The sequence below is a fragment of the Vombatus ursinus genome, unplaced genomic scaffold, assembly GCF_900497805.2.
Source record: "Vombatus ursinus unplaced genomic scaffold, bare-nosed wombat genome assembly UNPS02009205.1, whole genome shotgun sequence".
In the NCBI taxonomy this organism is placed as follows: domain Eukaryota; kingdom Metazoa; phylum Chordata; class Mammalia; order Diprotodontia; family Vombatidae; genus Vombatus; species Vombatus ursinus.
The window spans coordinates 30,074,630-30,362,987 of NW_020948983.1; the positions used below are offsets into that span (position 1 = coordinate 30,074,630).

Sequence of the window (288,358 nt, forward strand, 5' to 3'; positions counted from 1 at the left end):
CCTTCCCACACCTTCCCCATCTACTGAAAAGGCAAGTAAAATGATATCAATTATATACGTGAAATCATGCAAAACATATTTTCATATTAGCTGTCCTTCATAGTTGATATGAATGATGATATTACTCAGAATAGCTTTGTCATTCACAGTTACTCTTCGAATAATATTGCTGTTACTGTGTACAATGTTCTTTTAGTTCTGCTCATTTCACTCTGTAAAATAATTCTTACATTATTTCTCCTTGATCTATTTTCCAGGTCAGTTGTTTTTCAGAAGAGATATTTCACAGTTTCTTTTTTTTTTCATGATTTTGACTTTGTTTTATTACTTCTTGATGTTTCATGGAGTCATTAGCTTCCACTTGCCCAATTCTAATTTTTAAGGAACTATTTTCTTCAGTGAGTTTTTGTACCTCTTTTTTCCATTTGGCCAATTTTGTTTTTTTAAGGAGTTCTTTTGGGGCAGCTAGGTGGTACAGTGGATAGAGCACTGGCTCTGGAGTCAGGAGGACCTGAATTCAAATCTAGTCTCAGACACATAAGTTTCACTAGCCGGGTAACTCTGGGCAAGTCACTTAACCCCAATTGCCTCAACAAAAAAATAAAAATAAAAGAGTTCTTTTCAGTGAGTTTTTGTTAGGCCAATTCTGTATTTTAGGATGTTATTTTCTCCAGTGGTTTTTTTGTGTGCCTCTTTTGCCAAGCTATTAATTCTATTTTCATAATTTTCTGGCATCACTTTTATTTCCTTTCCCAATTTTTCCTCTACCACTATTTTCACATTCTTTTACTCTTCTAGGAATTCTTGTTGGGTTTGGGTCCAATCAGCATTTTTCTTTGAGGCTTTGCTTATTGCCATTTGCACAATGTTGTCTTCTTTAGAGTTTATGTCTTCATCTTTGCTCGAATTCTTTTTCTGCTATTTGCTCATTTTTCAACCCTATTTCTTGACTTTGAACTTTATGTTAAAGGTGGTCTCTGCTCATTTGGTGGTGGTGAGGCACTCTTCCAAGCTTCAGGTTTTTTCATGCTGCTATTTTAAGACCTAGTCCTAGGGGTCTGCAAGTTTTCCATGCTTCAAAGGTAGTGTGATCTAGGGAGAACTGTGATCATTGTTCTCCTGGTCTGTGCTCTGCTATTTACCTGGAAAAGGGCCCCTGGTCCCCTGTGGCTGCAAGAGCTAGTGCTCCTTTTGGCCCTGGAGCTGTGACCATGCCCACTTATCTCCTTCAGCCATAAGCACTAGTGCTCCTCTCTGTCTTGGAACTGTGGAACAGCTTCCTGCTCCCTATGGTCAAGTTCCAGAAAGAGCTCCTTTCTGCCCTAAAACTGGGACCCAGAACTGCTTATGGCCAATAGAGGTGCCAAGCAGCACCAGCTGCACCCAGTGCCAGCAAAGAGTCCCCTGTAATCTCTTTCTGACCAGTTGTCTGACCCCTTACTGTATCTGGTCTTAGAGCTCCCAAAGCTGCTGCTAGTGCTGCTGACACAGCCACCCCCAAGGCCCACCGAATGAAATATTTATTAAGTTTACTATGTATTCTGTACACTGTGCTAAATGCTAGTGATGCAGATAGAAAGGTAAGACAGTCCCTGCTCTCATGGAGCTCACCTCCTACTGAGGGAGATGACATACAGGAGGTTTCAGCTACAAGTCAGATAGAAAGGTCCTGTGGTCCTTGGGCTGCAACAGCAAAGCAGGTGATAATGCCTCTTTATAAATGTCATTTCCACTGATCAAGTTCTATCTGTTTTTGATATTGAACCATTTGACAGTGCCAAATATTTTAATGGCAAGAACTACCTTTTTTTTTTTGTCCTGGAGCTTCAGTAGATGTGGACGCAGTACCTGTAGGTGCCATTGCCAGGCTGCATCTCCAGAGCAGTTGTTTCCCAGGATGATGACTGTGGGAAGTGGGTTGGAAGCATTGCTATTCCAAATGCTCTTGGGTTGAAGGTCCAAGACTATCTCCATCAGGATCTGGGGGGATATGGGAGTTTAAGTGGGTGATGGTCTCTTTCTCAGGGTCCCTTACTGCTTCAGCTAGGCAGGCTTGTCTGCCTTGTGTGTGGCCTTTGGTTGGTAGTTAATGGGCATGGTTGGCCTCTCTCCATAAGAGTTGTTTCCTCGGATGATGGCTCTTTCTTTCTTTCTTTCTTTCTTTCTTTCTTCCTTTCTTTTTTTCTTTCTTTCTTCCTTTCTTTTTTTCTTTCTTTTTTTCTTCTTTCTTTCTTTCTTTCTTTTTCTTTCTTTCTTTCTTTCTTTCTTTCTTTCTTTCTTTCTTTCTTTCTTTCTTTTCTTTCTTTCTGTCTTTCTTTCTTTCTTTCTTTCTTTCTTTCTTTCTTTCTTTCTTTCTTTCTTTCTTTCTTTCTTTCTTTCTTTCTTTCTTTCTTTCTTCCTTTCTTTCTTTCTTTCTAGTTTGCAACATGGGCTGGGTTAGAAGCATGGCCAGTAAGTAGTCTGGGGGCTGCTGCCACTTTCCAGAGCTCTTGTACATATCTGCCTGTTGGTGGCAATTGGTCAGTGGTTGTCGCTGTTGGTGATGAGGAAGATGGGCCTCGTCTCCACAATTACTTCTCTCAATAATGGATGTGGCGGAGGAGCTGGAAGCAGGTCTGGTGGTTTGGGATATATTGCTATTCTCAAAGCTCTTCTGTTCAGGGTTTGAGGGGAGATGGTGGCTAAGGTGGTGGTAGTAGTTTGAATTGCTTGGCATAATCTGCCTCCTGTCTTTCCCTCAGGGGTCTTTGATGCTTCAGCTAGTCTGAGTATTGGATAGAAGTAGCAAGGTGAATTCTTTCAGAAATGACGACCATCAGCACCAATAAGAACAAAGTCAAACATTTTCACGATTGAGCAATTTGGACAAAACACGTACTTCAAAGATGATCAATATAAGCAAGGATGTACATAGAGTTTTCCAAGTTATCATAAAAGGAATCAACTTAATAAAATCACAGTTCATTGGGGCAGCTAGGTGGTGCAGTGGATAGAGCACTGGCCCTGGATTCAGGAGGACCTGAGTTCAAATCCGGCCTCAGACATATAACACTTACTAGCTATGTGACCCTGAGCAAGTCACTTAACCCCATTGCCCAACCAAAAAAATAAAATAAAATCACAGTTCATTAAAAGGAAAGTTCTTTGCAAAACAGTGTGACAAGATGGGAGCAAAGTATGGGGTATTTCTACACTACTGAAAAAAAACCAAAACCCTGGCTTTTTTGAACCAAAGTACTTCAAAGGATGTTTGAGCCAAAAGAAGAAATAGCCATTCTTCTTAGTGATCATAATAAAAATAAATCAAATTCATTTTATAACAAAAAAAGTCCTTCTAAAAATACATATTTGGTGGATATTATTGAAAAATTGAGTAATCTAAATAAATCAATGTGAGGTCCTCAAATTTGTACTTTGACTCAGAAAGGTAAAGTGGCTGCATTTATGAAAAAGAGCTTTGGACAATAAATTTACAATATGATATTTTGTTGTTTCCTAATTTAAAATATAACTGACCTGAAAATTAAATAGAAGAAAATAAAGACTTCCTATTAATCAATGGACTGGTCTACAGAAGCAATTTTCACTTTATTTTAAAAATCTAGGTATTTCTAAATAAATGAATCAGGAACTCATTTACCATGGACAAATTTAACACATTTGATCTCATTCCATCTGAATGAGTATGGTTAATAGACTCATCTTCTGATACTATGTTGAAACAAGCTTTGGAACCTGAAATTCTTATTATTTAAGATTTTAACTGATCTCCATTTATCTCTTTTGGCTATAGATGTGTATCATTTCCTGATCTAATGGGAAAAAAAGGCAGTGCAAATTTTACTACCATTTATAACATCTTATTCGTGTGAAACAGGGTTTTTTGCTATAGTTGTTGTAAAGACAAAATATCAATCTTGATTAGTGGTTGAAAAATAATAACCTTTAATATCATCAATGATGACACATTATGAGAAACTTTGTATTACTTGAAATGAAGAGCAAGCCCATCCATCACATTCATAAAAATATGATGCTACTGCTGCTGATCTTATGGTCATGGACATTGTAAAGGATTTTATCAGTCAACATATTTGTATGTGGCATTATTTTATTATAAGTTTAAGATTTACTTGTGTTATAAAATCATAAAAATTTTTAACTTTATTTGAAAATATGAGCTAAGAAATTATTTGAATAAATTATATAGATTTGTGTAGACAGTGTGAGGGGGAATAATAATTTTTTTTAGGTAAAAAAAGAAATGAGGTGGAGCATTATTCCATAGTTTGGAAGCCATTGGGCTAAGGCGATTAGCCCTGCCCAGGCATATTTGTGTTGTCATCTCTACTCTGCTATGCTTGGAAAAGCATGCCAAGAGCTCTAATGAGCTGTCACACAGAGAAGGGTTGTCTGTTTTGATTCTCTAGTTAACAAGGTCATCATTTCTCAGGAAGAGTGGCACCACTGTTCTAGGGATAGGAGGGTGTTGAAAGGCTGGACCTGAACCTAGGTCATGCAGAGAAGAGGAGATAGGAAAAGAAAGAGGAAATTACCATTACAGAAGAAAACCTAACAAAAAATTTCCATGTTAAAAAGAGGCTTTTTTGTCCCAAAGATCTCTTAAATCCTTCTGTGTTATCACAGAGTGGACCAATTCATATTTATTAAATACCCTGTAACTAAAGTACAGAAGCTAACCCAACCCATTTGCCCTAAATCTTGTAGCTCTGTCTTCCCAATTGCTTGAGTACTTGGTTGGGGTTATGAGTCAATAATTCAGCCTTCAATCAAGCCCTTTCCTTGCTACAGGTCCTAGCTAGAGGTATGCCCTGAATGGACATCCTTTTCCTCCGACTTGCCCAATTATAGGATGCTCTTCCCTAGGGACGCAGCCTCTAGGTAATTTCAGAGGGCAGGACCTTTTGACTCCCTACAATTTGTATAATGGAAAGAGCACTGGTTTTGGAGTTAAAGGACCTGGGTTTGAATCCTGGTTCTACATCTTATTTCCTATGTGACGGCAGGAGAGTCATTTAACCCCTCTGTGTGTTTCCTCATCTGTAAAATGAGAGGGGGTGAACAAGATGATATCCAGGGTTCCTTCCAACCCCAAAGCTGTCATCCTATGATTCAATGCTGCTTTTGTACTTTTGTGGCCCAAGATAACAGATGAGAATTTCTAAATGTGTCCGGGCTCACACAGCTAGCACATATCTGAAGCTAAATCTGAACCCAGGTCTAGCACTCCAATTGCTATTAAGGGTTTTTAGCCTGAGGAAAGATGGGAAAGGGAGGATTATAGCTTTCTTAAAATATTTGAAAAACTGTCATATAAAAGAGAAATCAGACTTATTGTGTAAACCCCCCCCGCCTTGGCACAACTAGGACAAGTGAATGGAAATTTCAGAGAGGCAGATTTTGGCAAAAATAGAAGGAATATCTTTGTAGCAACTAGAACTGAAATGGGCTTCTGTAGAAGGGATTTTGGTGGAAATGGATTCTACCTAGAGCTCCCTCCAGCACCAATAAGATCATATGACTGGTCAGTTTGTTTACCCAGCATGTGACAGTCATACTTTCCTTCTCTCCATAAATAATATGCTTATTTAATCATTTCTCCTTTCCAACTACCCTCACTCATCAGGAAGATTGATGTGCCAGTCCCTTACTAGGCTGTGGAGTAGGGATAGGGTTCCGATTAGCCAGAGATCAAATGGTTCAATCCTATGTACAAATCCCCTTTGCCTCTCCCCAATCCCTATCATGGGACTGCTCTCCTCAGTCTTCTCCTAGTTAAGGACAAGGCAGAGAGAGGAAAGAATTGTCAATAGACCTCCACTTGCATGCCTTTCCTTTCCACCCTGATGAGCACTAATGGGCTATGCCTGAGGGACACAATAACCAGCTTCCCAGCCCTGAAGTTACCATTTATGTGGCCTGGATTTTCCACCTCCTTCTTTCTTCACTTGCACCAGCAGGAATGTTCCACTAAACTCTTGCTCCTTTAACCCATCCACCCCCTCATCCTCTTTTACCCTCTGTGAGGTTTGAATGGATTCCCTTGGCATCTCCCTGATTTAAAGCGAAAAGCTGAAATGAGTAATTCCTTGTGACAGGACTAATCCCAACCTGGTGACCTGACAAAGCTTTCCTCACCCACCAGCCTCCAGGGCACCTCAGCCACCTAGTGGGGCCCCAGTCTCAGGACTCAGAATCTCTAGGAGAGAGAGGGTAAGTGCTTGCTGGTAAGTCTGCTTTGCTGTGGTTCAGCATACGAAGCATCTCCCCAGGGGAACCTTTCAGTGTTGCTTTCAAAGATGGGCCCAACTAACTATTTTTTCAGGTTGGTCCAAATCCAGTCTTAATTAGGCTATTTCAGGGGATGGGGGACATAGGAAGGGAGTGAGGGCTGCCCATTTTAACAGCATTTTAAATTAATACTGTGCCGGGTGCCACTTTATTTTTTTCAAAGTCAGTGGTTCATAGTCACTTTTGTAAAAGGATAGGTTTAAGTGCCTTCTTTTCGAAATAGCAGAAAGCTGCCTGCTCCAAATAGCCAATGTCCTCAAGGCTGTTCAGCTTGGCTGTTCCATGGGCCAGAAACTCCCTGGCTTGTCATCCCTCTGGCTTTAGTGTCTGTGAGTATTGCATTTTCTCTGTGGGCTGTCTAGGGATGGACCCCAGAGATGGAGGTTCTCTTTGTCCCTCTATTCCCATGATAGGTCCATCTTAGAAGGCAACAGTTTTCTGTCTATCCATCTGGAAATCGACCTACTTGAGCCTGTCCTTGTAGATTTGTCTCCAGTTGGTCTGGCCATCTGACTTTTTCTGTTCTTAGGGAGGGTTTGGAAGATTCTCATTAATTTACCAGGCTCCCTCAATTCTTCTCTGTTCAGTGATAGGTTCCAGGTTGTGTACTAGATGGGAGGGTGGGATCCAGTATGGAGACAGGGAGGGACATTTGCCTGTATCTGGAAGGAAACATAGAGGTTTCTTGACTCCAGGTGTCAGAAACAAATCTGTCTATAGGCTAAGGGTTTAGAGATGTGGTCTGGGTTCTCTGCGGTAGTTACAGTAAATATATAGGTCATCCATTAGAGGGAAGGAAAAAAAGAGGGGAAAAAACATAAAAGAGGCAGGAGAGAGATGGAACTAAGGGACAGAGAAAAGGGAAGAGGTAGTCAGTCAGTCCATAAACATTTATTAAGTGCCTACAATGTGCCAGGCACTGTACTAAGTATGAGAAGCACTGTCATAAGAGCTAGAGAGGGAATAGAAGAGAGAAGAGAAAGAGAAAAGTGGGAAGGAAAGAATGCGAAAGAGGCCTGAGAAGAGAGGGACAAAAATGGCGCAAGGAAAAAGGTGGAAGGAGAGAGAAGAACAATAGAGACTAATAGAGGGGAGAGTGAGAGAAACAGAACTGCAAGTGATGGAACACAGAGGAAGGGAAGAGGAGGAAAGGACTTGAAAGGGGGCATTGGAGGTTGGAGCAGTTCAATGCTGCAGGGTAAAATCACTCTAGAAGTAGATTAATTGCTAGCCTTTGTATTTTAAAAACCCCTTTGTTCTGCATAAGCATCTGGCTTTCTAGTGTAGAGGAAGGTCATTCTCTCTACCACTTTCTATGCATTTGGGAGTGGGAAAGCAACTCAAAAAGATGTTCTATTGCAACGGAGCTTGGTGGTGCAATGGAGAAAGTGTGCGGCCTGGAGTTAGGAAGACTCCTCTTCAATTCAAATCTGACCTCAGACACTTACTAGCTGTGTGACCCTGGGCAAGTGACTTTACCCTGTTTGCCTCAGTTTCCTCATCTGTAAAATGAGCTGGAGAAGGAAATGGCAAACCACTCCAGTATCTCTGCCAAGAAAACCCCAGATGGGACCATGAACAGTCAGACACCACGGAAAAACAACAGCAACCAAGGGAAATTGGTGCTTGTTCCAGAGATGGTGATGGGACGTCAAACCTGGTTCCTAGAGAAGAGAGCAGAAGTGGAGAAAAAATAATTTCTTTCACCTTTAATTTACCATATTCACCTTTTCCCTGCTAAAGCCAACCTAAGTAAGTGCTGAGATTAGTCCCAAACTCACAGAGATAGGAACTGAATCTGCAGTTTCACTGATATCAGGAACTCGTGGTTCAGGAGTTCAATGCTGTCAATGCTGGTTGGCACATTCTCTGTGACTTTTAGTTTTAGGGGGCTGCAAGAACAATGGGAGATTGTGACTAGCCCATGTTCACACAGTCTGTGTCAGAGGCTGAATTTGAACCCAAGTCTTCTTGGCTTTAAGATAAGCTTGTGTATGCCTTACACAATACTGCTACTTTTCCCCTTATTCCATGTGTGAACTTATTGACCATTGAGGACGGGTTGGTCCTTTGACTATACCATACAAAGTATGGATGACCTAGAATCATCGACTATTAGAATGACAGTGTAGTATAATTCTGGACTTGGAGTCAAAAGACTTGAGTTTGAATTCTGGCTCTGACATGTATTGGACGTGTGTTTCTGGCCAAGTCCCTTACCCACCTTGAGCTTTATTTTATAGATGAAGAAACTGAGGCTTGTACTACCTACTTTATAGGGTTGTTGTGAGAAAAGTGCTTTGTAAATCTTAAACGTAGGCAGAGACACACTCTCACATGTGTTTAATATTTAAAACAAGAAATATAGGACATATGTAAGTAGAGTGCATTATATATTATTTTTACTTTTGTTGTTGTTCAGTTGTATCTGACTCTTTGTGACCCCATGGACCATAGCATGCATAGCACCCTTCTATCCTCTACTATAAAAGTCTGTCCAAGTTCATGTTCGTTATTTCCATGACACTATCTATCCACCTTATCCTCTGCCCTCCCTTTTCCTTTCCTCTTCAATCTTTCCTAATATCAGGGTCTTTTCCAGTGAGTCCTGTTTTCTCATTATGTGGCCAAAGTATTTAAACTTCAGCTTCAGTATTTGACCTTCCAGTGAATATCCTGAATTAATTTCTTTAAGTACTGACTGATCTGATCCCCTTGCTGTCCGAGGGACTCTCAAAAATCTCCTCCAGCATCACAATATGAAAATGTTGATTCTGTGGCATCCAGTTTTCCTTATAGCCCAACTCTTACAGCCATACATTGCTATTGGAAAACCATAGCTTTGACTTTACGGACCTTTGTTGGAAAGGTGATGTCTCTGTTTATACTCTAAGTAGTGAGTCATTATTAGAGATGGAAGGGACCTAGTCAACCAAACCTTTCATTTGACCAATAAAGAAGCTAAGCCTCCAGAAAGGGAAGTGATTTTCCCATTGTTATACAGTAAATCCATGATAAAACTGTGACCTCAATGCCTGAGAGTTGGAGAAGACTTTACTGCACTGTCTTTCTCATGTCTGTGCTTGAGCTCTTGGGTCTGGTCTAGATTTGCAAACCTGAAATAGAGCTACAATTGGATTGATAGGGGATGGCAGGCCCTCATATGGGTCTTGGTATAGGCTAAACGAGAGGCTTGGTCCAGATGACCAGGTTCACTCTCGTTTCTTTGAAACTTTGAGGAGCTATAATTTCATTATTGTGGGCACTCCCATTATGGACGCAGTTTGCAACTTTTCTCCATCTTAGATGGTTTTCAACATTTGTCTTAGTAGAAAAATGTATTACCCCTAGGCCAAACTGGTAATAATGAGACTTCTCAAACTTGGCTAAGCTAATCCTTGTATTAGTATAACACACACACACACACACACACACTCACACAGGTAGTCCACACTCAAAGCCTCTCTGCTGGGGAGGCCCTTTCACAGCTTGTACTATTGTGATAGAACCTTTGAAAACCCAGAGTCACTTATCCAGGCCAGGATGAGGCATTAGACTGGGATTTTAGTGGAGGCCTCTAGCTTTAATATCTTAGAATTTTATGGTTTTCCCCACACGACAGAATAGAAGGCAGGTGAGAACAAAAGGGAAGGGCTGGCTCTGGGCTGCCTTTTAGATGATCTGAGACAGGGGCTATTAATATTTTTGGGTATTTTGCAGCCCTTTGGCAGTCTGGTGAAGCCTATAGACACCTCGGAATCATGTTTTTAAAGGCATAAATAGGATACGTAGGATTACAAAGGAAAAGAATTATAATGAAATGTTACATCAAAATACATTTTTTTTTTCAATGAATTCACAGACTGACCGCCAGTTAAGAACCAGCCCCCCTGGCTTTTCAGCCCGCTCCCTCTCTATCCCCCCTCTCAAGCGCCGCTCTGGGTGCATCACGCTCACAACGAGCCCTGGACCCTGTAGCGCTAGCCCCTTGCCCCGCTGCAGCCACCTCCCTCCTTCCGGCGCCAGGATCTTTTACCGGGACCTCATCAGCCAGGAGATGTTCTCCGACATCTCCGCCGAGAGATCGCAGCGCGAATGGGCTGTGCCTGGAGGTGGAAGGGAAGACGGTCGGTAGGCAGAGGGTACCGTTGATGATTCACTCACCGGTGGAAATGCCTCTACTGAAGGTCCTGAGGGTGACGGAACAGATGCCACCATAATTACTGGAGTTGACATAGTAATAAACCATTATCTGCAAGAAACTAGTTTCACAAAAGAATCTTACGAGCAATAAGTTCATCGGAGACTACTTGAAATCAATCAAAGGCAGACTTGAAGAACACAAGCTAGGCAGAGTAAAACCTTTTATGATCCGAGCTGCAGAACAAATCAAACATATCCTTGCTAATTTATACAAAAAACTATCAGTTCTTCATAGGAAAAACATGAATCCAGATGGCATGGTGGCTCTCCTCAACTTCCGTGAGGATGATGTGACTCCATATATGATTTTCCTTAAAGAAGGTTTAGAAATGGAGAAATGTTAACAAATTTAGCTGATTACTTTGAATAACCTGTCATCATAATTGGCTGCTGCTTTTTATCATCTACACAACACCAGGACTTGGGTAAACTTGGACTGATGTCATCTTGAGCTTTATCTATTTTTGACCTTGATTTATTTAAAGTGGAGGCATTGTTTTTAAAAACATGTCATGTAGGTTGTCTACAATAAAACGAATTTAACCTCTCCCCCTCCCCCAAAAGAAAAAAAAAACCCCTATTTGGAGACATCCTGGAGGCTATTCCCAGCCCAGTTCCTCTGGCTGGTCTTTTGTAGTCATTGCTCTTATCATTAGCATATGGCTATTTGTGTTCCTTTCTAGGGACAGACGGTGTAGGGGATAGGGGAATTTACCCAGTTAGGTTAGGATGTCTTTAAGGTCTATGTCTGTACACATTTGTGTTTTTATGCAGCAAGGGAGCATGACAATTTAAGTTGGTGGTTGAATAAGGCTTAGGAGTTTAGATCTCTTTACCCTCCCTCTGCCTCCATAGCTCAACCCTGTTGTGTTTGTTAATGGAGTATAAATAAGGTATTTTTCTGGGCTGACCCCGCCCAACAGGTTCTACTCAAGGAAGATCAAGGATTGAGATTTGATGATATTTCTTCTGTTCATATACATTCTCTTAATCAGCAGTTTGGGCCATTTTTGCAATAGGATTGGCAGCACTGAATTCCCATCATTGCAAAGGAGTTGACAAAGGGGTTCATTAGAGATATTGTCACTAGTTCCAGTCGCACAGAACCTTCCTGGGAGCAGCATGTCAGAAGGAGTGAGTACCCCTAGTTTCTCTCCTTCAGCTTCTCTTTCTTCTTCTCTTTTCCTCTAATTCTCCCATCACCTGGTCTGAGAGAATAGGCACACACTATGGGAGCTTGGGCCTCATTTCCTGTAGACTCCATGCTCTAGTCAGCGCAGACATCCACTCACAAGGTGAGGACTTACCTTGTATTCATATTTCTGACCCTTTGAACAAACACACACCAAATAGGACCTTTGAGGTTGCTTTTTCAGAGTAATCTGGCTTTGTTTCTTCTTGTTCCTTGACCCTTCTTCCAATTCTCTACTTTCTTCCCCAGGAAGGAATATTCCGGACAGTCTCTGAGGAGGAACAAGAACTGCGCTCCAAGCTGGAGCGACTCACGACCAAGGACCATGGGCCTGTCTTTGGAAAGTGTAGCCAGGTGCCCCCACACACCATGCAGAAGGTAAAGGAGAATAGTGCGGGAGAGGGGAAACGTGGGATAGAAAGTCAATGGATCATAATGTCATAGATTTAAAGTTAGAAGGGACCTCAGAGGCCATTTCAATCAACTGTGTCATTTTGTGGATGAGGCTCAGAGTTGTTGAGTGAATTTGGCCAAGGAGGACATACAGCTAGTAAGTATCAGAGGCAGAATTTGAACCCAGGTCTTCCTGACTTTAAGTCCAACATTCTGACCATTATACCATGCTGCCTTTCTAAAGTCAGGGGAGGCAGTATCCTAGCAAAAGCTACACAATGTGCTAGCAAAGGCAATGGCCCAGCATCCTCCCTGTGTAATTTGTTTATCCCTTGCCCAGTCCCTGAGGTGCTCAGCTGAGGCTAGATTATCTCAGTCCAGAAGGTCTGACTGCTTCTAGGGTCACCCTGAGCGTACAGGCCTTAATTGTAGGACAGACATATAGTATTACTGAGAGTAATATGGTTTGCCCTAGAACAAGACTAATTCTCTTCCATCCCATCTTATATCCTGTTGCCAGGAAGTTCTGAAACCAACTTATTTCCCTAGGATTCTCTAGACTAAAGATCTCTAAAGAAAGTGGAATGAGGTAGTGTATATAATAAAAGTACATTGAGCTACATGGTGGATAATAATCAGAGGAAAAGGTTGAGAAAAAAACCACCCCCAACACACTTTTGTCTATAGGGCCTTAGACCTCTTGCGTACTGTGCAGCAGTTTCCCAAAAATGGGAGCTCCCATTTGATCTGAACACCTCCTCTCCAGCACACCCCTGAGATGAGGCCCTCTGGATAGTCAGAAAAACCTCTTCTCATCCTAGTGCACTAATTATATTATACTAGGGAAGCAATGACTAGTCAAGAGCCAGGTGAGACAGCTGACTGCTCTCAGAGAACCCTAGGAATATGATTCTGGAGCTGCAGTGTGATGAGGGGACCCAGGGAAGGATGTCACTCCCTCTCATCAACAGGCTTCTCCTGAGGCAATATTGTAAGATTTTTGGTTGGATTTGTATGAGGATCTTGGGGCTAGGTGCTATTTGCTTAAAATCCTTGCTTTTGAAAGTGGCATAATTTGGAAGTGTCTGTTTCTTAGTTATACATTGAAAATAAGGACAGTATGTGAATTTCCTCCAATTTGCCCCAAATGTGAGATTTTGAAGTTCAAATGAGGATGCTATTTGAAAAAAAAATTGTACTCTTGGAGGAAAAAAATGGATACTTATGCATTTGGCAAAGTCCCCATTTTTCATGTAGGGTTCATAACCTGTCACCCTTGCCTAGACTGTGCTGAAGCCTGTTAGCCTTGTTGAATGTGGAACTTGACTCTTTAGAAGGACCAGCTCTCTTTTTCCCCAGGTCTTTTATAATGGACACTATGATGTTTGGGGCCATTCCTTTCCTATAGTGCTTTCTTCTGTCTCCAATTCCAGGCCAAGGATGAGCTCAATGAGACAGAGGAAGCCCGGGAGGTGGCTGTGAGGGAACTGCGGGAAATGGTTCAGGAACGGGCTGATTCTGGAGATGACATGGGTCGATTGGTGGCTGAGAAAGTACGGGGGAAGGAAAATGACTTCTTCCTCCGTTTCGTTCGGGCCCGAAAATTTGATGTCAGCCGTGCCTATGACCTGCTTAAAGGTGAGGCTGGGCACCAGTCCTTGGAGCAGGGTGTGTTTGGGGGGAGATCGATTGAGCAAGACCTTTTAGGACAGTAAGTCTTCCCACACCAAAGCCCAGCATCTTTCTGCCTCCCTGGTTGTATCCTTGCAGCCCCATTTAGAACTCTTTATGCCACTTACTGGTTGTGTGAATCTCGATTTCTTTTTAAATCTGTAAAGTAAAGGATGGCCTCTAAGGCAAGGGTGGGAACCTGTGGCCTCGAGACCACACGTGGCCCTCTAGATTCTTGAGTTCTGCCCTTTGACTGAATCCAAACTTCACAGAACAAATAGGCCACATGTGGCCTCTAGGTTGCAGGTTCCCCATCCTTGCTCTAAGGTCTCCTCTGGCTCAGACATGCTGGGATTCTGTCCTGAAGGTACTATCACCACTATGCTGTTTTCTCTTTCCTTCACTAGCTGGTTTTAGCTTACTTCTCCTAAGGGAAGAGCCTTTTCTTCTCCTACCATAGGGAATTGTGGCACATCTAATGGAACTAGGTCGTAGAATTGGGGCAATGTGCCTAATCAAATAGGGGTGCTTCTTCTCTCTGGCTACCTAGACCTCAAGGATTAGTTTTCAGGTTCATGAATATTGCAGGAAGAGGAGGGAAGAGAGAGTAGAGCTCATTGGGACAAGTGTCTTAGCTCCTGGGACAGGAAGTTTTTTAATGGGCTAACAATAAGGATGGTACATGTCAAGCTATCATTGTCTAGATCAAAACAAACACTGCAGAATGACATGCTTCCCTTCAACCTTTCTCAAGTAGGTAGTCCCATTGCTTTGTAGGGTTTGCTCTAAGAGTAATGTCTGTACAAAGCATGAAGAACTTTCCCCCTGCCTCCAAAGGCAGGGCCATAACTAGCAATTTTTGCTCTTTGGTCAAGTCACATGAAATCTATTCTCCAGTCCTTCTAGGGAGGCCACCTGTGAAGTGAATGTCCTAGCACAAAACCCTGGCCATCCCTAATCTTCTCAAATTATAGCTCTGCCAAAGAAAAATGGCCTAACTTGGCTTAGCATCGACATCAGTGAGACTGGATCCAAGCCCAGTAGATCAAAAATCTCTAAAGCCTTTAAGTGAAGAAGAGCACAAACTCCTTCTGCAGAAGATCTCCAGGGATAGGACAAGGGGACAGCCTAACTAGGACTGTGTTTGGCTTCTTTCCTCTCACCAATAGGTTATGTGAATTTCCGACAACAATACCCTGAACTCTTTGAAGATCTGTCACCAGAGGCTGTTCGTTGCACCATTGAAGCTGGTTACCCAGGCATTCTCTCTAGCCGGGATAAGTATGGTCGTGTGGTCATGCTCTTCAACATTGAGAAATGGGACTATGAGGAAATTACTTTTGATGAGGTCAGCAGGGGGCAGCAATTTCTCTGTTACATTCAACCTCACTCTGGTGTGGGCCAATTACTTCAGGTTATACTCCTGTCTACCCTGAACTTTCTGGCAATACTGACTAAATAGGACCTTTATTGAATATTAATTAGAAATATAACATTCCATGACCTGCTCTTCAGAAATGCTTCCCCAGTCACTCAATAACTTGGCATATTAATTCACTCTTGAACTATTGTTTCTTATACAACAGACATTCCATAATTAATCACATTCCCTCCAGATTCTCCCTGTAACAGAAAAAACAGTTAAACAAAACTAACCGATGACTTGCATCTGACAGCATTTGCAACATTTGTTACCCAGAAACCCCTACCTCTCTATCAAGATGAGGAAGGTGTATATCATCACCTGTTCTCTGTAACACATTGCCTAAAAGGTTGTTTTCACACACATTATTGTAATCACTGTGTGTGATGTATTCCTGGTTTGCTTTCTTCATTTTGCATCAGTTCATACAAGCCTTCTCATCTTTCTCTGAATTCTTCATATTCATTACTTCTGACCAAGCAGTAATATTCTACTAATTCACATACCACAATTTTTTCAGCTGTTCACCAATCAGTGGGTACTCTGTTTTCAGGTGTTTTGTTATCACAAAAATGCTGCTGTGCAAAGTCTTATTCATGTAGGACTTGTCTTTGATTTGCTTGGGGGACATATGATCACTGAGTAAAAGGGCATGAACAATTTAGTAAATTTTCTCACACAGTTCCTAGCTGTTTTCCAGAATGGGTGGACTAAGTCACTGTTCCACTAATTATGTCTTAGTATGCTTGACTTCCTACAGCACATCTAATACTATTTCTGTCTTTTCTTATCTGTGCCAGTTTCATGAGTGGGAAGTGAAACTTCAGAGCTATTTTAATTTAAAATTCTCTTGTTATTAAAGATTGGAAGTATTTTTTTTTTCATTTTTCTTCTGGAAACTTTCAAATCCTTTGACCACTTATCTATTGGGATGATATTTCTCTCTTCCCTGAAGAAAGGTAGAAAGATTGGGATGAGTTCTCTCTTTCCCATTCCCTTTGTCCTTCTTCCCCTCTTCCTACAATTCCAGGACAGTCATCAATGTTTTCAGTGACCACTTTTATTCTCTCCCTCCCACTGAAAAAGTACAGGTCATCCCACAGGTTATTTGACCAATGTTCAGCTCCACTCTGGGGCAGTCCATCCCTGAAACAGAAACACCTTTGTATGAAGCAAAGTATTTGTTCATAACAGGTAAGCAGAAACACCAGACCCACAAGGTATTGGAAGAAGGAACTCAGTCCTGGACACTAATAATGTAAAGAAAGATTCTAGCAGCTGGATGAGTAAATGGCCTTATCTAGAAGGAGGAAATCAGTATATATCCCAGGTTCTGGAATCTCCCCAGACACAGTATGTTGTAGCAAGACAACTTAAGCTTTCCTCATTTCCTCTTCTCCCCTTTGTGCTGAAGATCCTGCAGGCATACTGTTTCATCCTGGAGAAGCTACTGGAAAACGAGGAAACCCAAATTAATGGCTTTTGCATTGTTGAGAACTTCAAGGGCTTCACCATGTACCAGGCAACAGGCCTCAGGCCCTCAGAACTCAGGAAGATGGTGGACATGCTCCAGGTAAGGTCACATTTACCACTCTCCTCAATTATTTTTTCATAGCTCTTAGATTTATCCAAAAGAGATCTAAAAAAAGTCATCTCTTTTATCTTAAATAGTCTTCAAATAAATAATCTTTAACTAGAACCAAGTAGAAATCAATGTGAATCCAGTCTGTTTTTAAACCCTCCAGAGCAGAAGACTGCAGTCTTCCCTTGGTAACCCATTGCAGTGTTTAACTCTATTATAAGGAAAGTTCTTCCTAATAACTCACTGAAATAGCAAACGCCTTGTATCTAACTCCTTTTCTATGTAGGATTGTGAAAGGATGGGGGACATGTGGCAGAACGAGGTAAAATAAGATAATCTTGGCAGTCTATACAGTGAATCAATTTGCTTAGCAGGCAGCTGGTAAAGCTTGGATATTTAAAATGACAAGGTCCCTGAAAATGAATCATTTTTCTATCTATGTCTTGCTGGCTCCACCCAATAATGACTTATTCCAAGTGACAATTGAACTGGCAGGATAACAGGAGCTATCCCTCCAGCAGGTCTAGCACACAGGTATTTAGAAGGGGAGTAGGGGCTCCTGGGTCCTCTTTTTGGAAGGACTATGGTAGGCAAGTCACTTCTTCACTCCGTGTTTGCATCGCTGCTGACTTAGGCAAACCCTATGGGGCAAATGGTTCTTTCAACTTGGGCCTTTCCCAGGGGGTTGTGAGGACAAGTGAAAAGAGGAGAACCACTCAAGGAGATGGGGGAGGTTATCTCTTTGTTTCTGCAGGACTCTTTCCCGGCCAGGTTCAAAGCTATCCACTTCATCCACCAGCCATGGTACTTCACCACCACCTACAATGTGGTTAAGCCTTTCTTAAAGAATAAACTCCTGGAGAGGGTGAGTATGAGAAGGCTGCAGTTTACCGAACCAACAAAGTCAGGGCTGGGAGCCAAAACTGGGCCCACCAAGGGCTCTGGCCAGTGGTCACAAAGCAATGAACTATAATGATGTCCAAGGCATAAGACTCAGATTACCAAATGGACATAGGCTAAGGGAAAAACTGTCCATCATATCAGTTAGTCAGTCAACAAACATTTACTAAGGCCTACTATGTGCCAGACACTATGCTAAGAACTGGGAATACAGAGAAAGGCAAAAATATGGTCCCTACTCTCAAGAAGTTCATATTCTAATGCCAGAATCTGTTATCTTACCTTCTGATCTGAAAATTCCAACTTTAAAGTAACTTCATGAATATGTTCAATTTAACAAGTATCTACTATGTGCGGAGTACTATGCAATAACAACAAAAAATTGTAATAAGAACAGGCAGTTTCTATCCTACCCCATAGGTAACGAGTGAAAACTTCTGTGCAGAATATACAGACTAGTAGGGGGATAGGATGTCAACATAGATAACTATGATACACAATAGTGCGTGGTAAATACATTAAGAGATTTATAAAACCAAGTGCTATATGAGATCCTGAAGGAAAGTCATTATCACCTAAGGAGCTCAGGGAAGGTTTCCTGAAGGAAGAGGAATTTGGCTTGTATGTTAAAAAATGGGCAGGAATCCATCAAGTAAAGAGAAGAAAAATGGACATTCCAGATAAAGGGAACAGAGTGAGACAAAACACAGGGCACGTTTGGGGACAGAGTGGTTCTGTTTAGCTGCTGTGTGGAGTGTGGAGAGGACTGCTATGGAATATGGCTAGAAAGATAGGATGACCCTATCAGGGTGAGGAATCTGTGGCCTCAAGGCCACATGTGACCTTCTAGGTCCTTGGGTGCAGCCTTTTGACTGAGTCCAAGATTTACAGAGCAAATCCTTTTATTAAGGGGATTTGTTATGTGAAGTTTGGATTCAGTCAAACGGCCACATTTGAGGACCAAGAGGGTCACATGTGACCTCAGGGCTGCAGACTCCCCACCCCTGCCCTGGACTGTGGAGAATCTTGAATGTTGAGCAAACGAGTCTGAATTTTACTTAGCAGTCAATAGAGAACCAATGAAAATTTCTGTGCAGAGAAAGGAACATAACCAGTTCTATGTGCAAGGAAGATTATTCTGGCAATGGCATTAAGTCTAGATAGGAAGAGGAAAAGGAGAGATGAGAAGATCTGTCAAGAAATAGTCCAGGTAAGAGGTAAGACATAAGAGGGCCTATACTAAGATGATGGGCAGGGAATAAACATTTATTAAGCTTCTTCTGTGTACTAGGCGCTATGCAAATATTATCTCATTTGATATTCACAACAACCCTAGAAAGTAGGTGCTATTATGACCCCCATTTTGCAGTTGAGGAAACTGAGGCAGGCAGAGGTTAAGTGACTTGCTCACAGTCACACAGCTACTAATTGTCTGAAGTCAGATTTGAACTCTGGTCTTCCTGTTCCAGTGTTTTATCCACTGTTCCACCTAGGTTTTCCAACTGGTGGTAGTAGAAACAGAGAGAAGGGGCCAGATGCTGGAGATATTGCCAGGGCAGTCTTGATAACTGAATATGAGAAGTGAGAGAGAGAGAAAAAGCTTGTGGTGCATTAGGCTGAGTGAGGGAGGTTGGAGCACAAGGTATGTGAGAGGTGAGTCAAGAAGATTGTACCCTTCCCTATCCCCCCATCCCCTCATCCAGGACATCTTCCTATTCAGTTGTTTCTCTTGTCTCATCGTAGGTCTTCATTCATGGCGATGACTTGGAGACCTTCTTCCAGGAGATTGATGAAGACATACTGCCTGCTGACTATGGAGGCACACTGCCCAAATATGATGGCAAAGTCGTAGCGGAACAGCTGTTTGGACCCCGAACGGTGGCTGAGGACACTGCCTTTTAAGAAAGCATGCTTATCACTTCCCCCCAGTGACCCTGGTGATCCTTCCTCTCTGCCTGTCCTGAAGGAAAACAGTTTTCTGATGAATTGTTTGTGCGAGTGACCAGGCATATCTTTTTGTCATTGTCTATGTATGTGCATATCCATGTCCTTCTCCACATGTGTAACCCCAGGAAGGATCAGATATCTCTCTCTTGCCCACACTGAGCCATCTCCCTAAATGTCTAAAACTGGCAGAGAGTCTAATTTTCTAGCTGTCATTTAAACTATAAACTGTGATAAAAACAAGCTGTTCACTCCTGGCTACTCCCACTGCGGCCATCCGAGGGACTGTACAAGCATCTCCTCTTTTAGACGGAGACCTTGGGTTGGCAGCCTTGACCTGACCCCAAACCATTGCCCCTGCAATGAGTGTGATGTAGATCACCATACTTACAGCTAGCTTTTTGGAGTCCATATTTGGGGAAGTCTGGGGGCACATAAAGGCTGTAAAAGGTAGACAAATCATGAGTGCACACTGTAGTTACAGTCAATCATTTGACAAATGGTTATTATCACCTGAGTCTGGACCTTAGCCATATTTTGATTCATTCCTTGGCTTCTTGGGTATTCTCTTTTTTAGACTCAAGTCCTTGAGGAAAACAAAGTCCATGTAAGCTACCTAATCACTGGGATCTGGCTGTTCTATTATTTACTCCTGGCTGCAGGCCCAGGAGCTCTTGAACTTTCTCTTACTTTCCTAGGGAGTCCTGAACAGGTCAATTCCTGAAGACTGCTGTTTGACTAGCTCTTGTTCTTGTCCGTTCAAAATCTCCCTAGTTTCTTTCCCTCACCACCTTTTACCTCAGACATCTCTCTTTAAATAAAATTTCTGAGTTACTAACCATGTGACCTAGGACTAATCATTTAACCTCTCTGGGTAGTGTCTTCATCTGCAAAAGGAGGAGTTTAGAGTAGATCAGAGGTGTCAAACTCAAGGCATAAGTGCTTGCATAACTCCCAACTGCATCCCAAACCAGATTAGGATATAATTGGAAAATATTTAACAAAACAAATGAAAATATAATTTAATATGGATGATGTTAATTTGTGGTTTTCAAAGTCAATATGCAGCCCTCCAGGACCTTTGAGTTTGACATCACTGGTCTAGATAATCTTAAATGTTCTTTCTAGTTTAAAATCCTATGATTCTACCTCTCATATTCATTCCTGGGCCCCTTTTTCATGTCTTGGCACATAATTGAGTCTGCCATATTTTACTTGTAGTTTTAGTTCCTGTCAACAAATAATAACTACTCAATTTATATGGCACTTTAAGTACATTCTCTAACTGAGAAAATTGATTCTTGGAGAAGTCAGTGACTTGCTCAAGGTTCCAGAGCTAGCAAGTGTGAAAGCAAGGATTTGAACCCATCTTCTTAGTTCAGTACTCTTTATTGCACCATACTCTGTCTCTTAGCCATTACACATTTATACTTTCAAAATAGGTATATTTCCACTAGGCTGCTCCTTTTCTGTCTATACCTTTCATACCACTTAGATTAAAGATGTAATGAGAAAAGGGGATAATTCATCAGTTACCCAGCGCCTTTACGTAGGCAGATGCCAGCTTGATTTCTAGGGTCCTGCTCTCTCTGCTATAGTGAAATAGCTCATGGGTTAGGATTAAGTGACAGCTGAGTAGTCCAACATTAAAAAGAAAAATCTGCCTTTGTGGTGCATTAGGCTGAATGAGGGAGGTTGGGACACAAGATATGTGTTATTAAGGGTGAGTCAAGAAGACAAAATTCTCAGTTCAGGTCCCTGCTTTCCCAACTAAGGTTCTATCCAGAAAAAGGACCTGGAGATCAGGAATTAGACACAAGGAAATAATGCCAGCTTATTGGATTGATTTCCCTGAGTCTTGCATGTATTTGGTGGAGGAAGAACAAAGGATAAAGGGGGACTGAGAAAAGTCACTGTTGCACATGGTTGGTAGGAAGAAGCTACAACCTAAGGAGCAGGACTAAGACTGGGATGGAGGGCACTAGTTGCTGGCCCTTTTATTTGATGCAGTATATACTTTTACAGTAGCATTTGGAGCATTCTCAGAGTTGCCCCTTTCCTGGTTTTGGCTAAGCATGCATGCTGATTCAGCATTTGGGTGGAGTTGGAGATGATGAACTTCCAGGCATGGAGGCAATCTTGTGAGTAGGAGAGGTCTCCATGTCCTGGTGGCAAGGGAAGATTCTGTGTGGAAGAAGTAAACCAAGCAAACCAAGAGGAGGAGCTCAAGCCTCTGGCCTGGCTTGCCAGATGATACGGCTTGAGGGAGACAGTGCAAGGTTGAGGTGAAATGTACAATGCCTAATCAGCAGTCCTACAAACTTATCATATTTAGATGGTTTTGAGTGTCATCTTCCCTCTGGGTATAACAATAGTTAGTACTGCTTATTGTTTAGCTTAAGTCTTACTGTCACTATGCTTGTGAGAATCTTTTATGTTTTCACATTATTTTGTGTAGGAAATAAATACCTGCCCCGTATCTGACTCATATTGTATATTGAACACCTTTCTATTTTCCCTTTTGGGGAACAAAAGTGAATTTGAATCTAAGCTTTCAATAATTTGTCCCCAGAAGGATGGGGTAGGACATTTTTCCAGGTTCCCCAAGGATTGAACACGGTGCACGTCATGTGCCTTAGACAAGAGTAGAGAAGCCTCTTAGGGGAGAACGGTGAATGCCCCAGCCCCTTGAGAACAGACGCAGTTCTCAATGTTAGAACAGGGTCAGAGCATCCTAGAGCTTGAAGAGCCTTCAGAGGTCATTTACTCTAACCCCCTCATTTTATGGAGAAGGAAACAGGCCCAGAGACGGGGAAGTGACCTGATTAAGGTCATGCAACTAGTGAGACTTGAACTCAAGCTTGCTCATTCCCAATTCAGTGCTCCTTCGACTACACCGTCGCTGCATCTGCTTTTCAATTAAAAACAACAACAACGACAACAACATATACTATTAGGCATCTACTACATACAGAGCATCATTCCAGGCCACTAGGGAGATTAAAAGTTTAGACAATGTACAATTCTTGCCCTTATGGAGCTTTTTGTCCAGGGTGCACATGTGTATATGTGTGTGTGTATACTCATACACACATACATACATACACAGATTCATACAGATATGGGTAGGATAAGAAACATACATAAAATAAATATTAATATATGACAAAGAACATGAGAGGCAGGCAAAAGGTTGTATTTTTAGGACTGTGGACTACCTTTCTAGGCCAGAGGAACCTTTCCAAAGACGTAAGACCAAAGGTGCTTTCTCATTTCTTTTAAAGGGGGAAAGGGTGTGGTCACACTTGATCATTTAATAGTTCCTAACTGTAACTTTGGATGGGATTTTTGGTAAGTGGGAAGCAAAGCCAGCACTAAGGACAGGCCAAGGCAGGAAGCTGCCAAGGGTGTAACACTCAGAATGCCATAAAAGGGATTTAAGATGATTACTTTTTATAAATACACATTTTCTAATGTCAAAAAATTCCATTGTCCACGGCAAGGTGGTAATTATTTTGCAGAGTCAAGAAGTCTCAGAGCCTCCATAGACACATCAGAAAAGATGCAGTTTTCAATCATACCTAGGCTTCTTTTTTTTCCCCTTCCATTTTTATCCATCCTAATTTTTTTTTTAAGTTTTTGGCTGCCATCAATTGGTCATAGGCAAGTGTGTCCAAGCAGATGGAGGGAGAGTGCTTGATAAAATACAAACTATGTGGCCCAGTTTTGCTATTGTGGAGAATAGTTTTCTTATTTGTACGTGGGGATGGTTTTTTTTTAATAATTTTAGGAAAATAAACTCTGCTCTAATGTGTTCTGTAAATTTTAAGTAAAATAAATCAATATAATGGGAGACTATACAAAACAAAAAGAAATAAAGAACAAAAGAAAATTAGCTCCCTCTGCCCTCCCCTGTTCAAACTTTCCCTACAGCCTAAGCTAACCCTCAATCTTGTTCTCAGATTTAGTAAGACGTCTTTTTTCTTTTCATTTCTAAAATATTTACCTAGTATTGATTGTTGTGTTTTCAGAGTTTTTTCTTTCTTCTCAACACACACACACACAGACACACACACACACACACACACACTTCCTCTCTCTCTCCTCCCCTCCCCCTCCTGCCACCTTCCCTCCCTCTCTCTTTTTCGGTATTGTCTCCTCTCCAATTCTATTGTTTCTCTTTTTTTTTTTTTGGTTGGGCAATGGGGGTTAAGTGACTTACCCAGAGTCATACAGCTAGTAAGTGTTATGTGTCTGAGGCTGGATTTGAACTCAGGTCCTCCTGAATCCAGGGCCGGTGCTCTATCCACCACGCCACCTAGCTGCCCCCAATTCTATTGTTTCTCAAAGGCACCTGGTGGCATAATAGAGTATTGGACTTGGAGCAAGGAAGACTGCTATTTGACCTTGGGAGAGTTACCTAATATCCCTGGGTCAGAGCATCTTAGTTCAAATACTGCTTCACACAGTTACTAGCTGTGTGACTCTGGGTAAGTCATGTCACTCCCTCAGCTTCAGTTTCCTCATCTGTAAAATGGGCATAACACCTACCTCACAAGGGTGTTGTGAATATCATATGTGCAAAGCACTTTGTAGACTTTGAAATGCAATATAAATTTTAGCTATTTTTACTATAAGCGATGGAAGCTTTTTGCTTTAGGCTTTCTCCCCCTCTTACTCTATTTGTCTTACCTGACTATTTACCCACCAATACATTTATAAAGTTTCCTGCATTTCCCTGGGAAAGTCCTGGTATTTATCTCTCCCCTTTAGTTTTTTGCAAAAACAGCATAGTAATCACCATCTTTACAATATTTTGGTAATTTTCATATAAATATAAATATAAAAACACAAAAAGATTTTTCACATGAAAATTTCTCCTGAGAAAGGGAAGGTGGTATAGCATATCTGAAGGGGCCACAGAGGGGCAAGCTGTACCACAAATGATCTCCTAGGAGCATGGATACAGAACACTAGTGGCAAAAATATTAGCCAATACTTTAAGGTTTAAAAAAATTAATATTTCATTTGTGATACAGTTCCTACAGGTATGACCATCTACATCTTAATTAATGAGTATACTGGGGTCAGGAAGACCTGAGTTCAAATTGGGGTCTCAGACACTTACTAGCTGTGTGACCCTGGGCGAGCCACTTAATCTGTTTGCCTTGATCTATTCTTGCAAATCAGTCCAGTTTCTCTGCCAAGAAACCCCACGGACAGCATTGGCATACTCTGGTCCACAGGGTCACAAAGAATTGGACATGACTGAAGAACTGAACAAAAACAACAGCAAGCTGAATCTCTGCGAAGTTTGGTGACTTGTCCATGGTCTTCCTTCCATCTGGTGAATAAATGAGATAGCTAGGTGGTGCAGGTGGAGTGCTGGACCAGGCATCAGGAAGATTGTTGTTCAAATCTGGGCTCAGACACTTGCTAGGTGTGTAACCCTTGGCAAGCCATTTAACTTCGGTTTGCCTCAGTCTCCTCACCTGTAAAATGGGGATAATAATAGCACCTACCTTCCAGGGTTGTTAGTGAGGACAACATGAGATAACATTTGTAAAGTATTTTGCCAACCTTATAGCACCATATAAATGCTAGCTATTTTTAGTAGTATTGTGCCAGAGGCAGGATTCAAACTCACGTCTTTCCTGACTCCAAGTCCAGGATGCTATCCACTAGGTTACACTGCCTCTTGGTATTGTTCCTAAGGTCAATGTGATCCACTGTAATTTCATGGGAGTTATGGTGATACTAGATAGAGGTCACGGACACAGAGGCTGCTGCCTCAGAACATATCTGCTCACATACCTTGCTAGGGTGACCCCATGGGGTGATGAATGAGGGGAGCCTCCATTTTTCCTTAGGAAGCAGTTAGATGGGACATCTGACCAAAGCCGCCTCTTAGTTCTGGGACAGCTAACAAAGGAGAAAGCCTTGAGCGGCACTCTCTGAGGGTGATGGAAGGCAGTAAAAGGGAGAGACAGATACCACTAAAGGATAGCAGGAGGTGTGTGCAGCCTATAAGGGCATTTTGGTGCCAAGGAGTTAAAAGAGATGCCTCCTGACTGCCATGTTGCTCTGGAAAACTCAAAACTAGGGTACACAGGAGCCCCAAACAGGGGAACCAGAGCCTCCCTGAGGGCCACAAGCACAGTGGGGTTACTTGGGAACTACTATTTAGGATAGCATTGTCACACCTTGCATAGAGGATGGAGATGATTCTGATATAAAGAGGCACATGGAACTGGAAACAGGGGAAAAAAGTACTGGATCTGATCCTGCCGCTGCTCCCTACTACTTGCATAAACTTGAATAATCTCTCTGGGTTTTGGTTTCCTCATCTGTAAAATGAAGGGAATGGAGTATATCATTTTTAAGCTTTCTTCCTGGGCTAAATTTTATGCTCCTGTGATCCACTGGTAAATTCCATCTTCTTTGATCTGTGAACATTTGAGTTTATTGCTCTCTCTCACTGCTGGCTTTGTTCAACTTCTCTACCTTTATCTTTAAGAAATATGTGAATACTAATGCATTGTTTGTGGAGTTGCGAACTGATTCATCCATTCTGGAGAGCAATTTGGAACTATGCTCAAAGGACTACAAAACTGTGCATAACCTTTGATCCAGCAATACTACTTCTAGGTCTGTATCCCAAGGAGATAAAAATGGGAAAAGGACCCACATGTACTAAAATATAGCAGCTCTTTTTGTGGTGGCAAAGAATTGGAGATTGAGGGAATGCCCATCAATTGGGGAATGGCTGAACAAGTTGTGGTATATGAATGTAATAGAATACTATTGTTCCATAAGAAATGATGAGCAGATTTCAGAAAAACCTGGAAATACTTACATGAACAGATGCTGAGTGAAGTAGGCAAAACCAGGAGAACGTCGTACAGAGTAAAGCAACATTGTACGATGACCAACTTTGATAAACTTAGCTTTTCTCAGCAATGCAATGATCTAAGACAATTCCAAAAGACTCATGATAGAAAATGCTATTCACATCCAAAGAACCATAGAGTCCTGAATGCAGATTGAAGCATACTACTTTCTCTCTCTTTTTTTCTTTCTCGTGGTTTTTCCCTTTTGTTCTGACTCTTCTTTACAATATGACAATATGGTTGTACACGTATAGCCTATATCACATTGCATGCCATCTTGGGGATCTTTATAGGGGATCCTTATCTTCATAGATAAGGAAACAATTTTAGAGAAATGAAATGACTTGTCTAAATAGCAAATTCAATATTTGAATCCAGGTTTCTTCAATTCAGCAGACCATGCTGGGTTGTTGAAGAGACAAACACACACAGACACACACAAATACACACACACAATCTCTTCCCACAAGGACACCACAGCTGCTCCGAGGTGTCAGAAGGACATGAATGAAGAGAACACTTGAAGAAGGTGAAGCCCTTTGTGGGAAAAAAACTGTAGCAGGATGTGACTTTACACATAAGTCACCAATAAATGTGATTACTCTGAGAAAGGAGGAAAACAGGAGTACAGGATATGGCCTCTCCACTCCACACTGGAACAGCCAATCAATTTGCCAGCAAGCATTTTTAAAGCCCTATTATGTGTCAGGCACTGGGGTAGGTGCTGGGGATACAAAGGCAAAAATGATGTAGTCCCTGCTCTCAAGGAACTTACTTTCTATCAGGGGAAGATGTGGGAAAACAACTGTTTCAAGGGTGGTGGTACCCTGATCCAAGATGAGGCCTGCCCTGTATTGGTCCAGGCTTGTTACTCCCAGGGGGAAGGTGATGACAACAGAGATGAAAATCTGAGTGGGTAGAGCAAAATCTCCCATAGAAGTCCCATCAGAGAACAGGTGTCTTGCCTGAGTCGTTGTATTTGGACTCTGGCACCAATATAATTGACCAGTCCTGTACAGAAAACCACTATGCTCAAGTCCCATTCTCATTCTCTCTGGGATCAGCAAGTCTAACCTGTAACTGAAAAGGAGTCCACCTGTCTATAATATGCCCAACAAATAGTAATCTATCCTTTGCCAGTGAGGGTGAACCCACTGCTTCTAAAGAAGTACATTCCATTCAATTGTTAAGTTTCTCCTTATTTTAAAATGAAACCTGCCTCATTTCAAGTTCATGCTTTTCTCCTAGTTCTTTCTGCTCTCTCCTGCCAAACAGAGCAAACCTAATTCTCTTCCACATGACAGCCCCATCAAATTTACTGTGCATTTAATTTAATAATTTAATTGCCTGAGTCCAGTGAGAACTCTTGCCAACAAAATAATTTCAGTGAATTATGGGTGACTGCTAGAAAGGGAGGTCCTCTTTCTTTGGAATCAAAAGTGAGGTATGGTGATCCAAAGCAAAGTTGGCCGAAAGAGTTTTCTATTCACTTGCAGAGGAGGTGGCCCAAATATTAAGAGTCTGGTAGCAAAGTGCTGAAATTATGGCAGACTTGATCTTCATTCAAAGAAAAGGTCTGTACAAACTATACTTGAAAGGCTCATTTTGTGCTGGTGAAAAGTATAACCAAACCCACATTTTAGGAGAATTTGTAGTCTGTGACTATAGGTACCATACTGATACACTGCAGCCTATCCAAACACAGATGTGAATATGATACACACAAGCCTGTGGTTTGGCTAAGAATCACAGCTGTCTGGATCCAGTCTGTTGGACCCTGCGCAGGACTAGTTGTCTTAATTGACCATGACAGCAAGCTGTGCAGACCCAATCTGAAACAAACTTCCCGCTGATAATGACCTACCTAATATCCAAGGCCTGGAATGTCTTTCATGCGGCAGTTTTCATGAGGTCATGGCCACTTTCCTCTAGGAGTGGTCTATGATCAAAGACAGCCTGGGAAGGACAGACCTGCTCACTGGAGATGTATGAAGTTTTTATTAGTAACATAGGTGTTACTATCCCAACTTCCGGCCCAGACAGTTCCTACTAGGGTCATATCCCTCGGTAAAGAGGAATGATACTCCACTGTGTGAAGGTCAGCAATACAAAGCTTGTATCAGCTTTCAGGAGGGGCCCAGCAAAAGAGGTCCACAGATTGGAACCATTCTACTAGCCTAGGTTGGTGTTCTTGTCAAAGTCACTTCACGGATATTATGTGCAAGGCACTGAAGGAAGAGAGAGAGAGAGATACAAACCACATCCTACTCTCAAGATGCTTACAGTGAAATGTGGGGAGGGACGGAGGGAGGATATAGAGAAGCAATGTGTACAAGAATGTCCAGGCAAAGTGAGAAATTTGAGGAGGAAAGTATCACTTTCACCTAGAAAATTGAGGAAAGACTTCTTGGGAGATGAAAAAGGTTGGAACTTTAATTGACAGAGGCTGGAATAGGGTAAGTCATTCTAGGTGGGGGAAGGTAGGGGAAGGGGTAGGGTGACATGAACAAAGACATGGAGAGAAAAGTAGATAGGAAGGGGAAGATGGGGAACATGGAATAGTTTAATATGGCTGGAATGTAGGATGTGGGAAGGGTTATATAAGGCTACAGTCTGGATTGTGAGGGCTTTGAACACCAGATTCCGAGCTTACATTGTGCTTTATTTGGTGGACAATAGGGAAACACGGAAGGAGTGACGTATTAAAGCAATTTGTTAGATTCAGGCAGACAGGAAGATGCAAGGAGGAAAAATAGACTGGCGGCAGGAAGACGAGGTAGGAGAAAATTAGAATAGCCTGCTTCTATTAGAATAGAAGATAGCCTGAATTAGTGTGCTGGCTATGAGAATGAAGGAAGGGACAGGTAATTGTGGAGGGAGAAACTATGGGGACTTAAACTGATTGGATGTGCAAGAGAGGGAAGAGGAAGAGGAAGAGGTGATGAACTTGGGTGACTGGGAGGATGGTTTTGTCATCACTTGGTGTCTGTAGCCAGTGATTTGGGCAAATAACAAGAAAACAGAGTGACTATCATCTTAATAATGTCTACAACAAAAGTTCTTAACTTGGGGTCCACGGACTTGTTTTTAAAATATATTTTGATAACCGTATTTCAGTACAATTTGTTTCCCTTGTAATCTTATTTTGTTTTATACACTTAAAAACATCACTCTGACAAAGGGTTCATAGGCTTCACCAGATTGCCAAAGGGGTCTATGACACAAAAAACATTAAGAATCCCTGGTCTACACAGTCTTTTAAAAGTTGTTGCTATGAAAGAAGCCTGTCAAATAATCTAAGGTAAGTAAATTTGTTAATGGCAAGGGACGAAGAATGGAAAGTTCAGAGATAGGGCGAGTTAAAAATAATTATGGATTCGTAATTTTAAATCCAGTTGGCAAGTCTGTATTTAAATCAACAGGGTTAAGAGCCAGATGTTTGAAGGACTTAACAACAACAACCACCACTTTTTTATTCTAGGAGCAAACGACAGTGGTTGTTCTGCTGTTAAGCCTGGCACCTTCCAACTCTGCCAAACATCCACTCCTAAATCTTGCACCCCGCTCAGCTGCCTAAGACAAATGTGCAAGCCAAGTCATGTATTCTTAGCAATGGTTTTAGATGTAAAAATGAAGAATGAGATTGTTGGTTAATAATGATAATCTATTTATATAGTGTTGTAAACCTTACAAAACAATTTCTTTACAAGCACCAAGTGAGGTAGGGAGGCCAGATATCATTATCCTCACTTTACAGATGAAATGGAGGCTCAGACGTATTTGGGTGATTTGCCCACAATCATATGGCTGTCAAAATGCCAAAGATGATACCTGGACCCCTGTATTCTGATTGTAGGTCCAATGATCTTTCCTCCATGTTGTCTCTGGAAAATAATTACTGCACGAAGAAAATGCCCAGGCCACATCTTGGTTGATTTTATCCTTTATTTTTTTTAAGTAAAGAAATTCCATTGAATCAAAGATAACAAAATTATCATTTTTTGTTTGCAATGATCTTTGTTTACCACCACACAGAATCAAAATAGGTCCAAAAGTAATACGAGAAAATAAAAAGATCAAGGACATCATTGCTTAATATGATTTTCTTAATAAAGGTAAACCTCACCATATTTAGAAAAAATTGCATTGCTAGTTGCAAATCTTAAATGCCTTAGAGCTAAAGGATCCCATTCTCCCCACCTACCCCCTTTAAGATCCAAAGGCTGGAAGGTTTTCAGTATACAAACTAATTTTTTTTTTCAGGGCAGCATTTTAAATTTAGGGGAAAAAAAAACCAACAACCTTGCAACATAACAGGAATGTGAAGTGAAAGTTTTTTAAAAACCTATCTGGAAGCAAATCTGCCAAAATTAAGAAGATATGTTGAACAGGAGAGTCCAACCAAAATACAGAAAGAAATGCACACTCACTCCCCCTCCCTTACCCTCCCCGTTCCCCACCCCCACCCCCCCAACTTCACTAAGGCCGCTGTAGTGGCAAAAGTCAGAAAGCTCAGGTACAGTGTAGGTCTTCCTGAGGCAGAGTGAACTATCCCATCATCTGGAACCAGTGTGGAAGGAGAGAATTTTACTTTGAATTGTGCTTTAGGAAAAATGCAAAGGGTCTGTTCCCCTGTTCTCCCCCCACAAAAAAAATTCCTCAGGGGAAAACTACTTCTGAAATAAAGAAAAATTGTTCATGGCCATGAACAGTTTGTGAAGTGAGTGGGTTTCATTAGGCCCAAGTTGGTCAGCTGAACTTTTATGGCCTGTTGGCTACCATATCATGGGAGGCCTGGAAGAAGGTTGGACATTGAAATGGAAGGCGCTTCTGCAGATCCCTCAAATGAAGGCTGTCCTTGAATTTATGGCAATAGTGGATCTCTTGGCCAATGTCAACACAATTATCTTCCATAAGTTAAGTTAATATCCTTAAGTTAAGGTTTTATTACTAGTCATCAAAAATGAAGCAAAGATCTAGAGGCTTCATGGAAATTAGAATATGTGACCTAACCCAATGTCTAGGAACTATATAAGTCCACTCATTAAAATACATGAAAGCTTTACTCAATATTATAATTAGGAAATTAGGGAATAGATGAGGCTTTTATAGAGACGGTTGATATCCTAGAAGAGGCAGCTCTTTGATGATTGGTACCTGAAAAAAAGGGTTGGCTGGTTTGGCTTTCCTGCCTTGGGGTACTGGCCTTACGCCATGCCCCCTTTGTAAGAGAAATGCCTGCAGTGTTGCTGAGTCACAAGGAAGATGCAACAGTGGTCAGAAGAAGCAGCTTTTTAGACTAGAAGGTCTCATAGCTCTCTGCCCCTGCTTGTACTGTCCTGAATGATTTGGCAACAGTGATCCTCATCTCAGAGAGGCACGGAGAGTTTTTTTTTTTCTTTTGCTTTAGTGACAAGGAAGAAGGACACTTCCTTAGCTGTTTATTCTCCCAAGGTTAGAGGCAGCCAAATCTTTATAGTTTATAGTTGGGGCAAACCCAAACTCAGTACCTGTGAATCATTTATTTGATCCAAAAAGCTTTAGGCAGTAGCCTAGGTAGAAAGAGTTCTGTAGGTCTACGTGCTTAGTGAGTTTTGGCTGGATTTTAGGAGTCGGACTAGCTATAACGAGAGTGAGGACTATGTTTTCTGCCTTATGATGGTTTTAGTTCAATCTCTCACAGCAGAAAGACACTACAATATTATGATAGATATCAGAGGATTTCCTGCAGGCTCTGGGTGTGAAGGAAGACATTCCCAAGTATACTTGACAGGACGCTGCAATGATATAGTACTAAATGGCCCTTCTGTACTTCCTGAAGGATGAAGACCAGTAATATCTTTTAAACTAGCATGATAGTTCAACAATCTTTACTTCAGGCCTAAGTCAGAATCAGTGTTGTATAGAAGAAGAAAAACAGCTCAAATCCCACACATCTGCTCACTTATAAAGCATAAACAGGAACAAAAGTTCCATTGTGCCCCTGGAGCTCACAGATCTTAAGTCATGTTATAAAGAGATCTGTAATTTGAATGCATGGCATGGTGAGCTTAGCTATATAAAGAGTTATGCCTACTTACGCTGAAGGCTACAAATTGCTTTAATAACTGAATTACAGAACTTCAGAGCTAGTTTTGGAAAAGAAAAGGCTGAGCATGTGGAATTTTCTACCTTAGGAAGAGTCTCATTGCCCTGCTTGGCTCACGTGCTGAATGATGGTATTATTCAACTGGTCCCCATGAAACATGGGCCAAGATTACAAACACTTTAGAACTGAGAAAGGGTTTAAGGTAACAATGGTCACACTACAGAAGGTCCTGAAGGTATGAGATAGTGCTCTAGCCAGTGCCAACGGTCTTCCCTAATAACAGTTTTTTAAATACAATATCTCCTTCCCTAAATCTTAGTAAGCTAAGCTTTGACACAGCTGTATTCCATATGCAAGGAATCTCAATAAGGTAGGAGTGGTCAGGCTCTGCCTAGAGGGTCTGTAAACAGATCTAGGTTAGAGGAATGAATCTGTGCTGACCACCAATGATCGGCAACTAGATGTAGGTAACTAAGTCAAGGCCTTGCTAAAGAGATTCAAGAATGCAGAATCCCTAATTCAGATGAGCTTCCATATCGGAAGGATGTGGTAATACAACCTCTACACATTAAAAGATGAAGGATGACTCCAAGGGCATTAAACAAAAGACCTGGAACAAATGAAGGAAAAAAATCTCTTTGGCCTCTATCCTATGGTGATAGGAGCCTCCCTCGGAGAGACAAAGGCTTGTTTTCCAAACCTGTTAAAAGCATCCTTAAACATAAATGCGTCAAGGGGACTTGACATTACTTTTCAAGTGGCAACTGTTCCTCCCTATACTGTACCAAATACTAAGCCAGTCTGGATGAGTTACTGGACTGTGGCTTACTTCTGCTTTCTGAGGTGGAAAGAATACAGCAGGAAGAAATAGGAACATTCATTACACTTTGGTTTAACATATTACCACTGCTCCGGTGTTGGTACAGCAGAATCTGATATAAAACTAGACATACCACTTCCAACACCATTTGGAAATCCAAGTTCATGTTAGCCCTAATTGGTACAGTTTTATTTCTGGTTAAGGGGGAGGTAGAGTAGGGTTTGAAAAGTAGCCCAGGTTTTCCTTGCTACTTTATATTAAGAATATCTTAAAACAGATAGGTTTAGGAAATGGCCAAAAATGTTTTCTTTCCTAGACACAGGTCATTTCATGTGGATTCAACCAATCAAATGCAGACAGAGAGCAAAGGAAAAAACCTCTACTTCTTAGTAATGGCTACTGGCTGTCAGTGTGGCTGGGAGGAATGAAATAGGAAGCCTGGAGGAAGGGAAAAGAAAATCTCCAAATGCACCCATGGCTTATTGGGAAGCTGGCATTTCTCTAAATTCAATGCTACCCATATTCATCCGAGAAGCGAACAAGAACAAGGATTTCCTTGTAAGACAAAAAGCCACATCCACACCCTCATTTCTATGCTGAAGAGACTGGAACACATACAAAGGGTTTCAGTCAATTCCACGTGGGCCAAAATGGAATGTAAATGCCATGTCGGTCACATTGCACAAAAGATTTTAGCTGCGACGTTGTCCACGGGATGCTGCATGTTAAATTCTGCTTTTGCAGTCACAAAGGCTGAAAGACAGATGTGACTCTTTCCCAACAAAAGCAAACAGAGAATGATCCTGCTAACCAGTCACCAGGAAACAGTCTTCACAGGGGAAAAAGACAGTTTCCCACTTGGCTGGATCTTTCCCATACCTTCAGTCTTTTCTGTATGAGACAATGGTGATCTGATCCTTTTTCCTACTGAATGTAGCAGCATATGCACATGTGCCAGTTATTAGAATAGGCCAGAAAAGATGGCCAAAGGCAAACAAAAGGAGTTTACCATTTTTGATACAGTAATTCAATGGTTATACAATTATTGCTTGGTTTAACTAATCTAAGTTTAGAGAAGTGATGGCAGTGCCAGGAAGTCTGTCTAAGAATGTTCTAGATTTCAGTTGTGAGTGGGTAGGGGGTTGGGGATGGGGGGGATGAAAGTGGCTAATTGCCAAATCAAGGCTAATATAATAAAGTGCTAATTGGTGCTAAAAGAGTGTCCCAGGAAAGGCAAAGAATACAACTTGGAAAATATTACAATAAATTGAACAAGGAAATAATCAGAAAGCAAAACTGAGACCAAAGAAGTTCCAATATTTTTCAATATTGTCTGTTGTTCATTCTAATAAGGTGGTGATCTAATGATTGTCATACAGAATTCCTTCAGGGTAGAAATAAGTCATTATCATCATGGTCACTTGGGGCAATACACATATCCTTCTGTCAATGGACATAAAAATAATGCCTTCAAAGTGCCTGAGTAGTTCTCCCCAGCTGAGCTTTCCAAATTAGCCTCCACTTATTGCTGGAGTCAAAGAAGTTAAAGAAGGTAAAAGACTGAAAAGTAGTATCTTTATAAATGCTGTACAATACCATATAGCAACTGCTGGTTTTTAGCAACTTCATATTATAGAAACCACTGGAGGTTTTAGATACAGAGGGGCCAACAGATCAGGAAAAGGATAAAACCTCAAATCCCAACTGATATTTTTTGACTTCAGACTCTGGAAAAGTCTATCTGATAGTATATAAGTAAAGGAGATTCAATAAAAATTCGGTTCCAAAAAAGACAGCTTTTTAAATGTCTAAACTTAAATTCTACTTTTGAATTGCCAAGCCAGTGTTAAGCAGACCTGGGTTAAAACAAACAAACAAACAAACAAACAAACAAACAAAAAAACCCACCACATGATTCAGTGCTAAAGAAAATCCTTTACACAAGTAATGAGGAAACAAAAGAAAGGCAAATGATCATATCAAGGCTACTTGTTTGATTTGGGCAAGAATTCAAAGAACAGGAAGTCATCTGGAATTCTGTTCTCTCAAAAACTAGCCAAATATAATCACCATATAATTTTAGAGTTGGACAGGCCCTCAGGGATCAACCAGTCCAACTCTCTCATTTTACAGATGAGGAAACTGAGGCTGACAGAGGTTAAATGACTTGCCCAAGGTCATCGCGGCAGAACTAGGATTCCTAGTTTTCTATCCACTACAATCTACTGCAAATGTACAAAAGGCAATCCCAAAATGGTGTGCCTTCATTATGTCTGAAGCTGATAGTCACTGATACTCAAGACACCTCTGGTTATAAACTTCAGTAAGAAATTCTAAACAAGATAGTTCTAATCTAAATCCTTTCCTGAACAGGGTGAAAGACCCTTTAAGAAGTGTTGTAAATATGGAACTTGGCTTATTATAGAAGCTGATTTTTTTTTCCTGCTTATGGAGCTCACATTCCCCTAAACTCTCATGCTAAGTGGTTCAAGCTCCCTCTCCCCAGTATTGGCTTGGAACCACAGGCCCTTTCAGAGCTGAAACAGCAGCTTAAAGTATAGTCACAAAACTTTAGGATACATCTTGCCACATTCTTGGGAGGATTTTTTTGATGGGCAAGGCAAAGATGCTGTCCAGATACATTTTTAATAGAGAAATTAGATGACAATTGGCTTAATCAAATGCTGAAATTGGACAGGTGATCAAGAACCCCCGCCACTCATTATCATGGCCAATAATGCAATAAAGAAAACCAGTAACCTAAGCACAAAAATAGCCTGAAGATCCTGGGCACAGTCATCTGCCTCGACGAGAGGTGCTCTTGGTAGGAAGCTTCCCTGCTGACATACCCAGGTTATTGAGAAGGATGAAAACCTGAAGCAGCAAGTGAAGAGATGAGTAGTTTCAGAAGGAAGGGCCGCTGGAGTGCTTCTGAGTCTATAATGGCATCACTCCAGATCGGCATCCATTTGTTCTGTGTCTGAGCACTGGGATTTGTTACGCTCCCATTGGCAAATGGCATTGGCATACTGCACCACCAGCTTATCCATCCAGGTCAGGGGTTCCGGGAAAAGAACAGCACCCTCAAAGAAGCCTAAGTGACCTCCGTGAAGTGGCAGCACAAACATGACATTCTCTCGTTTCTCTGCAAGGGGACAAAAAGCATCTCTGTGAGTGATCAGATTCCAGCTGTCTCCCTTTGGGTGCAGATAAAGAAAGTTGTGTAATAGGTCTCTATTTTGCTCACTGGTAGCACCTGCATGCTCAAAAGAGTATCCCAAATAGTGGCAATGATTTTTCATTAAATCACCCCTGTCTCTCAAATTAGCTGAGGAAGGCAAGAGGCTAAGACGCTGATGAATTTGGTTTAGGGATGTGATATGTAAAAGGCTATCTGTTCAACACACCTGGCTTAAGACATAAACATAATAATATTTATAGGCATGTTCTTTTTGATTACTATTTTATATGTTTTTGTAAGACTGGTTTAGAAATCTAGATGCTGTTTTAAATGAGACTGTGTCCTATTTGATCCTTAGATCCTTGGAGACATTAAAGTAGCATTACTTAGGAACAGAGGATCATAGGCTTAGGGCTGGAAGTGACCATAGCCTTCCAGGTATAATCTAGTGCCAGACCTTGGCTCCCATACCTCTTCTAGCTCCTGCCTGCTGTGAAGCAGACCTTTTAAAGTCTCTCAGGACACATTCCCACCCCCCACCCCCATCATCATCTTCATTGGCCACAAGGTTGGACCTCAAGGGAGGGCCTTGAACAGGTCATTCAACTGCCTCCCTCAATGGACCTCTCTCAATGGTTAACGTAACTCCTGTCTTTTATACATCATGTCCTATCACAGTGATTCTCAAATTTCAGCTGCCAATGTACAGATCTTATTCCCCATCCCAAATGCCTGCTCCCTTACTCCCCTATCCATCTCAAACCAACCCCCCAAAGTCCCATTTCAGATCTTTTCACCTCTTCCATTTTGCCCTCTGTGACACCTGTTTCAAACTTAACAGATTTCTGTCTTCTGATCTTCTCTGAGACCTGATTCCCTCTTGATGACTGCTTCTTTGGCCCACCCTGCCAGCTCTGGTTGCAGCAGTGGAGTTGGAACTCTCCTCTGCTCCCCACTGACACTTTCAGACTTGCCCTCTGCCACCATTACTCAGCAACCTCTCTTCCTTTGCGTTTCATGATTTCCAGGTTTATTACCAAACCCAGAGCCTGGTTACTAATCCTGTTATTAATCCATCTCTAGGACATTATCTTTCTTTCTTCAACGAGTTCAGTGCCCTCAGACTAGAGGACTTCAACATACATATTATTTTTCCCTCAAATTCTCTAACTTTTCAGTTCCTCAATCTACTCATTTCTGATGACCACTCCATTCCACCTCAGCTAAATGGAGTTTGCTGTTGCTCTGTTCCATTTTTATGAACTCTAAAATTCTTTTATATGACCAATCTTTTAGCATCCCATCTTTCCCTAAGCCTTACAAAACCCTAACTCTTTCTTTATCCTCGATGTAACTTCATTCCCTTCAGGTCTTTCAGAGGCCACCACCCTCTCCTCTTTTCCCTCTCTTGACCCCTTGGTGAACCAGTTCAACTCTGCACTAACCTCTCCACTCAGTCACTTATCTGATAATTTATCATGTGCCTTGCCAAACCCAACTTTGGATTTCTCCCACCGCTTGAATCCTGTGCTCCTATTCACATGCTGGAATGGAGCTGGAGAAAATACAATATGGTGCTAACTGGGTCTGTTACAAATTTGTATTTCCTACTCTCAGCTAGACCCTCACTGCATCAAGATTACCTTTCTACTCCCCTTTAACTGATTCAGTCTACACTAACTGTTCCAAATCTTCTCATTTCTCCCCATGTATCTCGAGGCACTTCTTCCCCGATCCTCTTTGTTGAGGACACTACCACATACTTCCCCGAAAAACCAAGGCCATTTGCCAAGAGCTCCTTCATGTCATCTCATCTCACATCACTCAAACATTTCTCCCCCACTATTTCTACCTTCAGTACTTTATCATATGGAGAGGTGACTTTTTTCCTTGTCAAGGCCAACTCCGAACGTAACTTCTTTAATTTTCTCCCAAATATTATCCCCACTATCATCTCTATGATCTCCGATCTTTCCCTATTAGTTCCTTTCCAGCTACCTACAAACACGCCCATGTCTGTTCAACTTTAAAAATCCTCAATTTGAGCCTACAAGTACTACAAGCCTACGGAGTGCTTAATAAACGTTTCCCTCCTTCCTTCATTCACTCTGATATTTCTGGTGAGCTCTCACCCTATATCTCTCCTCTCCTTCTCAGCTACTCCTCGAGAAAGCCATCTACACTAGGTGCTTTCATTCTTACTTCTCTCACTCTCTTAACCCTTTCACCTCTCATCATTCAACTGAAACTACCCTCTCTAAAGTTACCAATGATCTCTTAACTACCAAATACAATAACCTTATCCTTCTTTCTGTAGTATTTGATATTGTTGACTGCTTTCTCCTCCTGGATATTCTTTCCTATCTAAGTTTTTGTGACACTACTCTCTCCTGGTTCTTATCCTACCTTTTCAACATCCTTTGTTCTATCTTTATCTAGGTCACACCCACTAACTGTGGCTCTGATCTGGGCCATCTTTTTTTTTTTTTTCCCATCTATATTATCTCAACCCTAACCCTAACCCTAACCCTAATTCTCACCTTAAATGCCTCTGACCCTCATATGGCTGATTCCTAGATCTATATATCCGGTCCTTATTTCTCTCCTGAGTACTTGTCTAATATCATCAAATGTTTTTTGGACGTATTGAACCAGATGTCTTCTCAGCATTTCAAACTCAATATTTCTAAAACAGAACTTAACTTTCTTTTCATCCTCCCGATTACTGTCTGGGGCACTACCATTCTCCTATTCACCTTAGTGCCTCACTTTCACTCACCTCACATCTCCATTTTGTTGCCAAATCATGTCATTTCTCTCTCCAAAACATTTCTCTTCTATGTTCCCTTCTCTCTACTCACATAGCCTCTATGCTAGTTCAGGCTCTAATCACCTCTCACCTGGACTAGCGCAATAGTATTCTAACTGTTCTCCCTGCCTCAATTCTCTTTGTACTCCAAACCATTCTCCACTCAACTACCACAGTGATTTTTTTTAAAGCCCAGGTCTGACCATGTCCCTTCACTATTCAATAAACTCAGTGGCTCCCTATGATCTCCAGAGTCATGAACTCCTCTGTTAGGCAATAAAGGTTTCATAACCTGACCCTTTCCTACTTTTCCAGTCCTCTCAGGCTTTATTTCCTTTTTTGCACTCTACAGTTGGGCTAAAATGGTCCAAAATCTCACTTTCTGCAGGAGGCCTTTCCTAGTTTCCCCAGCTGCTAGTGCTTTCTGTTCTGAGATTTCTTCCCAGGTACTCTATATATCTTTTACGTATGTAGTTATTTACATTCTACCCACCCCTGTTAGAACACATACTCTTTGAGAGCAAAGACTGTTTGTGCCTTTCTTTGTAAATACTTAAAACAATGGTTTTTTTTGATGAGTTCATTTAGTCTGGCCTATTCATTTTACAGATGAGGAAAAACCACAGAGGTTAAAGTGGTTTGCCCAAGGTCAGTGGTGGTAAATGACAGAGGTAGATTTTGAACCCAGGCCCTCTGTCTATAATGCACCTCTACTATTATATTCAAATATAAGAAATCATGAGACCACTTCTCTCTCATAATGAAAGCTTTTTATTGCATAACATCTAACTTCTGGAATACATATTTCTTTTACTTCCTGGGTTACAAAGGCTTAGATTAGTGACTGAGTCCTTTGTGTTTTGTTCTACTATGTGTTCTTTTTTTCTCCCAGCCCTGAGTGTTTTAAATGAACCAAAAATTTTCTTCTTTCCTTTGATTCACCTATTATATTCACAAGAGGAAAACTTTCCCCTCACAGTCTTCCCTCTCTTGTGGTTTATATCCTAGGGATCTAAAATGATGTCCAGTTTGTCTCCTGGATGACAAAGAAAGATAATGTTGGCATTCCCAGATCTTTTCCTCTCTCTCCTCAGCTTTCTTCTTTGCCCTCTAGCTATCTCTTGGTTAGTGTGGAATGACATCATACCAACCTCAAACCCAATAAACTACTCTCCACTGGGCAGTGTTGTTTTGCTCTTCTAGTTGCTTGGTTTTAGTCCCTGGCACAGCTGGAGTCCCCAAGGCATCGGCAGTGATGACTTTATATTTTGTTCTTCTGGTGGTTCTGAATACTTTCCTTCCCAAAGCCAAACTTCCCAGCTTAGAAAAATCATAATCTACCACACAATTTCACATAGCACTGGGTGACAGAAGAAATAGCTCCTGGATTGATAGTTCTGGCCTCTCGCAATAGGATAGGAGGAAAGCCAGAATATTTCTTTTTTAGGTATTCGGGTGGCAACATTAATTCTTTGAATATGAACGGAATCTTGTTGGATAAATGCATGGCAGTAAGAAAAGCCTCCCTACATAAAATATATTTCTAGGAGATCACTTCATGACGAAGATGATGGGATTTACTATGTCAGAATGAGTATGGAAAGGGATTAAGAAAAAGAAACGCTTACCTGAAAGAGCTTTGGGGATTGTTAAAAGACTATCATGCACCAAGGGGTCATCAGCAGCATTAACCAGCATGAGTGGAACATAAATCTGTACAAGGAAAAATAAAGGTAAAACTCCTGTCTTTATGTATGGCCATCATTGTTCTTGGGTGGCCAAACCTTGAAACTCACTATTCAATACTTTCTTAAGAGAAAGTGAACAAAGACCAATATCTTTGATCAGTGTATACAAATGCCAAGTTGGCAATACATGAATGATAAACTTCTAGTAGTATCATGATTAGACACTGAGTTGGAATGTGCATAAACAGGTTGAGAGTGACCTTGGCTGAACTTGTTAATAATGCTAGCTGGAAGTGATACAACTAATACATTCATTCCACTACAAAAATACTTTGGGGGACACAAAACAGGGCAATTTTATTACTTTTTTGTTAAATTTAATATAGACTTTCAAAAAACAGTTATTTAACAGAAGTTCACTGTTTCATATATAATCCTCTTTTCTATTCCTTCTAAAAATCAAGTCCTCTATTTCGGTTAAAAAACAAAACAAAACAAAAACATATGGGGAGATTATACTGGCAGCAGGTTGATGTGAAAAAAGATCTGGGAATTTAAGTTTTCTAAAAGCTAACTATTATTAGCCAACCATGTCACATGGCTGCTAAAAAATGAATTCAATTTTAGTTTGCATTCAAAAGCTTGGATTCTTAACTCTTTTTGTGTCATGGATCCTTTTGGTAATCTGGTGAAATTCATGAACCTCTTCTCAGAGTAATATTTTTAGGTGCATAAAATAAAATACACAAGACTACAAAGGGAAACCAATTACACTGAAATAATTTTTTCTCATAAACTTCCTTGATATCTATCCATAGATCCTTCTTTCCTCCCTCCCCCCAGGTCTTTGGACCCCAGGTTAAGAACTCCTGCATATTATACTAAGATCACAGTACTAATGCCATTATAGCTCTGTGTTATCTAAATGTGTCTGGGATACTGTGTTTAATTCTGGGTGCTACATTTTAAAAGAGACATGATTTGGAAGGTGGCCCACGATGATGAGGAATCTGTACACCCTCTCATGAGGAGCAGATTAATGAACTGAGAGAGAAGAGAAGACTTAGAGGAGGACATAATAACTTTTCAAATATCTGAAAGGCTTTCCTGTAAGGGAGGTAGATTTCTTCCATATAATTCCAGAAGGCAGAAAACTAAGCAGCACAGTGCAGTGGAAGGATTGCTTGTATTTAGAGTCAGAGAACCTGGGTTTAAATCCCAGATCTGTCACTTAGTACTTGTGTGACCTTGGGTAAGACACTCAACCACTATGGTATTCAGTTTTCTCATCTGTAAAATAAGACAATTGGACTAGGTCATTTCTGAAGTTGCTCCTCACTACAGATCTATGATCCAAGTTATGAGGAAAGCAGATCTCAGTGCAATATATGAAAGAAGTTTTTAACAATCTGAATGTGCCAGTGATAAAGCGGGTTGCCTTGTGAAGTATCAAGTGCTCCACCACTAGAGGTATTCTAGCAGAATCTGGATGATCATAACCAGAAATAATGTAAGGAGGAGTGTTTTTACTAGCTGGACTCCAAGGTCTTTTCGAATTCCAAGTCCACGTATTTTAGGTTTGGGGGCAAAGCAAAAATAGTGTTATTATTTATAGTCAGTTCTAGCCACTCACCCTGTGCAGATATCTCATGCAGCTTTCTTCTTCATAATATTCCTTCAGAGAATTATAGCCATGGAACTTCCTAAGATATACCAAAGGAGGAAAAGAAATGTAAGAAAGGTATAGATACTTTTCTTCAGGTCTCAATGCTGGTCTGTTTTATCTTTCTTCTAATTCCCAGATTCATCTACAAGAGCTAACATCTTTCCATCATTTTAATAAAGACCAACTATTTGAGCCCAGGTTGGCATGAAGCTAGACATCACTGAAGAGGCTAGGAAATTCAGAGGTTGCTAAGGCATTCTTTGCAACAGAGGACAGTCTTTTCACCTAGATTATTGTAGGATGAGATGACATAAATTAGGAAGCAGGAAGTGGACATGGATGTTAAGTTCCAAGTCCTATTTATTTAGGAGGCAGTAATTAGGGATAGACTACTTTCTCTTCTAATTTTTAAAAACAGTATGATCCTTAATAATAAGGATTATTATGGAATATGGTATAAGACGTTCATCTAATCCTAATTTCTATCAGCCTGTTTTCTAGTTTTCCTAGTAGTTTTTATCAAATAGTAAATTCTTTCCTAAGTAATTTGTTTTCTGGTTTATCAAGGTTCCATTATTTCTAATTCTCCCTTGTCTAGTATGTTCTATTGATGTACCTCTCTAATTTCTTTTTTAACCAATAACAGATGGTTTTGATGACTGCTTCTTTATAATAAAAATTTGAGGTCTAGAAGTGTTATTCTTCCTTTAAACTTACCTCTTTGCATCATTTTCCTTGATACTCTAGATCTTTTATTTTTCTAAATGCATCGTTATTATATTTTTATAGAGTTCTGTAAAGTATCTCTATGACAATTTGATTGGTATAGTATTAAAATTATAAATTAAATTTGGTAGTATTTATCATTTTTATTATGTTGGCATGGCCCAGCCCAAGCACTGAATGTTCCTCCAACTTTTTAAGTTGTTCTTTATTTGTTTAAGGGGAATTTTGTAACTGAACACACACACACACACACACACACACACACACACACAGAGTATTTTGTGTGCTTTGGTGGGTTGATCTCCAGATATTTCATGCATTTTACAGTTATCTGAAATGGGATTGACTTCCCTTTCTATTACTGTCTCTTGGATTCTGTTATTTATATAGAAATGCTCTAGATTTTTCAGGGCTTATTTGGTAGCCTGCAACTTAGCTGAAGTTATTAATTGTCTCAATTAGTATCTCTGTTGATTCTATTAGAATCTCCAAGTAAACCATCATAGGATAGACTACTTTAACAAAAATATAAAATGCTACGGGATGGACATCATAACAAATAATAGCCCTGACTTTCAAGTTTTAGGGGTCAGATTTGTCCTGCTTAAGGCTTAAGAATATGATACAGACCCAGAACATCCCTAGTTCAGATGATTCCTAGGAAACTAATTTTTTTCCAGTGATGTTGAGAGGTTCAGATTTGATTTAAGAATGACAAAATGGACAATTTCAGAGAAACCAGGGAAGACCTGTAAAAACTGATGCAGAATGAAATGAATAGAACCAGGAGAATAATGTATGCAGTAACAACATTATAAAGAAAAACTCTGAAAGACATTAGAACTATGATCAATGCAATGATAAACCAAAATTCCAGAGACCCCAAGAGGAAGCATGTTACCTACTTCCTGACAGAGAGAAGACTCAAAATGTAGAACGAGACATATATTTTTGGACCTGACCAATGAAAACATTTGCTTTGCTAGACTATGCCTATTTGTTACAAGGGTTTTACCTTTTTCTTTCTGTTCAATTTTAACAGAAATAACAAGAAAAAAGATTTACTCTAAGGGAGGCTTGACTCAGTATAGGAACTCCCTTGCCAACCTGGCTTTTCAAAGCTAAAAACTGTCCCTATCTTAAATGGAGACAGTTAAAATCCATTCTATTTTTCTGCTCATGCTGAAAGCTTTCTGATCCCCTCTTTTCCTTACAAGGCCATTTTTTGCCTCATTTCTTACCTGGCCTTAATCACTGAAAGGGCATTGCCTTAGACAAACTGAGACCTGGGAAAGACCTTAGCTTAAAAAGGTCAAACTGCATCCAGGGCCATTTCCAGTTGTCCTGATATATATCTTGCCACTTGGACCCAGATGACTCAGGAGAGAATGAGGTTGGTGACTTTACACAGCCCTGCCTCACTTAAATCCAATTCACTTGCAAGTCATGACATCACCTTCCTGATGTCAAAGTCCTCTTTGAGAACAAAGGACAAATAACAAGAGATTCCCCCAAGGCTAGTGGCTTAATGGATATCATTGGTGCAAGAGGATCACTATTGTCATAAGAATAAGAAAAGGCTTTATCCTCCAGGGATATTTACCTAAGATTTAATGCTAGCTTGCTTCTGTTCATGCCTAAAGCTCTCTTGACTTTAAATAGAACCTTTTAAGTTCTTCTTAAAAAATGTTGAGGAGGCAACTTCACCTTTCTCTGCTAGAGCTAACTTCATCCAACAACTGAGGCTATATTAGAAGGAAGTTATTCTTAGGCAGTAAAGCTCTTACACGATACATACCTCATCACATTGTCATCAATTTGCATAAGGGATGTTGCTGTGTACAACCTGCTCAAGTCAGTATCCTCAAGGCTTTGAGGTTTCTTAACATTGTTTCCAAACAGAACTTGCCTGGAATAAAAACAAAAAAGGACACAATTTCAGGAGGAAAACTGAAGGAGCATGCAATGGCAAAGGGGCCTACTTTGCTCAAAGATAATCTGAAAGAGTGAGACTTTGCCAAAGTGTCTATATGTCAATTTGAAATAGATCCCTGTAGCCCTCAGAGTCTGCCAGTGAATGAACTCAGATTGTTGGGTTTTGAGCAGGAGGTGGTAAGCTGAGACCTTCAGGCCCTTTCAGGGACAAAGATATGCTCTGTGGAGTGGGTGGAGGCAGTCCAGACAAGGCTAAAACATTTGGAACTGAGACAGTGCCGAACCTTGCAGAACTCTCTTTCTCTTACCCCAGAACAAGATATTTGTGGAGTCTGTTCTGAGTGCCAGGCAGCAGGCTGGCTACACGTGCGGGTAGCACTGGCCCACTGTTGTCAGTGGCATGACAGCAAACTGATATTTACCACCTCAGGGAGAGTGTCTTCCCCATTCCGAGTTGGTTTCTCCTCTTAATGAGGAAGGCAATTAGCTTATCCAAAAGGGATGTTAAAACCAAAGAAATATGCTTAGAAACTGGACACCACATTCAAGAATGTAGTTCCTTTTACAGAAGAGATGCTATAGATTAACAAAGAGGAAAATGAGGGAACTCTCACCAGACAAGCTCCAATGAGCAGTATTTATATTTCATCTCTGTAACAGCTGTAAATCATGCTGCAGTATTTAACAACAGTTCTGCTCCCCCCCTCAAGACCAAAGGTGGGCAGCGTTTGCTTCGGTGTCCTACCCTAAAGCAGGAATTATATCCAATTGGATGTAAGTCATTTGGCACCTTTACAAACCCACTGCAGAACTGGAACAGACTTCTTCAGTTTTTTAAAGTTCACTTCGTGGAGGGATTATATGCTGTATAATTACATGCAATGTAATTCACATTTTAAAAATTCTTTGAGTTGTCAAATATTTGGTTTTCTATAGTAAATTCAAGAAAAGCATATGTACCCCAAAGTATACTGAGTGAGCTAATGCAGCACACGCTGCAATTATCCTGCATAGAAGGCTCATCAACCTAGTGACTGGAAGAAAACCGCCTTTCAGATCTTGGTTGCCAGGGCGGAGTCCTCATCCCCCCAAAAAGAAATATTTCACAAAGCTGAACTTCCTGTGACTACTGTGTTGCAGATTTACAGGGCAAACCAAAGCAGCAGCAGCAGCAGCATCTATGTCTAATGAATTCCTATCTAGGATGAGGAACAAAAATCTCTTCCCCATCTATCATCTATCTTATGTAAGGATCAAAGAGGCATGCTAGAATGTTGTTGTTCAGTTGTGTCTGACTTCTTGTGACTCCATTAGGGGTTTTCTTGACAAAAATATTGGAGTAGTTTACCATTTCCTTCTCCAGCTTGTTTTACAGATGACGAAATAGAGGCAAACGGGGTTAAGTGATTTCTCCAGGGTCACACAACTAGTGATGAGTCTTCCTAATTCCAAGCACTCTATCCACTGTGCCACCCAGCTGCCCCAGCTATACTAGAATATAGCGGCCTAAAACATACAGTTTACAGATGATAGCGCAAGGAGACCAAATTTTTTTTTCTGGTCGTTACTTTAAATTAAAAAATAAACATATAACAATAGCAAATTGATAGTTAAGCATTTACTTTTGTTGTTATTTCTAGGTTAGCAAAAAAATCATTAAATAAAACGCCTATGGGGATAAAAAAAAAAAGTCTTGTTTTTGTAACCTCTAGAAACCGACAATCTTGTTGCAGAGACAGACCTATGAGGCAATAACAAGTGACGTGGCAGCCTATGATAAGCATGCTGTAGAAAGAGGGCTGGAGATAGAATCAGAAGACCTGGGCTCAAACACTGGCTCTGCTCCTTCCTCCCTCTGGGCTTTGGGCTGTCATTTCACTCCTCTGGGCCCAAACTTCCTCATCAGTCACCAGTCACAGGAAGAGGCTGAACCCTGAAGGGTTAACACTTTTAAGGTTTCTTGGAGTTCTAAATCTTATTATCTTCTAAGTGGTATATATGGGTTGCTTTATACACACCTCTTTTGCTCCTCATTACAGCCTTCTAAGGCAGGGAAATAATTGTGATATACAGAACAAAAGGTGTCAATAGAACTTGGGGCTTTTTTTGTGTGTGTGATGAAGCTTCAGATGACAGATGTTGGGGAACAGTAGTAAAACCAGAGTAACGTTTTGCACACAGTAAGCATTTAAGCAATTAATAAAATGTTTGCTGTAGTACTGTTGGATCAACAGGTGGACCCTGATTATGGAAGGCCTTAAATCTAGGCAGATGAGATGAAAGGGAGGGCATTCAAGTTTTCTTGAGCAAGTGGATTAACATAATTAAAGTAGTATTTAAGTGAGAGCAATAAATATGGCAGAGGCATGTTTTGGGTGGCTATTTTATTAATACATTCTGTGATCAGCTTTGTGACTACAATTTTAAAAATGCTAACAGTCTTTATGACATTATAGTTAAAGTATGGTATAAGAGAGTCATTCCCTTCCTGGATTTACTTAAACTCAAAGGTAGAAAAAAAAATCTGGCCAGCTTTTGGTGGTTAAGGAAAATGTAATTTCTAACAAAGGAAAAATGCAATGGTTAGGCCAGCAGGAACACCTGAGACTGTGTGTCTAAGCAGGCCATTCAGACCATTTGATGTTGTAGAAATGAGGGTCCAGAGCCTCTTACTAGCCCCTATTGTCCTAGGCAGCAAATGACTATGAGCCCCATGAGAAGGAACGAAGGAAGGGCAATGGTACCTGTGAGAAAGGATGATTTTCTTCATGTTGTCAGCCATGAGGAAATTGTAAAATCTTCGGCATTGATCCCACTGCATGAAGGTTTCCTGTGCCCTAAACCAAGCCACAAAATAACAATCACAAAGGATGAAAAAAAGGCTTAGAAATGAGAGGTACTCAGGTAAAGATAATAAGACAGAGATTCTTTCATTGTAATGAGATGCTTAAAACAGGCAGCAGAAACTTTTAAGGTTGCTGACTTTGGCTTTTGGAAAAGAGGATGTTGACTGACATTGCCCAAACCATGGATTTCAGAATAATACACTGAGTGATCATGCTATTACCGGCAAAGATTATAGCAGGAAGAAGCTGCTCTGGTGGCTGAGACATCTCATTTGGTCAGTGTCACCCACTGGGGCTCCACTTCAACTGCTTGTAAATCTGTTGGCCATGCCAGAAAGTAATATCATCAATGTGACAATCATTATTCTAACACTAGGGCTGCCTCCCACCCTGTTCTCTAGGCTTAATAAAAGAATAATGATGAATATGGCTGGTACTTTAATGAGTGTGTGTGCATATAGTTGTACATTTGAAAAATGTTCTTTTGGCTACATTAAAAAGGCATAGGGAAGGAATTTTTTTTTTTTTTAGTAACAACTGAATTTTCATTTTTCTGGTCTCATTACTCACAAAATTAGTGTGACCCCAAATTGATAATCCTTCTTATGACCAGTCTTAGAACTTTGGGGCAGGGGGTGAGAAAATAGAAATGAAATTAAAATGAGAAAATCCTTTCCAGGCATGACTAGCAGGAAATTAGTGCTGAACAGAGCCCCTTCCCACAGATATTGCCATGCTAGTGCCATCCCATCCAAAATTACCTTGTGTCTGCTTTGTGTGTGTTTTATATGTACCTATATGTGTATGTGCTGTCTGCCTTTGAACATAAGTCCTCTAAGGGAAGGTACTGTTTTGCCTTTGTCTTTGTATCCCCCATGCTTAGCAGTTATGTACTGAATAAATTCTTGTTGATTATTGGGGTGTGTATGTGTGTGTTTAAGGAACTGCCAGCCTTCCTTTTATAAATATTCAGTTGCCAGATTTGTACACTTGTATGAGGTGAGGGTACATTTTGACAAGCCAATAGCAGCTGCTTCACAGACTAGCTAGGAAGATTATTCCTCATAGACCTCTACTTAATGCCTCCTTCCCACCAGTGTAAATCATAGTACCAACTGCTTACCGAGTCTAAGTTAATAAAATCCCTTCATTGTCGTTCCAATGTTATGAATGTCAAGAGGCCCAATTTCACGTTTATTAATATATTAACTTAGCTGTCACATATTTCTACTAACATCCTTAAAAGAAACTTTATTTTCAACTTCCAAATAATGGAGTGAAGAACATAGGTGATATGAATATTTTTTCAATTAATTAATTAATTAATTGTTTTCAACATTCACTTCTGTGATGAGTTTTTCAAACCCCAGTCATTTGAAAAAATAATTTCCTTCCAAATTGCCTCAATTTCATTTGGGGGTTAGCAAACTTTTCCCATGAAATGATGTTAAAAATGACTATGAGGAATGAAATATTTTTCAGATTTAATGAGTGGAGAAATCCTTATATGAAACTAGTTAAAGCTTACTGTTAAGAGTGTTAGTGACACAAAGGTCAAGAGGCCCCAAGGGTTGTAAGCTCTGCACAAACCAGGGCCGAAGAAAGTGAAAAGTTCAACAAGAATCCACAGCAGAACCAAAGCTGTAGGAACTGAACATGTCGGCAGGCCCTTGGGCCCCTTCCTTTGGACCTAAGGGGCCAGTCAAGCAGTCTCCCCACATGCCTAAGCAATGAACAGCAACTTGTTTCCTTTGCCAGCTCACTTCCCTTGACTCTCAGACAACCTGTCTAGAAATTAGACTGCCTCTCTAGGACAGTTCTCTTCCATTCTTTTTGCCTGTACCTTGATATGGGAGGAGGAGGAGGTAGGAAGGTATGTGTGAAGATGAAGTATTTGGGACTATGATCAGATATGTGTGCTAAAGTGACTTAGTAACAAAATAAATCATCTGAAGAGCTTTGGTCCCTGTTAGGTAGTTAAGGTTTGACAGGATAAGATGCTGATTTTAATGTTTTCATGCTGATTATCTATGGCAAATATGTATTCCCAAACTAGGTTTCTCTTGTCATCTGTCATATTTCCGGGCCATCTTCCCTCATCATCAGGTGATACACAGTTAAGCAATGAATGACTTGTCTAATCAAAAAGACTATAATAAATACCTGTTTAATCAAAACAAAAGTAACAACTATAATAATGATGCTACACACACACACACACACACACACACACACACACACCCCTAAAACCCTCCAAACCATGTGGTCTAAAGTGAACTCAACATATTTGAATTATGTATCACTTTGTTCACATGACTACTCTCTTTTATCACAGTCTAGAATTGGCTCAACTTTGCAATGCAAGTTGAAGACATCTAAGAGATAGGGAGAAGTATCTCAATAAAAACAGTTGTTCAAAATACAATAAAGTAAGCCCTCACTACCATTTTCAGTGATGCTAAAGCAGCCATCTGTGCTGTATTACTAGAAATGCAGCTAGTAATATGGAACCACACTTATCTTGTTTCTATGTGTCCAGTTCTTCATTTGGACTTTTTTAATAGGACTGGAAATAGTAGTAGGAAAATAGGAGAATGAGACTAAAACTCAGCAGTAGAGTGGTCCTGCAGCAAAGAGGAGAATGTAGCTGAATGCAGATAAGAAAGCACCAGCAAAGGAGAGTGGGGACCAGTCAAGGGAGCTCTGGACTCTCTGGATATTTCCATATCCAGATTATTTCTGGTCCTGAGATACCTGGATGTACAAGGTTCCACTGTACATTGTACTGAGAGGATTTTCCTGGTGGGAAGTACTGTATTATTAATAGCACCTTACATTTGAATAACATTGATTTTTCAAAGCTTCTTTATATTTAGTATTCTCTCTACAATCCTGTGAACTAGTGAGAGGAGGAATAATTTCTTACCGATGAAAGACCAAGGCAAAGCGAGACTAATGATTTTCTTATCACAAACAGCAAGAATACTGTCTCTGCCAATAACTAAAGACAATTGATATTCCTACATTTGTGCCTTAATTTTTCACACCTGTAAAACCCATAGGATTATCTCTATTTTCCATCTCTCCTCTCCTCTCTGGAGTGTTGTGAGAAAAAATACAATTCTTTATTAAGTACTTTGAGCTCCCTAGGGAAAAGGTTGCTATAAACTACTTTCCTATACTGTAAACTATCTGAAGGAAGGGACTTGGTTTCCCATCTTTACAGCATTAAGTATAGGACTTGTACTTAATAAAAATCTGATTAATTCATAAACCACTAATTCTAAATTTGTGATAAGGCTAGGTTAAAGTTAATCTCTTCTGAACAAACTTTATGAAAGCACAAATTAGCAGGGTAAACAACACTATAGAAGGAATGATTAAAATACTTGAGAACAAACTTTTTAAGTATTCTCAAGTACTATTTACATTTACTATTTATATTAAAGTTGATCCCAGGAGTAACCTCTAAAGCTCCATTAGCCTAATATGAGTTACCTTTTTGTATTAAAAAAAAAAAAGCCTCTCTTTTAGACATTCTGCAGATTCAGGCTGCCCTTTTTCCAGGCCTTAAATCCAGGCCTTCTGACTCTTTCAAATCTTGTGTTTTTTCTACTGCATAGTACTGCCACTCATCTAAACTCCATTCAAAGGCCCAGATGTAGTGTTATCAAACCCATTTAGTAGAGAATATAACTGCACTTAATGGGGATTCTTAATGTGCATTTGAGAATTCGTGTACTATTCTTTAAAAGGGTCTTGGGTTCCCACAAGGCAATGCAGAGCCAGGCCCTGTGCCAAGTCATTAATGCTTCTTAATACTAACCTGTACCTGTACCTGTACTTGTACAGGAAGGATCAGGAGGAATTCTCTCCTAATTAATTGCAACCTGGCTGATCATTCCTGTACCCTTCATCCTCTCAGCACTCATTGGCCGTTGGCTGTCCAAATCATAGACTGTCCCTTTCAGTATAATCTGCACACAAAGGGTGCTCAATGAAAAGGTTGTTTTATATTGATAGTGATTTTACAGTTACTGCCTAATGTCACAAAGAGACTATTAGGTGTTTTCTCTGAAAAGATGGCCAGGACTGTTGAAATGTTCTGTAAACTCGTTTTGCCTGCTTAAGAGACTGTGGGGCTTTCCCACCTTCCAGCTCGTAGGTCAGATTCTTAGAAGTAAAGAACTAGCATGAGATGGAGTATATTGCATTTGCATGACCAGTTCTCTCACTTACCTTTGGGACCTGCCAGTTGCAAAATGGATGAAACTTATACTCAGATGTCTTTAGACACACAGGCTCAAACAACTAATTAAATCAAGGATTAGCTTGACCACACAGATTCCCCTGGCTTAGGCAGTAGCTGCTTATGCCGAGAAATTATCTCAAAGAGCGTGAGATACATCATGTGGTTTTTAGTAATTTGCACTGTCTCTCCATTGGTGTAACCCATAATAAAACATGAAGTCATTCAATAGCCACTAGCTTCTGCTGATTAGAGAAGGCAGCTGGTTTCTCTCTGCTCCTCCTATTTCCTTTTGCCAGAGGAAGGGTACACTAATGGGCTTAGACGACAAATGATGGAAGTCACTACTCAAATAGTTCTCCAGATTCAACTATGAGTGATTTACTATAAGAAATCCAGTGATATTGATTTCAGAAGCATGTGAGCCCTCTCTACTCAACTTTGTTTTTGTTTTTGTTTTTTTGCTTTTTGAAGAGGCAATAGGGTTAAGTGACTTGCCCAGGGTCACAAAGCTAGTAAGTATCAAGTGTTTGAGGCGGGGACTTAGGTCCTCCTGACTGTAAGGCTGGAACTCTATCCACTGTGCTGCCTAGCTGCTCCTCCCCACGCAACTTTGGCAAAAAGGATGGGAGGAGGGATGAAAGGTCACAATAATGTTGGCCACTTTCAAGCCCTAGCAGAAAGGGCAGATTCGGGGCTATCAGATAATGCCATGGACAGAGTGTTGGACTTGAGTCAGGAAGACCCAAATCCAAATCCTGCCTCAGACATATGCTGAGGAACAGGTCATCTGTCAAAGGTTAAGGCAAGTCTAGACATCAGAATGATCCAAGACTCAGCGTCTTCGTTTGTGAATGGGGATAATAATTCTTGTACTACTAGTTAAAAGGTCAAATGGCTACTGAGAGGCTCAAATGAAAAAGTATTTGCAAGCACTGCACACATGAAAGGCAGTTTGAGTGGAGTGGTAAGAGTAGTGGTCTGTTTATCTCATGAAGTTGACATGGGAATGAATAAAATAAGTAAAATACATGAAGCACTTTGCATCTCTGGAGAAGTATAAAGTACCTATACTCTATATAAGGGCTTATTACTTTAACTATATTTGATGAAAATTTAGGCAAAATGTTATTATACACATTATTCTTAAACAAGGAAGGCAGAATTTTCCTTTTATTTGATGACATGGGATGATTATTGTAGAAAAAAATTATCATATTGTAAAGAAAGTCTAGGAGAAATCAGTATCTGGATAGTAACAGCTAATATTTTGAATAGCCTTTTCAGCATATAAAACACTTTGTAACTTTAAAGAATATACTTTTGTTACCACATTCTTAGTATATCACTTATAAGCTGAAAATAATCTTGATTAGAAACCTCTCCAGCAAAACAAAGAGCAAAAAATATTATTACTTTCTGGCTGATTTTATAGTTTTGCTTAATTGTGTTTTTGTTTGTTTGTTTGTTTTTTGGTGGGGTAGAGGGAAGAGTGGAAGAGGGAAGGGGTGGGCATTCCAACAGAAGAATGAGAGAGAGGTAGTCTAAAGAACAATGGACTAGGAGACAGGAGACCTTGGTCTAATAGCTGGTTCTCATCTACTACCTAGATGTGTGACCATGAGCAAAACATCTCTAGGGCTTTAGTTTTCTATAAAAATGAGACTACTAGGTTAGATGGTCTCCAAGATCCTGTTCAACTCTAAAATTCTGATTTTATGAAGGACCAAAAAGTTTTAGTCCAGTTCTCTCAATTTATAAACACTTTCCAGGCTGCAGGACTGGAGCTCAGAAAGTCTTAGGATGGAGGTCTGTTCCCAGGTCTTTTAAAAAGTATTCAGGAATTAGTCTGAAGCTATCCTGATGTTGATTGCCCTGTATAAGGTCTGGCCTTGGAGTACACTGATCTCTCTGTCACTACTACTCTCATTGCTGTTGCACCACACATGAAAACTGATCCTGGGAGTCTAAGATTCCTCTCACTATTAGAGAATTCTCCAAGACTAGATTTAGGTTATACAGTAAGAGATTATACTTTGGGCTAATAAGACCTCAGAGCGCTTACTGACAATACTGATTATCAGTACAGGAAAACAATGAGGATCACATCAGGAATTCCTGTTGTTTTTTAAAAACCTATCTCCATGGAGGACGGACAATAAAATAAGGCTTAAACTGAAGCCTAAGGGTTTTAGGTAAAGCAACAAAAGATTTGCTAATCATTAGATTAATATGCTAATATTAGAAGGACCAGGCCCATCAAATGACTACAAACTTGCTTGGTCCTTCAAGGTATCATAAATTTCTGCCATTTAACACTGGAACAGATTACTAAAGGAGATTTTTGGTAATCCTTTATCAGCAGCTCTTTAAAAACAGGACTCAACTGTAATGAGTTAATGAGTTTACAGAACTCATCAATCCAAAGGCAGTATAGGCATACAAATGGATTAAAATGTACATGGAAAGGTATTCAAGGGTTATGAAAGCTGGAACCATAAAATGTCAATAAAGAAAAGCTGAAAAATTCTTAATCCTTAAGGCTGAAGTGAGGGAGAATATGCCTTCTCATGGCTAGGCCAATCATGGTCTAAATCTGGCAGCTGTGATACATCTGGAATGGCAGTGACTGTATGCTTTTCTGCTAATCTTTTCTCTTCCCTAGTTCTACAGTGAAAAGGCCAGATAATTTAGGACACTGATACTTATATCTTAGTTCTTAAGCCACATGGGGCTCTTTTACAAACAAACTGGGATTCTCTAAATTTCTAGGGGATGATATTTGATTCTCTAAGGACATAGGGAGTCTTCTGGCTGTTTTATCCTTCACAAATATGGGTCGAGAGATACAGAAATATGAACAGCACTGATTTATTTGTTCTGACAGCAAGAAGACAAGGACATATGCTAAAGAACCCAATCTAGTAGCAAAACATGGTTTATCAAAGACCCAGAATTTTCTGCCTAATCTTGGATTGATTTTCCCTGGAAGAAATAATGACAGAAAAACACAAGAGTATACATACCTTAATGCACTGTATCCTTGACATACACTGACACAGCAAAGGACTCTTTCTTGATTTGCCTGGGTTTCACCCAGGTATTTACACACGATGTTTCCACCCAGACTAAAGCCCACTACAACCAGTTGGGTCTGGGGATAAGTCTTCTTGATGTAGCTCACCATGGCTCCAAATTCCCAGGTACAGCCTAAAAGTACAGACCAGTCCACAAATCAGTTTTGATGCAATGGATATGCAAAACACACTTTTGTTGGCAGTCTTCCAGTGAGGGGGAACCCATTATCTCCTAAAATAACCTATTTCACATCCGGATAGCTCTAATTGTTAGGAAGTTTTTTCTTACATTAAGCCTATATGTGCCCTTTTAGAACCTCTATCCATTGTTCTGCCATCTGGGACTAAACAGAACAAATCGAATCCTTCTCCCATCCTGGTTGCTCTCCTCTGGATATGCTCCAGCTTATCAATATTCCTCCTAAAATGTGGCAGCGAACACTAAACACAAAACTACAGACGTGGGCTTGATGGGGTATCATTCAGTTTCAGAAGCCGAGACCTTTGCCCCTTTTTGCCAAAAGGAATTTGGCCCCCATTTGTTTACAGACCCCCAAAACCCTTAAAGTTTTAGATTCCTTATAGACTCCCTTTATTTCCTTTTGAAAGCCTTGGCCTTACCTTGTGATCTTATTCAGATGCTCCTTTGCCCCTAGCCCTAAAAAGAATCTGGCTCCCGTTTGTCTACAGGTCCCAGAAAACCCTTAAAACTTTTAGGTTCCTTATCGACTCCCCTTATCTCTCTTTGAAAGCCCTCGCCCCACCTTCTGATCCTTTCAAACTTCTTCCTTCCAGTCCCTCTCATTATCTATTCCCATTGTCTATTCAATCTCTCAGACCTTCCAATCAGAATTCTCATCTAGACCCTTTTCCCAGCCCCCTCCTCTGGCCACCCAAAGTTACTTTAGTGTATATAAGACCCATTCTGGCCCCCATTCAAATGCTGAGATTTTCTCATGCCCAAAAGGCTGAGACTCTCTCATGCCCTCCTCCCTACAGGCAGGAGTCACTAATGTTCAGATTCCTTAATAGCCTATATGATTTATCTCTAATAAACTTTTTCTCTGGCTGGAAGAAGATTTGAGTTGAATTCATTCAGGCAGGGCCCACGTCACGATCTTGGGGTTCGAGCACCCCAAACCTTTAGACCTCTTCAGGCTGGTCAGGGCAGGGTATACAGGGAAGATCATTTCCCTAGTCTTGAACCATCCGCTCCTCTTAATTTAGACCGCAGGGGGCATTCATGGCTACCAGGTCACACTACTGACTCATACTGAGCTTGTAGTCCACTCAATACCCCAGATCATTTTTAGGCAAACTGCTGTTGAGACAGAGGATCTTTAATCCAGAGGGAAGGCAGAGATGTTCTGTGCACTTAGGATAAAATGTTCTCTGTGATACAGTGGTAACAAGCAGAGGGAAACAAATCAATTCATTAATCCAGAAGAGATACTTCTGACAAAAAGGATGTTTGCACCCCATTCCCACCAGGAAAGATGACATCAGTGTGCATCCACACAGGCCTTCACATAGGTCATCAACTACATAATTTCTCAACAGCTTCTTTAACAAGAGGAAGTCAATTACTATACATCGAAGAAGTGCTCAGAAACCCTCTAAGTCCCCAGGTTTGCCTCTGTGGGAACAGAGGTTAAAAAAAAAAAAAGCACAGGAAGACACTGGGGGTAGGGGAGGAGGTAATGGAAAGAGATGTATAAGAAAGCATAAGAAAACTATTGATTTATGGTGCAGGTCCAGGCTTGTTGGTTGGCAAAAACTCAGGAATTTTAACCCAACTGAGCCAGCTAAGCAGCTCGTGAAACAAAAAAGAAGGCTGAAGGTAAGATCACCTTTTGTTTCTCTTACATATATGCCTCCCTCTTGCAGCAAGCACTCAGCATCTGGCTACAAGAAGCATGCTGAGCCTACAGGGTCAGGCCTTAAGTAACTGATTTATCTGCTTTTTTGAATTTGAAACCTATGCTACAAGCTTCCCATCTGGGCAGCTGATTCTATCAGCACTAGAGCAGGATACTTAAGGAGTCAACCACGTCTGGGTACACAATCACTCCTGAATACCAAAGCAAATATTTTTTGCCCAGAAAGGATCTCCAGGATAGCATGAGGTTATCATCTCTGACCTTCAGCTCTCTTTTGGGGAGGCATCCTCTTGATAAGCCCTCAAAAGAATGGTAAAATTACTTGATTTTACTCCCTCCACTGAGGTAGCCCCAAAACCCCATGGTGCCATAGGAACTGATTTTTGTGAGTTACTATAGCTGAACAAATGAAACACTTAGTGGCAAACTTTCTGGTGATGAGCCTCCTCAAAAGTTAGCTAGGTTGACCTTTGGGCAATACTTGGAATTCCCTTTTCACAACATTGCCCAGTACCCTCCCCATCTCTGCCTTCCCTGTCTCTAGCAGTAGATGGATGCAACAGCCTGGAGGGAGCTTAGGGTTATAGCTTTTAGGATTTAGATTCAGAAGGACCTTAGTAATCATCCAATTTATACTTCATTTTATTTTTATTTATTTATTTATTTTTTATTTTTGTGAGGCAACGGAGGTTAAGCGACTTGCCCAGGGTCATACAGCTAGTAAGTGTCAAGTATCTGGTCTGAGGCGGCATTTGAACTCAGGTCCTCCTGACTCCAAGGCTAGAGCTCTATCTACTGCTATCCCTAGCTGCTCCTTACACCTCATTTTATAAATAAGGAAACTGGCTAAGACAGTTAAATGACTTGTCAGGATCATACCACAGCTGAGCCAGTATTGTAAACCAGGTCTTCTTCTGTCTCCAAAACCAATGCTCTTTCCACTAAAGCACACTGCCACCCACACTGGTTTTGCTTTCTTCCAGAATAGTTGAAGCATCTTCCCCCAAATCAGCCTCTCTGTAGGGGAGTTATTAGCTTACAATATCACTGCCTATATCAGGGAATACAATTTTCTGATTACACCCACCTTTTATCAGGTGTTTTCTCTTTCCATTCCACCAAATATCCAACAAATCATTATCTATCTGTCTATCTTCTAGTAATCTTGAGGTTTCAACTATAGAGTAGAGTGATCTAGAAAGAATCATAGTGACTAGAGGGTTGCATTAGAAATCAGGAAGACCTGTCTGGGGAGTTTAAGTCCTATCTCTGACTCAAAATAGCTGTTTGACCATAAGCAAGGTACTCAGTATTCCAGGCAACTGTCTCTGACTTTCAGTTGTTATATACAAGTTGTAGATCTGCACCCAGCGAGGAAATTTACACCATAGTTCCCTAGAGCAGTATAGTCATAAGATCCAGATGAAAAGAAAACAAACCCCAACTAAAGTGAAATTCAGATTTGAGTGCTACTCTTTAGGTTTCAGCTTCCTCATCCTCATCAAGTGAGGGGTTAGACTAGATGGCCCTTGAAGTCCTTTCCATTTTTAGATATTAGATCCTAATGTCATTAAAACTAGAGACTAATTAATTATGATCTAAGATAAGTATGGAGATGTCACTAAGGTTGCTACAAAATTGATTTGCTATGGTACCAAGGAATAGTTACAGTGAATAGGTACTTTGGGATTGACAATTGAATTAAATCGAAACACATCTCATCTGAGAAATGGACCAGTTCAGTTTGTCTCCTGACACATTGTCAGAGCTGCTTTCCAAAAACCTGATGTCTCCGAGGTACTGGGAGAACAATTATACGATGGACCTTACACAGTTTCAACTCTGTGTCTTTCTCATGTGGGGAGATATTTCTTCCCAGGTTCATAAGCTGTTGTAAGTGAATGGGATGCTACAGGTTTCAATGACTTGGAGGAGCTCATAGCTCAAACAAGTGGGACCCATTTCCTTGGATTATTCCACTGCAAGTAATACAAATGTCAGAGACTCTAATCTACTTTCCAGCATGACAGAAATTCTTAATGAGATTCTACATATTTAATCCTTATGGGACGAGCATTGGTGGCACTGCTCAGATATCTAATCTAATGCTACTGTAATAGAAATGAAATCTAGGGCACTGACTATAGCCTTTCACAAAGAGCTGATTATTACCGCTCAACACTTGAGAGCCAACAATGCTCGGAACAGAAAGATGAATGATTCATGGCTAATGTCCCAGCTATTGGGACATTAAAAAAAGGCCCTCCAGGCAAAATCTGCTTGTGATCCACTTCATTTTAGAAAAGAGTTTTCCCAAATGGGGCCAACAGGACTCAGAAGTTCAACATTCAGGATAGTGAAATAAGAACACAGATTAAATTATATGGGTAAAAACAGAAATGGCATGATAAAACAGAAAAAGCAAGTCCAGGTTCTGATGCTTACTAGTTGTGATCCCTGTTAAGTCAGATTCTTTAACTCTCAATTTCTTCATCTGTGAAATGGGGATAATAATACTTGTAATACTCATACTAAGTTCAGTGGATAGTGTGCTGGGCCTGGAGTCAAGAAGACCTGAGTTCAAATCCAGTCTCAGACACTTACTAACTGTGTGACTCTGGGCAAGCCACTTAACTTCTGTTTGCCTTAATTCACTGGAGAAGGAAATGGCAAAACCACTCCAGAAACTTTGCCCAGAAAACCCCATGGACAGTACTGGCACGCTATGATCAGTGGGGTCATGAAGAGTCAGACACTACTAAACAACAAATATTTATACCTCACAGGGTGGTTGTGAGTGGAGTGGTCTGTAAGTCTGGAAGTGCTATGTAAAAGTGAGTTCTGATGTACATGGATATATGTCTCCACAGTCCAGTGGTGATAGTGTTGGTGTTGGGAAGCAGCATAGGACAACGGAAAGAATGATGGATGTGGAGTTAGAAGACATGAGTTCAAATCTCAGCTCTGCCAATTGCTAGCTGCATGATCTTGAGAAGGTTACTTAACCTCCTGGGACTCAATTTCTTCATTTGTAAAATGAGTTGGGGCTCTGTAGTCCCTTTTAGCCTTATGATCTATGATCCTATGTGTATGTATGTATGTATGTATGTATATATATGTATGTATGTATAGGAGCACTTAATACATATTTATTGAATGAATAAATGTGTTATAAGTATGTGCTTACATACTTAAACATATACCCATGTATATATGTAATCATATACACACACATATATGTACATGGAAGGCAAAGAGTTTTTACAAGAGAGGGGAAGAGAAGATAAATATAGTTCCCCATCAAGTTGAAGATCTGGAAAATTAAGATGGTGAAAATAACAACATGGATTCATTCAGGTGGGTGGAAGCTCTGAAAGCCTTTTGTCATTACCAGAGTAAAAATATATGAGTCACCATTAGGTCATGTCTACTAGCTATAGAGGAGTTGCCATAAGACTGAATAATTCAGTTAGAAAATAGCTGTAGAAACAAAAAAATCCCAGACTCAAAGCGTAATCATTGGCATATCAGATGAAACGGCATTTCGCAGAAGCAAATCCTTATGCTTAAGAGTTTCCATTTTGTTTTGTTCCTCCAGAGCAATGGCATTCCCGGGACTTGGAGGACAGTACTTCCTTCAGGGATGTGAGGGCCTTCAGACTGTAAACTGCACCTACAGGGTTGCTGAGTTTGACTCTTCCCCAAATCTAATGCTTTTTTGGAAGGGAGCACGCTTTCATTTGTACCTGAGAGCTGTGAGAAAAGAGAAGTTGTAGGGGGCTTATCCGAAGGGGATGATAAGCTAGATTCAGGGAGCTGACAGACTGAAGGCTGCATTTACAGTCATGAGTAGTTGAAATAAATCCCTATGATGCTCCCACTGTTATAGGAAACTGGGTAGAAATTATTGTTTTTTCCTGAGAGTTTTAAAGAGAGAAGGAAAGCTATGGAAATCACAGCTGAAGTTGAGCTTGAGAGTATCACAGATCTTGAAAAGAGAAGGGGCCTATCATAGGCTCATTAACTGTTTGCATTTTAACTGTGGGAAAAGTATTATGATCCCCACTCTAACATGTTAGTGTTCAAGGGTATTGAGATGTTGTTCTCAGTGTGACTGTGGATAATCTGGGTCCAAAATCTGGAATAAAAGACAATGTCTGTGATATACATATCCTATGCATGTATGTGCACATACAGATTTGGTAAGAGAAAGCAAGTGGTAGTTTTGAATATTTAGTTGAGGGGAGTTAAGTATCATAGGCAGAACTGGGAAAGAAAAGTAATAAAATTTGCAAAAAAATACAAAAATCAGTAAGATAAATATTTGTCAAATTGAATTAAACATAAAATAAATAATCCCATTTCCTGGGCCATTTTTTCCTCTCAATCATGTTCCCCTCTTCATTCAACTTCTGGTTTCCATTCCTACTGGATCCTTATGATCATTAATATCTTCATTTTCTACATGAAATCAGATATTTCGACCCACTAGGTACCCTTTCCATCTCTGCTTCCTTTCCTGTGCAAGAAAAAAAAAATCACTCACCTCCAGGCCAGATAGCTAAAGAGAATGGGTTGAAGGATTTAATCTATTATTTTTGCTTCCTCAGACTACAATTCCAAGGGGGAAAAATCTCCTTATTCAAATACCACACCCATAAAAATAAAAGCAGAATTAATACTCTGGAGGACAATTTCCCAAGGTCTGTTTTTTTTCTCTCAAGTCTCAGCAGACCAGCAGCAGCTGGGCTACTTTGAGCTGAGTTTGTTTCCGTGGGCCACCTAGTAAATTTCTCTAGCTTTGCCTGCAACTTTTTCCCTTCTTTTTCTAAAGCTCATCCCCTACAACACTCTCCACGTGAAGAAGGCTACTCATCTCAAAAATCTATCAAGGATTTGATGAAAGGAATGCAAGAATAGTTTAGATTTCATCCCATCCCATGCTTACTAACTAGTAGGACCAATCCATTTCTCTAAGAGAAGGGTAGAAAGCAGTGCACTTGGGATTAGGTTTCTATCTCTTAGAGAAGTAAGACTGGGACATGTTCAGTCTACTAGCATTAGCTTACAAAGGAAAAGCCTCCTCCAAAAGCCAGGGGAGAAGGTAACTTTAATTGTGGACCTAGGGAAAGTGGACAGATAGTTTAGTTTTGGGGGGAAGTGAGTCACAGATTCAGATGTATGCTTGTGTATGTGGTTAGTCTGGGACGGTGTATATCTGTTTCAGCCACTTCAGTTCAGCTCAGGGAAGAAGCTAAGGGTCTGAGGAAGTCTGGGCATGTTTAGGCTATATCCAACAAGGGACTCTTCTGGTGGAGACTATGAGCAGCAGCCTGATATAATTCATCTAGACTGTCCCTTCACAAGTAATAGTATGTTATTATATTGGGCCAAGTATAGGTGCCAACCCTAAAATGAAACCTCTCTGAAAGGAAAACAGTATCTGAGTAAACAAATGCTGATTATAGGCCATATCAGGTTTGATGCAAGTCACACTGTGGGAGGAGAAGTTGAATATAAGATCACAGATTTAGAGCTAGAAGGAACCTTCCAAGCCATCTAGTTGAATCCCTTCACTTTAGAGATGAGAAAACTAAGGCCCAGAGAAGGGAAATGATTTGCTCAAAGTCATACAGGCAATAAGGGGGCAGAGGCTAGTATCTGTAGTCACCAACCACCTGAGATTTTTTTAAAACACATTTACATAGGGAAAGGCAAGGAACAGAAGACAAATACCAAAGTGTGGCACAGTCCTGTCAGGATTACATCAGGAGTGCTTAAACTTGGTAAGAGGTAGACAGACAGGAGTGCAAGGCTGGTGCTAGGGGAAGCTGAGTATGACCAAACTTTTAAAAAGTAATATTGGAGAAAAGAAGGCAATCTAAGAAAGGGTAGGGCTGCTGCTCAGGCTAGAAGGGACTATGGTAACTGCCTAGGAAAAGAAGATAGAGCTATTTAATTCTCACTTTGCTTCTGTTTTTTCTGCCAAGGAGAATGATCTCTGGCCTGGAAAAGAGGGAACCAAAATGGCTAAAAATCAATATGAACATTGTAAGGGAGAGCTGAGCCTTGCTACCCTGAATCAGTTCAAGTCATCTGCTCCAGAGAAACTATATCCTAGGTTATACTGAAAGAAGTGGCTGACCTATTTGCTGAGCCCATATCAATGATCTTTGACAGATCACGGAGAACAGGAGAGGTGCCACCAGACTGGAAAAGGGAAAATGCTGCCCAATTTTCAAAAAAGGGAAGAGAATGGAGTATGGAAACTATAGGTCTGTAGGTCTGATTTTTGACTCTTGGCAAAATTCTAGAACATATTATTAAGGGGGGTAGATATCCAGAGAGGAAGCAGTGATTACAAAAGGCCAGTGTGGTTTCATTAAGATCAAGTCACACCAAATTAAATTTTTTTAAAAGAATTACTTAATTGGAAGGATGCACATTTTAGCAAAATGTCTGCTGAACTCTCTTCTACTATGGTTGTGGAAAACATGGAGAGATTTAGGCTAGACAATGCTGCAATGAAGAGGATTTGGAATTGTTTGAATGATTGTACCCAAAGAGTAGTCACTAGAAGGAAAGTTCCAACAGGGTAGCCTTAGGGATCTGTGTTTGACCCTCTGATGCTTAACATTTTATCACTGACTTGCATTTATCAATATATAGATGATATGCTTATCAAATTCGCAGAATGACACAAAGCTAGTAGGATGATACTGGATTATAGAGTCAGGATTCAAAAAGATCTTGAAAGCCTAGAACACTGGGTCAAATAGAAAATGATAAAATTTAATAAGAGTTGAATCTAAATGTTACAGTTGGACTCAAAAAAAAATCAACTTCACATGTACAAGACCAGGGAGGCATAGTTAGACGGCAATTTTTCTGAAAAAGATCTGGAGGTTTTAGTGAACCAGACATTCAAATATGAGTCAATAATAGGAGATGGCAACCAGTGAGGCTAATGCAATGTTGGGCTGTGTTAACAAAGGCATAATGTCAAGGCCAAGGAGGTGGTAGTCCAGCTATCCTTTGCCTATCCTAGGCACCACACTTTAAGAAGGACACTGATACACGATAAGCTGGAGGGTGGTGAGCCGAGGGCAACCAAAATGTTGAAGGGCCTTGAGTTCATGCCACATGAGGATCATTTGATGCAACTGGGGATATTTAGCTTGGAGAAGAAAACTTAGAGTGAGATATAACAGCTGTCTTTAGGTATCTGAAGGGCTGTCACTCTGCAGAAGGACTGGATTTATTTTGCTTGTCTTCAAAGACCTAGGACTAGGACCAATAGGTAGAAGTTACAGATACAAATTTAGGTTTGATGTAGGGAAAATCTTCCTAACAATTAAACCTACACAGAAATGCATTGGGTTGTATTTGGGTTCCCCTTCACCTGAGGTCTTCAAGCAAAGGTTGGATGAGCACTTGGTTGATGGATAGTAAAGAACGTTTGCTTCAGTATTGATTGGACAAGATTGTTCCTTCCAATCCTGATAGTTTGTGATTCTATTATGACACTAAACTCAGCCTCTTTTCACCATACCTTTCTGAAGTTGTATAACTGGCTCCAGCCAACTAAGGAGAGGATGGATAAGAGATAGATAAACATAGCTCATGCTTATCTCCCTGGAGTCCTTGCTATAAACCAAAACTGGCAGGAATCAACAGGCCAGACTCCATTAAAATGCCTAAGATACTATGATGATAGTGAATCTGTTCATGATTTATTCATCTGCCTTAAAAAAAAAAAAGGATTATGTTTGGGAAATAGACTGAGAGGTCAAAGCAGTGTGGTAGTTCCTAAAATATCCTTTTGCAGTAACTTAGAATAAGATTCCCTCTCAAATCACAGTAGTGATTTGAATAATGGCCTACATTGTAGGATTCCCCCTCCTTCTCCCCCCTCCCCCTGCCTTTTTTTAAAAAAATGATTAAAACATCACTGTTCTTGAAGGTCATAGAGCTTTATTGGTTTTGTAGAGGAGATTCCCTAAAGTAGGAGAAAGAAAATTCAAGAAGAATTCTCCTAAAAAGTCTAGTACTACGCTTGGTGGGAGGTTGAAAGGATCGTCCAGCTACCAGAACAGAATATTGCCCTCCTGTCTACCTCTTGTCAACTCTCCAGCCTTGCCAACACCTAAGGGCTTAGAAATAAGATTAGTAGTGCCATTTAAATCCCTGCAGAGCACCTATATTAGCTTGGTATTTTGGTCAGAGATGGGCACTGCTAAGTACTTAATAGGCTCATAGTCTTAAGGGAAGTCAGGTTATATTTTTATCCCTTTCAACATGATACATAAGGAAAGACAAGCCTCACTTCCCAGGTCCTTGAATCTAGACCAAACCTAGAAACCTTCTGGTCACAGCTGATGTACAGTGACATCTTGCTTTCTCATTCCTAAAACTATTGAGGTTTTAAAGACAATTTAAGAAATCCAGATCCAATTACCCTAATCATCCACAATCTGGTTTACAGTTAACTTCTTTGGCTCATGGATGTCTCTCAGCTCACCTTTGCCCCTCACCAGAATATTAGACTATTTATATAACGCATCTGGAGGAAAAAAAGAAAGCAGAACATATTCTTTATTTTACTAGACCTTTTTCAGGGCCACTGATAGGAAATGCTGTACATTCCAAACACTGTCCAAGGTTTTAAAAACAAGACAAATTAAGCCAACATATCTCTGCTGCTTCACTGTTCCTATGAAAGGCTATGTTATTTATATAAAAAAAATTTCAATTAATTTTTTTCACATTTTCACAGTGTCCTTTTGTATCCAAGTGACCAATCTCATTTAGATGTTATTGAGATTTATACATACTTGGTCCTGACATGGCATTGTACATAATTTATTTTTTCTTTGCTTTAACGATTGTTTTGGAAATGACACTGCAGGGGGTCATTACTCATCCTGAGTTTGAGACTTTATTTTTAGTTTAATTCAACTTGCTTAGATCATACAAAATGGGTTTTGGACCCACTATCTAATTCACAGAAATGATAAAAATCAAGGAACAGCTTGGCTGAAGGAACTTAAGCAATTAACTATATGGGAGATCAGGTTGAGTGAGTGCTATTTCAAAAATTAACTGAAGCAAACCAACACTCCCACCAGCAAATTCAAAGGATTACAAAGAATGGAGGACCTTCACAGTCTTCCCTGGAGATGTATGACCCAAGCATGGCAGCAGCAAAATCTACCAGGATAAAAACAGTGAAGGCCATGCTACCAGAAGATCTGTTCTAGTGGTTTGTTGCTGATGTTCAGTCATTCAGTCATGTTCAATTCTTTGTGACCCTCGTGGAACACAGCATGCCATGGGGTTTTCTTGGCATAGGTACTGGAGTGGTTTACCATTTCCTTCTCCAGTGGACTGAGGCAAACAGAGGTTAAGGGACTTGCCCAGAGTCACACAGTTAGTAAGTGATTGAGGCCAGTTTTGAACTCAGGTCTTTCTGACTCTAGGCCCACTGCTTTATCCACTGAGCCACCAAGCTGCCTCCTTTTAGTGGTTTATCACCAGTCAAAACTCAGTGAAGCAGAAACTCAGAGCAGGTGCCTGTTTTGGTTGGCATGGGAATATGGGTTAGGAAACATAAACCAAAGAAAGGAGGAGGAAGTAAATATTTTCCTTTCCCTCCCTTTAAATTCCATCTTCTAATCCCTGGTCTCCAGTACAGAGTAAATTTTTTTTTTTTTTACGGGTTAAGCCCTTATTATAGAACACATGATCATCTTGGATGGCTACTCAATGTGACACTTGAGAATGTTTATAGACACTCAGTTGTGTCAGGCTGTACACAGACCATATCTTGATTTTTCAAGTAAGTTGGTCATTTCTTCTTATTACAAAACTGAGAACAAGATTAGAGTGAAGGTGTGATTGCAAAGATACTATCCCTTATAGCAGAAAACTTTGCCCAATGATCTGTAAATATTGGTTTTTTTTTTTAAGGGCAACTCTTTGAGGTAACCTTAATTGAAAAACATTAACTGTGTTAAAGATCATTAGCATCTAAAACCACCTTGTTCATTTTAGTTGTTTTTTAAATATTAGGTTAATGTATACTGTATTTGGGGCTGCTTACTCACTCTGCCTGAAGTCATTTTGATACCTTTTTGCCTTAAATCTTATCAGAATATACTCAAGATTATGGTGGGATTTTTTCCCCCCATACCATGCTACAAGTAAAAGTAGTTGCAGAAGAATTCTAGAAAGCTAAAAGAAATGACTCCAAATGTTTAATTTTTTCCCCTATTCTTTCTTCCAATGGAGGACTAATATCTGAAACACACAGTACATTTTATAAATACTTTCACAATGAGCTTGTGCCATAAGGACAATCAATCAATCAAATAGCAAATATTTATTAAGTACTCACTACACATAAGGTACTGTGCTAAGCACTGGGATAGAAATACAAGCAAAGATAAAGACAGTTTCTGCCCTCAAAGAGCTGGCATTCTAATAGGAGAGAACAACACAAGAAAGGAGAGTTGAAGATTGGAGATAGGGGAGAAGGAAACACCTGCTAGGTGGCATGGTGGCTAAGTCCAGAGAATCAGGGCAGAACTCACCAATGAGAGGAAGGGACTGCAAAAGCAGAGTCAGGAAGCAGCTGAGGTGTTGTGGAAACAGGAAGTCATCCAAGGCCCAAGACTTTTCTTGAGACATATCACATGAAGCCTACCACTGTGGGTGAGACAGTGTAGCATAGCATGTAGGCAGATGACTTCAGAGCTGGAAAGACCTGAGTTCAAATCCTGCCTCTGGGCAAATCACTTAGCCTTTCAGTACCCTAGGCAATTCTCTAAAATGGTAATTTATGGACAAGCTGTCAATCTGCATTAGTAGAGTGTTTCTATACCACAAGTTCCCCATATTGATGAAACTATAAGTCCACATCAAAAAAAAAAAACTATTACATTTATTTTTGTAAATCTGATCTTTCCTGCTAGACTATAAAATCTCTGAAGGCAAGGATTATGTCTTGTTCATCTTGGTACAACCTATTAGTACAATGAACAGTGTCATGAGCACAACAGTGTCTCAGATTGAGAGCTGGAAGGGAACTTAAGAAGTTATCTTAGTTTAAGACCTTCATTTTACAGATGGGAAAACTAAGACCACAGATGTTAAGTGATCTGCATAAGTTCATATGGGAAGGAAGGGAATAAACACTTATTAAGTGCCTACTATGTGCCAGGCACTGTCCCAGGTGCTGGGGATACTAATATAATGGATGAAACAATCCCTACTCCCAAAGAGCTGATATTCTAATTGAGAAGATTATCAAGGGGCGGAAGGGATTAGAGCCTTTTAAAACTTGGTCTTTTGAGGCAAAACTAGGAATAAGGCAGAGAGATGGATGCTAGCTCAGTCTGGGAGTAGGGAGTGAGGGAAAAGGGAAGGAGAACCTAATAATTAATGTTCTGGAAAAGTGGAATAGGCAGATTTCTGAGACAGTGAACTCTCCCCCTAGGGTCACAGACTTAGAACTGAAAGGGATAGCATGAGTTTGACACCCTAATTTCACAGATGAGGAAACTAATGACCAGTGAGATCAAGTGACTGGTTCAAGGTCATATAGGTATTAAGGAACATTACTGGGATTTGAACTATCTCCTGAGACGTCAAGCAGAAAGTGGATGATAGTATCTCTGTCTGCCTGTCCCTCCCCCCCTCCACCTAGCCATATATATTATTTGATTTTCACAAGCCTGTTAGATAGATACTATTAAGTATTCTTCTTTTAAGGATAAGAACACTGAAATTTGTCAGGGATTTTGTGAAGGGATTCCTAATCAGATATAAGTTTGACTAGATAATCTCTGAGAAACCTTTACCTTTGAACTCTTGAGAGTCTATGATTCTGTGGTCTTAAAGGTCTTTTATTTACAGGTTTTGATTTGTTCTGATGGAGTTTTAGGGAGCTCAGATCAAATGGGGACATAGTCACATTTTTTATTTTGCCTCAAATGTGGTCAGGAGCTTCCTAGGTTCCAGCAGTTCTCTGCCGAGGATGGCAGTGGATAATGTAATCCCTTAGAAATCTTATCCTGGACCTAAATATCTGGCTCTGGGCAATGACTGGTTTTGCAATAAGGCATGGGTAGTGCTAAACAACCTAGAATTTTGGCCTTTGGTTTTTGCTATAGGTTAGTATGCTCCATTACAGGGTGTGAATTCTACTTTTTTAACGGTGGTCATTAAAAGTGAAGGGAAAACTAAGCTATAGTCACGATGAGGATGGAGTAGGAAGGCAAGTTTAAAGATCTCCTTAAGCAGCTACTTATAATGCACTGCCATTTATTTGTCCTGATCCTCTCCCAAACACTGCGATTTTTCTGGCTATGAAAGTCAGAAATCATTAAAGAGATACTCTATCTATTGGTCTATAGTGTACTCTACTGTTGCTATCGCATAGATTAGAATGGCAAGAAGGAGAACCAGAGTAGTTATACTTAACATGGTTTTGCCCTTACCGTAAGTAAACATTCGAGGAGATGTCAACTCAATATTGGGTAGTGCACCCAAGTGGTTCAGCACAGCACATCGATAGCCATTTTTCTGGGCATAGTCGACAAAGGTTCGGATGTACTGCTTCTCACTATGGTTGGCAATTCCAGGACAGATGACCATTGTGACGTCATCTACAGGTTGAAGAAAGACATTCAAAGAGACCAGATCAATGATGATACACTAAATGGAAAAGCTAAAATCCAATTTTATCAGGAAATGGGAGGGTTTCCCTAGTTCCCAATCAAACAAAAGTTTTCATCACCTTGCTTTAGATAGAATTTAATTCCAAAAGTCTTAGAAGGAGAAACTCTCCAAATGTTCTAGCCTATGAATGTATTAAAATAATAATATTACCTACTTTATACTGCATAGTGCTTTATAGTTTAAACTTCACATATCATATATGTACACACATATGTATTGTACACATATATATGTACATACTATATATGTATATATGTATATATATGTATATATGTGTATATATATATGTATGTATGTATATATACACACACACATATGTATCTCTTGTGGGGCAGGCCAGGTAAATAATATTACTTTCAATTTCCCAATGAGAAAACTGAGGCTCACATAAGTGACTTGCCCAGTGTCACATAGCTTGTTAAGTAGTGGAATTGAAACTTGAAAGTAGATCTTCTCTTTCAACTATACTGTCCTGCCTCTCCACTTGAGCAAGTTGTTAACCCTTTCATTATGGAAATGTTGCCCCATTGGACTAGCAACACAGGCTTTGTTTCTTAAATCCGACAAGAATTCTTTCCAAAAGTCCATAAGAGCTGTTGCTTTTAGCAGAGCTTTTTCTGGGATCTATATATTGACAATACTCTTGAATCATCTTCATCCTTTCCTAGGAATAAATGGCTTGGAAATATAAGCGTTTTTAAAGGAATAAGTCATAACCAAACTGTTAGTATTTCTTATTTTTCCTGCCCTCTCACTGCTGGTTTTTTCTTGGCAAAGCAGGCTGGCTAAACCAAATTCTGTTCTTTAAGCAGAAAGTAAAATAAGGTAGGAAGCAAAAATATATCACAACATGAGGACATGCTTTCAAATTTCTCTCTTTGAGAAACAAACTACTAAAATACCATGCTAGTGAACTTATGGGCATGCAAAGCAAGCTTCTAAAATGTGGAATCTGAAGCAAAGCTTCCTTTTCACTAACAAGGCTGATAATTCTAGAGAATTTCAATGACCTGGAGCTTTGGGACATTTGCTGTAATTTTCCATCTTAAATATTACAAGCACCCACGACAGAGTCTAAAGTATAGGGCATACAAATGTCATTCTAAGACATGAGAGCATATATTCAAGAATATTAGTCTTTCTAAAAAAAAAAATTCACAAAGACTGCTACCATAATTAGAGGGGACACATGAAAATCAGGTATCTAGAGATAGGAGCTATCGACTAGCAGCAGAAAGAGTACTCAAAATACGACTTTTTTTTTTTTGCAGTTTTGCCTAGGGCTGGCCCTGCCCTCACACTTCTATTCACTCATCAAGTCATACTCCTCTTTCCCTTGTTTCTCTGAACATCTATTTGGCTTACATGTAGCTCTTTTATTTGTAGGACTCAGAAAAAGGCAAATTGCTCTATATGCATTGAAGTAGAATGGACATATATACACACATCAATACATGGCTGTCTTTATATGGGAGGAGACATTAGGAGACACATGTATCTAGGGGTATATATATCAGGTGTATGAGTATAAGGTGACTGGGACATATTAAGGTCAGGTAGAAATAAGGTCAAGAGTATGATATGAATGGTCCTACTCATAAAATTATAGAGCCAGGAGGAATCTCTGAGATTATATATACAGGTGAGAAAACTGGTTAAGTGACTTAAGAAAGGTCACATAATAACTACGTTACACAAGGTGGGGATTAGAGCCCAGGTCCAGGCCTGTGTTCTTTCTAGGACGCCATGCTGCTTTCCATAGTCATTGCTTCATCTCTACTAATGAATACCAACATAAGCTCCTTAACAATTCATACAGGAAAAATTTTTGGACTTTCATAACAGTATTTGAAAAGCATTTTAGTACTTATATAGTGTGCTTGTATATACTTATGTAGTACACATACACACACACACACATTTACACCAAGTGATTTTTAATCATTTTTAGGATTCCTCATATAATCCTGGAGACTTGTTCCACAATTTCTCTATCACAATATTTTTCATAAGAGACTTTTAGTTTGTAATTATAGACTGCCTAGTAAGATATGTCAAAGTACTTTTTCTTGTTCAATAGTCCATTCTTTCTGAGTAAGGACACAACCAACCAAACCAACTTGGCTTACCTCCAATGCAATGTTCAGCCAAAGGTTCAAAGAGGTCAAAGGTAGAAGTAGCTCCATCTGACATGGTGATGAACTTTCGGTGGCCATAAGGATGAGGTGACCTCACCCTTCCCATCTTCCCATACAAAGCAGTCTGGATATGTCCACTCTTCCCCCATATCAAGGGTGGAATATATCTAAGGAGGAAAAAATATTGAGGATTACTTTTCCCCTACATATAAACTTTCAAAAGTCTTCAAGAGCACTAGCCTTGTAACCTATTTTAATAACATTGGGGGAAACTGTGTACTGAACATAATTATATAAGATAAAGAAATCTTAAGACACACACATCAAATTGTACTTTAGCTTCAAAGTAGCTTTAGAATCCCCACCATGATCTGCACATATAGCAAATGTGAGTGTTTTAAATAATTCACAAGAGTACAAGTTCACAAATTTAGAATCAGAAGGGCCCTAAGAAGCCATGGAGTCTGATCCCTCATTTTACAAGGATTTTTTTTTTATTACATTTTTTATATTTTACAAGGAGACCAATTGACTTGTCCAAGATTACACACAGGTAGTAAGTAGCAGAACTAGGACCTAATCCCTGAGCCTCTGACTCCAGACCCCAAATTCTTTCTACTGTTCCACCCTGTCTCTTGGCATTTTTATCAACAAGAAGTTAAAAAACATAAATATTTCTTTTGACCAGCCTTTATGGACACGTCACTGCACTAACCCTAAATTTTACATCTATATTATAAGTCCAAAGCAGACAATGACTAACAACAAATTCCGAAGCTAGGAGCCTGTTTAGAATTTTAATGCAAAGGATAATGACTAAGCTCAGGCAAGGCACAGCGCCTTCATGCAACTGTCATTATATGAAAATACTGAGTTAGGCGCTCCTGATAGGAAATATAAAAAATATTTTGTTGGATTATGTCTTGCTGGTGATTGTTAATGAATGTAATAAATGAAGGTACAAATGAATAGATGTGAACTTGTAATTATTAACAACAAAAAAGTACAAGGATAACTGTAATAAATGACTTTGCAAGTAGTAGTTTTTCCCTGTTAGAGCAATTAGCTGAAGCTTGGTTTTCAGAGCGTGCCACCCAGGTGAGGCACTAGAGGCACAGCATGAGACGTGCATTTGCAGATGTGGTCAATGTGTTGAATTGTTTTGCTTGATTGTATTTAGGATTGCATTAATGAAGGAGATGCAGGAAGGAAAAAAGGAAGGGAAAAGCATCAATAAAACATTAAAAATAGACACAGAAGAAAAAGTTAACCATAGGGGCACACAAAAACATGGCAATTTTGTTACTACTGTGTTAAATTTAAATATACTAAAAAAAAAACTTTAAAAGTACCTAACAGATTCAATTTCATATACAAACCTTTTTTGTACGTTAAAATGTTCATTTTTTTTTGATGATTATTAAGTTCATAATGAAAAAGAAAAATCTAAAAAAGTTTGTTCTTTAGAGTACAGAATCATAATATTTTATAGCTGAAAGTGTCCTTAGCATGCATCTAATCCAACTTCTTCATTTTATAGATAGGGAAATTGAGGCATGGAGAGGTGACTCGTCTAGCCCAAGTCATAAAGGGGCAGAACATGGAATCCATGTTTCTTAACCCCAATTCTGTGCTCTTCCCACTATGAAAGTTTAGTTGTCTAATGTAAAGTTACTTGTATTCTATTCCATGCAGGGCATTTATTAATAGTCAAAAATGAGATCTGTTAAGTCATGTCTGTGGCTTCCTTCAAAACCATATTCAAATTAAACATCTCTAAGCAGCCCTTTTTAAAGTAATTTGATCCTATTTTGTTCATGCCTTTATTCTGCACCCACTAGTATTTGGAAAAGCTATAACTAGGAATTTTTACAGATGGGACAAGTACTACAAATGAAGCTCAGGGCCAGCCTACTGAGTGATGAGTGTAAGACACCCAGGCCAACTGGGGAAGAGGAAGCACCATCTGATAGGTTCCTATTTTAACTAATTATTCTTGTTAACTAGATGGTAAATCTTGTTGTGTCTATGATATTGAAAGCCTTCAAGTACTGTAAGTGCCCTTTAAATAATTCAGCAGTTCAAAGCCCTGGTAGCCCTTTACTAGTTATGGCTCTGATACTTGGCATGTTATTTTCTACCAAATTAATATATATTTGTTCATGTATTGTTTTACATGTCCTCAAAGTCATGTTTGTATGTTTGTGTGTACCTAGAAAGTAAATAGGAAACTTGGAACTTGGTAAATTATTTTTAGTAGTGATAGAAGTACTAATAATAATATCTGACATTTATAAAGCACCTTGTGGTTTACAAAATATTTTACCTAAATTCTTCTTTATGTGTTATGACAATCCTCTGAGATAGGCAACCTAAATGTAATTAACTATCATAGTGGCTAGCTAGTTGAGCACAATGCAATTCAATTCAATTAATATTCATTAGGTACCATAGCAGGCATGTGGTCAATGCTTTTTGAATTATTCATTCCCTCCCTCCTTCAATAAACAAAATGTTCAAAAAAATAAAATTGAGCACCTACTGAACTTGTTGACTACCTGCTAAAACAAACTGGATACTGAACAGAATATAGAGGTTAATCAGGTCTCTGCCCACTGGACTTATAATCAACACCTGGCTTTAATTACAAAATCACAGAACTCGAAAGATTTTAGAAGATTATGCGATATATCTTGTGGTTTTTGGGTTTTTTTGTTTTGGGAGGGGGCAGACAGGGGAGTGTCTAAATCACTCTGGAAAATAGTTATCATCTTTTAAAAGAACTTCAGGGATGGAGATTTCATAACTGCTCTAAGTAGCTCTTAAATTATTTACCACCATCACTCTGCAAACTGGCCAATTTTTCTCCATACTAAGAACCCATTTTATCATGGAAGGGAGGCAGCATGGTGCAATGCAAATAGAAACTCCATTCAGTATTGGGAAATCTGGGTTCTAGTCCTAGTTCTGCTACTAATTAGTAATATTACCTCGGGCAAATTTCTGAACCTCTCTGGTCCTTGGTTTTTCTTATAAAATGATAGGGCAAGCTAGCCTAAATGATCTCTAGGGCTAGAATTCTGTAATTTTCTTCTGTTATGGGTTTCTAAGATAACATAGTAGGCAAGTTAGAAACTTAAAATCCCATACACCAGGCAGGATTGTATAGTCACTATCCCTCAAACACACCTGCTTCCATGCCTTTGCTTACTCTATTCAGAATGACCTCATTATATATTTCCATCTATCTTTCTCTTACCTATTTTTCTAAGCCCAGCTGGAGTTCCACCTCTTCTGTGGAACTTAATCACTCTTGTCTCTTACATGTGTGGCCCTTAAGTGTTTGCATCACTTACTTGACAGCTAAATATAGGAATGCTGAAACTTACATGATTTCAATTGATAGTGCCCTAAGCTATGGTTTTCTCATGGAAACAATAATAATAATAATAATAATAATAATAATAATAATACTATTACCCAGCATTTACATAGCACTTAAAGATTTACAGAACATTTTTTATAATTATTTTTTAATTCTGAACTTAAGCATCAAAAAAAGAACATTTCCATACAAACAACAGCCTACACAAAGGTGTTACATATGAAACTGTGAATCTCCATTTCATATCACTTGCTTTTAAAAAAGTGAATAATATATTTCATGTGTTGCTTTAAAAACTGTCTGGCATGTAGGTGCTTCCTTTTGCTTTCTTCTGTGTATTTTAAAAATGTTTCAATGACCCTGTTTTTGCCTGGCCTTACTATTTCCTTTTGGAGTTCCTTTAATGAGGTGATTGGTGGATTCACGTAATGTCTTTGTACCCCTAGAGTGCCCACTGTAATGTCTTGCACTTAGCAGACACTCACCAAATAGATTCTCATTGAAAATAAAGAGTGATTGGTACTTCATAGCACTGGCATTTCGATTTGTGTTTCTAAGGCTGATAGCCAGCACCCTCACCATCAATTTGTTGAGTTCTAAAAAGGTATGGTGAAAGTTTTATAGGTGGCCAATAATGTTAGGGTAGAAGAAAATATTAATGTTCCATAGATTTGCGAAACTATTCCATAAATTTTTTCACCAAAAGTTCTTAGTAGTAGGACTTTTTGTGGTAGTAAAAAACTGGAAACAGAATGAACACTCATGAATTGGGGAATAGCTCAACAAACTGTGGCATATGAATGTAATCAAATAAGAAATGATGAACAGAAGGAATTCAGAAAGACAAACCCCTGTTTAACTGAAGCTGCCTGAGGCAGTGTTTAAAGCACTAATGGGAATCAGCACATCTATAGTACAGTGGATCCTCTGTTATGGAATAGTATGTAACCTTACACAAATCACTTACAACTTTTTGTGCCTTACTTTCCTCATCTGCAAAATGGGATAATCAGTGTGTTACTTTATCCAGGAAAGGCCTCTGAACATAAAAAAAGACTTAATAAATTTTTGTTTAATTGAATGGAAGGTTAACAACACCAATTTCCTAGTCAAGGTACTATATTGCTCATTGGGGAGAGGTATTTCATAAAACACGAGGTAGTATTTAAAATAGTAATGTTAAGAAAAAAATCCCTCAAATTGACATTTGGTCATAATTTCAATAATTCCACTACTTGTTGCTTCCCTCCAACTCCTCATTTTCCACCTTCCAAACCCCACAAAGCACCAGAAAATATTGACCTTCAGTTAGTGCTAGGCAAGTTTTTTTGTTTGTTTTCCCCCTCAGAGAATGATCCTTTATATTACTGTTGGGGCAATGGAATGTACAATGACTCACAGAAAAGAATGCACACACCCCACTGACTCATCCAGCAAGAACCTTCATTCAAGTGCTTAGCTAGTGAGATAAGAGAATGACTGTCCAGGGTAAAACGAAGAAGGTTAATGAAATTTTAAGAAATAAAAATCCAAAAAGAAGGAATGAAAGAAACACATTAAAGAAAATGGAAACCTGGCACTTATTATAGTGCAAGTATATCTTCCTAATTTTTATATTAGAAAGGTACACTGGGCCTAAGAAACAAATCAAGTAATTCTCCCAATCTGAGGTTCCTATGACACTAGATCCTAGTAGAAGGAAAGTCTAGTTGCTAGACCGGGTGAAGACAAAGAAGAGAAACATGGCCATGCCCTTATTGCTAACCCTGTCACCTAGAAAAAACACTGCTAATGATATATCATGAGACTTTATTGTCTCAAAAAGCTCAGCTGCATTTTATCTGACTTATGGGGCAGTAGGCTTCTGGGTATGGGGCCTCAAGAGAATAGAAATATTCAGTTCTTTTGGGCAAAAAGTCAAATTACTAATTAGAAATTTTAAAACCATAGAAACATAGGGTAAGAAAATGGACAGGTATTACAGTATTTCTTAACTATTTATTTTAAAAAATCATATTTGTCTATACTTCTACATAGTATGAAAGTAAAGTGAATCTTGGAGAGGTATACAAAGATAATCTAGACACAATCACTACTTCTCTTGCTTTCAGGAAGCCTCTTCACTCCCTCTTTTTAATACTACAGCACTCATTATATTTTGCAAATTAATTAATTAATTAATTACTTTTTCATTTTCAGCATTCACTTTTGTAAGATTTTGAGTTCTAAATTCCCCCCCTCCTCAATATGGCATGCAATCTGATATAGGCTATACACGTACAATCATATTAAATATATTTCCACATTAGTCATGTTGTGAAAGAAAAATCAGAACAAAAGGAAAAACTTAGAGAAAGAAAAAAAAAACAACAAAAAAAAGAGCAAATAGTATGCTTCAATCTGTATTCAGACTCCATAGTTCTTTCTCTGGATGTAGATAGCATTTTCTATCATGAATCTTTTGGAATTGTCTTAGATAACTGTATTTCTATGAACAACATTGCTATTACTATGTACAATGTTCTCCTGGTTCTGCTCATTTCACTCAGCATCAGTTCATGTAAGTCTTTCCAGGTTTTTCTGAAGTCTGCCTGCTCTTCACTTCTTATGGAACAATAGTATTCCATTACATTCATATACCACAACTTGTTCAGCCATTCCTCAATTGATGCACATCCCTTCATTCTCCAATTCTTTGCCACCACAAAAAGAGCTGCTATAAATATTTATGTACCTGTGGGTCCTTTTCCCTTTTTTATGATTTCTTGGGGAAATAGACATAGTAGTGGTATTACTGGATCAAAGGGTATGCACAGTTTGATTGCCCTTTGGGCATAGTTCCAAATTGCTCTCCAGAATGGTTGGATCAATTCACAACTCCACCAACAATGCATTAGTATTCCAATTTTCCCACATCTTCTCCAACATTTATCATTTTCCTTTTTGTTGTATTAGCCAATCTGATAGGTGTGAGGTGGTACCTCAGAGTTGTTTTAATTGAGCACTCATCATATTAAAGGAATGCTCTTTGAAAAAATGTTTCCAGACTTCCGCTTCCAGGAGCCAAGATGGTGGAATAAGAAATAAGTCTCTCTTACCCTCCCTTACCAACCTCCAAAAGCCCAGAAAATATCACCCCAGCAAAAACCCTGGAACAGCTGAACCAGAATAAAGACAGGGTGCAGCAGTCCAGTAGCCCAGGTAGCTTGAGGGATTAACAGGAAAGGCCCCTGTTGCCCTGGGGGAAGAAGAACAGTACCTATGGAGGCATCCCTGCAAGTTAGCAAAAAGCCCCACCTCAGCATACCAGGAGAAGATCCTGAAACCCAGGTGGTGGAGCGGGCAAACACCAACACCTAGACCCCTGAGTGCCTTAGTGAGGAGGGGGATCCCGGTGGAAACTAACTCAGAAAAAACTAGCTTTCCAGAACTAGCTTAATAGAACCACTATAAACTTAATGATTAATATATTTTGAATTATTCAAGTTAATCTCTTTAAATGATAAAGATTATCATAAAGTAACATGACTAATTAAAAAAAACAAAAATGTTAGAATTTATATGTTAAAATAGGTATTTTGAATATCTCAAAAGAATCACCTTGGTATATTGTTTATTCCAACAAAATGCAATTGCTTGAAACATTTTCTAGACTCTCACCTTCGGAAGTGCTTATAGATTCTGAGGCATATTCTTTTGACCATCACCAATAGTGTTAAGTTTTTATCCTTTGAAAGTGGACCTGGTTTTTGCAAATGGCAAAAAGTAATTTTAATCATGTCTGGTGAATGAGATAGGGAGATGGTCAAGCTGGGCAATAACTATTTTTGTTTAAAAAAATGAAGAGTTGCTATAAAGCAAAGGTACAAGAATGACTTTCTTATGTAGTTTACAGAATGGTTCCAAGGCAGTTATACAAGTTCCCAAAACTCTGAGCAATATTGCTGGAATAAATGTTCAACTTCAAAGAAGTCTATTTTCAAGGACAATACTCACTTGGATTCATAAATCCTGATGTCTTGTTAAAAAAATAAATCTCCTAACTTTATAGTCATGGTTTCTATTAGGCACGACACTATTCATTATTATTAACTTAGGTGGGTTATATTTTTTTTAGCACACAGAAGAAATGATGTGCTATTACACATACCACAGCTGAGAACAGGGGGATGAATCGTAAAGGGAAAGAGTAGAAAATGCTTAATATCTCTGAAAAAAAAGGATCAGAAGGTCTGCATTTATGAAGATTTTCTTTTATCTCTCTCCCTCTCAACTCTCCCAAGGGCAGAGCTAGGCCTTGGCAAGTGAGCCCCCAGTGTGCAACAGGCAACTGAAGGCTTTCAAACTTCACTGTAAAACGTGACTTGACTTAATACAAAAATATCTTCATGCCATGGAGATCTGGCAATAAAATACATAGTAATAAAAAGCAATTTTAAAAATGTTCCTTGTTTGTGGCCCTCCGTATCTTTAGCCTTGGGCCTAGTCCACCCTTCATTCCGGCTTAGCACTTTCCCAACCCACCCCACAGCCAGATAAAATCTTCTCTTCTTTTGATCTCTTAAAACACTTTGTTCTTTTTTTATCACACTTAAATATTCTACCTTGTTATAGTTATTTATAATGTCTTTTCAAATCTACCATGAGTAAGCTCCCAAAGAGACTGTTTTATTGCTTCTGGACCACATATTACATAGTGTTTTACATGTAGTAGGTATTTGACCCGTAGGAACATAAGTAACAATAAGAATAAGCAACAAATACTATAAAATTACATGATAAGGAATTTGGGAGTGTCAACAGATCCATTCCCTGTTTTTAGGTGACTAGATTTTAACTACTCCAGATATCCACAAAGTCCTCTGAAGTCCTCAGTAATAGGCATTCTGACAACAATAGTATATAGCATAGTAGGCCTTATATGAAAAATGAAAGATAAGTGTTATGTTTAAAAAGAAAAGTTCTTATCAAACAGAGCTGAAATTCCCACTGAGTCAACTGGACATGATGCACATAGCACAGTTCTTTATTTTGAAACAAGAAGAACTCATTATAAAACTCTGCACGATTTCTCAGATTAGCCAGAGAAAACAGATGTGGCTCCAAATCCTGTTGACCAAAAATGGAACATAATTTTTTCTCTGTGACTTTTTCTAACTTATGATGGGACAGGAAAGCTTGACTTGAAAACCGAGATGTTAAAATTTTTAAGAAGCCAGAATAGGTGATTCGCGTTCAATTGCCTATTTAAAAAAATCCCATTAGACTATCAAGTTTTTAATAGCTTAATGACTTCTTCTCTCTGGGGAAGGGTCAGGAGGGGAAAATGACAATCCAGATTCACTACAAAGATGCAACAAAAATACAGTAGCAAACTAAGCGACCCTTAGAAATAAAGAAGAAACCCAAAAATTAAGTAAAAGACAAAAGGGATCAAGGCTTTCAAGTTAAACTTGAAATTCTGATGTTAAACCAGGCATCCAAATAGATCCCTTGAAAGTAAAGGCAGAACGGCCCAATACTGGGATGTGGGGCAGAGCAGACCTCAGATAACTATTCTGGCAAAAGGGACACCAATGTTCTGCTGTTACACTTAAAGGATCAGAGTTTTTTTCTATTTTCTTCTTAGGACAAAGAGCACGTCCTTCCTTCTTTACGTCTTCCTAGACCAGTGAGTGCTCAACAAAGGCTTGCTGACTGACACTGTGTCTCACAGTGTTCCTTACTTCTCTTAATACCTATCACATCTGTCTATCCCATTCACTCTAGACACTGGACTACACTGTACTATAAGCATTCAAACTAAACCCTGCACTATTTTGTGACAGCCCTTGTACTGTACTGAATGCTCTCTCGTTTTTTTCCCCCAATCTTTTCACCTATTTTTACCTTCTCAACTAGATTGTAAGCTTCTTGAAGGCAGGAACCAGGTCTTATACTTTTTTGTATTTCCCCCACTGTACTTTGCAAAGAGTCCAATAGGTATTTGATAGTTAGTCAACCAGACCTTGCTCTTAGGACTATGGCTTTTCTCATTTACTTCTCTCCACTATTCTTTCTCATTAATTGTCTCACCAGCAAAACAGAAAACTATTTTTACTACAGTGTTAGAAAATATGGCAAGGCACTTATAAATTACAAAGCCTTTATCAGACTTGATGCAGCTTATCTTATTGGCTAGGCTCTTGACAACAGGATGTCATGATAATATTTCACTCCCTGGTTTATTTAGCTTGTAGCCACAAAATCTTAGGTTATTCAGTCCTATCCCTGCTGACTTCTAGATCCTTCCCTCTGTTCCAGATTGATGACTTCTTTTTCTATAGCTCTGCCTTAGTGGGTCTATCCTATCCTAGAATTTACCATTAAATCTTAAGATAAGACACTTCATTATATTTTACTCAGGCTCTTTGTATCTGGACAAATTTCTCTCATTAAGTGCTCCTCTGCTTTCAAATCTTTTCTTAGCTGATTTGCACCCAGTTAGTTAATGGGTTCTGCTACTGATATGTACTGGAGGGCTGCAGGTCATCCTTTTCTATCATCTAATTCTTTTAAAAAAGCTTTCTATTTCTCTTTATCCCTTCTTCCTGCAGCCCTCCCCTCCCCCACCAGGTCACCAACCACTAGGATGAAATATAAATATAGTCTTACAAATTTTGGGGCCTCAATAGCATCTTGAATCCCCTCACTGACATTTTGGTGGTTCTTGTGTATCAGATTAGGGCACATTCCATTCCACAATATTTATATGTGTATGTGTGTAAGGGAGGGGAATCAAGAGAGAAAATCACAGGTTCTAAGATATCTTTGATATTTAAAATGGAATCTAAAATGCCAACCTGTTCAATTGTTTCCTTTGTTATGCTCTGGGTTCTGAAACTGTGCGACTTTGCCCCTCTGCATTTTTCTTCTGCAATAACACATAAAAGAGAAGACCAGAATTTTGGTCAACTGTGCCATAGTTGATTTTCAAGTTCTGTATACTTTCTATCTGAAGTCATAATTTTAAAGCTGGAAGTAGTTAATATTTATACCTCACAACATTCCTATGTATTATTATTATTGTTCCTATTTTGTAGATGAGGAAACTGAAGAATAGAGACATTTAATTACTTGATCAAGGTTTAAACAACTAATAAGTATAGGAGGAAGAATTTGAAGCCAAGTTTCTCCTGACTTAATTTCAGTCCCCTTTCTGTTTCACCCCCTTTATGCTGTTATACCTTGCAATTCGTTTAGTCCAACCTTGTCATCACATTATAGACAAACAAACTGAGGCCCAGAGAGGTCAGAGGCCCAAAGTCACACAACTAGTTAGTGGCAGAACTGGGACAAGAACTCAGGTCTCTGGGTTCCCAGTTCGCAGCTCTTTCCATCATGTGATGCCGGGAGTCAATCTAAACATTTTTTTTTTCCTGCAACACAGTATCAATGGATAGGAGACAGCTATGAAAGTAGACATTATAAAGTATTAGGGCTGGTAGGGACCTGAAAGATCATGAAGTCTGTTATTTTATAGATGATGAAAACTAAGTAGTAAAGTGCCTTGCCTAAAGTCACATCTTGAGTTATGTAGCAGACCCAGGCTTAAGACTAGTTAAATTTACCATTTAAAAATCTTGGGAGTAACAATTTTAGATTAGAAACTCTGGAATGTTGACCCTCAGGTTGTATATGCTTTAATCATATTCTTTTACCAATATATGGCCACAGTATTGATAAAAGAAAAACACAAAATAATGGGGACTAAAAGAGACTGAATGGGGAGTAACAGCTTCAAAGGTTTATCATTAGTTCAGTGCCTACTGGACTAAAGAACTGTTAAGAAGATCTTATTTTCCATCTAAATCATACTTGCAGAAGACAGGTGTTTTGTTTTTTTCCAGATTTAAAAGGGCCAGTAACAGTTAGGAATAAGAATTACATCACATAGGTACTTTGCCCTAAATTCTTTAGAAAGGGCTGGGGTATCATTGAAATCTCTCTATGTCAATAAAACGTAAGAAATGCTGTACTGGCTTATATACAATTTAGTATTTTGTCTCTGATAGTGACACTGAGGAATATTCTGTTCCTGAGAGCATGGCTGTCCCCTGGCATGTCAGCCTCAAGAGGTTAGGTATTTATCCTGACTTCCTAACTTCTTTTTAATAACCTGTTAGAGATCTCTCCTCTCACCTATGCATTTCTTTATTTATATCCTTCTTAAAGGCAGTATATAATTATACAAATACCAATTTAGTACCTTATGTTGGTAGAGTACTTTACAGTTTTTCAGAGTACCTTCACATATATTATCTCATTTGATCCTCACCATAATACTGTGAAGTGGGCAGGACAGGTAAATTCAGGGGGAGGGTCACAGTAGTTAAGTGACTTGGTAATGGCCATACAGAGTCAGGAATCTAACCCAAGTCTGTTGGCACTAAGTTCGGTGCCCTTTCACAGCATATATCATTAAAGATACTGGGGAAAACATCCAGTTGTTTTCACTGCAGTGATTAATAGCTTTAATAAAAAATTTTTATTTTTTATATCAAGACTATCTGATAGTAATGGAAATCTTAGTGTGTTTTAGATCTGATGGTATAATCTGTAGCTTAAAAAGAAGTTTCAGAAAGCAGCAATTATATTTCTTTTTATCAGATTAAGATCTTCAGGAACTGGAGAGCTTATTCACCATTCGCTGGCTACCAATCAGAGATATTTCAGTAACTCAGCCTTTGAAACTATTTCAAATGTTGACTTGTTTAATGAGGATCAACTGAAGGGCATCTCGAAGTCAAAATGCTAGTAAAATGAGGAATAAAGAAGAAACAGACAACCCATAAGTGTGTTTATTTGTGTGTATGTGTGTGTGTGTGTGTGTTTTCAAACGCCATCGATGTAATAATCATAGCAAGTGGTGACATTATAAAAGTAAACCTTCACTCATTTTTATTTCTGCCCCACCCAAAACATATTCAGATTCTGATTGCCTTAAAGAGGAAATATGACTAAGACTTGAATATGGAAAAATTTTAAAAGGCATGATGAATAATTACTTAAAACCCAGTAGCATAGCACAGAAAAGTTACCCTAGATCCTCAAAATTTGAGAAATAACCCACAAATAAAGCACATCCAGCCACCTGGAGTGGCTTAAAACCTTTAAACCCAGCACTCATTCATTTGATCTTTAAGAAGAAAGGGCATCTGATGACATAGGAATAAATTTTCTACAGGCTTTGTGGTTTTAAGATTTCATACTAGCACACAAATTACATTAGTGGTTTCACTAGACAAAAACCACTCATGAATCTAACACTCGACTGGATGTCAGGAAACCCTGGATGTATTCCTAACTTGATCTGTGAAATGGGTGAGCCAGACAATTCATTTGTCTTCTCTGTCCCTTAGTTTCCCTTTTGTGAAAAACACGTTACTGACAGGACACTACAAATATGTGGGAATGGGGAGTGGAACCGAAACATGCTTCAGGTAAGATTGCAACAATCACTCCCCTCCCCACCACATCCCGCCAAAGGACTCTTTTCAAGACCTCCAGTGCTTTGCCATAGAGCTGCATTCCCCTTTTTTCCTGAAAGAGCTCATTCTTAAAAGCTGGCAAACAATTTATTTTCTTGGCCATGATGCTCAAATGTTGTAAATCATTAAAAGTCAGGCTACTGTGTGTGGGACAAGCAGTTTAACGTGAAGTGAGTCAGGAGAAATGGCATTCATTTGCATCCCTACTTTTCAGGAAGGCTGTCCTTCATAATGGAGCTTGTTTGCTTTAAGAGGGACTTGCATTCAGCAAAGAGGCAAAATTTTCAGTCCTACAAGAGATCTTATCTTTCCACCAAGAAAAATAAAGATATTAAAAGCCCTTTGTTCCTATAACAGGATTTATTTTTAGCCTTAAGATATGGACCTGGAATGACTAACAAAGAGATAATAAGGTCACAGGATTTAGAGCTAGAAGGGACCTTAAAGATCATCTGAGGTCAAACTCTTTCATTTTATAGAAATAGAGAAATTGAGGTCCAGAGAGGTTAAGTGATTTGCCCATGTTCACAGATGGTAAGTGGCAAAGGTACAATATCTAAGTAGTCTCTTTCCATTACACCTTGGCAGACAATTTGGCAGCCCCAATGGGTGTGTAAAAAGAAAAGCCAACCAGATACTGGGATTCAAAAACCTTTGTCCTTAGAATTCTTCCATATACTCTGTTCCTTCTCTCATATGATCCCATTTCTCTCAATCATCACAAATCCATATCTGGCATTGTTACTCCTCCCCTCAAAAAATAAGTTAGTGGTATCTTTCTGAAGGTAAGGACTATCAGCAACAAGTGTTATCAATACAACATAGGCTACAAGTTCACTTCTGTATTTTGAAATGTGATCAATTCTGTTCTGTTAAATTATACTATTAGTCTCTCAGTACCAGTCTCATGACTACAACCAGATGGTTTTAACCTGTATGAGAAAACAACTAGGTCTTTTTTTTCAGAGTCTGGGAAAAACCTATATTGGGTCTTAGTCTTCCTAGTCAATATTACTTCAGCAAGAAGCCCTTTTCCCAGAGGCTGACTTTAGTTCCAAATCACTGATTTTATAGGAAGAGCAGTTTCAATATGGCAGGGAACTCCAGGTGCTTCTGGTTACCATTTAGTGATGGAAGAAGGTGAAGGAATCTCAACTGGTTCCCAAAAATCTTAATTCAGTCCTCTGGTGTACCCAGGCTAATGATGGATTGTGCACTGGGACAAAGAGGAGGACTGGGACCTCTAGATTTTCAGAGGTTGCTATGCACTTCATACTTTACACAGCCCATCACATAGACTCTAGAGGTAAGTAGAGTTGCTGATAAGGAAATGAGGGATTTCTGATGGCAATCACGTTTAGAATTAAACATTTCAGGCCCACTGCCATAATACAGGCAAAGTGCTCAGCTTTTTAAAATGTCTATTAACAAGATAATGAGAGCTATCTTTTGAAAATAGCATTTTTCTTCACTGAAGACACAGATATTTCCATGGCTATGACACATTACATTGTCATTACTCTTGCTGGATGCCGTACTAATGCCCTTCTGTCCTTGAATTACAAGATTATGCATGGGAAAATTCCACTACAAAGAACGGAAGTAGCTCCATCCACCAGCCTATCTTTGACTGATGAGACAAAAGTAGACCAAGGAAACTAAATGAAATCTTCTTTGCCTAATATAACTTGGGTCTTGAAATATAAGCATTGGGTAAAACTTGTTCTTATACAGGACCTGTATTGTTTTTAACTGTACGTGTTTTTAACGACGAATGTTTAAAAACAACAAAATCAGCTACACAATTTATTTCAGACATGTAGCTATGGCTAAATTAAAATACTATTACAAAACAGAGAAACCATAATTCTATAACGTTAAAGTCAAGGAAAGAAACTCAGTGTTACTATTATCTGAGCAAGATGGAACTCAGTTTAGCCAGGTCACCCAAGCTTTTAACTCAGTATAAAATGATTTAGTTAAATATCTTAAGATCTGCATATCAAAATCTAAATTCATCATAAAGCCTCAGTATTTCATGGACTCAGTTTTAGTGCCTGTCAAATCATACTCCTATGGGCAGTAGAATGTGTGTGTATATACACACATACATACATACATGCACACACATACATAAACATATCTATATATCTACTTATAATACTAGATAAGATTATATGGGGGGAGGAGAATAGGATAAGTTTGGCTGGACCACAGTGTTGATGCAGGGGAGTAACATGAAGTAAGGCTGGAAAGGCGGAGCTAAGCAAAGCCAGATTATGAAAGATGTTGAATTCTTGATTAAGGAGTTTTTATTTTATCCTATAGGCAATTCAAAGACACTGAGAAGGGAAGTGGTAGGTTCAGAGCATTACAGTAGTGTATATGTTTGATGGGTTAACAAATTCAGAAAAGATACATAGTACACATACTACAACAGATCTGTGATCTCAGTGATGTGGGTGCTATTTACCAATGTCACTCACATGATGCCTCATCCTGTGTGATTCCTGACTGTATCTTCCCATAAGCGTACCATTGGGGGCCCATCCAGTGTGCTAAGGATCCTCTTAGCCTTTTCTTGATTTTGTAGGATACATACCAATGGAGCATGTGGGCTATCCAATGGTGATCCCTCACTCTTATCACATTTCTTTGATGACATCCTTTGTACCACTTCTCGTTTGTAATCCTTTGTTTGTGATGTGCTGCAGCCTGAATATCATATCCATCATATGCCTCTCTGCTCTCCTTTGGGTTACCTTTGATATGACGTTTTATGGCTTTTAAGTCATGGAACACGACAGTCTCCACAGCATGCATATACACACACATACACAAGCACACACATATATACACACCTATATATATATAAAAAACACATATACATATCTATAAATCAGTCAGTCAATAAACATTTGTTAAGTACCTACTGTGTTCCAGGCACTGTGCTAAGCCCTAGGAATGCAAAGAAAGGGAAAAAGACAATATTGCTCTTGAGGAACTCACAATCTACAAGCTATATAAAGAACAAATTGGAAGTAATCAACAGAAGGAAGGCATTAGAATTAATAGGGATTGGAAAAGGCTTCTGGTGGAAGGTGGGATTTTAGGTGGGACTTGAAGGAAGCTAGGGAAGCCAGGAGGCAGAGATGAGGAGGGAGAACATTCTATGAATGGGGAGGAAAGGGGAGCAACCAGTGAAAATGACTGAACTTAGGAGACGAAGTGTCTTGTTGGAGGGACAACAAGGAAGCCAGTGTCATTGAATCAAAGTGTGCATAGGGGTGGGGAAAGGGGTATAAGAAGACTGGAAAGGTGGGAGGGGCCAAGATTTGAAGGGCTTTGAATGCTTAAAAAAAAAAGGGGGGGGAGAGGACATTTATATTTCAATGTAATTGGTTCCCTTTGTAATATTATGTTTTTATTTTACAAATTTAAAAATATTCTGAAAAGGGATGCATCGGCTTTAACAAACTGCTAAAGTGTGTGTGTGTTGGGGGGAAGTGGTCATGAACAAAAAAGGTGAAGAACTCATTTGGAACAACTTTCTGGAAAAGGGTGAATTCTTAAGCTGTAATTTAAAAGGAAGCTGGCCTGTTAACTTCTAAGGGGAACACAGTGCCAAGGAATGGAAACAAGCTTCAGCTGATGTGCTATGGTTTCCCACTGCTGAAACAGAATACTTTTCCTATGGCATTCAAACAAAAAAAATTTTCTTAAAATTGTAAACACTACCAATCTTCATCAAAATGAGGGCACACATTCATGCTGTTTCTTCTTAACTTACAGTAATAGGATTGTTACAAACTCTCACAAATTCTGGGAGGTTCTGTAGAGGGACTCTACCTCTATGCCGGTGTGAGGAAGCAACTCAAAGACACAAAGGATTACGATTTGTAGTCGATCATACCTTTGTAGCATATCAGTGTACATATATCTATATCTATAATGTATGTGTGTGTATATATAAATATATAAATTTTATGGATTTAAAATGGATGCAAAATCTTCTTTATTTAAATTCTTGTTAAGACTATCCTGTATTATTTTTTTCAGGGTAAATAAATATCGGAAGTCTTAATGGCCATGCATTTGATGTGCTCAAATTCCAGAACTCTTTCTTCTTGGAGTGGAAGCTAAGGGTGTGAATTACATAACTAAAACAATTAGAAAATAGGATCATGAACAAAGGTGAGACACAGCACTCAACTATAAGTCCAAAGAACTGCTTTCTAGATCTGACACTGTGAATCTGAGCAGGTTACAGAAACACTTTGGGCCTCAGTTGACTCACCATTAAATTGAAGGGATTGATCTATATAATCTCTAAGGACTCTTCCAGTTTTATAACTGTGTTCTTCATCCTATTAGTATTATTAGTAAGGACAATGTAGGCTAGAAGAGTCAAGTCCTTGAATGAAGGCCCAAGTCCTGCCTCTGACACATACAGGCTTGAGTGCCACTGGGCGTGGTTCTTAGCCACTCTGTCCCAGGCAATTCTCTAAGCCTAGAACATGCAGAAAAGGCACAGACAGATCTCTCCAAGTACAGGGAGTTTCCTTATTGGGAGTTCCTTATACTACTGAAAAAACAGGTCTGAACAAAGAAAAAAAATGAGCAATATTAAATAAAACTCAAATGGGCAGGTACTCAAAAAGGATTCACACAGAAAGATGTTAGAAATTCTTTGCTCTTCCAATGCACATTGAAGGAAAGACTCAAGACGCATATAAATAAAGAAGGGAGGAGCACGGGGTTTTGGGGAAGAGGCAGTCAAAGAGATGGCAAGAGGAAAAAAATTGGTGGCTGCTGGTCAAGTGCTAAGAATTTATCATCCAAACCAGGAGTTACTAAAAACATTCCAATATAGTTGTGCAATGCAGGGTGCTGTAGACCATAAGACCAAGCCCTGAAAAAGATGAGCTAGAGACTAAACTAATAGATGATGGGACAAGCCAAGTCAGAGAGTGGAAGACAAGTGGTGAGATGCTACCAACTGCTTTACAATGAGGTCCTCAATTTTAGTAATTTCTTAGAGTTATGAATTTTCTGAAAGGACTCTAAGACGGAAATGTCACTCAGTGGAGAGTGGCTATAATTATTTCCTCACTAACCAAGACAGAATGATAGATAGCCTCTTCTATGTTCTTCTTCTACAGTTTCTTCTATCTTCTTTACATGCCTTTTAATAGGCTTGTGCTGTGTCAATGCCTTGGTTGCTTAAGTTGCTTGCAGTGGGGCCAAGACCTTGAGAGATATGAATTAGATTTTGAAGGTAAGAGGCAGGCTTCTGGACAGGGCAAGATAACTCCTCTGGGAATCCATCAAGATCTACCCCAGGCTATGTGAGGCTAGAGCTACTGTAATGTGCTCCAGATTACACTCACATTTATATAGCACTTGAAGGATTATAACACACTTTTGCTCAGGTAGCACCTTATGTAAAACTTTATTTTGGTTGAGTGGCTTCTATGAAGAGGTAGTCAAAAGGGATGAGGATGTAACATAAGAAGAACAAGTTCTCCAACTATGTTACAGCATTAGAATAGCAAGTTCTCTGACTCTTGATAGGCACTAGAGATCCCAAAGCAACCTCCTGTATTCCATTAATTTCCTATCTTGAAGTGCAAAGGTCAGAATAGTCTGATAAAATCTATAATGATACAGCCCTATCATATTACGGTGTTTTTAAATCATACTCAGTTAGGATTCCTGTCATGTTCATGATAGTAAACGATATTAAACTCAATAAAATATGACTCCTCCTAACACCCTCACTCTTAACTCTGTGAATTACCTTCCCTCCCATTCAATGGAATTCCACAAACATTTGCTGAGTGCCAGCTCTGTATCAGACACTGTGCTAAGACAAGGGCCAGGCAGAGAAAAGCAAAAATGAAAACAGTCTTTCCCTTCCAGAGCTTAGGTACTACATTTACTGGAAAGACTGAAGCCACCCTGCATGAAAGTCTAAGTCTTTTCCCTCCACCACCTTCCAAGCAAAGCAGTTTAGAAGCTTTTAATTCATAGGCAATGGGGGGCGAGGGTGGGGCATGTAAAGGTCTGGGGGCATAGAGCAACATGACAAAATTAGCGTTCTAGAGGTTTAATCTGGTAGGGAGAAAAGTTATTAAATTTGGTTTGTGAATGTTAAGTTTGAGGAAATGTGAAAAATGTCCAGTCTCAGCTATGTTCTTAGGTGTCACTTACCTGTAGGATCATAGAATTGGAGTTGCAAGGGCCCTTTAGACATGCAGACAACTTCCTCACTTTACAGGAGGGGGAAAAAAAAAACAAGCTTGGGGAGCTGAAGGAACTTGGTCCAGGGCCTGAGGAGCAAGCTCTGAGCTGAGACTTATATCTACCATTTTTAATCTCTCTGGACCTAAATATCCTCTGTAAAAACTGGGGGTATGAAGAAACAACATTTAAGGTTGCTTCCAGGTCTAAAGTTCTATGAGTAACATAAGCAATGAGTGCTTGATCTTAAGATCTTGGAGGAAGCAGGATTTGAGACAGACCTTCAAGGATTTAGATCATCCATAAAAAGCCTGCATTAAGAAAAAGAACAGAGGTAGGCAGATGTTTCTGGGGACTCTGAGTAGGCCAATTCAGTTGGAGGGGAGGTTTAATAAATACTCACTGAATTGATTTTTCTAACAACAAAAAAAATAGACATTTATGACTTGAGAATTAAACCTTTTACTGTACCCCAAGTGTGTGTTGGTGAAATTGACAGAGGCAGGTGGGAGACAAGAAAGTTGCACTCACTGGGTCAAAAGGTGTGGCACCATTTAGATTTAACAAACAGGATGTAGCCTCCCAATGAATCAGATCCAGAAGTAAATACTACTTAAGAGTCAGACATAACCAGTGTAGGACGTTTGTGACATTACTATCCCAACAGAAGACAATGGCGCTAAGCCTTCTACAATGAAGCTATAAGCTTGGAGAATGAACATTCTAAAAATATGGCACAATGTATATGTAACGAGTGATCTTTGGAAGAAAGGGTGTTTTGGTGCTGCATATCTCATTTTTAAAAGACTATCTCAGAAGGAAGATTTCTAAGGCTTTATGAACCCCACAAGCTCTTACGTAAGGACCCCTATAACTAGAGGTTGACACATACATTGAACTGTAAGGATGGTTTATTCTCTACAGCAGCAATTGACTCATTTTCATTTTATGTCATAACACTTAACTACAGGTAGCCAGCCCCAGTTGGTTCTTTTAATCAAAGACTCTTTCCTTAATGTTCTTCTCTCTCCTTTGGTGAAATTATCTATTTCCATGGTTGAAAGGATCAGTTCTATGTAGATGACTCACAAATACAGCTATATCTTTATATTATCATCTATATTGTATCATTTAAAAAGTTTTAGAGACAGAGTTTCTATGTAATTCAATCATTTTACTAATAATGCTAGCATTTTAATACAAGAGGTCAGTGGCACTCTCAACCACCAAAGACAACACACGGTGGTAGGCTCACAATTTATACGCCCTTGGAAGAGTGGGTGTTCCTGAGGGTGGCAAACAACTCTGACTGCTTAACAATTAGTGAGAGAATGAATATTACAATGAGACATGGATTATATTCCAATGAGGGTCTTGAGGGTACAAGACTTGGATTACCCAAGTCTAGGTCAAAGAGACTTGTCAATTTCCATTAGAACCTGTCTGACAAAAGAGTGAATCCACATTTTCCCAGATCTGTCAGAGTAAACACAATGAGTAGGAGTCTACATTCACCTAAACTTCTAATTTCTTTTACTGTTCCATTAGATCTTAGCCTGGGTAAATCTTTGCCCAAGATTTCCCATACTGGTTGATTTCTGGATGAGAAAGTAGAAAAAGGAAAAAATCTTGGTCCTGATTCAACAATTAGTTATTAAGACAAGAGAGAAATAATCATTTCTCTCAATATCTACACATAAACATCTCTTTATCTCCTAGATTTCTCTTGTTTTGGTGCTATATTTCCAACTACCTGTGTACATATCCACTTGCATGACCCAATGTCACCTAAAGCTCAATTTGTCCAAAAGTGAGATCATTAGATTCCTTCTGCGAAAAATGATTCTCAGAGCTTCCCCCCTCTCCCCCACAGACAGCCTCCTGCTTGAAAGTTCTTCACAAGGACATTACTGATAATGAGAATGAGATTGCATTGAGTCTTATCCTGTTCAAATTCCAACCCAGGCCTGAATTGATTTAATCTGCTCAGGCTTGGGTAGAGACTGATTCTTTTGCCCAGGCAGCCCAAGGCTAAGAGTGCTCTGGTTGGAGTGGTCTGATAGAATAGGTATTTCCTTGGTCCAGAAGTAGAATGATGGTGGGATGATATCAGCCCCTGCTGAAAAGGTATTATACTAGGATTAAGTGACCTAAGTCACACATTCAAGACCCTAATTTTAATATAGCCCATCTTCCAGTGTGTTGTAATCAGAGTTGATTGGCACCCCTTGGGAACACCTACTCTTTCAAGGGCATATGACTCTGTACCCCCAAATCCCAAATTGAGCTAGATCTGACCTGTAGATCCTATGCAATGCATGTTGCCAGCTTGTGAGAGAAATAAAACATGGACACATGATCTAATCCATTTGTCTCTTTCTTAGAACAAACTCCATTTTGGGGGTTGAAAATTCCTTCCAAAACTTTTTCATCCTCCTAACTTTTTTATTTCTGTTGATGGTTGTTATCATTCTCCAAGTTGCCCAGGCTTTAAAGTATAAAATGACTTTTTACTTTTCTGTTTCACCCTCCACATCCAATCAATTTGTCAATTCTGGTCACTTCTATGTATAATTTCTCTCACATCTGTCACTTCTCTCCCACTCATACCATCAGCACCAGATGAGAGGATGGACACCTCTGCCTATTTTTTTAAGCCTCTTAACTGGCCTTCCTGCCTCCAATCTCTCCCCTGATTGATCCTTCACACAAATGCCAAAATAATCTTCCTAATGTCTGACAATGCCACTCCCTACTCAGAAACATTCGTGGCTCCATACTGCTTATAGTGGAAAACAAACTCTAAGCTTGGCATTTAGGGTCATCCACAATATGGCTCTGACCTACTTTTTGACCTTATTTCATATTCATCCCCTTCCATAAGCTTGACATTCCAGCTAAATTGGCTGTTCCTTGATCTTATCCTACATTCTCCCTTCTTCATACATTCACAAAGGCATTAAATGCCTCCTCCTGGTCTCCCAACTTTTCCCCTATCCCTGGAATGTATTTTTATCTTTATCTATAGAAATTCCCCTCCTTTAGCGCCAATTTAAGAAGCTACCTCCTCTACGAAGCCTTTCCTTTACCTTCCCCCCCTCAAATTTTGTCAGAGCATTTTGTCTAGATCTTTTTTGTCCTTTTATCATATTCTATTGTGTATCATTTTGTTGTTTTTTAGTTGTTTCAGTCGTGTCTGACTCTTTGTGACCCCACTTGGGGTTTTTGTGGCAAAGATATTGGGGTAGTTTGCTATTTCCTTCTCCAGCTCATTTTACAGATAAAGAAACTGAGGCAAACAGGGTTAAGTGACTTGCCCAGGGTCATACATTTAGTTAAGTGTCTGTGGCCAAATTTGAACTCAGGTCTTCCTGACTCCAGTCCAGGCACTCTATCTACTGCGTTGCCTAGCTGGCCATTGTGTATTATACTTTTGTGTATATGTCATACTACCCTCACCTTAAATTATAAACTCCTTCAGGGCAGGTCCAGACTCTTTCATCTTTGCATCCCCAGTATTTACCACAATGCCTGGCATGTAATGGCTATTAAATAAATTTTCACTAAAATAGAAAGTAATATGTGGAGCCCTGGCAAAGATTCTCTTGGAGTTGCTCCCCAGATTTTATCAAACAATGTAAAATTCACGTCAACAAAATAATTCATAAAGAATCAAAGCTTTCTGTATTAGTAACAGCCACAAAAGCCCTTAAAGGAAGGTACATTTCCCTACAAACCCAGGGAAATGTGCCTTCCTGATATAAATACCTCAGCATGAAAGCAATTCTGATCCTAAGTCTGGTCACTAAACAATCCTATTTTACACAGTAGGTATTTCCTGCTAAAAGGGTCTATCTTTATCTAATCAGACTACTTTCACCATTCAGTTTCATCATACTCCTTTAAAGACAATAAAAATTAGCACCCTGCTCTTCTTTATATAGTGGCAGAAATAATCCAAAAAAGCAGGTAATCCAAAAATAATTTCTATTTTTTTTTGGAACACATCTAGTTTATCCTTATAATTAGGAGGCTAAGTTAATTGTATTTTGCTAAGGCTTAATATTAAAAGAGTTTGTATTCCTTGAATGTAAACCATACACTAAGAAACGGCAAAGGCAGCCTAGATACTAATAAATGGCAAGAGGCAACAGAGCTGTGGCATGCCCAGTGCCAAAGAGAAACCGGTCTGGGGCTAAAAATTGGACATAGACAATTCACAGAATAGGTATTCCATATGGAGATAACCGAGCATCGACTACACTTAGAATTGTGATGACCTTCTGGAAAATATTCCAAACTGTAACCTAGAGGTTAAATCCAGTTTTGAGTCAACTTGGGGGGAGGGCTGAAGGGAGAGAGGGCTGCTCTGATCCCAGTAGAATGTCAACTCTTTTGAGGAAGGAAGAGCTTCACTCTTGGCTTTGTTTTCTTAGAACCTAGCACAGTGCTTTGTATTCGATACAAATAATATATTTTATTAATAAATATTTACTATCGGCAAATGCTAATTATGTATTCTAAAAAATTATGTTAATCAGTTTATTATATTCTAAAGAAGTTCTTCCCAAAAAAGTCTGCCTAGTTCCAGATCATCCTGTGTAAGGAAAGGTGTTCAGTACATTCAGTAAATATTTGTTGAATTGCATTGGTGAAAATGAACTAAGAAGGAAGCTTGAGATTACTCCTTAAAAACACTGGATTAATGCAGGAAGTGCCTTTAGAGGATGTCTAGTTGATAGTTAAGTGGCTCACCCAAAATCTCACAGAGGCAGGATCTGAACTCAGGTATTCTTGACTGCAAATAAATCAGTGCACTTTCCATAACACAAAGTTGATTTGAACCCCAAAGCAATCCAGAAACTAAACAGGTCTCTCTCTAGGCTGGTAGCTAATATTTACTTGTCTGGGTTGTGATACTATTTGGGGGGGAGGTATATCAGAATTAGAAAAGTTTATCTGTTTTGTTTTAAAAGTAAAAGAACTCTGAATTATGGGACACTGCTATGGCTCATGATAAACACCATAGGTGAAATGAACAATAAATTGACAACATTTTTTTAAAAATAGTGGGAATAGTGAAGCAAAAAAAAAAAAGGTTTCCTTTATCTGCGGTAAGTAGGGGGCAATATTTAGCAATTTTTGGTGTTTGGAAAAGTATGTACTCATGAACAGACTCACCTAACCGTGGCTTAGCAAAGAACCTCATTCAGTCCTGGTATGAGAGAACTGATAAATTGGCAGTTTAGTCAGAGTGATTTAATAAGACAGGTCTAGAGATGGTGTTACTATGTAGCAGCAGTTTTCTTTTCTGTCTGGCTTGGCTGGCGTATTGAACTGGCTATCTGATACAGTAGATAAAAACAAGTGGGCAAGATCCAAAAAAAGAGTTATTTCAAATTATGGGCAAAATAATCTGAATACAACAACAAGCATACATTTATCTAACAATCTTACTATAAACAAGGGATAAGAAAAGAGACAGGACCTGTGATTTTCATTGTTAGGTAAGGTAAGGAAACATTTTATCATAACAAATGATATTGGCTAAAGACAAAATCTTAGAGAAAAAGAGCTAAGCATCTGGGACCATAAATCCAACACCCTTATTTTTGATTCCTAATTAGAATTTCTATATAATTCCTATGATAATGAAATATCCCTATTTTCTTAATAGGAATGTTTAAAATATATATATATGTGTGTTGGTATGTATGTATATGTATATGTATTTCACCAGTAGCAGTCAATAAAGAATATATCACACAATAAAGAGCTGACCTCAGGGCAGTGCCACAGTACAGAAAGGCAATTTGGTACAATGGAAATAGCACTGGATTTTGGGTCAGAAAACTGGAGTTCCAATCCCAGTTCTGTTCCCTGTGTGACCGCTGTCAAGTCAACTAAACTCAGCCTCAGTTTCCTCATATGTAAAAAAGGATCTAATACTACTCATAATGCTTACCTCAGTGTTGTTTCGAGGATCAAATGAGAATAATTTATAAGTTTTGAAATTGCACAGTAAATAATTATAAAGCTACATAGTAAAGTGCCACATAAATATGTTATCTTTTCACTTATCACAACATAAATATCTCATTTTCAGTAGTGATGGTCCCATGTCTTTGATCTTTTAAGAACTTGCTATCAGTGTAGGTTTCCAGCTAAGCAAGTCCTTGAGGTTCAGGGGCCTGTATAATCACATTGCTGCTTCCTAGATCACTTCATCAATGTTTATTTAATATTTTACTTCAAATATTTGAGTAAATATTTACACAGCTCCTAAAAAAAGGATGAAACCAGTTCAAAGAAAAATGAGAGCTGATGCAATTACTATGCACCTAGAAAAGGACAAAGCCTTAGTGTTCAGTTTGAACGACAATAAATCAAAGAGGAAGGAGAAAACGTTCAAACCAATCTAGTTTGGAATGTCTCTGTAGGCGCAGGAAAACTAAAAGAAATTTAAGCCCAAGAAAATGAAATTTTTCTGTTCTTTAAAAAAAAGTGTTATATATAGTGCTTTTCAAGAGATACTGAGAAGGGTATGCTAGTGGGAAGTGAGGGCATGCACATTGAGTCGTCTGTGTGCTCCATTTGTCTGGAGATACTACACACTAAAATATAAGACAAATATTCAATGGCTATTTTTCATTTGTGATACATTGACAAGGCAAAGTGGAAAGATGCCCCAATTTGAACATTCCCTTTGTGTCCTATAAAGTGTACATCTTCAGACCAGAGAAACGCAAAGACAGCATATGAGATATGAAGCCTAGCTCTTGAGGGCAAGGTCAGACAGGAAAGTGATCTTGCTGTTATAAGACAGTTAATAGGAGACAAAGAGAGGCAGGAAGTGATGTCTGGAACAAGAAATGCAAGCTGGCTTACTTTGCCTTAATAGAAATAATAAGGAGATGAATTTGTAGGAAAGACATTACTGATCAGTATATACAGTCAAAACCATAGCACACAGGCACCACTGTTGGCAAGAAATGAAATATGAGGGCTAATTAACCCCAGAGCATCATATTTCAAAAGACTTATACAGAGCTTGAGCACTTTGAAAAGAGAAAGAAGTGGATAAAACAATATGGAAAGGGAAATAGTCAATATTAATAGAAATAGAAGGATTTTTGGTCATTCCATTACTGGACAGGAATCAGAAACGGCCCTAATGGGAAAAAAAAAAAAGCGCAGGGATGGCTGCATTTACCTGCCATTACCACTAGATCCTATTGCACCCTGCCTGCATGCTCGCCCACCAGTGTTGGGTATCTGTTAGCTTCACAGGTAACAATAACATCCAATGTTTCTCATTAATACAGCCAGCAGCTGCTCGGAAGAAAGAACCCATTACATTTTTATCTCCCAGTAAGAGATGATCAAAAAAATAAGTTGCTAGGGGTTTTGATCACGAGAGCCCTGCCATGGCTCTCAATTGTTTCTTGAATCAAATTAAAATACATACATGATCTAAGCTTTTTGACTCATCACCCAACTTTCCTAAGTGTCCTCATCTACAGCTGAACCTCAAGCCAGGCAAATTAATTGCTCCTTCCTTGCTTTTAATTATTTGTTGTGTTTATTCCCTTCTCAATTTTTTAAAGCCTGCAATAACTTAACATCTTTCCTCTTTGCAGACAGGGTTGGCTGGCCTAAGCAAAAGGGAGAATTAAAAAGAGGCCATGTTTGTCATGTAATGATAATACTTACCAACCCTGCACCTCCATGTTTTGAAGAAAAGCTCCCTTAAAACTTTTGGTTATGGCCTTACTTTCAATATTTTAATTTACTATAAGTATTTGGGACCATGAGGGGTAGTTGAGCTCCTGGGTAAGTCCTTTACTCAGTGCCCCAAGCCTTTCTTTAAGACACGGGTTCTTCATCTAGGGTTCATAGTCTCCCAAAGGGTCTGGGGATAGATTTCAAATGGTCTGCGAACTTGAAACTTTTATTATTTTGATAACTATGTTTCAATATAATTGGTTTCCTTTATAATGTACATATTATATTTTATACATTTAAAATTGCTGTTCTGAGAGAGGGTCCATGGGCCCTCTAGATCGCCAAAGGAGTCCATGACATAAAAAAGGTAAAACCCCTTCCTTTCTGAATTTTGGAAATTTGGGGGAAGATAGAGGGGCGATCAAACAGTGGGAAGAAGAAAAACCTACTTCTTTCTCTATGGCCAGCTTGGTACCACTACTCTCCACCTTTCAAGATATCATCTTATCTCCTACCCTTCAGCTGAGTGATAAAACTCCTTGGAGGTGGAGGAGTCTATATATACTCACTTTCTCAGTTTCCTTACCACTCTCTTCTCTATCCCTGAAATAATGCTTGTCTCCCACCCTACCATTTAGCCCTGAAATTGCTCCCTCCAAGGTCACCCCAGACCTCCTAACTGTTAAATCCAATGGCCTCTTTTCAATCCTTGTACTCAAGACCAGGTCTTGTAATGTATGACATTGGGGTCAGAAGTTTGTTGTTATTGTTCAGTCATTTCAGCTGTGTTCCACTCTCCGTGACCCGAAATGGGGTTTTCTTGGCAGAGATACTAAAGTGGTTTGCCATTTCTTCCTCCATTTCATTTTACAGATGAGAAACTGAGGCAAAAAGGGTTAAGTGACTTGCCCCAGGTCACACTGCTACTAAGTGTCTGAGGTCAAATTTGAACTCAGGAAGATGAGTCTTCCTGACTTCAAGCCTGGTGCTCCAAGCCTGGTACTCTATCTTAGCTGTCCTGGAGTCAGAAGATCTGGAATCCCAAGGCAGAAATAGAAGGCCAGAAGGCTATGGGATACAAAGGATGGCAACATAGTCTCTGTCCTCAAGGAGTATACATTCTAATGGCTGTGTGTAGAAAAATAATATAAATTATAATAACGGCAACTCATATCTATGTAACTCTTTAAGTTTACAAAATGCTTTATACAGATTATCTCATTTGATTTTCACAATACCCTTGTGCTTTTATTATCCAGTTTACAGATGAGGAAACTGAGGCTAGACGGGGTGAAGTGACTTGGTCCGATGCTAAGCACTAGATTCAGGATTTGAATGAGTCTTTCTGTTTCTGGGTCTAGTGAAATTCTCCACATTTTGCTGCCTCTCATTGGAGTAAATATCAGGTGGAACATGAAGATTTTTTTCTTTCCCCCCATTTAATAGCATTTTATTTTTTCTAGTTACATGTAAAGATAATTTTCATCATTCATTTTGGTAAGATTTTGAATTCCAAAATTTTCTTTCTCCCTCTCTCCCTTCTTCCTTCCCCAAGACGGCATGCAATCTGATATAGATTATATATGTACAATCATGATACATATTTCCACATTAATCATGTTGTGAAAAAAGAATCAGAACAAAGGGAAAAACCACAAGAAAGAAAAAACAACAAAAGTGAAAATAGTATGCTTTGATCTGCATTCAGACTCCACAATTTTTTCTCTGAATGTGGATAGCATTTTCCATTATGAGTCTTTTGGAATTGTCTTAGATCATCGTATTGCTGAGAAGAGTTAAGTCTACCATAGTTGATCACTGCACAATGTTGCTCTTACTGTGTACAATGTTCTTCTGGTTCTGCTCACTTCATTCAGCATCAGTTCATGTAAGTCTTTCCAGGTTTTTCTGAAATCTGCCTGCTCATCATTTCTTATGGAACAGTAGTATTCCATTACATTCATACACCACAAATTGCTCAGCCATTTCCTAATTGATGGGCATCCCCTCAATTTCCAATTTATCACCACAAAAAGAGCTACTATAAATATTTTTGTATATGTGGGTCCTTTTTTATGATCTCTTTGGGATACAGATCTGGTAGTAGTATCACTGGATCAAAGGGTATACATAGTTTGATTGCTCTTTGGGCATAGTTCCAAATTGCTCTCCAGAATGGCTGGATCATTTCACAACTTCACCAACAATGCATTACTTTCCCAATTTTCTCACATCTCCAATATTTATCATTTTCCTTTTCTGTCACATTAGCCGATCTGATAAATGTGAGGTGGTACCTCATAGTTGTTTTAATTTGCATTTCTGTAATCAAGAGTGATTTAGAGCATTTTTTCATATCATTATAGATAACCTTTAATTTCTTCATCTGGAAACTGCCTGTTCATATCCTTTGATCATTTATCATTTGGGGAATGACTTATATTCTTATAAATTTGACTCAGTTCTCTATATATTTGAGAAATGAGGCCTTTATCAGAAATAATGGCTATAAAAATTGTTTCCTAACTTTCTGCATTCTTTCTAATCTTGGTTGTATTGGTTTTGTTTGTGCAAGATTTTTTTTTTAAAGTTCCTCACCCTCAACACATTTCCAGTTATAGGAATGGAAATGTTCCAGATATACAAACAAGAAACTCCCAGGAGCTCTACTGATCAACACTGTTGTTTCACAGGCTGGATAACTGCACTGCATCCCTTTCTAAAGCATACACGGCACTGCAAAAAACCAACACCTACAGCTATTTGTAGAATACAGTAGGCAGAAAGACAGTTTTAAAAATGTAGGCCTTGCCTAACAGAACCATCAAATTGTCCTCTCTCTTCAAATGCACTGTTCCTAACTTGTGTGAATACAAGGACTGATTCATTATTGGGTAAAATGTATAACTTAGAATAGCACAACCTTTGATAAGCTCAAAGCAGCCAGGTGATTTAATTCAGCAGTTATAAATACTAAAGTATTTCATTCCTTAGTGCTAAAAAAAATCATCGAGATATAGATTTGTACTTTGCTATGTGCTCACTAGGGAAGAAATAAAAGAATATCAGAGCAGGAGCTAAGACATCACCTAGTCCAACAATGTCATTTTAAAAATAAGAAAACCAAGACTCAAGGATGTAAAGTGCTTTGTACAAGGTCCCAGGGGTAACAAGTTGAATTAATGGCACCAGTCAGTCAGTACGTATATTTTGCACCTTGATTTATTTTTTTAATTAGCAGGCATTTATTTTCTTTCCTTCCTATGCATTCTAATTTAAAAGGAAAAAAGAAAAACAAAATCCCTGTAACAAATATACACAGTCAAAAGAAATAAATTCTCACATTGTCCAAGTCCAAAAATATATGCTTCATTCTACATTTCAAATCTATAACCTCTCTGTCAGGAGGGGAGCAACATAGATCATCATCAGATCTCTAGAACCATAGTTGGTAATTGCATTGATCAGAGTTCTTAAGTCTTTCAAAGTTGCTTCAATTTATTAAGTGCTTACAATGCGTGAGGCAATAAGCATTCTGAAAGCAGTAGCCTGGCTTTCCCTTTAATGACAGAGGAAAAGTGGCATTTGGCCTCTAGTCACAAAGGAGTTATCTATAGAGAAATCTCTAAGGCTTCTGTTCCAAGAGCTGTAGCTGGCAGGCCGATAACCTCAATTCCTTACCTAGAGAATGAATTTCCAAGAGACTTGGCCCCCTCAGAGGCCCTCCTTTGGGTCATGCTGTTCAGAGCATACTTTATTGAATATTTTATTTTCTGCACAATTTTGTGGCTTTATTGTTCTCCTTCTTGGCTAGTTGATAAATTAAATTCTAAGCTAGGTCAAAAACACTCTGCAAGACAATCTCTGATGATAATCAGAGGTAAAGATAAGCAAGTTGGGCTCACCTAAATCCTGTGTTTAGGTCCATACATAGCTTCTCCACCCCCAAAATAGCTTTGGAAGTCAGAAGCAACAAAGACAACCATTTTTCCTCTTTTATTTCTTTTAAAGATCTAAACAGAACTTGCACTCTGGGCATACCAAGGTTTTCTATAGCTATTACTATTCTCTGTGTGCCTACCAGCTCCATTCGACTTGTGTCTTACTAGGAAACATTATCTCATCTTCATATTTGCTCCATAACTTTCGTATTAATAATGTCTCACATAGTCCCCTTCTCTAAAAGGAAGCAAGTGTGTAGATAGGTAGCTTTCTGCTGGTACCTAATAAAACCTTACATTACTAGGATCATGAAATTTTCAAGATTGAAGAGATCTTTGAGATAGTCTATTTAGCATATGGGGAAACTGAGGCCCAGAAAGATTAAGAGACATGATCATATAGCAAGTTAGTGACAGGACTGAAACCAGATTACCTGTCTCCTCATCATTGACTCTTTATGTCACACATTGCTGATAGGTATTAAGCAACTTGTATAACTATTAGGTTTTTTTTAAAAAATAATTTTAAGTTGAGTATTGGTCTCTTCATTCCAATCTAAAGTAAACACCCAAGAACAAAAAATGAATTACTAAGTCTAAATATATATTCATCTGCTTCTACTAGTATAAGAGATTTATACCATTCCATTGAATCAGACTTTTCCACTTACCTATGAACTACTTCATTTGTAACTTAAACACTTTATCTTTCCCATGTAGAGTAAATTTTTTAAAAAGTTGTAATGTCATACATAAGGAAATTTAAACAAACTTTCTTCCAGTTTCTTTCACCTTCCTGCAGATTTCTTCTGAAATGAAGATGGTAAAATAAGATACATTCTTATTCAGTTCTTCGTTCATCAAGTGGGTAGTGCTGATCAAGAACAACAATTTTATTTTAAGTGTCCTCACTGCCATTTCAAACTTGGAAGGGGATTTGTTAGTGAAAAAGACTATAAGCATGCTTGCTTCTTTAGAAAGTCTCTTGTGATCTAGCTGTTAGAATGAGTACTTACGCCCACAACAGAAAAGCTTTCTGTCCTGGTTTCAAAAAACTGTCATGACCACAAGGATGTTACATGGAACATTATAAGGAGAAACTGGCTTTGGACAAGCACCAGCCACATGAAGGAATGTGAGATGCGAATCTAATTTGAAGGTTCAAGCTCTGATCTGGATCCTGAGTCAGACTCCAGAGTTGGGAAAAGTTGGCCCTTAGCGGGCCCCATCTTCGAACAAAGGAAGAAAGGGTAAAACAGCTATCCTCAGATGCAAAGGGGTTAAAACCTTTGGTCCCTTCGGTCACTTTTTACAAAGAAGTTTGTGCGTAAGTATTACAGATTTTTGCTATTTCAATGCCATCCTATCATGCCGCAAAAGTAAGACAAACCAAAGGGACAGATCTTGAAAGTCAATTGTTGTTAGAGAGTTATTCATTAAATACATCCCTGAAACCACAAGTGCAAATATTAGCCCAGTTGGAGATCGAGGGTAATGCCCAAACCTAACCTAACTTGGAGCTAAGATGGCAATTTACCAGTAACTAACTTGATGCAATTGGTTCACATAGCTAATCTCTGTCTTCAAATATCTGTGTTGCTAAAGGGGATCCAAGGGATCAAAGGACACCTCCACATCAGACTGGAGGTCAGCTGAGGCAAAGTGAAGGCCATTTTAATGGAGCCATCATAGATCACTATAGAAACTATAGTTAGCTCTAGGTTATTGATAACTAGGGCCATCTCTGCCTTTCAGGCCCATAAAATAGATGTGCCTGGAACAGGGATATACAAGAGAAGTTACAGCATTTAAAATCTTTGTGCTATTATAGTGGGGGAAAAAAGGGGGGGGTGCTGTTGGATGAAAGAAGCCTAGTGAGTTTCCTTTACACACTGAACAATTAATAACTAATCAAACCTTATGTGATATTTCACTGGAGACTGGGCAATAAATAACAGCTTTCTCTAATTAGTCAGGAGTGAATGCTGTTGGAAATTAGCATTGATCTGCATATAAATGTATCTTTCTCTGAAAATGTGCCTATAAGGAGCTGGGTTCTAGATGCCTTCTCTCACATACTATGTCCCCTTCTCCCTTTAAGGGTATATCCATTTCTCATGCCAATCAGTTATACTATGGACAGCAGAGAATGGGCGGTGGGGTGGGGGTATCCATATAAACCAAAACTCCTCAAGTCTGATCTTTAGCAATGTGAATGTCTCTGTAATTCAAGAAGCAACATTCTCCAAATGGGGCAGGGAAGGAACCATCTAATATCATAATGAAGTAAGGCTATTGTGTAAGCACAATTCACTTTAGGGTAAGATTTTATTTTGACATGCTTTCTGAGTATTAACAATAAGCATTTTTAATGTCTTTAGCTTAATTTTTGCCTAACCTAATGCTGGGGTTGGTAAGTTTGCCTTAATTCAGTCTCTTTGGCAGGAACTGTAACCTAATTCAATATTCTATATATTATCCAAATTCTATATCATATAGAATATACATCAATATTCTGTACTAATATCTGGTTACATTATTTTTTTTTTGCACTGGCGTTTTCTTAGCCTTTTGTTTCAGAAGAACCTGTTATGTTACCCCCAAAAAACTAGACATAAGTTATGAAGATTATCAATAATCTTGAAGTACTTGATAGAGAACTAGAATGTCAAGGATTTATAAAATGAATTTTTTTCTTACTTTATTTACAAGAAAAAAGACACACCTGAATCACTGAATCCTCAGTCTCCCCCTTTCAAAATGAAAACTGGAAAAAAATGGATGAAAATTCTTATGCTGCAATCTGTCAATGCTTTAGCGAGAAAAAACATTCCCAGAAAATTTACTCCCATGGCTTTTTAATTCTGGGCTCAGGCTTGGTTTAGCACTAGTAATAGAAGACACAAATACCCAAAGCAAGTGAATTTCCCAGAGAAACCACATGAAAGTTCCTTATACACCAGCCTCCAAAGGGCTAAGATATGTTTCCCACAAACTTGTTTTCTAAAATAATATCTTAGTTGCTTATTTGTGACACTAAAAATCTACTGATGCCCTACCTTAGCAGAGGTAGAAGCTCTGGGAAGTCCTACAAAGCCTACAGGCTTTAAGTATGGGCCTGGTGACATACAGCTAACCGTCCTCCAAGGACCAGCCCAGCTAAATTCAGACAAGTTCCTTACCAGAAGGGTGATGACCCACTGCAACTCATTAAGACCACTATTAAGGTATAGCGGGGTAATGATCTTGGTTGGTGGAGGAAGCAGAAATCTACAGACAGAATCATAGATCCTGTAGTGCTGAAGTAAATAGTTAAAATAAAAAAAATGAAGAACTTTTCTTATTTGATTTCATGCAGTAATATGTTGTTCATGAGTCCCTTTTTCACATTAAAATTCTGTGATTTATTATTTTAAAAAGGCTAAAAAAATTAAATCATATAAAGAAAAAGGAGGGAAGAAAGGTAAAGCTAGAAGCACTGTTTTTTGTTTTTGTTTTTTTTCAAAAAATCTGTACTGGAGTGCCATTCTCATGTATTAGGGAAAAAAAATTAACTGAGCTTTAGATATAACAAGGTTCTAATCAGTAGGCAGAGACTAAGAAATTATTCAGGAAATGAAAACATTTTATAAAGCAATTAGAAAACTTGTAGTATGATAACCATCTGAGCATGAACTGAACCACCAGATGGGATTCAAAGCACTTGAACCCCAGGCTCATGATCTCTCTGTTGTTGGTCTGGAATTCCACCATCAACCTGTTTCCTATGTCAACATCTCCACCCCGGACACATAAATACACCGAATATTACAGAACTCCTATCCAGAGGGATGAGGTTTCATTGTTCTTCAAAATTTTTAATAAATACCCAACATAGAAAATGGTAGTCCCTTTTCCTGTGTGACTCAGACCCAAAGCTACCCACAGCAGAGGCTCTAATTCAACCTCCCAATAATTTAAAGCATCCTTCCTTCTCTCCAAAACATAAATTAAAGGAGAAGGGTTCAGTTCACTTGGGGTCTTACTCAACCCGTCAGGATTTAAAAGCAAATGTTCTCATTAGCTAATGGAAGTTTGATATATTTTCCCATAAGAGAACTGGCAGGTACCCAGTATGTCTGTGTTTTTTTCTCATTCAAATACTTTGGGCAGAGATGGTTTTTCTGCTCAATATTTATGATTGTTTCACCTATCTGGGATGGGAAATAGTGAATTTGATAAATGGCTTTAAGACTGTCCTGGCTTCACTTTTGCTCCTAAAGTACCACTGTTTCTTTTGTGAAGTTCCTGACACTGATGCTACCACCTTGTTGTAGAAGGAGAGATGAGGAGGAGAAAAGACTTCATTGCCTCTATTTCTAATTCGGGGGCTGTAATATTCAAATGCTGGTGCTACTGGGGCAGCTGTTGGCCTCAACACAAGCTCCATATTTAAAATCACAGATAGTGATCAACCACTCCTGCTTTCTATGTAAGTCAACTTAGTTTCAAAGCATAAGTGAACTAGGTTTAATTACGGTCTTCTCTTTGGAAATCCAAGCAACACAACTTAGAATAAGATTGCAGAAATCACTTACTCTTTGGTCAGGAGGGGACAGGACTTTAGCAGAAATCGAGATAGCCCAGAGTCCTGGAAGTAGAGGTCTGGTGGGGCGGTCGGGCTTTTGAGATTCAAACATCTGACGATCACATACAGCACAGCAGCCACAGCAGCTAACTTCACCCCATCAAACACAGCAGGCAGCTCGGAGGTTTCTAGCATTGCATTCATCCTGAGCCTCTGGAGAAGAGGTATGGACAGAAGTTTGGTATTTGCAGGTCACAGTGAGAAAGGTGTCAAGTTTTAATCTTGTCAATGAAGCATGGAGAGACTTCTTAGGGATTAACAACAGGGCCAGAAGGGTGACATGGCCTATGCCAATGAGATAGCAGGAGCATCAATTTCAATGCTTCTTCATAGTCATGCTCAGGTCTTCCTGAATCCTAAAAAAGCCCTTGTCTCCCATGAAGCTATCATCCCTTTTTTTCTTCCTCAATAATTACCAACCTTCTAGAAAAAGCTAACTTTATCCAATACCTTCCATGTCTTCCTCACAGACCTTTTTGCATCAGCTCTTTATAAACTAGCTTCCACCCCCACCACTCTACTGAAATTGCAGTCTCCTAACGACCTCTTCATTGCCAAATCAATGGCCTTTTCCCAGGCCTCCTCCTACTTCTGTTGCAGCATGTGACACTATCGATCACCCCCTCTTTCTGGACATGCACTCTTTCCTTGGTTTCAAAGACTACACTATGTTCTGGCTCTCTTCCTAATGATACCTTGCATTTATCTAACATTTACAGTTGATAAAGCACTTTACAACAAACAGTAAGGTAGGTACCTTCAGGTATTATTATTGAGAAGGAATATAATATAGTAGAAAGAATGCCAGACTTGAAATCAGTAGAGATCAGGGATCAATCTTACACCTGCTGTGTAACCCTAGGCAAGTCACTTAATCTCCCTGAGCCTCAGTTTCCTCATCTATAAATTAAGATAATAATACCTACCTACCTTACAGGGATGTTATAAAGGGCAAATATAATAATAATATAAGGGAAGTACTTTACAAACCTTAGAACACCATATAAATGTCAACTATTATTATAGTCCCTATTTTACAGATGAGGAAACAAGCTCAGAGAGGTTACATGATTTTGCCCATAGTCACGGAGCTAGTAAACACCAGAGGTAGGATTTAGGGCAGCTAGGTTATGCAGTCGATAGAGTGCCAGGCCTGCAGTTAAAAAGACTCACCTTCCTGAGTTCAAATCTGGTCTCAGGCACTAACTAACTGTGTGACTTTGGGCAAGTCACAACCCTGTTTATCTCAGTCTTCTTATCTGTAAAATGAGCTGGAGAAAGAAGCAGCAAACCACTCCCAGTATTTTTGCCAAGAAAACCCTCAAAGGTTCACAAACAGTTGGATATAATTGAAAATGACTGAACAACAACAAAGGATCCAGATCTAGATGTCTCCTGACTCCATGTTTTGGTTTCTTTTTTCCATTTTGTCATGAGCTCCCTCAAAAAGAGCTTGCATTTATATAGCACTTTAAGGTACACAAAGTGTGCCAGTCCAGGGGGGCCTCATTAGCATGGGCTGTGGAGGTCTATGGGAACTATACAACAGCAAGCTAGGGCTTCAATGCTCTTTTGAAATATTGTGTGCCTTCCTTATATCCTGTATGTACATAATGCCAGTGTAATTGTACCTTATTCTCTTGGGCTCAGGCAAGCCATTTGCACTGATCTATGCTATAATATTCAGTTTCTGTTTGATTATTGTTGTGATTGACTCAAAGTTCACAAAAGGGCATAAAGGCTTGCACCAGCAAGTGGGTCACTCCAGCCAAGGGTAGTGGATCCCAAGCAGAATCTAGGCACTTTTAGGTTGGTGAAAACTCTGACAGCATTTGTGCCACTGTATAGTCCATACTCTGGGAGTACTGGGACCTCTGGCACAGTCAAGAAATGGTATTTGTCCTTTCATATGTCCTTCATGCAATAAAATGCCAATTTGAGCATTAGCAAGTGTTCCTTGTTTGCTGGTTTCAACTTCTGATGCCTAAGACAGGCTACGAACTTGAGTGATACAGCTTACATGGTGACACAGAGCAATGCATACGTATTAGCTCTCTAAATGTTTCTGTCTCTTTTAGTGGCTTCTCCTTTGTTCTCCTCCTAACTCCCTAAGGCAGTGTTCTCCCAAGGTTTTCCCCCCAAGGCCTTCTTCTCTTTTCTAATTATTTCTGGGCAATCTCATTCACTCTCCTGACTTCAACCAAATTTACACAGATGACTCTCATACCTACATTTCTAGTTCTGACCTTTCTGCCAGACCTGCTTCTCTTTATCTCCATCTGTAGGCCACTGCCAAGTGAGTGCTGCACTAGCACGTCAGACTCAACATTTAAAAACCTGAACTTAACCTCTCTCCCTCTAAATGAGTTCCTTCTGACCAAAACTTTTGCCAATGACACCATTCGCCGGTTCTTTATGTCTGAAAGCCTGTCGCTGTACTTCATCTTATTTCTAATCTTATAACCTCATCTTATATCCAACTAGTTACCAAGGCCTCTTGTTCCTCCTTCTACATCTCCTTTCCACCCCATTCTCCTCTTTTGTCTATTCTTACTGCTACCATCCTACTATGAGCCCTCATTAGCACTTGGTGAATACTGTCATTGCCTCTTAACAGGTCTTTCCACCTCTAACCTGCCATTCCATTGTCATTTCATATTACCATCAAACTATTTTCATTACATATAGATCTGGTCGTATCACTCATTTTTTCTAAAAATCTTCAGAGTCTCCCTGTTGTCTTTCTTGGCTAAAGTTCAATCTTCTTCGTCTGGCAGTCATGGGCTTTCAAAATCTGGTTCCACCCTACCTTTTCAACCTCATTTCATATGACTTCATCCTTATGTACTCTATATTTCAGGGGTTGATCTACTCCATTTCCCTGCAACCCTTAATGCTTTCTGACCTCCATGCCTTTGGCTCACTCTGTTACCTGTGCCTGGTATATTCTTTCTACTGAATTCCAACTAATCCTTTAATGCCAAACTAAACTAAACTGCTGCATCTTCTCAGAGAAGCCTTCTCTGACCCTTTTTTGGTGATAATCCCCTAGTACTTTGTTCTATACCTATCTAGCTAGACAGTGGATAGAGCATTTGGTCTGGAGTAAGGAAGACCTAAGTTCAAATCCAGTCTCAGATACTTCCTAACTGTGTGATCCTGGGCAAGTTACTTAAACTCTATCTCAATTTCTTCAACTGTAAAATGGGGATAATAACACCGAGCTCCCAGGGTGGTTATAAGGATTAAATGAGATAATATTTAAAAAGAGCTTAGCACAGTGCCTGGCACATAGTGGGTTCTTAATAAATGCTTTCCTTCCTGTTTAAAGTACTTGTCATAGATAACTACAACATATGGTAATATATTTATGCTGTCTCATATTTCTACTATACAATAAGCTTCAAGACAGTTAGGGAACCTAATTTATCTAAATTTTTATCCCCTCCCCTTAATAAATATTTAATTGAATTGTTTAGTTAGATCCTTGTTAGAATTTTAACTTACTTTGCAATCACTGGCTAGGCAAAGTTTCTTTAAAAAACAGAGTATAGGGGAAGCTAGGTGGTGCAGTGGATAGAGCTGTGGCCTTGGAGTCAGGAGAACTCGAGCTCAAATACAGCTTCGGACACTTGACACTTACTAGCTATGTGACCCTGGGCAAGTCACTTAACCCTGATTGCCTAACCAAAAAGCAAAACAAAAACAAAACAGAAACAAAAACTCCAGAGCATATTGGATAAGGGTGTATGTGTGGGGGCGCCACTGTAGAAGTAGCTTGAATGGCCATATTTTGAGAGGGGGAAAAAGGAGGAGAAGAGAACAAGATAGAGAGTAAATACTGTGTTCAGTTATAGGTAGTGAAGTTTATATGACATGTAAAAACTGGCTAAGATTCAAAGAAGGGCAATCAGGAAGTTGAGGAGTCTTGAGTCTGTGTCACAAAGGAATAAGTTAAAGGAACCAGGGATATTTAGTCTGGAGAAAAGAACTGGATTGTAGAATCACAGATTTGGATATGGAAGGAAACTCAAAGGTCATCTAGTCCAACTCCTTCATTTTACAGATGAAGAAACTGATGTTCAGAGAAATGACATATTTCACCTCCCATTTAGCCATTCACCCAGGTCATCTTGCCATCTTCCCTCCTGCCTGAATTCTCCTCACCTATGCCAGCAGCACTCAGCAAAAGGCTCCTACAATCCAAGATGCCAGTCTCTAGGGAAGTTAAATTACTCATTTTTGTAATTCCTGCCATAGGGTTAAGCTGTCTTGAGTTATCCCAATTCTGCCTAGCCTGAGATGTCTGTCCAGCTGATTCCAGATCAGACTACGTTTCATATCCCATTCAGCCAACCTAAGCCATCTTGAAATTTGCCCTAATACCATGTGCATGCATTGGTACTCTGCCTTCTTTTCATCACTTGCTCACCAATGCTTTTGAAAAGGGTATGTCAAGTGACTGCCCTATGGATTAACTCATCTTCCCTGAGATTCCTTAGATCAAAGCTTCCTTTCTTGGTCACCACTCCCCTCTATGTATCTGTTGTCTCTCCTCATTAGAATTTAAACTCTTTCAGGTAAAAGACTAACTTTTTGTGTCCCTAGTGCTTGGCATATTATGTGACACATGATAAGTGCTTACTAAATGCTTTTTCATGCATTAATCCATTCATTCCTGTTCTCTCCAAAGTTATTAATGATCTTATAACTGTCAAATCTGATGATATTTTCTCAGCCCTCATCCTTCTTGAAAACTGCAGTATCTGACACTGTTAACTAGCCTCTTTCCTCCTGGACACTCTTCTCTCCTGGTTTTCATGACAGCGATTTGTCTTGGTTTTCCTTCCTACATATGTGACTGTTCCTTTTCAGTCTTCTTTGTTAGATTCTCATCCATGTCCCACGTCCTACCCAAGGCTGGAATCCAAGGTTCTGTCTTGGGCTCTCTTTTCTTTTGATACTCTCACTTGATCATTTAATGGTATACTGCAGTCTCAATGATCATCTCTACACAGATGACTTTCAGATTTAGAGAGTCAGGACTAGTCTCTTTCCTGAGTTTCAGTCTCTCATCAACTATCTATCAGACATTTTGAAACGGATGCTCCATAGGTATCTAACATTCAACCTCTCTAGAACAGAACTTACTATGTTTCTTTCAATATTCCTCTTCTAAATTTCTTTATTACTGTCAAAGATACCATGATTCTTCTATTCATCCAAATTCACAATCTTGTCATCCTTTACTCCTTACTACCACTCATCCCATATGTTCAATTAGTTGGCAAACTGTGTCACTTCTATCTCCACAATATCTTCATTTCATTCACGCAGTCAACTGCCCTAATTCATGCTTTCATTATCTATCATTTAGACTTTTGTAATATTTTCTAATTGGTTTCCTTATCATTGGCCTCTCCCCACTCCAATCCATTCTCTATATGACTGCTAAGGAGATTTTCCAAAAATGAAGGACTGATCATGTCATTTCTCGCCACTCTGCCTTTAATGAATTCTATTGGCTTCCTATTACCTCTAGGATCATATATAAACCTCTCTGACTGGAGTTTAAAGCTCTTTACAACCTGGCCCTTTCCAGCTTTCTTGAACATAGCTCTGCTTCAAACACTCTACAGTACAGCTTTATTGAACCTCTTGTTCCTCACACACATCATCTCCCATCTTTGTGGCTTTGCCCTGTCTTTTCCCCATGTCTAGAATGTTCCTCATGTTCACTTCTTGGGATCTTTATTTTCCTTTAACACCTATATTAGGCATCACCTTCTACATGAGGCCTTTCCTGGTCTGCCCAGCTGCACATACCTTCTTTCCAAGGTTACCGTGTATTTCCTATAACTACATATGTAAATGTTTATTGTCTTCCTTGTTAGAATATAAGTTCCTTGAGGGCAGCGACTGTTTTGCTTTTGTCTTTGTATCCCCATTTAGAACAGTGCCTAGCATGTAGTAGTTTAATAAATGTCTGCAGATTGAACGATTCATTCATTGCCCCAGATCACACGGGTAGCAAGTAAGTAGTAGAGCTGGGATTTGAATACAGACTCTCTCCAAATCGCGTGGCAATTCCACTGTACCACACTGCCTTTTAATGAAGATTTAGAGGCAACCTAATGGTAGTATTAGGTATTTGAAAGACTGTCACGTGGGGAGACAGACCAGTCTTGTTCTGTTTGACTCCAGAGAGCAGTACCCTGAACAAGGAAGGGGGCTGAAAAGAGGCAAGATTAGGCTTACAGTCAGGAAAATGTTTCTAACAATTGGAGAAGTCCTAAAGTACAATCAGCTACCTCGGGAGGTACTTGATTCCCTATTTCATGGAGGTCTTCAGCAGAGTTTAGATGACCGCTTGTAGTATATGCTATATTGGCAGTTCCTACTGAGTATAGGTTGAACCAGCTGGCTACTGACGTCCCTTCAAATACCAATATCATGTGGAAGATTTTTAGATTCTATCTAATACTAACAGACTATATCACAGAAATACCAAAATTCATTTTGGGCAAAAATATCAAGACAAACTATGAACAAAAGAATAGGAAAAGGGGGATTTGTCCTAGCAGATTCTACAACATGTGAGTGCTCATACCTTGTGGCAGGAGTAACATTTCACTACCATTACCAGCTTTCAGAATGTAGGCTTGCTATGACTTTCTGTTTACGGATACACAAAACAGCCTTAAGTAACAGGTGTTTGCTAAATGTGCACTCTGAAAAGATGTCGTTGAAAATGCCAAAGGGAATAAAGTGCTTTTACTGACAGGTATTAAGTTTACTGCCTGAGATATTCCAGCCCCCCATAATTAGTTTAAAATTAGACAACAACAATACAGTCTTTGCCTGATTTCTCTGTGATCTGTTTCACAGCATTTCTCCTGTTTTTAGAGGAAAACTGATTCCCAGGCCCATTTAATTCTCTCTCTCTCTTTATGATTTCAGGGAGAGGGGAATGGAACTCTTGCCAAATTTTCCCAGGGGATATCCAAAATGTAAGGATATTTTGATTATGTCTGCTTATCTAGCCCAAATTTAAAACAAAGAGACTGGAGTACAGAAATACATGTTTGTATCTGGTTATTTCCAGAATCTCCTACTCTACTGTCCTTTGAAGTTGCTCCAACTTGTATGAAATGATAATGTTTTCTCCCTCTAGCTAGCATAAAAATTAGAAAAATATTAGCTCAAAAGCAGGGCAGCTACGGCATTAGGTTTCCATGGAATGGTTTATCATGAGGCTATTTTACTTCAAGAAAACTTACTATTAAGAGATAAAGTAATGAATACTGACAAGAGGATAGCATTTTCCAAAATCTCAGACAGTAGTCAGTTGTTAATTGAATCTTGAGAAACTGAGCAAGACTAAATACAAGAGATATCTTACACCAAAAACTAGTAAAAAGGGAAAAGAAATCCTTTGACCAACAGCAAGAGTGCAACAGAACTGAATAGTTCTACTCACCTGTCCTCACAAAAAGAACCCAACTCACTGTGGAAAGCAAGACAGACTATTTCTCAGATTTTAACCAACTTTCCACACTCTAGTACTTTTGGGAACCCATGATGTCATTGGTACGGATATTCTGTCCTCCTAATACAACTCGTTGGCACCTTCTTATCCTGGGCAATTCCCTCCTTCATTATTACCCCAATTCTTTGGTTGTTGAACAATGTGATAAATTGTAAATAGCACCACCAGTTAACTAAGGGCTATATGATTCTTAGCACTATTAACTCCTCTTTCTCCCACCTGACTGTCTTTATCCTGGAAGCAAGATGGGGTCACATGGCCATTTTGTATTTTAATCTGCGTCATCAGTTGCTATGGCCTAAAACAATTTTTCCCCACCTAAAGCTTTAACTTAATTCAAGATGCAGATGCTCTTTTTGATTGTAACAACTGCTGATGCCCTCCATCTCTCCCTCACTAACTACCTGGTCTTTAACTACTTCATATTTTTATTTTGTATTTAGTCTGTATATATTTATTCTGTCTAGATTTACATAGGTATGTTTCCCCCATTAGAATATAAGCTCCTTGAGTGGGGACTGTTTCATTTATGAGTTTATATTCCAACTTCTTAGCATGGAGCTTGGCATGTGGGAGGCACTTAATAAATGTTCAGTGATTGAGTGACAATAGGTCAACCTCCAGGTGATAAACATATTTATGCCTAGCTAGAATGAAAAACAAGCCCATACTTTCAAGCCTTTCCAGTTGGAGGACCCATTAGAACTTGTGCTCCACTAATACAGCTTCTGAGAACCTGGGATTAACCCCTATACTACGATGACAGCTGAAGTAGAACTTTAGTAGAAGATGCTCTGGAATATCACTTTAAAACTCAGGACGGACCTTGGATAATTTTATCACATACATATCCTTTAAACTTTTCAAAAGGATAACATTTTCTCCTAATTCACTAGGCACTGATGGTATGTCAGCGGTTCCTTTGTAGAAAATTATACTTATTACATTGAGTTTTTAACTCATCCTCGACTTCTTTCTTCTTACTCCTTCCACCACCCCATCCATTAGTTGCTAAATCTTGTAGTAGTCTACCTGCATAATATCTTTCATATCCATGCCCTTTTCTCCACTCCCATAGCCAGCACCCTAGTTCAGGCCTCTCTCACCCTGACTATTATAATATGGTCCTAACTGGTTTTCTTATTTCTGATCAATCTTCCATACCACTCCTAAAATAATCTTACTAAAGCACAGGTCTCACCATGTTATTATCCTACTAAAAAACCTTTGGTTTTTGCCTCTAGGCCTCTGCCCTAATGTCTCTATGAGAAATTACAAACTCGCTAATCTTGGCCCTCTACAATTGGGCTCCAAATTACTCTTGTAGCCTAATTTCATATTGCTCCATCACATATTCAGTGTTCCAGCCAAAATGAACTACCAGTTGTTCCTGAATTCAGCATTCAATTTCCTTCTTCCAATGCAGAGCTATCCCCTTCCACATGTGGAATGTGATTCTTCCTTCAACTGCCTCTGAAAAGCCTTTGCTCCCTTCCAGGCTTAGGTCAGATATCACCTTTTCCATTAAGACTTCCTTAATCCCCTCAGATGTTATGCTCTCTCTTTTTTCAAATTAATTTATTTCTTCATCTGTATACCTGCTAAATACCCTCATTTCCTCCTCCCTTCAATCATAGTAGAATGAAACCTCCTCGAAGACAAGGGCTATGTCATTTTCTGTGTTTGCAGCCCCACTGAATAGCCAAGACACAGAAGGCATCTTATAAATATTTGTTAAATTGAAATGAACTAAACCAAAAGCAGTTTCTCTCTTTACCTTTTTTTGTCTGGAAGAAAATAGATCTGGTCTAATGGGCTTTGACTATCCTCATCCTATTTCATAAAGCAAATAAGCAACAAGCACAGATTCTCAAGTCAGTACCTTACCAGATCAATATGGCATTGAGAAACACAAGGGGGGGGGGGGGAAATACCCTTAACAAAATAATCTTACCGATGTTACTTGTTCCTTGATGGTGAGAATTCTTGAATATCGTCCTTAGAAAGCTGTTGAGCTGAAACAGATCAAAGTTTGTAGTCAAATTATCCTAAAAGTCAAAGAGATATTATATTGTTTTCATGAATGTGAAAGAGGCAGCTTAATCAAAACACACACACACAAAAGTCTAAAAGTAGTGCTTTTGTCTGACAGGCAAAAAAAAATTATTGCAATGAATTGTAGACAGAAGCAATGACCCACAATCCACTTTGTAAGCACCCATGAGTAGCAGTGCTTCCTGACCTGTCCCATTCACAAGTAATGCTAAAGAAAGTAAGAGCTACTTCATGGTCAGAACCAGTGAACTACTTGTTTTTCTTTTGAAGTGTTACAGTTATGCTGCCCAAACAAATTAGTACTGTTTCTTTAAAGAAATGGAGCAATGAGGCTTAAGCGGAAAAGAAATCTAACTTGCCAGTACTAGATTTTAAGGATGAGCCCCTGAGCAGATAAGTTGCTTCCTTCCTGCTATCAATTTTAACTGCCTTCAAAGATATCATCAGATCAAAAACTGTGGGAATGGGTGGAGAAGATTTTTTTCAGCTAGCTTTAAAAGAAAAAAAAAAACAAGGTAGAGATGTATATTCTTCTCATGAATTTACTACATGGAACACCTAAGCAGCAAAGGAAGGTTCTTCTACAATAAGAAGAACCTTATCAATAAATATACGTAATGATCCTCTGCTGTGGACCCCAGTGCTATGCTAGATCCTTTTGGTGATACAGAAGAAGATGACAGCCCTTGTCTTGGTGGCCTACACAGGGATTTAAAAGGAATATCAGTGAAACAGCTGGTGAACAAGAGAAGAACCTAAAGTGAGATATTTTGTGTTGTACACTCTAAATTTGCCACAGACATCTTAAAGGAAGAGAATGAGATTAAAAGAGAGAATTTAATACCCAAGATCTCATGAAGAATGTAGGTCATGAACTAAGCCTTGAAGAAAGTATGTGATTTAGGGTGTTGGACAATATGATCTCTAATGTTCCTTCTAGGGGGGCAGCTAGGTGGCGCAGTGGATAGAGCCCCAGCCCTGCATTCAGTAGGACCTGAGTTCAAATACAGCCTCAGACACATAACACTTACTAGCTGTGTGACCCTGGGTAAGTCACTGAACCTCAATAAAGTTCCTTCCGGCTCTACTTTCAAAAATCTTCAGGAGTTCCCTCTTTTCTCTAGGATAAAGTAAGTCAGACTGGCATTTAAAGTCTTCCTCAGCCTGGTTACCACTGACCTTTCCTGTTTTATCTCATTTCACTCCCCTTCTCTTTGCTCTTCTCTAGTCTGATTGGCTTTTCCCTTCTACATAAGGCTGCAGCATCAATGCCTTGGTGCAGCAGATCCCCTTGTCTGGCCTGCACTTCCTCCTCACTTCTGCCTTGGGGAATTCGCTACCTTCCTTCAAAGCACAGTTTGGGTGCTACCTCCTACAAGAGGTCTTTCCTGGTCTTTCCAATTAGCATTACTCTTTTTCCTTTGGAAAAGACTTCACAACATTTTTTTTTCTTATACTTGCATCCCACTAATGCTAAGTTCCTTGAGTGAGGGACCATTTCTTTTTTTTCTTTTCTTTTTTTTTTGCTAGGCAACAGGGCTAAGTGACTTACCCAGGGTCACACAGCTAGTAAATGTTATGTGTTTGAGACTGTATTTGAACTCAGGTCCTTCTGAATCCAGGGCCGGTGCTCTATCCACTGCACCACCTAGCTGCCCCTTGAGGGACGATTTCTTGAGGCAGGGACTATGTCATTTTTGTTCTTCAATGAAATTCAATTCAAGAAATGTTCATTTCTTGTTTACCATCTTGCTCCCCAGTGCCTAGCATAGGGCACAGCAAGCACTTAATAAATGTTTAAATTGAAATGAATTTTGTGATTTAAACTGGCAGAAAAGAGAGAACGCTCCATGTACTGGAAATTTAGGGGGGAAAAAAGCAACTCTGTGATTTGTGCTATTTCTGGACTTATATCCTTAATGTTACTTTAACTTATCTCTGTACTGCTCTACCAATTCCTGTATTAACTTGCTATCCCGCTATCTGGTCTGGCATTAAAGCACAAACTGCCATTAAGTTCCAGAGTTCTAGGCTATATATACTTCAGACAGAACACTTACACATTTTGTCTGTGTAATTTTGCTGGAGACCTTCCTTCCTATCATTTATTTTTTGACTTCTGTTTTCCCATATCTTCCACGTCACCTAACAAAGCACAATAGGGCACTATCTATGGATACAGTTAACTAAAATAATAAATAAATAGAAGTTAATTCTTAACTCAAGGAACACTCAAAGGCAACCATCCTTGAACATGGAATATTGATATTTATACTCATCCTAAAACATTCTTTTAAACTACTTTCCATTTACAGCTTCACACCAAAAATGTTGGCACTTAAAATCAGCCTGGAAAATGAGATACTATTTCAGATAAGAAATTTGGACCTTTTCTCATTGGAATTAAAAAATACAAACAACAAAGATATGTCTCCAATATTACTCTGTTGTTCCGAACCCCTTATGCTTCAAATACCTACAGGCTTCTAAGTCACTTCTTAGTCTTTTCATATTAGAAGATATTGACACTAAAGGTATTTTTGTTTAAAGTCACAGAAGATCCACTATATGCAAATAATAATCATAAGTGATATTATCTTCCAATACAAAGGACAATTGAATAAAGTAAACCTCATTTCTGAAGTATTTCCACCTTTGCATCGAATATATTTCAGGTAATTGGTCTAGGTGACACAGAATTCTCTTGGAATAGACACTAAGTCTATTAGAGCAACCGGAAGATAATAGCATTAGCAACTGGAAGATAATTATCAATACAGGTTGAGCAGGTTATACTTGCATAATAGTAAGGTTTGAGTGTGTTTATTCCCCTGCTCAGAAACCTTCTTCCTGTTTTTACTTCGCTGGTCTTGAGAGAGCTACCGTAGGAGCTATTCAGATGCCAGTGATGTCCTTGGAAGCGAGGACCTGAATTGACGGAAAGTGAGGTTCAAGGTGGCCATAGCAGTCATGTGCTGAGTCATTGCTCAATTTCCAGTGTGAGCACTGACCTTGGAAATCAGCAAACAGCTACAAATCAGGACTTGAATTATTGTTTTGTTCTAGACTTATCTTGTCTAGATTTTAAATATGTTAATAATGTTAAAATATTAATAATGCAGAACTTTAAAATATATCATGGGCACTTTTGGGGGGGGGAGCTGATTGTTAAATATTTATCTGCACACTCCTGGGTCAGGATCCCCAAAACTCCTGCTGAGTTCTTCGATCCTACAAAATATACGCTCATCCTCATCCTCTCTAACCTTAGGGGCAAAAAGTCTATTAGGCAAATACATGCTTGCCCTGTAGACTAGTCCCACTTGACAATCACTTTGTCTTTAGTGTCCTGCTACAGAGTTGCCTCTGATAGTCCAGTACTTCATTTTAAACTGGAATTGTTAAGGTATAGGAATTGTTAAGGTATAAAAGGGTGTCAGGAGAAAAGGAGTTTGGCAGACTACAATATATCAGAGAAAAACAGGGATCAGAGAAAGCCGACTTTCTCCCAGTTTTGAACTTGCAGCTTTTCCAATTGCTACTTAAAGGTGTTCATACAATGCAATGCCCTGGAAAGGAAGAGATCAGAGGGAAAAGGTTGAGTTTCACCTGTTTCTCCTTTTAGGTGCCATTCAGCTGGTGTAGTCATTGCTATCATATGGACTAGGGACTAGGTATATAAGATAAAAATTTGCTATGAGGAATGGGACAAGAAACAAAAATTGAGAGATGTTATAAAGAAGATATGGCCAATATGTCAATTTGTTTTGCATTATTATTTGTTGTAGGAGAAAGTTTTATTGGTTGCTAGTAGGAGAGAGACTCATTGGAAAGTGATGGGGATGAAAAAAAAGCACTGCATGGGACACTATGCAAGGGTTAAAGATGAGATGCTGAGTTAGGGGAACAAGCAAGTAAACTGATAGAAATATAGAGTGTGTGAAGGAGAGTAGCATGAAATAAATTGCAAAGTAGGACAAAGACAGGTGGTAAAGGGTTAAATTCCAAGAAGCAATAAGATGTCCCTGAAGATTTTTGAACAAGGAAGTCCTTGTCCTCAAGTCGCTTACATTTTAATAGGGGAAGATAGATACTGGAAGACAGGCTGGAAAGGGGGGTAAAGAGATGAGGGGCAGCTGAGTATATGTGGTTTGGAGTTGGACAGGAAGTGGTATGGCGGTAGGATTCTGGGAGAGATAAGATGAAAGTTTGTCTATTAGAGCCTAGGGCACCAGAGACAGGAATTTGAGCTCCAGTAGGAGAAGGAGGAATGCCAGAGCAGGACAGACATGGAATAGATAATTCAGCAACACAGAATGAGAAGAAATGGTCAGAAAGGTAGGAGGAGAATCAAGAGAGAAAAGTGTCTTAAGATAATGAGAGAAGAAAGCATCCAGAAGGTGATTAACACTGTCAAAATGTGCAGGGAAGTCAAAAAAGATGACAAGTGACAAAAGGCCATCTGATTTAGCAAGCAGTTTAGTACTTAGTAACCTTAAGGAGAACAATTTTTATTACTGTTGTTGTCAAATGGTAGGGTAGGAAGCTGGGATACCGGAGCTACAGAGAAACAAGCACAAGAAGTGCAAGTAGTGAGTGAAGACAGTTGTTTTGTTTTGTTTTTGTTAAGGAATTTGGCTGTAAAAGAAAAGAGTGATAAAGGTCAATAGTTTGAGAGGAGGACAGTATCTAGTGAAGGGTTTTGTTTTGGGTTGTTTTAAGGATAGCTGATATCTGAGCCTGTTTAGAGGCAAGAGGGAAGGGAACAGTAAATAAGAACAACAGAGAGAGGAGATGATAGCAGGGACAAGCTCTTGGAAGAGATGGGAAGGGATGAGATCAAGGGAACAAATGGAGAAGAGTTGCTTTGACAAGGAGAAAGACCACCTCTTCATTAAAGACTGGAACAAAGGAAGAGAGAATAGGTATGATATCGAAGAGTTTTGAGATAGGAGATGGGCAGAAAAGGAAGTTCATGATAGATGGCTTATATGCTCTCAGTAAATTATGAGGTGAAATACTCTACAGAAGGGGTGAGGGAAAGGGTGGTATAAGAAACTTGAGGAGAGAAGATAAAGTCTGGGACAGCTGCTGTTGGGAATGTGATCCTGTTGTGCAGCAGTGAGGGCACTGTTGAGATTAGGTAACAAATTTGCAGTGGACCCAGTGAGCACAGTTATATGACTTCCTCCGGTGGCATTCCATAGGACACAAGTAGGAGTGGAGAAGACAAATGGTTAGGGTTTGGTGTAGAATGAGTGGTGACAGAAAAAGAAGGCAAGGGATTCAAGGGAAGAGGACAATGTATAACTGAAACTGGGAAGAAAGTCAGGCAAGAGCAGGGGTGATGGTCTAGGAAAGCAGTGGAGTGACAAGAAGTTGAGGCAAGGAAAAAAAATAGGTTTAAGAGGAATTAAACATAGGGAGAGCTAGAAGGACAGAAGCCTATGATCAGAAAAGAAATTTTAAAGTTTGGGATTCTGGGGGTAGTACAGTTATGACTAATGGTAAGATCAATGGCATGTGGCCAGGGTCAGGATGTTTGAAGGGACATCTACATGTACACCGAAGTCCTCAAATATTAGGAAACAGGTTGAAATAGAAAGAAAGAATGTGAGCCAGGTACTAACTCCTTGAAAAAAGAAGGACAATGACCTACAGCTAATAGAAAACAGCAACAAGGAAGATAAGGAAGAGAAGGAAGAGAAGTTGCTGAGTTAAGGGTCTGAACCAAAAAATATAATTTTGATAAATTGAGTCACTAGTTAAAATATTTATGTACATATATGTGTGTGTACATATAGAGTATATATGTGATATATGTGTGTATGTATACGAGTATATTGTATATATGTTATATGTACATATATAAAATTGAAGACTTTTTAATATATATACTTGTTTACAAAGTAAAAGAGGAAATGGACTTTTTTTTCAGCTGGATAAATAACCCTGTGGAAAAATTAAAGTACTTTCTAAACTATGATAGGGAAAATTTAAAACTTTCCAGAACATTCTGAAAATAAATTTATTCTCTTACACAGAGAAACCATTCATTTCTCAGGCAGAAAACAACCAGGGTGATTCCCCTAGCCTAGGCAGTTTGTGAAATTTTAAAGCCAATGGTTACTTTACTGAAAGATGACAGATCATAACATCTTATTTAAAAACCTATGATATACTTACAGAATATAGAAATTCAGTAAAATCTCAGTAGCCAGGATTTTTAATTAACTGGAATTTATTAACACATACTTAATTTTTGAGATTAAGAGGATTTTTTAAAAAATCACCTTATATCAGAGATTTCTTCTACAAAGAAACCTCGTGGGTTTGTCTTATGGTCAGTACAGATTCAGCTCAATCTTCAACATCTAAAGTCCTGTATAATGATGTTCAGGATGATGACACTGAAGCAGGATAAGACTTTCAATTAATGATCTTCACTTTTTATCAGTATACTAAAGCTGGAATATACACTTATGCAACCGTCAGAATCAAAGAATTTGACAAAAAGAAGGGACCCCTGTGGCTATCTGGTCCAACTCACATTCAAAAGAAAAGTCTACTATGACATAGTTGACAGGTACTTGTCCAGTTTTTGCTTGAAGACCTCTAAGGAAGGGGAATTTGCCCATCTCTGAGGCAGCCCATTTCACTCTAGGACATCTCTAATTGTTGTAAAGTTTTTCCTGACATCAAATCTCTGTAAATTTTCCTCACTAGAGGTCCTATATTACAAAAGGAGTTTATAAGTTTATATTTAACTTGATATCCCACTCTGGAACTGTTTAACTGAAATATAATCACAGACTTAAGAGATGAAAGGAACTTTAGACATCATCTAGTCTAATGGTGTCAAATTAAAATAGAAACGGATCCCTGCTGGCAGTATGTTAACTTAGAAAACCACAAATTAACGTTATCTATGTTGTATTTGTATTTATTTTTGTTAAACATTTCTCAACTACATTTTAATCTAGTTCAGGCTGTACTTGGGAGTTTTACACAGTTAGTAGAATGGTAGGCTGAAAAGTTGATATTTCTGTCTAATCCCCTCATTTTACAAGTGAGGAAACTGAGGCCCAGAGCAATTCATCGATTTATTCAAGCTCAGTTACAAGTTACTAGCAGAGGGCCTGAACTTAGGTCTCCCAACTCCTGGTTCAGTGCTTTTCTTTTTTTTCTTTTTTAAATTAAATCATGCCTTGGCTTCTTAGAACACAGAATTAGTAGAATACAAAGATCAATGTAATTTTTCCCCTATAAAATGATAAAATCATATAATTTAAAAACCCAAATATTTTAATGAGAACAAACTGGTTTCAATGATAACTTGTAATCAGCAATAATATGGCTACTCTCTTGGAATTCAAAGTCTGTCCAAAAAAGCAGCAAGTAACTAGATCAACAAGCAGATAAGACTACCTGACAAAGATATAGAAAATACCCTCTTCCTTAAGTCTGCTCTGTCCAACTTTTCAGACTACAAAAAGATGGAAAGAGATAGCTTACTATATATTTTTTAGTTTAGAATACTTTATTTTATTATTTCAATAGTTAACAGTGGTTCTCTTAGAAGACTAAACCATATGGCATTTTAAAATTTGCCAAAGATATGTCTTTGGCTTAGTGCTGCCCTAAGATCAGAGGATCATAATAGCTTTAGGGCTAGGAGGGATCTTGAGGTCTTCCAGTTTAACTTTCATTTTATAGATTAGGAAACTGAGGCCCAGAATGGTAAAGTAACTTGGCCAAGATCACCCAGAGAGTACTTGAACCAATGATTACAAATCCAGCACTCTGTTCCACTACAATTACACTGCTTCCCACCATCCTAAAACAACAACAACCGAATGATCAGGTATGGAGGGCAAGTTTATATGCAACCATTTTAAGAAATAACTTTAAAAAATAAATTAGAGACCCACTGAATTTTTTTAAGAGTATTTTATAAAACAGCAGGTTTGGAGGTTATAGGATCATACATTTAGGGATGGAAAGCACCTTAGAGATTCTCTAAACCAACCCCTTAATTTTACAGATGAGGAAACTGAAGCCTATTCAGTGACGTGCCCAAGATTACACAGACTCTATGAGTGACAGAGTCAAGATTTGAACCTCAGGACTCTAGATTCCAAATCTTGTTTTTATCAGTGCACCATTGAGAGATGAATTAGGGTTCAGTTGTGCTGAATACTTAATACCTAAGACTAGTACAAAAAAGCTAAGAATAGTTCATTTTAGTTAAGAAGGCTAGTAAATAAAATCAAAATGATTTATGATAGTGTGTACCTCTGGATGAAGAAATCTGCATATGATCATTGTTCATCTGTAAAAAAAAAATCTCTCACTTAGGTTTCCAATGAATACTTGTCACTACCTTCCTGAACTTTCAAGACTTAACACATCATCCTAGTTAGTCAATTAATAAGTATTTATTAGGTGCCTATTAGGTGCCAGGTATTGTATTAAAGGTTGGGAGTACAAAAAGAGACAAAAGATAAGTTTCTGCCCTCGAGGAGCTTCTTACTGAAGGAGGGAGACAATGGGCAACCAAACCTGTACAAACACAATATATAGAAGATAAAAAGAAAATAACTGAGAGAGGGAAGGCACATAAATAGCAACCATTACTGTGACGCCTGTTTGGAAAATTACAAAAGAGCCCTAGCTGGTATGTTCCCCAACTGGTAAGTAAACATGGCTGAGAGCTACCCGCCTGGCCAGGCAACGTCTAGTACTAAGGGCTCCAAGCTGAAGGGACTGTGTGGGTTGTTTTAATGCCATGTAGAATCCCATCCTACTTCCATCTCCACTTCATTTGCTACCAGTCACAAAAGGTAATCACCCCCACCCATACAGAAAGCCTATCTCTGCCAATGAGCTGACTCTGGACTTAGATCACGGACTCCCTTCTCTTCCTTGTTCCTTGCTCTGCCACTGCAAATGGGAAAACTTTCTACAAAATAAGGCTTATAAGATTCTTTGATATCCACAGATGGAAGTTATATTATATTGTAATTGAATAATATACTGAATATTATTTCAATATTATTGGAAGTATTTTAGTCAAAGATTCTAATATATATATATAATATATATATATACATACACACATACATACATATTTTGTGCAGGGGACTACAGAATAATTCAGAATTCAATCTCAGCACCTTCCTCTTCATGGAAGAAAAGATTCCCAAATACTAGAAAGACTGAGGAGTGGGTAGAAAAACACAAAAATCAGTACCTCAAAGATACTAAATGTGTTCTCTGGAAGTGGGTGGATGGGGAAGGGTGGCGGGGGGGGGAAGCAGCGATCAGGGTGAAGAAGAGAACAGGCCATAGACATGATACGAACTCAAGACAGTTCATTGGTAGGGGGTCCTTCTCTCCCTGCTAAGGAGGATGGGAACATTAGGCCTTGGACAAATTACTTACCCTCTCTAAGCATCATTTTCTGCATCTAGAAAATGAATAGTTTAGACCAGATGACCTCTAAAGTTCCTTTCTATATCTAATCTATATTCCTATGATCCTATTGCCAAAAAAAGATAAGAGTAACAGTAACTACCAACCTATATATCACCTACTTTCTTAGCTTTTATAAAATCATTATGAGAATAATCTAGACAAATTTCAAAGGCATGCTTTAGTTTAAGAAAGGAAGAGGCAGGCTTTCACTAATGATATTCTACAGCAGACCACCACTTTAGAGTCACAGAATTGCCTAAATCCCATTGTGCTTTATTATTTGTTAACTTTTTACCCCTGACTTAAGTTCCTTTCTTGAAAATGAGAGAGTTGGACTAGATAACTCCAAAGTCCCTTCTAGCTCTAAATCTACAATCCAATTAGCATATTTTAAAAAATGGACTCTGTATAACAAAATATTGCCTTAAAGGCTCTCTACAACAAGGCTTTTCCTATTCATGTCAAAATTTTAAAATGTTAATAAAACAGATATCTAAAAGCTCTGATGATTAATACAAGAAAGGCATATAACAAAGCTAAATATGTGCTAGTCAAAAGTGTTTGCCACCGTCATGGAGGCTCTCTTGTGTAGAGAATCAACTGAAGGCGGCCGCCTAGTGAACTGAGGTACTACAGATGCTCCTGCTTTAGGATGCTATTGTGCTGACTGAATCAAACTCTGAAACACAGTACAAACTCCTAAATGAGCGAAATAATCACTCAAAAGAGTTTGGCTTAATCCTTTCGCAGCACGGAGCAACGGTCTTTTGAGTCAGCAGGGTTCAATTCCTTTTGTCACTTAGTATCTACGTGACCCTGGGCCTCAGTTTCTTCATTTGTAAACTGAGGGTGTCTGACTCAATGGCCTCTAAATCTATGATCTCATGATCAATCAACAAACATTTATTAAGCTCCTACTAAGTGTCAAGCAATGTGTTAGGTATTGGTGATATAAAAACAAAATGTTGTCCTCAGGGAACTTATATTCTAAGACCAAGGAATTTAGTCCCTCAGCATTCATTACCAACTACCAAAATTCTTATGGAGATATTCTATTCAAGGGTTTAGAAGTCAACAGCTTTGGTGATGAAGGGATAGAAAGTCTGAGAAAAGAACTAAGAGGTAATCTTGGAAATGTGCACTAAATTTAGGTGTACACTTGTATTTATGTTTTAGTTTTCCAACAAGAGAGGTAGACATCTAAAAAGGAAAATAAAAGCAGTAGGGGAGATAGAACCCCATTACTGCATTACTTGTTGCTAAACAGACTCGGATACACTGCAGATTAAATTATATCTTCCCCAAAAGCCAGGTAGAGTAAAAGTTTGATATGGAATTGTTAGCATCTGGGACAGTCACTATTTTTGTTGATGTCAAGTTGATAGTGCACATTTTATTATGGTGATTCACTTGGGGTTTTTTCCCTAGTCATAATAATGTGTTGGTACTCAGTCAATCCACACTCTCGCCAAATCCCACTTGTTATCCACAAGTGGAATGGACTGTCTAGGGTGGTGCTGGCTTCCTTTCCTCACTGGAAGTCTCCAAACAGAGGCTGAATGACCACTTATGAACTATGACACTGAGGGAAAGGACATGACAACGAACTCTATTATGGTTCCACTCATCATTCTCTGACTTCCCAGACCAAAACACCCTTCCCTAGCTACTGCTCCTGTTATGTGTCCCTCCATTGGAACATAAGTTCCTTGAGGACAGGGATTATCTAGTTCTTTTCTATTTATATAGCCATTGCTTAGCACAGTGACTGGCATACAATAAGCACCTAATGGATTTTACTCATTCATTCATAGAGGGAATCCTTGATTAAGTTCATGTTGGACTAAATTACCTTAACATTCCTTCCACCTCTGAGATACTCTGACTCTGTAAAGAAAAAAAAAAGATCCTGAAGGTGGTCTCTGTCAAATTCCTCATAAATTTGTCAACCCTATAAAAAAAAAAAAAGCTTCAGTACATCGCCTTCACACATGCCAAAGAATAGGGCTTGGTGCAGGACAATGATTCAAAAGCATCTACAATTGTAATGCAGAAGCAATACAGGCCATTTTATTTGGGGGTTATTGACAAAGAAGCTGTTTTCCAAAGCAAAGAGGGAAAAAAATTTCTACATGTATGAAATCACAGTTTTCTCATTTTTCTCATAATTCCAATACAAAGTTTATATTATTATGTCACCCATTCCCTCCTGCAGAACACTCACTTGTCTCAGCAAGTTTTCTAGGCCTTCATTAAAACTCAAAGGTAACTCCAACCTGCTGCTACCCACTTCTCCCATGGGCACACTTCTGTTCACACTGTGTCTAAAGAAGCAGCTTTCTTCTGAACAACATGCCACAGGTGCTCTATAAAGAGGCAGTACTAGATAATAAACCAGCTTAAAGACAGGTGTGGTGCAACAGAAAACAAATACATTAGGGCGTGATTACTTGCATTATAGAAGGATTCTTCTTTTTTTGAACTTGCATGGTATTCATTTACAGATCAATAATTACCAAAGTTGTATGGAGGTTAGAGGACAGGAATTGGGAATTTGGGAGGGACAGAAGCAGGGCTCGCAGCTAAAGTCTTAGAAATCATTGCTTTTTGAAGATCAATCTATCAGGAATTAAGACAATGTATTTCTAATATAACATAGAGAACATTTCCATTTGCCAAAGTGCTTTATCCAACTTTAGCAGTGAGTGAGATTGGGGAAGACCCCTCATAAAATTTAAACTTAAATAAGTTAAATAAGGTAAAGACCCCTAATAATAATATATGTGTGTACATGTGCCCAGCTCAGGAAGCTTGTAAATAGCCCAGATGGATATGTTCAAATTACTGCAAAAATAATCACCACTACAAATTATTCCAGGATCTGAAATGAACAAAAACAGGATGTACTAAGACGATACTTGAAGGAGTGGGAGGCAGGTAAAACCTATGTAACAATTCTGTAATTTCCTCTGCTGTTGCTGGGGTAGTTTTTTCATGTTTAGATTGTGCCCTCCGAAGCCCAGCCAATGGGATAAGAGGTAGGGGCTAGGGAGGAGTTGCAGTTAGAACCTATAAAAATCTTTGTTTGGCTGATACCACCTGTGCTCTTGCATTGAACTGCCTTTTGGTTTGAGTTGCCCTTTCTCGAGATCTAAATAAAATCCTTTCTACTTTCTACCTGGAGAAGCCTCTGAATTAATTTGGGTAAGGGTCATCGCTGTCCCACACAGCAGGCATCTATTACATAAAGTAAAGTGTGCCTGGAGGCAGCTGGGTAGGTCAGTGGATAGAGAGAGCGGGGCCAGGAAGTGGAGTCAGGAGTTCAAATCCAGCTTCAGACACTTACTAGCTGTGTGACCCTGAGCAAATCACTTAACCTCTGCCTTAATCCACTGAAGAAGGAAATGGTGGCAAAACACCCCAGTAGAAAACCTCATGAACAGTATGGTCCATGGGATCATGAAGAGTCAGTCATGATTTCATTCACTAGCACAGGGGTAGGTAATTTGCTCAAGTTAAAGAGTCTAACTGTATAAAAATTAAAAACAAATGCTCAAAGTACCAGTACAAGAATCATCATTTTCACAACTGAAAATATTATAACTCAATAATAATGTTGGCATGATAATTAATATTGGGATAATGTAATATAACATTGGTTGGTCAACCGATTGATTTAAATTGGCATAATATAATTGATTAAAAATATAACACTATATTCATAGACATTACTTGATAACATTAAAATTGAGTGGGAATATTGCTTCTTTCTTTTCATTCATTTCTTGGTTTATAGCATAACTCCTTCACTCTTCCTTCCCTGTATCCTTTTCCCTCCCTCAACTCTCCTTCTTCCATCCCTGTCTTGCAGTCAAGAGGCCCAACCACCACTCCTCTACCCTCACACTTAGTAAAATGAGAAGAAAGAGGAAGCTGAAAGTCTTCTCAAAGAATGTGATATGGAAGAAATGTTTGTGGTTCCCAATAACCCTTGTCTTGACTAGGATTTTTTAAAAAAAATTTCAAATTAATTGTTTTGTTTAAAGTTGTGCCTATCTGGAGAATGACAAAGTATCTGGTTAGTCAGCTATTAATTCATTAAACAATATTATTAAATGCCTAATGGACAATGCATTGAGGTAGGGGAGTATATAATAAAATAAAATAAAAAAAAACATGGTCACTAATCTCAAGGACCTTATAATCTAGAAGCCATTCTGTTGCTCACATTTGTACCACCAATTCACAATCGAATAATAGAAATGTACCAAATGCCTCCTACTCCATGCCAGATTCTACTAGATTTCTGATGTTTCTGTGTGCAGGGGGGAGGTGGGGAAGAGAGCAGTTGAGGTGACATGAAGAAACAAAAAAAGTATAAGAGCTTTTCTGCAGGGACTTTATAATTTGATTAAGATGGCCAGACACAATGAAAATGCAATTAGAAAACAACTTAAGAGCAAATAATTATTAAATGTTATAGTATAAGAGTATACTAACTGTAGAAATTCAAGTGAGTGATTTGGGAAGGCCTCATGGAGGTAAGGCTTGAGTTGATCCTGGATGGATTAGTTAGATTTAGATGGGGGAAAGGGTCTTCAGGTAATGGAAAAGGGACAGGATTCCAGGAAAGAGACCAGCTGAACCAAGTCATGCAGCTGGAATGAGCATGATATACATGGGGAAAAGACTGGCCTGATGAAAGAGAAGAGTGCAAGCTGAGGAGTAATGTAAAATAGAAACATATTATATCAAGGTCTCAGGATATCACTTACAATTTAAATTCCTGTAGGCCACTTGGGAACTAGGATAGGGTGTATTCTGTCTAGGCAATACACTTAAAATATTAGTTTTATCTCATTAAGGTGCCTTCATATGTGGGGGCTGATGAAAGGCTGAGAAAATGGGAAGCATTTATTTTGTCACTTAGAGCCCAACCCATGAGATCAGAGACATGCACTGTCACTGGCCAATTTTATGTTACACAGAGCACCCTGATGACATCTAAGTAGAAGAATATAATCTTAAAAACATGAGACTTGCATGTTTTTCTCATTTTAAAGAAAACTGCTTTCCATATCAGTTGAATACCCTCTTCAAGATCCTAAAATTCTTAAATTCTCCTCTTCCATAGCTTGCCACTATCCTTTATGGGGTCAGTTTATAGTGACATACACAGATCTCAAGATTGCTTTAAAAGTAATTCAAATTCTACACCTTTATATATATCCTGATAGAAATGTAGGTCAGTGCCTTTTTGATTAGGCCCTCATATTAGTAATATGACATGCCTCATTTCTATGGTACTCCTTTAAAGAAATTTAAATTAGTAGCCACCTAGTAGATACTCAGTAAATACTTGTTGAAACTCAGAAAAGCGAATGATTCTAAGAAATCACTGATCAAATTACTTAAAAATTTCCTCATCATTAGATCATCATGTTAAGCTCAGAGTAGAATGGGTCTATTATGAATTATTTCTAACAGCTACATGGTAATGACTCTAATCCTTCTTTAACACCTCATCATGGCCCAAAGATGATCCTGGGTTCTTTAAGGCTATACTAGAGTGGAGTGTGAACTCTAGCAGACCTACTAGTCAAACTAAAAAAGCTTCAAGTATAGTCTAGGTGACAGGGAAATGTTTTTTGTTTGAAGCTCAGCCCAGCTAAGCTTGGAGAAGGCTGGCCACCAGGTAATGATTTTATTTTTATTTTTCAGTCACAGCAGTTCATCACCATACACTAAGTACGGCAATAATTTGTGTTAAAGAAGTGTCCATAACCTGCAAAACCAGAGTTCTTTGAAGTGCTAAAGTATTTGTAAATAACAATAAAAGAGTTCTAACATCCTGAGAGATTTCAAAGTCTTATCACTGTTATTTCTGCTGGTGGCATAGTGGAGAGAGCACTGGGCCTGGAATCAGGAAGACCTGAGTTCTAATCTAGCCTCAGACACTAGGTGTGTGATACTAGGTAAGTCCTTTAACCTGTTTCTTTTGGCTTCCTCAACTGTAAAATGGGGATAATAACAGCACCTACCTCCCAGAGTTGGTATGAGGATCAAAAAAAATAATATTTGTAAAGTACTTAGCACAGTACCTGACATATAAGAAGAGCTAGATAAATGCTTAAGTCCCTTTCCCTTCCCTTCCCTTCTAAACAAGCGATTACATGCAGTAGAATCACTTTATCCCACTGAAAGGCTCTAACACTGAGACTATACACAACCCTTCCACCATTTTAATCTGTTTCAGAAATACCAGCCTGGGTTTGAATCAGAAATATATGAATTTGTTTTAGGAACCATTGTAGGAAGGCTGAAGCATATTGTTGGGTTGTATAAGACAGAAAAGGACAAAGATTAGAAACCACACCCAAATCTATGAACAGAATAGCAGTTGTTTATAAAAACAGTTGGATGACAATACTTGGGTTCCCTATCTGTATATCCTTATCTTCCAATATTAACCATGGCCTGCAGAGTTCTACATTAGGTGTGTCCACTCTACTGCTTGCTTTACCCTGCTGTACATTCTAAAGTCAATTAAGATTGCTCTTCTCCTGATTCTCTCTTACTGTTCCATGAGCGGTACTCTTACTTGTGGCCAAACCACATCCTCCCTTTCTACTGAAAGTGAACACTTATTTTTTCTTGTAAGTTCTCCTGATTGATTGAGGAAATGAGACTTTTTAAGTCAACATAGAGCTAAACCGATAAATACAATAATTATATGAGTTGACTGGTATAGCAGTAGGTCAAAGATTATCCTGGTGAGTTAGAGAAGGATAGAATAAAGGTAAATAGCATGCTCCTTGACAGCAAGAATTCTGTCCCCTATTGTTCTGTGTATTTTCTAGCACCTAACAGCGTTCTATCTACAGTAGGCAAATATTACATATACTAGGAACGCGATGAATTCATTTTTTTAAGAAGTAAGGGACTTTTCCCCCTTTATTTGTAGTGGTAGAGATACTATGAGAATGGAAAACTGTATATATTCTCAGGCTCAATTAATATGTCAGCTAAATTGCTAAACTGATTTTTTCCTTTTTCTTTTTTATTCTTTGCTATAAAGGAGATCTCTCTGGAGAAAGAAAAAAAGATCTATTTGGAAATGAAGGTGATGTAAAAACAAGTATCAATAAAACTTTTTTTTAAAGGACTACAGAGCTAATGAATACCTGTTGACTCATGTGTTTAACGAACATCTACCTCAGCTGTATGTGATTTAACAGGCATCAAAGTGAACCACCACCACCACCACCAAAAACACTGTGATCTTACCATGGACACCAATGGACATCCCTGAATACTCATCTAAGCCTATGACCTCACTTCTCTTTCTAAAACCGCCACTGATGAATGATAACTACCTGAATTTAGAGAATGCTTTAAGGGTCTCAAAGTGCCTTCTTTACAATAAGCATGTGAAGTATTAGTACAAGTATTATCATCTTCATTTTATAGGTCAACTAAGTAACTTGCCTGTGACCATAACAGCTAGTAATTTCTGGAGTCAGAATTTAATCCTAGGCCTTTTAACTTCAAGTTCAAGCCTTGTTAAATGATAACATAGTGTGTATTTACTGCCCAGTTTGAAAACTGTGACAATTATCTACAGGTACATGTTAGGGAAGATCAATAGAAAGGAATATTATAAGCAAATCCTTGATAGTGAGAGATGGTAAAATATACTGATTACTAACTTTGTAATGCTGAACAGAAATTTATTATAAACAACTTGTACAGCAAAGTCTATTAAGTATTAAACTATTACAGAACTTCACGTTACCTCCCAATTTAAATATATATATACATGTATATATATACATGTGTATATATATATAGATATAGATATAGATATATAGATATACACACAGACAGAAAGAGAGAGAGAGAGAGAGAGAGAGTACATTTTACATGGTTGTCAGCATGAACATATGGCTGGATTTTGCCTTTTTCACTTAACATTATTTCATATATATGATTTCATATATCTATATATTCAACATATTTTCCATTTTTAAGCAATTATCTAGTATTCTATCATGTTAATAGTTAGGTGGCTCAATGGATAGATAGCCTGGAGTCAGAAGATCTGAGTTCAAATCTGGTCATAGATACTTCCTAGTTGAGTGACCTGGGCAAGTTACCTAACTTCTGCCTCAATTTCCTCATCTATAAAATGGGGATAATAAAAACACTTAGCTCTCAGGGTTGTTGTGAGGATAAGTTTGATATCTGTAAAGTACTTTACAGACTTTTAAGCGCCATATAAATACCAACAATTACTATTTCTATTACTAGTACTATTATTATCATTATAAAGATGTTAACATGTCATAAATTGTTAAGCTGTTCCCTTATTGTGGGACATGAGGAATAGTCTACCCTTTTTTTGCTTTCAAAAACAGCATTTCTATGAACATGTGTACAAATAATTTTCCCTTTTATTTCATAATAAATATTAAAATGTTAATAGCTGAAAGGGACCTTAAAGATCATTTAATCCCCCTTCCTCATTTGCAGAGTTATAGTCTCAAAAGTAGAATTATCATGTCTAAGGTAAGAAAAACCAAATAGTTTATTAATCCTTAAAACCATTCTATAATTCTTTAAAAAATACAGAGCATACTTAATTTAAGAATGAATCAACTAGAGCATGTACAGTGTTAGTAACGTCACAGTGAGTCAATAGTAGAATCACAAGAGATAATGCCAACAATGTTCCAACCACGACAGCCTTAAAAGAACAGACTGATTAATAAAATGATGAGTGGCACCTCTTGTTTATCCTAAAGAATATATATTTCAATATATGTCCTTGGTCTGTAATATGTTAGCTCTGGGTTAACCTAGAAATTAAACAAGGATTTGGTAGAACATAAATTGTGTCATCAGTTGATTCTTCTAAGATTCAAGAAAAAAAGGAAAATGCTTCCCTAAGTATTTCAGTATTTTCATAATCAGCTTGAGTTAAAGAGACCAGGCCAATTAACCTAAGGCAAAATTTTCTAGCTCATCAAAATGGCTTTCTGGAAGGTAAGAAAGAGGTGAGTAGGGGGTAAGGTTAAAAACAAAATACCAGGTCAAAGTCATTTTAAAAAATTATTTTAGCATTTTTCATTCCTTGCTATTACTAGTTAGACCAGTCAGTTAATAAACATTTATTAAGCACCTGCTATATGCTAGCTAGACAATGTACTAAGCATTGGGGATACAAAGAAAGGGAAGACAGTTCCTCTTCTCAAGGAGCTCATAGTCTAATGGGAGAGACAACATATAAGTGACTATGTGAAATGAAGTAGAAAATTAGCAATCTCTAATTTTCTGATTTTTAGGCTAGATTCTTCTCAGTCCCACTGCATTCCTGCACTTAGCACAATATGTTCATAAAAGGTGTTCAATATAGAGAAAAAAATTGTATTTTAGTTACAAATATGTACAAGTAGGGTCAATGGTGACATGGAACTCAGCACAAGCCCAAAGCCTGGGCTGCGTATGGCCTAGTAATATTTGGTAAATAGGATCATCTCTCTATAAATGATAGTTTTTAAAGTATTACCTATATATATTTATTCGATCAAAAGTCACTGGACCCTGATTACCCCGAAGTAATTCTTTTATTCTTTTTTATTCCCTCCCGCTCCATTTTTCCATAGCTACTCTGGAGCCCAAAGTAGGTGTCACAGTGGATAGAATGCTAGACCTGGAGTCAGGAAGAAATTGAGTTTAAATCCTGCCTCTGACTACACTAACTTGAATTTTTTGTATGACATTGTTGATCACCTTATCCTTCTTGAAATTCTTGCTTCCCTTAGTTTCTGTGCCACTGTATTTTCATGATTTTCCTCTTACTACTCTGACTACTCTTTGTCTTCTCACCTATCATCCATCTTGGCCCTCTTTTCTTTTCTCTCAATATTTTCTCCCTGAATCTAGAGTATGAGTGATCATATTTATTCCCATAGCCTTAACACCTCTATGTGGATGACTACCAAATCTGTGGCTCTAGTTCTAACTTTTCCCCAAAACACCAACATATCCAACTCTTGCAGGATAGCTCCACTTGGGTGTCCCTTAAATTAAATACCATAAATTCAAACTGTCTAAAAACATCTATCTTCTTAAAATCTGTCCCTAAATTCCCTATTTCTATTGATGGTACCACCACTCTCCTTCCCAGGTACTTAAGCTAAAACCTCAATTATCTTTCAATTTTTCCTCTCCCTCAACCCCCAACTCTCAGCCATTATGTTGCTAAATCTGTAATCTCTCTCAAATCTGTCCTCTGCTTTTCATTCTTATTGTACCCAGCTTAATTCAGGTCCTCATCACCTCTTGCCTAGACCATTTGAATAGGCTCCTAAATTGGTCATTTTCCCTTCCCATCTCTCCCTTCTTCAATTCATCCCTTTATAGCACTATCTACCTAATCTTTCTAATGTAACTTTCTGAGCTCCTCTTCCTCCAATCAACAACGTTCCATGGTTTCCCATTGCCTACTGAATAAAAACAATATTCCTGTCATTCAAGGCCCTCCATGACATGACTTCAATTTAGCAGTTTACAGGCTTATCTCATACTCTGACCCTTCATTAATACATCTTAACAGTCATTTAGTAAGTGACTACTATGCATCAGGCATTAGGGACACAAAGACAAAAATTAAACTATCTTTGCCCCAAAGGGCTGGTATTCTCTTGGGGGAAACACCATGTACTCTATTATCTAGATAAACAAGACTACTTATCCTCCCCTATTCCTTTCCTGCTCTTTGTGACCTCCATGCCTATATTCAATATTATTTTCTATAATAATCACCCCCTCTCACCCACCATGCCTGGAATAGGTTGTCAGCATCCTTTCTCTCATACCCACCCCCTCCCCAACTCACCCACAAATCTCAAACCCTGAAATACTTTGCTTCCTTCTTTCAAGGCCCAATTCAGGTACTGACACTTCCATGAAGTGATTCTTATCCCTTCTCATTAGACATCTCTTCCTCCTCAAATTTCTCACAGTATATATTTGAGTCTAACCCTTTCCATTCAACTCAACAAGTATTTATTAAAGGTTTAGTAGAGCAAGGCACTTACATGTGTATTGTGGTTATCTATATAAATGTTTCGGTCGTAATTCCTTAAGGACTGGGGCTACATCTTATCTTTGTATCCCTAGCACTTAGCACGGTGCCTTGCACATGGTAGACGCTTAATAAAAATGTTTGTTGAATTAGATTACATATTCCTTTGATAAACTTTTTGTCTCCACTAAAGTTCTACTCTGATGCCTCAATGTGGTATGGAGGTGACCTTGGATTCTTGAAGGCTACATTCTAATAGATTTCAAACTCTCGTAGGATTTATTAAGTAGGAAAGGCTTTGAGTATGGGCTTAGTGATAAGACTGCACCTACAATATCCAAAGACCATGCCAGACACATTTGGAGAGGTCCATCATCAGTCTGGTCACAGGGTGATGAAATTTTGAATCATGGTAGCTCTTAAAGACCTTCTACTAAGGTCTAGAAGAAGGTATAATCTTCATTAGTGGAAGAGATGCTTACACTGATGAAGTTACAGGTTAATAGAGTATTAAAGAATAAGTGCTTTGATAAAATGGTATCTAATGTCTACTGAAGGTAGTGTATAATACCTAGCATATGACACACACTCAATAAATATATTAGTTGATGATAATGATGACAGGCTAGGAAATGTGTTTTATGAAGCTTTTTAAATAAGGAAAATATTCTTGGGAATAATTTATCTGGTATTTTCCATTATGTCACTATTTTAAAAGGGTGCATTTTTCAATGTCACTGACAAGAGTGAACACTTGATTTTCATGACTGGAATGGAGAATGGAACTGTAGTTGGTGTATTTCCTACCTTAGAAGCAAAAGGTATCTGGCACATAATCATCAAATTGAAATGAGATGTGAGGTGCTAGAAATAATGATTCCATTTATGCTGAGTTTATATCAGAAATGCAGCACTAGGACTGTTAGGTTTCTGAGATAATAAAAATAAGTCACAAGAAATAGGAAGCCCAAATCACCACAAATATCTAGTTATATTTTATTTATCTCAGTTTTTGGGTAGGAATAATGTCAAAATCAGATCACTGCTGAAATCCAATAGAATTCCAGGCAATTCACAAGGAAATGGGCTCAATTACATCAGTAGTCAGCAAAGGGAGCAGTTCAGAAATGACTGTCATCTATAGTCAGCTCCAAGTTATCCTTTTTGTGGCAAATGTATAATCCCAGCATGCTCTGGGCTGCTTCCTGGCACTATCAGTTTTGAATGAATTAAGGGAATATAAATTTTACAGTTAGCCAAAGTAAAATATAATGAGGAAGGTAAATATGTTCTCCTAAACATATATCATACATTTTGAAGGGAAAGTTTCCCTTTGAAAAGCTTCCCTTCACTAATGTAGATAGATCCAGTTGACCTCATATGGAAATGCTGTCAGGGATGTTGGAGTATTTCTGCTTTGGGTGGGAGGCTGGACTAGATGAACTCTAATTTCCTCTGTTAACTGTTAAGGTTCTGTAAAGCCCCATATCCAGGCTATGATGGTAGATAGTAATCATGTTGCATCCCTGTGGTGGAAGAAAAACAATTTGAATAAAAAACAACAATATGAACTATTACTTAACACTTTTGTGTCTGGAAATGAATTTCATAAACTTAATTAAGCCCATGTATCCAAACAAGCAGCCAGAGAATACCTTCCAAATGATACCAAATTCAGAGCTGTAGATCAAAATCTTTTCTTCTTCCTCAGTCAGGTGTTATAACAGTCATTATCTCAGGAGACAGAAGAATCCTTTGTAAACACATTACTGATAATTGCAGATTTCAGTCTCTCATACATTATTTAAAAATAGAAATGTTTAATTTTTCTGAAGGTTGTATAGTATAAGAATATTTTTTTTAAACTGTGGCTAGAGAAGACTTCAATTATCCCTATTAACTCCTAGGAAAATTGAAAATCCCTAACTGGATTAAATCACCTGCCCAGAGTCACATTTCAAAAGTAGGCAAGGAGGAATGGCCAAAAGATATGGATAGTTTTCAAAATAAGACTTGCAGACAGAAAAATGATCCTATGAAAAAGGCTCCAAAATAATGAGAAATGAAAATTAAAATGACTTTTGAGATTTTTACTTCATCAAAGTAGTAAAGATAATAAAAAAAAAAATAGTAGTATGTGGGAAGACAGGTACACTAATACACAACTGAAAGAGGTGTGAATGTATCTGACCATTCTGGGAAGGGATTGGGAATTACACAAGAAGAATTATTAACTGTTCATCACATCATTCGATCCAGTTATCACACTACTAGACATGTCCCTAGGGAGGTCAAAGAGAAAAAAGAAAGGTCTGCTTCCACCCCCACCACCTGGTGTGTGTGTGTGTGTGCGTGTGTGTGTGTGTGTGTGTGTGTGTGCGTGTGTGTGTGTGTGTGTGTGTGTGTGTGTGTGTGTGTCTATGTAAGCAACCAGGGTTAAGTAATTTGCCCTGGATCACACAGCTAATAAGTGTCTGAGTCTATATTTGAACTCAGGTCCTCTTGATTCCAGGGCTGGGTAGTCTATCTACTTCACCACCTAACTGCCCCCAGTCCCACATATATTAACATATTCAAAGCAACACTTCTGTCAGGAAAAAAAGAAAAATAACAACAACGTAGGTGCCCATCAACTGAGAAATGACTAAGTAAAATGTGGCATGTGATTCACTGGAAATATAAAACCTGAAAATTTTTGAGAAACATGGAAAAATGTGTATGAAATAATGCTGAGTCAAGAAAACAGAATCAGGAGATCAACATATATGACTACAGTATTGTAAATGAAAACAAAAGTAAAAGACAAATGGCCTTTGGTCAAATACGATGGCCAGTACTGGTGCCAGAGCATAGGTGGTAAAATGTACCTCTCTAAGGTGAAGGAATGCAGATGTCAAAAATTACATATGGTCTTAGATGATGAACTCATTGTGTCAACTGGTTTTGCTTTACTGTTTTTCTTGGTTACAAGGAAAGTTTCTATGGAAGCCATTATAGGGAAGGGAGGTACTGGGAAATAACCAGGGTATTAAAAACAAAAGGCAACAACAAAGCTTTTCTTTTAAAGGCATACATGCTGAAAGAAAAATGAAAAATTCTTTCTTCAATGAAAGAAACACTTGTTTGCATGGCCAGGTAAACATCGTACAGACACATAAATCATACAGTTATACTTTATTATGTAAACTTTCTCTAAGCTCATTTCTTTTTTTTCTATAAGGATAAAAAAGAAAAGAAAATTCAGTAATGTTAATTTAGATTGCTTCATATTTCACACTTTAATAACAATTCTGTAATAACAGAATAGTTTGGCTGAACAGCTATAGAACATGGACAAGAAATCAAAGGCTCTTAATGGGATCGGGTATCTATCATCTTGAAGGACCAAATTAAAGTTCAAGATGACTGTAAATTGGAGACCTAGGGAGATATAATCAGGATGACATTTGATAGGGAAAGTGATAGAGTAATTTACCCAGGGGAAAACACAGCAACACCCATGGAAAACAGGACTGGTGTTGGAAAAGCATAGTAAGACAAGATGTAGGGGGTTAGAGTAGACCACAAGCAACTTAGTACTATAGCTTTAAAGAAGACACACATGACGGTATGATATGTAAACAGAAGTGTGGCATATGGCTTTTTTATGCTTAATAGTAAAGCTTTTATTAGCATGCTGTATTTAATTTCAGACCATGCAATTAAACTGTGACCTGGAGAACTCAGGAAGGCTCCAGAGGAAAACAGCAAAAATGAATTAAAGGCTTTGGTAAATAGGCCTCAAAAAAAAAAAAAGGCTAAAGGGACTTGACTTTTAGTCAATGATCAAATAATGAACATGTGGAAAGTGCTTCACAAATATTAAAGCACTATACCAGTGCTAGCTATTATGATTATTAATGATAATTTAAAGAAAAGTAGCTAAAGGATGTATACTTGAAAGCCTCCAAAAAATATAAAGGAATAGTATAATCAGCTTCTCTCCTACTCTACTAATGGCAGGACAAGCAGACACCACCTCACGTAGTAAAACAGTGGATAAAGCAAAAAAAGCTCTTACATTAACTAGTTCATCCAACAAACGTTTATTGATAGCTTCATATTAAGCAATATGGGGATACAAAAAGAAGACATAACCCTTGCCCTTGTGGTCTTGATAGTTTCAAAGGGGAGAGATCTACAAAAACAACTATAATTTTTTTAAAGTAAACTTTTAAATTGTCATAAGGATGGTATAAAGTACTGGGGAAATTAATAGGAAGTTGAGACTACTTTAGCTAAGAGAGTCAGAAAGGAAAGGGGAAAATCAGGGAAGGCTCCTTTTGAAAAAAAAACTATGATAATAATAGTAATGATAATAATAATAACTCACATTTATATTGTGCTGTAAGGTTTGCAAATGCTGGAAATAAGTGCCAAAGGTGGCTGGGGAGTCTTTTCTGGAGATTAAGAAAAAAATAAAAGTTATCTTTTCTGCGAAGTCACACCCAGTGGACTCTAAGTAACTCAAGGTCCATTCCAGCTCTATGATTCCTGGATACACTCACTAATTCATGAAATGACCTTGAGAAGTTGTAGTACTGAGATTTGCTTAGATCCTATTTATACTCTATAGAAAGAGAATAAAATTTGCCACCAAGGATTGAAGTGCTTTAATTCACAAATGCCACCTAAACACAATGACTGATTTGTAGTAACACCAAAAACAGAAAAGGTGAAGTTTCAAAGGTTGAACTAGGTAGCCATCAGCCAAGCAACTTGGCTTGTTTACAGTAAATCTTTTAGTTAATTTTACTGATTTCCAACAGAACCACTAAAATAACTAATTCTGAGCCTACATTTAGGGAAAATCCAAGAAATACACACACTAGGGAAAAATCCAAGGGTGTCAATGCTCCAATTCCCTAACAAGCTGTTTACTTATCAGCTCTTTTACCAGTGAAGGAGAACACAGAACAAACCTTCTTCCAGCTGCCAATTTATACAAACAGGGTACCCAGCTGTGTCACTACAGCAAGATGTCCCAGACCTCAAGCAAGGATATGAGTCAGATAATTTCATATTCATGATTTTTATGATAAGAAAATTTAAATCCAAGAACATAATGCCTCTTAGTCCAGAATACTGAAGGAGGCAACTGCCTGTCATTTACCTAGCTGTTATGACCTTGACCAAGACACTTAACCCCTCCTAGACCTCTTAACTACAGAAGGAAGGCCTGGACTAGAATACCTAAGACTGGATTAAATATCTGAGTCTTGATTTTACAAATACCAGTAAAATATAAACTCCTTGAGGGCCAGGATAAGGGTTTTTTCCCCCCCTTCTTCTCTCCTTTTTTCTCTTTCCTCTGCTCTCCTGGTGCCTAACAGGCCCTGGCATAGTAGGAGTTTAATAAATGGTTACTGAATGACTCAGTAGATTGCCTAAAAACCTGGATCAATGTGCTGATCAACTACGATTCTATCCTAGAGGACTGATGAAGAACCATGCTGCCCACCTCCTGGAAGAAGGGTGATGGTCTGAAGATGCAGGGTGAGGTATAAACCTTTGGTCATGCCTAATGTCTAATTTGTTTTGCTGATTATTCATATTTATTACAAGGGTTTTGTTTCTGCTTTATGGCAGGGGTGGGGAGATGAAGGGGAGAGAAAAATAAGTGCCCACTAATTTAAAAAAAAGAAGTAAAATAAAAGTTACATAAAATAAAAAAGAAAATACCCTAAGGAAGAAAGTACTATTGGGCTATCAGTAAGGAAATTGTCCCCCAAGTAAGCTGAGAACATTAGGAAGCTGCAAAAAACACAAACCTACACCATTGATAAACAGCATGATCTTCCTGACAGAGGCTAGTTTAGCACCAAAGGAGGCAACAAGGCTTATAACATCTTGTATTATAATCTCCTAACCCATGAATTAACCAATGTCTGAAGTTTCAGGAAGGCATAGAGATATTGCCACAGAGTACCCCTATGCCAATCCAAGTGGCAGAGAGTGCTGGCTAAAATGACAGCTCAGTGAAAACAGGCACATATGCAGCAGTTATGTCCTGGAGGAAATCCTGCCATATGGAATTCTGTGATGTTGGAAACCATCTTTCTGCTATGGTCAGCCAAAGAGCACATGGAACAAGATAAAGAGAAGGTGAGAAAAAAATGGAATTTGTCTCCCCACCATGAATGAAACAAGAGAAATGTGCGGTCAGTGAAAAGCCAAAAGACTGGGAGCTATGCCAAAAATTCTCAAGGGAGATAAGAAGAACTAAAAAGTAAGTAAGAAGCCCTTTCACTAATTTCATCATCATATCAGGGGAAAAATACTAAAGAGGAAGTAGCCTTGTTATTTTTTTTATTAAAAAAAAAAGAAAAAAAACATCCTAATAGATCCTAAGCTAAACTACTAGACTAGAAGTTCCATGAGGGCATGGATCATTTTTTTATGATCTCTTTCTCTACCCCACAAACTTGTACCACACTCTACAAATAGCCGGTTTTGTTTATTTTTTGAAATTCTAAAATGGCTGAATTTTGGAAGTACTCTGGAAGTAACTGAAAATTTACCTTTAAGGAAAATGAAGAAAAAAATGTCCCAGTCAGAAGGAAATGAAGATCTTTAGCTATGTCCTGAAAACAGATAAATATATTCACTGGAAAACTAAAGCTGCCTGGTGCTTTGGATGAAATAAAGATGACAAGTATCTTATGGCTTGAAGGGGCCTGGCTGGTATATTTGCCACACTACCTTTGGCTGCTATTTTGAAAAGGCATGAAGGTGACACCGAGATGAGGGTGGGAATGAAAATAGAAGGAAAACCCAACTGCCAAAAACAGAAATTGTACTGCACTTGCCATCTAGTTTGTCATTGTCATGTCAAGCACAAGTTAAGAAAGGGAGGAACACTGATACAATAACGAACATTTAAGATTCCCAGCAATCATCAGTCACAGTTCTTTTTTTAAGGCAAGACACAGAACTACTTATTCCACCCCTACTCAAATGACAAAATCTTTGCCTGAATGCAGCTGACATATGATACCTGGACTTCCAAAAAGCATTTAATAGGATCAATGTCTCATGAAAACTTTATCTTTAAATGTTCATCAATTTAGAATCAAATTGCATCATCTAGATGACAGATAAATAAGCCAAAAAAAGGATAACACCTACAACAACTTTATCAAGTTCAGTGCGTAAATGAAACTGATGTCTATATGGCCTTTCTTTACTGTCTCATCAAGCCGAAAAGCAAGTTGTTTTTTTTAAAGGAGATTGTGAAAACTTGCATTTGATTCTAAAATTTGGTGGCATTAGAGTTATCTAATATATGATGGAAAATGGAAATGAAATAAAATATAATTTATCTGGTCTGCATGACTTCTTAGTACTCTAGGCCTAGGCAATACTCTTAAGACTAGAAGTTGAAGAGAGTGCTAACCTTCATTGATAGAGAGTTTCCTTCTTCACTAGGAGTTCCCTATGCCAATAAAATCATGGGTCCAGTCCCTATCCTTATCCCTATCCCTGTAAAAAAACACATGAATCTATAAGTAAGAATCAGGATAACATTTAATGGACCAGGATGATAATGGGGCAAACACTAGCAAGATCCTGGGTGGAGGAAAGGACAAAAAATTAACAGACGGTTAAAAAAAAAAATCAAAACCATAAACAAATAACACTATACAATCCAAACATCACAAGGGAGGAAAGAGTAGAAAGAGAAGTATATATCTGCTATGCCCTCATGGACTATGAGTGAAGAGATCTGGGTTCTACTCTAGTTACTTCCCATTAACTAGAATATGTGAGTTAGGGTACAAGCCAAAACCTTTCTGGACTTTTGTCATCATTTATAAAATGAGGATTTAGACTAATGGTCACCAAGGTTCTTTCCAGCTGTAAATTCTGATTATCCTAATACATGGAGGGTAAGGAATGGTCCCAAATTCATTACCCAAAGGATAACCCATGGTAAAGCAGGCAGGAAAGGAGAAGACCACAAGAAATTTTATGATTTACTCTCCCTATCAGTTAGACACCCTAAAGCCTAACAACAGAAAACAGAAATTCTACTGAATTTGTCATCTGATTTATCACTGTCATTTCAACCACAAGTTACAAAAGATTATCCTTCAGAAGAAAACACAAAGCTTCTTCTTTCATTTAAGATTCTTTCAGAATGGACTGGGGTGGCAGAAGAACTGGGTCAGGTTTTCTTTCATATTTTTTGGTTCTTTATTTTGGATATAATGAAATGCTGCAAGAGCTCAAAAAGCATCATGAGGACATGATATTCAATCTGACAAACATACAGCTTCCAATGTGTCTCTTCTGAGCCTAAACTTAGAAGACTGCCTTTGATTCTGGATAGTAGAATACCAGGATGATACAGGGAAACTAGCAGTATTATACAAATTAAAGGATCAGAGGGATCAATAGAGGAGGGGAGATTGATAGCTAGATCTGTACAGATCAGATGATTAGCTTTCATAGTAGTTTATAAACTCCTGTCTTTGGGGGTATGATCCATATTGTTTGCTACTTCACAGCCGAAGGTCCCAAATTCACCAACTTATATTTCAACATTCACTATCCCTTGCATATCAAATCTTAAAGACCATATTGAATAGCTCATAGAATCTAAAGACTAGAAAGGGACCTTAGAGGTCATCTAATCCAATATCCCAATGAACCGGTGCAAGAATTCCTTCTGCAGCCTCTCTGGCAGATGGTCATCCAAGTCTCTGCTTGAATACTTTCAATAATGAGGTGCTCAATTCTTTGATGAAGAATTTACCTTTCCACTGCTGGACAGCTCAAAATGTAATAAAAGTTCGGCTTATACTAAGCCTAAAGTGCCACCCTGTAACTTCAGCTTTTTGGTCCTAGTTCTGACCTTTGGCACGACATGGAACAAGCCTATACTTCTCCCTTTTTGCACATGACAGCCATTCAAATATTTAAACACAGCCATCACGCATATCTCCTCCAAGTCTTCTCTTTTCCGGGGTAAACACCTCCGGGTTCCCTTCAACAGTTCCTCATTGGAGATGGTTTCCAGATACCCTGGTGGCCCTCCCCTAGAGGACGGGAGGGGGTGGTGGGAATGAGCATAGATGCCAAGGAGCTCCAGGGCACGGAGAGAAAGAGAAAGAAGGGAAGGGGACAAAGGACTAACGGAGTTATACATCAGGACACCCCCTCGCTCCAGTTCCAGTTCCAATGGAGCCTCCCGGAGCTGAGCACAGGGAGGCCCCAGGGATGGAGGAAAAAAGCGGAGGAGCTCGGCGTCGGGGCAAGGCCTCGGGATGGGGCAGGCAGCGCCCGCGGGGGCTGTGGGTTTCGGGTACCAGTGCGTGAGGAGGCTCCGCCAAGGAAGCACCTCCAAAGGGACAAGCTCCCGGAGCGAGGCTCTCAGGGAAGACACCAGGATCGGGGGCGGAGGACGCCCGGGGTCAGGACTAGGTGCGGGGCTGGAGGAGAAGAGCCGGCAGGACGAGCCGAGGAGAAGCGGCCAACAGGGCCGGGAAGGTGGGGGGATCCGCCGTCCCGAGGTCCAGGGGAAAGAGACGGCGTGGATGGGGGATCCACGGAGGGGGATGGGAATGGCACCCAGAGACGAGGCCCGCCTGCCGGGGTCCCAGGCTGGGCTCACGGCCCTTACCTGCCACTGGTTGGCGATGGCGACGTGATTTTCCCCCCGGTTCGGTTCCAGTTCTTCCGCTCTTGCCGGCTGCTCTCATGGAAATGCAGCCGGAACCCCCGGCCGGTGCCGCGCAGCTCCCGCCGCTACCGGCCCCTCCCGGGCAACAAACGCCACGCCCCCTAACAACCAGTTTCGCCACGCCCCCAATCTCGGGGCTACCGTTCATCCATTGGGCCGCACGCCCGCTACTCTACCAGCCCCGAGTTCTCATTGCATCGGTGCCTCCTACACTAGGGTTTGTAGCTCATTGGTCCAATTAGCCGCTCGTCAAGAGGAGGCTGGGCCCCAGGTCGAGTACACTTTGGTAATTGGCCTCCTTTGACGTCTTCGGCCTATAGGAGGCTACTGTTTGAGGGAAGGAATGGGAGGAGGCCGATAGGGTGGGGGCAATTGTGACAGAGCGGGGGTGGGCAGGGCTGGGCAATGCCAGGCGGGAGAGCCGAGGTGTGGGGTTAAAGTCTTGGGGTAGGGGGGGAATAAATGGGGAAAAGCGTAGAGCTGGAGGGAGGAGGTATCCGTGCAGTTTTCCCAGAAGTAGGAGAACCCCAGGAGGCAGCCAGGCATGCGGCCAGGTATAACTCCAACCCAGCTGGCCGCAGCCGTGCAAGGGGCGCACCTTCCATGTGGCGCGCGCTCGAGTTGCACCGTGGTGTAGGGAGGACAAGTGAGAACTGTTGCTGAGAGCATCCCAGGCCCAGCGCAGTTCTAAGACCTTTCTTCAGTTCATCAGGCCTGTAGAAAGAGGCCTCTGATGAGCACAGCTCTAGCAGTGCAGGAGTTGGGTAGAGCATAGAGAGGTTATTAAATAACACAACATGCAAAGCTGAAAATGTAATACAAATACTCTTACGTGACCTGCCAAGGATCACAGGGCCAGTGTGTGTCAGAGTCAGGATCTGAACCCAGATCTAACTGACCTTAAGGCCAACCAGTACACCACACCACACCACACCATACCACAGCTGCCTGTCTAAATACTTGGAAATTTTGTTTCATGTATTTGCTTTGCATATTGAACAAGATATGAGGCTCAGTATCTACTTTCACTGGCTTCTGAAATGCAGCCTCCTGGGTAGGGCAGGGTGGATATGACTATAACAGGAACTCAGAAGGCTGCTGTAATAGGACAAAGTTGTGCTAAAAGTGTCTTATCTCCGATTTCTCACAAAACAGTACTGGCACTTCAATGTCTGTTGAGGAAAGGCGTGTTTTGTAAGGTCTTTTCTAGCTCTAACATTCTATAATTTTATAGAACTTAGTTTAATAATTCTATATATAAGGAAGGGGTTGAAACCACCCCACCCCATTTGAACTTTGATACCTTAACTAATTGAGAGCACATTTCAGTCAATCTAATCACTTAATCATAGACCTCAGAGGAGGGATTGTTAACCTGTTTTCAGAGTCATGGAAACCTTTTCTGTCTGGTAAAGAATGAATAAAGAAAGAATAAACTACTCCAAGAATAATGTTTTAAAATGTATAAATGATACACAGGATTACAAAGGAAAGCAATTATGTTGAATAAATATATTTTTTAAAAAAAGTTCAGTGACCCAAGTTAAGAACCCCTGAAGGCTTAGACTAAATGCTAAAAGGCCTTCCAACTGGAATGATGTTGCATTAGAATCCTGTTAGAATTTTTATTTAGTCCTGTCTAACTCTTAATGATCCCATTTGGGGTTTTCTCGGAAAAGATAGTGGAGTGGTTTGCCATTTCCTTCTCTTGCTCATTTTACAGGTGAGGAAACTGAGGCAAACAGGGTTAAGTGACATTCCCAGGATCACACAGTTAATAAGTATCTGAGGCCAGATTTAAGCTCAGGAAGATGAGTCTTCTTGACTCCAGGCCTGGCACTCTATCTACTGTGCCACCTAGCTGCACCCTGTTAGGATAGGCAGAGGTAGTCTATAAATTAGCAAGTGGGTTGAAAAGGCATTGAATCCTAAAATTTGCAACAAATGTATTCTTCAAGCATATCCTTGAGGAGAAATGGGATGTGGGGGGGGAGGGCCTTAGTTTGACCTCAGCCAGGTCTCCTTTCCTTTTCCATCCTTTGCCAGGAGGAGGACCGTGCAAACTTAAAAAGGTCTGGAAGATTTTGGGCTTCTCATCTTCTCATTGGTGTCCTAGCACCATTCCTTTACCCCTCTTCCCTCCCTAATGGATCAACTAAAGGCAATTCACTCTACTTCAGGGAAACTAATTGAATACCTTACAAATGAGAGAAAAAACTAGCAACCAGGAGCTGTAAGTTACCCCTTTGCTTTATGGGCTCTAAGCTTGAGCCCACTTTCGCCTGAACTCTATTTGTACTGGTGAAAGAAAGTATCATTAATTTTTGGAGGAATGTTTGTACCATTTTTTTTTTACTATAACAATTTAGTAAATAACCTTTTCTAAAAAACTCCTTAAGGCTGGCTGACTAAATGACGGGGGAGAGGAGGGACACATACCAATGGGGGCTCAATTTTATGATAGAGATAATCTCCCTTTACCTCTCCAGGTTGCCCCTAGAACTTTGAGGAGGACATGTGGCCAGGGTCTAGGATTTGAATGATCAAAGTGAGTCAGAGTTGGGATAAGGATCCTCAGAGCTTACATGGATTCATTATGTAGCTGTGATTTCACCAATATGGAGATACCTTTCAATAGTACAAACCTCAATGCATCCATGCCTACCTATACTGTGTGACACTTGTCCATGTTTTCCCATAATCCTTTACAGAGTGGGGTCCATTTACTTGCTGAAGGCCTTTCTCTAGATCTCTTGACATCCTAACAGTAGAGTAAATGTGGCTTCCCTGTTGCTCTTGCCTTATCTTTTTTTTTTTCCAGTCACACATTTCTCTGATTTGCTTCTGAGAAATTCTTGGATTGTAATGTGTGGGAACCAAGTGGTTCTTTCTAAAACTTGGATTAACTTAATTATTTGAAAATATCTCTTAGAAGTTGCCTAATTATAAAACAGTAGCTACTACATTAAGTTGATATGTCAAAGAACACTTAACTACTCCTTTCCTTATATAGATGCAACTACCCTGTTGAGGCAATTTCTAGGATAGTTTCAGAATGGACTGAAATCCATGTGTATTCAGAAACACCCTATCTTCTAGGTACAACAAGATAATAAACCTCTTAGTTATGTTCTAGTCTAGACCTGTACCCACAAGCCTATATCAGAACTGGAAGGAACAATTTGGCCAAATTTTCATTGAAATTACTTTAATCCAATTGTCATACAACTGAATAACTATTCTTATTTGGTAAATCTGTCTTCTTCAGGTTCTCTTTTGGAAAAGATAAATCTATGCCTCAGTAATAAAGACATATACCCAGATTTTAGTGAAAGGGAAAAGTAGCAAGATCTGTGATTTTTATCAGCCCTGGGTGTCGATGTAGGAACTTTTTTGAGATCTTATCAAAACTCATACTTAGTTGATGAGTCCTGAAGAATTGCCTGTGGGACTGACAAGCAAAGATGTCAGAGTAGGAGGAAGCCGTACAGTCCAACTCTTCCAACAACGACTCCAACAAAGATCTAAGAAGAGTACCATATTGAATAGTGATCAAGTGATCAAGAATCAAGAAAGAAGACTCAGGGAAGTGACTAGGGCAGGAATTGTTTAACAGGGGTGGGCCAGAATCATGGGCTCAGTCCCTGGGCTCAAAACAGGTATGTAGTTCTATTGATCTGACCTTAAGTGGAATCTTATATTCAATTCCTGGGCTCAGAACAGGGGCAAACAGACAACAGTGTCACTGTGAACCTGAAGAAGTTTTCAGCTAGCTAAGGGGCTGGGACCAGCAGTGTGTACTGGAGCCCCATCCAGGGGCAAGTCTGTCACTGTGTTGCCTAGACCCACACTGGCAGCCTGAAAAGTCCAGGATAGCACCAATCAAACCACACCCTAGATCAGACCTCATAGGATCCACCGAAAGTTTACAGCTTTCTGGACTAAGCCACCCCTATGATCTTTGAAGAACACAGCGTTCAATACCTGGAGAACATAGCATTAGGATTTCAGATAAGACAAGCCAGGGCAATACAAAACCACAACAATCCTGTTAGAGGTATACAGAGCCTGGACCTAACACAAAGTCCCAATGTGTGAAATAAGACTAGAAGAATGAGTTGCAATGATAAAGGGCTATTATGATGCCAAGGATACCCAAGAAACAAACCTAGAAGTGGAGAGTAATTCCAAAATACCTATAAGTAAAACCTTAAAGGAAAACACAAAGCTTGACTACAAGGTCAACTAGAATCCCTAGAAGAAAATAATAAAGAATTTAAAATGTTACTAATGAAATTACAGTGCTAGAGAAAATAATTGGAAAATAAATGAGAGTTTTGGAGGAAAAATTTGGAAAGAGAATTAACAGCCTAACACAAGAGGTACAAAACCTTACCTAAGTAGACTCTTGAAAATTAGAATGCCTCAGCGGCAGCTAGATAGCACAGTGGATAGAGCACTGGCCCTGAAGTCAGGAGGACCTGAGTTCAAATATGGCCTGAGACCAAATACTTGACACTTACTAGCTGTGTGACCCTGGGCAAGTTGCTTAACCCCAATTGCCTTAAAAAAAATTAGAATGCCTCAAACAGAAGTTAATGACTTCATGAGACAATAAGATTAAAACAAAATCAAGGGGCAGCTAAGTGGAGCAGTGGATAGAGGACCGGCCCTGAAGTCAGGAGGACCTGAGTTCAAATGTGACCTCAGATCAAACGCTTGACACTTACTAGCTGTGTGACTCTGGGCAAGTCACTTAACCTCAATTGCCTAAAAGTTTAAAAAAAAACCCAAAATCAAAAGACTACAAAAAGTAAAAGAAAATGTAAAATATTTCTTATTTAAAAAATGGACTTTGAAGGTAGATCGAGGGGAGATAGATAATTTAAGAATTGTTGGATTACCTGGAAGCTATGAATTAAAAAAACAGAGCCTAGATATCATATTTCAGGAAATCATGAAAGAAAATTTCCCAGACCTATTAGAATAAGGGGCAAATGAAAATCAAAAGAATCCACTGTTTACCTCCTGGAAGAAATCCCCAAAACTCCTAGGAACATTTTAACAAAAAATCAGAACTCAAAAGAAAAGGCCAAAGAAAAAAAAATACTGCAAGCAGACAGAAATATTTCAAATCCCAAAGAATCAGAGTTAGCATCACCCAAGATTTAGCATCTATCAACTGCTATAAAGAAACAGGGAACATGGAATATAAAATTCCAAAAGGTCACAGGTATAGACTTCAACTAAGAATAATATCCCCAGCAAAGCTTAGTATAATCCTATAGGAGGGAAAAAAGGATTTCTTAGCATTCTGGATGAAAGTCCAGAGCTGAGTAGAAATTTTGAGATACAAATGCAGGAGTCAAGAGAAACACAAAAAGGCAAAAGTTGGAAGGACTGTATAAAGATGAAATGCTTCCATTCTAATGTGGGATTAGTGGGTATTAAACAAGGGGAAAAAAAGCCAGAAACCAGGGTCATAGAGAGAGTCAAATAAGTTAGAGGGCCTGGGAGTGGTTTTGTTACATTTGGATGATCTTAAAATATAAAAGGAAAGGGAAGTGGAGAGTCACAAGAAAGGCGAGAAAAAGTAGGGGAATTTGTCTTACATAACCAGGGTGTAAAAGTAGAAGTCTATATAAATTAGGAAGTGGTAAGAGTAGTGGGTGTCACTTGAATCTAACTTTCATCTGAATCAGTTGAAGGAAGATAGAAAACACACACACAGAGAAAAGAGAAAGTAGTGGGAGAAATAAGAAGGAGGGCAGATGCAGAGAGAGATTAATCATGACCAAAACAAATATAAGATGGTGGACCCTCAAGATGGGTTTGAAAGGTAAGAATCTGAGTGAAGTTCTGAGTTCTGAAAAGAGGAACAAAGGAGCAAAAGCTATCTAGCATAGGGCAGTGGTTTTGAATACACCCCTCTTCCTGATTCTATGCACTTCACTCTGCTTCAATTCCAAGAAGTCTTCTCAAGTTTCTCTGAAAACATTTCCTTTGTAATTTCCCACAGCACAATAGTATTCCATTAGATTCATAATAATAATTTTTTTCATCCACTCTTCAATTGATGGGCACCTCTTTAATTTCTAGCTGTCACTACAAAAATTATTAGAAATATTTTTGTACATATAGTTCTTTTCTCTTTGATTTCCTTTGAGTTTTATAAACCTAGTAATGGTATTTCTGGGTCAAAGGGTATGCACAGTTTAGTAACTTCTGGGGCATAATTCCAAGTTACTTTCCAGAATGGCTGGACCAATTCACAGCTTCACAAACATAAGTGCGTAAGTATGCTTATTTTACAGCAGCACCTCCAATATTTGTCATTTTCTTCCTTCCTTCCTTCCTTTCTTTCTTTCTTTTTCTTTCTTTCTTTCTTTCTTTCTTTCTTTCTTTCTTTCTTTCTTTCTTTCTTTCTTTCTTTCTTTCTTTCTTTTTCTTCCTTCCTTCCTTCCTTTCTCTCTCTTCCTTCCTTCCTTTCTTTCTTCCTTCCTTCCTTTCTTTTTCTCTCTTCCTTCCTTCCTTTCTTTTTCTCTCTTCCTTCCTTCCTTTTTTCTTTCTTTCTTTCTTTCTTTCTTTTCTTCCTTCCTTCCTTTCTTCTTTCTTTCCTTCTTTCTTTTTTCCTTCATTCTTTCTTCCTTCCTTTCTTCTTTCTTGTTTCTTTCCTTCTTTCTTTCTTTCTTTTTTTGCTATGTATCAAGACCATGTTTGTATCACAGAAGTAATTTGTTAAGGACCCCTTCTTTTCTTTTGCACACAGTTTGCATAATATTGTAATTCATTGTTCTTAGGATGTCTGATAGAATTCCCTTCCCCATTTGGTCCTGGATTTTTTTGTTTTTATTTTTCCTTCTTAAAGAGAACTATAGAACAATAACTCTAATGAGCATTGATGCAAAAAAAAGGTTGGCAAAGAGGCTATAACAACATAGCACAAAGAATTCTGAAGTCAGAAATGACAAGATTTGACAAATGATTGGATATGTGAGGTAAGGGAGAGTGAGTAGTCAAGAATGACACTGAACTTGCAAAATTGGGTGATGGAGAGTGAAAATACCTTTTATAGTAAAGGGGAAATTCAGAAGAGAGAAGGTTTGAGAGGAAAGATAATGAGTTCTTTCTTGTACTTGTTGAGTTTGAGATTCTGAGGGGACATTTAGTTTGAGATATGCAAAAGGGATTTGGTGATGAAGGACTGGTACTCAGGAGAGAGATGAAGGCTGGATATATAGATCTGGAAATCATTTGCATAGGGGTGATAATTGAACCTATGGGAACTCTTGAGATCAACCAGTGAAATAGTATAGAGGGGAAAGAGAAAAGAGCCTACTTGACATCCATGGTTAGTAGTTATGACCTGGGTGAAGAACCAGTAAAAGAGACTGAGAAGAAGCAATCAGCTAGATATAAGGAAAACCAAGAGAATGCAACGTCATAAAAACTTAAAGAGAAGAGAGTATCTAGGAGGAGGACATGATCAAGTGTCAAATGTTCCAGAGAGATTAAAAAAAGGGTGAGGACTGAGAAAAGTTGATTAGACCTGGCAATCAAGAAATCATTGAGTTTGTAATGGTTTTGTTTTTTCTTACTTAATGGGAGGGAGAGGTGGGAAGAAGAGAATTTGGAGCTCAAAAAGTAAAATTGATCGAAAAAAGAGCTTATTAATAGTTTTGGAAAGAGAGCAGTTTCAGATGAATGTTAAAATCAGAAGCTAGATTGCTCAGAGTTTAAAAGAGTGAGAGAAGTGCAAGTACTAGTGTAGATGGCTTTCTCAAAGGAGTATGGCTGAGAAGAGAAGATATAAGATGATTGCTAACAGGGATGCTAGGATCAAATGATGGTTTTTTTAAGGTTGGGAAAAACAGGCATGTATGTAGGCTGTAGGCCAGGAGCCAAGAGGTAGGGAGAGATTGAAGATAAGGGAGACAGTGAAAAAAATTTTGGGGATAATCTACTTTAGGAATGAGGAGGGGTTGGGATCAAGGGTACATGTAGATGTGTTTGCCTTGGCAAGAAGAGTTCCCTCTTCATTGGAGACTAAAATAATGGAGAAGAAAGTGGAAGATAAGGATAGAGGGATGTGAAATGAGAAGGGGAGAAGAGGAAGCTTTTGAGGAATGGTCTCATTTTTTTCAGTGACATGCTGCCAGGTTCTTAGTAGAGGGTAGAAGTAGGGGTGCTGTGGGGGGTTTGAAGAGAGATGAGGTTTGCAACAGACACTGTGTTGAGTGGCATAGAGAACTCCTGACAAAAAAACCATAGAATTGCAGAATGATACTTAGAAGGGACCTCTAGTGGACACCTAATCCAGTCCACATCAAAAGGAATCTCCACTATAACATACCCAACAGACTCTTCCTGAAGACTACCAAAGAGGGTGAACCCACTACCTCTGCAAACAGGAACCACTTTTGGATAGCTAAAATTGTTAAGAAGCAAGTCTGGTCTCAAGCTTGCCTAGACAATCCTGCCATGTGTGTGCAGTCACTATTGCTTCAGGGTGATTGAATCTCAATCAACCAGCTTGGTAGCCCACTTAGTGGGAGACTCTGGTCCAGTCACACTGATCGATTTTGACTCAATTCCTAGTCATGAGAACCCAACAGAAGCTACTGTGAACACCCTTTAGCAAAGGGTCAGAGCATGTGGTTCCCTGCAAAGGGCCAGAATAGATGCTCATGCCCATCACTGGTTATACCAATAAGTGTGAGAGGCAGAATTTGATCCCAGGTCTAACTCCTGAATCTAGGACTCAGTCTACTGGGCAGGCTTAGTTGCCAGTGTGTGAAGAAGAAACGTTATTCTGGAATTTCATATTTCAAACAGATTGTGGTCTTATAATGGGAGAGCTTAATGTTTTCATTTTCTTAGATATTTTTGTGTCTTAAGAGTTCGAGCTAGCGGCGGCTAGGTGGCGCAGTGGATAAAGCACCGGCCCTGAAGTCAGGAGGACCTGAGTTCAAATCCAGCCTCAGACCAAACACTTGATATGTACTAGCTGTGTGACCCTGGGCAAGTCACTTAACCCCAATTGCCTAAAAAAAGAAAAAGAAAAAAAATGTTAAAAAAAAAAAGAGTTCGAGCTACAATTTCTTTGTTGCTGTGCCTTTAGATAGTGTTTCTCACTTGCCTTGCACATGTCTGCACATGTGCTAGTCAAATAGTTCCAGTCCAATGAGAGTTAGCTTCTTCCCTTGCTTAGGGAAACGGATGCCTTGTTGGGTAAAGGAAAACGTGAAATGACTTGTGGAGATCAGGCAAGACTTTTCTCAAACTTGATTCAGAGCCACAAAAGCAGCTGTTATGAGCAGAATCCAGATGGGTTCACAATTTGCAGGTTCAGTTTTCTCCACTAGGGAAGCAAGATTCAGCCAAAAGTTCCAGAAAGGAACCATCTTTCCAGTTTAGGAATTCTCAAAACACAGTTATGTGAAAGTAACTCAAAATGAGATGTGGGAGAAGGCGCAGCAGAGGAGGAGTCGTGAAAAGACAGAAAAATCTCTTCTCCTTTGCAGCTCCGGTTGCCTTGAGCAGCCTTCCAGTATCACTCCCAGACGGGAACATCCGTTTTCTCCTTTGTCTTTGGGTTCCAATTTTCTCTCCCCTCTATGGGTTCTTACTCTATTCTATTTAAACACATTGTTTCAGTTGTATAAAACATTTCCATCAGAGACCATTTGTGAGATGCCTTGTAAACTGTTTGCCTTTGATTTTAATAGCTTCTTAGATTTCAGTCTTGTCATAGTTCATGATGGCCAGGGACTTGGAGGAGTATTAGGACAGTACAGCCAGTCAACAAACATTTATTAAGTATTCATTATGTGCCAAGTACTGTGCTAAGTGCTGGAGATAGAAATAAAAGCAAAAAATAGTCCCTCCCCTTAGGTGTGTGCATTGTATTGGGAGAGACAGCTAGGTACATAAAACGTGTATACAGCATTTATAGAAGGTAATGTGGGAGGGGTGGACCCTAGCATTTAAGGGACTGTGAAAGGTCTCTTGCAGAAGGTGAGACATGAGCTATGTTTTTAAGGAAGCTAGAGAAGCCAGGATGCAGAGATGTCAAGGCAGAACATTTCAGGCATGGGAGACAGACAATGCAAAGGCAAGAAGTTGGGAAATTAAGAGTCCTTTTTTTTGTGAGGCAGGTGGGGTTAAGTGACTTGCCCAGAGTCGCACAGCTATTGTGTTATGTGTCTGAGGCCGAATTTGAACTCAGGTCCTCCTGACTCCAGGACCGGTGCTCTATGCACTGCTCCACTTAGCTGCCCCAAGGGTCCTTTTCTTTTTTTTTTCTTTTCTTTCTTTTCTTTTTTTTTGGCTAGGCAGTGGGGTTAAGTGACTTGCTCAGGGTCACACAGCTAGTAAGTGTTGTGTGTCTGAGGCCACATTTGAACTCAGGTCCTCCTGAATCCAGGGCCGGTGCTCTGTCCACTGCACCACGAGGGTCCTTTTCAAAGAACAGCTCAAAGGACAGTTTTGCTGGCTCATAGAGCATGTGAAGGGGAACAAAGTATAAAAAGAGGACAAAAAGTATGAAGAAGTCACTTTACAAAGCAATTTTAAGAAGCAACAGTCCTCCACATGAAGATAATAGAAAAGAGGATTGCACCTACCCACATTCTGGTACGGGTATAGCTCTAGTTCTTTGCCAAAGTTGAACTGGCTCCCATTTTGACTAGGATAGCTCATTTCTCAGTCCTGTGAAGATCTACTTACACAGCAGGTTGCTAGGAGGCAACATGGTACAGTGGCAGGGGCAAACTCCCATCACTGCTCGTGCTCTTTCTGTGACTGAAAAAAAAATCACTGTTTCCGTGGAATTAGTTTTTATTGGCCTATGTACCTCAATAACACTAGTGTAGTAAGGCAGTTCTGCTTTAGTGACATACGCGTTCCTAAAAATTACCTCTTTTGCAAAAACCACAGGGCTTATTGGGGAAATGGTGTTAAGAGCAAAACACTTAAATTTGGTCCCAAGAGAAGCCACTGTGACTGCTACATGAGGAAACTCTATGATGGGATTTAAGTTACTGACAAGGCCAGCTACTGCCCAGTGAGGGGATGTGATCACCCCATGGGTGACCTTTGGCATGGCTTCTTTCGTGAGGTTTTCCAGGGACCCCCTTCCCCTGACACATACAGTTATGGGCCTAATTACTCTGAGGTGCACCCCTACTATCTCTGATCAGGTTTTTCGCTGGGCAGGTGGCTTGGCAGTGATGGGGATGAAAGGGGTTGGATCATCATCTCATCTATTCTGGGGTGGGGAAGGGAGAAGATTGAGGATATTCCTGACTTCATTTTTCTTTTCTGCTTGCCTCTCCTGGCCCCAACCTCTCGTTCCTCCTGTATGTACCCCGAACCAGAAGCTCTCTTTGCATCTGGGGTCTTGGGTAGTGCTTTCTCCTGGTTGGAGCCAGACTTCTCCTCTTCCCACAGGCTCTACTGCATGCTGGCAGTGTCTCTCCCTCAACCCAACCATGGAGATGACCCCTTTGATATTCTTGTAGTACAGTTTTCTTAATGATGGAAGTCTAATATAAGCAAGCACAAAATTCATATTAGGCTCAAACTGTTCTTCAAATTATGTAGGAACAAATTCAAGTTTTCAAAACATGCATTATATCAGAACTATCTATGTTGTGTATGGTGGGTACATCAGTAGCTCCTCTAATTGTAATATTTATGGGTTTGTGCCAGTTTTTTTCTAACAATATTTGCTTTACGTATCATGTCAGAAACCTTCTTTTCCTTATGAGTTACCCAAATAAAGTATATTCAGAAGATTCTCTAGTTAAGGATTTTGCGAGTTAGATACTAAGTGGTAGGAAAATGATAAAGAATATAATTTAGTAAATGACATGCAACAGAGAAACTCGTGATATGGCATTAAAGTAATACAGCCAGTTTTCACATGTAGCCTATGAAATCAGTATCATTATGTTATAGTCTCACCTTGTCAGAGCTAAGCAATGCATTTAAAGAATCTCTTAATCTGTTCTTCATGCTAGCCTCATCTTGATAATGGAGTCAGGGGTTGTTCATAGACTAGTGGGAGACGGGGAGGAGCAGAGAAAGACAAGACATCATTTATGCCTAGGTTTGGCCTTTCAAACTCAAGAGCAAGACAGCCTAAAATAAAATCATAGGCCTATAATGACAATGCCCAAAAGAAATCAAAATGTTTAAAAGCATCCCATGATCAGATATAATAGACAGTGTTGGAAAGGTGAATAGCTAAAAATGGTTCCTTTTTATTCACCATACATATTTCCTTTTGGAGTCACTTTTAATTCCAATGATAAAAACCAAGTTCCTAGTTCTCTGAACCCTAAGATAGGGTTACTGCCCAGGTAGTTAATGCTTAAGTCATTAGAACATTTAGCGCATAGCCTTTTTCCTGTAGTATCCCATCACTGGGCTGTTATCAGGCCGTTCAACTTTAAATGTCTTTGTGTAGTTTTTTCCTGTTTCACTGACGAAATCATCAAATCTGTGTGGAACACCTACTGTATGAAAAATTCACTGTGTTCAACATTAAAGGATCTAAGAGACATAAGATACAGTACCTAGTTCAATAAGTATATTATATAATTGGAAAGGTATTGGCTATATAAATGAATGGATGAACAGAAAAGGCATTTATTAAGCACTTACTATGTGCTAAGGACTGGGGACTCAAACACTAAATCAAATATAGTCCCTTCCTTCAATAAGATTACATTTTAGTGTGAAGAGACAACACACATGGTATGGGGGGGAGAAGGATGCCCAGGGAAACTTTTCAGTCTTGAAAGTTACAAGAATGGTGAGTGGAGCCATTGGCAAGAATACTTACACATTGCTTCCAGGAGCAATGGAAAAATCAATTTTATCACGGTTCCAGAACTGTGTGTGAGGTGGGGGGAAGGCAGCATTGGAAAGGATATTGGTGGGTTTTTTTTTAAGGCAATTGAGGTTAAGTGACTTGCCCAGGGTCACACACATTATTCTAGTAAGTGTCAAGTGTTTGGTCTGAAGCCGGATTTGAACTCAGGTCCTCCTGACTTCAGAGCCGGTACTCTATCCACTGCACCACCTAGCTGCCCCATGGAAAGGATATTGTGTAAGACATAATGCCTCTGAAAAGATAATCAACAATACCTTGTAGTAAAACAAATGCTGAAAGGATGGTAATAAGTAAGGAGTTCAGAGTAGAAAAGCTTACTTCTAACTGGGATGATCAGGGAAGAGCTAGGATGTGAGCTGGGCCTTAAGGATGAGGAGAATTTAGGCATATAATTAAAAGATTCAGGAGTAGAATAATTAAGCTGAAGTAGAGAATTTCTTTAGAGAATTGGTGGGATATAGAATTCAAAAGGTAGTTTAGACTAGATCATGGAGAGCCATGAATGCCAGGCTAAGCAGTTTTGACCTTTCCTATGGACAGTGGAAATCCATTAAAGTTATAGAAGCAGAGTAGTGACATGATAAAAGTGGTATTTTAGGACGATTAACCTAGCCATGGTGTCCAGAAAGGATCAGAATAGTGAGATACTAAAGGCAGAGTATCAAGGTCCTAAAGAGGCAGTGGAAATCTAAAGGCAGAGTGAAATCTTTCTAAAGAGTCAATCAGTCACAACCCACAGTTTAAAGCAGTTAGGATGTATGTAGTATCATCCTAGCCCATGAGGGAGATTAATAATTTTAAATAAGAGATGGTTCCTACTGTCACAAAACTCACTGTCTAATTGGGCCATGAAACACTAACATAGATCTTGAATATGAAATATATTACATGAATGGCAGTGGGGTGCAGAGAATAGAATGGTGGACTAGGAGTCAGAAAGACCTTAGTTCAACTCCTGCCTGACACTTACTAGAGGTACTACTGTGGGAGAGTCATTTTACCTCTCAACATCTCTTCAGGAAACTCCCTGAGACTAAATGCTAAGTTATGGACAGGTTGCATCTGAGTTAGCAGAGGGAGTTGCCACAGGCTGAAGAAGTCACATATCTTTTGTGCATATGACAAGCGATTTAGGAAATTACAAAACAAAGCATTCCATGAATTCCAAGTGGGTTCAAGGAAGGTTTCATGGAAGAGGAATTGAGTGATTGGTAGGAACTGGAAACAAGGTGAGAGAATTCCTGGAATGGGAACAAGATGAGCAAAGCCTCAGTAAGTAGAGAGTATTCCAGTCAGCTGGAGTATAGTGTGCTTGGAAAGGAGTAACATCATATAAGACTGCAGATGCACATGGTGGCAGATTGCAGAGGTATTTAAATTTCTATTCAGATGACTGTCCTCTCTTTTGACCTCTTGTCTTCATCTCCACCCACTCATTTCTACCTGGATGTCCCAGAGTTATCTCAAACTCATCATGTTCAGGACCAAGCTTATTGTCTCTTCCCTAACCCTGATCCTTCTTCTGCCTTCACTATTTCTGTCTGGTGTGCCCTCTGGCTTCCCGTGCTCTTCACCCTGAGGTCATCTTTGACTGTTCCTCTCTTTATCACTTCTCACATCCATTCTGTCACTGATCCCATCTCTACACCATCTCTCACATATGTCATGTTCTCTCTAACCTTGTTATTACTAGTCTAGTTTGCGCTTTCATTACCACCTACCTAGACTATTATAACAACCTCCTTACAAATTTTCCCCAAATCTATTCTCTCCCTAGTCTAATCCTTCATACTAATAGCTAGACACATTTTCTTATCCATTAAGCTGGTTGTGTCACTCCTTCACTCCAGAGCCTTCAGTGACTTTCTATTTCTTTGCAAATAAATTCAAACTGCTCTTCAAGGTCCCTTACACCTTGGCATCACCATAGTTTTTCAGCCTTATCTCACTTTGCTTCATTCCCCATACTCTACACTCCAACCAAACTGGATACTTCTGTCTCCTGCAAACATACATTGCACTCTCTTTGTTCAACCCGTTCCCAATGCTTGGAATTTACTTTTTCCCTATCTTCACCTGTTGAACTCCTCCCTGTCTTTAAAGTCTCAGTCAAATACCACCTCCTTCAAGAAGTCTTCCCTTATCACCCCAATTAAAATGAACATCTTTCATAGATTTCACATTGCACTGTGTTTTGTAACTTTATTCTTCTTTTTTTTAACAAAATATTGATATCTTATGTGTTCATACCACCTTAATTTTCCAGCACACACTACTCCTCTTTCCTACCCATAAAGCCATCACTTATATCAAAGCATTTTAAAAAAGAGTTCAGCAATATAAAATAAATAAAATTCAAAAAGCAGTTCAACAAAACTAACATGGTAACCAATTCTGTCAGTATATGAAATGTACTGCATTTATTTTCGCAAAGAAAAGAGGGAGACACATTTTTATATCTCTTCTTTGGATCCAAGTTAGGTCATTATAATTAGTGTTCAGTTTTGATAATTGTTGTTGTTCTTTCCATTTACATTGTTGTAGTCATTGTGTATATTGTTTTCCTGGTTCTGCTCACTTCATTTCACATCATTCGTAGGAGTCTTCCCATCCTTTCCTGTATTCTTCTAATTCATAACTTCTTTGGCATAGTAATAATCTATCACATTCATGTACTTTAATTTGTTTAGCCATTCCCCAGTTGAATCATAGGGTCATAGATGTAGAGTTGGAAGGTACCTTAGAAATTATTTAGTCCAACTACTTCACTTTACAGATGAGGAGTATAAGATGTGAAGTGGTCAATTGACTTGTCCATGTTCAAAAGGCACTAAGTGGCAAAGCTAGTATTTGAACCCAGATCTGCTCACTCCAAACTCAGTGCTCTTTCTGCTACACTTTATTTTTAGCCCTTGGCTACCTCAAAAAATACTACTATTGTTGATTTGAAGGATCTTATCTAGTTCTTTGTAGAATGTCTTCCACTTTATCTTCAGTAAATGTCATTGGTATGTAAGATGCAAGTATATTCATGGTGGGTTTTTGGCGAATAATTACCATTTTTACTGCAATATGTAATGAGCAACTCTGATGGAATAATGTCTTGTAGCCAGCCCTTGGGCATATACCATTCCACCAGCTCCTTTCGCTTCTCCAAGGAAGACATGTTAACTATCCTTCTATTTAGCTGCAACTTCCTTCTTTCTTCTGGTTTTGTTTATAGCGAGAGTGGATAAATTTATCAGCAATATAAATATGGCCCTGAGTTTGTTTTCTGAGGAACAACCTAGCTAATTACAAATACGGGACAAAGCCGTTAGGCTGGCCGCCAGGGGAAATTTTTTGTTGTTGTTCGTGGCAACTCATGAAATAAAGGGAAAATAAAAAATAGCCCTCAGTCCTATGTTGTTCCCTTCCATTCCTATAGTGACAGTGACAAAATGGCAGAATTATGGGGATGGGGCCAAGAATGTTAATGAGAATTACAGTTTTTGGAGTGTTAAGACATTTCACTTTGACTGTTATTACTCTTAAATGTGAGATCCTTTTCTAACGACTAATGATTGGACATATTGCTGGAGGAGCTAAATCTTGACATCGTTGCTATAAACAAAACCAGAAGAAAGAAGGAAGTTGCAGCTAAATGGGGGGTTGGCTTTGAGGCAGTTAGATGGCTCAGTGAATAAATCAGTGGACCTGGAGTCAGGAAGATTTGAATTCAAATCCAGCCTCAGATACTTTTTAGCTATGTGACCCTGTGGAAGTCACTTAACCTCTGTTTGCCTTTATCCACTGGAGAAGGAAATGGCAAACCACTCCAGCATCTTTGCCAAGAAAACCCCATGGATGGTATGCTCCACAGGGTCATGAAGAGTCAGATATGACTGAATGACCGAACAGCAACAATAGGAGGTTGGCTATCAGGTTAGAGGGAGACACATTTTTATATCTCTTCTTTGGATCCAAGTTTGGTCATTATGATTATTGTTCAGTTTTATTTATTGTTGTTATTCTTTCCATTTACATTGTTGTAGTCATTATGTGTATTGTTATGTATGTTATGTACATTATGTTTATTCCTTAGAGAAGCAAAGAAAGGAGTTGGTGGAGTGGCATATGCTCATAGACTATAAGAACCATTATTTCATTGAACATTTGGTCTTCATATATTGCAGTGCAAATGTCAAGTATTTGCCTAAAGGTCACCTATAGTTGAAGCACACATACCATCAATTGTTGAGGTTAAAGTAGAAGAAGAATTTAAGCTTTAATGGCTTAAAACTGCACTAAGACTTTTGGAACATCTCGTACAGGGGAAAATATTGTTTAGGAAAAATTAATTAGAAAGGCCCCAAACTTGGAGATTATCCAAAAGCCTGATATGTCAATATCACTAATACTTTCTTTAAAAAAATTTTTAAGCCCTGAATAAGCACCAAACTGTACCATGAAGAACAAAATGGACTATATTTTATTAGATAGGAAGAGACTTGTTATTGATGTGAGAGTTATCCCTGAGTGAGCTGTGTACGGTCAGATCACTGATTCATTAGAAGTAATATTAGAATTTATAAAAACAACAACAACAAAAACCAAGAATAAAAATATGAAAGTCCAATGGAAATAAATGGCTGTCAAAGGCAACACGGGGCTAAATGAACTCTATTATGAAAAAAAGAAGGATGATGGACAATTTGGAGCAGTATCATCTTATAAAGCAAAGCGGTGGAGGATAAAGCCAGTTTAAAGAAAGATTGGCAATACATCCAACTAAGCAAAATCATCCCAAGAGCATTCAAGGATCATTCAATCAACAAGCAGTTATAAAATGCCTACCATGTGCCAGGCTCTGGGGATACAAGTACAATAAATGAAGCAATCCCTACTTGTAAAGAACTTACATTTTAATGGGGAAGACTACCAGGGCATCAAAATGGAAGACGGATTACACACAGAAGAAAAAGGGGGAGAAAATAAAAGACCATTTTTACAAACTTTTCTCCATCAAGGTTAGTGGAAGCACTCCACTTGGTCCCTAATTACAGACCCTGATGTGCTTATAGAGGAGGAAGAAGAAGCCCTAAAAATGGGAAAAGCAACCAGATTTGGGCCAAGTGTGAATAAAGAAGATCTGTACTGGGAACAGCAAAATTGTGACAACATTAAGGAATCAATATGCCAGGTATCTGAAGGACAGAAACATAGCAAAGCCATGGAAAGAAATTTAAACCTCATTAATACCAAAAAAAAAAAAATGGTGACTGAGAGAACACAAACTCATGGCGTTGCAAACATGCATGCACTTTTTGTCACAGAGGGAAAATATTTGTAATATTGTTATTGCATAAGATGCCGTTATATTATTTTTAGGATGAACTCCTTGGACCATTGGTTACAAACCTTCAAGGGGTTCTCGAGCCACTGAATGGGAACCACTGGTCTAACACTGCAAGTTTCAGAGAAGGTGCCAATCTACTTCTGTGGAGGGTGTTTCCTCACCTGCAAGTTCTCTATACTAATTGAGCCTCAAGTCTATTACCTATCTTTATCCTAGATTTTACTCAGCCCTCCAGCCTACCAAGATCATTTTGATTACTGGCTTTGTCACCCAACTTGGCATGCCATCTATACTTTCATCAAAGCACACATTGATTTAAAAAATATCGTACAGCACAAGGGGCGAGGACAAATTCTTGAGGCACTCTGCTAGAGATATACCACCAGGCTGACAATGATTAATTAATGACGACTCTTTGGGTCTGGTCAATTTTCAAGAAAGGAAGAAACAATCACCAGTCAATAGATTTAAAAGAACTTGCAAAGGAGATGCACACAGAGAGATGTATTTAAGTTCAAACTCCCCTAGGTTTTTCTGTAGAACTTCTTTTATAAAGGGAATCAGCTCAAAACAAATGCTTACTCTATTCTGACTGGATACACTAATAAGATAGAGGAATACATGAGAGTAGAGAAAAACAAACTCATAATTAAGAAACATCTGTTTTGCACGATATAGGTGATATGTGGTACAAACAATTAACTATAGAAAGAAACATCTGTTCAAACATGGTGCAGAGTATAAGGACCTTTTGTTGTTTTGTTGGACGTGTGTCTATTGTACGCATTTTTTAAAAATTTCTCAGTGGAGTGGGAAATCATGGGAGGGAGAAATAATATTTGTAAAAGTAAAAAACTTCACTTGGGTGAAGGAGTGCCTTGGCTATTTTCCTTTTCATTTAATTTTATGTATAGTAAACTGCCATGATCCCATACTATGTAGGTAGATCTATAGGTGCTAAGGGAAGAGAGCTGAGAGAGTAAATTACCCAAAAAAAGGTGGCAGTCAAGGTAAAACTATTCATTTGGTAAATTTTGTGTTTTAGTGTTTTATCCATATTTCATCTCCTAGACTACAGTCAAGTTAGTAAGAGGTTAAATGGTGTTTCTTAGCCAAAGAGAAATTGGTACTGGCATAGAAGGGAGAATAGCTAAAAATTTTCAGACTTGAGTACCCAATTAGTAAGCACTGGAGATACTGCAGTCTGTGAGGAGCTATCGAGCCCATCATAATCATCCTGTGGTAGAACTGGAATCACGGGAACTCCTGTAGAGGACCACCTTTTGGTTAACTCTCAATTCAAGCTCTTAACCAAATTTTTGTCTATGTTACAGAATCTATGAACTTACCCCAAATGAATAATCCACATATATGTCACATGTGAATGTATGTTAATGTTGCAAGATCCAAAAAGGTATATTGGAATCTCCATGGTGGTCAGGGGGTAGGGAGGGTTGGAGAGTAACTGAGGAGTTGGAATTTGCCAAGAATTTGTAAAGAAAGGGATGAAGAAGTTTAGAGATGAGCAGTGGCTTATCTAAGAGGAGATGAATATGGTATAGTATATTCTGAAAAGAAAAAATGCTAGTTTATAGAAATTTTGTGAGCAAAGTTCAAAGGTGTGATGGAATTGTGATTTGGGTGGCTTCCAGGCAAGTAGTTACTACTTGAAAACTAGATAACCTGGGCTCAGACATACATGATTCTAGTTCCTCAGGAACCAAAGGAAGTTTGATAAAGGATCCACTGAAAGACAAAACTCTTGGTCAGTGAATTTAACCTATTACAATTCATTGATGTCACAGCAAATTGGTACTAAAAATACAGCAAGGATATACGTGTAGCATCCACAATACAGCCATACTTGGTCCATAGTGGGGCCTAATCCTAGGATAGACTGCAAAAGGTATCACTGGTGTGTAAGAAAAACTGTACTCTGAGTTTTAGTAGAAGTCTGTCCAAGATAATTTTTTATTATACATACATTCATCATTAGAGAGAGATCCGAAAGGGTCATTTCCCCCTCCTAAATGGAATTCTTTTTGACCTGAGCAACATACATTTATAGAAGTCATGAAACAAATGACAAAAATTCACAAGATAAAACAAAAATACATAGTTTAGGTTTAAGGCTTTTAATTTGCTTATACAGAAAATATTAATGTCAATATCTGTGTACACTTGAAGAAATGTCTTCTTAAAAACAGTCACTTTTTTCTTTAACTACTCTCCTTTCAAACTGGTCAAGAGTAAACAAAGGAATACTTTTTTAAAAATTGGATTTAGAAAAATAAAAGATATTCCCACTCTTAGTTTGGTCACTATGGATGTTGTTCTTTGTGCTCGAAGAGGACCAAAATGACATCACTATATTGGGGTTAAGGTATAGTGTGTCTGACTATGGACGATCAGACCAATACAAGTTCAGAAAGCTCTACCACAAGTCATGCACAAGTAGTCCATATGAACATTTGGAAAGGAGATGTCTCTAAATTTGTATCTCATGTTTCTCTGAGCTACCATACTATAAAATAGTCTTTTAGGCAAACATAAGTTTGGCATTCAAACATTAAAGTTGTGCTATCTGCAGTAGCGTCTCTTAGTCTTAGGAAATTAAGAGCCTTCTCTGAAATTGATTGTCTTTTATTCGACGAAGACTGATTAGTTCTTTGATTTGATTAAGCCCTAGGGACTTCAAACTAGGACACTGTCAAGATTATTATTTCTTAATATTTCATAACACAGCTTAACATGGTGGCAAATGTTTTTAATCCCAGCTGCCTAGGAAGTTGAGGCTGGTGGATCTCTTGAGTTCCATAGTTCTGATCTCCAGTGGGCTTTGTCGATCAGGTCTCCACACTAAGTTTGGCATTAATATGGTGAACCTTCAAGAAGGGAGTTGGGGCTGTGGAACCAGGTTGTCTAAGAAGGGGCACATTATCCCAGGTCAGAAGTCGAGTAGCTCAAAGCTCCCATTCTAATCAGTAGGGGTATCAAGCTCGTGAGAAGCCCCTGCATTTCCACTTGGGTAAGATAAGAGGACCTACTCCTCAAAAAAAAATTATTATAACACAAGTGATGGTAATACAATAGCCCATAGACCCAGGAACTCGAATCCCTTTCTGAATTCAGGAATAAATGAACAAGTCAAATATGCTTTTGCAAATGCAGCAATCATGGATAAACCCTTTTAAAGAATATATCAATCATAAGAAAGCCAAACCTAAAAGCACCCCTGGATTGGTACAGGTTTTTTTTGATGTCTTATGCCTGAATATTATGAATTCATCAGTCATCTTGGTTGCTCCAAATATGACTCACCTGGATCAGGAGATAAAAGAAATAGTTCTGGCCTTGGGTGAGAGGTTGGAAGTAATAGATGCAAGAATGAGAATGATTGATTTACTAAAGCAAATGATAACATGACCTGATACCTTAACAAGGGGAGAATGTCTCAATCAATTGATCAATTAGTTAATAATAAGCTTTAGATTAGGTACAAAAAGAAGAAAAATACTTGGAACTGGAATATCTTGCACAGGAATAATATTTAGATAGACTGAGGAAAGCAGGTCATGTCCTAGGGGTCATAAATTATCAAGATAGTTGAGAACTAGAGTCATTCCAGAAATTCAGATTTCAGAGTAGTGAATAAAGAATGAGTGTTCCAATTAAACCCCCTGAGAAGGAGCCATTTAGTAGGGAAGTGGAGGCCTTGGCTTTGACCTAAATCTGATTTCCTTCCTCATATCCCCCTTTATCTGCAGGATGAGTTCTGAAGAGTCTAGAGGATTTTGAACTTCTTATCTTCCCCTAGACTTTCTAATAGGCATTCTTAGATCAGTTGATGGTAGCACCTTAATTGGATTCTGTCCTGTATATAAAATAATAGCTCCAGAAGGAGCCTGGCATCTAAGTGGAACTTCTTGAGCACCACACAAAGAGGAAAAAAGGATTTCCAGCAAACAGGAACTATGAGTTACATCTTTGCCATATAGGCTGTCAAAGTTTGAGCACATTTTCCCCTAGACTAAGTAGGTATTGATGGGAGAATGTCATAGACTTGTAGGAGGATATTTTATACCAACTCTTCTTACTGTATCACCCTTTCTAAAAGTTACCTAAGTCTGTCTGACTAAATTGATTAACTGATAATCTTGCAGAGAAGCATTCCATGAGCAATTGTACCCTCAAGACCCTCAAGGGTACCCCTAGAGGCTTAACTGGGAGTTGGGATGGTTGCCTCAGAGCACATTATAGAGAGAACTAGCATGAAAATATGTAGGTAATTATAATGACCAGAGTTGGTTGCAGAAAAGAGTTGAGAAAATTCCTTTGGAGCACAGGCTTCTAAGCTTGGCTCATTTTATATGTCACTGAGTGCTAAAAAGAGACTCCTAATTGGTGGAGATTATGCTAATACCAGAGTGCATTCCTGTGGAGTGTGATTGGTGCAAGAACTTTTGAGAGAGACTATGTTGTGAAAGCAAGAGGCTAAATCCAGGGGAAAGAAAAACTTTAGAACCCACAGGTGTATGGGGGAAATCTGACTCTTCAACATGTCACTGATTTCTAACTTGTCTCTCTGGCAACTTCTGAGAGAATTTCCCTTTGGGTGAGATTGAGATCTCTCTCCTGGTTTGAACTGAGATCTTATCTTGTACTCATAATAACTCATTCACTTTTGTACTTTTTTTTTCTATTCTAACACAGGAGTGGAGAACCTGTAGCTTCGAGGCCACATGTGGTCCTCTAGGTCCTCAAGTGGGTCCTTTAGACTGAATCCAAAACTTCACAGAACAAATATCCTTAATAAAAGGATTTGTTCTGTAAAACTTGGACTCAGTCAAAAGGCAGAAGGCCACATGTGGTCTTAAGGCTGCCGGTTCCCTGCCCCTGTTCTAACCTGTATAACCTCCAATTTCTGCTTGCTGTCTTGATTGGATAAATAGGTTTACTCACTACTCGCTATTTGTCTTACTGTCTTTCAGCGAGAAGGAGTCAAACCAGTTGATACAGGCTTGGAGTCACCCTCCTCCCTTAAGGGCTAATGGTTAGAGAAGTGGCTTTTGCTTGGAATCTACTGTACCCCTAGACCAAGGATATTCAGGAGGTGGAAGATAATTAAAATTCTAGTCAGATACTTTTTTTTTCAGAAATTAGAGAAAAGATCTCCCAGAACTCTGGTCCTTCTCCTGCTTCCCTCAAGGCAGGAATTTTGGTCTCCCTCAGAGAGAGGTAGGGAAGACTCCAGGGAAGATTCTATCAATGCCTTTCACAGGCCACGTTTAGATGTCCTGGACCTACACAGGCCCATGCACAATCTTACACCTTTATTGCAGTAGTAGGAAATTATGGATATGGCTGTATGTACTGTCAGACACGGTCAATATTCTGGTTAGTTTTACTCAATTATTTTTCCTTCTTTCTTATTAAATCTTTATTACAAGGGGTGGTTCACTGGATATAGGAGAGGAGAGGTTATATATGGAAACAAAGGTGCTGTAAAAACAAAAAATCAATAAAAATATTGATTTTTCCTTTTCAAAAAAGAAAGTATAGCATGACTAGAAGGACCAGACTATAAGACATAACTATCTGGCCTCAGGGCTGAAATAGGGCCTAGAAAAGACTGAATAAAACTTTAAACTTAATCAAGCCAAATTGAATAATATGAAACCATGTATCTAACCTGGGGTCCGGGAACTTAAAAAAAATTTGGTAGCTATTTTTCAATATAATTGGCTTCCTTTGTAATCTTATGTATTTATTTTGTACACTTAAAAGCTTTATTTTTAGAAGCAGTCCAGAGTCCAATAGTCCCACAGCTATTACCATCGCTTGTTATTGCCTGTGTTGTCAAAGAAATCATGCCACAGGACCACTTACCTCTATCAAAGTGTTGTAGATTCATGGTGATGCCAGAAAGACATCCAATTGCCTTTGAGTCCACTTCTCATTCAATCAATGATCAGCAGTTGTGATTTGAGTAGAGACAGGGGTATAATCTTTGCAGAATAAATTATTTCTCAAATTCCCCAGGCTACCAGACAACCACAGGGGTCCATGACACAGAAAAGGTGAAGAAGCCCTGATCTAAACAGACTTACTTATTATGCATAGTTTGTACTTCTAAGATGACTTCATAGCATAACAAAACAGTTTGTGCACTTGGAACAGCAGACTATACTAACTACATGTAGAATACATTGGAATGGACACTATAGGTATTTGTACCACAGAAGAACGGAAGGGAAAAGGTCACGGTTCTTTGGTATATGGTCTTCAAAGGATAAATCATCCTTTTGTTGCCTATGCAGCAGGTTGTAGACTGCACCTCAAGTAATCATATAGTTCCCTAAGCAGCCTTCTTTGGGCAAGGGGCTCTGTGGTTTCTACCATGTTTTATCTGAGAGGGTTTGGGGAATGACTAGTTATCCTCAAAAACATTAGAAACCTCATTATTTAAGATAATTTATATGTTGCCTCTTTATGACACTATAATAAATTGGGGGGACACCCTTTTTTGGATCTTAGGGCCTTCCCCCAGTTTGTTTATTTGTACCTAAAACTCCCTAAATATTGTAATCTCCCAAGAATCCAGCCACATTTTCCAAAGGATACTGTATCCGGGAGGGATGACTAACTCAGCCAGACTATGAGTGTCATCATGAGAACAGGGACTCAGCTTTGTGGACACCGAAGGAAAATGATAAACTGAAAACCTCAGAATTAAAAACAACCATCTGTTTCAGCCCTTGGTGTTTGCGCTAAGGGCTGTTAGTGCCAGAAATGAAGTGATTCTTTCCGATGAGAATATGAATTCCTTGGTTTGCTGGTACCTAGCTCTTCTGCTGTTGATCAAGGTTAGAAGGGACCCAGCATTCTTATTTTTAACCTGCCTGAACAGGAAGCAGCCTCAAAGGGGAGGATTGGTAACAGAAAGACCTTCTTATAAGTTGCCCAACTGAGCCTGGAGATTCACTGCCTGTCTAGGTCCAGCCTCACACTTTAAGTTGTCCTGTCCTCAATCCTATCCAGTCTAGGCTTTCAGCATCACAATCACTTTAGGAAGTCTGCCTAATTCCACCAGATCCCAGAATAGAATTCCATGCCTGGTTACAGAGGCAAATGTTCTCTCACATTGCTCAGAATGGTTATTTCTGCCAAAAGAGTGAGGCCATTTGGGAGCTTGGAATATCCTGGGCCAAGAGAAGCTAAAAATCCTTCAATCCCAGGAAGTATTCAAAACTGCCAGCCTAACAGCTATTATCATTGCTTGTTATTGCCCATGTTGCCATAGAAACCATGCCATAGCACCACTTATTGCCATCAAAGTGTTATAGGTTCATGGCAACGCTGGCAAGGCAGCCAAGCATCCTTGATCCTACTTCCCATTCAATCAATGATCAGCAGTTGTGATTTAAGTGGAGGCAGGGGTATAATCTTCAGAGGAGAAATCATTTCTTCAATTCCCCAGAGGGTGGCTATAGATTTAATTCAACTCAGTTCAACAACTATTTGTTAAATGTCTATAAAACACAAGGTACTAGAGCTCCCAGACTTGGGGCAAAAAAGGAACACTCCTGGGCAATGCAACATACATATATGTTATATGAATACGGAGTTTGTACAAAAAGACACAAAGTAATTTCAAGAGGTAGACTGGGGCAGGCTCAGGAAAGGCCTTGTAAAGAGAGTGGCCATGGAACTGGTCTTTGAAGGAAGCTAGGGATTTTACAAGGCATCAAGGGAAGAAGGAAGGCATTATAGACATGAAAATACCATCTGCAAAAGATATAGAAACAGGAGATGGAATGCCATGTATGGAGAACATCTACTGGGCTAGTTTAATTGGAACAGAGACTGGAAAGGAAGGTGGGAACCAGATTACAGACTTCTTTAAATGCCAAGTTGAAAGATTTGTTGTTTGTTTTTTTTTCTGGAGGCAATAGCATGACTTTGAGTCAATTATTACTACATGTGCACACATACACATATGCATATTTGTATGTATGTGTATATGTACGTATGTATGTATGTATGTACCAGATACTCAGGTTTCACTCTCCCAGTATAAGTCTTTTTTTTCTGGGTTCTAGGGAGTGCTCCTGAGGAGTTGGGGCGGGGCTGTTTCTCTAATGATATTGGCTCAAGTCCGCATTCTAGTGTGTTTCTCCTCGCTGCTACCTGCCAGTGATTAGCTCCCCAGTTCCATGTAACTCCTTAATATCAATTAGCTTTTACAAAGAGATATTTACTTTGAAGATAATGTAAAACATCCTCCCCTCGATACTTTAGGAGCAACTTTCTCCTACAGCACATTATCTCTGAGGAGAGAACGTTCAGACGGACTTAATGCAGTTTCTACGTAGCGCTGGTCCCACCGACTAAATGTTCAACAGTGGCATCACTGCCAGCTAAGCCCTTGTCTCAGATATGGCTAAGCTAGGTTCCAAATGTGCTCTTCAATTCTTTGGGTCTAAAAGCTGGATCAGCTGCCTATGAACTTCAACACAGATTCCCTTCCCAGAACTCTTAGTGGCTCACTCTCTTGTCCCTTCAAAGCTTACAGTATTCAGTCTCCTTCACCTAAAATAAAAGAACAAATGTCAAGGTAAAGAACTAAAGTTGGCATTTGCAGGCCACATGTTGGCCTTGGGTGAGGTGGGCCCAAGGCATTACCTTGTAGAAATGTTTCTCTTCTCCCATAGGAATGTTGCCAGGCAGGAAAAAGTCAAGCTGAGAGAAGGAAGAAGCTCTGGTCAACTAGTCAGGATGACTGCTTTTCCTGAGTTCAAATCTGGCCTCATGTATTTACTAGCTGTGTGATGCTGGGCAAGTCACTTAACCCTGTTTGCCTCAGTTTCCTCATTTGTAAAATAAGTTGGAGAAGGATATGGCAAACCACTCCATTATCTTTGCCAAGAAAATGGGGTCACAAAGAGTCAGATATAACTGAGAAAATGACTAAATGACAACTGATGTATCTCATTACGTTTTGGAGAGGATGATAGGGAGGTGAGATTTAACTGGTGTGGGGGGAAAGATGTTCCTCTTTCTGAATAAGTAGTTTTGACTATGGTCTGTGCCTGAGTTGAGGGGCATACAAGCAGTGGAGTAAATCCCCCCTAACCTACTTCTGGAACACAGGTGGCTACATGCATGGTTAGCCTTGTGGGATACAGACAAAAACAAAGATGCCAAAGACAGAAACGCCATAGTGCACAGAGTGGGAGACGTATAGAGGAAGATAATTCAACCTGCAAGCTAAGGAGGAAAGACAAATGGCTTCCCATGTGTTTTGCTGTTTCCCCAAGAGTGCAGCTGCTTGGCAACTCTTCCGACTCTCGATTCCCCAGCCTTCCTCCATTAGTGTTTATTTTCAGAGAAGGAAGCAAAAGACATTTCTTTTGCTTGGGCCCCATGTTTAGGAAGGCCACAGCTGTTATGGGAGCCACAAAGAGAAGCTTTTAATGAAAGCTTGGGTTCACAAGTAAAAGGGAGGGAGCTATGAAAAACAACACTAGCTAAAGAACTTGACCTTGGCCCAACAAGACTAGTCAGGACTGCATTGATTGCCTAGGAGCCCCCCAATCCCAAGCTATATCCCCAGCCCCTGTTTTTATATTCTCCTACGTCTTAAATTCCACCAATTAGACTTTCATTTAGTTTAACAAGTATGCTCTTTAAAAAAGAAAGAAAGAAAGAAAGAAAGAAACAAACAAACAAACAAAAGAAAGAGAAGCAACTTCCAGTGGGAAGACAACTGTCATTAGCACCTAAGTGTAAATTGTTTACCTTATACTCTTTCGTTCTTAACTTGGGGTCCATGAATTTGTTTTTTTTTTAAATAATATTTTGGTAGCTATATTTCAATATACTTGGTTTCCTTTGTAATCCTATATGTTTTATTTTTTCCATTTTTCTTCCAAGAAGGGGGTCTGTAGGCTTTAGCAGACTACAGAAGGGGTCCATGACCCTCAAAAAGCTTAAGAACCCCTGATTAGAGAATGAAAGTTTTGACTGGAGATTTTAGTGGGGGGGAAGGAGAAATAGGTAATTTTAGATCTTGTAACATTTGGTAGGGGGGGTATTACAGGGAAAGGAGGTGTGGTAGAGTGGGAATCTTAGAGTAACATGAGGTCACTGGACAACTGAGGGCAAGGGATAGTGCTTAAAAGTGGGGAAGGAATGTAGAAAAGGTGGGAACATTTAAAAAGAACTCCTTTGCCTGTAGTGATTGCAATATCTACATCAAGTGCTTGTTTTAAGGTACATTAATGTAGTCAATGGAGTTAAGGTAGTTAAAAGAGTCAAATAACCTAGGTTTAAATCCCAACTCTGTCACTTAATTATTATGTGAGCTTTGGCCAAGTCACCAAATCTCTCTGGCCCTCAATTCCCTCTTCATAAAATGAGGGGAGGTAGACCAGATGGTCTCTGAAAAAGGGTCTATGTTCCTGTTGAAGCACTTTAACAGTGTTAACATTACCTGTTATTTTGAATGTTGCCTAAGGGGGGAAGAAACTCTCTTCCTTTTCCTAGCCCTTCCTTTACCCTTGAATTCAGAACTTAGTCCAATACTCCAACTATATATGGTTCAGTTCCATTATAGGTTAAACAGGTTTGTCAGCTATACTAGAAAGCTAGTCATGATATATACCATTGTTTCTGAGAGAAAACATCAATTTGCAAATGATCCCTTTGAAGTTGGAGATCATAGGCTTTGTCACTACACCCTAAGGATCACAGGACCTTTCCATCTGAATTACAGCTGAAACTTTCTACATGTATTGTCTATTCCATTAGAATGTGAACTCCTTGAAAGGAGGGACTATCTTGCTTTTCTATTGTATTCTCTAGGCTTAGCACAGTGCTTTGCACATAGTATGTAAATACTTAATATATACTTTAAAATTTATCCATTCATATAGAATATTACAGCCGGAAAGGACTATTTTTGTTATTGTTCAGTTGTGTCTGACTCTTTGTGATCCCATGAACCACAGCGCACTAGTCCACTATCTCCCAGTCTGCCCAAGCTCATGTTTGTTGTTTCCATGACACTATCCATCCTTGCCATCCCCTTTTCTTTTTTGCCCTCAGTCTTTTCCAGTACCCAGCTCTTTTCCAGTGAATCCTGTTTTCTCAGTATGTGGCCAAAGCATTTAAGCTTCACTCTCAGTATTTGTCCTTCCAACGGAGTAGTCTGAATTAATTTCTTTAAGTATTGACTGATTCGATCTCCTTGCTATCCAAGGGACTCTCAAAAGTCTCTTTCAGCTCCACAACTAGAAAACACCAATTCTATAGTGCTCAGTTTCCTTATAGTTCAACTGTCACAGTCACACATACAAAAGAGTGATATGTCCCCTCTGTAGGGAGGTTTGTTGTAGATTTCTATGACATTCACCTTGCATTATTTACTGTCAGGTAGCATTCATTTCTTCCACTGTTTTTTCTCCCAACTTCTCATACACCATCTCCTAAGCTCTTCCAAATTACTCACTAATTGATTGCCAGGGTATATGTCAATTGATGCCATGAAATGAATGCCCTTTGGGGTTCCATATGAAACTGAGAAAGCTGAGCTGGTGGCAGGATCTGATCATTTGGGGATTGCTATCTTGTATCATCCTGAAATAGTAATACATTCCTTTGGTATATTTTCCTGCTCCCTACTCCCTAGAAGATGGAACCCAGTGAGTCTTTGGACTTCTCCTGGTCTAGCAAGAATAAGAAAAGTGTGGATATCCAAGACAACCAAGAGGTAAGACCTACAGCTAATGTTATGTGGTGCTACAAAGTTTAAAAAGCAAATCTCATTTAATTCATACAACTGTTTTGTGACAAAACATGTTATTATCATCTCCATTTTGCAGATAAGGAAACTGAGGCTGAGAGGTTAAATGACTTATTTAAGATCACATGATTTGGAAACATCTGAGGTAGAATTTGAACTCAGGTCTTCCTGACTCTGTCTTTTGCTCTATCTACTGTGCCACCCAGTGGTCTATACCAGAATGTGCAGTGTAAAACAAATTATAGATTCCTTCCTCCTTTCCCATCCCTCCATTCCTTACCCCTTGTAGATACTCAATTTCTCTAGATTTGGGATTCAGGAAAGGATCAGAACTCCAGGGCAATGCCAGGATCCATGCAGCACATAATGGAGAGACTACCTTCCTATCTTGTACATCCAGATCCTCCTGCATTCTGTTCTTTCTCACTGCCGTCTATTGCTCCCTTTTCTCCTTCTTTCCCATTGCCTTCAGTTGTTCTGTTGCCTCCAACACATCTTTACCATGACCATAGCCTTTCCAGGAACTGTGACAGGAATACAGGGTGAGAAAATGATGCTCTTTCCAAGATGGGCACATTGCATCAGCTGAAGACATTAGGTCTCTGTCCTGATACATTTAACTTCTCTTCCCACTCCAACTCAATTATTTTTCAAAAATATTTGACCTAGGTTCAAATCCCATCCAGGTTACATGCTAAATGTGAAATCAAGGGCAAGTCACTACCCCTTGGTCTCTTAGATCCTTAGTTACCTTACCTGTAAAATTAGGATAATAATAGCGCTTATCTCCCAGAGTTGTATCAAATGAGATAACATATGTAAAATGCTTTATGACCGTTAAAGTGCTATATAAATGCTAGTTGTTTTTTTAGTTATAATTGGTAGTAATAAATAAAAATAAACAAATAGCTAAATTGTGACAATTATCTGGGCTCTGATCCCTCACCTCTTTAAATTTCTCACAACATATGGATCATTGCCAGTTTTAATACATGGAATTAAAATAAAATAAAACAGAGAAGCATTTTGCTAGCTATCAACTCCTTTCCTTTCTTTTTTCTCTTCTTATCTTCTGTATGTGAGAAGTCCTCAATCATACCTGAGGCTCATAGCAAATGAGAAGAAGGGAAGGAATTTTGTATTTCTTCGAGACAGTTCAAGTGTAAAGGAAGGGCTAGGAAAAGGAAGAGAGTTTCTTCCCCCCCCCCCCCCCCCCCTTAGGCAACATTCAAAGTAACAGGTAATGTTAACACTGTTAAAGTGCTTCAACAGCAAGGTATCTTTCTCTGGCACATGCATCAGATCTCTAGCAGGACTCATGGCTGATCACTGTCCACAGCAAGCCCTAGACAATAGATGATGGTGGTACCTTTTTCCTGCTTGGTCTGGGTTGACTCCTAGCTGCTCCTGCTTGGTTATACTTGTCTTTTGACTGTGCCCATAAGTTCCAGTGACGAAGTAGCTATAAATTACAGACATGGCCCCCTGCTACTTTAGGTAGAAGGATGTCAGAATCTTCCCACACTTCTTCTCAAGAATTGCAGGCTTGTAGAAGACTTAAAAGGCCGAGACAGTGAAGGCAATATCCCTCAGGTAACATAGGTAACTTAACCAGTCAGTCGACAAACATTTAATTAGTGCCTACTATGTGCAATGCACTGTGCTATCTTGGGGATACAAATCCCAAGAAAGAAATAATCCCTACTCTCAAAGAGTTTACATTCTTTCAAGGGAGACAGCATCTGCATATATAAGTATATACAGAATAAATACACATGGGATAAATAGAAATTTATCAATGCATAACATATATTAACATTAATAAATGTAAATAATATTAATAACAAACATAAAATGGTTGTTAGGGAAGTAAAGCACTAGTAGTTGGAAGGGGTCAGGAAAGGCTCAATGTAGAAGACGGTGGGTAAGCTGTGTTGAAGAAAGGGAGGTATTCTATGAGGCAGAGGTGAAGAGAGAAGTATTCCTGCAAGTGAGGGTAGGGGGGCATCAATACAATGGCAGAGATGGGAGAAGGAGTGCTATGTGTGAACAGAGAGAAGGCCTGTTTGGCTGTGCTATGTGATGTGGAGAAGAGAGTAGTGTATGAGGTGGCTGGAAAGATAAACTGAGGCAAAGTTGTGAGTGCCTTTAAAAAACAGAGAAGGTTTAGCTAAGGTGGCAACTCATATAGAAGCTTCAGTCCAACTCCTGCATACCTGCTCTAGTAAAAAACAAAAGCAAACAAAAAACCGCACTCAATTGGAATAGACTGGATAATGATCAAGACATCCCATGAGAAACTATAATGACTTCTTCCACCCCATAAAAAAGTCTGCCAGAAACCCACAGGCAATAGGAAAAGGGGCCCCATCAGAAAAGCCAGCAGTAGCCTAAGCAGTCAGGTGGCACAGTGTACAGAGCACTGGATCTGGAGATCAAATCTGGCATAGACTCTAACTAGTTGTGTGATCCTGGGCAAAGTACTTAACATCTGTCTGCCACAGTTTCTTTAACTGTCAAATGGGGATAATAATAGGCTCTACCTACTTCCCAGGGTTGTTATGAGAATAAAATCAGATAGCATTTGTAAACATTTAACACAGTACCTGGCTCATAGTGCTGTTTATGAAATGCTTGTTTTTTTCCCTTCCCTAGGCAAACATGAAGATAGATCAGAGAGATAGAGCAGAGACATGTGTATGTAGTGTGCAAGTCTCTTTATTTGGAGGCAGCAAGAGCAGGAAGTTCCCACAAGTAAGTCCCAGGGTGGCTGGAAACCTACAGCATGGATTTTGGAAGCAACCAGGAGCTGGAGTTCACAGCAATACATTGCAGGCCCAGGGTCTTCAAGGTCCCTAGCACTCTGTGCTGAAATAGTACAGATCTCAAAAATGGGGGTGGTTGGAGTGGGTGGAAGGGGTGCTAAAAATATCAGTGATTATATTGTGGATTCACCCTAGAAGGTAAACATAAGCATAAAAACCCAGGTCAATATCAAACAGGGCCTATCACACCAACCAAAAAATACAGCAAGGATATGACCAGATGGGATTTATACCAATATTAGGTTCAATATTAGGAAAACTATTAGTATAACTGACCATATCAATAACATAATCAATAGAAATCATATGATTATCTCAATAGATGCAGAAAAAGCCTTTGACAAAATATAGCATCCATTCCTATTAAAAACACTAGAGAACATGGGAATAAATGGAGGTTACCTTAAAATGATAAGTAAAACCATCAGCAAGCATTATCAGAAGCAAGGATAAGCTAGAAGCCTTTCCAGTACAATCAAGGTGAAGCAAGAATGTCCATTATCACTGCTATTATTTAATATTGCACTAGAAATATTAGCTATAGTAATAAGAGAAGAAAAAGAAATGAAAGGAAATAGAACAGGCAATGATGAAACTATCACTCTTTGCAGATGACATGATGTTATACTTAAAAAATCCTAGAGAATCAACTAAAAAGCCATTTAAAATTGTTAACAACTTTAGCAAAGTTGCAGGATACAAAATAAACCCACATAAATCACCAGCATTTCTATATATTACCAACAAAGTCTAGCAGTAAGAGATAGAAAGAGAAATTCCATTTGTTATAGACTATAAAATACTTGGGAGTCTACTTGCCAAGACAAACCCAGGAACTACATGAGCACAACTGTAAAACACTTTTCACACAAATAAAGTCAGATCTAAATAATTGGAAAAATATTAATTGCTCATGGGTAGGCTGAACCAATACAATAAAAATGACAGTTCTACCTAAGTTAATCTACGTATTCAGTGCCATACTAATCAAACTATCAAAAATTATTTTATAGAGCTAGAAAAATAATAACAAAATTCATCTGGAAGAACAAAAGCTCAAGGATATCAAGGAAATTATTTTAAAAAATGTAAAAGAAGGTGGTCTAGCCATACCAGATCTCAAACTGTATTATAAAGCGGTAATTATCAAAACAATCTGGTGCTGGATAAGAAATAGAGTGATGGATCAGTGGAATAGATTAGGTACAAATTACATTATAGCAAATGACTATAGTAATCTAGTATATGATAAACCCAAAGATCCAAACTTTTGAAACAAAAACCTTATTATTTGACAAAAACTGCTAGGAAAACTGGAAAACAGTGTAGCAGAAACTAGGTATAGACCAATATCTCACACTGTATATAAGACCAAAATGGCTACATGATTTACACATAAAAGGTGGTACCATATGCAAATTAAGAGAGCATGGAATAGTTTATCTGTCAGATTTATGGATAAGGGAAGAATTTAGGACCAAAGAAGATATAGAAATTATTACAAAATGTAAAATAGATAATTTTGATTATATAAAATTAAAAAGTTTTTGCACAAACAAAATCAATGCAACCAAAATTAGAAGGAAAGCAGAAAATTGAGGGAGGGGGATTTTGCAAAAAGTATCTCTAATAAAGGCCTCATTTCTCAAATATATAGAGAACTGAGTCAAATTTATAACAATACAACTCATTCCCCAATTAATAAATGGTCAAAAGATATGAACAGGCAGTTTTCAGACAAAGAAATTAAAGCTATCTATAGTCATGAAAAAATGCTCTAAATCACTATTTATCAGAGAAATGCAAATTAAAACAACTCTGAGGTATCACCTCATACCTAACACAGTGGCTAATATGACAAAAATGGAAAATGTTGGATGTTGGAGGGGATGTGGGAAAACTGGGACACTAATGCATTGTTGATGGAGTTGTGAATTAATTCAACCATTCTGGAGAGCAATTTGGAACTATGCCCAAGGACTATAAAACTATGCATACCCTTTGATCCAGCAATACCACTGTTAGTTCTCTATCCCAAAGACATACGAAAAAGGGAAAATGACCTATTTGTACACAAATATTTATAGCAGCTCCTTTTGTGGTGGCAAAGAATTTGAAATCAAAGGGATGTCCATCAATTGGGGAATGGCTAAACAAGCTGTGGTATATGATTGTAATGAAGTATTATTGTGCTATAAGAAATGAAAAGCAGGATGATTTCAAAAAACCTGAAAAGATTTACATGAGCTGATGCATAGTGCAGTGAACAGAACCGGCAGAACATTGTACATATTAACAGCAATGATGAAGAATTGTGAATGACTTAGCTATTCTCAGAATACAGTGATCCAAGACAATCCCAAAGGACTAATGATGAAACATGCTATCCACCTCCAGAGAAAATATTGCCTGAATACAGACTGGAGCATGCTATTTTTCACTTTCTTTCTTTCATTTTTTTCTTTTATTTGAGACTTCTTGTACAAAATGACTAATATGGAAATGTATACAATTGCACATGTATAACCTACATCTGATTGCTTACCTTCTAAGAGAGGGGGGAGGGGAAAAAGTGATAGAATTTTGAATTCAAAACTTTAAATAAAAATTTTAAAAATTAAAAAAAATACAGCAGGGGGTAGACTACAGATGAACTTCACTCTTACTGGACTTGAACAAAGGAGGGTTGAACACACACATTTACATGTAAATACAAAATTTGGTTTAGAAATATATCAATTTCAATAGGGGAAGAAGAATAGATAAGGAAAGGGGATTAAGAGTTAGCGACATTTTGGGGTGAGAAAAGTTATAAGCAAAACCAACTTCAACTTTGTAGGGTAGTTCCTGAAGGAGGGATTAAAAGAGAAATAAAAAAGGAAGCAAAACCTGGAAACTAAGGGAGGGACCATAAATTGTGGAACAGCTAAAGCATATGTGGTATGTGAAAGTGATGGAAAATTGTTGAACCATAAGAAATGGTGAAAGACTTTTTTAGAGGATCTTGGGAAGACTTTTATGAAATGATGCAGTGTGAAGTAAATGGAACCAAGATAATCATATATACAATAAAACTAACATGGTAAGGACAATGTTAAAAGACTTAAGAACTCTAAATCAAGGCAATGACCATCCACAATTCCATAGTACCTAAGATAAAACTTGTAACTTATCTTGTGACGAAGAGGTGATAGGATAAAAATGCAGAATAAGACATACATTTTTAGACATGGACATTTCAAGAATTTATTTTGCTTGACTATGCATGTCTGTTACAAAGGGTTCCCCCCTCTTTTGTAAATGTGTGGGGTGTGATATGGGGAGCACAAAGGAGCAATTGATAGGATTACACACAAAAAAGGATAAAATAGGGTCATTAAAGCATTTTTAAAAATGTACAAAAGAGAATAGGAGAGAGGACAGAAGGAATCACAGACAAGTAGGCCAGCTTTGGAAATTATGTGATGAAGTTATTATATACTTAAAAAAAAAAGCAAGGTATGCATAACAGATTTTCACCATTTCATGTACAATCCTCTTTTTCTATTCTGTTATGTATGTGGTAATTCTCATTTTTATTTAGTACTTGTTAGGTTCAGAATAGCAAAATAAAAAAATAAAAAATGAGGTTTTGAATTTGTTGTATTTTTTTTTAAAGACGGAAACTAGAGATTTGTGGTTTCTTATATAATCCTCTTTTTATGTTCTACTTTGTATCTGGAAATGCTAATTTTTTTCTTGGTGTCTGTTAAGTTCAGAAATATTTAAAGCCAAATAGAGAAATTTATGTTTGATTCTAGAGCTAATAGGACCCAGTGTGTGTCATATTCAACATTACTATAAAAACAAAAGATTTGTTCATGCTAGGACTGGTTCATGTAGGTTGATAATGTGATCCTAATTCACTGGACTTTCAAATGCCTTTGAGATCATATCAGGCAGAAAGTGATCAAAGTCTGCCATATCTTTTGGGTACCCATTGTCTTTATCTGAGCTCCACTGCCTGTTTCCCAGTTTTGGAGCTAGTCAGTCGTACTGCTGCCTCCACCACTCTTTGCTCACTTCCCTGATCCGTTCTGAAGAAAGCATTGAAGACAAAAAGCCCCTTTCCTCTTAATTCAGCTGAGACAAAGGAATGTTTTTGCCAAAACACCAAGAGAACTCAAAACTACAAGAGCATAAAATTAGAGGGGTTTCACAGAATATAGATTTCTGATCTTAGAGAGATGGCTTTCCTGGCTCTTTCCTTCACCTTCACCTTGTCCAAAATTAGCCCCAAATGTCTTCCCAGGCATCTTCCTTTTCTCATTCCTTTCTCTATCAGACTCAGTGGTGGGAGTAGAGGGCAGGGAATGGGACAGAACTTCGGACCACATCACATAGCCTGGTGTTAGAGAGGGAAAAAAAAAATCAAAACACTCTGCTTGTTATACACATTATTGAATAAGTTACAATAGATTGGCATCTCACATAGTTTGGTCTTTGTAGCTATTGTTTCACCTCCAGAAGGTCCAGGCTCCGGGATCTCCTTTAGAACCCACTGTTTGCCCTCAAAATTCTCTGAACTCCACTGCACACAACCCACTGCACAGCTATTCCCTGAGCAAGCCACCAGGGGGCATACGTTTGGAATGGCATATTGCTTTCAAGAAGAGACTCAGCAATGTAATACAGTATAAGTACCAAGAATAGGATTATAAAATGATAGGTTTAGAACTATAATGGACCTTTGACCTCATCTAGCCCAATTTTTTCTTGCCTCATTTCTTCAAATCATCCTATATTTTCAGATTAATATTTCTACAGAAGTGCTTTGATGTCACACACTCAAAAATCCTTCCATGACTTCCCCACTCCATAGTTGATCATTCATGGATCTTCATGATCCGTCCCTAGCATTGTCTCACTTGTCCTTGTCTCACTGCTTTCCTCCACAAACCCTTGTCTTGCACTTGACTGGTTTTCTCCATGTCCACAGAATGAATTTCAGTCCTTCAAGGAGGCACTTCCTCTACCTACATAGATCTTAATTACTTTATGCCTTACTGTGGCTGGAAATTAATGACCCAGTGAGTTATCAACCTTCTAGGGATAAACTTTCCTATTTATAATTAGCTAGGTTTGCTCTTGGATGGCAGACATTTATTGGGCTATGTCTTTCTACGTTGTATTAGTTTTTGTTTGTACACATTTTAAAAAATTTTATTTTATTTTTAATTTATGGAATAAAACAAGTATTTTCATAACAGAGTACAATAAAAAAGATGATTACACATGAAGCTGCAAATCTGCTATGCACAACTTGCTATTTCTTTCAAATATACATCAAAATTGTCCTGTAAATTTCTTTTTTCCCTTTTTTTTTCTTTCCTCCCCACCCTGTCCACCCTAGAAATGGCTATCATTAGACACAAATAGGTATATAAATGGGTATATGTATATATACATATATGTAAAATTATTCTATAAATACTTCTTTTTATCAGTTCTTTCTCTGAATGAAGATAATGTCTTTCTTCATATGTCCTTTATAGTTAATTTGGGTATTTATAACAATCGAAATAACTTATTCACTCAAAGTAATTCTTTTTTTATTAATTTATTTTAATTTATCAACAATCACTTCCATAAGCTTTTGAGTTTTAAATTTTTCTTCCCCTCCCTCCCCACCTCCTTCCCCAAGACAGCTCATGATCTGATATAGGCTATACATATACATTCCTATTAAACATATTTTCACATTAGTGATGTTGTAAGGAAGAATTAGAACCAATAGGAGGAACCACAAGAAGGAGAAAACAAAACAGAAGAAAAAAATAGCAAATAGTATGCTTCGATCTGCATTCAACCTCCATAGTTCTTTCTTTAGATGTGGATAGCATTTTCCATCATGAAACCTTTGGAGATGTCTTAGATCCTTGCATTGCTGAGAAGCGCTAAGTCTATCAACATTAGTCATTGCACGACATGGCTGTTACTGTGTACAATGTTCTCCTGGTTCTGCTCACTTCACTCAGCATCTCAAAGTCATTCTTAAAACAATATTGCTGTTACTGTATACAATGTTTTCTTGGTTCTACTCATTTCACTCTTTAACATTTTTTTCTTTTTTGTTATTCTGAACTTGATACATGCCAACAAACATAAGCATTTCTATATGCAAAGAACAGAAAAAGAAGATTGCATTGTGAATCTCTATTACAGCCATCTTGTTTCCCTTTTTAAAGTATACAATGCATTCAATGTCTTGCTTGTCTGTGTCTTCCTCTGAATCTCCTTCTGTTCTCTTCTGTGCACTCTTTTAAATGTTTTGTGGACAGTTTTTTTAAACACTACTATCATTATTGCTCCCCTCTACACCTCTCCCTATCACAATTAAAAAATACCTTCACTTATAAAAAATAAGCATAGCCAAACGAAACAAATTCCCACATTGTCCATCTCCAAAAATGCATGTCTCATTTTGACCTCTAGTCCATTACTTCTTTGTCTGGAGATGGGAGACATGCTTCATCATCTCATGGTTGATTGTTGCATTGGTTAGAGTTCTTAAGACTTCAAAGTTTATTTTCTTCATAATGTTATAGTCTTTGTATAAATAGTTCTCCTGGTTCTGCTCACTTCATTTTCCATCAGTTCACATAAGTCTTTCTAGGTTTTTCTAAATACTGTACATGTCTTTTCTACCTAAGGTATGACTATCATTTTTTGTCATTGTAGCCCTAGCACCTACCATAGTGCCTGGCACAAAGTAGGCCATTAAGTCAATAAGCATTTATTAAGCACCAACTATGTATGTGCCAGGCATTGCACTGATACAAAGAAAGACAAAAGTCAATTCTTGCTCTCAAGGTCTGATGAGGGAGACAACATGCAAATAATTATGTACAAATAAGATATATTCAAGATAAATTATAGATAATAAACAGAGGGAAGGCACTAGCATTAAGGAAGGTTAAGAAAGGCTTCTTGCAAAAGGTAAGATTTTAGCTGGGATTTGAAGGAAGCCAACTGTGGAGATGAGGAGGGTGAGAGTTCCAGGCATGAGGATCAACCAGCAAAAATACATGGAGTCAGGAGATTGTTTTGTGCAAGGAACAACAAGGAAGCCAGTATAACTGTATTGCAGAGTACATAAGAGATGCGTTGGGGAGTAATATGTGAGAAGTCTGGAAAGGTAAGAGGTTAAGAATAAATATGAATACCAAATGGGAATTTTATATTTGATCCTGGAGGTGATAAGGAGCCACTGGAATTTATTGGATATGGTGTGTGTGTGTGTGTGTGTGTGTGTGTGTGTGTGTGACATGGTAATACCTGCACTTTAGGAAGATCTACTTGATAACTGAGTGGAGAGTGGGCTGGAGTAGGGAAAGATCTGAGGCAGAGAGACCAATTAGCAGACTATTTCAATAGTCTAGATATGAAGTGATAAAAGCCTGTACCAGGATGATGACAGTATTAGAGAAGAAAAGGGAGCACATACAAAAGATGTTGCGAAGGTCAAATCAAAAGGATTTGTGAACAATTTGGATATGGGGGAGATAAGAGAGTGTGAGGGGTTAATGATGACACCTAGGTTGTGATTCTGGGGGATTGGGAGATGTTCATTTTTGGACATGTTGAGTTTAAGATGTCTACAGGATATGCAAATGAAGATATCCAATAAGAAGTTGTATGTCTGGAGGAAAGGAGAGAGGCTTAATCTGTAGGTGAGGTAAGGGTTTTTTGAAGATGGGGAGACATGGGTTTTACAGAAAATGGGAAAGGCAGCCAGACAATGGGGATAAATTGAAGATCAGTGAGAGAGAAGGGATCAGAGAGGGAACAATGTGCTGAAGAAGACAGGATGGGGTGGGATCGTTTGTACATGTAGATAGGTTTGTCTTGTCAGAGAGAAGGGGCATCTCTTTAGGAACAACTGGAGTGAAGAAGGAGATAATGGTGGAAGTCATCTGAATGAAGTGAGATGAGGAGGAGGGCATAAGAAGGAGCTCTTGGTGAATAGTCTTATTTTTTTTCCTGTGAAATATAGGCAAGGTTCTTAACTGAGAAGGTAAGGGAGAGGCAACCATGGGAGATTTGAGTATGGATAAAATGTTTGGAAGAGCTGCTGTGCAGAGGTGGGTAGTAAGCTGAGTAGGAAAGTACAAAAGGCTGTAGTGAGGGCTCTTAATAATTGCTTGTTGAATGAATGAATGCCACTGGGTAAAAGGAATCATACCTCTCCTTTTCTAAAGGCTAGTAAAATAAATGCCTTGAACATACATGAAAGGTATTCAGTGTTGATGAAATGATGATGGCATCGTTAGAAGATCCATTAACTGAAAGCATTAGAAAGTTTTCAATTATGCAGGAATTGATTATCATCAGTAGGAACAAACAAACTGTAGAAAGACTGCATCAGACGGATGTCAAGGTCACTTTCGAACTGAATTCCTCTTGCTGGAAGTCCAGTGTCAGGAGTCAAAGGGAAGAGAAAGCATGACCCCTGATGTGCTCCAGGGGCTTTAACTTGGGTCCTTTGTGGCCAGGACATAGAAAACTCTGGGTTCTGTTGTTAGGCATGGTCAAAAATGAGCCTGTCACCAAGGGTTAGAAAATGAAACTGACCTTGTTGGCTAATCCAGCAGACCTTAAAACAAAACAGAGTAGAGGCTGAAAGGGTCTGGGCTGGCTAGCAACTCACTCGTCCCTGGATTATTTCCTGAGCAGATATAATGAAAACTAAGCAAGGTCAAGCACAGTCCTGAGAGACTTCCAGGAGAAAAGCAGAAACTCTTGGAAACTCTTGACTGATGTTTGTTTAGGAGATGGTGTTTAACCCGGGTGAGAAAGAAGCTGAGATCTCAGTTAGGCACTAGAGGGAGCTGAGTAGCAAGAAATTATAAAGTTGAACAAGCAGTCGTGCATTTTCTGGAAAATCTCAATGCCCAGGGATCAATGACCCTTGCCTTTTAGGTGGAGAAACCAATTGTCATGTCTAATGGTTGATGACATAAAGCATTATCTAAAATGGTACCTTCCAGTCTAATGCTTTATTCATGGACCATCTCCATTTTCATAGCTTTGGTCACTTATAGATTATAGTTTAAAGGTCATCAATCAATTAATCTTCAATCATTTATTAAGCATTTATTGTAACAGGTATTGTGCCGAGTGCTGGGGATACAAGGAAGGGGAAAACAAACAAACAAAAAACAAAACAAAACCCCAAACTGACTAATCCCTATCTTCAAGGAGCTTACATTCTAATGGGTTGGCAGCTTGTAAATAAACAGGTACATGTAAGACATATGTGGAATAGAGGGAAGCGTTAGTTACTTAGAGGGGAAGTTTACTAGCTGAGGGGACTGGGAAAGGCCTTTTGAAGAAAGTAGTCTTTAATGAAGCCAGGAATTCCAAGAGGTAGTGATGAGGAGGGAGAGCATCCCAGTCATGGGACCAACGAAAAGGGAAAATGACAGAGATGTAGTAATGTGTACGAGGAACATAAGTAAGCCAATATGGCTGGATTGTAGAATGCCTGCAGCATAGTAGAGTGTAAGAAAACTGGAAAGATAGGAAGAGATCGGTTTGTGAAGAACTTTAAATGCCAAACAAAGGGCTTTATATTCTATCCTGGAGGTAGTAAGGAGTTACTGGAGTTTATTGAGTAGAGAGGGTAACTTATCAGACCTAAGCTTTAGGAAGATCACTTTGGCAGCTACGTGGTGGATGGACGGATTGGAATAGCTAAAGACTTAAGGCAAGGAGAATTAGAAAACAATTACGGTAGTCAAAGTGAGAGATGATGAGGACCTGAACCAAGATGATAGCTATGTGAGTGTAGAGAGAAAGAAGATATATATGAGGTCATCTAGTTCAATATTCCCATTGCAAAAATGGGGAAATGGAGGACTAGGAAGTGAATGACTTGTCCAATGCTATATAAATAGGTAGAAAAGTTAGGATTCAAACCCAGGTTCTTGGGTTTCAGGCATAAGAATCAAAAGGCACAGGTAACTTGAACTCTGGTGATGCTTCACACGTTAGTGAAAATAAAGATTCTGACCTTTTTTGAGGAGGTAGAGGAGGTAGAGGAGGTAGAGGAGGTTTGGACTTGTGATCTCATCGATGAGGGGAACTGGCATAGAAAAGCTCTCATTACAATAGCCACTGAATCTGATCATTTCTGGCCAGATTTATGTCTATGTGCTAAATCCATCATTAAATCCAATGATGCTTATAGACCCCTGAAGGTTTTTAAATGTATAACATAAAGCACATAAGGTTACAAAGGAAAGCAATTATTTTAAAATAAATGTTTAATTTTTCCCATCCAAGTTCATGGACCCCCCTGAAGTATATCCATGAAACCCAGATTAAAAATTTCTGTTCTAGGCAATGAAAGGGGTGGTCAGAGAACTTTATCCTACCAGGGCCTTTTCTCTGCACTACATAGAAGTGGAACTATCAACTAAGTGGAACAAATGAAAATTTTCCTTTAGAAAATGAATTTCTCTCTCTTCTCTCTCTCTCCCTCTCCCTCCCTCCCTCTCTCTCTCTCTCTCTCTCTCTCTCTCTCTCTCTCTCTCTCTCTCTCTCTCTCTCCTGCCCAAAATTTGACCACAGAGAAGCCAGGGAATAATTAGAGTCTGATTCAGAAAATGGCAGCCTTAATTGGTCTCCCTTACCACAAAGGTATTTACAACCAGTGGACTTGGTGTTTTTTTCCAAGTTCCCTAGGATGTTGAAATTGGCCAGAGGACAGGAGCATGACACAGAGCAGGGACCATGTGGCCCGCTTCCTGCTCTTTAAAAAAGCATTTCAAAAAAATGAGACCCGGACCAAGGAGTACTGATCCACAGACAGACTATTCCCCGGGATAAGCAAAGGAAGCAATGGGAAGTTTCAGAAGCCAGGAGTCTTAGAAAATTGCCTGAGGTATGGAGAGCGACAGCGACTTGCCCATGGTCACACACCTAGTATGTGTTAGAGGAAGAATTTTAACCCAGCTCTTGCTGACTCCAAAGCCAGTCCCCTATCCACTCTACCATGCTGCATGTGTGCTTAATAAATGTTTGTTGAATTGAAGGCTATATTGAAATCCAAGCATTATTTGATGTGAATTCTTTTAGCTTTTCTCTCTGGCTCTACTAAAATTCCCAGGGGTGCTTTTTGTCCCCTGGGGCTATGCTAAGCCTCAGCCTGTAGGCTCCTCAGAGCAATGAAGACCAGGACAGCAGGGCAGCTATAAGCCATGGGCTCACTAGAGCTGAAAGGGACCTCAGAGGCCATGTAGCCTAAATCCCTCATTTTATGGCAGAAGAAACCAAGGTCTAGAAACTTATGTAAGGTTAAGAGATTTACGTAAGGTCACAAGGTCATAAATGTCAGAGGCAGAATTTGAACTCAGGCCCTCTGACTCCCAGGGTCAGTGCTTTTTCCATTATACCAGCTCCACACTATGATTTTGCTCACAGTGTAATCCTAGAGTGGAGTGGATTGGCAGAGACCTTCACTGACACACTGCTTTGTGAAGCATTGGCTTTTTTTTTTTTCATTGAGGTTAGATGACCACTTGTTACAAATATTGCATTGGAACTTCTTGGTCAGGTTGGACTAGGTGGCCCTGAGGGTCCCTTCCAACTCTAAAATATTGTAAGACTGTGTGACTAGCTAATCAGTCAAACCCCTTCCAGCTCTGACCTCTTCATCTATTTCTTCTTAAATCACCCCCCTTCACTTAGCACAACACCATGCTCTGAACTCCATGAGCACTGAATGAAATACTTGGGAAATTCTGGAGGGAAGGAAGGAAAGAAAGAAAGAACAAGAAAAGAAAGAAAAAAGAAAGAAAGGAAGGAAGAAAGGAAGGAAAGAAGAAAGAAAGAAAGAAAGAAAGAAAGAAAGAAAGAAAGAAAGAAAAATAGTGAGTGAATAAAATGAAGATTGCTAGCATACTTAGGGCCATCTCTGGGAATAGAGAGGAACAGCACAGGACAAATCACAGTTTTATGCAGGTGAAATAAGGTTAGAATGAACATCACAGATAGTCTTGAACAGGACAATTAATCAGAATGTGGCAATATACAATCTTTGATCATGTTGAGGGAAGAGGATTCCTGTCTATGTTCATAAGTTGCAGAACAATTGCTTATGTGCCTTGGTAAAGTGGATTTCCTCTTTGGGAGTTCCCTACATATGTAAAGTCACACGTCTAAGCCAAATATGCATAAGCTATGTATGTGATATGTATATAGCTATATGCATACATATATTTACACCTATATGTAGAAAGTATAGTATATGGAGAACAATCTGGAATCATGCCCAAAGAGTTATAAAACTATGTATACCCTTTGACCCAGCAATACCACTATTAGGTCTGCTTCCTGAGGTGATCAGGGAAAAAGAAAAATATTTAAAAATATTTGTAGTAACTCTCTTTGTGGTAGCAAAGAACTGGAAATTGAGGAGATGCTCATCAATTGGGAATAAGTTGTGATGGAATATTACTATACTATAAGAAATGATGAGCAGGTATCAATCTGTTTTAGGAAAACACAGAAAGACTTACATGAAATAATGAAGAATGAAATGAGCAGAACCAAGAGAAGGTTGGATACAGTAACAGTCATATTGTTAGAAGAGTAAATGTGAATGACTAAGCTATTCTGAATTATATGAATATTCAAATCAACTACAAAAGATCTATGAAGGAAGATGCTATCCACTTCCACAGAAAGAACTCATATATAAAGAACTATGTATTGTATAGTTTCATATATATATGTATATATACATATCTATATAGATATACACACATATATATATCTGTATCAAATGCTGGCATTCTCTGGTGAGGGGTTGAGAGGGATAGAGAGAGGGAGAGATGGAAACAACTTGGAATTCAAATATAATTACACACACACACACACACACACACACACACCCACCCCTTAGGTCCTTTGAAGCATCAGTTTAACCCAGCTACCTCCTCCTCTCTGTCTGTCACTATCCCAATCCAGGTATAGAAAAAAAAAATAACACACTTGAACTAGTTCTGGATTATGGATATTTCTATTTAAGTACAAATAGGACTTTTATGGACAGAAGGATGGCAGTTATTTCAAGTCACTCAAGGTTTTGATTAAATCATTATCAGCTTAATAAAGTTTTACTGTGTTTAAATTATACCCTGAATAAGGACAAGGATGTGCATAGGCCATGAAACTTTCCTGGGGGATCCCATTCTTGTTGCTGTATTATGTAGATGCTAATTCCTCCTTAGTGCTCTATCTTCTATAAGCAAATGGGCAGGTAGTAATTTCATCTCTATGTCTGTCTGCCTGTACTCACTGTGGTTACAGGCACAATCCATCTGGAACCCAGGCTGGCTGGGGTTATAAAATTTTAGGAACAAAGGAATCACAGGGGCAGGAATCTGAACCACTGAGATGATTCTTCCTTTGGCTATGGGTACCCAGCATGAGCTGGCGGCAGAGTTTCTAAAAAATACAGGAAATGATGTGGTTTTTGTTTGCTGCAAACATCTGGATGCAAGGAGATGGTGTTGGCGGCTGCCAAAGAAGAGAATCCTTAAATTCAGAAAAAATTGAGGTCTTATGCTTCCTTCCCAACTCCCTTGCCTAACCCCTATATGAGACATTTTTAAAAGGAATAAGGAACATAGAATCTGTAGAATCTGAAAGCTGGGAAGGACCTTAGAAATGTTGTCCAATACTCAGACTTTGGGAAACTAAAAGGGCAGATATGTAAGTGACTCACAAAGGAACAATAGCAACCGGCTTTTATTTGGTTTTTGAGAGGTAAACTTACTGGGAGAGTTAGCTCCAGTGAATTCCTTTTGTTTCAATCCTCAGGAGGTGGAATTTGGTTTTCACTGTTGCATGTAAAGGGTTAAGCAACAGTTCAAAGGTCTCTCAAGATTAGGAATTCCATTTGTTCAGCTAGCATAGTGGAGGAGGGGAAGGATTTCAGACTTTGCTGAAAAACTTGGAAAGACAGGCATAGACTGGGACTTTGAGGGTCTGCAGTCTCATATCTGTGTAAATAGTACCACTCAATTAATCGATCAACAAGCATTTCTTCACCCCTATCATAGGTCAAGAACTGTGCTGGTCACTGGAGACATAAATGAAAGAAACCAGGCTCAAAAGGAATCATACCATCTTATAGCTTTAGTCCCGCTCACCTAAGACTAGCCCAGCCAGACCTTTCTCTTAGGGAGGTGGCTTAATACAGTAGAAAGACTATTATTGACTTTGGAGTTACAAGATCTGTGTTCAAATTCTGTCTCTGTTACTTTATTACCTGTGTGACCTTAAGCAAGTTGTATATCCTACATCAGCCTCAGTTTTCTCATCTTTAAAAGAAGGGATTTGTATTAGAAAGCTTCTGAGGCGCCTTCCAGCTATGGTTTCAAATCCTCAGCTAGACCTGACATAGTGAGGGCCAGATCATTTTGAGGATTTAAGGAATAGGGTAGGGTCTGAGTGAGTTTAGTTACAACTGAATGATCAAATAAGCAAATAGGAGCATGATAGCTTTGAATCATTTGATCTGACACTTGATGAAAAGGCAGGAACCCTGGTGATATGGTCTAAATAAGACTCATGTTAAGTTATTTTGCCTCACAGAATGACTCAAGAGTTCCTTACATGATATAATGGACAATTTGGAGCTAAAAAAACCTGGGTTTGAATCCCAGTTTTGCATTGGGCAAGACATTTTTACCTCTCTGGGGTTCATTTTCTTAACTTGTAAAATGAAGGGATAAGACTAGATGATCTCTAAGTCCCTCTCAGCACTATATCTTCTGTCTTGGCCAGGCATGCAACTCCAGGCTCTTGTAAAAAAGGCAAGGAAATCGGGAGTGTTTGTATAATAAGTAAGATCATCTAATTTGAGTATGCTTAGCCTAGGAGTCCTGCAGAAAGCCTGGGATGAGATGAGACAAGTGGAAAAGAATGGAGGTGCCTTGTATGAATTTCCCTAAGAAAAAAGAAATATTAAACAACATGAGGGCTTTGTTTTAAACCGTACAAATCATGTTTTACTCCTGCAAGGATGTGTGCTATGTTTTGCCCATGTAGGTTCTATATATACATGTGTCTGTCTATATGTGGTTTGTGGGGAGGTATGAATCTTTAGTCTCCTCTGCCCATCTTTTTCCAAGGGAGACTTTGATTCTTACTAGGAGGGGAAGCAGGCAATTGTTGCTAGAAGCTGGCCACTCTCCTCTCCTCTCCTCAGAGAAATGGTAGCTAGAATTATACTTACCTGAATTATATTTGTATTATAACTTATCTACTACATTAGTCTAGGAGAAATAAATTTTTTTAGGTTTAAACTGAACTTCCAAACACTATCCTTTTATGGGAAAGAAATTTCGCAAGCTATATATAACCAAGTCTTGACTCCCTTTCCACGAATGCCAGTTACACACACACAAAAAAAAACCCACACACAGTGAATAGCCAATAAACTCATTTATCTAAGTTGACAGCAAACAGAAATCAGAGAAGGTATACAGATGAGGTATACCAGACAATACACAGAATGAATGAGCTCTCCTACTGGGAGTGAGATGAGAAAGAGAAAGGGAGAGGGGGTGAAGGAGGGGGAAACAGAGAGGAGGGAGGGAGGGAGAGAGAGAGAGAGAGAGAGAGAGAGAGAGAGAGAGAGAGAGAGAGATGAATGTTTGATTATTCTTGGGGTCTTTCTCTGGCTTTAGGGACCTTTCCCTGAAGAGAATCTGGAATTCAGTGTCCTTTCTCTTGAAGCTGGAAGCCCCAAAACCAAGATATCTCTTTTCCCAAGCTCTTGACAACTCTGCCCCCTCTTATAGGCATGAAACATTGAGTAATCAATCTGCAGCAAAGAAAAGAGGCTTAAGCAAAAGGGCTTTAAACCATGTGTTGCATTGAATAGGGAGAGAGAATGAAGGAAAAAGAGAACTTAGTTTTTCCAACAAACAAAATAAAAAGAGAAAATAAGAGGGAAAGAAAAGAAGGAGAGGGAGGTTGATCCAATGAGGAACAATGTGTGTAAAAGAAGGACAGTTTAAGAAAATATCTAGAGGGACAAATTTGATTCAAAAATTGGTCCAAAAACAGATAAACCTTTCTATGTTTCTAGAACAGGTGCTGAAAGCATGTGTCTGCTTAGTGTGATCTCCCACCAAAGTCCACAAAAAAGGCTTAAACCCACTTCTCCTTCTAGCTTCTCTATTTCTGTCAAAGGGTCCACTATTATTCCAGTTACCTAGATTCACAATTCAGGAGTCATCCTCTATTCTTTACTCTCCTCAATTCTCATATTTTATATCCGTTGCCAAGTCTTATCACTTTCACTTCCTGAGCTCTCTCATATCTGTAGTAATCCTACCTTTTCATCATCTGTCCTGTTTTCTCCACTCATATAGCTAACAGCCCTGATCATCACTTGCCAGTTCTATTAAAATAACCTAATAGGCACACTTGAATCTGGTCTCTTCTTTATCTGATCAATTTTCCACATAGGTGACAAACTGTTATTCCTAAAACACAGGTCTGATCATGGCAGTCTCTTGCTCAAGAAACTTAAGCAGTTCTCTACCTCCTAAAAAATAATATACAAAATTTTCTGGAATTCAAAGCTCTCCACAATTTGATCTATCTTTTCAGATCTATTATATGCTTATTTATGAACATGTTGTATCCTCTCATTAGATTGTAAACTCCTTGCAGGAATGGTCTATCTCAGTTTTGTATTTGTATCACTATTGCCTAGCCCAGTTCTTGCCAAAGAGTAGGTACTTAATAAATGCTTGTTTAATGGCTATTTTATTATTTATGTGTTGCTTTTACCCAGTAGAATATAGGATCCTTGAGGCCAGGGACTATTTCCATTTTTGTCTCTATATGCTTGACAAATGTTTGTTGAATTGAACTGAATTTTTCTATGCCTCAATCTTTCCATCTATATTAAGAACCACTACACAAACCTGTTTTTCAAAGATTCTATAAAAATGGTTTTTTGAGTTTCTAGGGGAATTTTCTAGGAAATGACATTTTTCATAGAATCTCCAAGTTGAAAAGGACATCTAAGACCATTTAGTCCAACTCATATCTGCCTAAGAATCTGTTATTCTTGGCCAAGGAGTTAATTGGCTGAAGACTAGACCTAGACAGGAATTGGTGTGGGTCCAAGGACAAAAAGTCTAATAATGCACCTGGTAGCTCGAAGAAGTGAAGACTATTCTTCCTTCCCCTCCCTAATCCTTGTTGGCAGGACATGTGGCTAAGGTTTGAAGGGTTGAAAATTTGCTCTGTAAGTTAGATTAGAAAAGGGAGGAGGGGGCAAAAAGAGAATAATAGGAAAATTTATGACTATCTCCAAGGACCAAGATGTAAAACCAAAGATGAAAAGTGTTTACATGAAATTAACTTCTGCCCAGAGACAAGATCAGGGGCAATGCTTATTTCAATGACTGTTTAATGAGGATAAACAGTTACTAAGAAGGGAGATCCAGGATGGATGATTGAATAATATTTAGGGAAGAATGCCATCTATAAGCCATGTAGGTATAAGGACCATGGAATGTGATTTAATGAATATAATATTGTATGTTCAGGTGCTATATGCACAAGTTCATGCCCCAAACTATGTAGGTTCAATAAAGCATGTAGATAAACCCAGCTTTATTCTAAGTTTCTCTATGAGCTTTCTTGGAAAGCTCGTGATGAAGGTCCAACATGAAGGGAGAATGGGGAGGGGCAAGAGAATCCCATCTACAGTATCCCCAACAAGTGGACATCCACAATACCCCCAAAAAGTGGTCATCCAACTTTTGCTTAAATACCAAAGTTGTTGTTGTTGTTTGTCCTTCATTCTCTGAGAGGACCATGACATCAGGTAGCTGATGCCATGACATACAAGTGAATTGGATTTAAGTCAGGGAGGGCTGTGCAAAATCCCCAAGATCACAGAATCATTGTTTTAGAGCTGGATAAGATCTTATCTAATCCAACCCGCTTATTTTCCAGACAAAGAAACTGAGGCCTAGAAAGATTAAGAAACTTGTCTAAGGTTATCCAGTAATCCAGGTAAGTGGTTGTGGCAGGATTTGATCCCAGGTCATACGACTCTAAATCTAATACTCTTGATACTGTACCACATTGCTTCTTACATTAACTTTTTGGCAGTTTTGTGAAAAATGGATTGGAGAGATGAGAGGCTGGAGGCAGGGAGGCCAATTAAGAGGCTATTGTACTAGTACAGAAAAAAGATGGCAAGTGGATGACTGAGTAGAGAAAAGGGGACAGATGCAAGAGATATTGTGGAGGCTGAGTCGGTCGGACTATACAATAATAGTAGACATTTGTTCAGAGTGTTAAGCGACTAAAGTTATTAGAGCTTAAAACTGCACAAAATCTTTTGGGATACCCTGTATAAAACATGTGACATGCTTTACATACATTATTTCATTTGAGCCTCACAATCATCCCACAAGGTAAATACGATAGGTATTACTATTCCCACATTATAGATGAAACTGAGGCTCAGAAAAGTTAAATGACTTGCCCATGGACACACATATAGTTTCAGAGAAGGAATTTGAATTTAGGTCTTTCTGATATCCACTCAAGAATGGAGTTCATATTGCACCAAGGCCCCTGCATCTTTTTCAGACAAACTGCTATTGCCTTAATTCACCCATCTTGCACTTGTGAAGAATATTTTTTGAACCTAAGGGAAGGGTTTACATTTATTCTTATTACATTACACCTTATTAGATTTGGCTCCATATTCTAGTCTTTCAAGATGTTTTTGGATTCTAATTCTGTCATACATGTTAGAGATCACTCTCAGCTTTGTGTCATCTATAAATTACATGACATTTTTGCCTTCACTCAAGTCATAGATAAGCACATCCTCGCAAGGCTAAGGACAGAACCCTGGGGCACCATAGTAGTGACCTTCTAGAAGGATTCAACAATTAATCACTGCTCTGTGGGTCAGGTAATTTAACCAGTTCCAAATTTACCCATCATTATTACTTTGCTCTACATTTGCCTCACGTTCAGAAGAACAAATAGCATGAGAGACTTTGTGAAATGTTTAGCTAAAGTCTAGATTGAATATGTCTATAGCATGCCACGATTCATCAATCTAGTTATTCTGTTATAAAAGGAAATGAAGTGAGGCTGGCATGACTGATAACACGAAACCTGTTATCTTTGTGATCACTACTTCCTTTTCTAGAAATCACTAATCACTTCCTTTTCTAGGAATCACTGGAATTTTGCCAAGAGTTTAAAAGTCAGACTTATTGGCCTATTGTTCACTAACTCCATGCTTTTCTGTTTTCCCCCTCTTTATTTATTTATTTATTTATTTTAATAAAAGAAACATTGTAAACTTAAATATAAAATAAGAAAAAACCAAAAAATGTCATGTGCACAGCAGAACATAGCAGAGGATTCAAATAATATAGTGATAACTTTTCATTTCAAGAAAGCCTATATATTAAACACTGTTCATCATGTTGAAAGCTGTCCATCTTTGCTTCCTTGTAGGTTTTCTTTTGTTCTCTACTGTACACATTTTACTTTGTTCTTTTTTCCCTCTCCCTCCCCTCTACCCACCACCCCAAGGCCACAGTTGAGCATTGGATATATTTATATATAGGTGTTGATATATACATATACTTATACATACATACACACACACACACACACACACACACACACATATATATACATATACTTTCTCCTAAGAGATTCTACTCCTAATCTTTGTTTTTATGTTTGTGCACATCTCTTTATTTTTCTTATCTCTCCTAACTCCTTAATTTCACTTCCACCTGCTACCTTACCCTCCTATTACTTAACCTACTCCCACTCCAGCAATCCCTCCCTTACCCTCCCATTCCCTAAATCTATTTTTTAAAATCACTACATTTGCCTTCCTTAACTAATCAATCAACAGGCATTTATTAAATGTGCTTGTCCAAGCTCTATACCGGGCCCTAGGCTAGAGAATGGGGATGAAAAGACAAAAATAAAACTTCTCAAGAAATTTGTATTTCATTAGGGGAAACAATATGTACCAAATAGTAGTAAATATATGTATACATATACATATATATTGCGTCATAACTTGAGTATGTTACTAGCTGAGGGAATCAGGAAGTACATCCAGTTGGAGGTGACATTTGAGCTGAGATTTAAAAGGAACTAAGGATGCTAAAAGGTGGAAATGAGAAGGAAGTTCATTCTAGGCATTGGAGACAGCTTATGCAAGATCACAGAGATGGAAATGGAATATTGTATAGGAAGAAGAGCAGATAGGCCTGTCTGGCTTGACTATAGCATGCATAAAGGCGTATGATATGTAATAAGGCTAGAAAAGTAGTCTGGCCCGAGATTATAAAGGGCTTTAAAAGCCAAATCATGGAATTTCTATTTTTACCATAGAGACAATAGATAGCTATTGGACCTTATTGAGAAGGGGAGTGACATTTTATTCATAAGGAATATTAGTTTGGCAGCTGTATGAAACATGGTTTAGAGAGGGAAGAGGTTATAGGCAGGGACACCAATTAGAAAGTTATCACATTAGAGCAGTTGAGAGGGCATTAGGGCTTGAACTATGCTATTAACTGAGAGTAGAAAGGAAGGGACAGAGGTAAGAGATGTAGTGGAGGGACAATTAATAAGACTTGGCATTTGGTTGGATATGGGAGTGGGGTGAGGGAAAGTGAAAATTTGATATTTCCTCTTAGGTAGCAAACTTGAGTGAATGGAAGAACAATAGTATCCTTGATAGAAATGGGAAAATTACGAAAAGGGGTTGGTTTGGGAGAGAGGGACATGATAAATTGATGGACATGGTAAATTTGAGATCCCTACAGTTGGAAATGTGCAATAGACAGTTGGTGATTCAGAGATTGGAGCTAGGGCTGTTAAGTACAGATCTGGGAATCATTTGCATTGAGGAGATAATTGATGAGCTGATGAAATCACAGAGCCAGGGTGCTAAGAGAGTAGAGAGCCTAGTACAGGGCTTTGAGGGTACAACCACAGCTAGTCATGCAGTCCTGTGGCACTTCTGTTCTCCATGATCTTTCAGAGATAATCTAGAGTGGCTCAGCAATCTCATCTTCCTATTCTTTCAATGCCTTTGGATATACTTCATTTTCACCTGTAATCAAATTGATTTGAACTCATTCTCTTATTAGCATCTTACTTATCCTGGGTTTCAATTCCTTATTTTTATTCTGACCTTTCCAGTTTTAAGACCATTCTTGGCAGAGAAAACAGACTCAATATGAGTTAAATAGGTCTGCCATCTTTGCATCATCCATTACCATCTCTCATCCAACTTAATCTGTAGTTCCATGTCTTTTTTCAAAGGGTCATAGATTTAGAACTAGAAGAGAACTTAGAAGTCATCTAATCCAATCCTTTTATTTTATAAGTAGGAAAGTACCAACAAAGTTAAAGGACTTACCCAAGGTCACACAAGTAGTAAGTAATAACGTCAGGATTTGAACCCAGGACAACTGACTCCACGTTTAGAAGTCTTTCCATTCTACCCTACTGACCTTTTTGAGGCTCTTATTTTCCTTAGAATAACAACCAACATCACAACAATTAGCATTCATACAGAGGGCATTTAGGTTTGCAAAATACTTTACATATTTTAATTCAACTGATATGCACAACAACCCAGTGGAATAGATGTGGGTTACTGTTTTCAGGTATTATTATCCCCATTTTACAGATAAGGAAATTAAGGCACAGAGAGATTAAATGATTTGCCCAGGGTCACATAGCTAATAAGTGTCTGAAGCAGAATTCAAACTCAAGTCTTCTTGACTCAAGACCTTCTCTATATCTACTGCTGAAGAGTTATTTTTGTTGTCCTTAGCCTTCTTTGTCAGCACCAGTTCATCTTGAGCTTTAAGTCTCCTGACATTATTTTGACAGGACCATGCCATGCTTTTGTATTAATTCCTCATTACCTGCTCTTGCCTCCATTCTTCTATGCTTGTCTTTTAAAAATCTAATTTGATTAATTAATTCGCTATATATCCGCATGATTCTCTTTAGACAACTCTTTTCTTCCTCAGCAGAATTGTTTCCGTTTGCATATTCAGGATTTTATTCTGAGAATTTTCTGTCCCTCTTGGGCCCACTTTCCCTTTATAATTTTGGTCCAATGTACAAAAATATTTATAGCTGCTCTTTTTGTGGTGGCAAAGAATTGGAAATTGAGGGAATGTCCATCAATTGGGGAATGGCTGAACAAGTTGTGGTATATGAATGTAATGGAATACTATTATGCTATAAGAAATGATGAGCAAGTGGATATCAGAAAAACCTGGAAAGACTTACATGAACTGAAGCAAAGTGAAGTGAGCAGAACCAGGAGAACATTGTGTATAGTAAGAGCAATATTGTGCAATGATCAACTGTGGTAGATTTGGCTTTTCTTAGCAATACAATGATCCAAGACAATGCCACAAGACTCATGATGGAAAATGCTATCCACACCCAGAGAAAGAGCTATAGAGTCTGAATGCGGATCAAAGCATACCATTTTTCACTTTTTTTTGTGTTTTTTCCCTTTTGTTCTGTTTTTTTTTTCTTTCACAATGTGACTAATGTAGAAATATGTTTAACGTGATTACACAAGTATAACCTATATTAGATTGCTTGTCGTCATGGGGAGGGGGAAGGAGAGACAAAAGGGAGAAAAATTTGGAACTCAAAATCTTATAAAAACGAATGTTGAAAGCTATCTTTACATGTAATTGGAAAAACAAAGTATAATTTATTTTTTAAAAAAGAATTTTAGTCCAAAGAATCTTAGCTATCTTTTCTCTGAACCTTTCAAAATATTATCTCCTAGAATCTAGCCTAGGTGTATGGCAGACTGCTCAGCTCTCCTTTCTTCTGCCACAAATTCCAAAATGGAGCAGTCATTTTCCCCAAAGTTTTTATAATTGCTACATCAGCAACCAGTTCTGTTGATTAGAGTTAAGTCCAGAATAATACTTCCTCTTGGCAATTTCTCTACCTTTTGACACATAAAAATATTAAGGCAAGGTTAGAATGTATCAGCCATTCTGCTTTTGGCAGAGGGAAAACTGTATGTCCAAATAATTGCATTCTCCATCACTGAAATATTATGCCTCCTGTCAGGCTTGTAATCTGTTTCCCAAATCTTCATCTGTTTTTTTCTTCTATCTAGTTGATCTATAGTATACTCTTACCATAATATTGCATCTTTTTCTCCCTCTTTTTATCTTCATCTAAACATTCTCTCCCAGACTTATCCCTTTTGACTCAATCTTTTCCTCACATTAGTATATCTTTTTAATTTATTATGCTACTCAATCCCACCTGCATTTTTATCTCTCCTTTTGATTGAGATACATTCTTCCAGCGGTGGATTCCAGTAGTACCATCCCACCAAGTCTTAGTTATATCTACAAGGTAAAATCTGCCTCCATGATTTAAGACTTGTACTTTTCCTGGCTTTTTTCCTTATGCATTTGTAAAAACCATGGATTTTATTTTTGGTTTGTTTCCTTAGATTTTGTCTCTTATGAATTACTGGATGCTACTACATCTAATCTTCCTATTCTGTGAGGCTAATCTCTATAGCAGGATTCTTAGCCATTTTTCATTTTTGTTTTTTTTTGTTTTGTTTTTTGTTTTTTGCATTATGGACACCTTTGGCAATCTAGTGAAGGCAATGAGTCTTTTTTACAGAATAACATTTTAAAAATTCATTACACAAAATATATAGGATTGCAAAGGAAACCAATTGTATTGAAATACAGTTATAAAAATATTTGTAAAAACAAGTTCAGGGACCCTAGGGTAGCCTCCCCCCAATAGTATCTAGGTAGATAGAAGTATGCAGACAATTTTCTCCCTCTTCCTTTTTCTTTTAAAGCCCTTTTGAGGTATAAGAAGAGGAAGGGAGTAGGATAGTGGATAAGCTGTGACCATTAAATTCAAATGAGAAAATCACCTGGTGGGCAATTATTGAAAATTAACCAGAAATATATTTTTGACCATCATAACTCAAGTTTAACACAAATTTCTTTCTAATATACTCCAAATTTGTATCCATTCAATACTAGATTTAACTTGGCCCTCTCTTTTATGTCACAACTATGACACACTGTTAATATATAATGAACTTGAAGTTGTACTGGACTTTAAATTGAGTATGTATTAATTGAGTCATAGCTATGACATAAAGCTAATTCAATCTCATGCTATACTAATAGAAGTATGGTATCTAGTACTTAAGAATTAATAATCCCAGGCAGTCAGATGGCTCATTGGATAGAGCTCCAGGCCTAGAGTCCCAAACACCTGTGTTCAAATCTGGCCTTAGATACTTACCAGCTGTGTGACCATGGGCAAGTCACTTCACTCTGTTTGCCTCGGTTTCCTAATCCGTAAGATGAGCTGGAGAAGGAAATGTCAAACCATTCCAGTCTCTCTGCCAAGAAAACCCTAAATAAGGTCACAAAGAGTTGAACACAACTGAAATGACTCAACAACAACAAATTAAGGTTTGCAAAGAGCTTTACAAATAATTTCATTTTATCTTCACAACAACTCTGGGAGGTTATTATTATTTCCATTTTATAGATGAAGAAACTAAGGCAGACAGAATGATTTGCTCAAGGTCATATTGCTAATAAATATCTGAGGCAGGATTAGAACTCAGACCTTTCTGATTCCAGGTCAAGTGCTATATCCACTCTGCTACCTAACTGCCACATGAGGAATGATGGTAGGAACTACAGATGTTTAGCATGGAGAAGAAACAATTAAGAGGGTATATATTTGCAGAGCTGTCATGTGGAAGGGAGATTAGAGCTATTTTATAATGGCTTTGGGGGTAAAATGAGGATCAACAGATGAAAAATGTAAGAAGGCAGAGATGAGTTCACTTTAAGGAAAAGCTTCCTGTAAATTAGAGCTGTCCAGTAATGTAAAGAATGTTAGATAATGAACTCCTTGTCATTGGAAGTGTTCATGAAGAAACTGGAAGACCATCTTTCCAGAGAGGTTTTAGCAGGGTTTTTGTCTTTGAGGGCAAGACTAGGTAACCATCAAAATCCCTTTTCACTTTAAGATCCCAGGATTTTGTGATTTTCATCTGGTTGTTCTCCCTGGGAGAGCATGTTCTAGGAATAGATAATAGACTTTCTTTATGTACAACTATTTCATTCCTTTTCCAAATATTACTGAGGCCATATGGCAGATACTATTTTTCTCTGTTCCCTCACATGTCCTTCAAGCTGGGCATATTTTCCCTTTCAAAGTCGCTTTTGATGTTCATTTTAATATTTTAAAATGTTAGATGGGAGAGGTCATGTATCCTAGGACACTGCTGCTCCCTTGGTTAGTTATTTTTCAGTTCTATTTAACAAACATGGCCTTGGACCTGCTGGTGTCTCCTCATGAGGCATTGCATTTTCCAGTTTATATTACTGACTACTAGTTAATGATGGTGTTTCTGACCTCTTTGCACTCATTCAGTGAGTGCTGGGTCATGGATCACATTTGGTCCAAACCTCTGAGGTCCAACATAGTTCTAATTCCTTGTGCCACTACAGGAATAATATCCAAAGTTAATTTCTGGGTGATCTGCAAAAATCTCTCATCGGGGGTTTCCTCTCTGGAAAAAAAAGACAAGCTTATTTCCTTTTTAAGACAATCCTAACTCATTGAAGGAAATTCTAGAAATTTCCCAGCATCCTGGGAACCACTGGACTAGTACAAACATAGGACTACTGTTGTGAGAAGCCATCCAAGAGCCTACTTCCACCTGGATTTTGGCTCTGGGGATGACCCTGTTGACCTAAGCACCAACCCAGGCCCAGGGCTTCAAGGAAGGCTAACTGATAATTTTCATTCCTCTGTGTGTGTGTGTGTGTGTGTTTGCCAGCACCAATATGTATAATGATCTGATTTATTTGATCAGCTAGACAGAACATAGGTCATGCTGTGGCCTGGTTAGAATGCCTGATTCCATATCTCCTTCCTCTCATATTGTGCTGATTTTTCTCTAAGCCTGTCCAGAGAGACCCAAACAGGAAATTCCTATTTCTGTCTCTGATCAGTTTTGCTGTTATTTGGATGGACTCAAGCTGGAATTCCAGGAACTCCCAAATGGAGGGATTGGTTTCAGAGAAATGAGAACTGCAGGAATATGAGGAAGGGGCTTAGGATTTCTTGGGATTAGATAGCAAGGTATAGAGTTTTCTTATTAGTCCCATGTTTTTATTGAAGGACCTACATAATTCCGAGTCCAATCATCCCACCCTTTCCCCACCCTGTAATCTATCGCACACAAATTCAAGTACATGAACCATGACATTCCTTTTTTTTTCAAATACTTTTCTAGAACCTTCTATCTAAAGATTGCAAGTGCTACACAATTGTGCCTCACTTTATAAAATTTCTGAAAAAAAGAATTTTTGAAAATAAGATGAAAATTTTAATTGCCCTAGAAAGATTTTGCAATAAACAATTTTGTAAAATTATCTTTAAGTATAGCATATTTTTTGAAGTTTGGATGAAGTCAGCTGGACTTTCTTAAAGGGGACATATCTTTAAGGTTAGAGTAGAACAAATGTTATCACCTCTAAATTCCGGCTAGGGAATTTAGGAAATCCATCTAAGAGAAAGGACTTGCTTACTATCATATGATAAGTTGGCAGTAGACTAGAGTCTGGACGCCAGGTTGGTCAGAATGTACCTATTTATTTATATCTTGTCTTTCGGATCAGTCTGTAAGCTCTCTGAGGACAAGGACTGTTTTTGTATTTCTGCCTTTTTTGTATCCCCAGCACTTAGCAAAATGCCTGGCACATAGTGTTTGCTAAATAAACTCTTGTTAATTGATTGAGCTAGTAGATTCTGTAAACCTCAAAGGGGTTCTGCAACATCTAATTTGCCACTTTCATTACCATTCTGGTCTTCCTCTGTGAAACTGAAGCAGGATGAAATAAGTGGCATTTATAATTTGAGTTTGAGTTTTTTAGATAGTCTTAGACTAGTTCTGGAACATGGAGGGGTAAGAATGCAGAGGCCAGTAAACTCCAGAGAAGGAATTTCCTTTTCTTTTTGTTTTTTAAATAAAAAGTGTAAAGCTGTTTACAGGGGTGGGGAACCTGTGATCTCAAGGCCACATGTGGTCCTCTAGGTCCTCAAGTGTGGCCCTTTGAATCTAAACTTCACAGAAGGGATTTGTTTTGCGAAGTTTGGATTCAGTCAAACGGCTGTACTTGAGGAACCAGAGGGTCACATGTGTCCTCGAGGCCTCAGGTTCCCCACCCCTAATTTAACCTCCCAAACAAGAACAAAAATGTTTACATAATATTATAATCTTTATCAGTTTATTTTTTAAAATATGTATATTAAATTTAACAAAGTAACAACCAAACCATCTTATTTACTTTCATATCCTTCCCCCATTTCAACTTCTTTTCCTTCTGTGTATTTTTCTAGACTTTGTTTTTATTTTATTATTATTTACAGAGTTGTAGTCAATAGCAATTGAAAGGACTATTTCAGCTCTAAAATCTTTATTGCAACAACCTGTGCACATATAGGGTTTCTTAAGAGTCTTAGTATTCAAGAGTTTTAAGCTTAGTCTGAAACTAAGACTTTTGGGACCCTTGATATTGAAACCATCCTTGATGAAAATTTTTCATTTTTATTGATGAAAAATAAACAAAAACAATGTGTCAGGCCACATCTTCACAGTCAAATGACTGACTGAAAAATGCAGAGAATACGAGTTCCCATTGTGTTTATTGTTTGTTGATTATTTAGGAAAAGCATTTGATTCTATAGAAAAAAATGCAACCTTACGGACTCACCTCTGTCAAGGTGCTTCCATAACCCTAGTCCCAAAGCTCATTGGCATGGGACTCTGTTGGGGGAGATGAAGGCCCTGCCCTGTGCGAAGGGTGGGATCGAGTTAGTGAGAGCTTCCGTTCTCAGCCAGTCCCCATTTTGGGGACTCCTCAAGAGGCAGTGCTGACTTCTAGCTTCTAGGGACAAGATGGAAGAGAGTAACCCCACTTTGGGTTGCTGACAGAAAACATGAGAGGAGCGGGCAGTCTCCATCATGTCCTTTTCCCCAGCGTGCTACTCTAGACACTTTGGGGCATCTTCCCCTCAGGTGAGAGCCAGGACCCTCTACCTCGGTTGAGCTGAGCTATCTTGCTCTCGGTGGGAGAGCTTTCATTCTGTATTATCTGGTGTATAGTCTCCTATGGATATCTTCTTTGATTTCTGTTCTGTTATGATTTAGGTAAACGGACTTCTCTGCTATTTGCTATGTGTGTTCGTTGTGGAACTTACGTTAAGTAGAGGAAAGGATCAAGCCTTGGATGCAGAGCTTGGGATCCTCCTTCCCCCCAAAATGACAAAGTGATCAAAAGTTAAATGGAATTCAATCTTACCCCCTAAACTAATAATGTTTAAGGGACCAGCTAGATATAATTCTAGTCTGATATTCCCCTCTCCCTCTGAGGAGAGCAGAGTGGCAGCCTTTGGCCCTGACCTCTTGCTTCCCTTCTTGGCAGGAATGAAAGTCTCCCTTAGAGAAGTTGGGTGGGGGAGAAAAGGAGAGAGAGATGTCCATTCTGCCTCCCTTTGAGCTACACACAATGACAGGCCCTCACAACATGTGGAACCTGTTTATACATATGGGGCCCCCCGCTCTATCCTCCATTGCTGCATATATACATGCATACATACATACACATGTATTTATACACATATGATTCTTCCTTAGAGCAGAAATAGAAAATAGAAAAGTCAAGGGTGGTAAAAAACAGGCATCTGTATACTTACTAAAGCCATTTGCCATTGTCATAGAGAATTCCCAGCACAGAATCTAAAAGGAAGAATGATTTCAGAGAGATGATGAGATCTTCCAGATGCTCCAGTTTGTGAATTGCAACAAGTCCTGGAACACTACTGGAAATGACATCCACAATCACTCAAAAGAATTTGGCTTAAAAATATAACCAAGAGATAAAGAATGTCTCCTATCTTGATTATGATATGTAATTGAATAGGCATCCTATTGAACTGGTCTATGTATAGGGGCAGCTAGTGCAGTGGATAGAATGCCAGGTTTGGAATCAGTGAGACTCATCTTCCTGAGTTCAAATCTGGCCTCAGACACTTATGAACTGTGTGACCCTGGGCAAGTCTCTTAAACCTGTTTGCCTCAGTTTCCTCATCTATAAAATGAGCTGGAGAAGAAAATAGTAAACTGCTCTAGTATCTTTGCCAAGAAAACCCCAAATGGGGTCATGAAGAGTTGAAAGCGACTGAAAAACAACTGAATAACAATAACATCCATGTATATTTTTATCTTAGACCAGGGATTCTTAACCTGGGGTCTACAAACTTATTTAAAAATATTTTCATAACAATTTCAACATATTTGATTTCCTTTGTAATCTTATATATCTTATTTTTGCATTTAAAAACATTATTTTGAGGAGTCCAATGACTGCATCAGATTTCCATGAGGTCCATAGCACCAAAAAGATTAAGAGAGTCCCTGTTGTAGGCAGACACCGGAAATGGTGAGCTAAGGACTAGAATTGCAGAGAGAGAAAGTAACTGGGTTACTTTGGAAAACTTAGCATGGTACTTGCTATGAGTCCAAACAGCTTCCTGAAACAAACAAAACCCTCCACATCTTTTACAATCCAATATTCTTCTGGTGATACTATATGATTACAAATCATAGAACAGCACAATCCCCAGGGATTCATGAATATGGGTGACCCAAAAGGCAATGGACACATAAGGGGCACAAATAGGCTGCTACACACTACCAACAATGACACTTGCAAGAAATGGTGCAAAAGATATGATCCTGGAAATGTATGGTAGGAAGAGGTGGCAGGCTGATCACATAAGTTTACACATAGCTTGAGGCAACAGAGAGCCCAAGTGCTGAACCTGAAGCAACATAATTTTCAATGGCCTAAAGAAAGACCTCCAGGCTACATGGTAGATTCTCATGGAGGATTTATGAGAAGGCAACGACAAGGGTTACACAGGATCTAAAGATGTGGTTAGGTTGATTAAATTAATCAACTAAATTACTGGAGCCAATGATAGAATCAATGAACTCATACATCACAGCATGTGCATTGGTATGTTATTGCTTTGTTTTCACTTTCTTCATTGCAACACTTTGTCACTTTTTGGTGGAGTATCTGGATGTATGATATCATCAGTGTGGGGCACTCCCAGGGTGGATACTCCCTCCACAGATTGAGGGCAGCAACTTATCTGTAACATATGGTCATAGCTGCCTGGGTCATTGAAAGGTTAAGTGATTTGTTCATGATCACAGAGTTAGTATGTATTAGAGGAGAGATTTGAATCTAGGCTAGAATGCCTTTTGTGTCCTACTCTGTGCTGCCTCTTGTCATTTATTATGATATAAGAATATTCATACAGTCATAATTTAGAGCGGGAAGGGGACCTTAGAAGTAATCTAATTCAACCTCCTCATTTTACAAATGAGGAAACTGAGGCCCATAGAGAGGAAATGATTTTCCCAAAGTCACATGAGTAGTAAATGGCAGAACCAAGATTGGAACTCAGCTCTCTAGATACCCCAATCCAGCATTCTTTCCATTGAACCACTATATTACATTTGTATACCCAAGTTTTTCAGACATTATAATCATTGGGCTCATAGACTGTTTCAACTTTTAGGATAATGTCGTTATGAATAAGGCTGGTGGGAATACTTTTGTACAGATAGATCCCTCCTCCCCCATCAATAACATCCTTAGGAGGGGCAGCTAGGTGGCACAGTGGCTAGAGCACTGGCTCTGGAGTCAGAGGACCTGAGTTCAAATCTGACCTCAGCCACATAACACTTACTAGCTGTGTGACCCTGGGCAAGTCACTTACACCTATTGCTTAGCCCCCCCCCAAAAAAAATTAATATCCTTAGGGTATAGTACAAGAAGTGAGGTCACTGGGTCAGAGGGCATGAACATTTTTTAAACTTTTATTGTATAATTTCATATTACTTTCAAAAGGTATAACACCAATTGCAAGCTCTACTAGTAATGTAATAGCTTGCCTGCTTGAACAATATTTTCTATGAGGTTTTCTTGCTTGTTATCAGCCAGAAGTTAGCGGTCAGGGGAGGTTCTGGACAGAGTGATCGCAGCTGCTGACTTCTGAACACAGATGTGGGCAGTCACATCCTGTTGTCCTGTAGGCAGTGATGGAGTTGAATTCTCCAAAGACCCTAGATCTCCACCCTGGCCTTCCCTGACAAGACCCCTCCTGATGTTCTCGAAGTTTTCTTTTCTTCCTGTTCTGGAAATGCACTCTGGAGACCTGGAAAATAGGTTAGTTAACACAGGACTCACTAGGTTGCTTTGATTTCAGCTGCTGTATTGAAACCGGAAAAAAGTAACGATGCCATGTGTGCATTGGAGAGGAGGGGCACATGCAGAACTCAGAAAGAAGTTGGAGAGTTTGAAGAAGGCTTTTAAGGAGGGAGGTGATCAAAGTGAGTGGAGGTCAATGCTGTCAAGATGGCAAGAGTTCCAGGTCAGACGTTAATACTCCTAGTGCTTCCCATGTTCAAGTGTGAAGCAAAGAAAATGATCATTGACTATATGTTTGGCAAATTCTAAATAGTTCCCTGCAATATCACAGGATCCTCTCTGCTCCTTATTCCATTCTCTTCTTGTTTTCTAACTAGTTTTTCTGCCTCCATTTCCCCCCGTGCTAATCCATTTTCTAGACCAGTGGTGGCAGACTCAAGTAGAAATGATCCTCATGGGCTGCATATTGATTTAGAAAACCTCAAGTCAGCGTTATCTATGTTGTGCTGCCTTTTTGTTTAGTTTGTTAAACATTCCCAGCTACATTTTAATCTGGGCCACACTTGGGAATTTCCCCTTCTTTACCTGGTACTAGTCACTTGCCCTGTTGGTTAAGAGTATGATATCTCTGCTCTACTCTACTGACAGGTGAGTCTGCCTAAAGCACCACTTACATGTCATCCCTTCCTCAAAAATCTTCAGTGGCTCCCCATTGCCCGCAGGCAAAATTCCTTAGCCTAGAATTCAAGGTCACTCACATATGGTCCCAACTTAACTTTTGAATCTTATCTCTTATTTTTCATCTCTGAAAATGTTATATCACCTTTTATGCTTCCTGTTCCCCTTGCTCAGAGTACATTTCTTACTCTCTTCTTTTCTAATTCAAAGCTTTATTTTAAGACATAGCCAGTGGTATGCTGGTAAATATTTAACAACTGGCTCTCCAGGAAAAAAGTGTATTCATGATACATTTTTAAGTTTAATCTGCATTATTAATATTTTCTCCATCATTTTGTTAGGTCTAGAAATCAACAAAACAATAAACCAAGCCCTGGTTTGTGGTCCATAAATAGTCACACTGAAAATTTAACAACAGAATCTTGTGAGCCAGTAGGAGCTGGCTCCAGTACACCTCTGGCTCCAGCTCAAGTTCCGCCTCCTCTGTGAGGACTTCCTGGTCTCCCTCAGTTCTCAACCATCTATCTCTTCCTCTTTTGAAGTCCTGGAGTATGCATTGTCTATAGCAGTCACTGGCACTTAGTGCAAGCTTCCTTGTGTTATTATTGATCACTTCTGCCGTATGTCTTTTCTCCTCAACTAGGCTGTAAGCTGATCAAGGGCAGAGACCAGGTCTTCATAAGTGTTTTGTATTACCAATATCTCACATAGTAAGTGGTCCTCAATAAATGATGGTACTGTTGAGAATGATGGGAAGAGGTATCTTGGAAAAGCAAAGTAAATAGTTGGGACTATCAAGCCAATCAACTTGTTATTTGATTAGGGACATATATATATATGTATGGATGTATATACATATATACATTTATGTATATATACACATATACACATACTATATATGTATGTACAGATACACATATATTGTATACACACGTATATGTGTGTAAGTAATGTAAAATTGTGCATGGAAAGCCATTCATCTGGGATTCATCTTTAGATGATGAAGTAATGGGGACTAAGGGATTACCCTGGAGCAGAGAGTCAAAAAACTTGTATGAGAGGAATCTGGTTATGATATTAATTGACCCTGCTGGGATTTGAGCTAACTGGCATAGGATTATTTATGTCCAGCCTCAGGTGCCATCATGCCAATACCTCATCCCTTTTCTGGATTTCTCATTTCCCAAAGGCTCACCTCTCCATTGTCCTCACTAATCTTAAATATCAGACTCGAGTTGCTTTTCATTTGGAGCTTGGTTACAATTAAGATATTCATATTATCTATTTCCATAAATGTTTCCTGGATCCTGGGGTTGGGGGGGGTCAGGGGATAAAGTAGCTCTGCCATTTACTATGTTATCTTGGGCAAATAATTTAATCTCACTGCACCTCAGTTTCCTCATCTGTAAAATGGAGGACAATATCTGCCCTGTCTACCAAACAGTTTTGAGAATCAAATAAGAGGTATTTTGAAAAACTGTAGGCCTTTCATAGGATAGCACAGCAATTCTATAAATACAAGGTGGTGGTGGTGTGTAAAGAAGGAGAAACTCAGGCCTAGACAAATATAGTCAACTCATCTCAGTTACCTAACGAATCTACAGAGGATATGAGACTAGCATCCATAGCAAATTTAAGTCTTTATTTAGGGGTAGCTCTTTGATAGGTCCTGGGTAAGCTCTGATCCCTAGACTGCACAGTGCCAAGGGAAGGTGGCACAGATTTGACCAATAGTTTGGCTCAGCAATGGATTTGGGGACCCAGAGAAAGAGGGCTTTGTTTCCTCCCTCCCCCTGTGGTTGGCAGTAGCAGGACTGCCTGGCTGTGCCTGCTTTCTCTTTCTTCTGCATAAGAGTGAAAAGGGACTGTCTGCCAAGCTCTAATGCCAGTCCTGTCCAGTTGGTATTCCCCTCCAAGGAACTGGCTCTCAGGCATCCTTTTTTGTTCATGCTGGGAGATGGACAGCTGGGGAAGACCCCTGCCAGGGGGCAAAGGAAGCCTTCCCTTTCAGTGAATGCTCATCTGCTCCTCAAGCTGGATATAATTGCTGCTCTGGGAAAAGACCCATTGTACCCAGCCCTCAAACCAGGTCTTCTGGGAGCTTAGCAGCTATGATGTGTTAATGCATGGGAGAGGGGCTGCGCAGCTCTGACTAATTAGGAGATTGCATTTGTAGTGACATTTTTTTTGTTTATGCTTTCCCCAGCAATGAGCTTCATTTTTGGCTTCCCTATCACCCTGCTTTGTTCATTAACAGTTCAGGCTGAATGGCCACCTGTAATGCCCAAATCTGCTTCCTAAGCTGAACTCCTCTACTGGCTCTACGTTTGGTGAGGGAACATCCACAAATCCAAAAACTCTTCCTTGACTGCATATGTAAAGCTTAGTGTTATAGGAAGAGATCTTTTCCAAGTATTGTCTCTAATGAACACTCCCATAGACTGACAACCATTTAACTTTCATATAGGAACAACTTTTTTTTTAAATCCCTTTAAAAATTAATTAAAATTAAACTTAATTTAAAAATCAATTAAAATTGTATTTTAAAATCTTTTTAAAAATTCCAGTTGCTTGCCCCACAAACTGTCATGTATTTACTGTAGTGAATTAAAATGAGCCTGGTACTGAGGGCCAGAAGACCTAAGTTCTAGTTCCAGCTATGACACTTACTATATGACTTTGGATAGATCCTTCACTGCTCTGCATCTCAGTTTCCTTACCTATAAAATAAAGAAATTTGAATAGATGACTCCAAAGGTCCGTTATGACTCTAACCATCCATGTCTCTATACTTATCCTATGTACTACTCTAGTATCATTGCAGAGTGAAATAGATAGTAGAGTATTGGGTTTGGTGTCAAAGGACTTGGATAGCTCTGCCACTTACCACCTATGGGACCTTGGAAAGTCACTTCACCTCTGTGTGACTCAGGCTATTGGAATAAATGATCTAGGTCTAACATTTTAAGACTGCCATTCTATTATACCACATTCTATGCTACTGTGATTGACGTGGGGTGGGAGGTGCTGTGGAAAGAGCACTGAATTTGGAGTCAAAGGACATGGGTTCAAACCCCAACTCTGTCACTTATTACTCATGTAACCTTGGAAAGTCTGTGGGCCTCAGTTTCCCCATCTGTAGAAATGAGGGAATTGGACTAGATGACCCCTATGATCCCTTTCAGGTCAAAATGTTATGATTCCACAATCCTCTATGTCCACACTAGAAACAGTATGAGATAATGGGAGGAACACTTCCACTGGAGTCCCAGGCATGATACTCGCTTACACAGCCTATCTCATGGAACCTCAGGGTTGGAAGGGACCTCAGGGACTACCCGGCTTAAACTATTCTATGTAAATGTCCCTTTTACAACATCCTCAACATGTAATCCAACCTCAGTTTAGAGTCTATCAAAAAAGAATACACGAGTTCCCTTGGCAGATCATTCTATTTTTAGATGCCTCTGAGTATTAGGGTTATGTTGAGACAAGTACTCTGTAAACCGGAAAGCTCTTTATAAATGTGAGCAGTTATTATGATCATGACTTCCAAACCTCTCCCCAGCCAGACTCAGTTGTAAAGAATGTGCGCAAAACATTCCCTAGAGAGCCTAATGCAATGCTTCAATACCCACCACAGTTCTATCCACATAAGAACTTCAAATTGAATTATTGAATTTTAAAAAATGTGTCTTCTAGGGCCCATACTTGGAACTCAAGGGGTGTGATGGAAATAGCAATGGGTTTATAGTCAGATGACTTGGATTAGAATCTTCTCTTTGCCATTTACTATCTATGTGACTTTAGGCAAGTCATGAAGTCTCTCTGGATTCTGTTTCATGTTCTGTAAAATGAGAGAGACTAGATTATGTCTAAGATCAGTTTAGATATCAGACACTTACTAGCCATATTACCCTGAGCAAGTCAGCCTCTGAGTATCTCAATTTCTTCATCTGTAAAATGGCTATAATAATAACACTTGCTTCCCAAGATTGTTGTGAGGATCAAATGAGATGATATTTGTAAAGCACTTATCTCAGTGTCTGGTATGTAACAGGTGTTTAATAAATGCTTGTTTTCTTTCTTCCTATTATCCCATTACTGAACCTCCACTTATTTAGACTCATTTCCATTGAGGATGATTGTCCTGATTTAGGCTGCCACTCATTTCCAGCTGGAGAAACCAAAGGGTTTGTGTACCTTTGACAGAAGTATCAACAGAGTCTTCTCCATCCCTCTTTCTTTCATTCCTCCATCAGGCCAAATCAAGTCAACTCTGCCCCCAGTTTTCAATTTTCCCTGCACAAGGGAGTTACTTCTTTTAGCTTGTTTCCAATTAGAATGACTTCATTAATATTTTCCTCTCTGGTTTCATACTTAATCATCTCTTGATTTTAATTTTGATATTGATGTTTTATTATATATTCAGTAACTGTCAATAAGACAAACATTCAAATAAATGTTTGTCCCCACAGGACTAGAGTGGGCATATTCAGTTTCAAGGCAGGGACCTCAGTCTAGTAGATCATGGGGTTCCCCTATGATACAACCATATTTTAAAAGCAAATCATGTAAAAAATAAAAAACACAAGCTATAGCCCATTTGCTTTTTAAGACATAAATGCATTTATTAAAATAATAACCAAACATTTTGTTTGCTCTTTTGTCCACGGATGGCCTTCTTTTCTGCTCTATATATGACCAGATTTCATTCCTGTTTTTATTAATATTTATTTTTTTGAGTTCCTACATCAGGAATGGGTTGGAGATGCAAAGAAGCTCAAGACATGGTTTTTGTCTTGTATTCTCAGTGTCTGAAACATGGCAAGCACTTAATAAATTCTTGTTAAATCAAATCAAAAAGAACTGACAATTTGATTCAATTGACATAAATTCCTAGGGCCATTGATTTAAAGCTGGACAGGATTTTAGAGGTCATGGAGTCCAATCACCTAATTTTACAGAGGAGGAAATTGACTCCCAGGAAATTAGAACTGAAAGGGACCTGACAGGTCACCTAGGACAAACCCTTCATTTTACAGAGAAGGAAAACTGAGACCCCGGAAGGTCAACCATTGATCTAACTGTTGGAAGGTCATTTACTGCTTAGAGGTCACTTAGGTCAAATCCTTCATTTTACAAACGAGGAAACAGAGATCTAGAGAAATGAAAGGACTATTCAAGATCATGGAGGCATCCAGGTCCTGTGACTCCAAATCCATTATTCTTTCCACTGTACCCTTCTAACTAAAAACAACAAGGCGTATTGGACAGTGTAATAAATGTCCTAAAGTGTTATAGAACTTTAAGGGGGGAGAGGAGGGAGAGGAAAGTAGGAGGGAGGGAGAGGAAAGTAGGAGAGAGGGAGAATGAGAAAGAAAGAGAGACAGAGACAAAGGCAGAAAGAGATAGAGACAGAGACACAGAAAAAGAGACAGAGAGAGAGAGAGAGAGAGAGAGAGAGAGAGAGAGAGAGAGAGAAAGAGAGCACACTTCTGGCTGCAGTGGTTGTGAGGGCTCCCTGGAGTAGAAGGAATTTGAACAAGACCAGTTTTTAACCATTAAGGAAAAAAAATAGCATGTAAGCTGCCTAGCTGTAATGGAAATTAGAGGGAGCTGGAGGGAGTGCCGGATAGATTGTTAAGAACTGCTTTATAAATCACGCCTCTATACTTTCAGGAGTCACAGTTTTGCAACTATGTAACTACTTGTTAGGAATTACTATCTATAATAACTTCTTGGCAGCCTACTTGTACCAGGTTGTTTATCTAGTTATTAAATTCAAGGAAGACAGAGAACAACCTGATGGAAACTTCAACTAGGTCAAGGGTTTAGGACTCTGCCTTTGAGCCAGGGCTTGGGAGTTTCAGAAAATGGGCTACAACAGATGCCCTTCCCCCTCCACCCCTAGATAGGCATTCAATCTAACTCTGATAAGGAGATAACAATCTAAAATTTTAAACATTTGCTGATAATAAAGATCCTTCCTGGCCAGCAAAGCTGTCTCTGAAGGAGTATATGAATTCTGATAATCCAGGGACTGGGAAATTGAAAGATTTTGGGAGGTGGGTGCTTCCTATGCTACCTTCTCTAATAAGATCCAGCCAGTTGGATCCTCTTCCAATTTGTGTGTGTGTGTGTGTGTGTCTTTCTTGTAAACCAGACAAAAATACTTGAGGTCTAGAAGACCTGGTCTCTGGAACAGCAATATTCAGAATTGAAAAATCTCTTTATGAGACTTATCCTAAATTGTACATAGCAGGACTTTCATTATCAATGTTATATCTGAAGCAATGAAGAGCAGTGGATAGCCTGTCAAGATGTGGAGTCAGAAGGATTTGAGTGGAGTCTTGACTCATATACTTATTTACTGTGGTTTCAGTGATATATAGGTATCATAGAAGAGGGACATAATTTTTTCTACCAGTGCAAGTCTGGTACATTCTCTGCAAGTTTTTAGTCATTCGGAGTTGTTTGGAGCACTGGGAGGATCACTGAGTTCTCTAGGGTTATGCAGCCAGTATGTATCAAAGGCAGACCTTAAACCATGGTCTTCCTGTCTGCAATGCCTGTTCTCTAGTTACTGTACTATTCTCTCTCTCTCTCTCTCTCTCTCTCTCTCTCTCTCTCTCTCTCTCTCTCTCTCTCTCTCTGATGTTGTGAGAGTAAAATGATATGAGGTCCATGAAGTGCTAAAGAAATGCCCCCTATTATTCTGAAGTGTTACAATCATCTGTACATAATTTTCATCCTGCTAAGTCCTCGGATCTACAAAAACAAACAAACAAACAAAAAGCTTCTGTGTATTCTTAGACACTCAAACCGGGCATGTAGCATTACTGATGCTGAAGTGGAAAGACGGCATGCAGGCAGCGGATCTACAGGACTAGAAACTTTTTCCAAGACCGTAGAGCACGAGTGAAGGGGTGGAAAAAGTGAGTAAATAAATGTCATTTGTTGTTTTTGTTGTTGTTTATTCATTTCAGTTGTGTCTGACTCGTTGTGACCCCGTTGGGGTTTTCTTGGTAAAGATACTGGAGTAGTTTTGCCATTTCCTTCTCCAGCTTGTTTTACAGATGAGGAAACTGAGGCAAACAGGGTTAAGTGACTTGCCTAGGGTGACACAACTAGAAAGGGTCTGAGGTTAGATTTGAACTCAGGCCTTCCAAACTTCAGGCCCAGCCCTGTATCCACTGTGTTACCTAGCTGTCCAAATGTCATTTACAAAGAATAAAGAATTGTGAATTTCCAATTAGTTGTTAGGGCAGCCAAGATTCAGGGTCTAGAAATCACAGCACCACAGTTCGTTATTGACTGGTTTGCATTTGTTTTTTAACATAATATATATATACATAATACATACACACAAATATATACCATATATAATTACTTCATTGAATTTTCCAGTTACAAATTACTTTATAATTCTTTTTGTTATCATCTATTCATTTTGTTTCATGAGAAGTGCCATGAAGCACATTGTCTCATAAATGTATGATCAGAAAAGAAGATGGATTGGTCATATAGTCTAGGTAATGGATAACATATCAATGGCCCCAAGGCTGTGCTGGTACCTGCCAAATGCTGAAACCATAGTAGAGGAAGGCCATTAGCATGCTGGGTAGTTCCTCTATGGAAGACTTGAGGGAGAAGGACATGGATTGAATCGGACGGATGAGTTGTGTAGATATGTTACAGTAACAGTGTGTACTTTAAGGGAACATCCACAGCCCATGAGATCACGCCTCCACTCAAGTATTGGCATTCAGTTTGTGAGATAAACTATTTTTGCTAGCCCTATTTTTACAGCCCCATTTTCCCCTGTCACACAGGAAAATTTAGGGAGGTGCTCTAGTCTTAGAGCAAATCACTGGCAGAATTAGAATAACTCAGATTCTGAAAACCTACTGTCTTGGGTTCAATCAATTTAAAAGAGAAAGCCATGAGAAGAACTGAAATGAATCCCAGCAGATGATTCTCCAGCAGGCTGGGCAAGATGTCACTTATTCCCCTTTCTGATTCTTGATCCTATAGTGCCCTGTTCTCTAGACTGTACTGATACCTATTTTGACATTCTTTGGGCCAATGAAATGAGAGTGTGGATGAATGGGTACAGTGGCTGTGCTGGGGGGTAGCCACATACCGGTAATCATAACTCATATTCATGCAAAGCTTTGCACTTCACAAGGTGCTTTTCTTACTTCATTATTTCCCTCACAGGCTTATCCCCATTTTAAGTGCCTCTAATGCCTTTCACTTGATTTGTTGCTCCTTTCTCCACGCCCAGAAACCTAGGCCCCAATCCCAAACTTTTTTTTTTTAATACATAGCCCAAAGGATCTCTCTAAACCGCTTCCAAGGCTGTGATCTTTTGAAGGGACTTGGATTTCTTTCCAAAATGGCTTCTCTGTAGGCTGCAGTAGCCAAATGGATTTTCCAGATGTCCACCTGGCCATGTTAGAAGGCCTCTGACCAAGGAACTTTCAAAAATAGATTTAAAAACAAATTTCTCCCATGTTACTTTTAACTCATCAGACTAATTTCTCCTGTGTCTGAGATTATACATTCTCCTATTCTATAGCTAATGGTGACTTCTGTAGAAACTTTGAATGCCAAATTAGGTTTTTTAATGTGAATGAATAAAATCTAATATATTGCTGTGCATTCAGTAGGCACCAAATCTTCTTAAATATAGTGCAATTTGGGATTAGAAGAAATGACATGAGCTAGTGTCTGGGTGACTTGGGACAAACTATTTTACCTATCCAGTCATTCAATCGGTCAATAAGAATTTATGAATTGCCTACTATGTGCCAGGGACTGTGCTAAGCACTGAGAATACAAAGAAAGGCCCAAAACAAAAATAAACAGTCCTTGCTCTCAAGGAACTCCCAGTCTAACAGGAAGACAGTATACAAACATTTATGTACAAATAAAATTTAGAAAGGATAAATCTGAGATTACTAACCAAGGGAAGGCGCTAGCATTAAAGGGGATCAAGAAAGGTTTCTTATAGAAGGCAGGATTTTTGTTCTTTGTCCTTTGTTTTTGAAGAGGACTAATGATACCTTGACTTGTGTGTGAATTGGATTTAAGTGAGGCAGAGTTGCACAGTTGTCAACCTCACTCTTTGTTCCAGAGTCATTGAAATCTAGTGGCAGGATAAAAGTCAAGGTGACTGGCAATGGCCCAGGATGCAGTGCGACCTTGGTGTCTTCAATGTCTGACCAAACTCTAAGAACTCCACAGTGCCTGCTTTAGCCACCTTCATGTCTGTGGGATTTTAGCTGGGGCTTGAAGGAAGCCAGAATGGCCAGGAGGTAAAGATGATGAGGAAGAATATTCCAGGTATGAGAGACAGCCAGTGAAAATGAATGGAGTTAGGAGATGGAGTATCCTTTGGGAAGAATAGCAAAAGACCAGTGTCACTGGATCATAGAGACTTCAGAATAAGGTGTAAGAAGACTGGAAAGGTGGAAAGGGGCCAGGTTATGAAGAGTTTTAGCAGCCAAATGGAGTATCTTGTAGTTGGATCCTGGAAGTGATAGGGAGTCACAGGAGTTTATTGAATAGGGTGAGGTGGAGGTAGCACGGTCAGAATTATGCTTTAGAAAGATCAATTTGACATCTGAGTGGAGGATATACTCCAGCAGGAAAGACTGAGGCAGGGAGACCAACAAGTAGGCTGTTGCAATAGTATCAGCATGAGGTGATGAGAACCTGCACCAGGGTAGTGGCAGTGTCAGAGGAGAGGAGATATACATATATAAGAAATGTTTCAAAGATAAAATTAACAGGACTTGGCACCTGATTGAAAGTGGGGGTGGGGAGCAGTAGAAGAGAGTGAGGAGTTGAGGATGATGCCTCGGTTGGGAGCCTGGGTGGCTGTAAAACGATGGTGACACCCTGCACAATAATAGGGAAGTTAGAAAAAAAGGGCTGGAGAAGAGGATGGGGAGGAAGATAATGAATTCAGTTTTGGACATGTCTATGGGGCATCTGACTTGAGATGTCCAATAGGCAATTGGAGATGAGGTTCTGGAGATTAGGAGAGAGGTTAGAACTGGATAAGTATATCTGGGAATCATCAGCATAGAGATGATCATTGGATCTATGGAAGCTGATGAGATCATCAAGTGAAATAGTATGTAGGGAAAAGAGAGGAGGGCCCAGGGCAGAGCCTTTAGAGACATCCATGGGCATGACCTAGATGAAGATCCACCAAAGGAGACTGACAAGGAGCAGTCTGACAGGTAGAAATTGTTGGGATTGAAATTAAGGTAAACTGAGGCAACAAAGCTCTGAGTACATTCATTTATTGGTAAGGCTAACAGTTACTAATAAAAGTGATATTTAGTTCCTCAGCAAACCAAAAGACCCCCAAATGAGGGCTGACAGACCATTTTTAATAGACAAAAATAAGAAGCAACTAAAAATTAGAAGGCAGCATCACAGATGGGGAAAACAATATGATTGGTTACAAAGTCAGAAGCATCATAGGTGTGGGGGACAATATGATTGGCTGGAAATTGTAAATGAAGGGCTAGCAACTCCTCCTTCCATCTTGTTGCCAGGAAATTCTAAATGATTTAGTCCACCTGTAAGAATAACTAATGGTATATAGATAACAGAGTTTCTGTAATTGTACAAGGACAGCTAGTAATACAGAGATAACGGGTTTCTTTTAATTAAAGTGATTTGTAGGGAAAGTGAACTTTTAAACAACTCAGAGAAGAAGACTGAACTTCTGAACCTATAAACTTATGAACTTAATTCAAAGACGAAGAAACATGACTTGGGCAGTTATACAAAATGTCGGCAGTGATACAGAACGGACAATTACAAAATAGAATCAATTTTGATTTTTTCAGAATCTTGGTCTCATTTTCCAAATCTCTAAAATGGGACCATTGAATTATATGACATCCAAAACTCCTTCCAAGTTGGATCCTGGAAGTGATAGGGATATCCCATTTATAATAATTTTATTCCATTTGATAAGCATTTATTAAGCACCTATTACATACAAGGCATTGTACAATGCAGTGGTGGGATCCAAAGACACTAGAAATAGTCCCTGCTCTTGAGGAGCATATATACTACTGGAGATACAACATTTACATGGATAAATAAGTGCCATGAGGAGGGAAAGAGCATTGACAACCAGGAGCCAAGGAATAAGCTCAGCCACTTATTGTTATTGAACAGCCAACTGAGGGAGCACTCTGCTACGAGGGAAGCTTGATTTTTTTTCACCACCTGCCCTCCTCTCCCCATACTCACTGACTAATTGGGAAGAATTTACATCTCTAAGCTCTACTTCTAATATGTCTTACTCAGCATGCACTGTGGACTGATGCAATGCATGTTGGATATTCAGAAAACTTCTTTCACCAAAGTCTAGTTTAATCCTAGAATTTCTCACTTCTTTACCCCTCAAATCTCTAAGCATAAGCTGACTCCTAAGCTGTACAACCTCTGGGGGCATCCATCTTAAATGCCTAGCCTATGATAACCCAGGTGGGACAAATATTGTTAGTCACATGCTGGGTTATAGAACTTGTTTCAATTTTATATATCTTTGTGAGTGGATTCCAGATGATTCTGACCCTTCCTTCCCTTCCTCTCCCAATGTAATATTTGGAAACCCTCCCATCTTTGTCTCCCCCATTCTATATTATAAAGAGAGGGGGATAAGTTAATAATGACACTATTAATCAACCAAATAAACAATAATTATTTGTTAGGCATTGAGTACTATTATTTAGGGACACAGAGAAATTAAATCATAACGTTTATATTGTCTTTGAGGAGGCAAGACTAATAACAGATAATTCAAGATAGCATTTAAATAACTGCTGAATTGTGTATAGAATAAAAATTGTGGGAAGGGAGATAAATGATGTCTAGGGAAGGCAGGAAAACTACAGGCCTAGATTATTACAGGGAAAGTGAAATCAAAGTGCCTAAATAAGTACTTAGTTAACTGACATGGATTCTGATTGAAAAATCTTTTAAACCAAGGAAACAAATATTTATTCTTTGTAAAGTAAAATCTTTAGCCCATGGTTTCTTCATCTGGGACAAAAAAAGATGCTGTTTGGTAATGAGTTTATATATTTGCTTGTGAATTAATATGTGTACTGCCAGGGCATGGTTTTGGGTGAGTAGTGCTGTATTTGTGGTGTTAGAGAGTCTATGCTTCTATGTTAAAGCTCGTGGAATGAATGCTTTCATTTATACTAGGAGAGGTTGGGAGGAGGGAGAGAGAAAGGGAAAATTCAGTTTGATTCCATTAAATAAAAATGTGTTAACATTTGAAAGTAAAGCACCTGGAAGGTCTTAGTTCCTTTCCTCTCCTATGCAGTTGGTTAAACTTGAAATAGAATCTTGGAGTTGAAAGGGATCTTAGTGAATCTCCCACTTAATGTAGAGATTCCCTCTACAATATCCTTGATGGATAGAGTACCATCTATCCTCTGCTCAAATACTTACAGGGATGGGAAATTCACTACCTTAAATGGAATTTCATTTCATTCTTGTGAGAAAGTTTTTCCTTACATCTAGCTAAAACTTAGCTCCCTGGGTTTTAACCCATTGCTAGAGCCACACTGAAGAAGCCAAATCCCTCTTGTACTCAATAGTTCTTTAAATATTTAACAACCCTTGTGTCTCTTCCCCCAAAGGTATGTTATTTTCTAGACTAAACATCACCAGTTTCTTCATTCATTATCTGACATGATTTCTAGAACCTTTGTCATTTTAGTCATGATCCTCTGGACATGTTCCAGTTTCTGAATATCCCTCTTGCCTGAAATAGAACTCAGTATTTCAGATGTAGTCTGACTGGTGCAGAATCCTCATGGATGTGGGGGGTCATGAGGTTAGAGCTAAAAGGGAATTTAGGGATGATTTAATATGATTCTCTCATTTTGTAGATGAGGGAAATGAGGCCCAGTTTAAGACATTTACCCAAATGGTTGGTGAAAAGTGAGGCTGGGATTCACAGCTAAGTCCTCTGATTCAACATAGCACCACTTATCGAAGGTTTGACTATATGATTCCTATGATCCCTTCTAATGCTAAATCCTGTGATTGATCCTATAATCTGGAACCTGGACCTCCAGGTGCTCTTCTTTCAAACATTAAGAAATTTTGGTTGAATTAAATTGAACTGAATTTTCCCTTTCTCCTTCCTCTTAATCCTTTCTAGTATCAAAGAAAGCATTCCTCACATGAACTTTTAGCATACAAGCACAGTCTCTCAAACACCTCAAATACATTACTACTCACCCAAAGCTGGATGAACAATTACAACAACCTTTAATGGTCTAAAACAGCACTAAGACTTTTGGGACACTATGTATTTCTAATAATGCAATTGGAGATTTCAATAACTTATTTGGAGGAGGAGGAGGGCATCTTTATCACTTTGTTGACTTATATTACATTTCAGGTTCACTTAAAAACATATTTAAAGAAACATATACAACATTTTATTGATGCCTTTATATCACAATCATTTATTACCCCTATCCTCCACTGAATCCTTTCTTATAAAAAAGAGAGGTGTTGGTGTTATTGAGTCAAGTCTGACTCTTCATGACCCCATTCAAGATTTTCTTGGCAAAGATACTGGAGTGATACGCCACTTCCTTCTCTAGCTCATTTTACAGATGAGGAAACTGAGGCAAACAGGGTTAAGTGACTTGCCCAGGGTCCCACAGCTGGTGTCTGAGGAGGGATTTGAACTCAGGAATGTGAATATTCCTGACCCCAGGCCCAGCATTCTATCCACTGTACCACCTAGCTGCCCTTAAAAAAAGAGAGACAATTAAACAAAAATATCCAATACAGAAACCTTGTCTGGCAACTTATATAATGTTATGTCCAAGTAGTCCTCCATCTCTCCCTAATAAAGGAGGAGGTGTATTCTAAGTCTTTTACACTTGAAACCCCTGGACAATTGCAATGTCTTGCAGGTTGATTTCCTTCCCTTAAGTATCTCTCCACTGCACTCTATCCTCCACTCAGCTGTCAAATTGATTCTTCTAAAGCATAGGTCTGACCATGTTACCCCCACCTCACCCCATTCAATAAATTCCTGGAGCTCCCTATCACTTCAAGGATCCAAATATAAAATCCTCCATTAGGCTACTAAAATCCTTCATAACCTGGCTCCTTTTTATCTTTCCAGTCTTCTTTTTTTTATTTTATTATTTATTTGTTATTTTTATTTAGTTATTTGTTATTTTTTGTTTTTTTATTTTTATTTTTTGTTTTTAAGTTTTCATTTATTTATTTATTTATTTTTATTTTTTTCTTTCCAGTCTTCTTAACATTATACTCTGAGACTCTGATTCAGTGACACTGGTTTCCTTGCTGTTCTTCCACAGGACACTCGCTCTTCCGGCTCTGTGCAATTTCAATGGCCATCCCTCGTCTCTGGAATGCTTTTCCTCTCCTCTTTGCCTTCTGGCCACCTTGGCTTCCTTTATATCCCACCTAAAATCTTACCTTTTACAAGAAGTCTGTTCTGATCTCCTTTATGCTAATACCTTCCCTTGGCTGATCACCTCCAATTTATCCTTTATATATTTGGTTTGTGCGTAGTTGTGTGCATGTTGTCTCTTCTACTAGGCCGTGAATTCCTTGTGAGAGCAGAGACTATATATTTTTTTGTTTTGTCCCGTCTTGTCTTTCTTTGTATCCCCAATATTTAGCACAGTCCTTGGCTAATAGTAGGTGCTTAATAAATGCTGTTGATGACTTGATGTAGCTTGACTTTTTCAGGAATTAATACTAAGCCAGGTCTCTCACCCTTTGTACTTGTATGGGTGGCTTTTTGGAATTAAAAGCAGAACTTTATATTTACTGCTATTAAATTTCACCTTGCTAGCTTGGAATCAGTATTCCAGTCTATGAGAACTTTTGAATCCTAACTCTTCTATTTAACATATTAGCTAGGCCCTCAGCTCTGTGGTATCCACAAATATGATAAAAGTGACTTATGACTTCCTCTAAGCCTGATAAAAACTGTCAGCTCTGAGCCAGGAACAGAGGCTCTGCTTCCTTTCTTCTTTCTCCAGTTATCTGAATTCCCTGCATCTGTAAGGCCTAGTTTAAGTCTTGTGTCCTCTGGGAAGCCTTCTCTGATCATCCCCTGCCCACAGAGCAATCTTTAACTTTTATATCCCTCATTGCCACTGATTCACTGCCTTGTATTGTGAACTTGCCATCCCAATGAGATTCTAAACTCCTTTAGGGCTGAGACTAGATTTTCACCATTTCGGTATTCTACAGGGTACCCAGTAAAGTACCTTACACACAGGAAGCACTCAATAAATCCATACTTAGAGAGAGGTACCATTTATAGTTAGGTAAATAATAGTTTAGGCATAGTAGAAAATGGCTGGGAAATCTTAAACTAAATTTGGGGAAACTCCTGATGGGCCATACTCATTGGCAGTGAATCAATTGTCCAAGAAGCCTCTCTTTAGAGGGACTGCACATCCTTTTCACAATCTGCATTCTATTCAGGACCCTTCTAGCAAGAAGATTTGTTTTGATTCATGCCCAGAGCTAACTGGGCATCAGCAAAGAAGGGGTGGGTGTCCATGATTGGAATAGCAGATGATCTTGGTCCCAAGCAGGGGTGTCGGGCTGCATTTCCATACTTGGAGAACAACTTTCCCTGTGGCAGACAGAGCCTCCCAGACTGAGTGCCCCTCACTCCTCACGACCCTCGCTGCTCCTACAGCCCTGTAGCTTTGCTCAGCAGGAGCAGCGCAAGTGGGGCGTGCCCCCACCCTGCCCCCACAGCTGCAGTCGGTCCAGCCCCTCCAGCTGGCTGAGCCCATCCTAACAGCTCCTTCCAGCCATTGGTCCATCCAGGGAGGAGGCGGGACCGGGGGCCCTATAATATTCAGGCTTAGCGTTCAATAGGGGAGGGAGTAGCCGGTTGACTGACTCATTCTGTGGCTCCGGTCCCCGGAGAAGAAGTCAAAACACAAACAGGCTTGAAGAGCTTGCAGAGTCAGCCCAGCGGGGCCACAGCGCACAAGCCCGGGCAAGAGCTGCCCTCTGAGCTCTGGTAGATAGCATGAAGGGCCCCAGCCTCCTCCAGACACTTTGGAGACTCTTGTTCTCCCTGTCTGTGGTCTTGGCTGCCTCTGGTGAGTTGGATTCTCCTCTTCTAACCTTCCCTCTGTAGTCTGAAATGTTCTCAACTTCGGGACAATTTGGAGACTCTCAAGGAAAACAGTTGCTACTTGGGGAGTCGGGGGTGGGATGAGGGTGGGGCACTTGGCTGTTGATCTTCTCTTATCCCAGCCGCTTTGTAGCCTGGACTGTTCCCCCACCCACCTCCCTTCACCACCATATCTTATCCAGAGGACAGAGGGGTTTATGCAGTGCGGTGGCCCTGGCTTTTCTTTCCTAGTCTGATTTTTTTTTTCTAATGAAAAGTGATGTGCCATGTATGGTCCTTTCCAATTTATATTTCTCAAAAGAAGAGTGACTCAGACTGTGTATATTTCGTCTCTACCCAGGGTTTTCCATCTCCCTCATCCAGAACTCAGGACAGAGATGGGTCTGTTGTGATGTGGGCGCAGTCAAGCAGGGCATGATCCAGGGACTTGGCAGAGCAAGGGGTGAAGCCCAGGGTGAGGGGGGAGGGTGGATCCCGAGCTAGGACTCCGGAAAAAAGAGAGCTTCTGGATGAGAGGCTGGCTTAAAGGAAGCTGGCATTCTGATTTGCTTCCTGGATGATCTTGGGCAGCCCCTCTCTCTTTTCAGAGCCTCATCAGCTTCCACTGAGAAAAGGGTAAGGCATTGTCTGGTCACAGCACTGCTGAGCAGACTTAGAAGGTGTGAGTGAGGTGCCTTTTTCTGCTTTTTTTTGTGCTGCTCCATATATGATTATACTCGGTTATTGGCGATCAACCCACTGTTTGGGAAAGGTATGCATGGGGAGGTGAGGAAAATGGAGAGCTGGAGGAAGAAGGGGAAAAGGGAGATAGGAGTTCCAGTCACCAACCTCACCATTCCTTTTTGAGTCTGAGAAATTGTAACTGGCCCAGTATGCTAGCCACACAGTTAGTAAATGGCCAAGGCAAGAATCAAACTCAGGACTTCCTGACTCCAAGACACTGGCCAATATGCCCAGCTGCTTCCCTGTGAGATAGGAGGGAGCTGAGTCTGGCTTCAGGCCAGCCTTGTCTAAGTTATGGGAAGGTCTCATGCTTTAGTCTGGTCCCCAGGACCTAGAGAATAGCGGCATAAGGGAAGTGCTGGATGTTCCAATACTTGTGAACAGTTTCTTAGGAAGGACTTGGGCTGGGGGAGGGGGAGGGGAGGAAGTCCTAGACTCAAATTCTTGTTCTTCTCTGGTAGTCCCCCAGTGAAGGTAACATCTGAATTGAGGAGCTCTCGGTCCTACCACCTATTCTCCTCTGATTAATTTGGGATAAACCAGGAAGTCAGGAACCTCTGTGACCTTGAGCTAACTATTTAAAGTATGTTCATGGAATCAAGACCCAGAAAGGAAGCTTAGAGATCATCTAATCCAATTTTCTCATTTTATAAACAAGGTGTATAGAAATGAATTGACTTGTCCAAGGCCATACAGCTAGTTAGTGAGGTCTCATTGCCATGAAGAGGAGAGATGAAAAATCCGGACCAATGTGATTCTTTCCTGTAGTTTCACAGGTCAGGAGAAAGAGCCCCTGCTATAGAATGCCTCTCTTCCTCTTTGCTAGAAAAGGCAAGAACCTTTAGTTCCTGCCTGAAAGAAATAGGCCAGATCAAATGCATTCTTTATTTCCTTCTCAGCTATATGGTTCAGGTGTACTAGAAACCTTTCTCTTTCACTTTCATTACCTTACTAGTGAATGCCTTTGCCCTGGGGCTAAGGTATTTGAGGAGCACTTGGGATTGGTTTGGCCACACTGCCTTGGTATAAACTGTAAAGCTGTCTTTGGTTACCTTACTAGTCTCTTTATAGTCTAGCCCATCTGCCACAGACTCAACCCTCTGGAGGGTCAGGAAATGGGATTAACCTGCTATTTAAAGAACAATGACTAATAGCTTGTTAAGAGTTGATTTAAGTTCAGTGCCTGGTAAATTGGAGCTGGCAAAGTTTATTCCTCCTCTATTCCTCTCGCTTCACGGACAGGCATTCTTTCTGGGACCCTTGAAAATATGGAAGATCCCATCAACCTTGGATGGAGTGAATTTGGAAACTGGGCTTGTAAAATTGTAGAATGTCAGAGCTAAAAGGGTCTTTAAAAATCATCTAGTCCAAATTGTACCTTTTATACCTGAAGAAACTCAGATCTAGAGAGAAGAACCTGGTCCAAGCCTTTTAGCAAATTGAGGTTTCTTATTGCTAACTCACTGTTTTGAATCCAGCTCCAACCTGAAATTTGTCTAGCTCCCCTAGCTAAATTTGAGCTGCCTCAAAGCAATACTTTATGGGTCTATGACATGTTAAAAAGCAGTTATCAAGTAACTCTTTACCAGGTACACACCTTGAGCTATTAACTTGTAGGCGAAGAGCAAAGGGGAAGACTGGCAATCATAGTCGGGGCTATTGGGAATCCCAGTATACCCGAAATAGATTTCATGGAGGGTCTTGTTTCAAAACCACTGCTCAGGAAGTTGTCTCTAACAGCTAATTTTCATTCCAGGTGAGGATTGTGATCCCAGCCTGTGTCTGAATGGAGGTACTTGTCTGAATGGAAGTGAGAGTTCCACTTTCTACTGCCTCTGTCCTGATGGATTCACTGGGCAGAACTGCAGTGAGACTGAGCAAGGTATCCTGGCAGGGGTTGATTGGCTGAATTTTTCCTGAATTCAGATCCAGGTTTTGAGAATTCTAGAGGGCAGGGCAACTCCCTCAGATGACACTGGCATACTACCATTAGATTGTAAGCTCCTTGAGGGCACAGGTAGTCTTTTGACGCTTTGTATCCCTAGAGCATAGCATGGTTGGAGCCTGCACATAGTAGGTACTTAATGAATGTAGATTTATTGATTTTGAGCCAGGCTCACTACCTGAATAGTGAAAACTAGTTGGGAGAGGAAGGGAGGTAGCATTTGTAACCTTTGCTTGTTGTAGCTGCGTCATTGAATGGCCAAATTCCTTCCCTTAAGCCATGTTAACATAAACCCTACTGACTTCATCTAACTCCCAACCAAGCCTCTTTTTCCCTAGTGGGCTGGGGGACAAATTAGTCCTATTTTCTGGGCCAGGTGCTAAGATACTTGAGGTGGTGGTGGTGGTGTGGGATCTTCTTAGGAAAAGTGCTTTTATTTCTATTATTTCTTCAGTCCTTTGACTGTCCCCAGATCTCACCTGATCTTTGGGTCTCCCTTGGTTTCTCTTTTAGGGCCCTGCACTCCCAATCCCTGCCAAAACAATGGCCAGTGCCGAGTGGTGACTGAGTCCCGGCGAGGAGATGTCTTTGCCCAGTATGTCTGTGACTGTCCTGAAGAATATGAGGGCCCTCATTGCCAGAGAGCTATCAGTTCCAGTGAGTGCCATCAGGGTTGTTGGCAGGGGAGTGGGAAGGAACAAAGGGTATCCCTATATTTTGGGTAATGGTGATGATGCTTATCCCTGCACAGGGTGGATTCTGCGTAAATCTTCCAGGGGGATGGCAGGGGCTTGGTAAGATTTAATCAGAGGCTGGTAGTAGCAGAGAGAAGGGTCATATTAACAAGTTTTTTATAAAGTGCTTATTATGTGCCAGGCACTATGCTAAGCACTGGGGATACAAAGAAAGGTAAAAATAGGCTTTGCCCTCAAGCAGCTCCCAGTCTAATGGGGGAAGGCAACATGTAAACAGCTATGTACAGTTACAGGTTAAATTAGAGGTAATCTCAGAGGGAAGGTGCTAGTATTGGGGCGATGGGGTGGGGTAGAATTTGGGCTGAGTGTTGAAAGAATCCAGGGAAGCCAGGATGCAGAGAAGAGATGGAGAAGCAGTCACAGTGATGCCGTTCAGATATTTTAAAGGCTTTCCTTGGACCTGGTTAATTTACCCATACTTTGGGAGGCTTAGTGGTTGAGTTTCTTTATTTAACCAGGTTTCCCATTCAATTAAATCTTTTCTCTTCGAGGTAACTCTCCCATAGGCTTGTTCTCTTTCTCTAGGCAGCAGGCCAATTCCTGTACCCAGGTGAGTTGCCGTGGAGACACATGAGATCATTGGAATCTCTGTATAGGTCTCTTCTAGAAAGAAATGAGGTTAATGGAGCCCAAGGCCAAAGCATCAGGATTAGGGTTAATTCTCTTGAACTTTTCCATTGGAGGCAAGAATGAAAACAAATGCTAAACCTTGCTGGGTCCAAGGGGACCATAAATCAAAGTTCCAGGCTTGGGGCCCAGAGTAGGAAGTTGTGGCATCCTTGTCATGGGAACATGACAAGAGGAGAAGCAGACTGGGAAAGCAGGCTGCAATTAAAATTTCTAGATATTCTATCTTTGAATTTACCACGTGCTTATATACCTTTTCCCATCTTTGATATGTTGGGATATATAGTAGTCCTGTTTTTGACTATGGTCAGACCTTGCTGATGAGAACAGTTATTTCCATAGGCTGCCTTGTCTCCCACCTTAGTAAAAATATTCCCACTTTAAAATTTTGCAACCTTAGCCCAGGGATTCCTTTTGTCTGACTTCAGAGCTGGCTGATTGACAAGAGGTCACATAGAGCCCAGAATATACCTCGGATTCTTTTCTTTGTCGGGGTTGGAGAGATACCTCTGACCTTCCATAGACCAGTATCTCCTTAGTATCTCCAAGGGAAGAAGCCTTCTTCAATAGGATGATTATATAGAGAAAGCAATCTGGAAAACTCCATTTTCCTTCCTTTGGGGAGAAGGAACACGGTGGAACATTGATCAGGAGCTGAGGCTTCTCTAGTCTGACTTAGTACAAGATCCAGGGTAGTCCTGGAAACTCTTACAGAACTAAATTTCACCAATTTTTTTTTTTTGCCAGAGGCTATTTACTGAGGCCAAGAAGGGACCCTGGGTTCACATCTTGCCTCTGCTACCTACTATCCATGTGGCCTGGATTTGGAGACCTGAGTTCAAATCTTGCCACTGCTACTTATTGGTCATGTGACCTTTGGCAAGTCATTTAACCTCTGGCCCTCAGTTGTAAAATGTGACTTAGACTTAATGACCTCTAAGGTCCCATCATCTCTAAATCCTGCGTTTCTATTCAAGATGTCAGTTTGTAAATAAGGTGGGAGACTGGCTTCTGATTACCATTGTCTCTTCCCCTGAGGAAGATGTGACAGCAGAATATAACCTCTGCTGGGAGTACCTGGCAGTGTATCCCTATTCATGAAAATCTCTATTCATTCCATGGGTCTCTCTGGGGACTTCCCAGAGGAAGTGGTTTTGGACAAACCACTTAGAGATGGAGGACAGAGAGCCAGCTACACAGGCTGTGACTTGAAGGTCCCAGTGGAGGTTCCTCAGCAGTCCTCCTTCCTCTCTACCCTCCTTCCTTTTTCTGTTGTGCATTTTTTGGGAAGTAGGGTAATGCATGAAGGCATGTACAGCTGTGTTCCTTTAGGGCCTTCCGTGAAAACTCTAGGCATTCTTTCTCGACAACTAGGGAGGCAAAAATGGTACCATGGAAAGAATGCTAGATTTGGAAGCAGAGGATGTGGGTTCAAATCCTAGCTCTGATATTTATGACTTCTTGACATTGGGCAAGTCTTTCATCCCTTCTGAACCCCAGTTCCTCATATGGAAAATAAGGGAGTTGGGCTAAGTAAACTCCTGTAAGTCCCTTCTGGCTCTAAATCTACGATCCTATGAACCACAAACATCCAGGCTCTAATTAGGCAACTGTTTAGGGTACAATGAAGTATATATTTAAGATAGTATCTTTTAAAAAGTTACATATTTTTCATTCCAAGAGATATTCTATCTCATAACTCTTATTCCCACTTACAAGTGTTGAGGCATTTCCAAGGCACTGTAGATCTAGGCTATGGTGAGCCTTGAGGTTTATTTTGGGAATCCAAGTTCCTATGTTAGCTTCAAACCTGTCTCGCCTTTGGGGGTGTAGAACAGAGAATATCCCATTAATATCCTTCCCAATGTTTATTCAGTTTCTTCTAATCTAGGAGAAGCCTACTATGGAAGCCTCTAGAGGATTGAAAGAGAGCAAAACTACCGTCAGCCACTTTTAATGGAAAATGATAAATGTAAATTTGTTTTAAAAATATTTAATGTTACATGGTCATGGACGTCTAATGAACCTAAACCATCTTTTTTTTTTAAAGCTCCCAGTTATCAACCAGGGTTAAGTTGGATTCTCAAAATGTGGGAAAGCCAACAGGTTGAACTCCAAAAGCAGTGGATAATCAGTGGAGGGGGCAGCTAGGTGGTGCAGTGGATAGAGTTCTGGGCCTCGAAACAGACTCATTTTCCTGAGTTCAAATCTGCCTGAGACACTTACTAGCTGTGTGACCCTAGGCAAGTCACTTCACCCTGTTTGCCTCAGTTTCCTCATCTGTAAAATGAGCTGAAGAAGGAAATGGCAAACCGCTCCATTATCTCGGCCAAGAAATCCCCGAATGTGGTCACAGAGTCAGACCCAACTGAACAACAAATCAATGGAAGAGGACCCCTCTCTGGTAGGAAGTAGAGCTGAGTCAATTCTGTTCTCTTCCCCCAACCCATCTATTCCTGAGCAGTGAATGAATGCAACACACAGCCTTGCAAGAACGGTGGCACCTGCTTTGACCAGGAAGAAGGCTACATCTGCAAGTGTCCTTTCCCGTTCATGGGAAGGTCTTGCCAGTCCCGTAAGTGCTTGACTGGCATTGATCTCTTTTGTCCCAGTTATTTTTCCTGTCCTACAGCCTCAAACCCTTCTTTATCCTGAAGGAAAAATTAGGTGGGCATCAGTGAGTCTGGGGCCTAGAAAAGAGTCTGAATTCAGCTAGAATAGGAGTGTGGGGGTTGGGTGATGGTGAATAAACTGAGTTAAAATTATAAGTATCTTCTTTTTCTCGATGTTTTCTCCTCTTTTTGTCCTTCACAGCCCCCTCCCATTATTTTCCTAATATTTTGCTTCCCTCTTGGAATGCCTTCTCCTTAGCTCTCCTGACCAGGAAGTCACTGTCACTGTCTTTCACCTCAAATTTATACTACCTCCTCGAGGCCTCAGGGAGGCCACATCTAATTAGTTCCACCCAACACTGATTGGTTAGGCCCATTTATTTGGTGTCCTGTTCCTACTTATAAATTAACTTGCACTATTTTATATGTTTTTATTTTGTTTTACATATATGTATGTGTGTATGTGTATCATCTCCCTTGATTTTACTATATATTCTTTGAGAGTAGGGCAGGGAAAATGTTTCATGTTCCTGGTATGTTGTCCCATTCAGCTCCTTAGTGTTGACTTTGTTTTTTCTCACCCCAGCTTGCAACATGCCACTGGGCATGGAGGGAGGTGCCATTGCTGATTTCCAGATTTCAGCCTCATCTGTACATTACAGCTTTCTGGGGATGCAGCGTTGGGGGCCAGAGTTGGCCCGGCTCAACGCTAAAGGGATTGTCAATGCCTGGACTGCCAGCAACTATGACAAGAACCCCTGGATACAGGTGCTGGGGAACACCAGGGGCTCCTGGGTAGTCATTAGCTGTGAATGGGGTCCCAATGCCAGGGTTGAGGGAAAGGAACTTGGAGGTAACATTCGTGAGTCAACATAATAAAAGTGGAAGTCGAGTTTTTTTTTTCTTTTTTTGGTCAATCCTCCCTGCACATTTAGGGGACTGTTAATAGATGTTTCTTGCCTTGGGAGGCTAGACCAGGAGTTACCTACTTTCTGTAAGTTAAGGAAAGTGTCTGCATAATAAATTTAAGAAACATTTATTAAGCATCTAATGTGTATCAGGCACTGGGCTTAGAGCTGGTGATACACGGATGAAAAAGGATCCAGCACAAGCTTTCAAGGATTTTGTAATCTAATTTGGTGGAGGGGCAAGAGTTGGAATAAGATATATTTACAAAGAATTTCAAGAGTAGGCAGAATATAGGTAAAAGGGAGATCTAAAATGTGCTTTTAGAAATAGGAGGAAGAAGAGATTTTAGGGGTGTGTGTGGTGGAACCAGAGAGGACTTCACAGAGGAAGTGACACCTGAGTTTGGCCTTAAAAAAAGGAAGGAGTTTTAGTAGAATAGGAGAGTCCATTCCAGGTCTAGAACATTAAGAACAAAGGTGTTAATATGAGAGAATGCTGGACAACAAGGCGGATGGCGAATAGTTCAATTTTACTAGAATGTAGAATATATGAAAGGCAATAATGTGAAATAAGGCAGAAAATGTAGGTTGAGGCCAAATTGTGGAGGGCTTTGAATGTCAGGATTGGAGCAGTAGTGGTGGGAGCAAAAGGAAGGAGGAGATGTTACAGCAGCTATGTAACTAGGATTTGGGAACTGATTGGATGTGGGGGACGAGGGAGAGCAAGGAGTCTGATGTTTTTGAACTTGAGTTCTGGGGCAATGGTAGTGCAGTCAACAGAAATGAAGACGTTAAGAGGAGCAACAGGTTTTCAAGGTGGTGGAAGAGAGGGAAAAAATGATTAGTCCAATTTTGAGCTTGTTGAATTTGCTGTGTCGATATAACCATGTTATGTCGACACAGCAAATTCAACAATAGCTAATGTGATGCTAAAGGTCTGGTGAGAGATCAGGGCTGGAAATATGACCAATTTACAGAGGTGGTAACTGAGCTCAAAGCAGTGGATTAGGATATTGAATAGAGTATTGAAAAGAGAACCAAAGACAGAACTTTGGGAGACATTCATGTTTGAGAAATGGGTTGAAGATGAAGACCTAGTAAAGAAGACAAGAAAGGAATTAGACATGTAGGAATTCAGCCATGACAATGCAGTATCATGGAATCCAAGAAAGGAAGGCATGTCAAGGAGGGGTCAAAAACAATGTGAAATACTATAATGAGGTAAAAGAGGAAGAAGACTTAAAGATCATTGACATTGGGGATAAGAAGGTGACTAGTGACTTTGGAATACTTTCTGTACAGCGTACAGTACAGAGTACTTTCTGTACAATGTTAGGATGTTGCCGGATCAGAAGAGATCAAGGAATGGGTGGATCATGAGGAAGTGGCTGCTAAGGTGAACTAGTTTTTCTTGAAGATCTGTAGTGAAAGGGAGGAGAATCATAGGATTATGGCTTAAGAGAGCAGCAGGGCCAAGGAAGAGAGTGTTTTGTTTTGTCTTTTTTAGGCTGAGTATGTATGTAGACTATATGGGAAGAAGTCAGTGGAGAGGAAGAAATTAAAGATGCATGTAATAGGAGCAACTGATAAAACCATATTGTCAAAATTACTGGAAGGACTAGGATCAAGAATAAATCATTTTGACTATTATAAATACCCAAATTAACTACAAAGGGCATAGAAAGGAACACACTATCTGCATCCAGAGAAAGAACTGATAAATAGAAATATGTATAGAATGATTTTACATACATGCACACATATACGCACATATTTATGTCTAGTGTAAGCCATCTCTAGGGGGGGGGGGGGGGGAGGAAGAAAAAAGAGGGAAAAAACAAATTTACATAATAACATTATTATGTATTTAAAAGGAATAGCAAGTTGTACATTATAGATTTGCAATCGTCTTTATTATATAATGTTATGGAAATGCTTGTTTTATTCCATAAATTAAAAATAAAATAAATAAAAAATTTTAAAAAGGATACAAAAAGAAAGCTACCTCTTCCTGAAATTAGAGGGAAGGAAAAGAGGTTGTATGAGATACAGAGAGATGTTGGGGGTTAGCATTGTATTTGATTCACCAAACATTAAAGTACCTACTGTGTTCAAGACATTATTCTATGCTCTAATGATACAAAGACAAAAATGAAACAGTGCTTTCTTCCAAGTATCTCATGCTACTGGGGACTGTTTTACAGATGAGTAAATATAAGATATTTTGAAGAGGGAGAGCACTAGCTTGGGAAAACAGAGGAATCTTCATGGTAGAGATGGTTGAGGAAGAGAAGAATTCTGAGAGGAAGAGATGCTGATGGGGTATTTTCTAGGCCGTAGGGACAGAATATGCAAAATGCACAGAGGTGAAAGATGGAATGTTAACTTTGGGGAAACGGCTAGCAATTCAGTATGCTTGGAACATAGCATGTGTGCAAGAGTGTTAAATGAAATAATCTTGGAAAGTAAGTGGGAGCAAAATTGTGGAGGACCCTAAAAACTGTGTTTATCTTTTACCCTAGAGGCAATAGGGACTCTCAGAAGGCTTTTTGGGTTGGGAAGTGACATGATTAGACCCATTGTAGCTTTGGAAGATTATGGCCTTAATATTCTCAGTTAAGTAGCAGACAATGCCATTTGCTCAGAATAAAGGGTGATGGTGGTGGATCTGGGGGCTGGAGGGCTAAGATTAAGATTTGGAACACCATCATGGACAGTGTGAGAGTCACTAAAAGATTTCTAAAAGGATTGTGGTGTATCAGTTAGAGCCTGATTGAGGCAAGATAGCAAATATTTTCATGATTTCTCCTGTTGTTGTTTAGGAGTAAGATAAAAGAGGTAGATTCTAGGAATGACTCAGTGTTTAGGGTTAGCAGAGTGGAAATGGTGGGGAATTCAAGTGTGGAGGAGAATGTATGATTGACCTGGCTGATAGTAAGGGAGGGAAATGAGGCCAAAAAGGGCTTGATGAATTGGGGCAATAAATCAGAACCCTGGATTCTAATGCAATTGATGATTCACTTCAACACATAAAATTCAACAAACTGGCTACCCACTTTGTGTAGAGAACTGTTCTTGGTGCTGGGAGAGATAAAGTTCAGAAGGTACAACTGCTGCCTTTGTAAATCTCATAGTCTGGTTGAGCTTTTGAAAGCTGTCTTTATATATAACTACAAGAAAAACTAATACAAAAGTAGATTTGAGAGGGGCAGAAAAGTGCCCCTGTATGATACTTGGATCCGGTGGATGAAGAAAGATCCTGATAGACTTGGACCAGGGGATAGAACACTGGGCTTGAAATCAGGAAGACTCATCTTCATGAGTTTAAGTCCAGCCTCAAACACTTTCTAGCTGTGTGACCCTGGGCAAGTCACTTTACTCTGTTTGCCTCAGTTTCCTCATCTATAAAATGAGCTGGAGAAGGAAATGGCAAACCATTCTAGTATCTTTGCGAATAAAATCCCAAATGGGATCACAAAGAGTTAGACATGACTAAATAACAACAGCAGCAATGTTCCATGTGGATAGTAATGAAAGCCTGTAGTAGGGTGGTGGTAATAGGAATAGAGGAAAGGACAGGTGTAAGAGATATTTTAAAGGTAGACTCACCAGGACTTGGTAACCAATTGGATATGGGAAGTCTAGGACACAGGAGAATCAAATCTAACACTAAAATTACATTAGTAGGAGATGGATTAATGGCTGTGCCACCAGCAGAAATAATAAAGTCAGAAGAAGGAGCAGGTTAGGGGGAAAAAATAATAAGCCTTGCTTTAGACTTGTTGAGCTTCGGACTTTGTTTGGGCATTTAGGGGGAGATACACAGGAGCAATTAGAATGGTGGGTCTGGTACTTACAAGAAAAGTCAAGGGCTGAAGATAGAGAAGTCGGGTATATAAATATGATATCTAAAGCCAGAAGAGTGAATGAGATTGTCAAGAGAGACAAGAGGGCCAGAGACTGTATCTTGGAGAATTTCCTATTTTCAGTGGTCAGGAACAGGAGCTATCAAATGAGAGGAAGTAATTGGAGAAGTATAGGAAGGACCAGGAAAGTGTAGCTCTGGGGTCTGAAACTAGATTGAAGAAATAAAGGAGAGAGTAGGTGCTGAGGGAGTTTCAGGCTCTATAAGTAGAGAGTTTTTTTTTTTAAGTTTAGAAGCAAAGGGAAGTAGGGTTACCCACTACACGAAGTGGGTAACCAGTTTGTTGAATTTTATGAGTTGAAGTGAATCATCAATTGCATTAGAATCCAGGGTTCTGATTTATTGCGCCAATTCATCAAGCCCTTTTTGGCCTCATTTCCCTCCCTTACTATCAGCCAGGTCAATCATACATTCTCCTCCACACTTGAATTCCCTGCCATTTCCACTCTGCTAACCCTAAACACTGAGTCATTCCTAGAATCTACCTCTTTTATCTTACTCCTAAACAACAACAGGAGAAATCATGAAAATATTTGCTATCTTGCCTCAATCAGGCTCTAACTGATACATCACAGTCCTTTTAGAAATCTTTTAGTGACTCTCACACTGTCCATCATGGTGTTCCAAATCTTAATCTTAGCCCTCCAGCCCCCAGATCCACCACCATCACCCTTTATTTAGAAGCCACATCTTATACCATTTCCCCCCACATATCCTATAACCCAGTCAAAATCAACTATTCTCTGTTCTCCTGGATACAGCTTTCTCATTCCCTTCCCATTTCTCATTCTGGATAAGATGAAGGGTTAAGGGAAGACTCTTTTAGGCATGGGGATACCTGAAAATGTTTGTAGGCAGATGCCTAAGAGCCAGTGGAGAGACAGAGATTGACATATGTAGAACCTGTATTAGATTGCTTGCTGTTTTGGGGAGGGAGAAAAATTTGAAACTCAGAATCTTATAAAACAGAATGTTGAAAGCTATCTTTACATGTAATTGGAAAAAAATAAAATACTATTTACAAAAAAAAGAAAGAAAACGCGTGAGAGAGAAGGAACAATCACTGAAGTAAGGATCTTAGAGAAGGTGTAGGGGTATAAGATCAAGGCCATAGTAGACAGGAGGAAAAGAAGAGAGAATGGGTAATGATGCTGAGAAGATTTGAGAGGGCTCTCATCTCAATGTCCTCATTGAAATAGGAAGGTAAGTTATCTGCACGTGGAATACAATTTGGGGGTTGAGGATAGAGGGAAAGATTTGGAAAAACTGCTGTGGAGATTGAGCTAGGGAGGCAATTAGAGTCCCATAGGGAGGGCCCCATTGAGGTTATACCATAAATCTGTAGTGGGTAAAACCAGTTCACTATCATGATCTTTTCCCTAGCAACCCTCAGTGTTCTGGAAATAGGAGCAGAGAATTTACACAATGGAGGTTATCCAGGGTTGAGTTTGAGAGTGACAGGTTGGGGGTAGGGTGTGGGGGTGGTGGTGAGGCATTCCAGGGAAGTGGTTAGTGAATCATCAAAATGATAGGCCACTGGAATAAGGCTGAATATGGAGGCATGTAAAGCCACAGTTTGGGAGAGATTAAGAAAAAGGGATGAGTCGGGACCAGTGGTCAAGGTGAGGGTAAAAAGCAAGTTTATTGTGAGTTAATGGGAATGGAGGGATAGGAGACTATGTTTGGGGTGAGGAGAGGGATTTAAGAGTTCATACTCTCGAATTTGTACCAGTATCAAGTGATACTGAGCTCTCAGGTGTGAGCCACCATTGTGAACATCCAAGTTAGAGCATAGATGGAGCTTGGGAGTCCAAGGAACTATGAGTTCTAATGTTAGAATGATCAGCAATGTGAGTGTTAAAGTCTAAGACGATGATAAGAGAGGAATGGGGTGTAGACTTTAAGCTATGTACTGAATTCACTGAAGGATATGTGTCCCAGAGGTCTATAGAGGTAGTCAGGATGAAGTTTGAGGTTCACAAATGTAAAGCATTTGGGGACAAATGTCCAGTGGCCTGGGAAGGGGTCTGGAGGGAACAGGCTTTAGAGAATAAACTTTACATAGAGAGCCTGATAAAATCTTGCAAACTGAGATTTCTATGAGGTGGGGTTGGGCAGAGGGTGGGGAAAGTAGAGCTAGGAGACCAATATCTGAGGGGTCCGTCTCTGCTGGGGTACTTAGCCTGATTTGTATGTATTTGCTAATGGAAGAGCTTGGTTGTATTATTGCCTAGCTTAGTTGGGATCCCATTGCAGCAGGGGATAGCTTGAGATAGTATGACAGGAAATAGGGTCTTGGGCAAGAAGGACCTTCACTGAAAACTCCCCTGAAACTCAGGATTCCCTGCTCTTCCTCAGGTGAACCTTTTGCGTAAGATGAGAATAACAGGCATCATGACACAGGGTGCCAGCCGGACAGGCAGTTCTGAATATCTGCGGACCTTCAAAGTGGGATATAGCAATGATGGGAACATTTTTGAATACATCAAAGAACCAAACCAATTCAGGGACCAGGTAAGACACAGACTGGTGCTGGAAAGAGAGATGGGGAGGAAGAAGGACATGTTAGATTAAGGGGTGGTGATCATTGGCTGTGGGAGCAGCACACCGGACTATCACAATGAAGGTGATGGTTTTGAGGACCACATTGAGGCATAAGCAGCTCCTGAAGGAGGAGGATGATACAAGGTAAACAGGTATCTAAGGTGCCAGTCAGTAGTGGGAGTATGGGGTTCAAATGTTTTTTAGGGTACATCTTTAAGATGGTCCCTATTCTATTCCCCCAGAAACTACTTTGAAAATGTTTTCAATGTACATGTTATTTCCTTAAGCTTTTTGAGGACAGGGACTCTTTAACTTTTGTAATGATATCCTCAGCACTTAGAACAGTGCCTGGCACATAGACATGATTACCAAATAGCATTTGGAAAGGCTCAGAAATGGCCATGGTCGACTCTGAAATGTATATTTGAGCTCTGCTTGCAAGCTGGGAATGAGCATCTAAAGTGTCAGAACTGTTGGAATGATTGAGGGTTGTGTGTGTGTGTGTGTGTGTGTGTGTGTGGTATGTGTGAAAATGTCTATAGAGATAGAGAAACTGCTTGGGAGTTCCAGAAAAGTGCAAAGAGCATGAGGATGAATGAGTATCAGGAATGTTGTGGGATCTGGACCTTAGGCATGATTCACAACCAACTAGCTCCATGAAGTTTCTCTCTTAGCAACAGTCCTATACTTCTTGCCCTACTCATTTCATTCCCATCATGCCAGGTCTTTGTGGGGAACATAGACAACAGTGGCCTGAAGACCAACATTTTTGATCCACCTTTGGTGGCCCAGTTTGTGCGGATCACGCCTGTTGTCTGCCGTAGAGCCTGTACCCTCCGGTTTGAGCTTTTTGGTTGTGAAGTGGAAGGTGAGTCACTGGGGGTGGGGAGGTGGGAAGTGGGAATTGGGAAAGCAAAATATGTTAGGCTACTTCCTTTCCCCCCTAGTTAAGTAGTGTTAAAAGAATTAAAGGGAGACCTCTAGCCTACTGGGTAGATCTTCCATGGGGGGTTTATAGAAAGACGTGAACAAGAAATGCACTGGAAAAGAAAGCATGGACGATTGCTATTTGCATGGAGGAAGTACTGTGAGAGAGCTGATCCATTGACATACTGATTTCTAAGTAGAATTAGTCTGAGGCAAGCAGAGAGACTTTGGATGACAGGCATGGGCATGGTGGTCCCAGACTCTGAGGACTACCAGTAGGATAGGCAGCTGGTGACACTGTGCACTGTTATCCAGAGTCAGGAAGACCTGAGTTCAAATGTGACCTCAGTGATCCTGGGCGAGTCACTTAACTTCTGTCTGCCTCAGTTTCCATATCTGTAAAAATGGGGATGATAATAGCACCTACCTGCCAGGGTTGTTAGGAGAATTAAATGAAATAAGATTTGTAAAGTACTTTGCAAATCTCAAAGTGCTATATAACCACAAGCTTTTATTGTTATTATGCCTGTGGGCATCTAGGTGGTGCAGTGGATAGAGTGCTGGGCCAGGAGTCAGGAAGACTCATCTTTCTGAGTTCAAATCTGGCCTCAGACACTTACTGTCTGGACAAATAACTTACCACTATTTGCCTCAGTTTCCTCAAATGGGGTCCCAGAGAATAGGACGCAGCTGAAACAAATGAACAACAGCATTGTACGTGTGGAGTCATAGTAAGGCCTAGAGACCCTTGCTCTAAGGGTCAGGGGTATGACCTAATCCAAGGAGTTGACAGCCTACTTGATGGAATTTTAGAGCATGAGGCCAGGAATCCTGAATTGCTTTAGTTCAATTTTTTTTTCCTCTTCATGGAAACAAACAGAGAGCTAACTTGCAAGTGGAAATCTAGAATGCCTCCTCTAAGGACTAGTGAAGATGCAGCACCTTGAACGTACCTTTGTCTTCTTTTTTCCTCATATCTCTGTTCTGGCTCTCTATGATTCCATCTTCTTACGGGATTCATCTGCTTACAACAATGTGGAACGTGACATGGTTGCTCTATCCGTCCCCTTCTACCTCTTTCCTGGAAAGGTGGGTGTAGGTCTTTAAGGGTGTGAGGTGTGCAATTCATTTTGTTTTGATGTATTTATAGTGGAGCAAACAAATATTCTGGAGGGGATCACAGAATTTTAGAGCTGGAAAGGACTTTTTAGGTCATGCAGTCCAGTGGTCCTCAAACTTTTTGGTCCCAGGACCTTTTCACAACTTTTAAAAATTATTAAATATCTCAAAGAGCTTATATCTTTTGATATTGACTATGCTGAAAATTAAAATGGATAAAATTTTAATATTTTTCCAATTACATGTAAAAAACAATTTTTAACATTCATTTTTTAAAATTGTGAGTTCCAAATTCTCTCCCTTCCTCCCTTTCTTTCATCCTCCCTGAGAAGGCAAGCAAGTTGATATAGGTTATACACATGCAATCTGATAAAATTTTAAAATACTTATTGTTAATTCATGAAAATGACAATAATAAATCCATTACATGTTAGTAAAAAACATATTTTTATGAAAAACAACGATTTTCCAGAACAAAAAAAATAGAAGAATGGCATTGTTTACATATTTTTATAAATAATCTTTAATGTATGGCTATTTAATAGAAGACAAGTGGATTCTCATATTTGTTCCTGCATTCAATCTGTTGCAATATGTTGTTTTGGTTGAAGTATATGGAGAAAATGTGGCCTTACACAGATGTGTAATTGGAAAAAAGGTTTTAATAGACAAATAATGTTTTAGTATTATTATGAAAATAGTTTTGATCTTGAAGACCTTCTGAAAGGGTCCTGGGTTCACAGACCACACTTGGTGAAACCATGGTGTAGTCCAATCCAGTCATTTTACAAATTAAGAAAATTAATATTCAGAGAGGGTAAGTGACTTACCTAGTGAATCTGTAGCATAGCAGGGAGGATAGTCTAGGGTTCTTTCTGCTATGACACTGCCTTTTAAAGAGTTCGAGAGACATCGTGGAAACCTTGGAGTGATAAGAAGTAGAAGGATCATAGGAAAACTTTGAAGATCGTTTTGTCTAGCCCCATTGGTTTTGCATGTGAGGAACTGAGAAGTTAAGTGATTTGCTTGAGGTTGCCAGAACCATGTTCCCTGATTCCAAATGTGCCTTCTTTCTAGAGACGAGGCTGGCTTCTGCTCTTGTCCTCAGAGAAAGTATTGAACCCTTCAGAAGGTGATGTCCTCCCAAATCCGAAGGGGACAGGTGTCAGAATAGAATAAATATTGAGGATGTTTATTTATTTGCCTTCCCTAAGTGCTGGGTTGGAAGAAGGCAACACTAGCTGGAAAGAGTGATGGCCTAGGGGTGGTGCCTAGGTGCTGAGCATTGCCGTAGAGGTGACAATGAGCTCCCTCCATCCTCACTCAGAAGCCTGGTTTTCTTTCTTGAGTTTGTCCTGTGCTTGAAGAAACCATTTCCTCCCTCAGGGGCCACACTGACACCTCATGGCCACAAGGAGAACTGCAGTCTGTTCCCTGATCTGTTGGGAAGCCTTTGACTAACACTAGGCTTCTTCCTACACTGTGAAGTCACGATTGCTCTCATATTCTTCTGCTTCTTCTTGTGCCTCCTTGGCTGTGATGTATTTTTTTTAATTTTTAATTAATTTACTCTGAATTATCAACAATCACTTCTATAAGCTTTTGAGTTTTAAATTTGTCTTTCTCTTCTTCCCCACCACCCTCCCCACGACAGCGCACAATCTGATATAGGCTATCCATATACATTCCTATTAAACATATTTTCACATTAGTGATGTTGTAAGTAAGAATTAGAATCAATAGGAGGAACCACCAAAAAGAGGAAACAAAACACAGCAGAAGAAAAAAATTAGCAAATAGTATGCTTTGATCTGCATTCAAATTCCATAGTTCTTTCTTTGGATGTGGATAGTGTTTTCCATGTGATGTATTTTCTTGATTCTGTCTCCCACTCTCTATTCTCCTTTCCCTTTTCAGTCCTCTACTACTTATTCTTGGGTTTGAATCCTGTGTCCAGTGATTTCTAGCTGTTTGATTTAAACTTTATGAACCTCAGTTTCTTTAATTTTTAAATGAGGATAATTGAGTTCAGTTCAATAAATATCATTAAGTGCCTACTATGTGCCAGGCACTGCGCTGAGGACTAGGAAAGAAATAGACAAACTGGAGCTCATCGAGAAGATGGCAGCCAGGAGGAGAGACAATGCCAAGAACAGATCACTCGGAGAAACTGGAAATGTTGTCTAGCATAGGGAAGAATTAAGTGAAACATGATGCAGCAGTCTTTGGGGAGCTGAAGGGCTAACGAGGAATTGATCTTATTCTGCTTGGTCCCAATGAGTTGAACTACGGGGAGTGGGCAGAAGTTAGAATTAGGTGGAAAGAAAGTAGAGTTATACAAAAGTGGAACAGACTACCACGGGAGACCATGAGTTACCCATTACTGGAGGTCTTTAAGAAGAATCTGAATGGGCTCTTGCTGAGAATGTCCTATTTTTGGTCAGGTACAGATCGCTTCTCCTTCTGATATTCTTTGATTCTGAGTCTGGACTTTATTCTCTAGGTAATAGGGAGTCGTTACTGATTTTTTTTCCCTTTAAGCAGGAAAGTAATATGATCAGAGTGATATTTTAGAAAGGTCATTCTAGTGATTGTGCCTGGAACATGGTAGGCAATTAACAAATATTTGTAGGATGAATGAACGGTAGTCAGGATGGACTAAAGCAGCGGCTCCCAAACTTTTTGGTTTCAGGATCCCTTTACACTTTTAAAGATTATTGAGGATCTCCCTCCCCAAAGAGTTTCTGATTATGTGGGTTATATCTATCAATAGTTACCATATTATAAGCTGAAATATTTTAGTATTATTATAAAAATAGTTATAACCTTATGGATCCCCTGAAGGGGTTTTGGTGACCACCGGGGGTCTCGAGGTCACTAGAGGAAGTGAGACTGGTTAGGGGCTACTGCAGTTGTCTGGTATAAGATCTAGTCTAGATCTAGTGAGGTAGCAGAAAGAATGGAACAGATATGATGACCTGAAAGAGATCATGAAGGAAATAGCAGAATTTGGTGTGAGATATGGGAGTGAGGGCAGTTCATGAGTCAAAGAGGCCTTTGAGGTGTTTGGCTTAGATAATAGGCTGAGAAAGAGACTTTTTGGGGAAGGTATTGAGCTTTAGTTTAGAAATGCCCAATAAACACTTGAGGATGTGGGTCTGGAACTTTGAAAGGTTGGAGTTGGAGGTACAGATTTGGGAATCATTATCAGGGAATCATTGTAGAAATCTTTGAAGAAGATAATGTGTCAAGGGGAGAAGAGGACCGTCCCCTGTGCGGATGCCTACACTTAGCCAGTGGAGGAACAGCAAGGAATTAGTGAAGGAGAGAGCAGTCAGAGAGGTGGAAGGCAAACCCGTTTCCTATATAGTGCCAGGTCACAGAAGCCGAGGGAAGAGTTTCAAGAAGGTGGTGGTCAGCACTGTCAGATGCTGCACAGGTCAGGGAGGATGAGAAGTGAGAAAAGGCTGCTGGACTTGGTGATTAGGAAATCACTTGGTGGCTTTGCCAAGAGCTTTTTGTGTACAGTGGTGGACATAGAGAAGGTTGGGAAGGAACCACATGTAGGCGTTTGGGTGAATGGGAAACCACTAGTTTGGTTGAGAAAATGAGGGCACTATGATGGTACTGCTGCTGCTCCTAACTGCTCACTTCCCATTCCTGGAGTGGGGTTGCTACTGGTCTTCTTTCCACTTTAGCTATACTTCCTTAGCTCTCTCTGTGCCTGCTGTTGGGTTCGTAACCATTACACCATATATTCAACTTCGCAGGTTGTTCTGAACCTCTGGGTATGAAGTCTGAGATCATCCCTGACAGTAGGATCACTGCTTCTAGCACCTTCAAGACGTTTGGCCTAGATGCTTTCAGCTGGCATCCCTATTTTGCTCGATTGGACAAACAAGGCAAATTCAATGCCTGGACCGCTCAGAGCAAGGAGGACACTGAGTGGCTGCAGGTATGTAGCGATCTTCCCTTGACTTTCTGAGTCCCCTCATTGGACCTATCTGGAGATGATTTAAAACCTTCACTATTTTCCTCAAGGAATCGACTCCCCGCTGGCTCTGTTGACTTTACTCCAAAATTGCTCCTGACTTTCAGAGTGGGGGGCATTTCAGAAAAAACAAAACAAAACACAACACAACTACTTTTGGTTTGCCCTTTGCCACCCCTTTTCTCCTGTCTTTCCTTGCTTTTCCTTTCTTTCCCTCCCTCGTCCCCAGGAAACTGAACCTCCCTTGATACTATAGCCCTGGAGGAAGAAGGACTCCAGGCCTTTACCTTCCAGTATCTCCAGGATACTTCTTCTTTCTCCTGAAGGAGAGGTAGAGCCCTGCTTCCTGGTTGCTGCCAGTGTCTCCTCCATTAGATTGTAAGCTCTTTGGGGGCAGGGACTGTCTTTTGCCCCCTTTCGTATCCTTAGAACAGTGCCTGCCACGTAGTGAATGCTTAATAAATGTTTATTGATTGATGAATCAATTATTTCTAGGGTTGATTAGGTCCTATTGTTTCTGTGGCTGAGTTGAGCTAGGATAGAGGAGGAATAGCGGGGCAGGTTGGAAGGTTTTGCTGTGCCTGACGTCATCCCCCTTTAGCAAACTCCTATTAGGTTTCCTCACCTGAGGGAAGAGAGAGAGACTTATATGAGGACAGCCTGTTCTACTTGGGGTTGGACGTCAAGATTAGGCACAATGGGTGGAAGTTAAAGAAAACAGTTTGACTCAATAGAAGAAAGAACAAAGACCTATCTAATAATTCTCTTGAATTCTCTCCCTCTTCAGCCTCCTCCAATGATTACTCTGCTAGGTTCCCACAGGGAGCCTCCCGAAGCCGTTCTAGGTTTCCTCAGCCCAGGAAGCTGCCGTACCTTGCCACATAGAGGGGACCCTTTGCAATGGCTGTCTCATACAGGGCTTCTTCCTATGACAGCCACTTGATCTTAGGATCATAGGAGTTAGAACTAAAAAAAAAACCAAATAAACCCCAAACCCTTAAATCATTTAATTCAACCTACCTGTTTAACAGAGGAGTGAAGTAATTTGCTCATTTGTAACATAGGTAGTGAGTGGCAGAGCAGAATTTGAACTCAGGACCCCAGATCCCAAATCCATTGTTTTTCCACTTGTGCTAGCAGAAAGATATGTTTGATTTTTTTTTTCCTACAGATTGACTTGGGTATCCTGAAGCGGGTGACAGGCATCATCACTCAGGGGGCCCGGGACTTTGGTAATATCCAGTATGTATCAGCATACAAAGTGGCGTATAGTAACGATACCAAATCGTGGACTGTATATAAGGACAGCAGAACGAACAGTAGCAAGGTGTGTCTTCTGGGGTCTGTGGGTTAGGAGAAAGAGGGTCAGAAAAACCCTGCTCCCAGGCACTTTCTGTAGGTCACTCCCAGTGACCTAGAAAAACTAGAGGAGATGGAGAGGAATGGATAGAGTCCCTAGATTTGAGTTACTTGGCATGTGGGAGGTGGTGGTTGTGGGATATGTGACGCAGAATAGTGATTGTTCCCTGGAGTTTGACAGCTAAAGGGAAGAGGAGTGTGTGTGTGTGTGTGTGTGTGTGTGTGTGTGTGTGTCTGTGTCTGTGTCTCCGGGGTGGGGTAGGGACTCCTATGGGATGAACTCAGGCTGCTGACTCTGGGGAGAGGGAGGAAGGATGAGTTCCTGGGCTTCTCCATGCTATTCATCAACTATTTTTTTCCTTCTGCAGATCTTTTTAGGAAACTCAGACAACAATTCCCACCAGAAGAACATATTTGAGACCCCTTTCTACTCCCGGTTTGTCCGGATCCTGCCCGTTGCCTGGCATGGGCGTATCACCTTGAGGGTGGAGCTGCTGGGCTGTAAGGAGTAGAGCCTCTCCACTCGTGGAAGAGACTGGACAGGGCCTGAAGTGGGTGTGAGGTCCAAGGTCAAACTTGCTTTCTTCCCCTAACCCTGCCTCCAGCCTCTGTGCCTCACTTGCCTCTGCCTGCATGTCCCATGCCTCAATCCCTGGGGACAGGATGAGCAGTGGAGGTTCACCGCCTGATTGTAGTTGAAACTTGGGGTGGGGTGGGGTGGGTTGGAGGGGCTTCAGGGCCCCCTGTTTTTCTCTGTAGGGGACAGGCTTCGCCTAGGGTGACCCTCACCCTCACGCTTACGCTGCTGTGGCCCCCACAGCTGTTGCACACTGGGGACCTGGGTCCATAACCCCTACATTGGGAATTATTCCAGATTTAGTTAGTTTCAATCATTTTCCAAAATCTTAAGAGTTCTGCATAGAGTAGTATGATTGGTATGCAAGAAGTCTGTGTTTATATGTGTGGGAATGGGTAACATGTATAAGTAGGGTTTGTGTGTTATGAATTGCAGTGGAGAGTGGGTGAGTGTGTGTTGTGTGTGTGTGTGTGTGTGTTGTACTCACTTTCTTTCCCCATCTACCTTTCCCCTTCCCCTCTAAGGCTTGTTTTTAGAGCCAGAAATATAGGGAGAGGTGATGGTAGAAAGGCCTACTCTTCTCTTCAAGGTCTCACTACCCTCTCTGCCTTTGCTTCCTCCAGCTGTCTAAGGAAAAAAAAAAAAAAGGATCTGCAGTGACTTTCTGTACCGATAACCCCTAGCAGGGGTCCTCTCCCCTACCTGTCAGTTGTACATTCTGAGGCAGGAGTGACAGGAGGGGGAGGGGATCTTCCAGCAGGCTGACACTTGCCTCCATCCCTTTATCTCCTGCAGACTCTCCTGTTTCCTTTCAGTCCTCTCCTTTGATACCCAGAAGAAGGGGATATTAATTAAAAAAAAGTCCTAAGAAGGGGATGGGGATGGGAGTTATAGGGTTCAGGAAAAGGGTCTGAGAAATATCACTTGGAGCCAAAGGATTAGTCTATTACCCTAAAAAAACTGACCGAGAGGGCTCAGATGGTTGCAAGGGCTCTGATGCCTTCTCCTTACCCTTGTGATTGTAACACAGGGTGGGTAATTTCTAAAATATATTTATACTTAACAACTCATTCATTTCCTGGTGCTGTGTCTCATTGGAAGTTCATAACCAGAAGCGTTTCATTGGGTCTCCCCAGTCTGCTGTGTTCTGTAGGAGGGAGGGAGGAGTCAGCTCCCCCGTGGTCCCAGTAACCAGTTGCTTGCCCACATCCTACTGGTTTCTGCCATTTTTGTTTTTGTTTCTATGTGCTTTGCTCTTATACTCCCGAGCTGAGAGTCTCTCTGGAGGTACCCTTCCCTGCCCCCCACCAACACTCATCTACTTATCTTGTGCCAAGCACTGTGGGCACTAGACACACAAAGGCAAAAGCCATAACTGGTCCTTGGCTTCATCTGATTATATTCTACTGGATGGGGGAGGCGGGACAGAGCAATCAGGAAGATATAGCATATGAATTGCCTGGAAGAGAGCAAGGTATTCTAAGAGGCCATGTAGAGGATAGAATGCTAGATTTGGAAGACATTTATTAGCTGTGTGACCCTGGGCAAGTCACTTAACTTGTGTCTGCCTCAGTTTCCTCATTTTTAAAAATGGAGAGAATAATAGCACCTACATCCTAGGGCTGTTATGAGGATAAAGTGAGATGGTATTTGTTAAATGCTTTGCAAACCTTAAAGTACTAAAAATGCTACTATTAAAATTTTATTTTTAATTTATGGAATAAAACAAGTATTTCCATAACATAGTACAATAAAAAAAGATGATTGTATATGAAACGCAAATCTGCTATACACAACTTGCTATTCCTTTAAAATATACAACAAAATTATCATGTAAATTTCTTTTTTTCTTTCCTCCCTCCCCCTCCCCCCAGAGATGACTACCATTAGACACATATATATGTATGTATATTTGTGTGAGTGTGTGTGTATATATATATATATATATGTAAGGCACAAGTAAGGAGGAAGTACACTCTAGGTATGGGTAACAGCCTTTGCATTGAAGTGGGATAGGATATGTTGATTTGGGGCAACAGGTGGGGAGGAAGGAGAATCATGTAACTAGTTCCAGATCTTGGCATGTTACCCAGTTTGTCTCCCACTTACTTGCTGGCTGGAGGGGAGCCCAGGACTTTGGCTTGCATGCTAAAGATTTTCTTGGCAAGCTTCCTACCTGTGTCATAACCATCCTCTCACCTGTCCACAACTCCTCCCTTGGTCAGGCAGCAAGTAGATCCCTAGTGGAAAGGAGTACACTTGGGGAGCAGTGCCTTTAGATTTTCCCTGTTGAGGAGAGGGTTAAGGGGCAAAGCTCAGATCTCCTTAATCACTTTTTACCACCTGTCTTCTTTGTTTGCCTTCATTCCAAGCCCGTGGGCTGACTCTAGCTCTTACAATACCTGACCCACCAGATGGTTTTTTTTTTTCTTCCTTCTGAGAACTTCCATTTTTCCTGGGATCTGAAGCCTAGTCAACAAGCTTGGGGCAACAGCAGTTATTAAAAACCTAGAGAAATTGACCCGGCAAGTTTCTCTTGCCCACAGTGTTGCAGAATGCTTCGGGTTAAATAGGAAGAGGGGCAGGGAGTAGTCCATAGTTCTGGTGAGTGAGAATGTCTTCTTCCTCCACTCCATTTTGCCTCTGACTATCACCTTCGAGAAACATGGTGGTAAGAGTTCTGGAGGTGGAAGACCTGGGTTTGAATTAACACCTCTCACAGGTGTTGCATGTGTGACATTGGGTAAATCACTTAACCGACGTGGACTAGAGATGAGTTTGCTCATCTGTAAAATGAAGGGGTTGAACTTGACATCCTCTGAGGTCCCTTCCAGTCCTAGATCGATGATTCACTGTGGAAATAACACTGGCTTTGGAGTCAGGAACCCTAGGCTTGAGTTATGGCCCTAATACTATATAATCTTTTAACCTCAGATTCTTTCCTGGAATCAGGAAGACAGTTCCAATCCAACCTTAGGCACTTACTAGCTGTTTGACCCTGGGCGAGTTGCTTAACTTCATGGTGCCTCAGTGTCCTCAAATGCCAAATGGGGATACTAATACATAGTCTACTTAGATGACGAATCATCATATGAATTTCTTTTATATTATTCTGAGTGATCTTGAGCTATTCAGTGTTTTCTGCTTTCCCGTCATTGCAAAACACCTGGAGGAAACCATTAGTAGATACAGATCCAGCTTTACATCTTAAAGGTGTCTTGCAGGATGAGAGGAGAGCCATATATGTATGTATCTATGTGCATATATATTTGTATATATTTATGCACATATATGTGTATATGTAAAGCAAAAGTGAGGAGGAAGTGGGCATGAAAAACTGGATAAACGGGTTGTCAAAGGATTAATCATATTTTGTGCTGGAGGGGACTTTATGATTCTGCCCTCTCATTTTACATGTGAGGAAACTAAGGCCCAGAGAAGTGAGTCTTCCATAGATATTAAGAAGCAGGGCCAGGATTTGAACCTGGAGCCTTAGACTCAGTGTGCAGCTGATTGGAATCAGAATGAAAATCCCAGGACTACTACTTAGTATCTGTGTGACTTTGGGCAAGTCGCTTGAGGTCTTTGACCTTTGGTGGCCTCATCTGTGAAATGGGAGGAGGGATGAACCGGATGGTTCTAGGGCTCCTCTATTTTAGCCCTAAATCTATGATTCTGTGCCTTCTTTTCATTGGCCACCTCAGTGAGGCTGATGGCTTTGGGAAGCTCTGCCTCACTTAAATCCAATTCACAAAAAAGTCAAGACATCACCCTCGTGATGTCCTTGATCTTCTTTCAGAAGGAAAGAGAACAACAAATAAAGCTGAGCACCTTCAGTCCATGGGTAAACATGGCTCCAGTTGTGGTGGGTGGACCAGCGTTTACAGTGCCCGCCACGTAGAAAGTGCTTAATAAATGCTTGTTGACTGACTGAATCATAGGGCTTATAAAATTCATATAATCATGATATCCAAGGGCATTCTTAATAGAAGAAGGGATCTATAGAGATGACCTTCAGCCTGTCTTGAGGAAACTGGCCCTTTGAAGTTTATCAAGGGAGGGCAGTTTGGACTATGGGACTCTCTTGAAACAGAAACCACCAAGAAAAGCCCTGCAGCTGGAAGGATGGATTTGTATCATTTCATTTCAAGAAGAGGAGGGACCATTCAAGCCATCAAGCGGTTTTTCAAATCGATTCACTGAGTGTTTAATTATTTTCAGCGATTATTATCTTTAGATAATAGGTCATTTTATATAGTGCTTTAAAGAGCCTTACAAAGTGCTTTCCTCACAACTCTGTGAGACAGATGGTACAAATAATATTATCCTCATTTTACAGATATGGATACTGAGACTTGGTGACATTGAGTGACTTGTCCATGGTACTAAATGGCAGGAGGGGTATTTGAACCTCTGGCAGTTTTTCTAACTCCCAGGGCAGCTGTCTTTCCATAAACCATCCAGCCTTGTGGACCTTACAGATCTGAATTCCTCTTTCACCTTAGTTATCACTCCCTCTTGGCTTCTGTCTACACAGCCTGCATAAGCCTCTAGATACAGAGTGAGAGCACTAGTGACCCTGGGAGTCACAATCTCTGTGGACCTAGTTTTCTTATTTGTAAAATGAACCAGTTGGACCAGATAATCACTTCCAGTTTGAAATCCTATTACCTTAATCATTGTATTCCATTTTCTCTGGCCTCTGATAACAGCCTTGCTACTGGTACTTCTCCTTCTTCGGGGCTCCTATAATTCTCTCTCTCTCTCTCTCTCTCTCTCTCTCTCTCTCTCTCTCTCTCTCTCTCCCCCCCCTCCCCCTCTCTCCCTCTCCTTCTCCCTCTGTCTCTTCCTCTCCTCTTTCTCTCCTGTCTCTGTCTATCCTTCCTTTTTCCCCTCCCTCTCTCCCTCTGTCCTCCCTCCCACACTCTCTCCTCTTTCTTCTCCCTCTCCTTCTTCACTTTCCTCCCCCCCCCCCCCCGCTCTCTTTCCCTCTCTCTTCTCCTCTCCTTCCTCTTTCTCCTCTCATCTAACCATCTATTTTCCCACCTACTGAGTAAGTGCTGGAGGTGAGGGTGGTAGGGGCCGGGAGCGGGGAGGAATGTGGGATCTAGACAAAGCCTCCTTCCCCCCGGCCATCGGGCCATGGAGGAGGCTCTCTGATGTGATAGGGTGGGCCTCCAGACTGCAGACAGCCCTCCCATAACGCCTCCTTCCCTATTCAAAACTTCTGCCTGCCTATGCCCTCTATACATTTACTGCACACAGGCTTGGCCCCAGGACTTCTTCACAAAACTCACACAATGCTCCATTCAATCTGTGGAATTGAAACAGAGAGGAAACAAACTGAGCAGGATGAGATTGTGAGGCCAGTGATTAGAACTAGTGTCAAACCACTACTACAGCCAGCCCAGCGGCACCAGCTGAAGGCCTGCTGAGGAGGGACCTGAGTGCAGTGAGGCCCTGTTTCCTCCAAAGCGGAGAGCCCTGGCTCTGGGGTCAGAGGAGCTGGGTTCAAATCATCTGGCTTCTGACACTCCCTCCTTTTGTTCTCTTGGGAGTCCCTTCACTTTGGGCCTCAGTTTCCTTTCATCTGCAAAATGAGAAGGCTGGGCTAGTTGGCTTCTGAGGTCCCTTCTAGCCCTGACTCATAGCAGGAGCTCCTTAAAGGGAAACCGAAGCTTTAGGCCTCAGTTTTTCTTTTTCACACCTCTTCCGGGGTGGCCAGCATGCCTGGGCTGTAGAGTTATGTTCTTGGATCAGCGCCAGGCCTATAGCAGTCCTGGGGAAGAATACTGACGATGCAGGCAACTGGTGGAGTACAGCGGATAGAAGTTAGGGTCTGGAGTCAGGAAGACCTGAGTTCAAATCCAGCCTCAGATATTTATTAGCTGGGTAAGTCACTTAGCCTCTGTCTGCCTCAGTTTTTTTAACTGTAAAATGGGGATAATAATTACCCATACATAGTAGGGTTGTTGTGAGTCTACTAGTCTCCTATGTGCCAGGCCCTTTCCTTTCACTTCCTTGTCTGCCTCTGGAGAAGCGGGGTTAGCTGTTACCTTTTAAACTGCCTCCCACAGCAGGATAAGAAAGTAAAGGGGGTGCAAAGAAAAGAGTCCTGGATTTGTAGTCCCTGAATCTGCCCTTGGACAAATCACTTGACCTTCTCAGGGCCTCAGCATCCTCTTGTACCGAATGAGGAGATTGAACTAGAAAACCTTTAAGGTCTGTTCTAGATTGAAATCTGGATTATTTCCCCACCAGGTGACACCTGGTCCTGACTTTTCTTTGTGGGAAATAGCGGTTCTGAGGCCCTAGGAGGGGTCCTCTAAAGACTACAGAATTTCTGTGACTCATTTGTACAAACTTCAAGTCATAGCTATCTTTTTAGTTTCATTGTTAAACTCCAGGTGGTGCCTCAGCCTGTGGGTATGTAGCCTGAGGCCACCATTTTGTTTTGAATTGTAACAGGTAACACCTACCTTGCAGGGTGGTTATGAGGATTCAGAGAGATAATATTGATAAAGCTCTTAGCATAGTGCTCTGCACATAGGAGGCTCTGAATGTGTTTCCTTCCTTTCTCCCTCCCTCCCTTCCTCCCTTATTTCCCACCTTCCTTCCTTCCTTCCTCTTCTCAGAACATCTCATAATTCTTCTTCTGAAGTAGGAAAAACTGAGTGACAAGAGAAAGCTGTTTTAAAGTGTGAATGTAATCTAATGAATCAGTCTTGGTCTTGCCTCAAGGGTATTGGGTAATTTATAGGGCAAAAAATTGAGATTTGGGAGGGAACTTAGAGAACATCTAGTCTAACTAGTCCAACTTTCTCATCTTACAGATGAAGACTTGAGGCCCAGACAGGGGAAGCAATTTATCCAAGGTCACGCTTGTCTAAGTCCAGGTCCTGTTTCCAAATACGCTGCATCCTGCCACCTGGTGGCAGATCTGGATATTAGAGACTCTGTAGAATACTACTATCCAATGTAGAACATGAGAGCTATAAGATGCTGCAAGATACCCGCAAGTGCCCCCAACCATTTAACAAAATAAATAAAAAATACAATAAAGCATAGATAACTTTACATTTTAAGTCCAAGTCAACATGCAGCCACAGGGAACCTTACGAATGCGTTAGTGGCCTTGTAATGGCCGCCATTTCTATTTGAGTTTGATTCCACTACTGGAGAGATCTTTCTTCTCATGCGCTTCCATTTCCTAAAAATCTTCAGGCATGGAGTTCATAGGTCACTAAGGTTTAGAGCTGCAAGGGCCCCAAGAAGTCACCTAGTCCAACTGCCTCATTTTACAGATTTGGATAGACCGGTTTATATAATGTAATAACTCCATTCCATTGTCCTTTGCCCACAGTGCTTGGTAAACTCATGGCTGTCCCTATTAATTAGCTGACTTTTCAGAGGTAGGTGGCTAGCCCAATAACTCAAATGATATAGGTGTTCATGTTTTCGTTTCTTTTTAAAATTAATTTTTGTTGGTAGTCTGTTTTTACTTCAGACTACTGTGTTTTCACTACTATATTTTTACTCCATATTTCAATGTCTACCTAATAGCCACTCCTTATTTTGTTGTTCAGTTGTGTCTGACTCTTTGTGACCCTATTTCGGATTTTCTTGGCAAAACTGGAGTGATTTGTCATTTCCTTCTCCAGCTCTTTTTACAGATGAGGGACTGAGGCAAACAAGGTTAAATTACTTGCCAAGGGTCACACAGCTAGTAAGTGTCTGAGGCCAGACTTGAAATCAAGAAGATGAGTCTTCCTGACTTCAGGCCCTTGCACTCTATCCTCTGCACTACCTAGCTGCCCAGCCACCCCTTATAACAAAGAATAAAAAGGAAGAGAAATAGCAGACTAGCAACTAATCAAGATTTTAAATAAGTCTGATAGTACATGCAATGTTCCATATTCTAAAGCTCCCCCTTCTCCCATACCTGCTTATATTTCTTTTTTTGGATCAAACTCAGTCATTATAGTTTTGCAGCCTTCTCCAACTATTTTGTTGTTGTTTTATACTGTTTAAGTCATTTTGTGTATTGGTTTCCTGATGCCACTGTTGTTATGCATCAGTCAATATACATCTTCCCCATGCTTCTTTGTATTCATCGTATCCATCAATTCTTATAGCCCAGTAATGCTCCATTTCAGTTAGGTACTACCACTTGTTTAATCATTCTCCAAATGGTGAATAATAGACATTAACTTAGAAAATGCTTTATGTGCATATTTCTAGCACTTTGCACAGTCCTTCCTCTAACTTTTTACTATTTAGCTCCTGCTGTGGCAAGGCAGGATAGGTCTTGTGACCATATGTTCTGGATTTTTGGAGATAGACCTGATTTTGAATGTATTATCCTATATGACACCATGTTGTTGTTTAGTTGTTTCAGTCGCGTCTGACTCTTCATTTCCCCATTTGGGGTTTTCTTAGCAAAGATACTGCCACCTAGCTGTCAATGTGGCACCATTAATACCTGTGTGGGAAGTCCTTCCACAAATGTGAATTGCATCCTATTTATAGCTTATAGTTTTAGAAAGTTGTTTGATGGTCAGAGAGGCTGAGAAACAGTTTGGTAAGGTGGAAAGAGCACTGGATTTGTAGTCAGATGACCTGGGTGCAAGTTATGGTTTTGCTATTTACTCCCTGTGACTTTGGAACAATCATTTCATCTCTCTGGGTTTCAATTTCTCTTTTAGCTTTGATTCTGTGTAAGAAAAGTTGAATTATTTGCCCATGGCCATATATCTAGTAAGTGGGAAAGGTGGGCTTTAAACCTAAGTCTTCCTGACTCCAAGACCAATATTACGCATTACTACGTAGTGCACAATCTCAGGAGCTCAATGTCTCATATCCTCAATTTAAAATCTTTTGTCCCATTGTCTCCATAAATTAGGGAAATGCCTCAGAAATCCTAATATGTTAGCAAATGGTATTGGAATGAATCAAGTCGTAGGAACCCAGGATTTAGAACTGGAAGTTAGTGTCATAGTGTCAAAGAATCCAATAACCTCATTTTTTAGATGATGAAACTGAAACACAGAGAAAAGTGTCTTGCCCAAACCAGTAAGTATTTTAGTAAAAGACTGACATGTGATTAATAATTGAAAACCACAAAAGTTAGAGATCACGGGTTGAAGAAATGTTGTACTTCTTAAAAACAGGTGTACAATAGCTCACATTATGTGTCTGCAATGTGTACATATATAATTTTATGGTGCAGGAGGCAAGATGTGGGTGGTGGTGGTGATGTCTGTATGTTTCTAATTGTAAACCCCAAGACCACAGTATGCTGTGGATTGATGCAAAGACCATTAAGATTGTCCTAATTTGAAAGATACAGATTAAAACATACACACTTTTGTCAGATTTCTGGGTTGGAGTGAGGAGTCTGGATGAGTCAATCATCTACCATTCATTAAGTGCCTATTATGTGCCAAGCACAGTGCTAAGTGCTGGCCATGTAAAGAAAAAGGCAAAAGACAGTCTTTACTCTCAAGGAGCTCATATGCAAACAGCAATGTACGAAAAATTACATACAAGATAAATTGGAGACAATCAGAAGAAGAAAGGTGCCAGAATTAAGGGGAATCAAGAAAGGCCTGTAGAAGGTGTGATTTTAGCTGAGACTTAAAGGAAACCAGGAGGTAGGGATGAGGAGGAAGAGTATTCCAGGCAAGGGGGCACAGGATGAACATTACCTGGAGTCAGAGATGAAGTGTCTTGTGTGAGGATCAGCAAAGGAGGCCAGTGTCACTGGACTGAAGAGCATGCCCAGGAGGATAAGGTGTATGAAGACTGGAAAGGTAGGAGGGAGCTAGGTTTTGGAAAAGCTTTATAAGATAGATGGCGTGGGGTGGGGGCAGCTAAGTGGCACAGTAGATAGAGTAGTGGGCCTGGAGTCAGGAAGACTCATCTTCCTGAGTTCAAATCTAACCTTAGACACTTACTAGCTGTGTGGCCCTGGCCAAGTCACTTCATCCTGTTTGCCTCAGTTCCTTATCTGTAAAGTGAGAAGGAAATGGCAAATCATTCTAGTATATTTGCCAAGAAAACCCCAAATGGGGTCATAAAGAGTCAGACATGACTGAATATAAGCCAAATAAAAGGTTTCATATTGGACCCTGATAAGTATACTTGTAGCACTGGCCTTGAAGTCATAAAACCTACCAAATATTCTAGGCTCTGAGCTGTACCAGCTGTGTAACCTTCAACAAAATACTTAGGTTCTCTGAACTTCAGTTTCCTCATCTGTAAAATGGGGACAATAATGCCAATCTTGCTTACTTTACCAGTGAAGATTAAATGAAAATGCACTGTAATCTTTTACAGTTGTAAGGCATCATTGTGATGTCAGGCAAGGGCTGCCCTGCCTCAGGGTATTAACTGACTGACTTTATTCAGGTTCCATCTCTGAACTCATCTTTCTGGTGGAATTTAAGTGTGCTTGCCCCTCAAGATGGCTGCAGAGGCACGCTCGAGTGTTGGGACCAGGACCCAGCCTTGTGGCAGGGCTGCCATCCGGATGGGTGGGCCTCCACTCACCTCGCAGGATGGCTCTATTTGGACAGCGTTGTTTTCCTTCCCGTCCAGGCAGAACACAGGTCCTGGCCTGCCATGGCTCATTTCCTTAGCACAGAACAACAAACCTAAGTAGGAGCTGCTGCTGCTGTCCAGGGGGGAAGGGTCACAGGGTCATGGAGCCCAAACAACCCCTGGCTTCTTCCCTTGTACCCCTTTTACATTTTTACAGCTTGGGTTGTTAGAGAAGCTAGAGCCTGTTGGGCTCATGGGGTGGAAGGTGGGGGAGGTAAATCTCCTTAAATGAGGTGCTCTTATTTCTAGTTTAAGAAGCTTTGCTTAAATGGATCCTTCTTCATTCAGTTTGCTCCAGAGAAGAACAGGAAAAAGGAGTGCTGACCCTGGAGTAAGAAGGCCTATGTTATCAGGGGCGTGCTGGGAAATGTTTAACCACTGTTTCTCTAGGGAAAAAAAAAAATGTACCACAGGGGCAGGTAGGTGGTGCAGTGGATAAAGCACCGGCCCTGGAGTCAGGAGGACCTGAGTTCAAATCTGGCCTCACACCAAACACTTATCACTTACTAGCTGTGTGACCCTGGGCAAGTCACTTAACCCCAATTGCCTTAAAGAAAGAAAAGAAATGTACCACAACGCACTTTTAATTTAACCTGCATTATTATTACTTGTTGTTTTGCAAGACAATTAGGGTTAAATGACTTGCTCAGGGTCACACAGCTAGTAATTGTCAAATGTCTGAGACTGGATTTGAACTCAGGTCCTCCTGACTCCAGGGCCAGTGCCCTATTCACTATCTACCTAACTGACCTAACCTGCATTATTAACATTTTTTTCACCACTTTCCTAAGTCTAGACAATCAACAAAGCAACAAATCAATCCTCGATTTGTAGCTACTCACATTGAAAATTTAACAATCAGCTCTTTGGAGCTGGTTCAAGGTGTCTCCAGCATACTCCTGCCTGTGTTCAAATCCCGCTTCTGACCTCACCTGGGTGATATTGGGCAAGTCAATTCACCTCTCTAGGCCTTGGTTCACTCATCTATAAAAAGAGAAAGTTGTACTCAATGACCTCTGTAGCTATGATCTTTGTCATTCCCAGAGAGGAATGAAAATGAGTGAATTGTCTTGAGTCCCCTCGCCACCTCCCCACCCCCATGCTCAGCTCCTGAGATTGAGGAAAGATTCAGGGCCAGGGCCTTACTGGACTGCCACTGGGTATGCCACTGACTGTCTGGTCACCCCTTTCTCAGTGACTCTCACCCCATCTTTTAGACTAGCAGATTGTTACCACCAGGCACTGGTGAAACTCTCCCACCCCTTTTTCCTTTATTTTAAACTGAGTCTTCTGCTCTAGCAAAGCCTGCTTCCTCTGTTCTGTTTCTTAGTATGCTAACTCTGGGTGCAAGGCCTTCATTCCCAAATGCCCTTAGAAAAGTGCGCAGGACTGCAGTGGCTACCCTATCCTCCAGCGTAGCCAAAGCCTGGGAAAGGGGCGTGTGTTCCTTTAAGAGGCTGGCCCAGGAGTGGTGGGGTTTGTTCTGTGCTGTTTCCTTTCTGGCCATTCAAGAGCCCCAAACCTATCCCGGAGCCCTCTAGCCTCATTCACTGAGCAGGGACTGTGGGGGCAGTCTCACAGGAGCTGGACTGGTAAGTGGAAGTCTCTGAAGTCCTGGCCCAGGAAATCCAGGGAGGCACCTTTACAAACCTGTATTTTTTTTTACAACCTTTTTTTTTTCTTTAGTGAGGCTCCCTTACTCCTTACCCCTGGTTCAGGAGAGGCTGGGCTGGGATCTGAGACAAGATGCAGGACAAGAATGGGGTCTGCTATTTGGACACCAAGACATTCAGAGGCAGAGGGAGAGCCTCCTAGGTTTTGGGACAGGGAGCTGGGCTCTGGGACGGGGCCTCTTTGGGTTGGAGGCACAGTGTGAGACCTGTTGCCAAGAATGAAAGATTGAGACGGGGATCTTGGGGGGACAAGTTAATTAAAGTTTAGGGCAGAGGTCCAGCTGACTACCCAGGGCAGAGTAAAAGGGTTTGTAGTCTGCTGTAATATTCTTCAGGGGGAGAAACTGTTTGCTGTGTGCCAGTTCCACAGAAATTTTCCTGATGGAGTGAGGTGAAGAGGTAAGTTGGTAGGATTGGGGCCAGGTACCGAATGAGGGCTACCTTTAGTCGTTTGGTGGACCCTGAGGACTGCTGTAGGGGTTGGTAGTGCTGAAAATAACCCTTTTGGCTGGCCTGGGCCAACCTGGGACCTCCACCCTAGCTCCTCTGACAGTCCAGGAGACCCACGTTTTTCAGCCTGCCTCATTTGAAGAAATAAGGGAGGGACAGCAAATGTGAGTGAAACTGTGATCCAGAGCCAGAGAAAGGGGAGAACACAGCTTCACGCTTCCCTGGTTTCTCTGGCCCCTCTCCTGGAGTGCCCTCCAGCAGTGGGAGGGGCAGGCAGATTGCTCTGTGGGGCATTAGAGGAGATGAGGGCCAAGAAATCTTGTCTCTGTCAGAAAGTGGCACTTGGTGGGAGGCCCCTGGAGTGTCTCTATTAGATAAGCAGAGGTTCATCTAATGGACTTTGTAGCCTGGAGGATCCTTGTCTTGTGGATGAGGACATCTAGCCCTTATAGGAAGAGGCTTTCCTGATGTATGGGGGAGGCTGTGGTTCCTTTGTGGGACTCAGGGTAAGCACACAGGGAATGTCAGGAGGGATTGTGATTCCCCCTCTCGGCTCACCTCCCGCTTCCACATTCCCTTGACTGATAGTGGCAATTTCAAAGGAACTCATAAACCTTGTCCAAACAGGGGGCACAGATGTCAAATTCCTATCCCAGAGCCCTGGGGGCTAGAGGCTATTGAGAAGCCTGGTAGGTGCATGGCACCCTCTGCTGGTAACATAGGAATGTGCAATCACCTGGATATAGAAAGATACTTGGTTTGGAGCCATAGGTCATAGGAATATAATGATTCAGATATAGAAGGGTCATTTCATCTTCCTCATTTTACAGAAAGATCACTTGCCCGTGATAAAAAAGGTAGCAAGTATTAGAACTTAGAATTAAACCTAGATTTCCAAATTCAAATGAATTTCTACTAATACTTATAAAGCACTTTGTAAATCTTCAAGTGCTATGTAAATTCTATCTATCTATCTATCTATCTATCTATCTATCTATCTATCTATCTATCTATCTATCTATCTATCTATCTATCTATCTATCAATCTATCTGTCCGTCTGTCTGTCTGTCTGTGTCTGTCTGTCTGTCTGTCTAGTTTCTCCTCCTCTTCCTAGTCCTTCTTCAGAGTCTGAAGTTGGTACAAGAAAAACCAGAAACCAAGGGAGAATTTTAAATTTGAAAAACTAAGAGGTAAGTGATGGGAGGGAATGTGAAAGATTGCATTTAACCTTGTAAAACAGAATTTTGCCTTGCTACTCTCCCTTCATTTCTTCCCCCTTAATTGAGGGGAGAGTCTTATGGTCGAGCCCTAGCAGTTGAGGTCTGGATAAGGATTCCCTTGCCCCCAGTATGCTCTGTTGCATCAAAGTGTAAGGAAAGGAGCACAAGGAGTCAGTAGACATAGGTTTTCCTCCTAACTTTGCTACTAACCAACTGTGTGACTTTGGACAAGAGGCAGCTAGGTGGCTTAGTGGGTTGAGCTTCAGTCAGGAAGATCTGAGTTGGAATCCTGCCTCAGACACTTACTAGCTGCATGCCCTTGGACAAATCTCTTAACCTCCCAACCTCAGTTTTCTCATCTGTGAAATGGGAATATCAATAGTTCCTTCCTCAGAGTTTGTAGTGAGGATCAAATGAGATAACATTTATAAAACACTTTGACAGCCTTGAAGTACTCTATAAATTGTAGCTATAAAGTGAGGGGTTTGTTAATCTCTAAGGTACTTTCCAGCTCTAGGAAGTGGTTTTATCCTCAGTCTAAAGGATGCCAGGAAGATCAGAACAGTTTTGGGGAATCAACCTGGTGCTCTGGTTTCCTTCTTTGAATGATTCATAACTGGGCTGAATCCTGGGCATTCCCTGTTTGTATCTCTAAACCAGAGGAAAATCAAATTGACCTCCAGTGGTAGGGAAGAGCAGGGTGTTGTATGCCTGTTCCTTGGGCTATTTTGTTCAACTGGATGCAGGACGTGAGCTGAGCAAAAAGATATGGGGAGTGTGGAATGAAGTCCGTGAGAGCAAGGTTAAGAAGGGAGTGTTCTCCAATGACCTTGTGTAGGCAGAGAGGTATTTCCGTCTCTCAGCTTCAGAATCTCAAGAGTGTAAAATCTGGAAGAAACTTTACAGATCATCTAGTCCAACACTTTAATTTTACATATGAGGCAACTGAGGTCCAGAGAGGTGTAATTACTTGCCCAAGGCCTTACCTTAAAGGCAAAACTGGGATGAAAGTCTAGGTCTTTTACCTCCCAATTTAGGGTTGTTTCTACTATGCTAATCTGCCTCTCCAATTTATACTCTGGCTAAATTAAGGGCCTACATACACTAATTTGGATTTAGAATATTAAAACCCATTCTTGGCTCCAGCCTGAAACTAAAGAAATGAAAGAGGGGAAAAGTTGTGGGGAGCCAAGATAGGAGAGACATCAGAGCATAATAGAAAGAATGCTGAACCTGGATGGGAAGGCAAATTGCCTGACAGAAGACACTGTCTCATCATTAAGCAAATGGTACCAAACCGCTTGTCACGTTAGATGATTGGAAGTAAGAAGACTTGGGTTTGAGTTTAATTCTTACCACTTAGGGGGCTTGGAAACCTTTAGTTAGTCATGACCTTCTGAGTTACAGTTGGATCATCTGTCAAATGGGGAAGAGAATAATAACACAGGTATGTCGTGAGGAAAATGCTTTGTAAATGTGACAGGGACTGGCCGATGAGGGTCCAATCCAAGGACCATGCTGACGGGACCCATGTGGATGGATGATTGGTGAGTTTGCTTCTGGAAATGTGTGATGATGCTGAATGGAGGTCCCAGCTCTCAGCTGTTTCCTGTCTGCTTAGTAATGACAAAGAGGGGCCTTTTGGTTGACTGGTGGCTGAGTTGGAACCAAAAGTGTGTGTATACCAAAGCTTCCAGTAGTCCAAAGTTGGAGGAGTCATCGGAGATCCAGTGACCAAGCTTGGGAAGATGGCATTCCTGAGGAGTGACATGCTTGACCTTGCCCAGCTGCGTTCTGATGTTGCAGCTGAGATGAACTCAGGGAACTCATCCATTAACCTTGCCAGAAGTGAAGTCAGTGACAGGAAGAATGTTTGTAGCTGCCACTTTCAGTCGGAGCCTACTCTCCCCAAGGCCTGAGGTGGTCCTTCCAACCTTTCTAGCTCTAACAAAGCCCTCCACCAAAGGAAAGAAGTTGCAAACAGGCTCCATCCCAGACACAGGCTTGCCAAGGGGGCCACATGCTCCAGAGTTAGAACATTATCCTTACTCCTTGTGTGGAGCAGGAAGGAAAAGCATGAGTTTCTCCACTGGAACCTTTGGTATACACTCTCAGTTATAGCTCAGCGGCCAGCTATGAAGAAAGCAGTTAGGGAACAGTTACAAAATACCTATGTGTGTCTAAAGTGAACAACCAGAGTCTTCCATTGTTGCATCATTCCAGAAGCAGGCTTGTCAAACATCCACATGGGTCCACTAGGCTTCCTCCCAAAGCTGGGCCTTCATTGGCCATTACATAAACCTTATTAAAGCCCTGTATAAATGTAAACTGCTGTTGATTCAGAATCAAAGTCAGTCCTTCTTTCCCTTACATTCCCTGAAGCTGTTGCTTGCTGGTTCTATGCCGCTGCGTATGAACCCCAAAGCACCTGGAAGAATATGTGGTACATAGTCTGTATTTAATGCTTGTTGATTGATTGATTATGTCTTGTGGATGCCACTGGGAACACGAACAGGGCCCAAAGCTCTACTTCATATTCCCTGCAATCTTGACTCTATGAGGGCAGAGACTAATTTTTTTTTGCCTCGTTTTGTATCCCCAGCACTTAGCATAGTACTTGGCACATAGTAGGCACTTAATAAATGTTTATTGATTGATGAACTATGGAGAATCCAATATATCCATCAGGTGGGAAAGAGATACAGATTCATTCCTTGAGTCTGCTCTAGAGGAACCTTATGGCTCCTTATGGGGGTCGAGAAGAATTTGGGGGTAAATGGAGTCAGAGACCCAGGTACTGGAGGAGAACCAAAGTATGTTCCCTCTAGCTGTGGGCAGACTGCCTGACAGACAGGGCATAGTTCACTGGGGCAGCCAGCTGGACCACACTCAGCCTGAAGGGGTAGGAGGGCTGGCTGCCAATCTTTCTCAGCAGAGAGGCCAGACTCAGGGTTAAGCAAGACACGAAAGACTTAGCTTACCACCCAGGGCTTAGAAATGGGAGGAGAGGAGAATGAGCTGAGGCTACATGGATTCTGGTTTCTTTGTGGCTTTAGAGTCATCAGCAAGGGAATTTCATGGACTGAGAAGGAAGCTCAGAGAGGGTGCCTTGGCTGTGGCCAAGGTGAGACTCTTAGCTGGGCCTCTGTTGCTTGGTCCAAGCTGTCTAGACGTTATAAGGATGTGTCCTGTTCTCCTCTCCCAATGGAGTCATTCTCTCAGTCTAACCCATGGGCTCTTTTCTTTTCAGCTGGCTCGTTTGGAGCCCTCAACCCTTAGCCAAGAGCAGTTGAGTTTCTCTGGATGAGAAATGATGCTGGTGTTGTTGATTGTGTTTCTGCTGCCCTCTGGCTGTCCTGGGCTCCCTTTCTACAATGGTTTCTACTATGGAAATGTCATGAATGACAGAAGCTACAGAAATGGCAATGGAGAAGGTGGGTGTGCCTTCTTGTTTGTACAAGGCAGGGGACTTCAATTTTGACTGTTTAACCAATCAGTCAATCAATCAGCTAACTCTTATTAAGTGCTTACCTGTAGTCTGGGCCAGCAGTTAGGTGGTGCAGTGGATAGAACCCTGGGCCTGAAGTCAGGAAGACTCATCTTCCTGAGTTCAAATCTAGCCTCAGACACTTACTAGTGGTGTGACCCTGTGCAAGTCACTTAACCCTGTTTGCCTCAGTTTTCTCTTCTGTAAAATAAACTGGAAAAGGAAATGGCAAACCACTTCAGTATCTTTGCCAAGAAAACCTCAAATGAAGTCATAAAGAGTTGGAAATGATTGGAAAATGACTTAACACAAATATTCTGGTCAATGCACTGGGGATACAAAGAAAGCAAAAACAATCCTTGCTCTCAACGAATGTACTTTTAAGAAAAAAAATGTTTTAATTTAGATCTTAACAGACATCAAATACAATTTAGAGTTCTTAAAAATTCAAAGTTGTTTGTCTTTACAATGCTGTATGATGAGAGCATATTACTCTTCTGATTTTGCATAGTTTATTTAAAAAAAGGCTTCCCAAATTTCTCTGAAGTCTTCCCTCTCACCATTTCTTAACAGTACAATATTATTTTATTACACTGGTAATTCTCAAAGGGTGTGCTGCTAGTTCCATTGGGTGTGCCATGAAATTTTGGATGTTATATTAATGCAGAAAAAAGGAGAATTTGAAATAATTTTGTGTAAAAGTGTTTTACTTATCCAACTACCACATGTAGTATGGCAAAGCACAATATTCATAAAATAAACAAAACCTGCCTATTATTTGTATGTACTAACCTCAAAGTGCATCAACCTTGAACTCACAGAGAACTCAACAAAAACAGCTGCTGTTATTTAAGGGAAACTGTGAATACTAGAGTTTTTTGACACTCCTGTAGTGTTGCCAAATTAAATGTTCAGCTCTTTGAACAAACAGTTTGAAACTAGTGCATCACATTCATGTGCCACAGTTTGTTTCTTCATTCTCCAATCAATGGGGATCTACTTTGTTTCCAGTTCTTTGCTACCATAAATGTGTTGCTGTGAATATTTTACTGTTGGGCCTCTATTTTTTTAAGTAGAAATTCATCGTAATCACAGTTCATGGATAGCTCTTAAGCCTTTCGGTTGGGCTGAAGATGTAGCTTGCCCTTAGCTCCTTACTTCCACTCTCTTCCAAGTAAGAAGGGAATCTAGTTACAGACAAAAACTTTGTGGAGCTGGTGATTGGCTAATACTTTTGGAGGTATCTTTGCTCTTAGGAGAACATTTCTTCAATGTGTCCTGTAGCTGGGCAGGGATTGGCCTGGGAGCTGGCTTCTTCTTCTAGCTGATCTCTCCCCACCAAAAAAAAAAAATCATTCCTGTTTTGAGTTATTTGGTATTTAGTTGGAAGGTTGGGTTGAACGTGTTTTCTTTTTCTTTTGTTATTGATTTTGTTTTTTTAATTTTTATCGAGAACTTTTTGTTTTGTTGTTCTTCTCCTGTCACCTCTGAGAGAGCCATCCCTTGTAACAAAAATAAGAGGGGGAAAAACAGTTTAGCAAAGCTAATGAATCCATCTAGTCTGAAAGTACATACAAAGTTCTGTACCAATACTCTCCCACCCATGCCAAGATGAAAAATGAAAAGAGGTACATTTTATTCTCTTTTCTTCTGGGTCAAATTTGCAGATTGCCTTTTTATTAGGACCTTTTGAAATGCTTCCTTAAGGGCAGCTAGGTAGTGCAGTGGATAGAGCTCCGGCCTTGGAATCAGGAGGACCTGAGTTCAAATCTGGTCTCAGACGTACAACACAAGACATTTACTAGTTGTGTGATCCTGGGCAAGTCACTTAACCCCAATTACCTAGCAAAAAGCCAAATAAATAATGCTTCCTTAGACCTTTAGTTGCTCTAATTTGAATTTTGAGTTGTGATTGCAAACTGTAGCTGTGTGATAAATAGCAAGGGACATCTTGCTTCTTGATACTGGCCTTAGATAATTCCTTACCTTGGATTCCCATCTCTCCCAAAAGGTTTCTTCAATGGGGTGAAGTTGGTGGTAGAGACACCTGAGGATCCTCTATTCACTCACCGTGGTGCCAATGTGACACTGCCCTGCCGCTACCACTATGAACCGGCGCTGACCTCCTCACGTCCTGTCAGGATCAAGTGGTGGAAACTGGGGGAGAATGGGGCCCCTGAGAGGGATGTGCTGGTGGCCATTGGGCTGAGGCACCGAAGCTTTGGGGAGTTCCGGGGTCGTGTTCATCTTTTACAAGAAAAGGAGCAGGATGTCTCCCTGGTGATCCGTGACCTGCGCCTACAGGACTATGGGCGCTATCGATGTGAGGTCATTGATGGGCTGGAAGATGAGAGTGGTGTGGTGGAGCTGGAACTGAGGGGTGAGCAACTGGGGGAGGGAGGGAGGGAGGGGGAGAGAGAGAGAGAGAGAGAGAGAGAGAGAGAGAGAGAGAGAGAGTGAGAGAGAAACAGACAGAGAGACAGAGGGAGAGTAGGGGGGTGCAGTATTGGGGTAGGGGAACCCAGGAGAAAGGGACAGGTATGGTTTGACCCTCTCTGCTCCTAGGGTAAGAATGTTTTTCAGAGTATCATGGGATTTATATCTTGAAGGGACCTTAGAGATCAGCTAATTCACCTCCTTCACTTTACAGATGAAGAAACTGAGGCCCACACAGAGAAATGAAATGATTTTCCCTGGCTTACATAGGTAGTGAGCCACTGAGCCAGGTTTCAAACCCAGGTCTCCTGACTCCTAATCTCATGTTCTTTTCACTACTCCATGTTACCTATTATACTCTTAGTATCTCAGTCTCTGCCAATGCATCCCCTAGCTAACAAGATCCTTATCTGAGCTATTATTGTGCTCATTTAACAGGTGGGGAAATGGAACCCAAGAGAGATTAAGTGCCTTGCCCAGGGTCTTTACAATTAAATGTCTGAGGCAGAATTTGAACTCAGGTCTTTTTTACTCCAAGTCCAAAACTCTATCCACTAGACCATAGTTCATAGCCCATATTTATAAAGGCCTTTTTGTATAGTATCTCATGTTATCCTCACAACAACCCTGTGGATATTATTCCCATTTTATAGATGAGGAAGTGATTTGCTCAGCTCTAAATGTCAGAAGCAGGCTTTGTGTCTAGGTCTTCTTGATTCTAAGCACAGCACATGCTGTTAGCATGTCTGACTAGACTGCTTACATGCAATTGGCATGTCTAGACTGCAGAAGTCTGTATCCTTCTTCTCCTGAAGTGAGGAGGAGAGGCATGATAAGAAGAGGTAGAGGGCTTCATAGGATGAAGGTATGGTCTTGATGTCAGAAAACCAGTTTCTAGTCCTGTTTTCACCTTGGCTGTTTACTAGCCTTGTGATTTTCATCTTAGTCACTTTACCTCTCTCTGTTTTCATTTCCTGACCTGTAAAATGGGGATAACATCTCCCCTGATGTCTTCGTAAGGTTGTCAGGATTGAATGAGATACTGTATGTGAAAGCCTTTTGAAATCTGTAAAACGCTATTAAAACACAAAGAATTATTATTGCTCTGATTCCTGGATCTGGGTCTACATGGGTTTCCTATGTATAGGGAAGCAAGTTTGGTTGGTGACAGAGGCTGTTTGCTGGACACCTCTCCTTTGTGGGAGGGAGGGCTTTCTGTATTTGAGAAGGCTTTCTGTAGTTGAGAGGGCCTTCTGTAGTTGGGAGGGCCTCTTTATAGCATCAGAGAAGTCTCTTTGTGGCCAGGGGGTCTATAATCCCCCAAGACTTGTTGTACTGAGAGCAAGGAAGAGAAAAGGAGCAGATACAGGCTTGAGAGATCCATGGGCTGGTAGGGAGTGGGGGTGGGAGGTGGTAGAATTACAAGTGGTGTGGGGGGATGGTTGGGGGATGGGAGTAGGTGGTGCCAGAGGTAATTGGAAATGGGGTGATTAGGGAGCTGGGAGTGAGTAGACTCAAAACAGTAGATAGGAGAGAAGAGGATATTAGATGGGACAAGAGAAAATAAAGTAGATGGGGGTCAGATGTGTGGGCTGTGTGGTTGAGGGCCAGACAAGTTGTGAGATGAGAAAGGAACCTTTGTCTTCTCCATCCCCTCACCCAGACCTCCTTTCTTCCCCAGTCTACACATCTTATTCTTGGTGTGTGCTGCCTTAGGCTTGTCTAGTTGTTTAAATTTCTTGCTTTAGGATGTAACCTGGAGCTTGTGGTAGAAAGCCAAATAAAAGTCATGCAGATTCCTCAGAGATCAGGCCACTAGGCAGAGTTTCCAGGCTCTTAGGCCACTGCTGATGGTGCCCTACTGCTTCCTAGAAAAGAACAAAAGTTGCCTAATGAGGTCACTTGAACGGGTAGGGGTAGAAAATGAGGGCTAATTCTGCCCTCTAGTTGGGGGGTGAAAACTGCCAGCACTGGATTCCTGATCTGATCACTCAATGGAGGCCCTTCTCAGGACCTAGAGACCCTCAGGGTTGAGACAGAACCATAACCCATCATCCTTGCAGCATTTGCTTCTGTCTCTCCTCTGTTATCCTCCCCATGTACTTTCTCCCACTTCATTCTCTCCACTGGTTTCTTTGACCCTCATATTTTCTCGTATCATAGATACCTACTCTTTCTACTTCCTTCACTCCCAATTCATTCTGCTAATGTATAGCATAAAGAGTAAAACTCTTCTCCCTTCCTTCACCCTTTGTGCATCAGTTTCTAGTTCAGATAGTTCACAAGGACCTCCTAGCCATCCTGACCTCAGGCTCGTTTTCTTCAGTCCTGACTCATCCATCCAACTCTTCCCTTGGTCACGACTCTTCTCCTTGCCAGGTGTCGTGTTTCCCTACCAGCCACCCCATGGTCGCTATCAGCTCAACTTCCAGGAGGCACAGCTGGCCTGTGAGAAACAAGATGCCGTGATGGCCTCTTTTGAGCAGCTCTTCAGGGCCTGGGAAGAAGGACTGGACTGGTGCAATGCAGGCTGGCTGCTGGACGGGACAGTGCAGTATCCCATCACCCTGCCTCGGCAGCCATGTGGGGGGCATGGCCTAGCAGCTGGGATCCGCAGCTACGGGGAGCGTCACGAGAGACTGCACCGCTATGACGTCTTCTGCTTCTCTTCCTCTGTGACAGGTGGGTGCCCCCTGGGAGATCCTCAACTTTTCTCTGTCTTTGTCTGGTCACAGGGGTCTGAGGAGGCTTTCCTGGATCAGATCGGAGGTGGGTGTAGGGGCTGGGTGACACTGGTAATGCTGTAGCATGGGAAACTCAGGCCAGAGGCTATGCCAAGAGTCTCTAACTACTAAATCAGAATCATAGATCAAAGAATCATGGATATTATATATTGTATCATATTTTTATATGTGTGTATATATAGAAATATATACATAGAAGTACGTATTTAGAAATATATATTTAGACAGCTATAGAAATAGCTATTTTGAAATATATGTAGAAATTTATACATTTAGAAATATAATATATGTGTTTATCTATATCTATATCTATCTATATGTCTTGTTTGTACATCATTATTTGAATATTGTTTCCCCCATTGGGGGAACCTTTGAGAGCAAGAACTGTCCTCTGCTCTTCTTGTGTCTCCCACACTTAACACAGTGCCTGACACACAGTAGGATACTTAATAAATGTTTGTAGACTTGTTGGATTAATAATAATAAAAATATTAGTGACGACGATGATGATTAATAAGGGGCATTGATAAGTGCTTTAAGGTTTGCAAAGTGCTTTACTAATCTTATTTCATTATCTCATTTGCTCCTCTATCTAAATTTTGTATCTTCCTCAGTGTGCTCTGCATGCAGTGGGTGTTTAATAAGTGCTTACTAAATTGAATTGAATTATGATCCCTGCTGTGCTGATTGCTTTAATGCTCATGACTCTCCCCCCACCTCCATCTCCCCACAGGACGGGTATATTATTTGGAGCACCCAGAGAAGATGACGCTGGCTGAGGCACACGAGGCCTGTCAGGAGGATGGGGCTCGCATTGCCAAGGTGGGGCAGCTCTTTGCGGCTTGGAAGTTCTACGGCCTGGACCGCTGTGATGCAGGCTGGCTGGCTGATGGCAGTGTCCGCTACCCTGTCACCCGTCCCCGGCCTAACTGTGGATCCCTTGATCCTGGCGTGCGAAGCTTTGGCTTCCCTGACGAGGAGAGCCGGAAATATGGGGTCTATTGCTACCTACAGAACTAGGGCTACGGGGCTGGCCTCCCTTGGCCCGGGCCTTGCACTCTCTCCTTTTTCCTCCCTCCTTCCCCCTGCTCCCCATCAGGGCTGGTATATTTATTGAAAGTCTCATTTTCCCTGGGGGTTGAGGAGATTTAGATGACTTTTTACATTTTTCAACAATTTGTTTAAACAACAATATTTTTATTATGTGTTTTTTAAAGCCAAAAGAGGAAATTGAATTTTACTAAGACCTGCCTTCTTACATGTCTTTCTTACTTCTGGGCACCCAGGGCACTCAGTAGGAGCATAGACTCTTAAAGCTCAAAGGAACTTCAGAGATCATCTAGTCCACTTGCGTCATTTTGTGGATGAAGAAATGGAGTCCCAGAGAAGGGAAGTGACTTGTCTAAGGTCACACAGCAAGTTAATGACAGAACTGGAATTAGAACCCAGATCTCTAGACTCCTTGTCCACAGCTCTTTAAAAGTACCCTGGTTCTCCCTTTTCCTTCTGTTGATGGAAGTGGGGGCTATTCCTTATGTGAGAGGAAAGGAGAGATGCGGGGGTGGGGGGGGAGCCTATCCATCTTATGCTGACATACAACAAGACAGGGGACTCTGAAATCAAGAATTTGGACAGCTCTTGCTAGCTTGGCCTTGTGCCTCTCACACTTTCCTTTGCTCCTCCCATTTCACGGGGAACCATTCTCGTCCAGGTGAGTCCGAATCAGTCCATCCAAGAAGTCGATGCTTCAAACAACATCCCAAGCTCCACTTCTATGCCCGGTCCAAGGATTTTTGTGTCTTACTCTCATTTTCTACTTCCTTTCTGGGGAACTGCCATTAGGTCCATGTTTTCCAAGAGCTATAAATGGTGCTATGACTTTTTAGACAAATTCTAGTTCCTTCTTGGTCCTTTTTCCTCCCTTTGTCTCTACCTACACTTTTTTTTTGACTGAACTGGTACTGTTGTACCTCTTGCTCCTTGGTGAGGTATGGCTGTAGGGAATAATAAGAGAGAAAGAATCAGGGTGCCCACGTGTGTGCATATTTGCGGGCAGTGGGTTGAGAAAGTATGGGAGAATTACTGCTCCCCTGAGTTGGGGGCTGCTGCCATGGAAATGTTTTCTTAAATACATACAATAAATTTGTGAAACAAAGAGATGGTTCTGAAGGGAGGAGTGAGTGGGGAAAGCCCCTGCTGTCTTAGTGAATCTTTGCTGCTGCTGGAGGCTGGATTCTAGGGTCAGATTTGTTTTTATTACATCTTCACCCAGAGCTGCAACTGTCAGCTGAAGACATCTTTAGGGTCTAATTACAGACTCACTCTTTGCTCCTGGAGACACGTAATACTATAGTTATTCCCTCCACATCATAGGGTTTAGGAGTATGGCGCCCCCTCAATCTGGAAAATCTGGGTAAAATTTTTTGGCCCTTCCTTAATACCGGAAAAGAAGTCTGAATTATTATGGTATTAAAAGATAAAATATATTGATATTATATAACACCATACATTTATTTTATGCATTTCTGAGTTTCTAAACCTTTTCTGTGTCATCTGCTGACCTTTGTGTGTCATCTGTGGCTTCCACAAAACTCCCCTAAAATTCCCATTAAATTTCTTATGCTGACCTAGGAGATATCAAAATCTCTGTGGAGAAAGTCAATGTGAAAGAGATAAGTGAATATAGAAATTCCCTTTTTTTGATTATAGTAAAAAAATTAGAAAGGGAGGGGTTCAAGCAGAGAACCAAGTGTGGCCAGTGTTCTACTTCAGACTCAGTCCTGAGTATTTCTAAGACCACCTGGAGGGTCCTCTCTCTCTGCTCTCCCCCACTTACCTTCTGTGGGCCCCAGAAATCAAATGTGAAGGATGGATTCAAATTCTGATCTCCATTTACTGCAAATATTCCTCTGTGATTTCTCCCCCTTTTTCTTCTCAGTGTCTAATCCTTTCCATATACCCCTTCCAAGTGCATATACCAACTTCCTTAAGTACATTCTGTACTTAAGCACTGTATAAAGCCCAGTTCACAACCCCTCACCATAATCTTGCTTCTTGACCTGACTATGAATCCATGAAGACACACACACAGATATGCATATCCACACACACATATTCCATCATGTGAGCCTCAGTTTTCTTATCTGTAACATCAGGGGGGTGGATGAGATGACATGTCATGTCTCTTCTCTAAATCTTTAGTTCTCTGGCGCCATTTCTTAAAATATAAGGGAAAAAAAAGGACTCTTCCAATTTTTTTTATTATCATCATTGTCAGTTTTCAAAAATATAAATAGGTGCATGGAACCATGGTGGCCTGCACGGTCCCGGGGGGGGGGGTGTGACGCTGGAACCTTGGATCAGGAGTGCCCCCCAGCCCTGCTGTGACACTGGCTGTGACGGCAAATTGGTGGTGAGAGGAAGCCAGAGAAACTAATTAGTCATAGAGTGGAACCAGCCCCAGAACCCATCCTCCTTTGAGCTTCTCCTTCCATCTTGCCCTCCCCATGCACCTTCCTCCCTCTTCCCCCTCCCCTCTGACTCCTGCCCTTATCACCGACCCCCTACCCCTTCTACCCCTTCACTTCTGATACATTCAACTACAGTTCACTAGTACAGTATTCTCCAAGTCCTCTGGCTCTGGAACATCCGTGTGATCCCACTCTCCCTCTCCCTCTGCTAGCCCTTCTTGGAGATTAAATAACAAATAATTACATTGTTCTTGGATAAATCAGGAAACAAAAAATAATCTTCTTTATTTAACTTAACCCCCTCCCCGTGTCCCCTCCTCCCCCCGTCCCTGCCCTGGTCCCTGAAATAGGCACAACATGAAACTGAAGGAAAGTACCTAAACTCAGACTGTGGGGAAAAAATATGTGACTGCAATCTAGTTTTTTGCTTTAGCGCTCTGTGAAAAGAAAATAAAACAAAATATTTTGGGGGATGATTTTTTGGGGGTGGGTATATACATGACGTGGGTTTTTTTTCCTTTTTAATGTAATTCCTTATATGACAGAAAGCAACAAGAAGGTGACAATGACTCCATGAAATAGTGTCAGTTCCGTAAGGTCTGTCGGCTCGTTCTGTCCTTTTTGGTTCTCTGGGGGGGATTTTCCTGTCTAGTGGGCTGTGCTGTGGACGTTGCTGCGCTGAGGCTGAGAGTTCCGCCTTTGTAGTCGTCGCTTGTAGGTGGTAGCTGTGGGATACGAGGAGGACATAGTGATTATTCAGTGGAGGGAGGACGTGGTGGGTCTACTCTACCCCCATCGGTGGTTCTCGTCCATCTAGTTCACTCCCCTTGGTCCTGGTTTCTATTTGGTGATAGCAACTTCTACTGGGATCTCTGGGCTTTGCTTTTCCCCGAAACCTACCAGACCTATCAGGTCTCAGCCATAGTTAACAGACAGGTAGAAAATCTCTCCTTCATCTTTTGTGTCATATATATAAACATCCTCATAGATACTATGTTCCCGATATGATTCTGTTCAGCTTTATGGATCTATCGGGTCCTGGGGCCAAAGAAGGCAGATGGGATTCCAAGAAAATTCTTGGCAGAGGAAAGAATGTTGGAATTGGAATCACAGGATCTGGGTCCCAATCCTGACCCTGCCACTTACTATGGGTACCACCTTGTACAAGTCATTAATCCTGTCTGGGCCTCAGTTTACTCATCTATAAAATGAGGGGTATATCATGTGATTTAGAGCATTTTGTCATATGACTAAAGATAGCTTCGGTTATTTCATCTGAAAACTTCCTGTTCATATCCTTTTACCATGTATCAGGTGAGGAATGGCCCTTATTTCTATAAATTAAGCAAAGATATTTTTGAAAGGGCTCAGGGCTTCTGAGTAGAGCTCTGGTTAATGAGGACTTCCAGATTAATCTTGGACTGCACCAAAATACAGCCACTTCTGGGATGAGATGGGTAAAGGAATGCAGAGAAGGATGATAGAGAACAGATCAAAAGTATACAACATGTATGCCTAGTATGCCTAGATGACCTTTAAGATCCCCTTCCAGCTCTAATTCCATAATCATATTTTTCTATGACTCCCTATCCCCATTTTTTTTTCTAAGTAGGAACTGGTACATTTTCAAAAGTAAAATTCTAGAAATTCTGGAGGAAGGATGCCTAATGCTGAAATTCTTAATTCTCTGTGTTTAATCTATTGATCAGATCCTCCCAGGATAGTATGGGAGAGGAAGGAAGCAGTGGGTGAACAGAAACAGCCAGTACTTACGGTCTATGCAGGCTATCTGTGGCTCTTCCCAGTTTCCACTAGGTAGGCATCGGATTGTGGGCACATGGCGCTGGACAAAGCCCTCCTTGCACTGGTATCGGACCAATGAGTTGATTTCATACCGATCCTTTTTCTGTCCAAAGGTCCTAGCATGTTCGACTGCAGGAGGGTCTCCACAAGCCACTGTAAGATTGAGAAGGTGTGGTGAAGCAAAGATATACATTTTTAATTTAATATTTTATTTTTTTCCCCAATAACATGTAAAAATCATTTTTAACATTCATTTTGAAAAATTTTTGAGTTCCAAATTCTCTCCATTCTTCCCCTCCCTCCCTCATTGAGCAGGAGAGGAATTATATATATATATGTGCAGTCATGCAAAACATATTTCCATGTTAGTCATGTTGTGAAAGAAAACACAGATTTTTTGAAAAAACAAGAAAAATAAAGAAAGTAAAGAAAAGGTATGCTTTGATCCACATCCAGACTCCATCAGTTCTTTCTCTGGAGATGGATAGCATTTTTCATAAGTCCTTCAGAATTGCATTGGATCATTGCATTGCTGAGAATAGCTAAGTTATTCACAATTCATCATCATACAATATTGCTATTACTGTATATAGTGTTCTCCTGGTTCTGCTCATTTCACTTTGCTTCAGTTCACGTAAGTCTAAGTTTCTCTGAGAACATCCAGCTTGTCATTTCTTATAGCATATTAGTATTCTATCACAATCATATATAACAACTTGTTCAGTTATTCCCCAATTGATGGCCAACCCCTCAATTTCCAATTCTTTCCCACCACATAAAGACCTGCTATAAATACTTTTGTATTTTTTTTTATTTGTATAAATATTTTTTATTTGTATTTGTATTTTTTGTATTTTTTTTATCTTTTTGGGATGTGGACCTAGTAGTGGTATTGCTGAGTCAAAAGGTATGCATGGTTTTATAGCCCTTTGGGCATAGTTCCAAATTGCTCTACAGAATGACTGAATTATTATACAACTTCACCAACAGTGTATTAGTGTCTCATTTTCCCCACATCTCTTCCAACATTTGTCATTTTCCTTTTCTGTCATATTAGCCAATCTGATAGATATGGGGTGGTAATTCAGAGTTGTTTTAATTTTCATTTCTCTGGACAATAGTGATTTACAGCATTTTTTCAAGTGACTATAGATAGCTTTGGTTATTTCATCTGAAAACTTCCTGTTCATATCCTTTTACCCTGTATCAGTTAAGGAATGGTTCTTATTTCTACAAATTAAGCAAAGATATTTTTGAAAGGGCTCAGGACTTCTGGATAGAGCTGTGGTTATTGAGGACTTCCAGATTAATCTTGGACTGCACCAAAATACAGCCACTTCTGGGATGAGATGGGTAAAGGAATGCAGAGAAGGATGATAGAGAACAGATCAAAGGCACACAATATCTATGGGACTAGAGGCAAGCCACTTAACCTCATTCGGTCTTATTTTCTTTATCTGTAAAATGAGATCTGGGCTATGTGAACCCTTGGGCCCCTTCCAGCTCTACCAGTCCAGTCTTCTATGATCTCTTGTGAAGTGAGTCACTGCTGGCTCTGGTGTTTCGCTTGCTTTATCTCTTTCACCTGATATTTCTTCTGTCAGACTCTCTCTCTGCTCATCCATGTCTGATTTTCTTCCAGGCTCAGTTCAAATCCCATCTCCTCTTTGAAGCCCTCCTTGACTTTATTACACACTGATGCTACTTTATATACTTTTCTAATTCTTTGATTATAATTTATGCTCCTCAAGATCAAAGTCTAGATTTTCTACCCCTATTTCCCTCAAAGAACCCTGGCTAGATAGTGCTGGGCACAGAGTAGGTAACACAGAAAACATTTCTTGATTTAGTCTAGGTAGTCCAGAGCCTCCCTCAAAAGTGTTCTCCTGTATTCAGACTCTGAGATAACATTTCACCTGGAAGGTAGTTTAAAAAAAGGGATATTATTTCAGCATTTGGTTCAGTGCAAATAGGGGCTTAGCTCTGGGAACAGAACAGAATCCTGGGTGAGTTCCTGGCAGCTGAGTGTCTGAGCAAATGGACCCCTTATTGTGGAATTTTTGTCTGGATTCCTTTGGGATTTAGGAGAGTATGAATAAATGCTCATATGCTTCTCCCTTTTCAAATCATAGCCAGAAGATTACAGGTACAGAGCTGTAAGGGCACTCAGAGGCCATCTAGTTCAATCCCCGTAGTTTACAAATGAGGAAACTGAGGCCTAGAAAGGTTAAGTGACATATACAAAATCACATAGGTAGTAAGCATCAGAGATGAGATTTGAACTCAAGTCCAGTGAATTCAGAATCTTGAGCTCTTTCCATTGTACATGCTGACTCTCCTAGTTCACACATATGGAATCTGGGTCTCAGAAAAGTTAAGCATTTGCCCATGGTGACAAAGCAAATTTGGGGCATAGTGTGAACTAGACTCCAGGTCTCTTGTCTCCCAGGTCAGTGGCATATAGATAGACAGATAGATGAATAGATAGAAACCTATAGATAGATATCAACATATATCTATATATATAGATATCTAGATATCTATAGCTATATATTTATATCTATATATCTACCTATACATATATCTATATTTATCTACAGATCTCTCATACACACACACACACACACACACACACTGTCCCATTCTTTGAATCATCTTCATCCATTCAACTGGGGCAAAATCCTTCCAGTAAAGTGGATAGGATTATAGGATCACAGGTTTAGAACTCAAAGGGATTACAGAGGCCATTAAGTGCAACTCTCTCATTTTATAGGGAGGTGACATGCCCAAGTCACACAGATAGCAAGTGTCTTAATTTGGACTTGTGCCCAGGTCGTCTGATTCCAGAACCAGTGTTCTTTCCTCTGTAGGCCCTAAAAGTTTCTTAGTGCTTGCTGTGGCAATGGTCTTAGCTTACCTGTGCCTTTTTTACACGTGAATGGCAGGTGATAGTTGCAAGGGACATCATTCCATTCACCCTTCTCATGCCAGATCATCACTACGCAGTCTTCCCCAGTGGCAAAGAAGTTGTCTGGTTGGTTGGGTCTCCAGTTCTCAAATTGCTGGGGACAGGATATGGGGCAGAAAGTGAGAAGAGGGCAAGAAGGAGGATGGACCATTTGCTTCTGTCTGTGCTCAGTCTTGGCTTTCCTCTACCTTCCTTCTCCAAATGTTCTACATCTTGCTCCTTATGTAGTGAACCTTAGTTTGTCATTAGAGCAGAGGCTGCTTAGAGCCTGGCAGTATTGTCCTTGATCCTCTGGAGAACGCTTTTCCCTGATCATATAACCTTGGCCTTTCACCCTTAGGATCTTAAAACATTCAATAAAAATTTACAGAACCTGCTAATGAGACATCTTATTTTCTTTCTTTTGGGGGAAACTAAGTGATCTGATTTTTCCAGTTTGGCCTGAAATGGCCTGAAAATTATGTAGAAATATGGGTTAGAACCCATGAGAAAGTCCAAAAAAGATTCTATGGGGTTTCCTTTTTAGTAGAGAACACTCTTCCTTTCCCTTTTCTGATGCCTATCTGTCTTAAAAGACTTAGCTCAATTCCACCACCTTTGTGAAGCCTTCTATGATCATTCCAGCCAGCAGCTATCGACTCTTTCAAGCCACATTGTACTTTTTATCTCTGTCACTCACTTGGCATTTATATTGTTTCACAAACTACCTTTTCATGTTTTTCTAACTAGATGATAAGCATCTTGAGGGCAGGAACTCTGTATTAAGCTTCTATTTATCTTCTAAAATGCCCAAACACAGTGTAAGTGATCTTTAAATATGTGTTGCTTTCTTTCTTTTCCTATGATCCTTTCCCAAAGTTGAATCTCTATCCCAGCTTTTTAACTGATCAATCAATAAGCATTGATTAAGCACTTAGTATGTTCCAGGCACAAGCTTGGGATTCAAAGAAGCAGCAAAAAATAGTCCCTGCCCCAAGGAGATTATAATGGGGGAGACGATATTAAATGTGAATTCTTGTTATTGTTACTCTGAGCCCTTCTCTTTTTAGCTTGAGGATCGTAACTCACCAAGGGGTGTCCATCTGACCAACGGAAATCACCTTCAATAGTTCTGTCATTGAGTCCAATCCATTGGTAGTCTTGGGCATTGTCTGTGGAGAGAAGTGGAAATGATGGGTATGACACACTGAGGAGGCTTGATTTAAAAAATAATGAACCTAATCTGAGAAGATGGAGATGTAGGAAAAGTGTAATGGAGAGGCCAGGCATTTTACACTTTCAACCTGGTCCTGGGGGACTCATCCAAGAGTGTAAGCCTGAGTTCCTAGATCAGGGATGGGGAACCTACATCCTTGAGGCCACATGTGGCCCTCTAGGTCCTCAAGTGTGGCCCTTTGACTGAATCCAAACTTCACAGAACAAATTCTTAGATACACAGATGGCACTAAACAACTTTCTAAGGATGGCACAGGTTGGTAAAATACATTTGAGTGGCCTATATTGTTTTTGGGATGGGTTAATATGATAGTAGGTTGTCCTAGAATGCGAGGTGGTCCAACTCAGAAGACTTGACTAAATTGATGGACTGGGGCACACCAACTTTAGATATTGGAGCTAGACTTTACCTTCACCCTAGAATAGGCCCATGGCTCTTAGACTTAACAACTGTGCTTGTTTACCCTTAACTACCCAACGTTGGTGGTCCCCTTTACACTCACTGTTGACAAACTCCTGCTCTTCAGGTGTGACAATGCTGCTCAGATGAGACTGGTGCTGTCGGCATTTGCTCTCGGCATCCACCCAGGTTTCCCGGTCCGGGAAGTGCCGGTAACAGTGTCCCTGGAATTTGGTCCAGCCCTCTTCACAAATCTCCTGGTCTGAAATAAACATCAAGGGCAAGAAGGGACATCCCAAGGTTGAGCTGATATCCTGGTCTTGATTAGGCCATCTCAAATACCAGGCCTCCAAGTGAAAGGAGAGGCTCAGCCAAAGGATTCTACGGCCTTAAGCAGGATAGGACTGGGCCCTGCTCACAGAAGTCTCAGAGCTCTGACTGTGAGATTTTAGAGACCCTGCATCACTGCCATTGGCCTAGAAATATCTATTTTGTTGGAGACAAGTTTTAGAGTACAGGTGTCAAACTCATGGCTGCAGTCCACTCCTGAGTGAAGCCTGAACTGGATTAAATTGTAATTGGGAAATATTTAACAAAATAAATTAAAATACAATAAAACATAAGTAACATTACATTTTAAAACTCGGTCAATACATGGCCCAAAAGATCCTTACGTACTATTTGAATTTGACACCACTGTTCTAGAGGATGAACATTCTCTTCCCAACCTTACCGCTTTCTCAACAAAAACAGACTTTCGTTTGAAAAGTGGAGAAGAGAGAGAGAGAAAAAGCTAGAAGTCAGGTGGAGAGGATGAAGTAGTTTGGAGAGGCTACAAGGTACCACAGTTCTGGATGGGCACATAAAGTTGGTAGGGGCAAAAGATTGAAGACAACAGAGGAATAAATAGTATGGGACATTTGGCATAGAGCTGGAACTAGCTCTCTAGCCAAATCATGAGTATTTTATAAGCAAAAATAAAATAGCCTCATGGAAAGATAGGATTCAGAGCTTTCGAAAGACTTGTCCCTTAATAGATTCAGTCTTTGGGTCTACCACCTGCATGTTATAGGAGGGATACACAAAACTGGGGACAGTTGGCCCTTGGGCCTTGTTTCCAGCATCAGGGGATAAGGAGAGAGGATTGATTCATTGACGAATCCTAGCATCAGACACTGAAGCCTTATGGAATACAAAGGAACAAAGGCTTACAGGAAATTATAGGATCTGGGGAAAGCTATAAATCACCCTGCTCCTTCATTTAACCAAGGGGATATATGCCAAGGAGATTTGATTGTTATTATTATTATTTGTATTCATAATACCAATTTCTTATTTTAGCCCCAATACCCTCTCAATTGAAATGGTTGAGCCAAGGGAATGCTGGGTTCAGGGGTAATGGAATTTCTTCTTCTAGTGTGTATGCAAGTTTATTTCTTTGGATTCCCACCTTTGTGGGCTAAAGTCTGCCTGCCCTGCCAAGGGAGCAGAGAATAGAAAAAAAGTGGTAGCTGGAGAAGTATAGGGAGGAAATGTGGAAATGGTGGAAATGGAGGCCATGGCAGATTCGAAGGCAAGAGGAGAGGTGTCTGTGAGTGGTAGTAAGTCTAGAGAGGAAGTATGAAAGGGATTAATGAGAATAGTAAAATTTTAGAGCTGGAAAGAATCTTAGGCTCTTTATTTTACAGGGGAAAAACTGAGACTGAGATGAAGTGACTTGCCCAGAGTCACATGGTGTCAGAGCTGGGACATCATACAATTCTCCTCACTCCTGTTTTGTCCAGTGGTCTTTCCATCACATTGTGTTGCTCTCTTCATTCCTCCCATTACTGCTGCCCACACTTTTACCATGAGACAAAATGAGGTGCTGAGGAGATCACCAGAGCAGGGACTACAGTGATACCAATCCCACTCCCCCAACATGTTTGGCTGGATCCTGGACAACTGGCCATCTTGACCCATTGCTTCCCACCCAGCTCAGGAGGTGATGTTCAGAGTCAAACTAGTTAAGCAAAGCAAGAGGGAGCAATAGCTCAGGGAAGGATGGAGAGAAGAATCTATGAAGGAGAACCTTCAAAGGGCTGAGAGACAGGGCAACCAGAAGAGGAAGCCCAAGTAATGCCTGAGAAGCAATGAGGTCTAAACTGAGGTGGTTTGTTAATACAGTTGCTATTGACAGCAGAGTCAAGATGAGGCAGGAGTCTTAGAGGGATTTGATCTATGATGCCATGATCAAGAAGATCAATTGAACTTTATCTGAATTCCCGGTCTGCTATTTTTGTTTGGGAACAGAGGTCTGTCATTGTCCTAGCCTCATTCTGAAAGATTTCACCTTCCTCCCACCTCTAGGGTCAAAAGTATTGTCTTTGTGTGTATTCCAGAATGCTCTCTCATCCATTTCGCCATTCTTCCTTAGGGATGTTGTGAATACCCAAGCAACCTTGGGGAGAAGGTCCTTGAAGCTCTTTTTCCCATCTCAAGTAAGATTCCATGTACCAACTTCTTGGGGTCCTAGACTTAGGGGAAGGTTGAGGCATTTTCTTCCAGAAGTATTATATTCCATCATGAATTCTGTTCTCTTGTATGGAAGTGTCATGGGACATGGGTTGTAGTTAACACATGTCCCCAACCCCATCCCTTTCCCAATGCTATATTCACATAGTGGGACAAAGAATGCCTATTTTGGGACTTAAATGGGTCTCAGCTGAGTTTTTGGAGTTTTCTGATGCTCTCTCTCAGTAGCTGCTGGCACAGTTCAAAGAAATGTCCTACGCAACTACATGCTTCCATGGGACATTGCTACTAGGTCTCAAGGATCTGCTCTTTCCAAGAAGAGATGCTTTCTGAGGTCCAGAAGGTCTATGATACTTCCAGTTAGAGAGAAGAGATTAAAAGGCACTGAAAATGAACGAGGTGGGTGGTCTCAATCAGGAACCTGGAAAGGTCTATAAGACCCAAGTGTTACTTAGCATTTAGTGCATTGGCACTAGTTTTGGTAAGCCCTAGGAGAGGAAACCTAGCCAGTGTCCATCTAAAACCAGGCCATTTTCTGACCAGTCAGTCTATCTCCTTCCATGAGCTTCCAAATCCACTTGTATTAGAGGAAAGATGGCAAAGGAGAAAGAAAGAGAGGCTGAATGAGTGGCAAAAGCAATGTCTGTTACTGTTGCCATCAGAAGTTACAGAGATAGAGGCATCATGCAGCTATCCCTGTTCATGCATAGTCCTAGTTCCCCACTCATGCTTGAGAAACCAGAGGACTCCAAGATGGCAAATATGCTTGTTTTTTTTTTTTTCTTGAGAGAAGAGAGAGGTAGCTCAACCTTGGTGACATGGTGATTCCCAGGGCCAAGAAGTTACCATGGGAATGTCAAGAGGGATAAATGTCATTTTTCCATCCAGGAAGATACAGGGTCACCAAGGAGAAAGCCAGATCTTGCCACCCCACAACTTCCTTCAAGACAAATACGTGAAATTAGCACCATCCCTTCAGCCTGATGCATTCCTGTCTTGGTGAATTTTAGGAGAGCAGGGTGGTTGGAAGTCCTGGGAAAGATTAGTGCTCCAAGGATCCCACATAGACCCAGATTCCAAGATTGCAGGTTGGCCCATACATCCTCTTTCATTCATATTTACTAATATCCAAAAGGGGGGTTTTCTAGTTGTGCAGCAAGACATCTTAGTCACCTCCTCAAAAACAGTTGCTTGGCTGGTGTGATGTGTCACAGCCCCATCTACCTAAAAATAAAGCCTTTCCTGAGTGGAGAGGCTGTTGCTTAGAGTTAGAATGTAGATTGGAAATTCTCAAGAAGAAGAAAGGAAACAGTTGGGGGAGGTCAGAAGAAAGGAAGGAAACATGGAATACAGTGGTTAGTTACATTAGCTGAAGCTGGGGTGGCCGTACCGATCTTACACAGGTCCCCTCCGTAGCTGGGAAGGCATAAGCATGTGAAAGAGTCGATGCCATCTACGCAGGTACCTCCATTCAGACAGGGGTTTGAGTGGCATTCATCGATGTCTGTAAGAAATGAAGGGCTGCCATTAGGACCTCTGGCAGACAAATCCAGTGTGATGATGGCCTGTTGCTCCATTTGTCCAGGGCAAGACCTGCTCTTTGTGGAGAGGACTGGATGGGGATTGGTTTGGTACCCTAAGGACTGTTGTTGCTGCTGCTGCTGCTGCTGCTGCTCCTACTGAAGCTTTAACTGCCATACCAAGAGATTGAGGATGGTTGCTATCCTGGTGGCAGGAGGAGAAGGACGTTGTAGGGAGAGTGTCAGGTTTCATAGTTTGTCCCAGGTCATATTGCCATACACCCAATGATTTGCATGGAATTAGTGGTAAAGTTCCTCCAAGACATTGCATCTTCCTATTGTTCCAATAGGCAATTGTTCTGGCTTCCAGAAAGGGTTCACCAAGAGTCTAGACTACTGTAGAACACCCTCAGGAGAGTCTCTTGAAAACCACTCATCACATCCCATTTCCCACTAGACCATAAAGGTCTTTGGTACATAAAGGTCTTTCTGTAGGCTATTCATCCTGGAGTTCTGGACCAGTTTTTAATTATAAATAAGTGAAGAAGGGCAAAGTTGTAGAGCAGGGATAGTGAAAAAAAGTTTGCAAAGATGATACTTCTCTTTTTAAGAGCTAGTGAGTGGTCTACTCATTGAAGGTAGGACGTATTGGCAGATGCCATTCACATAAAAGAAAAGACATTCCTCGGTTGCAATTATCTTCTTTCTTTTAGTGGTCTCTTCCTGAAGCTACTTTGTTGGGGACATTGGTGGAAGGACAGTAGGGGAAAAATGACTTGACTTCCTAGTAATCTTCCAAGGTTGGTTTCTTCAGGCTTACTGTTCCAGAAGGTGATTTCTCAAATGAGACACAACTTTAATCATAGCCTGGAGAACTAGAAGCTTTGTCCTTACTAGTTGCTTGTCAGCTCATATGGAATGCCTCAGGATCTAGCTTTATTCAGTCTTGTTATTAT

General features: G+C 39.9%; 5 protein-coding genes and 1 pseudogene across 13 annotated transcripts in view; 4 read left to right on the forward strand and 2 right to left on the reverse strand.

Annotated features, from left to right (window-relative positions):
* The first annotated feature begins 5,087 nt into the window (after window positions 1-5,087).
* On the forward strand, window positions 5,088-10,859 carry LOC114035742 (annotated as a pseudogene).
* A 699-nt stretch (window positions 10,860-11,558) lies between these two features.
* RLBP1 (retinaldehyde binding protein 1) lies at window positions 11,559-19,578 on the forward strand. Its single transcript, XM_027852079.1, has 7 exons — window positions 11,559-11,649; window positions 11,957-12,085; window positions 13,534-13,738; window positions 14,941-15,119; window positions 16,609-16,767; window positions 17,531-17,641; window positions 19,420-19,578. The coding sequence occupies exons 1-7, from the start codon at window positions 11,638-11,640 to the stop codon at window positions 19,576-19,578; spliced, it is 954 nt and encodes a 317-aa protein (XP_027707880.1). The 5' UTR covers window positions 11,559-11,637.
* A 12,269-nt stretch (window positions 19,579-31,847) lies between these two features.
* ABHD2 (abhydrolase domain containing 2) lies at window positions 31,848-147,765 on the reverse strand. Of its 3 annotated transcripts, XM_027851504.1 has the most exons (12): window positions 147,640-147,765; window positions 128,739-128,773; window positions 117,309-117,369; window positions 107,756-107,958; window positions 72,346-72,521; window positions 69,976-70,143; window positions 55,545-55,728; window positions 48,168-48,260; window positions 45,287-45,397; window positions 42,730-42,799; window positions 41,037-41,121; window positions 31,848-36,563 (listed from the first exon to the last, which is right to left on the reverse strand). In XM_027851504.1, exons 4-12 carry the CDS (start codon window positions 107,947-107,949, stop codon window positions 36,367-36,369), a joined length of 1,278 nt encoding a protein of 425 aa, XP_027707305.1. In that variant the 5' UTR covers window positions 107,950-107,958; window positions 117,309-117,369; window positions 128,739-128,773; window positions 147,640-147,765; the 3' UTR covers window positions 31,848-36,366. The 3 variants fall into 3 exon arrangements, with proteins under 3 accessions (XP_027707305.1, XP_027707304.1, XP_027707306.1); XM_027851503.1 differs by lacking the exon at window positions 128,739-128,773; XM_027851505.1 differs by lacking the exons at window positions 117,309-117,369; window positions 128,739-128,773.
* An 80,846-nt stretch (window positions 147,766-228,611) lies between these two features.
* MFGE8 (milk fat globule-EGF factor 8 protein) lies at window positions 228,612-257,976 on the forward strand. Of its 3 annotated transcripts, XM_027851724.1 has the most exons (11): window positions 228,612-228,852; window positions 231,367-231,492; window positions 232,069-232,212; window positions 235,402-235,512; window positions 236,136-236,317; window positions 242,741-242,896; window positions 243,650-243,794; window positions 248,743-248,927; window positions 250,135-250,290; window positions 250,691-250,873; window positions 257,733-257,976. In XM_027851724.1, exons 1-10 carry the CDS (start codon window positions 228,780-228,782, stop codon window positions 250,832-250,834), a joined length of 1,422 nt encoding a protein of 473 aa, XP_027707525.1. In that variant the 5' UTR covers window positions 228,612-228,779; the 3' UTR covers window positions 250,835-250,873; window positions 257,733-257,976. The 3 variants fall into 3 exon arrangements, with proteins under 3 accessions (XP_027707525.1, XP_027707524.1, XP_027707526.1); XM_027851723.1 differs by lacking the exon at window positions 257,733-257,976 and having other exon boundaries at window positions 228,613-228,852; window positions 250,691-251,969; XM_027851725.1 differs by lacking the exons at window positions 235,402-235,512; window positions 257,733-257,976 and having other exon boundaries at window positions 228,613-228,852; window positions 250,691-251,969.
* HAPLN3 (hyaluronan and proteoglycan link protein 3) lies at window positions 250,788-275,969 on the forward strand. 3 transcript variants are annotated; one of them, XM_027851728.1, is made up of 5 exons: window positions 250,788-250,873; window positions 268,096-268,279; window positions 270,344-270,712; window positions 273,148-273,450; window positions 274,246-275,969. In XM_027851728.1, exons 2-5 carry the CDS (start codon window positions 268,156-268,158, stop codon window positions 274,530-274,532), a joined length of 1,083 nt encoding a protein of 360 aa, XP_027707529.1. In that variant the 5' UTR covers window positions 250,788-250,873; window positions 268,096-268,155; the 3' UTR covers window positions 274,533-275,969. The 3 variants fall into 3 exon arrangements, with proteins under 3 accessions (XP_027707529.1, XP_027707528.1, XP_027707530.1); XM_027851727.1 differs by lacking the exon at window positions 250,788-250,873 and adding an exon at window positions 262,469-263,093; XM_027851729.1 differs by lacking the exon at window positions 250,788-250,873 and adding an exon at window positions 264,708-264,815.
* A 784-nt stretch (window positions 275,970-276,753) lies between these two features.
* Window positions 276,754-288,358, reverse strand: part of ACAN (aggrecan) — an 85,987-nt gene continuing 74,382 nt past the window's right edge. For 2 of the 3 annotated variants that reach the window (XM_027852135.1, XM_027852134.1), the window contains 5 exons: window positions 283,472-283,630; window positions 282,822-282,904; window positions 281,703-281,847; window positions 278,756-278,938; window positions 276,754-277,707 (listed from right to left, as the gene is read on the reverse strand). In XM_027852135.1, the coding sequence (XP_027707936.1) occupies window positions 277,631-277,707; window positions 278,756-278,938; window positions 281,703-281,847; window positions 282,822-282,904; window positions 283,472-283,630 (647 nt within the window). In that variant the 3' untranslated portion in view covers window positions 276,754-277,630. Of the gene's footprint in view, window positions 277,708-278,755; window positions 278,939-281,702; window positions 281,848-282,821; window positions 282,905-283,471; window positions 283,631-287,272; window positions 287,387-288,358 lie in introns of all 3 variants that reach the window. The other variant, XM_027852133.1, reaches the window with a different exon arrangement.

Bases quoted from the DNA above. Each gene is read 5' to 3' on its own strand.
- RLBP1 (XM_027852079.1), top strand. The intron at 12,086-13,533 runs GTAAAGGAGAAT...CTCCAATTCCAG, and splicing joins CCCCACACACCATGCAGAAG to GCCAAGGATGAGCTCAATGA. The intron at 13,739-14,940 runs GTGAGGCTGGGC...TCTCACCAATAG, and splicing joins TGCCTATGACCTGCTTAAAG to GTTATGTGAATTTCCGACAA.
- MFGE8 (XM_027851724.1), top strand. From the start codon at position 228,780: ATGAAGGGCCCCAGCCTCCTCCAGACACTTTGGAGACTCTTGTTCTCC. The intron at 232,213-235,401 runs GTGAGTGCCATC...ATTCCTGAGCAG, and splicing joins CCAGAGAGCTATCAGTTCCA to TGAATGAATGCAACACACAG. The intron at 242,897-243,649 runs GTAAGACACAGA...CCATCATGCCAG, and splicing joins CAAACCAATTCAGGGACCAG to GTCTTTGTGGGGAACATAGA.
- ABHD2 (XM_027851505.1), bottom strand. From the start codon at position 107,949: ATGAATGCAATGCTAGAAACCTCCGAGCTGCCTGCTGTGTTTGATGGG. The intron at 42,800-45,286 runs GTATGTATCGTG...GGTATATCTTAG, and splicing joins ATTGATGACAATGTGATGAG to GAAGTTCCATGGCTATAATT. The intron at 36,564-41,036 runs GTAAGCGTTTCT...GTCCCCTTGCAG, and splicing joins AATCCCCAAAGCTCTTTCAG to AGAAACGAGAGAATGTCATG.
- HAPLN3 (XM_027851728.1), top strand. From the start codon at position 268,156: ATGATGCTGGTGTTGTTGATTGTGTTTCTGCTGCCCTCTGGCTGTCCT. The intron at 268,280-270,343 runs GTGGGTGTGCCT...CTCTCCCAAAAG, and splicing joins CAGAAATGGCAATGGAGAAG to GTTTCTTCAATGGGGTGAAG. The intron at 273,451-274,245 runs GTGGGTGCCCCC...ATCTCCCCACAG, and splicing joins CTTCTCTTCCTCTGTGACAG to GACGGGTATATTATTTGGAG.